Genomic DNA, 234481 nt, shown 5'->3' on the forward strand with positions numbered 1-234481 from the left:
GGCCCTAGTAGACCTACTGTTAGGCTAGCACTAGGACCCCTTACTACTAACTATAGCTAGAAATAAAGAACTAAAATATAAAGTAGTATACTTATTATAATTTAAAATTAACTATAAAAGATTATAATACTATATAAATTAGGTTAGCTATAATAAAAACCTTACTTAGTATAATACTAAAAGCTTCTACTATTTACTAATAGTATTAAAAGAGTTTTATAAGAAACACCTTAATACTAATAGCCTACCTTAGAACTTATGCCTATAGCTTAAGGACGTAGCTATAAACGCTAAGTTACTAGTACAGCCTTATAATAACGCCCTAAAGAACTTAAAAAGATATTAATTAGAAGGTCTATTAGAAGCCTAAGTAGTATTTAAGTAACTATATATATTTACTATAAGTATAGTGCTAGCTTATTATACTAATTAGCCTCTCCCTCCTATAGACTTACTAATACTTTTTAGGCCCTTACCTTATTTTACTAGGTTTTAGTTTAAAAAGAATATTTCCTAAAAAAAGAATTTATATAGGAAATTAAAAAAATTAACTTATAGCTACTAAAACCTTATTTAATCTTATACGCTTTAAGAACTTAAGCTTAAATATATATTATAAATAATATAGCTCCTAAAGGGGGGGGTAATATTATAGCTAGAGGGGTTATATAGAGGATATATAGATAAAAATAAGGTTATAGCGTAGTTTAGTAGCTAGTGTGCCCTACGCCTTAGTAGTAAGTATACTATAGCTATAGTAGTTAGTATACTACACCTAAGTAGTAAGTACGCTATAGCTATAGTAGTTAGCATACTATACCTTAGTAGTAAGTACGCTATAGCTATAGTAGTTAGTGCACTACGCCTTAGTAGCTAAGGCCTTAAGCCTTAGTAGTTAGTATACCTATACTCTAGTAGCTAGTAAACCTTATAGCACTGAAGGACCTACTAAAAGTTTTATAATAATATTCTTATTTTATATATCTATAGCTTATTTCCCCTTATTAATATACTAGTAAGTAATTACTATAGTCTATTAGCCCCCTAGGGTAGATTTCTTTCCTCTTTACTTTTAAATTCTTATAATAGGAAATATAGTTATATATCTAACTAACGTAGTATTACTGCTATAACAGTTCTTTTTATTTTAACTTAGTTATAGAATTTATATATATTAATTATTATAAATTATTTCTATTAGGCTGCCTTAGTGCCTCTAGTTCTCTTAGGTACTATCTTAGTTATCTTTTACTATCCCTATAGGTCTAGTAGTTATTATTATAGTAAGTAGTCTATAAGAGTTATTTATAAGAGGTCTCCTTCTAAGCTACGCTAGCCTTTTTAGTATGCTTAGGTAGGTTCTTATACTATAGTCTTTTTAACTATTTATAGTCTTATATAAAGTGTCCTGCTTTTTTATAATTATAATATTTAATAGTGCTAATATCTTATATTAGTTACTAGTCTTATTTCTTAGTAATACTAACGTCTATAAGTCTTATATATTATCTATAAGTAGTACTTTAATAGTTATTATATACTTACTACTAAGTGTTTTATTATTTATTTTACTAGTATAGCTATTTAAGTCCTTAGGTATACCTTTTACTTATATTAGCGTTAGGTTATTATATTTCTTTTTACTTCTTGTATTATTTAAAGAGGTATATATTATTTTTAATAGTAAGTTTAAGATAAGATAAGAAGTCCTTTAGTAGGCTAATAATCTTAATAAGTTTATCCTTAATATTATCCTTAAGTCCTTAATAAAAAGTAAAAGTTAATAATTTTAAGTAATATTAAGTTAAGTAGCTAGTTATTAGAATTTAGCTATATAGTAAGAGGCTAACTTAGTCTATTATAAGCTAGCTAGGTCTTACTTAGCTTATTATTTCTTATTAAGGTCTTAGAATAGTAACTATAAAGCTTTTATAAAGCTAGTTATACTTTTAAAGATATTTTATATCTTAAAAAAGCAGATAGTAAGGTTACTATTATTCTTAAGGAACTCCTCTAAGTAGGGTTTATACTAAGCTAGTGCCTTTCTATAAAGAAAAGTTTTTATATAGATTACTTATTTAGTTTTACTTCTAAAGTTAGTAGTATAAAAAGTCTAATAGGTATATACTTAGGTTAGAAATCCTTTTAGTTATTTATTAGTACTATTATAAGTACTAAGTAAATTAAGCTTAAGTTTATTATATCCTTTTATAAAGGTAGTAATAATATTAGCTACCCCTTATAGGGTGTAGCTATTTTCCTTAAGTTTAGTAACTTCTCTTTTTTTTTAAGTTTAGTAAAAGTAGTAGTAACTATAAATTAAAGTTTATAAACTTTATTACTTTTACCTTTAAGCTTATTCCTAAGTTTATTTATTAGAGTTTATATTTTAGCTATATTAGAATTATTCTTCTTAATTTAACTTATAATAATACTATAGGTTTATTAAATATAACTTAGTTCTTTATTTAATACTTTAGTATCTTTTATCTTATTATTAAGGTTATATATAGAAGTAGCTAGAGGCTTCCTTTTACTAAAGCTAGATAAGGTAGAAGTAGTTTATAGTATAGATATCTTATTATTTTACTATTAGGTAAGTATTAAGGTTAACTTACTTAATAGGAGTAATTAAAGTGTTATAGCTAGTTTCTAGATAGTAAGGTTTCTACTAAAAGTAAGTAAAAAAAGATACTTATTAATAGTAATTATTATCTTACTAGTCTATTAATTACTTAGTAATTAGTTATATAGTTAATAGTTATAAAGACAACTTATATAGCTCTTATTAATTAAATTACTAAGGTTAAATACTAAAAAGTATTTAAGGAATATATTATAAGTTAATTACTAAAGAGCTATAGAAGTCTATTCTTAAGTGCGTCTAAGTCTATCTTATATATAAGTCCTAATTCCTTTAGTGTACTTAGGAGTAACGCCTATCTATTAGTCCTTTACTATAGAGCGTAATTAACTAGTTAGTCTTTTACCTAAAGCGCTTATTATCTATTAGTCCTTTTTATTATTACGTAACTTATACTATAGTTCTTTTGTCTTAAGGAGTTATCTATCTAACCTAGTTCCTAGGTAACACTAAGTAGTAAAGATAATACGTTAGAGGTTACTTTAAACACCTTATTTACTAATAACTTACTAAACTATTATTATAAGCGTACGCACTAAAGCTATTTAGAGAGCTTATCTTATAGTAAGCTAATAAATAAGATATAGTAATAACGTTAACTCCTAAGGCTAAATTACTAGCCTTATTATCTATTATAAAGAAGGCGCTTTTTACTAGTAAATTAATTACTATACTAAGTATTTAACTATTAATATAACTAAGAACTAAATTATTACTTAATAAGTAAATAGCTACTAAATAGCTACTAACTATTTATATTAGCTATAATAATACCTAAACTATTAGGCTTATTACTAAGAAGCTTATTTAATTATAAATAAGGCTATAGTATGTAGATATTTATAACTACTAGCTATATTAAGAAGTAGTAGTAAATTAAATTACTATTAAATATAAAAAGTCTACTAAATTAATAGCTAATAAATTAATAAAGGCACTTAGTATACTATAATTTACTATATTTATAGCTTAATTAAATATAAGTAACTAATATATACGCCTTAAAGTAAATTAATAGTAAGAATTAGCTAATAATAAAGTAAAGCTTTACTACTAAATAGAGAAAAAAAACGTATAGGATATTAAAACATAATTAATAAATAAATAGGCTATATATAGAGGATATTTAGTATAGGCTCTATAGTAATTAATTACGCTACTAGCACTAAGAGGGTATATTAAATATAGTAGAATTATATATAAATTAGCTAGTAAATATATAGTTACCTTATAGTAAATTATTAGGGAATAAGTAGTAAATTAGCCCTACTTATAGGGGTAACTTTACTAATAATATTACTAGGATTAGCTAGGGATTTCCTAACTAAGAAATAGGGGTTTTTCTTTATTTCTATAGGAATTTACTATAGTTATATAACATATAATAGAATTAATTAAGTAACTATTATAATCCTTACTATTTAATAATAGTTACCTTATAGTAAATTATTAGGGAATAAGTAGTAAATTAGCCTTACTTTTAGGGGTAACTTTACTAATAATATTACTAGGATTAGCTAGGGATTTCCTAACTAAGAAATAAGGGTTTTTTCTTATTTCTATAGGATTTTACTATAGTTAGATAACATATAATAGAATTAATTAATTAACTATTATAATCCCTACTATTAAATAACTACCTATTTCCTAATAATTTACTATAAGGTAACTATATATTTACTAGTTAATATATATATAATTCTACTATATTTAATAATAATAATTATTATTATTACTATTATTACTTTAACTAAGGCCTTAGTTAAGTAAAAAGAAAGGTAATAAATCTGGTTGCTCCTATTGGCTGGATCCAATTAAAGTGGGTCTGGATCCACAGGGGTGGTCTTGGCATTCTAGGATAATGCTTTTGACGGGCTCCTCCGTACTTACCCATCATACGTAGTAGGCAATCTAAATGCTTTGGCATGCCTGATATAAATGAATAGTAACCCCCACTTTGCAGTCTTGACGTGGAAGTCATCGGAATTCGCCTCTCTTATCTTGGATAACATTCAGGGGTCCGTAAAGGCAGAGTCCAGAGCACTTGACGAAACAGCAAAGCCCCCATTTTTAGGTCCAAGTGCTTGTCTCTGACAATAACCGTATTGAGAAGCGATGCGATGGAAATGGGCATTAGGGGGGCACAGTGGAGACATTTCCCCAATCAGAGATTCAACGCCGTATCGCAAAACATCAGGCCCACGTTAAAAAAGAAAAGGGGGACAGGGACCTGAATAGCAGGACGCCGCCCTCTTCCAAGTGACGGAGTCATATATGTAATTCGCGGATTCCGGTCCCAGCAGATGATTCTTTGGCGGCGTCGCCATGCTACCTGGAGCATCCTGCTCTCAAGTCGATAATCAGATCAGTTCCGGTTCCCTGAGGCGCATCAGCAAATCCACGTTGTATTGGCCGGTAACTCTTGCCGTCTCTTTGCATCTGACTTTCCCAAGGAGCCAAAACGACTGATGATTGATTCCGCTCTGCATCCCGAAAGCAGTCGCGACCGTTGCATCTGTAACTGTGTCAGGGATTCGAGACGAACTTGATGCACGCGATTATGCCCTTTTGGGATGTCCAGGGTAGCCTGTAGTTACCCCCTTTTTTTGTTTTTCGTCTCATCTTTCCTCATCGCCTCAATCGGCAGGCAGACAAGCCAATCAAGCTTAGTCTATAGTTGATGCCTGTTAGGTATTCGCCCCGTTCTAAAAACACGAGACTTAGAAAGGTCCATTCAGATGGCTGAACACCCGGCTAGCCTGTATCAACCCTAGCCTCCTTCCCGAAGAAACATCGCAGTATGGGCCCCTTGTCGGGGTTCGGCAAGCCAGATCCTACCTTGAGTGTTTTGCCTCTGGCACGCTGTTGCCCCGTATCACGAATATCACGAAGCACTCGCAAATTTGCTCGATCTAAGCGACCCGTGGGACTCATTTAGGATTAAAAGACCGGATGTCATCCCAATCATTTACCTCTCCCTTTCTACACACAGCCAACATTCTCTGTCCAATATTCACTCTTCACTTTCTTTCTTTCCTTCCATTCACTCTTTCCGCTGGTCGGTTTTTTTGCCACTCTTTCGAATTTCACTTCATCCGTCCAACGTACAAAATGCAGTTCTCCCTCGCCACCGTCCTCCTTGGCTTCGCCGCCGCTGCCTGCGCCAGCGTCACCGACGTTGAGGGTATCCGTAGCGCCCCGCGTGATACCGTCTTGGTTGACCGCCAGGCCGGTAACGGCAACCGGCCCACTCCCAACGGCCAATGCTGTGTTGCCAACACCAACCTGAAGGAGGACGCCTGCACCATTAACGGAGCCCAAGGACGCTGTGTCCCCGGTGGCAACGATTGTAAGTCGACCTACAACGGTAATCTCGAAGGAGCCTTCATTAACTGGATCTCTAGGCGGAGGCGCTCTTAGCTGCATTGCCCAAGCCAACCTGGCTTGCGACAACAACATCCAGGAGCGTGGCAAGAGTCTGTGCCGTGCCAAGGTTGGCAACGGCAAGTTCATTGACGGAGCCAGGACCATCAGCAACCTGAACCAGGCCAAGGTCAACTAAGCAGAGAGGTAGAGGAGGTGTTGTATGTGCTGTATTAGGGACTCAGAAACTTCTATGGAAAAAAAAAATAAGAAAGAGGGCACTAATCATCCGAACACATAGCATAGCTATGCCTCTGGATAATTACTATGTGAAAGCATCTGTCTTAGCCCACCTGACATGCCACGAAAGCAATGTTTGTGATGTAGCATGCAAGACACCATCGCCTTTGATGGCAATATGCTGTTTGCGTTTGCCATACAAGTATTTGTTCCACATTCCTCGGGGCCACTCAACGCAGATTCCCCAATATAACAAGAAATTGCGATTCAGCGGATTAGAAAACAAATACTACAGTCAAGTGCCTGCCCGTCCATAATGGAGTGGAAGTGGTCAATTTCACGCGTCATGATTCATCTAGCTCATGAGGGGATTAGTCTATTAAGTACATCGTTACGGCACTCTTCTCTGGTATCTTGGTTGATGTATGTTCCTCCGCGGCGAAATCAAAGTCACTCTTCCTTCACCTTTGTACACTGATCTTTCCAGTCATTTTTATTCATGCGGCGACAGTCTCCTTAGGTCCGGCCTCTGCGGCAGCCTCGGCAACGGGCTTGTCGCCGTTGACAGCGGCAGGCTTGGCAAGCTCTTCGCGAAGCTTCTGCAGCTCAGCCTCGAGCTTGGCTTGAGTCTCCTTCGCGCGTTCTTCGGCAGCCGCCAAATCCTTCTTAGCCGCGTCGAGCTCCTTGGTGAGGGAGTCACTAGCAGAGCTGGACTCCTTGGCCTTTTGCTCCCAGGTGGCAGTGTCCTTCTTGGCGCTCTCCAGCTCCGCTGACGCGTCCTTCCGAGCGGTCTCACTGGCCTTCTCGAGGTCGGCAAACTTGGCTTGCAGAGCCTCCAGCTCTTTACTCAGGCGCGACGACTCTTCGACAGATTGTGTCTTCGTCTCTTCGTGGGTCTTCTGCAAGGCACTGTGCTTCTCCTCAAGGTCGGATAAGATCTTCTTGGTGGCCGAGTGTTCCGTCTCGGAATCGGCCTGGGCCTTCTGGTGAGACTCCTCCAAAGACTTAGCTTTCGCCTCAGAGTCAGCCAGGCTCTGCTTGACAGAGGCAACCTCAGTTGCAGCGTCCGATTGGGACTTGTCGTGCGTCTCCTGCAGGGCCTTGAATTTGTCCTCCCACTCCGCAAGGTTCTTCTTCGCAGCTTCCAACTCGGCGTTAGAATCGGATTGGGCCTTTTCTTGGGACTCCAGCAACTTCTTGTACTTCTCCTCCGTCTCGGCCAGGCTCCTCTTTGCCGATTCGAGCTCGGCAGCTGAGCTTGTCTGAGACTCTTGAAGCTTGTTGTATTTGGCTTCCCAGTCCGCGACGCTCGCCTTGGCAGTCTCAAGCTCAGCATCGTGAGCCTGCTGCAACTTGGCGTACTTCTCCTCTGACTCGGCCAAGCTCTTCTTGGCCGACTCGAGCTCAGCGTTGGAAGTGGACAGCGACTCTTCCTGGGCCAGCTCAAGCTTCTTACACTTGGCCTCCCAATCGGCAACGCCCTTCTTCGCCTCCTCAAGCTCGGCAGCTTGAGCTGACTGTGACTTGGCGTACTTCTCTTCCGACTCGGCAAGTGTCTTCTTTGCAGACTCGAGCTCGGCGCTGGCGCTGGACTGGGCCTCTTGCTGGGCCTTGAGCGTCTGCTCCAATGTGCTGTACTTTTCTTCCCACTCAGCAACATTCTTCTTGGCGGACTCAAGCTCAGCGTCGTGGGTAGCCTGCAGCTTTGCGTATTTCTCTTCGGTCTCGGCGAGGGTCTTCTTGGCGGAAGCAAGCTCCTGATCAGACTCGGCCTTGGCCTTGTCATTGCTCTGCTGCAGCGCGGCAAGGTTCTCTTGTGTTTCGGCAAGCTCCTTCTGGGTCGTCGAAAGCTTGGATGCGGAGTCGGACTTGAGGGCATCAATGGTCTGCTGCAGGGTCGCAACCTTGTCTTGGGCCTCGGCAAGCTCCTTCTTTGTTGTCGAAACTTGCTCCTCAGAGCCGGCCTCCAGCTCGCTGTGTTTCTTCTTGAGCTCCGCAAACTTGGCTTGTACGTCGGCCAGCTCCTTCTTGGCAGCCTCAAGTTCCGAGTCGGCTTCGGACTTGCGCTGATCGAGTGTCTGTTGAAGAGCACCGAGCTTCTCGTTGGCGTCGGCCAGGTCCTTTTGGGCCGCAGATACGGCGGCGTCAGAACCGTTCCTGAGGCCGTCGTGGGTCTGCTGGAGAGCAGCAAACTTGTCCTGAGCATCGCTCAGCTCCTTCTTTGCGGCGGCAAGCTCCGATTCAGAGTCAGCTCGGAGCTTGTCGAGGGCCTGCTGGAGAGCGTTGTGCTTGTCTCCTGCGGCGGAAAGCTCGGCCTCGGTGGCGGTCTTGAGCTTGGTGTGCTCGCCCTCGATGGTCGCGAGCTTACCCTCGAGAGCGGTCAGCGCCGCGGTCTTCTCGTCGAGCGACTTGGTCGTCGAGTCAGCGTCGGCCTTGATCTTGTCGAGGGTCTCCTGGAGGGTGAAGCGGGCCTGATCAGCGTCGGTCAGGCGGGCCTGCAGCGACTTGATCTCGTCGCGCAGCGAGAGCTCGAGGATCTCACGGTCCTTCTTGGCCTGGGCCAACTCCTCCTTCACGGCAGCGAGATCATCTTCGAGGGCCTTCTTCTCCTGCTGGACCTTGTCGAGCTGCTTCTTTGCGGCGTCAAGCTCCTGAGAGCGCTGGGATTCGGCGGCACCGTTGGCTTGGAGGTGCTGGGCAACCTTGTCGTTGCTGGCGGCAAGCTCGGACTCGAGGGTGGCAATGCGGGCCTTGGTCTCGTCCTTGGACAAAGTCAATTGAGCGTCGAGCTCTTGAACCTTTTTGCGCAAGTCCTCGGCCTCGGATGAGAGAGAGGTGTACTGCTTCTCCTTCTTGGAGAGGTCTTCCTCGAGGACGGTGATGGTCTCCTCTCTGTCGGCCAGCTTCTGCTCAAGCTCCTCCCTGGAACCCTCGATACGGTAACCGTTGCCCGGGGAGAAGACTGAAACAACGTTGCCCATGATTGGAGGGAATTGTCGGTTAAGGCAGACGACGCGGCAGAGTTCAGTCAGTCAGTCAGTCGGTGGAAAGGATTGCCAGAGCAGTGCAAGAAGATGAAGACGGTGGTGAAGAATCAATCGGATTAAGCGGCTATGCAAGCAACACCCATGGAAGTCGGTGAGTCGGATTGTCTGGAAGGGGAAGAGGGGAGACGTCTAGACAGGTGAAGGAACGGTGACGGACAGAAGCCTGAGGAGGAAAATGTCGGTAAAAGGTAAACAAACCAACCAGAAAGGCGGTCAGGCTTTTCTGCAGGCAAGGATGAAGGACTCTTTTTTTTTTTTTCAAATCCTTCTTGTCTCCCCTCATCTCTGCTCTTCGTGGGTCTTGCTGTTGTTCACTTGATGGAAATTAATGGCCGACCTTTCTAGTGGCTGGACCCTTGCTCCTGCCCCGCCAAAGTATTGGCAGCGCGGCCGTTGGGCCCACTCAAGCTATCTGAAAGGGGAATGGTGTCGGTGGCATGCATTATGTATCTTTTTGGCGGGTAACAGTTCGTAGAAATACCTGCACGCATACCTTAGTAGGCGTCTTAGGTGCCTATCTATCGTCCAATGTAATATTTAGCGCACTTTTTAGCCTTTCAGGTAGTGATTATGATTTCTTTGACTATGCACCTGTCAAGCAAGCAATTTTTCTTCCCCCCCTCTTCCATTTTTCTACGAACCTATTGTGTGGTCTGAGAACGTGGGACCCTCTCAGTGACTGCTTCATTTTTGTTTTTCGTCCAAGTTGCCGCTTACTTGCGCTCAATCCGCTTCATTAGCTCAAGTTCTCACTCGTGTGGTAACAGTAAGAGCAATCCAACCTGGAAGGTGATCTCGAGGCACATTACCAGGACGGCAGAGGTGATTGGCAAAGAGGGGCAATCCCAGTCGGTTCTGCCTGAGGTACCCACTTTACCTACAGGTACGTGAAGCCACATGATGGCAATCTCACCTCTCTCTCTCTTTCCCTCTCACATACGGATACAGAGGAATGGATGGCTCAGAACAGGTATTCGTACGGAGTACATCATCCAGGCTGATACATACAGACTTGAGACTTGGGAAAGCAGCGGACAGCCACTGTTATCCAATGCAAGGCCCGAGCGCACATTATACAATCAATTTTCACGGACATCACCTCCCCTTGAGTGGTGTTTTATATCACTCCACTTGTCACGATTCCACTTCAGTCATACGTGACATAGTACTACGGAGACGCACCCACGATGTCCTGAGATAGCGACCCCAACATCCACTTCTTGACCCAATTATAACACGACACTCGTTCTGTACTATCACTGCATCCCACTCCGTCACATCGCCGACAGTCCACTTGCTGCTTTGTACTCACCGAAGCCACTGTCTGTGTGCCTCACCAATCCTGGCCCAGCTATCCAACCGACACATCTCAGTTTCTCAGATAAGCAATTGCAATTGCGGATACCGTCTACGCCTGTGGCTATCCCAAGTCAATATTCCCATGATAACCTACTTCAGCCACATCAAGGTAATCTCTCTCGGTTTCAGGGGCGCCATCTCAAGCTTGATTCCCTCCCCACCGCGCTGGTTTTCTTAGCCACATACAGCGTTTCCAACCCTGGGAGCACGGCAAGTACTCCTTGATGGTCCGGTCATTGCTTTTCAATCATAATACGAGCAGGCCCTACCGGCGAGGGCTCTTTCATTCTCTACCCCCAGAACGCCACTGGGCACGAGTTAAATGTATAACGCAATGTCCATGTTGTCAATCGCCTCGTTGCGTGAGACCCAGTGTTGTTGGTATCAATGGTTGCAAGGTCAATGGGATGCTAAGTATCACGAGGTCATAATAATCGTGAATTGTCGGTAGTGTTGTTGGTTAGGATCGGGGCACCAAGTGTGGCAGCACCCTTGCGTTGATATGCAAGGGTGGAGAATACTGCCGGGCATGATCACGTGATGGTCACGTGGCTCACCTCCCCGGACCGTATTACTCATTTGCCAACCAACAAGTGTATATTATTGACAGTCAAACATTATCGCCTGACTAGAAAATATTGTAGTTCTGATGCAGCACCAGTCCACAATTCTTATAGGGATTCTTCGCAAGCATTTTGTCTCGTTTTCCACAGCACTGTTTGAAAAAGCAGCTGCTGAAGTTATCGAGCCACGAAGATTAAGAAGAGACTACGGAACACGGTAGACAGGCCAATTTAACATGACTTCGCATAATTTGCCTCATCTTTACTGAGCACAACAAGAAGCATCCCTAAAGTTCTCCTGAGTTCTAAGAATAATTTTGGTCTCTTTTATTTTTTATCCCTTACATCTGTGCATCATCGGAGTCTAAGTCCCTTTACACTGCAACTGTTGGTTATCACAAGAAGGGATATCCCAATTCATATATGAATATGAGTAGGATCGTGGTATGTGTAGTTGTTGTACAGCTGTATCTAGACTTCTGGCACCCACTAGTGGCATACCCTTGTTGTTGTAGGGAAAGGGTGGATACTGCCGGGGTGGCGGTGTGTCACGTGAATATCACGTGACCCACCTCCCCGGAGCATACCTCCCATATGCCAACTGCAACTGTTCTGCTTCAGACAGACCTAATCTTAACCAAACCAGAACTTTTCATTGCTCAAGACGATTTTCCGTCTACATGAAGTCCCATACAAGACCACCTAGAAGAATTGAGCGGGTGTCCATTTCCAATGCCATCTTCGAGAACACAAGCGCCGTTAAGGAATGGCTATCTTGAATTACCGAAACGGTGGGTTCGTGCGAAATACGCAATATTAAGTCAATTAACTATCTCACTTCAATCAAGCATGAAATCGGAATACTTTCTGGCTTTTATGTCATCGCATCTCTTTGTATAACCAGGCGCAGGCCCATTGTATCGTGTCATGGACCGCGTAAAGTCAAATTTCTGTTGATACCAGTCATCCACGACTCAACCTCGTTTACCAACAAATCCACACCATAGTGAAAAACATGTTCTGTCCACGTACGCAGTCCTTCTTTGGTAGCTTCAACAAAACTGAGCTTCCGATCTCGGGCGTACCGAAGAAAATGTGCTACTCACTTAGCAGCATATTCGATAATCCGAGGGTTATTTCCAAATATCTGTAGGGTCCCATTATCATGATACATGAACATATTTGGAAAACCCTTGACGGTCATCCCAAAGAAAGTCCGGATGCCTTCGCTCCAGACATCTGAGAGCCTCGTCCTGCCTGCCCGATGGAAATCAACTGCCTTAACCGAGCCTGTGACGGCATCAAACCCAGTTGCGTAAAAAGCGATATCAAACTCAAACTCCTCCTCCCGCTTCTTTATGTCTTTATCCGTAATCCACTCGATAGGACTTTCGGTCAGGTCAACTAGACGAACGTTCGATCGATTCAAAGCTTCGTAGTAACCGCTTTCAAGAGGCACCTGACGGCTACCAAACCCGTGATTTTTGGGAATAAGCTTCTCGGCGATGTCTGGGTCGTTGATACGCAGGCAAATTTTGTCGGCTTGAAAATCGCTGTGAAGTTTGTTTTCTTCTCGATTTGCACAATAAACGTCACCCGAGGAACTCAAAACTTTCGAGAACCCAGGAAGCCTCAGGCATTCCGCCTCTTCCATATCGAAGACACTGCTTTTGTCACCAACGTGAATGAAACCTGCTTAGGAGTCGAGGCATCGTTGAAATGTTTCGGGATATGGCTGCCGAATTTGCGCAATTTCCTCTGGGCTAATCTTTGTGTTTCGTAGTGGTGCTGTCCAATGCGTAATCTGTCAATAGACTGTCAAAGATCCTGCCGTCTTGACAATCTCTTGAATAATCTGGATACCGGTCGCGCCCGTCCAGATAACAGCCACACGCTTCCTTTCAAGTTTCGCACCTTCGCTCGGCCACCGATCTGTGTGCCATGTCTGCCCTTTATAATCCTGGACATCAGGGATGTTGGACAGAGCGGGCTCGTTAAGAATGTTCATAGCCGTGACCAGATAGCGACAAGTGTAAGTCACACCGGCTGAGTCGGTCAACAACCATGACGTAAATCTTCCTGGGAGTGTGCCGAAAGAATGGGACTATCAAATAGTATGTCTTGATTCAAGTCAAACTTCTTCGTGAGATACTAAATGTACCGTAAAGTCTCTGTTTGAGGAGAGAAGTACTCGATCCGGTTCCAGTCGTCCAGTACTTCTTGAGAAACAGAGAAAAGTTACGAGTATCTTCCTGAGTCAGATCGAGCTTCAGGTTAACGATTCCTTGATTTTGACAACCAAAAAACTCTGCATGGGCGTCTGAAATTATCAGATGCAAGTGCCTCAAGTGCTTTGACTCGTAAACCAAGTTCACGAATACGATACAGTAAAAGTATGCCGCTGAGTCCGCCGCCGATAATCCAGAAATCGTTGTCTAGGCATCCATTAGTCGTCTTAAACTTCTCATTGCCAGTGTCATCAGGCTTTTGCCCATTCTGTTGCGGCATGGTCGCAACGTCATATACGAGGTTCTGCGTCTCGCTTTAGATAGGTATCCGAACCTTTAGATTGATGACTCAATATGTAAGGTCAAGGGGAAATCTATACATCTAGAGATAAGCTAAAGCAAACAGAAACGTATAAAGAAAGGCTCTTTTTGGATTGCGAAAAGATTTAGGGTTAGCTGTTGGCGATCGATACTCAATTTCGGCCTCGATATTCTACTCTAAATTCATCGTTGGCGCCTATTCAGCCATGATACTTGCCCAAAGGTTTCTCAATGAGAGGGTGATCTCAGTTATAGTTGCTCTCTGGGGTCTTTGCCAGATTCTTACCACGACATACACAAACTATCGTGGCTTGTACGCCCAGGGGTTTTGTCTCGGACTGTTGGAGAGCGGTATTAGTCCGATGTTGATGCTTATTGTCGGAAGTTGGTATAAGAAGGATGAGCAAGCCTCAAGTATGGGGTGAGCCACCATCGTCCACGCTAGAAGTTCGCAATAGTGGGCTAACGTCTGTTGCAGTATTTGGTATAATTGTACAGGCTACGTCGCCATTTTCTCTCCCTTGATCAATTGCGGCTTTGGCAAACTTGGCAGTATCATGCCGTCGTGGCGGCATATCTTTTACATTATCAGCGCCATTACTATTATTCAGGGACTTCTGCTATTTATTATCCCCCCCCCGAACCCTATTAGACCGAAGGGTTTCAGTGAAAGAGAGCAACATATTTCAGTCGCCCGGCTTCGAAGCAACAACTCTGGTGTCCATAACACTCATTCCAAGATGGAGCGGGTAAGTGAGCTCGGCCTGGACCCCAGATTCTGGCTTGCGTATGCATTTACATTTCTCTGCATCATTGCGAATGGGCCCATATCAACGTTCGTTCCCATAATCATTAATGATTTCGGATTCAGCACCCTCAACTCACTCCTGCTCACCATGCCAGTCGGTGCGTGTAGTGGCACACTAATACTATCTTATCTGGCATACGAGTTTAAGAACTGCCGAACATGGATTGTTTTTGGTGCTCAGTTAGGAACCACCTTGGCATCGCTCATGTCGTGGCTTTTGCCTCGATCTGTTAAAGGGGCTCTGTTGCTTGCCTCGTATATCTTGCCATCGGTTGGATGTGGCTATGCAGTACTCGTGGGCTGTAAACCGCCAACGCGGCAGGCTATAATAAGCGTTCCATCGTCTCTTCTGGGCTCTACGTCGGTTACTCTCTTGGTATTTTACACTTTCACTTTGGTTGCCAGTAGGCTTTTTACTACTAACCATGCAATTAGGCAACTTCGTGGAGCCGTTGGTGTTTTGAAAAGAAGACGCGCCTAATTATGCACCTGGTTTCATCATCGTTGTCATCACGTCCCTTACAGCGGGCGTTCTCGGCCTCGTTTATCGCTTTGTTTGCACCTGGCAAAACAACAAGCGAGACAAGGCCGGGATTGTGGAGGGTTACGATCACGCTTACAAGGATGATCTCACAGATTTGAAGGTAAGTAGCGTCTGCAATTATTCTGACAGAGATTAACAGTTGCAAAGAGTCTCCAACTTCGGTATGTTGTATTCTGAAATGCAGCTGAGATCTGAGAAGCGAACATGCAGGAGTTACATGGAGAGAATTCCTGAGCATTCGGTTCGACTGACTGATAATATATGCAATGGTCAGAGCGATAGATCACGAAAAAGCGAACACTAATATTCTTAACACGATGACACCACCCATGGGGATGCTGTCAAATTCCACTGAATAGAACGTGATGTCTCTTCATCCAATGACTTGGCGTTTGCGTTTGAGCTATTCTCCGCCTCTAGAGCCTGCCTTTTGGTTCTATACGAAATTGCATCTACTGAAGCGATCTCACTCGAATAGATTATCTGATATGCTGCTGTTCAGGAACTTTCATGAGTTAAAACTAAGTCTTTGGATTATTAGGGTCTAGAGATTGCTGATCAATGAAGACCCGGCCTTGGCCATGGCGATGAAGAGACACCTATTATAGATAGAAAAGAAGGGGGGGGGGGGGGGGCGTGCCGGATTGCCGGTGCACCTTGGCGCCGTGAAAAGATCCCGACCCTAATGAGGCACTAGCTATTACGCGTCTTGCCAGCCAAGGTCCCTGATGAAGTCACTGTGGAGATACTGCGTGTTGCTGTGTGTAGTTCCAGACAGCGCCAGAGCCGTTCATTGCCTTGGGACGGGACTTGTTTGCCGGGACACTGAGCACTAATCTTAACGCCGTCTGAGTGCGCCACAATGTCCACCTACTCGCTGACGTATATTGTTGTCATAGCTGCTCTCGGCCATGATCATGACGTGCCGCTTTCTCTCAGTAGTGTAGAGCCTGGAAATCAACACAGTTGGACGATGTCGTATGCCCAGTAAATATGGCATGGGCAACAATATAAGGTTATTTTTTTCTCCTACATCTTACCCAGAAACACTTTTTCCACAAACCCAAGCCCCACATTTATTGCACCTTCCATTCTGCGAATAACGCAGGCAACGAACCCCCGATCTATTATTCGACTAGACACTGAGCAACTTTCGCTGAGGCGCTACCTAGCAAGCAAACCTCATTGCACATTTCGTAAGAATGGTAAGATAAGATAAGCAACAAAGTATTGGACCAACAAAGCACGCTCTAACACTGGAACATTAGGCTGGTCGTGGAAGACGCCTCGCAACCGGTGCCATTGTCGGTATTGCCATAGCTGGTTTCATCTTCATCGCCTTCTGGGTTCTCTGTTGCTACTGCTGCTGCTTCCGAAATAAACGAAAGCAACAGCGTGGCCGTCAAGCACACCCTGTCGGCAGCGGAGGTGGGGGCATGTTCTCCCGGTTTATGCCCGGACGTCAGCGACAAGGCCCGGGGATGATGGAATCTGGCTACGGACATGGACATCACGGTATCGCACGACCAGCCCCTTCGCACGGATACAGATGATAAGCGATTCTATAAGTATATATCGAACGCAAAGGTCGTCTATCAGTTTCGATCTAGAGGCAGAGGAAGGATATCGCGTGTCTATGAGTCACAAGGCTTTGGATAGGTTGGCATTACATCACGAATGAAAGGTATTGAGCGCTGGTAGCAAGCCGTGAGCGTCAGGAACATTGGAATTTTCGAACATATACTCATCGGACAGCGTTTGTATACCTTGGGAAAACGTTTGATCAGTAGTGAGACTAATTTATTTTTATGTTAATACATCTGGTACTATTATAAATGTGCGATCGTTGAATGCTTTTTTTATTTATTAGGATGAAGCCAATCAGATGTGCTCGGTTTCATGTTCCCGCTTCTGCTCAACGGCCTCGACTCTTCGCTCGAGATCGTGAGTCTCCACCGTCTTCATGTCCAACGTCGGGATGAAAAGCGAAGCCTCGGTAAAAAGGTATCTCATCTCTTCGAGAGGACGCCTGGCGGTCTCGGGAAGGAAGGCCCAAAAGAAGATGGCGTTGGTGAAGTTGCATACCTGTGGGGGGAGTAAGTTAGCCGGATCGAATGACGGTCAAACAGATAAGGGCTTACAATGAAGAGAATGTACCAGCGCCAGCCGATCCCGCTCTTGTCATCAAGGGCAACGGAGGTGGTCTGTCCAATGAGGGTGTTGAAGGCGTACGAAGTCATGGTTGCGATTGAGACACCCTTGGAACGAGTCTTCATGTCAAAGATCTCGGCGGGAATAATCCATGAAAGAGGGCCGCAGGTGGCGCTAAAGCTGAAGTTGTAGAGCCATGTCATGGCAATAAACCCCCAAGCGGCGCTTCCACTGGCATGTTCAGAGCCGGGGGGGAACTTTGCCAGTAGAATGGTTGCGATAATGAAGGTAACACAGTTGCCAAGATTACCCAAGATCAAGGGCCATCGGCGGCCAGTCTTGTCGATGAGCATCATGCAAAGGAACTGGGCCACCAGTGCGATGACGGAAGAGATGGCCTGATAGCGGAGAGTTTCGTCACCAGCAATGCCGATTTTCTCGTAGATGGCGACGGAGTAGTACTGAATGGCACTCACACCCGTCATCTGGATCGAACCCTGCAGAGCGCAAGCAAGAAAGAGGCGACGGAAGCAAGACTTGTCGGTGAAGAGCTCCTTGTAGGACTTGGCAGATCCTTCATGCTCCAAAGCGATGGATTCTTGAATCTGGTCAAACTCGGCGCGAACCCAGGCGTCATTGATGTCGCCGTGTGCATGCAGCTTGGCTAGAGTCTGGAGACCCTCGTCTAGGCGGCCGTGATCGATGAGCCAACGAGGAGATTCAGGAAACAAGAGAATGAGCAGAGCCAGGATACCACCGGGAATACATTGGATTCCCAGGCTGACACGCCATTGGTTATTATCGTCCTCGGCAAATCCGACATACGTGCCGTAGGAGATCCATGCAGCACAGAGAGCACCAACACCGAGCATAAACTGTTGCAGAGCGGTGACTCGTCCGCGGATACTTGGGTGGCAAAGCTCGGCTTGGTACATGGGGATGATCATAGTCAGGAAACCGACACTGCAAAGCGGAACATGTCAGTAATACACCTAGACAGTAACCAAGGGTTGGTATCTTCACATACCCAACACCAGCGAGAGCGCGTCCGGCATAGAGAAAGGCCAACGATTGCGCTCCGGCTTGGAGAGCACCGCCGAGAACGAATATGGTAGCGCCGATCAGGATGGTTAGCTTACGGCCAAGTCTGTCACCCGTAGGGCCAGCAAGGCCAGCACCGATAAAACCACCTCCGGTAAAGACGGAGACGACGGCACCACTGAGATGAAGAGTCAGCTGGGGGTACTGGGGGTATTTGACATGTCAGGGGCTACGGCTGAGCCGGCGAAAGGCAAAATGGACAAAGGGCCAGCAACATACATCTCGTTGGGATCGTCGCCAAACTTGGTCTTGAAGGATGCCGAAGCAATGGCGGAAGCAATGACACCCAGGTCATAACCGTAGTTGAAAGAACCAAGCGAGGCGAAGACGCTCACAAGGAACTGGTACCACTTGGGAGGGAGCGCCATGATGGGCGGAGAGTATGAGGCAAGACTGCCGATCGATTATGGGTGGTGAAGACTCGTCTGTGATGGGCAACGGTTTCCAGTGCCCAAGGGATCAAAGGAAGATGTCGGAGAGGGACCAGGTTAAACCGACGCGTCGGGCTGCAATGGATGGCGTTCCGCGTGCTGTATCGCATGCGCTCGAAGGGATCGTCGCGTCTTTATAGAATGTTTGGCCGACCCCACGTTTTCTCCACATCCACTTCGTCCCAAAGGTCACATCGGCCGACGGCCTGCTTGCCAAGGGGCATGCTCTGCTTTCGATACCTCAATGGGCAGCATGGCATGGGTGCGAAACTAGCGTCGCGCATGGTAGACTTGCTAGGAGAAGCAAGCGAGTGAAAGTAGGTAGAGGCCATGAACCCCCCTGGCTTACTATGTCGGCCAGGCTGGCAGCCCATCAAAGAAAGGCATCGGTGGCGGTTACCCCGGCTTCCGACCCCAGGCTCCAGGTTGCACCAGGGTGAGCCATGTTTGTCCGCGGGTTGCTCGCGCATGGATGTTTGTGTTTGGGGTGCATGAGGCACAGCACGCCGACATACTACGTAGACACACGTTAAGTCTCGAGAAAGACGCACAGCCGTCCAAAGGGCGTTGGAGAAGCAAGCGCCTGTTGGATGAGGTCTGGATATTGGGTTCGATGGGCTTCCCCAAGTCCCCATATTTATGTGGACGCAAGGACGCGGGGAAAAGCTGATGGGGTTGCGGGGGACCGACGTCCCTACGTGGTCGCTGGTGCGGATCAGAGAAGGGAAGCTAGCTCGGCTCATCAACACCGACGACACCAACCAGGCGGACCAAAGTTGGAAGACGTCGGCGACTGAGAAAGAGTGTCCAAGATTCATACCTCTTGCTGCGTAGACTTTGCACCTAAGACTCGGTTCCGAATAGTTACCGGGGGACGTTCCCTGCTGTATGGCTCCCTCAGTATCAGTGGGGGGTTTTTTCCCCCCTTCTCCCGTTTACTGAGTGCGTGAGGACCCGACTCGTGCTATAATAGTTATGATCAGAATGGCCCATTTCATCGACATACATATTACATATACGGATAGTATTATAGCATATTTAACTAGACTCCGTCCAGTACCTAGGTAACTAGACTACGAATCCATGTAGATGTGCCTCGATGCTCGATGAGATGATGGGAACTTACGGTTCGTACTTTCCCTCACATGCATTCAGACTCTGGGGGAACAACATGCAAGGCAATATGGATTCTGGTTGGATGGGTGAGCCATATGGACCCGCCTTTGTCATCCAATGTCGTCACATTGGATGATGGTGTACGGACATTGGAAGGCACATTCAAGCTTTGGGTGCTTGGGGTACGTACCCGTACCTACCATTTCTGTATCCGTACATCGTACGAATGAATATGCGCGCCAATCAGAGATGATGTAGGTCCCCGACTGGGCCCCGCACTCGGAGGAAGAACGAGGCATACCTACCTACTACGTTGGTTATAAATGCTTGGAAGTTATTAACCCACCACGCTCTTCGCCGAAAGAGGCAACAGAATCCGTCGTGTCCCTCTGCCAACGCCCGTATGCGCACATTCTGCCTATGTAGGGTGGTACCCGAGAGCTTGCAACTTGCATTGTGCTTCGGCCTGCATCCTCCTACCTACAGGGTGACAGGGGTAAGTAAGATACCCCTATGATGTTACCCCCCATAACCGACATCATGATAGAGTGGGAATATTCACCAAAAGTGAAGTTCTACAGTAGGGGGGTGGACGTTAGTTACCTAACCGGGGTATTCAACTTCGGCCTGGTACCATCGTACGTAGTAGTCTACCTACTCCCCCATCCTTGCATCTCCAGTTATCCCCGCATTGTTGCCCTCTCTCCAAGTCTTCCCTGACCCCATCCCAACCCCATTCCAATTTCAAACCTTCACTCACTAGACCAATATTCGCCCATATTTACATGGTAGTATTGATAATGCATGCCAATCCCGTCCTTCTCGGAACCGACTAGCCCACCCCCGAGACCCCTAGGTAGCATTTGCTCCATCGTCGACTTCCTCCGCACGATAGCCCCCATGATTCGTGCGCCTGTTGCACCATCTCGAAAGTGGCAGAGTCGAGACTCGAGAGCCGCCCATCTTCTCCGCTTTGAACCTGTTTGCCGTTTACCAACCGTTCAACCCCAGTTTGATCTTGCTTGCCCAGGTACCTGCCTACGCCCAAACTATTGACCCCTCACTGCTGTCTACCACCTCGTGCCACTCTGCAGTTCGTTTCCGTTGTTTGACCGCTTGCCCCTCCCCGCCCCTGGTGAGTTCAAATTCCGGCCTAGATCCGGCGTCAGTTGGGCAGTGAACAGGTCGCATCCATTTTCCGCCACTCATCAACTAGCTGCTTGTTTATTCACTGAACTGCCGGCCACAGCTTCAATCGGACCACCACCACCACCACCAAGTTCGTACTGTTCTGAAGTCCGTTCGCAAACTAAGCCAGAATCAGTCAGCTATGGCAACCTTCACCAAGATCGCAGAGGATGTGCGACCCAGCATCACCTTGAACCCCTCCCACATCATCTCCAAGATCGATGACAACGTCTATGGTGGCTTCACCGAGTACGTCTCGCTACGCTGTCGCTTCTTGCTCGCCTGAACCCTCCGATTTCACGCAAGCACTCTGTCATAACTCGCTGATACCTGCGCCATAGGCACATGGGAAGATGTATTTACGGCGGCATTTACGATCCCGGCAACCCGCTCTCCGATGAGAACGGTTTCCGTAAAGATGTTATTGAAGCCTTCAAAGAGCTGAACTGCCCTGTTGTGCGGTATCCCGGTGGAAATTTTGTCGCGACCTACCACTGGATTGACGGCGTTGGTCCTAAAGAAAAGCGCCCCAAGAGGTACGAAAGAAGAAGTCCGTATCCTACAGTCGCAGTCTGTGCCTTCAGGATCTCTACCCCTTGGCAACGTTGAATCCTGCGAGTGCCTGGACCCTGTACTGGCAGCCCGGCTTGGTGTTTACAGCAAGCGGCTAACTCCGTGTTCCTGCGTTAGACACGAGCTGGCTTGGGTCTGCGTTGAAAGCAATGAGTTCGGAACAGACGAGTTCATGAAATGGTGTGAGGTCGTGGGAGCAGAGCCTTACTTGGCCCTCAACTTCGGTACCGGAACGCTTGATGAGGGTAAGTTGTTCCCTGTCACAAACATCACATTTACGCCAACAATTGCCACCTGTGAATCAAGCCCAACTGATTAAATGTTGCTCAAAGCTCTGGCGTGGGTTGAATACTGCAACTCTGACAAGGACACCTATTACGCCAACCTCCGTCGACAGAATGGCCGTGAGAAACCTTACAACGTAAGTCTCCAAGCTTTATACTATTTACGGGTGCATCCCGCTCATTCATATACGCCCAGGTCAGATACTGGGCCCTTGGCAACGAGATGTGGGGTCCCTGGCAGGTCGGCCAAATGACCAAGGAAGACTACGCCAAGCAGGCGTACCAGTGGGCCAAGGCGCTCAAGCTACTTGATCCCTCCATAGAGCTGATCCTCTGCGGTGAGACTGGCTTCAGTAGCTGGGACACCTATGTGATCAAGGAGTGCATCACGTGGAATATGCATGGCCTCGGTGGCAGCACCACGGCGTCCCTGATCGACATGCACAGCATTCACCTTTATACCGCGTCGGAGAACCACCTTGAGAACGCCACAGGTTTGTTATTCCGTCTTCCACGACACTTTTTGTGACCGGATGGGTATGAAACTGACCCCCGGAACAGCACCTAGGGCGGCCGAACGTGCCATTGAGATTACAGGCGGTCTCATAGACCTTGCCCGCATCGAGAATAAGGTACCCCCCACGTGTAAGAGACAAAAGGTCTGCTTCGACGAGTGGAATGTTTGGGACCCTACCAGAGCACCCGGTGAGGAGGGTGGCGAGGAAGCGTAAGTCCAGACTCTGTCGATGAAATCACACCTCCCCCGTCAAACAGCGCTGATCAAGCCACAGCTACACACTATCAGACGCCCTCGCCGTTGGAGTCTGGCTGAACGTGTTTGTTCGCCAGGCCAAGTACGTTGGCATGGCCAACATCGCCCAGTCGGTCAATGTCATCTCCCCTTTGATGACCACGAAGGAGGGCATCACCAAGCAGACCACTTGGTGGCCTTTGCTACTCTTCAGCAAGTATATGCGAGGCTCTACCATCGCCACCCACGTCCGCTCCCCCGAGTATGAGGGTGCCACCGAGCCCAACTGGATCCGAGGGGCTATCGAGACACCTTATCTCGACGTCAGTGCTACTGTTGATGACAACGGCTTTGTCAACTTGGCCGTCGTCAACATCCACGAGACCAAGAGCTTCACCGTCGACCTCGAGGGTGTTAAGGAAGGCGCCGATATTCAGGTTTACACCGTCACCGGAGAGAACGTCGGGGTTGTCAACAAAGGTGACGAGAACCCCGTTGGCATTGCCGAGAGCACGTGGGACGGCAAAGGCGCATACGAGTTCCAGAAGGCCTCGGTCACGCTACTGAGGTGGAAGCACTAAGAGAGGAAGATATGGCTCGGGAGAAGGAGGACAGCGATCTGCGTAAACGAAAACTTGCATATATGATGTAAAATGAATTTATTTGATGCTGAGTTGGGACCTGCGCTGGAGGTGGGCTGGCGGGACCAATATCACCTAGACGTGGCCTGCATATAACCAAATAGACGATTATGACACGATATACATGTGGCGTTTGCCTTTATATGCCCAAACTTGAACGCGATCCAGCTTTGATGCAAAGCACGCTTTGTTTCAAGTCCTCAAATTCTACTTGATGGAGGGACCAAGCCGTATCTCAGACCATCATCACCCACATGGCGTACAACCAACGCGACTGACCCGGCTAGATAAGCGTAGAGAGATGGCCTTCAATCAGTGTGTTCCTTATACACCAAAGATCAGGAGGTGATGTGTTGGTCAATCCTCGGTTGAGCTCGTGTATGCTTCAGTCTCATTCTTCCGTAGAGCGGGGGGCACCCCTAGAGTTTCGCCTATCAAGGGAGTTGCCGTCTAAGTGGGTGTGCTTCCGTGTTCAGTACATACTCGTCCAGGCTGATGAGGCTGGGAGGTGAAAAGATCAAATAAAAGTATTTCAGTGTCTCAGCCAGCCAGAAGCTCTACCAGGAACGTTAGTTACCACATTTCCGTACTGGGTCTCTTCGTTGCAACGTACCTCCATTGAATCCAGCTTCCTTGTCTCTCCTTTAACCGTTACGTCTTCAATGGCCGAGTTCGCATGCTGTGTTTCGGTGGCCTTGACGACCGACTGGAACATGGTCCAGGCTATCTCTTGGTATTCGGGGTTGCCGGTCATCCTGTACATCAGGAAGATACTCTCAATGGCCTCTGGTCGGAGAATGTAACGCGGGTCACGAGCATTTGAAAAGCCCTTCCTCAGATCGGAGGCGCCTTCGCGCTTCCAACGATCCTCGTCCCACTCGCAACCGTCCAGCGTCTCACAAGTGACCATACCGAAGATCTCAGGCATGACACCTGTGGGAAAGGAGCTATAGGCCCAGCCACAGCCGCGCGCCAGCCTCTCGGCTATGCTCATGTGCTCTTTGATTCCGAACAGCTTGCCGCCGAGCCCGAACATGCCGCCCGTAAAGCACGCCAAGTGCTGACTCTCTGGGTTGCGTCTTACGTTACCTTCAACAACTGCAGACCCAGAAAAGAGGATATCCTCGCCATCGGGGAGCATGGGGCGGAAAAGCAGATGCTCCTCGACGACACGCATGGCTTGGCGATACATTCTCTCGTACGCCGGATCGGTCCCCCCAAGCAAGGCGAACATTTTGGGTAAATACTCGTACAGGGAGTCGGCCAGGGCGCCCAGCGTGAACTCGTTGTGTTGTGTGACGGACTGGTCCCTGAAGTTGATGAGAGCTGGCCACATGCCCGGCAGCTGGCTTTCGCGCTGCGTCTTCTCCAGAAACCGCTTGATTCTCTCGATGGCGTCGAAGTACTTGGGGTCCCCGGTAAGTTGCGATAGCCTCGTAAACTCGAGTGACAGGGAGCAGGGCGATGCCGAAGGGTCGGCAGTGCCCGCCACGAGGTTTCCCGCCTTCGCGGCCTCAAAGTCGAGCCAAAAAGGCGGCATCCGATTTGGCGTGTCGAAAGAAGCATAGAGCATATCGCCCAGTTCGATAGCCTTGGAGAGGAGCACGGGCTCCCCGCTGAGGTCGTAGGCGCTCAGAAGGCCACCGAGATGTCGGATAGTCGTCTCGAAGACATTGACTGCCGTTTCTTTGGTGTTGTCCCAGTCCATAGACCCGATGACGGGCAAGGCGGCCTCAAAGTCGTCGCGCAAATCCATCATCCAAAGCGTGTCGAGGGCGTCGACAAGAGTGGCCGCATAGCCGCCAAATGTATTTTTGCCCTTGGCAGTGATGGGCGCCAGCTCGTCAAACCCCCACGCGTACTCCTTGTAGCTGTTCCAGCTCTTGACGAAGACGTCTCGGACCGCCTGCCGTCGCGATTCGGATGTTGCATCGTTCTTGTGAATGCGCTTGGTGCTGAAGTCGAATTGGACTTGTGGGAGGGCTTTCGGACGCTCGGTCGGCAGGCGGTGCATGGAGGACGGAGCTACCGGATACTTGTGCTGGTGGTTGGCCCAATCGAAGCTGCTCTTGACGAGCCGGATGTCTGCATGTTGACGAGGCGGCGGTGAGACGCTGGAGCGGAAATTGTGAAAGACAAGGATGCCCAAAAGGAAGACGGCGATGATTATGACACGTCGTTGTCGTCGATTGGCCATCTTGTCATGTTGGGACCATGATGCGACGGTAGACTATCGAGTTTGGTGTGTTGGTGCTGAGCTTTTGCTATGGGTGGGCCTGGAAGTCGGCCGATGCCATCCGTAGTCGCAGGAGGACACCTTGACAGCTTTTGAATCGTGTCGTGTCTCATGAGCCGCGCAGTGCCGCGCCGATCTGGGCTGGTTGCTTCGAAAAAGTAACCATGTTTGACGCACAGGTCCAATCGTTAACGGCCGCAGTTAACAGTTTCCAGTACATAACGGGCGCAATGGAGCCGGAGAGTTCAGTTCGGCCAGAGGTACGGATACAGCGGAACGGTAATCTAGGGGAGGCGCTAGTGAAATACCGGTATGCATGCACAGGCTGCCCCGGATTCTAGTGTAGACTGATGGTTCGCATCGAGTATGTAGGTATGCAGCCCCTAGACATCGTGGTATGCTTGCACCCATCGAGAGCCCCGATTGGGGCTAAGTGCTTTTCTTTTGCGAAGTCATAATCTCTCACACAAAGACTCTTGAACAAACGGAAATGACGGATTTCTTGCTGGTGAGTGCTTCCAGCTTCCATGGATGGTGTGCATAGACATGGTATGCCGACTCATCCATCTGCTTCTCCCGCAGCATCGGCGTCTGACCATGAATATCGGCATGAAGCTATAGACAATATCAGCGCTAGTGAGGTCTGGCAGTGGGTGCGTTCGACAATATCACATCGTCTTTGCCACGATCCTGGTATTGAGAGCAATACTGTGCTGCTTGGGGTCATGGCATGTCCGTGCGAGCAAGGTAAGCATATCCTGGTTCGATCGCTGTTCGCCGGATAAAGTAAGTGATTTGAGATACGTAAACGGGCATATGCTGTTTGTTGCTTTGCTCCGTATATGATCTAGGCTTCATCTTTGACTGTCGGAGGTGGCACTATCCGAGGAGCCGGCCCCAGATCGACGGAATCGAGCGGGACCGTTGGAGCTTGACTCTCTGCAAGCGGTAGCGGGTAGAATGATGGCCCCCTTTTGGTCGGTTCACCGTCTTCAACCTGATCTGGAAGCACATTATGATTGCAGGGTTTCTTATCCAACGAACTCATACGGATCTGCCGGCTCTGGCCGGCGGGCTGTTAAGACTAATCCTATCCACTGCTAGGTCGAGAAGGGCCTGTCAGAGCACTAGCGTGGTTAGGACATACACGAAAACGCCAAGTAGAAGCGTCCGTCCTAGGGTGCAACGGGTATCCCGAATCATCAAAGGGGATGGGCATCAAACTTTCCCGCCCCTTTTGGCGGCTTGGTCAAAAGCGGATATGCAACGAGATAACGAATCAGAGGGTAAAGTTGGAAGAATTCCTCGACCTCGAGTGACATCAAGAGTCCACGGAGCTTGGAGTGGCGCCCAGCCCACGATTCATGAACAGGTACCACGTGCCCTAGTTCCCGTGGGTGTGGTGAGCCCACAGGCGGCCTCGAAAGATCGGTAAAGAAACCTTTTGGGGCGGAAATGAGAGGATAGGTACATTGGTCTGCAAATTCACCAACTAATCTTCGCTCGCTAGGGGTTATGGCTGCTGGCATGGAACAAATCCCGACTGCTCTTCATCGGGCAAACCAAGGGTCTTCAGAAGCCGACTATATCATTATTGCCTCTTTCTTCTTGAGACATGTACCTTTCGACTCCTTATTGCGGCTGTTCTGCAGCGTTCATATTGTGGAGACTTACAGTTCCATCGCGCTCCTCAGATTTCGCTGTTTGATGGCTGATTTGCTGTAACGTCATCGCGTGCATCTCTTCGTTCATCATCGACTTGCCACTCTTCCGCGCACCAAGCAGCCAGACCGATTTCAGGATCCTACAACACTCTGTTGCTAACTTTGAAGTTTCTCAACAAAGCATTTGTGTCATAAAAAACTGTTCATACTCGTTTCGCTTTCTTTTCAGGATTCAAGGGGAGAGGCTTCTCTGAGCCATGGCGGACATCGAAGCATCACGCCCAACGTCAACGGAAGAGCAATCTCGTGACGAAGAGAAGAGATATGGGACAACGAGAATTGAGACTGATCACGCAACCACCACCAGCTTATTCCGCAAGGCGTTGCGGCTGGTTCAAGTTGAAGAGCAAGGTATCGAGCCAATCCCGCTGGCGGAGCGGACATCTACTCGGTACCTCAACGCCTTCACTGTCTGGTGTTCCATGAATGCCAATATCCTTCCGTGAGTCACCGGCACAAGGAACACCCAATTAGTCTGCCCCTGACCTCTTCAAGGATAACATTTGGAATGATGGGACCGTCACTCTTTGGCTTGAGTCTTCGAGAGTCGTTCATTGTTATTCTCTTTTTCACCTTGCTCTCGACGCTGGCTCCGGCTTTTCTTGCCACCCTGGGCCCAAGACGGGCATGCGATCAATGATTCAAGCGCGATCCTGTCTCTTTTAATCTCGTTCTGTGGATACAAGATCTTGCATTTCTACGAGACCTATGCTTTCATCCCCGCTGTCGTTGCGATAGTGATCGCTACTGGATGCGGAGGCTCGAGACTCCGAGAACAAACCGACATGGCTCCTGCAACAGCTTCATCGATCTTGAATTTCGGTATGATTGTATCATCTTACATGATTCCGTGGGCGTGTATTGCTTCGGATCTTACCACATACTTTGACCCCAGGGTCCGGGGTGCTTCGTCAGTATCTTGACCTTTCAGGACACAAATCCACTGTCCCCGAAACTGACTGTTCCTAGGTACCGTGTGTTCGCTTACAGCTACACCGGTTTGATTCTGCCCACCATCCTTTTGATGACGCTCGGCAGCGCCATCGGTGGTGCCATTGCCAATGTGCCTGAATGGCAAGAGGGCTACGATTCGACACTTGTGGGCGGCGTATTGGCTGCCATGCTTGCGCCAGCTGGTGGTTTTGGAAAATTCGTCGTCGTTTGTCTGGCATTTACCCTTCTCGGCAACATCTCCGGCACAATGTATGCCATCACACTCAACTTCCAGACGTTAGTTCCTTCGCTGGTGCGGGTTCCTCGCTATGTCTTCTCGATCGTGGTCACAGCCGTCATGATCCCGGTTGCTATCAAGGCCGCTGATGATTTCTTCTTGAATTTGGAGAACGTTATAGCATTGATCGGGTACTGGTCTGCGTCCTTCGTCGGCATTGTCGTGGTCGAGCATTTTGTTTTCCGCAGAGGAGATGCCCAACGGTACGATTTAGTTGGAACATTACTTCCAGTTTACCCAGCGGTGTTGCGGCACTTGGTGCGGGTATTCTGAGTTTTGGCCTCGTTGTTCCCTGCATGGCCCAGCCTTGGTGGACCGGACCGATTGCTAATGTCACTGGTGATATTGGGTTCGAGGTGGCATTCATTTTGAGCGCACTGTTTTATATGCCTTTGAGAACACTTGAAAAGCGAGTACTCCGCCGATAGATATCAATGAGCCTTCACTGAAGACAAGTACAGAAACCATTAGCTGTTATAAAAGTTAACCTATAGTACTAATATGACAGAAACGAAGATCCAAGTGTCTTCAATATGACACCGTTTTACATAGATCGGCGGATCCGTCGTTCCCAGTTTTCACTCTCAACCCCGACATATCGTTCGTCGATGTCGTCGCTCCGCAGTGCGAAAGGCATGATGGCAGCATGCGGCCAGGGAGACGGCCAGAACCTGACAGTGGATTGTCTCTTAGGCTGGTAGAGTAGGGTTCTGTTCTTCTTATTGGTAGTTACGAGTCATCGCCGGCTTTTTGTGGTGTCTTGTTGTCTCCTTATTTTAGCATGCATGGGCAACCATGGATCATGTATTAAACTAATGACAGAACCAACGTTCCTTGAATGAAAGTATAAAACACCCACATGCTGTCCCCTACGCAGTGAGCGTTCGTCCTAACTAAAATCGTCTCTATGAACCCGTATGAATTCATGCGCCAACGTTTCTTAGCTTGCCATTGTCGGGATCGTCCATCGCTCTCTGTTACTTTGGCTCCTCGGCTTAGATGAGCGCCGAAAACAAACCAGCAGCCGGCTCGAGTGCAGCACTTAACCTTGTAACACCAAAGCCCAGCAGAACTCCGGGTGGCAATATTGTCTCGGTACTTACCTGTTGATGTTTCTCTGGTGTATCATCCAAGTCCCGGGCATGATACAGTCGATGTATTCGAGCAAAGTACTGGCGCTTCAATCCCATCAGGAGGCTATAGTGGTGTATGTATAAACGTAAACACAAGGCACATTATGCCTTTACAAAAGCAGCGGGGGAATATGTCAGCCTAAAGATTTCTATAGTATAGTCAGCAGTCAGCTTACAAATGACTACAGCCCTAGGTAATTACTAATTGTATCGAACGGACGTAAATTCTATGGTTCTCCTCCTTCTAATTCTGACCACACCATTTTCACTCTGCCTGATGACCTCTTCAACCATGGCTCATCAGCAACCCAAAATTAGGGCTGTGTTCTTCGACTTCATGGGCACATGCCTTAACTGGCATGCCAGCGTTCTGAAGTGTCTGCCCTCGGCAATTCCCAAAGACGAAGCTTCGACATTCGCCCTGGAATGGCGCAGGCAATACTTTATTGAAATCTCCGAGCGATATCATAGAGGCCTCCAACCTGAGGACGTTGACATCACATTTGCGCGCGTCCTCAACAATCTCCTCGAGCAATCTCCGAAGCATGCCACTCATTTCAACCCCAGTGTCAAAGCAAGTTTGATCGAAGCCTGGCATTCCCAGCCCGCCTGGGCTGAAGTCCCAGAAGCCATTCAGAATCTCCGCCAAGATCTCGGCCTTGAAGTCTTTGTACACGCTAACGGTACAACACGACTGCAACTGGACCTTGTCCGGTTTTCGGGACTCAGCTTTAACATGTTGTTCTCCAGTCAACTCTTGGGAGTCTACAAACCCAGTCCGGATGCATATAACAAGGCTCTGGAGTTGGTCCAACTCAAGCCAGAGGAGGTAGTGTTGGTCGCTGCTCATGCGTATGACCTGCGCGGGGCTAAGAAGGTCGGCATGAAAACCGTCTATGTGCATCGGTGGACTGACGACGTGGACGAGGATATGGAGAAGGTCAAGTCAGAATTCAATGCTTTTCTGGAAGACATGACGGATCTTCCCAACGTTATAGCGAGTCTCTGAAACAAAGATCTACTGAGAAAAAACGATTGTTCGCTTAGGTAGTTCTTTGTTTAGACGTTCCTCTCATTATTGTTCGGTCGAAAATCAACATCTCATGCATATTACGATTGCCGCCGCCAGTATTCATTAATTTCATTCTAATCTTGTAACCAGTGTCTGCATCTATTCAGCTTTTATTAGTGGCTATCATCTCGCTGCCCACTAGACCGCTGGGTTGGCTACAACTTCTGCGATAACAGTGTCCAAGTCTTCATCTTTGAGTCCTAGAGTCTTCATCGCGAAGCCGTCCCGCTCGGTCCAATTTGCGTCCAGTTGGCCGACAGCAAAAACAAGGTCCTCAATCGCCTCCGCGTCACCAGCGTCGGCCTTTTTCTTGTGTTCCTTGATGAAACTTTCCGACTCGACCTTGTTTACAGTCCACCTCGATCCCGTCGCTTTCTCGAGACTCTGGAGCAGCTCGTTCTGTGTGATGCAGAAGCTCTGGATAAACAACGTTTTGTTCTTCGTAACTTCGGTGACACCCAGGTCAAGAATGCGCACGACAGCTTCGCCGACTCTCGGAAGCGTCGCAACCGAGGCTTTGATGTTGCCGCCGTCAATGACGTCGATTGTTTTCCTGTCCAGATAGGCATGCAAGAACCCTTCCTTGACTCCCCAGTCGAAAAAGTGGCCACATACGATACCCGTCCAGGCAAATTTGGGGTTGTTGTCAGCCAATTCCTGGGCCTTTTGGCGGACGGCGAGCTTGTAGCGGTACAGCGGGATAAGCTCTCGCGCGCGGGGGTTGTCGGCGTCAATACTGCCGAAGTCGGCGGGCATGAAATGCTTCACCCCCGCAGCCGAAGCGGCCTCGGCGATGCGCAAGTGCTGCTCCAAGTTACGCAGTCGGAAACTGACAATGACGACGTCCTGGCCTTTAAAGGCCTTCTCGAGACCCTCAAAAGAGAGATCATCGTCGACCTCGATGATTTGTACCTGGTCTGTGGAATACGGGAGCTTGCTCCGGGAACTAGCTCTCTTTAGAGCACTGAGCTTGAAGGACTTGGCAGCGACGAGAGCGTCGAGGATTTTGGTGCCTAATGTGCCGTTGGCGCCGACGATAAGAACTGATCTGACTGTCATGGTGGGTGAACTATGAAAAAACGGAATGGTCCGTAATGTCCCGCCTCTGTTCCGGTGAAAGGCGAATTAGGGATGTTGCGCTACGATGTTGTCAAAGAGTATGAACAAGCATTCTCGAGGGAATTGTGTTGAGGGCGCGGGTCTAAGAGATCAAGCTGCCATGGGCTCCCCCGTACACTAATGTAGAAGGTTATCGCGGCACCTAGTATTGTCACCTAGTTTCTGTTAGTACTCATTGAATATCTCCCAAGGCTCACCGCCGCGATCGGGGTTAAGGGAGCCAGCTCCGGACCCGCCCGGCCCCGAACACCGAGTACTGATGGCCACCACTCGTTACCTGCCAGAGGAGATTAGCATCCTTATTATCAGCACGGAGCCTTCTCGACCATGCAACCTCGCGACTTCGTGCTCGCTACTGTACTTTTGAGTGCACGGGTATTGGTCCTCGCTAGACTTTTAGACTGATACAAGATGAATGTTGGTATTAGCGCTGAAAGGCCGCCGCACCAAGCTGTTTTCCTAACCGCTTGCCTGTTCTGTGAGACCCGTTTATCACTCAAGTCTCTGATCCCCAATGGCTCTTAAGTCCGGGCGTAAGCTCCATGGTTATGGCCTTCTATTAACATGCAAGACACTGTAGCCCCACAGTATTCGAGTATAAAGTCTATCGACAGTCTCAGGGTTCTCATTGCCTGGAACTGTACGCTTCTCGGAAACATTTCGATGGTCCAAGCTAATCATCATGTCTTCTAAACGCATCGTGCTCATCACCGGTGCCAACACCGGCATCGGATTCGAGACGATTAGGACCCTCCTGCAATCCAAAGGACCGTATCACATCATCATGGAATCGAGGTCTCTTGACAAGGGCGCAGTTGCTATTTCCGAACTTGAAAAAGAGTTTCCATCTACTACCAGCTCTCTAGAAGTCCTACAGGTCGATATTGTGGACGACGATTCCATAGTAAAGGCTTTTCAGAGCATTAAGGACAAGCACGGGGTCCTCGATGTCTTGGTAAACAGTGCTGGTATGTTGGGCCAAACATTCCAATACCGCTATGACGAGTATGTTTCTCGTCTAACCAATGAATAATAGGCGCTAGTCACGACTTCAACCCGCAGAACTACAACCCAGAGGATATCAAGACCCTCCGGCAAAACTTCAACAAATCATATGATGTCAATACGACAGGCACGCATGTCATCACTCACGTATTCGCCCCTCTTCTTCTCAAATCCTCCGACCCCGCATTTTGTTCGTAACTAGCGGTCTCTCCAACCTCCACGGCATCGAAACTCTTGGCTTGTTGCCATTTCAGCCCCAGGGCGTCCCATCGGCGGGTTGGCCGAAGCCCTTCACGGGACAGGCAGGATACCGCTCAAGTAAAACCGCGCTCAACATGGTCATGCTCAACTGGCACTGGTTGCTTAAGGCCGACGGTGTCAAGGTGTGGTGCATCTCTCCAGGGTTCCTAGCCACTGGCCTGGGTGGAAACCCCGAACAGTTAAAGGAGATGGGCGCGGGCGAACCAAGACAGGGTGGCTTTCTGATCAAACAGGCCGTGGAGGGTGAGCGGGATGCTGATGTTGGAAAGGTTGTGAACAAAGATGGAATTCAATCTTGGTGAGGCTTGAACAGCATAAGCTGATATACGGCTAAGATCAAGATGTCACCGTATTATTTGGCCAATAATGTATCAACTTTGATGATCCAGATCTTTATTCGGGTCGGGTATATATGTGGCGCCGAGAATCTGGTTCTTTGGCCCCCTCATTATACAGCACACGGCATGTATAACCGTACTCGATCACGGACTTCCGCAGCGCCGAGCAAGCAGGATTGATGGAACCATAGGGTATTCCTATCCATCCAGTCGTAAACTTGTGGGTGCGATTGGGCACACGATGATAGGGGCTTGCCAAAAAAGGGGGGGTGAATGAATGAGATTCATAAGCGCTTTTCACGCTTCTTATGTTATGTCATTGCGCTGTCTGCGCGGATAGCCTCAAACACTTGCACTAATTCCTAGCCCCACAGTTGACACGTTAATATTGATTCGTCAACCACTTGTGCGGTTTTTGGAACGGACCCAGCGGGGGAAACGTGTATACAACTAGACCAGTCCATGTTGCTTTAGGGGGAGATGAGGTATTTCAACTTTCTTCCTTTTAATACGATTACGACATTTTTCTGTCGTTCGACGCGCTGCGCCTATATCATTTCATCTAGAAAGCATTCTCAAAAACTATACCATGGACTCATCTGCTGGAGAAGGACCGTCATGGCCACTGTACACTATTGACCCCGCAAATGGTTGCCAGCATAGGTATGTACACACCGTCATCCTTCTCCATGCACGAGACAGCAGCGGCTACGACTGAGCGAGCGAGTTTTATGAGAGCGAAATATCGGATGACCTGGCCGAAGTTCTTTCTCGGCCGTGCAGCCTAGCTGGCCGACGAGCAGAGGTTGGGTTGTGTCCTAGGCTTCTCGAGCTGGGCCAACCCAATACTAGCGACATCCGGAAGCTCCGATAAAGAGCCCCGGTCAACTGCAAAGTCCGATTACGTGGGTGAGATTGAGGCTACCACCGTCTTCCTCGCTCATGCAATAGATAACCAGGTCCAGTTTTGCGAGACACTTTCCGCAACGTGGACAAAGCAAACGTCGAGTGGCACAAGTACGAATATAGCGGCCACTGGATAACCGAGCCTGAAGGCGTCGACGATTTCGTTCGCTTTCTCAGACGCACGATGAAGTAGGCTGCTTTCAAAAACGATGCTGATGCTAGACCCATTACCCGTGCAAGCGAGCTCCGAGAAGACGAGGATAAGCATAGGCGGACTAAGACGAAGAGGGTTTGCGCAGCCTTCCCACAAAAAAGGATGAATCGTGGCATCTCGATCGTGTATGGAAGGTGTTCATTACTACATTAACTGGTAAAGGTGAATAGCCCGTAAAGTAAACGTATCAGGGGAAGAGGGCGTTTCTGTCAGACAGGAAAGGAGAGCTGCGAGGAAGAAGTGCTCAGTAAGTGATGGTTGCAACTTTGCGGACGAACTCATCGTTGCCATCCTTCTGGAGAACGTTTTCAAATATCCACCGGCCGACATCCTCGCGCGAAATGGAGTACCCAATAGCAAGCTGCTCCACGCCCTTGACGGGGTCCTCAACGCCAACCCGGACAGCACCCGACGGTTGCTCCTTGCCGTTGGTGAGGAAACTGGCACGGACGACGGTCCAAGCCTCGTTGCTGGCAAACAACAGCTCCTCCATAGCGCGCTTGTCCTCATGCGGGACGTGCAGCAGTCCCTTGTAGAGTGGCGCAATGATAAAAGGCGTATCCCTGGCAAACTTTGAGATGCCGGTGCTGCTAAGGCCAAGGACGCGCGGGTTCCCAGAGACACCCTTCTCTGCGCGCAGCTTTCTGACGGCATCGAGAAGGACGGCCATGCCCTTTTCGCACACGTGGACGTCTTCAAGGTTCATCCTGCGCATATGGAGGAGACGACGGCGTCAACGAAGCGGGTTGCGTCTAGAGGCGAAACGAGGTGGCGGGCAACGACGTCGGCATCGTGAGCGTTTCCCTGCGCAATCCGCAGGTTGGGATATTGTTCAGGCAGCAGGATGGAGGCCAGCTTAGAGGGGGTGCGGCACAGGGCGATGCACGTGAAGCCAGCGTCAAGGGAGCGGCGCAGGGCTGACAGGCCGCAGCCGCCGGTGGCTCCGAGGAACAAAACAGTCTTGGGATTCGCGGATGACATGACGTAAGGTGATCTGTGCCGGGACGCAACCGATTACGGATGCGAATGGGGAGCTGACGGGGCAATGAGTCTGGAGCTGGTGGGGGGAGAGGCAGATGGGCTGGAACGGTGATCCACAGATAAGCTTTTGAATCGCCGAGTGACAGAGATGGTTGCGTGGTGTGGCCGATGAAATACGATGAGGCACAATGATATCAACATGGCCCAGATGCAGAATACAATGGTTCAAAGAGAGATTTGAGCCGGAGGAAGATGAAAGAGAGAACCTTTCCATTTCTTCTTTGCAGAGCGAGGAATACCAAGCGCTTTTATCCCATCTGAGGGTGGTTCAGAAGACCCTCCGAGAGACGAAAGCCACGATGGGTCGTGAGAGAGCATAGTTGTGCCGAGTCAGCGTTCAACACCAAGGTTGAAGAGAAGAAACGGCCAAAGGGAGTCAGCAAGGCTGGAATGCGGTTGGAATGTTCCTCCGCTTGAATATGGTGGCGTCCAATCAGAGACGGGCAAAACCCAGCCACGTTCACACTTGTAGCTTAGGTACAAGCAGGTACGTACCTGATGTGGATACACCATCACGTGGCAGTGGGTCTCTACGGTAGACCGGCAAACCGGATAGGGTTATTTTAAAGGAAAGTGGCTCCGTGAGCTGCTTGGCATTAAACCGAATACAGAACAAGGTCACCATGCCTGACCAACAGAGTACGTATCTCATCCCCCTTCCCTCGTGACGCATAGGCGCATAAAGTCAGTCCGTCTCCTACCCTGTGTGTGTGCCTGTGCGTCTCCGTCCAACAACCGAAACTCCCTGCGACTCCCAAGGTAAAGCCAAACGAGCTGTGTTCACTCCTGAGTTCAGCTAAGATCTTGATCCTAGGTCATGATGTTTGAACCAGAGGGGAAGCCTCCAATAACGCGTCAGCTATTGCTATTTTGGCTACCTATTCGATCTCGCCTGTCCGTATACGAATCCGTGCATCAGAACAACGCGAAACTGTTACTCGTTTCCACGGTTCCATGTGAATAGAGATTAGAGACGGCATATGTCGAGTTGGCCTGTCACAGCCAGGCACCCTCCTCCGCAGGACTGACTGACTTTTCCAAGGAGACCAGATACCGCCCCCTCGCAGTAGTCCCTCACGCGAATACGGATACATCATCTGCATTGGGCGACCGGCTTTGAACCCATCCACCATTCCTAAACCCCAGGAGCCTCACTGGCCCTCGTGGTACAGGCAGCTCCCTGCATCATGCTCGCATTCCCCTTGGTCGATCCTACCGGGTTCTCTCCAGCACAGACTGTGTCGTTTCGTTCTGGCTTCGTGTGCCGATGCTGGCTCTGTTGCTGGGACCATAACGCAAGCAGGCCTCCTCAAGGATTGGCCAGCTGGCTGCGCCGGAAAAAAGCATCGTTTGAGTTTCGTCCCAATGTTAGCCCCCACAACCTTCGCACCCGTTTCCTTCGCAGCCAGGGCAAGTGTCCGGACGCGCAGAGAACGCGGCTGAAGGTTCTAGCTGCAAACTTGAGGACCACCACGCAAACTTCCGAAATCACAAGCGTGGAGAAGCGGAAAGTCCTCGGGGCGACCTTTCTTTGCATGCTGTATCCATGCCGGTTCGTTGATCTGTGACGCAAGACCCATCAAACGGTTGCCCTGCGTTGCCCGCCAATATTAAGATCGCGGCACGCCCACCGCTGCACTCCTCCGTCTTACAACGTATTTTTTTGACAGGACGTCGTCCATGCCAATATACGTTTCGTGGTTCGCGTGCTTCTTCTTACCCCAGCAAACTATTTAGTCGCTAGCGCTTGTCGTTGACTTAGCTCTCCCCCTCAGCAAGATGCTCGTGGGAAAGTCGGTCCCCGAACTTATCCTCGTGAGGTCCATGGTGGTGTTCTTCCAATATCTGGGCCTCCTCTGTTTTCTCTACTTTTGGCTCATCTTCGCCCTCGCCGGCGTACCCGGCATCGCCCACCCCGTATCCATCGCCATTGAGGTCATCGGCGCTATCGAAATCATCTTCTATTTTGCTTGGTTCGTCCCCTACCGTCGCCGACTGCAAGGTCCCGGGCTCCAACCGACGGAGCTAACGCGAGAGGAGCGTCGCCGCTTCTTCTCCCAAGGCTTGGACCATGCGCCAGATATTGAGCAGTACATCCGCAAGTGGCACGGTAACGCCCATTTGAGTGACATCCGTAGGGAAAATGTCAAAGACTGGTTGATGTGGGCGCTGTTCGATAAGCAGGGCAATCCGGGGGAACACGACGAGGAGCTGGAGGAGTACATCGCGGATGCCGAGGAGCGGGCCGGCGTAGCCATTAAGCAAGGCTACGGCGATTCCACCCCGATGCGCCTCAGCTTCGACCCCGTCGACATCACTCATCGAAGTCTGTTCTTCTACCTTGTAAGTCTCAGCCGCCGTGAGTAGCATCGCGAGGTCCCTCCCCCCGACTGACATGTCTCTGCAGATGACGGGCTCGCTCGACTTCCTCGCGACCCTCGTTCTGTTCATCAGAGGCTTCAAGTTCTACCGCCAACCCCGCAGTACCTTCTTCTCTGTTTTCCCCTGGCGGCCCATGACGCTGTTCTCGCCCAATGAGTCGGCCGACCCCACGCTGAGCTACTTCGTCCGCCCACACACGTCCACCACCCAGCGGCCCATCTTGTTCATGCACGGCGTCGGCGTCGGTATGCTCCCCTACCTCATCTGGCTGTGGAGCATTCCCAAAGACGTCGGCGTCCTCGCCATCGAGATCCTCCCGGTCTCTTCGCGCATCTGCCCGCCCATGCAGACCACCAAGGAGCTCGTCGACGGCATGGATGCCATCATCAAGCAGCAGAACTACAACGACTTTGTCTTCGTCGGCAACTCCTTCGGCACCCTCCTCGTGTCGCCCCTGCTGCAGAGGCCCGAGATCGCTGCCAAGATCGACTCCGTCGTGCTCATCGACCCCGTCTCGCTACTACTCCATCTCCCCGCCGTGACCTACAACTTCACCCGGCGGAAGCCGAGATGGGGCAACGAGTGGGAGATTTGGTTCGTCGCCACGGACCCCATGGTCGCGCACACGCTCGCCCGCCGCTTCCGCTGGCAGGACTTCATCCTCTGGACGTCGCAGCTGCAGGGCAAGCGCACGACGGTGGTCCTAGGCGGCGAGGATTGCGTCACGGACCCGGACGCCGTGGCGAGCTACGTTTACTTTGGCGACCTCAAATACACCCGGTACGACAAGATCGAGTGGGCCACGACGCCCGCTCGATGGACGGGCCGTGGCGAGATGGAGCTGATGTACCTCGACGGCAAGGACCACGGCCAGGCGTTCCTGAGCATCAAGGACATGCCGCAGATTGCCAGAGTGGTGATGGCGTACACGCACCTCAGCGGGGTCATGAACTCGAGGCAAGCCGACGTGGCGAAGGAGGAGGAACTGGGTCAGACTTGATATCTTTGGCCACGATGTATGAATGTGCCATCTTCTGTTGCGCCTTAAGACCATCCTCTACAGAATCTTCGAGCGCTTACATGACCTTCGATTTCCACGACCAGAAGATCTAACTCTCTCGTCGCCCAACAGACAAGGCACCCTCTTCCCTTGGTTTCTAGAGCCATGCGGTTGTGGCGGAGCGCAGCAGTCGATCCTCCAACCCTTCCCTCCCCAACCTGTCGACCTCGACAGTCTCGCAACAATGCCTTTGACGGTGCAGTCTTCCCCGGGGCCCCGGTCCGAGGGCCAGCTCATGTCAGAGAGGAAAGCATAGCAGACACTTGCCTGCTCGTAGCAGCCGAACATGGAGTCGATGGCCTCGGACAGCTCCGCGCTGCTCGTCTTGTCGATACAGCAAGTGCGTATCCAGATGTAGTCGTATCCGTGGCTCTGGGCGAATTTGCAGTTGCCCTAGATTTCGCTGCACCCAGCCATCGATATTATGTCCTGCGGATCGCAGGCATTCTGCAGGGCGACTCCGTCCCTCCCCCCAGGTGTGGGAGAGTATGGCAAACTCTGGCGCGTTGTCTCATTCATAGTGGACAAAGCCTCAGAGAGGCCGCCTCACCTGCTTGGTTACCAAAAGTTTCATCTCGACAGTTTCTCGGGAAGGCTACTTCCACTGGTGGGTATGAGGGACGAAGACGTTGACTATTGGCGGCGGGGTCGCAGCTTGCATTCATATGCCGGGTAACCCACGGTGCCCAAAAGTCGCTAACACATACGTCATGTCGCCTGCAAGACGATATGAAAGCTAGCATTGGTAAATCAACACTGCTTAAGGGGATCATGTATACCAATCATGCTCGCAGTGTTGTCTCCTGCTCCTAGGCATAGGAGAGACAGTTGAATTTAATAAAAGGATACATAGAATGTTAAGAGTCCAGTCAGCGCAGTACTCGACGTCTGTTGTTCAAGTGACGCAGCAGACTCATTGTAAAATCGAAGCTATAGCAACATACAGAGCCGCTGCTTTCTCCATCTATCATGCTGGCCTGGATTCCGGGTTCATCATCGATCGTGTAGTATATCGTACATGGTCGTTGCAAATTGTAAATCGTAACCATCGTAGTTCCATATGGGTTTACGGCTTAGGCGCATCAGTCAGAGGCACGTATCGAACCCCGAACAGCCTCTCCTTGACAACAGAGCCATCTTCCCTCTTGTCAATGGCCCACACATACTGGCCCTGGCCGTTGTCGTCCTCGACGGGGATGAACATCCTATTGCTTCAGTGAGAATCGGCTCATGGACGGAACGGGGAAATGGGCAGCGCACCTCCCGGGCGTACGGAGCTGGTCCACCAGCTCCCGATGGAGCTCCACCGCAGCGGCGCCGACATGGATGGCGTCCCAGCCAGTTCCGGCCTCTTCTTCCCCCTCCTTAGGCGCCTCTACCCACCCCTTCCTCCCGTCGCCGACGCGAAACCTCACCCGGCCAGTCTTCAACAAGGACCTTCCGTCGGCGCTCTTGGCCATGTTCTTCTCGCCGAGGTTCCGCAGTGCCTGGATGTGTTCCAGCCCTACGACGAGCCCCTTTTCCCCCGCGAGCTCGGCGAGAAGGTGGGTCAGGTACCCGGACCCGGACCCGACGTCGAGCACGCGCGGCGCAGGCTTCTTCTCTGAAGGGACAATGTACGGGAGGAGGGATTCGGCGGCGGTGGCGTGCATATGGGGGGCCGAGATGGTGGCCTTGTGGCCTATGGACTGGGGGGAGTCCTGATAGGGTGCGTTGGGGGCGTAGTGTGCGCGGTCGACCTGAGTTCATGACGGTTTCAACAGCGGTTCAGGCGGAGGAGTCGAACGGCTTGCTCGTGGTAGAAAGGGGAGTCACCTTGAGGAATGCGTCCTTAACCCTTTGGTCCTTGATGAGCCCACGATTCCACATGTTGTCGATCAGCTCCTGGTTTGTTGCGCCTGAGCTCCGCCACGCCATAGTGAAGTCAAGGTCGGGTTTCTGGTGCAAGAAGCGGGCGGTAAGGTTGATAGATGTCGAGCTCCAGAGGAGCTGAAGAGCTCTCCCGGTCGATGGGCGTCGAGGAATCGTGGTGGCGGACACGTGTGGAGGCTCTGCGGGTGCTTCGCTTCGCGTTTACTTTTTATGTTCAAAAATCACAAAGAGGGTGGAATAGTCGCATTCCACAGGTCGGGGTAGTTGTAGTTATAATTGAGTTGTGAAGGCAGCGGAGAGGAGGTTAAGAAGTTCAATGGGTTTGCGTGGAATGGTGCATTGTTCCCAATGTTTCCCGAGCTTCCAGCAGTGACAGTATAGTGACAGTGACAGTGAGGGGTGTAAAGTACCTATAGTTACTTACTTGTTTGTGACTGTACTTACCTATCCTAGGTAGGTACCTAGCTATGTACCTAGGCCGTTGGTAGATGGCCCCACGCTCGGTCTCCAGTGCCACCGACCCCAATGGCGCTGTCACACCCCAAACCTTTCTTCCCCTCCTGGAAACCTTGTTGATGGGCGCTGAACTCTCGACCCCGCCATGCCATGCGCACCATCCCGTTGCAAACACTCCATACACCTATATACCTACCTACCTATCCTTGGGCATCTCAGGCTTCAACGAAACTGACCGGGACCTTGGATCAACAAGACTGTTGTGGAAGTCGAGTTGTATCATACCATTCGGGAAAAGTACCGCCAACAGCGACAGCAACAGCTTCATAGCACATGGGTAGATCAATAAGCATAGCAAAGTACACAAGAAAAACTAGAAACGAAAATCGGCATTGATGATGTCAAGGACGACACCTAAACGTGTGCTCCCTGTCCCGTGCGTGGATTACCCTGCGCCCAGTTCCTATCCCTTCAAAAAACACTCCAAGAAAGTCTGCAACACTCAAGGAAACAGTTCAATGCCCATGTCGTAGACGCGTGGATCCAATATCTACACGGCACATGAAAAAATGAAAACGCCCATGCTATACCACCCTCTCCGAAGACTCGCCATCGGCGATGATGGGCACTGGCAGCCCGCGGTCGGGGCTCTGCAAAACCAGTTGCTCATGGCGCCGCGCCTTCAAATAGTCGCTGAGAGACCTGATGAGAATGAACCACCCAACTACCATCAAGATATACGCGATCCACTCCTGTCCCGTAATGTCCGTCACGCCGCCACCGCCCTCGCCCGTCACCGCGTTGGGGTCAAAGTTGTGCGAGTTGGGGTCCGGCGGTGCAGCGTATCCGTCTTGGCCGTTCATCTTGGGCGGCCGGTCGCCTTCCGTCGTGCCCTTCATATAGAAACCATACTGTATTAGAGTGACGCCGAGACCAGCACGCGATCCATTCTTGGCGGCGTGGGTTGAGTGGAGAAGGTAGGTGAGAATAAAGCCGACGACCTGGAACGACATGGAGATCATGCCGTTCCAAAGGAAGCTGAAGAGAGACCCGACCGGCATGCCGTCGATGTAAACTTCATCAGGCCCGCCGAGGCCGGGAGCCAGAATGGTCGTCTCCCAGTAAGGCGGCGCCGCATCGGCAGCGGCTTGCTCATACGTCTAGGGTAGAATGTTAGTATGCCAAAGACAGGACATGTTCGGGTTGAAGAAATGAGTCGGACGTACCGGAGGTTGCTCCTCCTTCGTCTGGCCACCACGTTCCGGCTTGGCCGTCAAGTTGGAAAAGACGCCCTCATTCTGGATGCCGCTACCGTAGATGCGGAACGGAGTCGCAGGGGCATCGGCAGCCGATGCTGTCGTCGAGGGGGGAAATTGGGTGATCTGCCTATCAGTGTGGGGTCTCCCATCGGAGGAGGGGTTGCGCTGCGCGTCGGCCGAGGCGAGGGACGAGTCAGCGCGGACTAATCTTTGTCGGTCGTCGGCGTCGTCATCGCTATCGTCACCGTCGGTATCGAATGCGTCGGCGAGCGTCGTGTCGACTCGGCGGGCATCGCGGTCGCGCGAAGACGCTCTCGAGTGGAAGGAAGGAGGAGGCGAGTTTGGTATGGGCTGCGGGTGTCTTGACGGAGCGGGGTTAAGGCTGTTGAAGTCGTCTTCGTCTTGGGCATTCACCTAAAAACGGGTGAGTAAGTTGTTAATAATCAAGAAAGAGCGAAAGGCGAAAGCCGATTGACATTACTTACCCTCTCATAACGTCCAGCCATTTTGAGGAGTGTTGTATGGTATTTTGTTGTCTTGAAACCGAAGGACTCGGGCAACCCCCTTTCGCCACCAAGGACGAGACAAGTAGCGTTGCGGTGTTGGAGGAGAGAAAGAAGACGAGGGTTGTCGGTAATCGTAGGGGGATCGGAGTTAGCAAAGGGAATCCCGGAGGAGGAATCGCAGGGGAAAATGGAGAAGTCGAGGCAAGACGAAATAATAAGCGAATAAAGGAGCGACGAGGATGTTGTTGCTGAAGAAACAGAGGAAATAAGGGTGATGGTCGCAGCGACTGGAAAAACTACGCCATCAGCTTAGGTCGGCTTGGTTTCGGGTTTGTGGGTTGAAGGTGATGAGAATGAGAGACAAATGCAGAGACAGAGACGGAGAGGAGAGTCAGTGTGTATTCAGCACCTGTCGCACGACCCCGGGCGCTCACTGTTCGCTTCGCCTCACTGCTAATCTGCATGTCCGGTCAGTCAGGGAGACGGAGGGTTACATAATACAAGGCATTTGCCGCTAAAGGGACCCTGTTTGGCCCCCCTGTGACAGTGGAGATGGAGTGTGCGACGAGCGTCACTGTGTCACCAGCTCTGGGGGGTGATCCAAGGAGGGAGCAAGGGGATACGATTACGTACTCAGCGATTACTACACTGCCTACGGAGTGTAGGTAGGCAGTTAGGAGAGAAGGTACTCCGTACTGGAATGAATCGAGGGGGGAACAGGAAAGAAGGCACCCGGGCTTGGGAATGGTTATTGCCTCCGAGCCAACGGCTGCCTCATTCCGGGCTCGCCTGGAAACGGACACGGGATGACTGTTATGCCTCAGGCCAAAGTCATGCGCATGACCTCGATTGCGTCGGAACTGGAGTACGTATCTATCTATCCAAGATCTGTGTGGCCAATTATAGATGTCTCGATGCCCCCATTCAATTTTCATTTCCTCTTATGGCCTAATGCGGCTTAGTCCCGGCGCAGTGCATCCCCTTGGCTCCGACAAATGAATTCTTCCATGTCTGCCATCTGATGCAAAATCCTTGACGTCGTTGATGGGATTCTGAGCTATTGCCCTCTGTCGCATCCACCCCTCCGGCGCCTGCCACCTTCCCCGCGGCGAGACCATGACAGACGGGACTCGATAGACCCATTCACATATCTCCAAATCGCACGCAGCCACCATGGCACGCTCAACGAGCGTATGTTCCTCCCCTTCACTCTCTGCTCTCCCCTCGCCCTTCGCCCACACCTCTCGTCACGTCACTAACACGTCCTTCTCCCTTTTACAGCAAGCGTACAGGCACTTTCGCACCGCCCTTGCCCTGTGGCCCAAGGACAACCTCCGCCCCGAGACCCAGTTCAACGAGATCATCCAGAGAGGCATCGAGAGGAGGTACACAGCGCCCAACGTCGTCGACGAGGCAAACGAGCTCAAGCAGGCGAATGCGCTATTCGCCCTGGCTGATGATCGCTTCAAGAAGAGGGTAAGCGACAAACGCCTCACTCTACCTGTAACCCCCGAAACCATCTGACCAATCTATCTCAGTTCCCCCTCAATGGCCAACTTCTCAAGCCCGCGAGCCAGCCGACCTACTTCCAAGACCTGTTGAGAGAGCTCGAGGAGGCCCCTACCAGAGGATGGCTGAAGAACATGTCCAAGAAATTGTCAGGCATGTTCCGGTTCGAATAGCCGATCGGGAGCACGAAACACTCGCTCACACACACACACACACACACACACACACACATACATATATATGTGTATTAAGCCCAGATTAAACACCGACGCGTCGAACGGTGTGGGCGGACGAACGGACGGCAGAACATGGGCCGCCTGAATGAAATGGGTGGGCGCAGCCGCCTGGCCTGTGTATGATATCATGTACAACATCTGTACCCTGTATAGCGTCTATACCAAAACCTAGAACCTCGACACCAATAGATTTTGAAGCAATCTTTTTTTTTTTTTTTTTTAGATGTATCTTCCCTCGGGATCCATCTTGTCCATGAAGTCCATGCTCTTCTCGTACATGGTAAACACCAGACCGCCGCTCACCACTAGACGCGCCAAACGCGGCAGCGCGCCGCTCCATAGCGTCAGCACGCCCTCCTGCCTGAGGATCATGGCCGCACACCGGAACGAATTGCCGTACTGGGTCCGTGCCGAGATGCTCTGCATGCGCGTCTTGATCGTATCAAGGGGCTGGGTGACATAGACCGTAATCACGCCGGCGATGCCTCCCATGGCGAACGTCCCGACGGCGCCCAGCTTCTCCCCCGGCGCCGTGTACGACTCGGCCATCTGCTTGAGCATGTTGTATGCGCTGAACCGTACCGCGCTGTTCGCCGCCTGTCGGGCCGTTGTCGGTACGAAGCCTTGGAAGAAGCCACGGAGTCCACGCTCGCGTGCGATAATGGGAACGGCACTGAGGAAGCCGCGCATACGGGGTTTTCCGGACTTCTTGTCATCGATCCTGAGACGGTAGGTCAGCAGCGGAGCAGGCCAATTCACGTACATTCAGTTGATTACGCACAACGTCGTCTTGATGCTCTCAAACGGTGTCACGGCAAGGGCTGATTCCGTCACACCAGCGCCGAAGCCGGCGATAACAGTCTTGGGGCCGGAAATATTACCGTCGGCGTCGGAAAGCAGCTTCTTGTACTGGTCAAAGGCCACGAATCCTGTCGATTGAAAGTCAGCCGCCTCCAAGTCGCTTCACAGCCGTCGCTGGGCCACGTACGGATACCGGCCTTGAGCGAGTTTCCAATAATCAACGTCGTGCACCCGGCATACCACTGCGCTCCAAAGGGCGGCCACGGCAGCTTTTGTCCAGCAGTCAAGTTCCGATTCAACTGTGACCGGGTCTTGGCAACTTTCGGGTATTGTTAAGGTCAATCGCGGCGGTTTATCGATCGCGGAGGGTCTTACATTCGGCAGGGTATGTTATGGCTGTCGAGGCGGTTAGCATTGCTCGATGTGCGTCCCCGTCTTTCGTCGCCGCGACTCACCAATCTCAACAGCGCCGGCCGAAGATCCAGCCAGAATGGATCGCAGGACCGTGGGCCCGCCCTTCTTGACGGGCTGCGACTCATCCTTGGTCGCCGCGGTGGCACTGGTCGCGGTCGACATTGTGGGCGGAGGAGGATCTGGGGAGCGTGCCCGAGGTTGTCTGAGTTGCCGGGGAACTTTTTTGGAGGCAATTGGAGAGGAAGCTTGACGTGCAGATGCGTCGCTGCGTCCGACATCGCGGGGTGTGGAGACTTGGAAATTCGTCAGGTACGTACCTCTTTGTCCGGGGGGGGGGGGGGGGGGGGGGCTGTGCTATGTCGTAAATGCCACACAAAGATGAAGGAGTTGTGGGGTCATGGTCAGGCCTTGGCCTCGGCCACGGCGACGGTGACGGCGATGTTAATACCAGTCAGTTGAAAGTAATGAGTGTCGTCCCGCGCACATATCTCCAATATTGCGCTGCTTAGAGCACCAACACAGGCCAGATTTCGCAATAGTCTGGGTCACTGCTGTCAGTGTTAAACGCAAATCCTCCTATATTGATACTATAGGCGTACTTTCTTATATCAGGCCAACTTAGTATGATTAGCTTGTAAATTAAAGCTTTTGAAGGATTCGCGTCGTCCAGGAGGATCAAGGAAATAAACCCCTCCTACAAGTTGTCGCACTAGTGCAAATATTACTTCCTTCAGTGTTGTGGCCTTTAATAAACAATCCAGCTCAACTACTTATATTGAGTCAGGCGGCTGACACCTTAACAATGCCCACCACGATAACCCAGCTAATTAGACGAAACACGTTTCGGGGGGTCTTCCACCTCTAGGTTGTAGAATAGGCGAGAGGTATGGACGTATTGTAGACGTATTGTGGCATGGTGTCGCGGAACATCCAGACAATTTGGCATAAGCCGCCGAGCGCAGCCTGGTGGTCTCTACAAGCAGGGTTGACAGCAACGTAGACATAGTTGCTTGCACTGACAGACGTTTTGTTTACTGATACAGCTAGTTACTGTCAGCCGCTATTATAATTATGCAAGCAACCATGCGGCTTACCGGCTGTTTGTATAGCGGTTAAGTGTTTGATGCTTTAAGGCGGTAGCTCCTAGGCTAATGGGTGTAAGCAATTACGTAGGCGTAGTGCGGGATATATCTGATAATTCTACGTGAGTGACGGAAACCTTGACCTAGGGGCTCGTATTTGTTTTGCACATTGCTTAGGCTTTCCCCTTCTTTCCCTTCGCTTAGGTGTCTGATCTTACGGCATATGCACGTAATATAGCCAGGAGGATAATACGAGGTGAAGAGCGTTCCATCAAGGCAGGTCACGTCAGCCTTGGCCGGCTACTGACCGCAGAATATTGGAAAATAGAACTATCTCGGGGGGCTTTTGTACGAGGTTCTTGGGTTGAATCTGCAGGAAGACTGTCATCTTACAAGGATAATGCAGAGACTAGACATAGCGGATGCACATAATAAGTTTTGAGATTAGTATAAAAAGAACGGAGGTTCTCATAAACAAGTCAAGTCGTTTCAGTACTTAGACTCGGACTATTATCTCAATATCATTCTTAAAACAGAAAGTTTCTTAACAACCTTGATACCTTGGACCCTAACCTACTTCTCAACCTCTGAAGAATTATGCAAACCCTCCTTCAAACGGCCCTTCTTGCAGTCACTGCAATAGCAGCCAGCCTTCCCACGCAAATCGCTGACGGTACCAATGGCTTCCGCCTCTGGGCTAACATGATTTACCCCGATCTTGGCCCAGAGTGGGGCTCTGCTGTTCAGGGTTACGAGCTTAGCTACGCATCCAGTAGCCAGTGCCAAGCGGAGGTCATTCTGGTTCCCGCCAACCAAGGGTCTACTTTTTATGCCAAGAACAATACGATTGGGCTTTACTTTGAAGATGAATCGCCTCTATTTGCCGGCATGGGTTTACACTGGCGTGCGACTGCGACGGTACCAAGCGGTAGACCTGTGAAGTTGAAGTGTTTGGATGGTACTCAGGGTCTGACTCTCACGACAAACGGCGTGTATTATCCTGGAGAAATGGGTCCCGATTTCAATGGCGCATTCATGGCGTGCGGGAGGGAATATATATTCTTGAGCTTCTTTGCATGGGGCCAGAGGCCCCTTTACGGTTGTACTGTAGTCCAGCTTCTTCCCATCTACTAGGAGGTAGATGTACGCTGTCTTCTTTTAGTGGTCCTGACGTAGGTAGGTGCTCATCCAGACATCTTAGTCTATCACTTGATTACTCAACACAACCACGCTACCTAGCAGACACAAACACTTCAGCAAGTTACAACTTTGAAAACACACGTGCTGTTTACTCATTCTTCTATTGAAAGTCCTCAGACGCAAACTTATCCCCGTCCCAGCCGATCATATGAACGGCCTCGATACGCTTCAAAACATCTCTTCACCCGGCACCACAATGGCATTATACCCGGAATCAGAGAATATATAGAGTAGAATAGTTATTTTGCGTCGTAGTTTATACTCATTTGCCGGAAAAACACACAGCACCGAGATCCTCAAGACACCTTGCCCACATAATTGCTGCACCATCAAAGGGAGCCACAGGAGGAAGTCCTACTGAAGTAAGGTCCAGTTGGTACCCGCGTGGAACTGGGAATATTTGAGAAGCTTCTACGTACAACCTGAATAATACTGGGCTGAGTGCGCGAGGTAAGAATGACATAGCCTGCCTTGTCTTCCAGGGTCTGTAAGACTCCGTCAACTATGAATAAGAGTATGGCTGATTTCCGAGCAGGCCAATTGACAGCCTTATCATATGCTGTAATACGAAATTAGTACTTGTATCAACTTGACGAGTCACTCGGCGTATTCCCACAATCCACGATCTATATTCTATGTTGATACTACCACTCCATACGTAGATAGTTGAATCCCTATTATCCACTAGTTCGCCTCACTTTTCTTCCATACGATAACGCTATACACGAGGTTCAACGTGGTGTTGGAAAGCTGGTTGTAGCTTACATTTCGAGTAGTCACGGCAATGCCTATAATAGACCAGACTTGCTGGAGCATGTTCGTAACGAGAAGTTAGATATTTGAACAATAGTCACTGTTAGTATACGGTAGGTATGCTTTGGGGGGGTGGTCACGTGATATTTACGTGACACACCGCCTCCCTTAGCAGTATCTACCTTACTACTAGTATACCACCTAAAAGTCTAGATTCACTTTATAACTAACTAATATAACAAGTAACTACTACATTCTATATTATAATTTGTTATATAATCTATAAGATATCCTTTTTATATAATTTAACTAACACTAATTAGTATATAATTAAATTATAAGATTACTACTATTAAATAGATTAGTAAGGTTTATTTTACTAGGAGTAGAGAGGATTAACTAGCCTATTAGTTGTCACAGGACAATATGGCCGACCTTGGATCCACTTTACGGCCTTGCCGGTGGATCCATCGGTCGGGCCAATACCCTGCCGACCGGTGGGCCCCGTAGGTGCCCCACTTGTCCCCACCTGTCAGCAGTCTATAAGACCAGCCGTTACCAGCCGTAGCTCCTAGCTCCTAGATAGGCAACTAATCCATCACCTATCAGACCGTGTCAAGTAGTAGCACAACTACGTTATAATCTATAGGTATTAACCCTCTGCTGCTGTTAATTACCTAATAAGAGGTAAATACGCTAATTACTAGGAGCTATTTAATTAGTTATCTAGGTAACTAATTAGAAGCCTATATTTTTTTACTAGCTAGTCGCTAATATACGCCTACTAGTAAAGTTTTTTGCCTGCTAGCCCGGCTATCGCCAGACCTCCTAAACCAGCTAGAGCCGCTATCCCTCTAGCTAACACCCTTACGTTTAATAACCTTACTTTCTTTACCCTTCTTTTCCTTTATTATACTCCTTTTTACCCTCTTTTTCACCTGTTAATCTATTAAATCCACTGCTACTAGAGCTGCTATTAATTAAAGAGCTTAAGAGACAGCAAAATCGCCAGCCTAAGCCCTGCTAGAAGTGTAATACCAGATTTCCCTTACAATCTGCGCTTTTTTGCTATATATACGTAAATAACTACAGCTAGTAACACTACTACTAAATTTACTATTAAGACTTTATATTTTAAAACACCCTTTACTACTATCTACTAGACTATAAGCCCTTATTACTATTACTATCCTAGCTATCTTTACTATTAACTTTACTATTACTACTATTAATATTAATAGTCTTATTACTACCCTCTATAAGCAAGCAATCTATATTACTAGTGCTGCTAACCCTCCTTACTACTATAAAATTTAACCTAGCTATTAAGGCTCTTTATAAAAAGGCAGCTATTAAATAGAGAAGTAGCAGCCTATTACTGCCGCTATTATTACTACTACTACTAAGAAACACCTTACTGCTGCTAAGATATATTAGACTATTACTACTAACACTACTGCCACCTAGCTACTCTACACCTAACCTATACCCCTTAGTATATAAGTATATAAATACACTAAGGAGACACTTTAAGGTATATACCTAAGAATACTAGTACTAGTAACAGCTAGGATTTAGAGGAGGTAACCTACTAAGAGGTAAATCTCTTTACTAGTAGATTTAGGATTAAGAGGCAGTAAGTTAACTCTTTAAGTAACATACTTTTAACTATCTACTAGCGCCACCTTATAAAGCTACTTAGTATAGAGGTTAAAATACCCTAGATAACAATAAGGAAGATAATAAGGAAGATAATAAGAAAAATAATAAGGATAATAACAGCAGCTATATAGCAGAGACTAGTCCCTAGGATAATAATAACAGATTAATCTATTTAATAGGGGATTATTACTATAATAATAATAAATATCCCTATAAGCTAGGTTAATTAACCTAGGCTACTTATAGCTAACTAACCTTACTAGCCTACAGCTAGGCTACTTACAGCTAGGCTACTTATAGCCAGCCAGCCTTACTAGCTATTTTAGCCTCGCTAGCGCAGCCCTTATACCTATACCTAAGCCTATACCTAGACACCTACACCTAGCTACACAGCCAGCCTATGTATTAACCTAGCCAGCCAGAGTACTATCTATCTAGCCTACTAAGCCATAACAGTAATAATAAATAGGAGTATAGTAATAATAGTAATACTATTAGAGATAACACTAAGAGATATAGGGACTTTAATAACTATAGAGATAAGTATAGTAATAGATACTCTAATAATAAATACTCTAATAATAAATACTCTAAGAAAGACTATAAGGACTATAATAACTACTAACCCTTAGGTATACCCCTCCTATAATAGCTATAACAGCCTTATAAGAACCTAAGATCTATAGTTAGATTAGTTAATTACACTGCTAGTTAGCTATTTTTCCTTTTCTGCCTTTTTCTAAATAATTGCTATATAATAATTATTTTAATTAAAGGGGGGCACTTATCACAGAACAATATAGCCAACCTTAGATCCACTTTACGGCCTTGCCGGTAGATCTATCGGTCAGGCCAATACCCTGCCGACTGGTGGGCCCTATAGGTGCCCCACTTGTCCCCACCTGTCAGCAGTCTATAAGACCGGCTGTTACCAGCTGTAGCTCCTAGCTCCTAGATAGTCAACCAATCCATCACCTATCAGACCGTGTCATTAGTAAATAATCCTCTATAAATTTAACCTTTATTATTATTACCTCCTTACTCCTTTACTCTATATTAACTAAATTCTTATTAATAATAAATAAAAAAGGGAAAAATAGAGAGCTACTACTAGTAATAATAGGGCTATTAAACTAATAAATAATAAATATCTATTCCTTTTTATATCCTCTACTATTACTATTATTACTATCTTACCTCTTATAACCTCTCCCTCTTCTACCTGCCTTTATTTACTATATTAATCTAATAATATAAGGTAACTATATTAACTTTAATCTTAATAAGTTAGACCCCTATAAAGTTAGATTATATATAATATATATAATTACTATATAGTTAGATACTAACCTCTATAGCTACTGCCTTCTTACTGCCTTTTAGTTAGATTTTATAAATTAGACTATTACTACCTTTAATACTATAGGCACTAAGGTATTATTAATATTTTATAACTACCTTATTAATAATAAAGTCTTTATTAATCTAGTAAAAAGAAGGATTACACCTAAATTAGTAGACCTTCTTAACGCTAATTTCTATATATAGACTAAAGAGGATATTACTTTTACTTACTATAAGCAGCCTATCTTTAACTTATAAATAAAGAACCCTAAATTTATTAATAATATTACTAGTTAGTATATCTTACCTAAAGAAAAGTTAATAATTAAATAAGCCTTATCTACTACTTTTTTAATATTATTATAAATAATAGCTAATACTACTTTATAGAGGTAGCTAACCTTATTTACCTTAACTTATCTATTAATAGTAGATTATTACTAGCTAAAGTAGGAGTAAAATAGCCTAACCTTACTCTTATAATAAGATAAAATCTACTAGGCACTTACTAATCTAAACCTAGTACTTAAAGGTAATATAAGCACTTTATTTATTAATACCTTATTATATAACCTAAGAACCTTTTACCTTTATTACCCTTATTATAACTAGTATAGTAAGTAATTAGGTAGTTAGCCTATTATAATAGATAAAGTAAATCCTTAGTAAGATATACTATTTAATTTATTAAGTTACCTTAAGCTTACTACTAACCTCTTACCTTAGGGCACTATATAGAGATTTTAATTATAAGGCTATAATAAGTTATAACGTTAGCTACTATATAGATCTAAATTTATACTTATCTCTTTCTCCTAACTACACCCCTATTAACTAACTAATCTTATAAAGCTACTAGTAGATAAAACTAAGTATAGTAGTAAGTTATATAATATTCTTAATCTTAAGTTAAGTATCTTTTAAGATAACTACAGTAAGGTTAAGATTAAGTAATACTAACTTAGTCTTACTTTTTTTATTATATTAAAAGGTAAAGTATTTTAGTTCTATATTAATTATATCTATAGTAATAGTATTTATAATTTTAATAAGATAGTTAACTAAATTTATAACTACTTTAAGACATAAGAATAAATATAGACTTACCTATCTTAACATAGCCTTCCTAGCAGCTGTTACAGTTCTAACAGGATAAAGCTAGGCTGTAGTAGTGCTATAAAGTGACGTAGTGTAAAGGCAAAGTGTAATAGTAAAGTAGTAAAGTAAGATAAATAATAATAAGGAGCTAAACAAATAACATAAGATAAGATAGGTAATAGATAGTAGGTGTATTTATAGTTAACCCTCTTTCTATAAAGGGTTACCTACTAAAGGGATATATACCTAAGGTATATATAACGTATTATATATATATTAAATATCTAGTCCTTACTATCTATTTATCTCCTAACTATAGGCACTTACTACCTTATCCTATAATAAGTGCCCCCCCTTAAAAAGACCTTATCTTCTTCTACTAAATACTTTAAGAGCTAATTAAGAAAGTAATATCTACTATTTTCTATCTCCCCTATATTATAGCTTTATACCTTAGGGTTATTTATTTATATTCTAACCTTACTGTTTACTTATTATTATTATTACTTAGGTTAATAGCCCTAGCCTAGTACTTCTTTCTTTATAGGCCTATAGGGCTACTAAGTTCCTCTACTAGGTAGGGCTACTTATTACTTCTGCTGCCTAAGCTTATGTTACTAATAACGCTTTAGGTAGCAGTATATATCTCCTGCTAGAGGTAGAGTGTCTTTATAAGTAAGGTAACTTAATTTTATAACTATTTAAAATCCCTAGCCTTAAACTTATTAAGGGCGTTAAGATTATCTACCTTATAGTTAAGGTTCTTAACCTTATTTTTAATAGTGTTAATTTATTTCTTAACGTTATTAATTTAGGCTGCCTGCTAGTAAATCTTTTTAGCCCTAGCGTATAAGCTTTTTTTAATAGCCTTATTAATATTACCTTATGCTACTATAGCTACCTTAGCCTTATTAATAGCTATTACTAAGGTAGTAATATTCTTTATATTCTTATAAATTAACTTAATATACTTATTAACTTTAGTAGTAAGGTTAGTAACTTAGTCTTCTAGCTAGTTAATTAGGTGTAATTAGCCCTTTATATAGTAAGTATACTAAATTTCTAGTATAGAGATATAGTCTAGGCGCTAGATAAGTAAGAAAGTACTTATAACCTTAGAATTACTTTACTTAGGTTAGTATAAGTATATAAAGCTAATTAGCACTATATAACTAAGGAGTTCCTTAGACTATAGTTTACCTTCCTTATAATTAGTAAGGATAGTATCTATAGGGGCTATAATCTACTATTAGAAGTACTTATCTAAGGTTAAGGAGGTATATAACTATTTAGTATTAGAGCTCTATTAGCTTATATAGAAGCGCTAGACCTAGACCTTAGTCTTCTTATATAGTATTTAGTTACTACTACTATAAAAGGCTTTATTAAGGTGTATAATTACCTCCTCCTTAATAGGGATTATTAACTTTTTAGTAGTAGATATGTTTTTATATAAGGCAGTAAGTGCTTTTACCTTAGCTGCTATAGTAACCTTCTTTACTATTTTATTCTTAGCCTTCTTAATAGCGCTTTATTTAGTTAATAGCATACTATCTTAATTAAGTGTATTAAGGTATTACTTAATATATTTATAAAGCTTATTATACTTCTTTTATTACTTAACTATTTTTTATTACTAAATATATTTATTAGCCTTTTTAGTCTTATTATAAATACTATCTAGGAGTTTAATTTCCTTAGTTAGGACTTTAGACACCTTAGAGTTCTTACTACTTACTTTATTATTATTAAAGTTAAGGTTAAGGTTTATATTACTAGTATTATTATTACTATAGTTAGGGTCCTTTATAGCAGCCTTATTATTTTAGCCTTTTTTACCTATACTACTTATACTAGTGTCTAGTTAGTTATTACCTTAGGCTAAGGGATTAATAAGGGTAAAGCTAGGTCTTATAGCGCTACTACTACACTTCTCTATAAGCTACTAACTACTAGTAGCACTAGCCTAGGTAAGGTAGTTAACATACTTAGATATCTTATTATTATTAACGTCTTTATTAATAAATTTATTAAAGTTAAAGGTGTTTTAGTTAAAGATATCCTTATATAGGTTAAAATTACTTATAAAGCTTTAGGTTTTCTTAATAGTGTAATTATAAGATTACGCGTTATGCTTATAATTAGCTTTAACTACTACTAGTGTTATAAAAAGTAGGGGTAAATTATAATATAAAAAGTAGTAGTAAATTATAAAGAAAAGTAATAAGTTAGATAGGTTAAAAAATAGAAAAATAGTAGTTATAGGTAAGTAAGTTAAAATATTCTCTAGCTATTAACTATAGGTATAAGTAAGGTAGGTGTAGTTACCTATTTTAAATAGTTACTTCTTCTGTTTTTTTTAACTATTAATAATATATAGTTATTTAGGTCTTTTTTTACTACACTATTATATAATATAATAAAAAAAGAGTGTTAGTATATTAAAGGTATTATTTCTTCTTATTAAAAGGAAGATTAAAAAATAAAGGTGTTATTAAAAATAATAGTATAAGGCTAAGTATTACCTTACGTTATTAGGAAGGATTATAATAATTTAGGTATTATTAGTAGGGGGTTCTAGAGGAATTCCTCTAGGGCTAGTTTCTAGCCTTATTTCTTTATATGTTTTAAACTCTAGTTAATAAGGTTACTTTTCTTATATTCCTTTACTAAGTTACTAGCGTTTAGTATAAGATTTTTATAAGGCTTCTATATATTATCTACTAGTAAGTACCCCTTCTACTTAATAAGATACTTAACTAATAGCTAATTCTTCTTTTAGTTAATTCTTTATCTTATAATTTATTTAACTTTATACTTTTTTATACTATTAACCTTTATTAGTTCTAGTAGTTACTGCTCCTTACTAAAAGGATCTTTACCTATAGGTGCTTTTTATAGCTATATAGTTAATACTACTAAGTGTACTCTTTATTATAGTAGTAAGTTAAGTTTATAGGCACTAGGCCTAACTATATAAGTAATCTAGAAAGGGCCTATACGTTAGGGAGACTACTTCCTCTTAGGCTTACTAGGTAGTAAGTAGCCTTTACTAAGTTAGAGGAATACCTTATTACTAATAGTAAAGTCTATAAGGTAATAGTAATAGTTATATTACTTTTTTTATATTAATCCTACTACGTTAATTAAAGCTAGAGCTTTAGATTAGTAAGTCTAGTGTAGTATATCTAAGGACTCTATTAGTAGTCCCTTAGTACTAATATGTTTTAGTACTATTTATAGGTAAAATCTAAGGACTAGTTTGTTTAGTAACTACCTTATTATAACTATAAGTAAGTTATTAAGTAAGTATTATAGTACTAGAAGTATATTAATCTATAGTATATCTAGGTTAGTATATATATAAAAGTAGATAGTAATCTTAACTATTTAGTTAGTCTTTTTACTCTTACTATTAGTCTAGAGGTAGTACACTATAAAGATAAGTAGCTTTACTTTTAGGGCGTTAAATATTTCTACTTAGATAGCTAATATAAATTTAAGATTATAATTACTAATAATAGCTATTAGTAGGCCCTAGTTATATATTATAAGAGTTTATAAAAGTACTTAGGCCTAGTAGTAAGCCTTATACTTAGTGTGTCCTAGGATTAGTAATGTCTTTTTACTAAACTTATAGGTTATAGTATAAAAGTAGTTAAATATAGTAAGGTTAGGTAGTGCCTAGAAACTATTCTATATTAGCACCTTAGGTATATCTATAATAAAGTCTATAGAGATTATATAGTAAGGCACTTTAGGTGTTATAATAAGTTAAAGTAATCTTATAGTCTTCTAGTAATCTATCTAGTTACTCTAGTAGGTTAGGTAGTAAGTAAGATATAACTTTACTAACTTTACTTTACTAAAGATATAAAAGTTATATAACTTAGTAAGTATTTTATTACGCCTAAAGTAAAACTTCTTGTTATAAGCAAAAGTAAAAATCCTTCTTACTATAGGTTTTAAGATATAAAGTCTATATATACTATTAGATATAATATAAAAGATTAGTCCTCTGTTATTAATTACCTAGGGTAAGGTTAGTACTTATAGCTATTATCTTTTTTTATAAGGTAGTTATTATTCTCTTTTAGCCTTATTTAGGGTTATAAATTCTTAGTTATTTTTATATAAGTACTTAATTTAAGCTTTTAACTTCCTAAATTTCTTATTACCTTAGTAGCTTAAGACTATACTCTTTATAAAGTTATTATTAATTTATACTATTATAGTAGTAGCTATCCTAAGGTTTAGGGGCTTATTACCTATATACTATACTATTACTATTATATCCCCTTTTTTATTATTATTAATATTAGTAAGCTTATCTTTCTATAGGAAATATTTTAATAAGTTAGGTTATATAACTAGTAGGTAGGAGAGTGTATTTAGCACTATATTAAGCTTACTAGGGATATAAAAGATATATAAGTAAAACTAGGAGAGGTAGTTTGCTATATTAGTAAGGTAAAAGTTAGCCTTATTAAGGTCTATTATCCTTAGTAATATATAAGTAATAATTCTTTTTACTACTATATAATTAGTAAGGATATTAACCTTATACCTATTAGACTATATAAGCTTCTAGAGTTTTTTTATAGCCTATATAATAGCTATAACTTTAGCCTTAGTAGCGCTAAAACGTTTTTCTACTTAGGTTATAGTTTATAACAGGAATAAGATTAGCTTAATATATTTATTTTTTATATTAATACTAGGTATTTTTTTATTATCCTAGTTATAATTTAGTTAAAAAACTATAAGCCTAAAACTGCTAATATAGGTATTAATTTTAAAGAAAAGTGGTTTCTTAGGATTATAGTAATATCTTATTACTTATTTATAAAGTTTCTTTTATAGTAATTTCTATATATTAAGCTCTTTAAGTATAGGGTTAAACGTCTTTTTTACTATAATCTTTACCTTATACTAACGTATTATACTAGGTCTTAGTACGTTATCTTTTTTTAGTTACTTAGTAAGTTTTATCTTCTTATAGTAAAAAGGCTTAGTAATTATATTAAACTAAAGAATTCCTATATATAACTATCTGCTTATCCTAAGGTATATCTTAAGGTCCTAGAGACTATAAAGGAAAGTAAGTTATTTAAAGGCTTAGATATAGTTATTTATCTTATAGATACTACTACTATTTATAATGTAGCTAAGAAGCTTTACTAAAAGAAAACTAGTAAAAGATTTCTACGCTTTAATATATATATAGTACTTATTAAGGATCTTTAGGACTATCTCTAGGTGCTAGAGGTGTTCTTTATCTAAGTTACTAAAGATTATAATATTATTAATATATACCTTAATAAAGTATTAGTATTTAAAGAAGATTTAATCTATAAACTACTAGGCATATACTAAAGAGTTCTTAAAGCCTATTAACACTATATTAAAGTACTTAAGTCCTTATAGGCTAATTATTACTATATAATCTTAATATAGGAGATATATACTAAGCTAGTAAAAGAACCCTAACGTATTAAAGACTATTACCCTCTTTTTACCTTAGAGGGATTATATAATATCTTCTTAGTCTAGTAGAGGGTATACGTTAGAATAGCCTATTTATTAAGTAGCCTTATATTAACTACTATATACCCCTTATGTTTTGTCCTATCCTCCTTATATTTCTATATAATAAAAAGAGGATAAGTAAGCGCTATAGGGCGTTATTACTAGCTTATCTTACTAATTTTATATTACTTATTATTCTAGCTGTTAATAAGCTTTATATTCTTAAGGCTAAGGGGGAATACTTAGACGTTTTACTTCTAGTTTTACTATTTATTTAGGAGCTTAATTTATATTTTATCTTTATTTAGTATAGGTATTAACCTATAGTTATAGTAAATATTATACTTATCTAAGAGCTTTTTAAGTTTTTTAGTAAGTTTAAGGTTATTAGTATAGATCTTTATACTATAGTAGTTAATAATTATAAGGTGTTTATCTAGCTTTAATATACTATATCTTAGTATTTCTTATAGTAGTATAGGGATATTTAGTAGTTCTTTCTTTTTTAGCTCCTATAGTAAACTCCCCCTCTATATTAAGGAAGTTATTAGTAATATTAATAAAGTTAATAGAGTTACTCTTAGTAATAGTATTTAGTGTCTCTTTATTAATAGCCTGTGCGCTTTTTTCCCCTAGGACTAGTAAGATTTATATAACCTTAGTACCCTTCTTAATAATAATAGGTGTATCTATATTATTATAGACTAGTACTACTTTAGTAAATAATAAATTTAGTATTACGTCTAAGACGTAAATATTTATTAAGAACATATAGTATTTATATAGCTTCTTATTATTATTATGTTTATTAGAGAGGTTAATAAAGTTAACTAAGAGGTAGTATATTAACTTTAGCTAGATAGTTATAGTAAATTACACTATAATTTTTTATATTATAAGGAAATAGCTTTTTACTATTACTAGTATTATTATGTTATAAGTAAAGTAAAGTTTTACTTATTTCTTATTAAAGTTAATAACTACTTTATAGTTATTATAAAATAAGGTACCTAGTAATAGTTAGGCTAGAAGCTTCTTAACTATTTTAGTAGTAATTATAGTATAAACCTTTATTTTAGTGCTTTTTACTACTTTATTAAAGTATATATTAAAGGTAATATTCTCTATAAGGGTAAATAATAATCTTACTGCCTTTACTTTTTATAGTTTTACTATAAAGAATTATAGGTTTCTTATAAATTTCTTTACTTACTTATAGTCTACTAGAATAATAAATATACTTATATCTAGGTATATAGCGTTTTCTTTTAAGTTCTTATTTACTTAGATCTTTACCTATAGGTAGGTGTGTTTATACTAGTCTTTTTTCTTATTAGGCTTTATAATAGCCTTAATTACTTCCCTTATCTAGAAAGTAAAGTTTACTATATTACTATTATATAGTGCTTTTTTAGAGGAGTCTAGCGTTATAAGAGTTATAGCCTTATTTAGTGTTAGTAATTACTTTACGCTTTTATTACTCTTAGCTGCCTTTATAAGGTACTTCTTAATCTTATCCTAGTGTAAAGTAACCTCCTTAAAGGTCTTAAGGATCTCCTTATAGTCTACTAGGGCTATAGTAATCTTAGTAGGTAGTAGTATAATAAAGTTTATAGTGTTAGTTATTATTAGTAAGAACTCCTTAGTAGTCTTAAGGATATACTTTTTATTAATAAGTTTATTAATCTTAATATTTATATTTTTATTATGCTTTTAGATAAATTATACTTTATTTTTACTTTTTATTTTTTATATATACTTTACTTACTACTACTATCTACCTTCTTACTAAGGTCCTTACTAAGGTTACTAGTCTTATGCTTTATGCTTTAAATTAGCCTAGTAGTGTTTATACTTATAGTTACTATAAGGTTAGTATTTTTTATAGTTTCCTTAGGCGTTTCTCTAGAAGTTTTCTTTATACTAGTAGTTATCTTATTATTACTAGTTATTATTATTAGATCCTTATAAAGCTATATCTTTTTTATTAGTCTTTAGGGGGTCTTTATCTTTAGGGTAGTAGTTTTTTAGTTATTTTAATATACTTTTTTATAGCGCTATATTATTATTTATACTGCTTTAGGTGCTTATATTATTAGTATATATAGGGGTGCTTTATAATAGTAAGGTAGCGTCTTAAAGGGCTTAGCGTTTTTCCTTAGTAAGGGTAATATACTTATTTAAAGAGTTATAATCTTTAGGCTTATAAAGGAATTACTATAGCTATAGTATAAGGTTATTATAGAACCTTATTAGCTATTAGCGTTAGGTCTAGTTACCTTACGCCCTAGTATACTTAAAGTAGGATTAAGTAAAAGTATAAATATTATACTATTTATTAATCTTATTAGTAGTAAAGTAATTTTTATAGAACTACTTTTCTACCTTAATAAGGGTTAGTTTAAAATAGTACCTAAATTACCTTAAGATTACTAGCTAACTTTCTTACTTAAAGATATTTTATTTTACTTTAGTAAGTTAGAATTCTTACTAGTTTTATACTTATTTATAGAGGTACTAGTTAATTATCTAATAAAAACGTTATAAGGATAAAAGATCTCTATAAGTTACCTTAACTACTTAGATCTAGAGCTCTATATTATAGTAATATGTTATAAGGTAGTTATAAAAGATAAGGTCTAGTAAGTACCTCTTAGTGTTAGTATTAAGCTAAAAGATTCTTATAGTAAATAGTATCTATAGCTAGGCTAGAGAATAACCTAAAGTAGCTATAGTAGTTACTAGTACTACTACTACTTATATCTAAGTAGTTATAGTATAAAGAAAGGCTACTATAAGCTTTTTTATATTTAATACTAGTAAAAGTAGTATAGCTATAGTTAACTATAGGCTTTTTTACTACTCCTACTAGCTAAAGTTATTTTATAACTAGGCTATACTTATTAGGTCTTAGTGTTTTTATAATTATCTTATTATTAACTCTAACTTTACTAATTAGGTAGCTATAGTTATAGCACTAGCCTTCTTACTAAGGTACTAACTTAGGGGAATTATACTTCTTACCTAACTTTAGGCTAGAGGTAGTAAGTATTATATCTACCCTAAGGGTAAGTATATATCCTATTCTTATTAGCCTTAAGTGTAGTAACCTATACTATTTAAGAATTAGCTTAGTATAGTAAAAAACTATAGTCTAGGTAGGCCTACTAGTAAAATAGTGTTATAGCCTAGTAGGCTTATAATTTCTTATTTCTTACTTTTTAACTTAGACTATATTATTATAGTAGCTTCTACTTACCTTAAGGATAATAGGTCTAGAGGGATACTCCCCTCCTATCTAAGTGTATTACTTATTATAATATCTTTATTTAGGGGTAGTTATTAAGGAGGCTCTTTTTAAGGAGTAAGTAATATCTACTTAGTTAGGTTTTTTTTTAGTATAACTAGGTTTTTAAATAACTAAGAGCTTTATAAGTTACTATAAGATAGTTAGATATCCTCTGCCTTACTATATAGTCTTAATAAGAGTAGTAAGTTAATTTTTATGTTTTTAATAATCTGTTTTACTATATAGAGGGTGTTTTTAATCTAAAAGGGGTTATTAGCCTAGCTAACGTCTAACTAGAAGCCCTATTACTAGTTATTACTAAAGTAGTATAGCGTGTCCCTATTAAATTCTATAGTTATAAGGGATTATATATTATTATAAAGGCTTTAAGGTAGTTACTAAGTAACCTTATAGGTTAGGTTTTCCTAAAGCTATATATAGAATTACCTAAGGTTAAAGATTTATCTAGGTTAGAGCGTTCTTAGTATACTATATCTCTAAGCCCTTTACTCTTGTTAAGGTGTATATATTTTTTTACTATATAGTAGTAAAAAGAAAAAAAAACTTAATAAAAATAATAAAGATAGTAAGAGTAATAAAATAGTATAGATTAAGATAGTTATACTACTACTTAATATAGCTTTCTTAGTAGCTATTATAGTTCTAATAAGATAAAGCTAGGCTATAGTAGTGCTATAAAGTGACGTAGTGTAAAGGTAAAGCGTAATAGTAAAGTAGTAAAGTAAGATAAATAATAATAAAGAGCTAAATAAATAATATAAGATAAGATAGGTAATAAATAGTAGGTGTATTTATAGTTAACCTTCTTTTTATAAAGGGTTACTTACTAAATAGATATATACTTAGGGTATACGTAACGTATTATATATGTGTTAGGTATCTAGTCCCTACTATTTATCTATCTCCTAACTATAGGCACTTACTACCTTGTCTTATAATATATCTAAATAGTAAGAAATAACACTTCCTTAAGTTATATATAATAATCTTATAATAACTAAGATTTAAGCCCTTAAGGAGCTTATCTTAAAGCTAGCCTTTATTTAATAGGCTTTCCCCTTATTATACTAAAATAATAAGGTGTTAAGAAGTTAGTTACTAAATACCTGCTTTAGGGTTCCTAAGTGTAACCTTTACCTATACACTCTAGCTATAATATTAAAAGGAGTATAAATAAGAAATAACAGGTAGATTAGTAGGTTAACTAGATAGATAGGTAAATAGATAAGTAGAAAGATAGGTGTAGTTTTATTATACTTAGAAGGTATAGAGAGCTAGAATCCCTTAAGGGGATTTTCTCTCTATATATAATTAACTAACTTCTATATTTCTAGTAATATATATATTAACCTTTATATTATATTATACTTATTATACTATTATATAGATTTGAAACCTTATATTGTTATAGCTTGTTTTAAGCTAGTTACAGCCTATTACACTACTTGTTACAGCTTGTTACAGCATAATACGGTCTGTTTAATATCTAGTTTTATTTAAGTGGATATTTCTATTTTTAGTACCCTAGAGTAAATCTAGTTACTATTTATATATATCTACTTTTTATACTTCTTAGAGATAAAGTACTAGAGAGTAAATCTCTATAGGTCTATATCTAGAAGTAAAGGTTATATTAGATATCTTATATATATATATATATAGTAGTGTTACTTTAAGGTTATAAATAAGGTTAAATTTAAGGTTAAATTTAAGGTTATAATTATATAAGCTTTTATATCTAAGTGTATATAGCTAATTATAGTTATTTATTAGTACTACTATAAGGCGCCCTTACTATAGCTGACACAGTCTGATAGGTGATGGATTAGTTAACTATCTAGGAGCTAGGAGCTACGGCTGGCAGCGGCTGTCTTATAGCCTGCTGACAGGTGGGGACAAGTGGGGCACCTGCTGGGCCCACCGGTCGGCAGGATATACGGTCCGACCAATAGATCCACTAGCAAGGCCGTAAAGTGGGTCCAAGGTTAGCTGCAGTTATCCTATAATAAGTGCCCCCCTTTAATTAAAATAATTATTATATAGCGATTATTTAGAAAAAAAGAAAAAGAAAGAGGAAATTAGCTAACTAGTAGTGTAATTAACTAATCTAACTATAGGTCTTAGGCTTCTATAAGGCTGTTACAGCCGTTATAGAAAGGGTATACTTAAGGTTAGTAGTTATTATAGTTATTATAGTCACTATAGTCGCTATAGTCACCTTCTTCTCTATATCCCTTGTTATACTTATCTCTATAGTCGTTAAAGTCCCTATATCCCTTAGTATTATCTCCTATACTATCTCTATTATCGATATAGTCCTAGTTACTATTATAACTAGGTAGGTAGGTAGGTTAGCTAGGTTAATAGTACGTAGGCTAGCTAGGCGGCTAGTATAGTAAGGCTAAAATAGCTAGTAAGGCTAGCTAGCTATAAGTGGCCTAGGTTAATTAATCTAGCTTATAGGGATATTCCTTATTATTATAGTAATAATCCCTTATTAAACAGATTAATCTGCTATTATTATCCTAAGGGCCTATCTCTACTATATAGCTACTGTTATTATCCTTATTATCTTCCTTATTATCTTCCTTATTATCTTCCTTATTATTATCTAGGGTATCTTAACCTTTATACTAGGCAGCTTTACGAGGTGGCGCTAGCAGATAGTTAAAAGCACGTCACTTCTAGAGTTAGCTTACTACCTCTTGCTCCTAAGTCTACTAGTAGAGGGGTTAAGATTTGCCTCCTAGCAGGTAACCTCTACTAAATCCTTATTACTAATATTCTTAAGTATATGCCTTAAAGTGCCTCCTTAGTGCTTTTATATACTTATATACTAAGGGGCGTAGGTTAAGTATAACGTAGCTAGGTAGTAGCAGTAGTGTTAGTAGTAATAGTCTAGTGTATTTTAGCAGCAGCGGCAGTAGTAATAGTCTAGTGTATTTTAGCAGCAGCAGCAGTAGTAATAGTCTAGTGTATTTTAGTAGCAGCAGCAGTAGCAATAGTAATAGGCTGTTACTTCTCTATTTAATAGCTACTATTCTTTTATAAAAAGCCTTAATAGCTAGGTTAAGTTTTATAGCAGCAAGGAGAGTTAGCAGCACTAGTAATATAGAGCGCTTACTTATAGGTAAAGAGGCTGTTAATAGTAGTAACAGTAAAGTTAATAGTAAAGATAGCTAGGATAGTAATAGTAATAGGGGCTTATAGTCTAGCAGATAGTAGAAAAGGGCGTTTTATAACGTAAAGTCTTAATAGTAAAGTTAGTAGTAATAGGTATAGTTATTTACGTATATATAGTAAAAAAGTGTAGATTATAAAGGAAATCTAGTATTATACTTCTAGTAAGGCTCTAGTTAGTAACGTTATTAATTAAGCTCTTTAATTAATAGTAGCTCTAGTAGTAGTAGATTTAATAGATTAATAGGTAAAAAAGAAGGAGGAAAAGAAGAATAGTAAAAGTAAGGCTGTTAGCTAGAGGAATAGCAGCTCTGGCTAGGTTAGGAGGTCTAGCGATAGCTAGGCTAGTAGGCAAAAAACTCTACTAGTAGGCGCATATTAGCAACTAGCTAGTAAAGAAATATAGGCTTCTAATTAGTTACCTAGATAACTAATTAAATAGCTCCTAGCAATTAGCGTATTTGCCTCTTATTAGGTAATTAATAGCAGCAGAGGGTTAATACCTATAGATTATAACGTAGTTGTGCTACCACTTAACACAGTCTAATAGGTGATAGATTAGTTAACTATCTAGGAGCTAGGAGCTACAGCTAGCAGCGGCTGTCTTATAGCCTGCTGACAGGTGGGGACAAGTGGGGCACCTGCTAGGCCCACCGGTCGGCAGGATATACGGTCCGACTGATGGATCCACTGGCAAGGCCGTAAAGTAGGTCTAAGGTTGGCTGTAGTTATCCTATAACAATAGCTAGTACCTTACTAAATCCTTACCCTTATTACTTAATAATTAATATTAAGTAGACTATACTTACTAAGGCTAAGGCTATTATTAATAGTTTAGTAATAACTATAGTAGTAGTAATTTTTATAATAGTAATAATAATAATAGTAGCTATAATACTAAAAAGTGCTATATTTACTATAAGCCTAGCTACTAGTTAATAAAGTATACTACTAATAAAAGATATAAAGCGTACTAGTAATTTAAAAGTAACTATTATGTTAAAGATACCTTACTAACTATATATAACACCTTTCTTACTAGCTATAAAGGCACCTATTTATAAGAAGAAGAAGATAAAAATAGTAATAATAATAAGGATCTTTAGTAGTATCTCTAAGGGGCCTACTTTATTATTAGTAATAATAAAAAATAAGATAATAATATATTTTACACCTTAACTATATTCTTTAGAAGCGCTAAGGTAGATAGTAAGGCACTTACTACTAGCCTTACTAGCTAGGCTATCTATTACTAATTAATAAAAATTAACCTTAATAGCGCCTCTACTAAGCTACCTAGTACCTTTATATTAGATTATTACTTATTAGCTACCTTTTAAGGTATTTTACTAGATATAGGCGTAGTAAGTTACTTAACTACAGGCTATTTATAAGCTATTACACTATAATAAATCTAACTATTTATAACTATTAACACTATAGCTATAGGTAAAGTAAAGATTAGATTTAGTAATAGTAATACTATTACTTTATAAGGCACTATTATAGTAAAAACTCTCTTTAGGTATATTACTTTTTATATAATACCTACTAATATACCTTTCTTACTTTACTTAGCTAATATAGATTAGCTATTAATTTAATTTAATAACCTTATAAATACTTTTTAATAAGGTAAACTTATAGTACTAGTTATATAAAAATAAGGCTACCTATAGATATTACTTAGCCTACCTAAGTAAAGCCTTATAAGTTATTACCTAACTAACGTTAAGCTATACTACCTTTATTAATAGTTTAGCTATCTATTAATTTACTAGCTATATAAGATCCTTTATAAGGCTAGCTATAAGGTTAGAATAAAGGTAATTAAACACTTAATAAAGTACTACTATTACTACTAAATCTATAGTAAGGTACCTTCTTATTTTTAATTTACTTTATATAATAACTACTCCTTTAATTATAAAATTATTATTAACGTAATATACCTTAATAGTAACCTTATACTTTATATAGTTAATACTACTACTACCTTTAATCTAGCCTGCTTTCTTTATAATATTTTAGTAAAAACTATATAGGAGGTACTTTATTACTACTAGATTAACGTCTACTAAGGGCCTCTAGATTAGATTATTACTAATATAAGATAGAAATTTATCTTAACTAAATTTTTATATAAAGCCTATATAATAGGCGTTAAGGTTAAGATTATACTTATTAAAGCCTATTATAGGGTTAGAAAGGTTAAGAGATATTATACTATACTTTAATAGATATATAAGATAATTTATAAAAAGTGCCTATCTATTAACTATAAATCTATACTTTAGAGCGTAGTAAAAGTAATTAATAATACTACTAGCCTAAATAGCTATATGCCTACCTTACTAGTATTTAGTGCCTACCTCTATATAATGTAAGGTATATTAGCTAAGAGCCTAGATTAGGGAAGAAGATAGAGGTTAAATTAATAGATTAATTAATTAATTAATAGGTAGGGGTATCTGTAGATATAGAATTTAACTTGGCCACTTTAGCTAGCTGGCTAGGCTAAAGGGTAATATATATGTGTGTGTTGCTAGCCGGGCCGACGTATTGCCGATCGGCTGGCGATTAACCAATCTATAGGCATTCTGCCCCTTGGCCTAGGGATCTTGTTATAATTACCCCCCTTCCTAGAAGGTCTAGTCCCTAGGCCGTACGCCTAGATAGATAGGATTTAAACCTAAAAGTAGGATTTAAACCTAAAAGTGGGATTTAAACCTAAAAGTAGGATTTAAATCTAAAAGTTAGGTGTTAATAACCCTTATCTGCTTGTTAGTAGGATTTAATTAGATAGGATTTAAACCTAATAGGTAGGTATTAATAACCCTTATTACTAGTTAATTAGTAGCTATTTAGTAAGCTTATAAGGCTTTTATCTGCTTATTAGTAGGATTTAGTAATATTTTTTATTAGACGTATTAACGTTATAATAACTAGCTCTTATTTAGGCCCTTACTTAGCTACTATTACTAACTGTTCCTTACTTTAGCAGATAGTCTTAGTATGCCCCTTCTTATAGTAATATATATATATAGCCTTACTATAGCACTTCTTAGCACTATAGCCTACTTTACTACACTTAGTATAATTAGTAAAGGCTTTTAGCCTTACCTACTTAGTATCTACTAGCCTTACTTATTCTTTAGGTTAGGGTCTTTTTACTAACAGCTTACTAAGCAGCAGGAGATTAGACCTAAAGGTCTATATAGAGGTCCAGCTTAGGGCCTAATTAGGTGCCTAGTTAGCGTAGAGCTCCTATAGTCTCTTAGTAGTAAGGGTAACGTCCCTTAGCCTCTAGGTAGAGTGCTTCTGTTATACTAGTGCCCTCTATAACCCTAGTTATAGGTAGTAGAAAAACAAGAAGGCTAGAGGCTAATTCTCCTCCTAGTTAGAGCCTAAGGCCTAATAGATTACTAACTATTTAGTAAAAAATTATAGTAGTAATTAATCTGCCTGCTATTAGGCTTTATATAGCTAGCTATAAAGATAACGCTCTTAGAGCTCTAGATTAATATATAATTAGTAAATAAACGCTTTAAAAGCAGCCTAGAGGCGCTTACTACCTATAGTAGCTTAATAATTTCTCTATTACGTCTAGAGCGTTAGGGTTACCTTTATAAGAGCTTATTTAATATAGTAGCCTTTAGATACTGTTAGCTAAAGCTAATTACCTGCCTTAATAGCTACTAGCTAATCTACTACTTATTTAGGCGTACTGTTTTCTTATAAGGTACTATAAGTATATACTAAAGAGCGCTTATATTACTTCTTAGCTATTACTAGGCAATTAGTAAGTAGTTATAAAAAGGCTATATTCTAATCCTAGATAGTCTGTATTAGCTTTATAATAGATAAAGTAGATAAGGGTAGCTCTAGTTTTATTTAGTAAGTAGTTACTAAAGAGCGCGTTAATTATAATAGTTAAGATTATAATAATTTATTATCTATTTCTAGCCTAATCCCTCTTAGAGGTAGAAGTTAAATAATTATAAGGTATATTAGCTAAGAGCCTAGATTAGAGAAGAAGATAGAGGTTAAATTAATAAATTAATTAATTAATTAATAGGTAGGGGTATCTATAGATATAGAATTTAACTTAGCTACTTTAGCTGGCTGGCTAGGCTAAAGGGTAATATATATATATGTGTTACTAGCTGGGCCGACGTATTACTAATTAGCTAGTAATTAACTAATCTATAGGCATTCTACCCCTTAGCCTAGGGATCTTGTTATATATAACTACTAACTTTACTTTTTTACTTAAGATAATTTAATATATAACGGCTATCTATAAGGTAACTAAAGATCTTTATAAATATAACGTAATATAGTAAATTAATAAAGCTCTTACTACTTATAACAGCCTAAATACCTCTATAATAAAGGATCTGCCCTTAGGTAGTAATGTCTACGTTTAGTGTAAAAAAGGAGGTTAGTCTAGCTTATATAAGTTACTTACTACTTAAAGTAAAGACTTTACTATTAATATTAATAGTCCTTACGTTTTTTAATCTATATTAGTTAAGCTATACTATATAGTAGATAATAGAGAAGGAGGCTTAGCTAAGTAATATCCCCTATTTATCCTAAATAGTAATAATAGTTATAGTAATAAGCCTACTAAAGATACTATTATTATTATAACTAGTCTAGGGTAGTAACTACGTGCTAATAATACTACTATTATATAACCTTAGTAAGCTAGGAAAATCCCTATAAGATATACCTTACTATAAGGAACTAACGTGCCTTATACTACCTTCCTCTTAGTAAAAAAAGAGGCTTATTAAACCCTTATAATCTAACTATATAAAAAAGGTATTATTACTACCCTAGGTAAGCTATTTAAGTAATTAGTAACTACTAAGATTAACAGCCTTATTACATAAGGCGTCTTTAAATTTACTATAATTAACTAACTTTAACCTTATAAGTAAATTTTTAAATTATAAATTATAAATAAAGTAAAAGGCACTAATAAGAAGCCCTATAAGAAATTATAACTAGTTATTTAAGGCTATACTAATAGTAGTAAAGAGGCTATTCTTACCTAGTTACTTACTATTTAGTAGGCTAGCTAGCAGCTTATTTTTATACTAGCCTTTTCTCTTCTTACTAATAGTAAAGTTATATAGCTATATAATATTATATAGGCCTACGTTTAATCTACTTCCTACCTTAACTATACTATTTATACTAAACTCCTAGCCTAAATCTATTATAAGTACCTTAATAATACTATTATAAAGGTTATTAAGCCTCTATATAGGATTACTAAGGTAGGTATATACTAGTAAGCTACTTATAACTATTATTATAAGGAGAATCTCTAGATAGTTTTTACTATATATAACCCCTACCTTCTCTTATTATTTAGTAAAAACCTATACTTTATACTTATTAGTATATAAATAGATAATACCATTAGCTTAATAGACCTTTTATTTTCTAACTAAGAGAATAAGAAATTAACTAAGGTAAAATTTATTATAAAGGATAAGTTATTCCTTATTATTAATTAACTACTTACCTTTAATAGTAAGATTATTATAGTTATATTTACTATAGACACTTCTATTATACTTTACTAGAAAAAGTAAGAAGTAAAGCTATAATTAATTAACATAAAGTTACTTATAGCCTACTAAGATTTTATCTAGTAATAGGTATAAGGAGTATATATTACCTTTATTTACTAGCCTAAAGTATACTATAATCTTTTTATTATAGCCTAATATAAGGAGCTAGATAATAAAGTAATTAAAGACCTTAACTATTAACTATAATAGTAAATAAGCTTACTTAACTATAGTTTATAATTTATTCCCTTAGATCTTATATTAGCTAAGCTATTTATATTTATAAATAGATTATTTACTAATAATTATAATATAACTTTATAGTTAGGATTTATTATCTTTTTTATAAATAAAGAAGTTAATAATAACTAAGCTAAGTTTTCCTTTTATAGTAACGTTCTTTATTTCTTATTTATAAAGTCTAAATAAGTTACCTAAAGCGTCCTTATATCTAAAGTATATAAAATAGTTATAGGCGTTAATATAGCTTACGCCCTATTTATAACTATTATAATAATTATAAAGAAGCTTAATATCTTATTAATCCTAACTATTATATATATAGACTTATATTTACTTTATAAATACCTAGTTAAGCTAGGAACTATAAGGGAGAAGCGTCTTATAATTAATATTATATTACTAAGATAGTCTTATAAGTAATATAAGCTTTATAAAGTCTAATAGATTACTAGATCTAATAATCTAGCTAATAGATTTATAAAGGTATCCCTAAATTAAGCACTTAAGGGCCTAGTTATAAATAATAAAGCTAAGATATATATAGAGGGTTAGGTTATATAGGTATAATAAATTATAATAAGTATATAATAAAAAATAAATTATAAGTTATATAACTAACTAGACTATAATAGTAGTAGTTAAATCTAACTAATATAAGAATACGCTTTTAATAGCTATAGCTAAAAAGAAATACCCCTAAATAAGTTAGTATAAGCCTATACTATTTATAAAGAAAAATAAAGGATATAAAAATATATAGTATATAACTATAAGAAGTGTAATACTTTTAAAGTTTTAATTTTTATTACGTTTTTAGGGCTTTTAAGGGTAATCTAGATAGCTAGGGCACTAGTAACTTCTACTATAAAAGAAAAGTTACTAGTATTAGTATATAGTAAGTATACTTTAGGGGAAGTAGTTATATAATATTTATATAACATACTACCTCCTTTAGTAGTATCTACCTTACTACTAGTATACTACTTAAAAGTCTAGATTTACTTTATAACTAACTAATATAACAAGTAACTACTATATTCTGTATTATAATTTGTTATGTGATCTACAGGATATCCCTTTTACGTGATTTAACTAACAGTCACATAGCTAAGACAGGGCTCTTAGGGCCCGACTCTATGATATCATGTTGTAAGAAACATTATTATCTCAATAGCCTGCCAAAAAGTTCGGAGTATGTGCTGCAAATCAATCGGTGCTAGCCGTGATCTAACATTTGGTAGCTTGGGGACCTGTAATGAAAATATTCCACACCGTATTGCCATTGCCACTGGAGCTGAAGAAGCCGGTGCAGGTGGCGTCCTGGCTAACACCAACATTCTCCCCGTATCTGGCTTCGGCGCCCAATGCCGTGACCGTGATGCCTGAGTAGAACTGATCAGAAATGCTACCGCTACAGCCGTTGTTACATTAGTTGCCGGTCGATAGGTTGAGGAAGACGGCGATCGGCCCAAGAGTTACTCTGCAAAACGTCATCTGAGGGCTCTCTGACACGTAACAGCCGGGGAAAAGTCGTGGCGGCGGTCGAGGGGTGGCAGAAAACAAGGTAAACAACTGCATGGATGCGATCATTTGACGTGAGGGACTGAAACTGGACCGAAAGGAAGGATCGGAAAAGAACAATTCGTCAGAGGAGCGAATGTATTGTATGAAACGAGAGTTGGTTTGCGGGAATCATTGGTCGAGGTTGAATACCTCTTTACGTGTATTTGGCGAATGAAAGCGGCAAAGACCCTTTGGTATAGCGTTGAGGCCGCAAAAGAAGGCCGTTGCAACCCAGCAATGTTCAAGTGGAGAGGGGTGGTCTGGTTCACTGGCCTACACTATTTGGAGTGTCTTCTGTGTAACATGATTCACAAAATAATAGCTCGTGGCGTGGTCGTTGAGACCAGGATCGTGGCGAGCTATTGCGCAACCGGGCGTGTATGGATAGTATTGGGCTGGTTCGGAGCAAGAAATTATAGGGCTAAACCTTCAAAAGGAGCATTGCTGGATTCGATAGAAGCAGTTTTTCCAATGGTCCGTCATCATGAAAAAGGGGATTAACAGCGTTGTAATCTATTTGCTAAACCCTGAATGGAAGCGATTAATGTTGCGTTTTGGACGCACTCGGTGCTGGAGCATATCCAAGGAGAGTCCCATTCCGTCGTGTTCAATGTGTAAGCCAATAATGGTTATGCCTAGTTCGGCGACCGAGGACATGCCGGACTTTCGGGGCCGTCTTTGGTGCCGTATGGCCTGTCGCTTGCAAGGGCTCCAGTCTGCGCAGCCGAGTTCGTGCCCCAGGATGGGCCGGCCTCTCCTGGCACAGCTGGCTGGGCCTAGCATTGTGTCGTCTCCTTGGGTCTGTCTCTCCCTGGTCAGAATCCGAGGATCGTTGGATCTTGGCGGCCGATGAGCGATACGACATAGACTATTTGCATGCCTGCTGTTGGAGTACTCGATTGAGAAGACGGACCTCTACATAGCACAAGACACTACTTTGTCAGAGGCTCTATTCACAGCACTGTTGACTGTTGGGCAAACAATCATGCGTGGTACTTGGCGTGTACGAGTTCGGGGTCCTTGGAATACCTGTCTCCAGGGCCTCGCGGCTCCCGTGGGCGTCTCTGGACAATCAGTCGTACGTATTCGTACATACGCATAGTGGACAAGCGGAAGTCGGGTTGGCGCCACGCTGTAGCGGACCTGGCCCCCCGAAAGTTGACGTAGACAAGGGCTTCCCGGAAGAGCCCCGGTACGTGGTCTCTGACTGTCGTGGCGTCACGTCTTTTACGCCTGCCATTCTTTTTGTTTCCAGCCATGATGTGTTACACTTCCCTGCCGTCGTCTGACGCCCACTTCCGACTCGGCGATTTAACCCTACTATGCACATGTACGTAGCATAGCGCTCATGAAACTCGTCTACGGGGTTTAGAATGCCAAGTACCAGGGAATTTCCACCGACTACTCTGGGACTCGAAACTGCATTGACCGAGCAAACGCTAACGACCAGTGGACGGCTTTCGAGGTGCCATTGATTTTGATACGGATATGCTTAGTAGTATTGTCAGTCTACCGGGCCCAAGGTTGGTCATCCTGGTATCCTCCACAACTGGAGCCCAATCGTTCTCGGAATTTTGGCCCTACCCGCGCGGAAGTGTACCATGCAACGTAACCCATTTCATGCGGCTGCAGTGTCATGAAGTCCGGGTAGAGGCCTCAATTCGGTTGAGTTCCGAGTGATCTCTGGCGTTCAAGAGATCTTGAAAAGTGAAAACAAGACCTTTTGTCTTTATCCTGCGCTTGAACGAGACAATTTGGTGGCCAGTCAAGCAGAGCTCCCAGCTTCTGATCTAATCGCCGAGGCTAATCGGCAGGGCTGCCTGCAGCAGCTGGCGCCAAGGAACTCACTCACGCAGTACCGGTAGACTTTGGGGGGAAACAACGGATCCCATGAAGATCTTCCATGCGTATTGCAGCCCTGTATCCGTACAGTTGTTGCTACAGGACAGCACCCTTCTGCGGTATTTGAGATGTTCAAGAAAGTGACAACAATACCCTTTGGAATAGGATTTCTCTTATTGTTGAATTGCGCTCAACTATTCCGTGCGCCGAGCCCAGCAGCACAAGCCATCAGATGCCCCTCTTCAACTGACTGGGGGGGCATCTGATTTAGCTAGCTCATTGAATTTCAGGCGCGGTGGTATCGTCACATCCCATGGCGACGAGAAAAGATTTAGTTGTAGGGACCCGGCGAACTCACTCCAATGTCGTCCTGCAAACACCTGAGACGTGGTTCTCGATACTTCCTTCGTTCGCAGCACCGCTTGGCAGCAAGTCTCACGCAAAGCTGTACTGGCATCAAGCACAGCCTCAGCCAGCTTACGACTCGTTTTTGCCATTGGGCCACTCTCGGCCCGCATCAGCCGGGAGAGTCCCGCGTATGTACGGACAATTCTGATCCAAGCAGTGCCGACGACCAGGCAACATCCCAGCAGCCGCTACATAGCATACTACCGGTAGGTACCATACGCTGATGCTACGTACCGTAGATCCGGGGACTTATTCGCACGCATGTATGTGTGTAGGTATGTATGTTTCTCCCCCTGAGTCTTGCATGCAGTACGGTGGTGTTGGTCTTTTTTCTTCTTCATTTTCTTGATTTGCTTGTTCCTTGAACCTCGAAACCTAATCCAAAGTCTTTTGATTAGTGGCCCACGCTCTTTACCGTGGGCCTCCTCAAGAATGCAACTCATCATCAGCAAAACGAACCATCCAACCAGCCACCCACTTTATTCAGCTTCCAACTCGAGCCTTTCTCACTTTTCCATTGATACGTGGGTACAAACGGCTGGCGATCAACAATAGGATACCCACCAGACACATGGCCTATTCGTCACTCTTGCGCTCATAGCTCCAGTCCGCCCTATATCGGGTTTTGATCCAAACCACCCGTCGTCCTGCAGCTGCATGTCGATCACTCACTCTACTTTCTCCCTGAGATCCCTTTCGACCACGCCTCTCTCATCTACTGTGTCCTTCCGCCAAGAGATATCCCGACTACAGTGGGTATTGCCATCTTGCAAGCAAACAAAAAAGTAGAGTCACTCACCACCGACATCACGGGCCGAACAGATCAAAGTCAAAAACAAACACTACACCACATCCAAAAGGGGGACATCCCCCCTTCATGAGACATAGTATTTTCCCCTCACTAAGCTTTAGCGTTCCGGAAACCTTGCCCCCTCTTCGCTAACCTCTCCATAAGAAGGGAGAGAGAGAGAGCAAGAGAAAAAAAAAAAAAACTCCTGTTCTCCGACCCACACCAGCTCCGGCTGTGACATATTGGCAGCGCCAGCTCCCTGGTCGCCCGCGTTCCCCCCTCCCCCTGATCCGCTCGGCACTTCAGAGTCTGGGAGCACCTTGCCTACACCTTATTTACTTACTCCCGTGAGGTATCCTGCGGGTATCTGGTGCACCCTTATAGTGGGAGTGGGCTGTGAACCTCCCGCCCCATTCACATCACCGCTTTGCTCAGCCACCGTTTTCACTTCTTACCACACACCCGTAACATACGCATTTCTTTCGCTTACGCTCCATCGGCCAGGCGTACACAAATAACAACCTCACGCCTTCGCCTTGGTGCGCTCTTGCAAAGTCATCTTGTTCTTGCAAAAAATGTCCACCAACATCGAGGCTAGGTCTCTGGCCTCACTCAACTACCTCGCCGCAAACCCGCCGCAATATCCTCATAAGCCGGCCGACCAGCGTCAAGACCCTCTCACACTCTACATCTCCCGCGTACCAGGCACACGAGGTAAGCCCTCCTCTGTCCTCCATCTCTCAATCTCACTCCACTTGCCCCTCATGGCTGACTCCCTCCCCGCAGACGTGATCCTGACAACGTCGAAACCGCACCCGAAAAACGTCACCAGCGAAGACGTTGCAAACTCTTTCTACTACATCCATCTGGAACTACCCAACGACGGCGGCCGCCCGTACAATCCAATCCAGGCGCATCAAGCCGCCGCCCAAGCCCATCACTTGCGCAACCCCGACACGCCCAGGTCGAGTCAGGATAGTACCCGCAGCGCGAACCAGATCCGTCGGAAACCCTTGCCCACTGGCGCCAAGGTCCCCTCACCGCCTGCCGACCCGGCACGCTCTCAGTTGCCGCCGAACCTCCCTCCGGCCCCTGCCTCGTCTCACCCGGCCGCCGCAGGAAATGGCGGCTACGGCTACGGCTCCGGCTACGTGCCCGGTGCCGACCCGCGCCAACCCCGCTCGACCGAGGACCGCCCGGACCTCCCCCCGCGACCTACCTCCAACTCTCCACCAATGCCCGTCCGTAAACCAGTAGGCGCGCGAGGAACCCCGGCCCCAGCCCCGGATTCCGCCACCCCCTCCTCCGTCCAGCCCCATGACCCTCACCGCGCCTCGCCATCCCACGAGACCTCCCACGTCCCCGACGAGCCGACATCCCCCGCGCGTTCGAGGCGCTGGTCTCGCACCCCGGCAGGGTCCTCTATCTTCCGCCAGCAGTCTCGCTCCCCCTCGCCGAACCGCTTCCACAACACTACGGCGGTCCCATATACCCTCTCGCTGATCCGCCGCGATCCGGGCTCGGGAAACCAGTGGAACATTGGCCGCGTCTCCTCGCACCAGCTCGAGGACGCGGGCGACGACGGCTACGAGTACTTGTCCTTCGACTCGGCCGGTCTGTCCGCCCACGAACGCCGGCGGGCGAACGCGCCCCAGCCGCCCATCAACATCCGCCTCGAGTCTTCCGGGTATGCAAAGTTCCGGCACATGCCGCTACGGCAGAGCGTCGACATGGCCCGAAACTCGTCGTCGTCCCTCCCCTTTGCCAACTCTGAAGACGCCCTCCACCAGCTGCAGCAACAGCAGCAGCAGCAGCAGCAGCAACAGCGGCAATCCTCCGAGGGGGGCTTCTCGCGCCAGGTCGTCATGGCCTACGCCAAATCGTGGTCCTCCAACATCCGCGAAAAGCTCAGCTCGCGGTCTCGCTCCGGCAGCGTCGACGACGGAGGCGGCCTCACGGTACCCGGCTCACCCCCGGAACGTTCCAAGCGCCACATCCGCCAGCTGAGTGCGAACTCGACGGGCTCGGTGTCTTCCAACGGCAGCGACTCGGGCCCCATCATAACGCAGCCGGGCCACGGCCTGCGACCCAGGGGCTACGTCTTCATCTCGCCCTGGGACGGCCGCTGCGAGTTCCGCACGGGCAACGCCGGGCGCAGCGTCAAGTGCAGGCACCTCCTCCCCATGGCGGGCGGGCTGAGCAACCCGCTCGCCCCGACCGGTTCGTCGACCTACTCCGCCGTCGTCAGCGAGCTGCGGTTCAACCTGCCCAGCACGGAGCTGTTCCGTCAGGAGGGCAAGAGGGAGCAGCTCAGCGGACACTTCAGCCGGTTGCTAAAGGTCGGCAACCGCGACGGCGAGTACAGCGACGACGACGACCCGCCGAGCCCGTTCGACCTCAAGCTCGGCAAGGAGCGGGCCGGTGGCGGGAACCGGGGAAAGAGGGCCAAGCTGGGCAAGCTTATCATCTACCCCGAGGGTCTCAAGATGTTGGACTTGGTAGTGGCTGCCAATATGGGCGTTTGGTGGGGAGCTTGGGAGAAGTCGTTCTAGCGACACGATGAGGGTGCTCGGCCGGGTGGAGGTTCAGTCCAAAAGTAAAGCGAGTTGCAGAGAATTCCCAAAACGATGGCGTTGTCTGTGGGTGCGTTGGACATGATTTTCAAGCATGGCGTTGGTCGGTCGGCTTGTTGGATATGCCGCTTGATGGCTGGTCAGATCCGCGGGGACACGCGGGAAGAGCCGAGGAAGTCTTGTTACAAATTAGCCTAATTATAATGACCCAAGAACCTGAATGTGCGAGCATCGGTTCCAACTGGGCTGAAAAGGTGACATGACCGCAGCAAGCCCAACGAGGCCCAAATCCATCGCCAGCCAACACTTCTACGGCCTCGACCGTGATTCATGTGCCAGTCAAGGTAGGAACGACGGGCAACAGACAAAGAAAAAAAATGTTGCTTTTCGCGAGCTATTTACACAAGTCTAATCGATCCCGACCTGCTTGTACACATACACAACATGCCAGAACCATTGCTGCTGCTAGTGCCGGCTGCTGTCGCAGTTGCGGCAGCGGCGACGGCGGCGACGGCGGCCTCATTTGCTCTGCGACCATCTCTGCCATGCCCATTTCGATGTATCCGTCTTCCAAGCATTAAATTGCAAAACATAATACTTCGTCCCTCGATAGTTTCCTCTCTCCCGGATGACCAGCCCCTCACATCCAGATGACATCCAGGCCCCGCGCCTTACCTGTAGGGGGCATCGGCGCGGATGACGGCAGCCAGCTCAGGCTCCCACTTGTCGCCGTTGGACAGCAGCTTCTCCTTGTTGTACAGCAGCTCCTCGCGGGTCTCGGTGGCGTACTCGGCGTTAGGGGACTCGACAATGGCGTCGACAGGGCACGACTCCTGGCAAAAGCCGCAGTAGATGCACTTGGTCATGTCGATGTCGTAGCGGGTGGTGCGGCGGGATCCGTCGGCACGCTCCTCGGCCTCGATGGTGATGGCCTGGGCCGGGCAAATGGCTTCGCAGAGCTTGCAGGCGATGCAGCGCTCCTCGCCGGATGGGTAGCGACGGAGGGCGTGCTCACCGCGGAAACGGGGGGAAATGGGACCCTGTACCAATTCCTGTTAGCCGTCTTCCTTTTGCGTCCTTGTTCGATATGCACGCTATCGCGGTGCCGTCCGTCGTTTCGTCATGTTGATGGGTCCCTCTGGTGCGGCGTATCGACGACTGCAAAAGTTTGGCCTTGTTCCGGCTCTTCCTCGTCCTCCCTGTACGGACATCCCATGGCATTTCAAAATGACCGGTTCCCTCCCATTTACCCCATAATCCCGCCCCAAGACACCAAGAAAACGTTTTCCTCACCTTCTCAAAGGGGTAGTAGATGGTGTAGGGCGGGCGGAAGAACTGCTCCATCAGGACGTACATGCCCCTCGCCATCTCGGAGAGCAGGAAGTAGCGGCCCAGCTTGTTCAGAGTCGACTCCTGGTCCTCGTCCCAGGTCTTGTGTCTCTTCACACGGAAGTTGGGGGGCGGGGGACCGGCGGGTGTGGCGTAAGTGCGCATGGCATTGGCAGCCATCAGCCTGCCGAGGTGCTGCTGCATCGAATTTCTCGCGACGGGCCTTGTTGACGCCAGAGCCAACATCGTGACGGGGAGCTGCGCCGCGGAAGGCATTGTGTCCAGATCGGATAGGATGCGACGGTGCCAATTGACCGGGCAAGTTGAGGATCGAGGGTGCTCTTCCGGGGTTCGGATCGGATTGTGCGGGCGGCGAGGCGGGCGAAAGTGAGGGAGTCGACGGTGTGTCCCGGGTGCACGTTGAGAGAGCTTGACGTTATGGACAACCGGGGGATCGAAGAGGCGAGCTTTGGTGCGGGATTACAAAGGGCGGCAATTGATTGGTTGCGGGCCGGTCACGTGGTGGCACCGGGACTTGAGAGAGTCGGGAGCAAAATGCCTTGGACTCGATGATGTTGACGGCGACGAGCACGCAGTGTGGGCCAATTGATGATCAAAAAAAGACAATGAGTCTAGAATTTGAGTTTCCAATCGTTTGAGTGATGCTTCATTCCACTTTTGGTCTTTCTTCTAACCAGGCATCGAGGCAGAAGTATTGTTCACGTCACATGACCGTGCACGTGCAGCTATTCGGAGCTAAGCCAGGGACACCTCGGGGGGGTGACGAGAAATTTATCATCACAATCGACCACGGCACACCTCCTCCACACCACCCGCCAGCTTCCATCTATCTCAGTTCGGCCGCCAACCCAAACCAACGAAATCCCCCATCTCGTCCATCCCGAACCCAATCCACCGTCCGAGCTTTCGAAAAGCCTCTCGTTCCCGTATATACACAGAGCCAGCCGAAATGTTTCGCACCGCAGTCCTCCGTTCCGCGGCCGCCGCTACGCGCGCCATCCGTCCCGCCGTTCAGCAGTCCGCCCCCCTCGCCCGGAGGTCCCTCGTCGCGCCCCGTTCTGCCTTCCGCGCCGCCCCCAAGGCCATTTCCGTCCGCATGTACTCTGCCGCCGCCGGCCTGAACCAGCAAGAGGTTGAGGGCCGTATCATGGCTCTGCTTCAGGGTTTCGACAAGGTCAACGACCCGGCCAACGTACGTCACTGCCATGTTCCCGTTCTCACCAACGACGTCGTCAATTGGGCCACGAATAAAAAAACAAAAACAAAAGCACTTGCTTGGACAATAGACAGCTGACGCCGAGGCGCAACATCTAGATTAAGCCCAACGCGCACTTCGCCAACGACCTTGGCCTGGACAGCTTGGACACCGTCGAGGTCGTCATGGCCATTGAGGAGGAGTTCAGCATCGAGATCCCCGACAAGGATGCCGACACCATCCACTCAAGTACGCGCTTCCTCTCTGCCCCTCCCTTTCTGTTTCAAATCTAGGCTTCCATATTGACATATGCCTCACAGTCGACAAGGCGGTCGAGTACATCGTTAACCAACCCGATGCCCACTAAATGACACCAAATCACACCTCCCTCCGCCAAACCCGTCTCCCCCCCCCGGCGGTCTGTACAATAACCTTCCCCCGCCCCTGCATCGAATACGCCACTCGCAGCCTTTGATAGCCACGGGGAAGGGGGCTTCGCGTGCGAGGATGCCGCGTCTGTGTGCTCTTGAGGGATCCCTTTCATGGGATATGCGGGGGGTAATGAGAGAAGATTAGAGGCGAGATGGGTTTATCGTTGAGAGTGGGCGGTTTAGTATGGTAGCCCACGGCGCGGCCCCCGCGCATGAACGGCAATGCGACACGATCTGGAGTTGGACATCTCCGGTATCCGTTCAATTTGCCATTGTATTAGTGTATAGACTTTTGTCGCCCACGACCGGGGATCCCTTTACGTGAAATGGGTTGGTTCCCTTATCGGCGTTGTCCTGCGCTGCATAACAGCCGAAAACTCGACGCTCTGCTTCATCTCCTTGAGCTGTGCAATCGAGCCTCACAAACGCCGAGTTGCCAGAGCTCCTTGGTCACCTCGACAAAATCGGCTTCTGTATGAAGTGCGATAACTAGACGGTGGTATATCTGCTTTTCCCATCCCAAACGTCTCTAACGCGGTGCCGAGTCACAACCCGTCAATTCGTGACGATTGTGCCAACCAAACGTCGAAATGGTAAAATGTATCTCCCGGCTGGCTCATTTGTCGCCTTCTATCCCCCAACCCCTTGTCCAAGTTTGTCAAAAGATGATCCATCCCAACCCTAGGTGATCCTGAAGTCATAGCCTAGGTAGATGGGCACCTAGGTGCCATGCTTCCACCCACTAGAGAGGCGGGACAAGATAGAAACAATGAAGAGCAAAAAGTATCAATCCTCCGGATTTTGATAGCGATTGAAAGCAGTAGTAGTGTCCTTGTTACAGAGTGTAAGAAATCCTCTGCCGAGCAAGCTAATAGACAGTATTAAACCTCCGCCAATATTCGTTTGAAAGCCAATAAGACAGCGTACGTCGACGGTACTCCAACAAAAACTCCCTACCCAATTGTATAAACAGCCACCCCCTTGTAGACCTGATCCCTTGTTATATCCGTTTGATTTTGAAAGACCGATTCTTGGTTTTTTTTTTTCTTCTTTTGTTCTCCCGCTGGCTTTTGGTTTGGCCCATGCATGCTATGAAAATCGTGACCGAAATGTGTCGTATAGTATCGTCAGGATGTGAAAGTGGTGAGAGTAAATAGAATGCCACCGAAATCATGGCATTGCACCGTCGCTATGCTTTTCAGTTGCCGGGGTTTTGCCAAACGTAGCCGCCTAAAAACCAGACCATCAGCGCCCGCCCACAGTCTCGACGCTGACCGATGGTTCCCGTTGGTCCTTGGCCAGACCAGACGCAGACGCGGCGCCCTTGTTGGAGAGGGCGTTGGCGTAGCTCCATCCGCCACCAATGCCAAAGCCGGCAGACCCGTTCTTGCGCAGGCGGGCTGGGGACTGGTCTTCCTCATCTTCCATGTTGAACACAAAGGCGGGGTCCTCCTCGTCGATAGGGGTGGTATATCGCCCCGTGACGGAGGAGCTGATGGACCCGCTCGAGACGTGCCGCTCCATGATGCGATCGCGCTCCTTTCCGATGGGACCAGCGCCACCGATGCTCGAGGCGCGACCGGCAGCGGCCAAGGGGTGTAAGTGCGGGCTGGCGCTCCCGTCATCACCCAGGCGGGTTCGCTGGAGTTGCTGGGTGAGGGTGGACATGGGCTCGCTGCCAGCACGAGAGCCGATAGGCCGGGCCATGGCACCGCCGTGGCCCATTTCGTTGGAGAGCAGCGAGTTTCGGAGAGGGCTGCCGACGTGTCCAAAGGCCGAGGGCCCATGCTTGTGTGTGCCGAGCTCGTCCTCTTTTTGGCGCTGGAACAAAGGACCCCATCTGCTCGGGCTTGCGCCGCCAATAGGGCTGCCGAACTTGGTCGCATTCTCACTGCCCGGCTCACCATCGACGGTACGCAGGGAGCCGCGGCGAGCTTTCTCGGTTGGCGTAAGGAGATCCTGCAAGTTGTGCGGCACGCAGTCCTCCTCCAAGAAGCCAAAGTCGGCCTCCCAGTCGTGATCCACGGCGGTCGTCTTGGGCATGCTCGAGCTCATCATCTTGGGCTTCGCGTATCGGCTCGAGTGCATGGTGCGCTTGCCGAAGTACTCCTCGGGCTGGCTGGGAGGGCTGCTGGAAGCGGTCACGTTGGCAGCTGCAAGGTATTCACTGCCACCAAAGGCAGACGTGTGGAGCATCTTCAAAGTCTCGGAAGTGCGCGAGTCTTTGGCGTTGCTCAAGGAGGGGGTGGGAGATTCGATGCCGAACTTGGAGGGCACGGATGAGGGCCACGGAGCGGCGGGGAAGCGGGCGGCGTTGGACATGCCCTGGGAATCGAAAGATGCAGGAAGTGGCGCATCGAGGACGGAAAGGCCATTGGCGTTGATGGGAGACAGGCCGAGGCCGAATCGGGACGCGTCCTCATCGCGAGGCGAGCCGTAGTTGGAGCCGGGATGAGAGTAGGTGGTATCGATGGTGGGCAGGCCGTTCTCGAGATTTGGCGGGCCGCCCAAATGGTTCTGTCTCTCGTCGCCGTACGGGTATGCGGAGGTATAGGGAGGGACGCCTTCACGGTAGAGGCCGGAAGTCAGGGCACTCGTCGGGTGGTAGTTGGCTGCGGAGGTCGGGTTGATGCGACCGCCCAGGGCTATCGGAGAGGTACCAATGGTGACACCATTCTTGCCGTAGTTGATGCGTCGACCGTCGGGGAGGACATGGATGTTGGCACATTTCGGGCCGAATTTGCAGTTGCCCTGCAACGGAGAGGACCATGTTAGCGCTCGGGATCGAAGTCATCGTTTGATGCAATCGGTGTGTAGCCAAGGCAGGGGCACGGGCAAAGAGGCGCGGATGGTCTGTGTACCCGAGGGGCAGAGCACGCAAGACGAGGGAGGGGTTAAATAGGACAGGGGGGTGGGGAGGGGCGAAGAAGGCTTCGCGATGTTCGCAGATTGGAGGATGGGAGCAACGCACCTTTGCAAAGTACTTGCAAATGTTCTCGGCAGCGGCACCGAGATCGTGACTGAAAGGACAAGCATTGCCGGCTTGACAGGCGCCTTGTCGGAAGAATTTACAGGGAACGTGTGATGTGTCTGTTATGGGGAGATGGAGGTCAGCGATGAACTGGAAGCGCGACAGAGCAGAACTGAACAGAACAGAGCAGAGCAGAGTAGAGGGGGGATTCGGGCAGAGGGAAGCAGAGCCGAGCCGAGCAGGAGGTTGCTCAAGAGCGGGTGCGGTGCGACGTATTGCAGACGATCCGAGACGACCATCGGCGACAATGCCGAACAAGTCCGGCAGCTGCAGCTTCGCCGTCGGTGACAGAGCAGAGCGGCGTCGACATCAACAGGACCGCGACGGGAGAGGAGACGACGACGACAAGACGAGGTAAGAAAGACAAGGACGAGGAACGGAGCAGAAGCAGAAAACGTAGAAGCAGAAGTAAGGTGACGTACTTGGTGGACTCCGCGGGCCGTCGAACCTTGCGGCGGAGGCAGAGGCGGAGGCAGTGGATGCGGTGGAGGGCATTGGACTCATAATGGGACTGGGGTGACCATTCTGTTGCTGAATATTGAGGCTGCCACTGCGCATATGGCGATATTCTGAGCCGTTTGTTGAAGGCATTTTGGGCCGGAGGAGGGGAGGGGAGAAGACGGAGGGGACGGGAAGGAAGAGGGAAAAAAGAGAAGCGAAGTGGAAGAGGCAGGAGGCGGGAGACGGAGGCAGTGAGAGGAGGGTGATGTGTGGGGGGGGGGGGGAGTGACGGTGGGCGGTGGTAGTGGTGGGCGGTAGGTAGCGGGCGATGGGCGCTGTGGAGGGGAGGGGTTCGGTGCTTTTGAGGGCGCCTATGTACCCTACCTAGTTAATTGCGTGGGAAGGTACCTAGGTATGTTGGTTGACACAGGTAGGTAGGTAGGCTACCACAGGTACTCGAGGTACCAAGGTATGTATGTACCTATAGGTGGGTAGGTATAGGTCGTCGATATGCCGCGGAGTACGGCGTGGGGAAGGGGGGGGGGGGCCTGAACTGAACCCAACACACCGAACCAGCACTTTGTGCAGTGCGTCACTCGACAGGCGCTATCGTAAAGCCAGCACGGCAGTTGGTCTTCTCTCCTTGTAATCGTAGGTAGGTACCCCAAGTGCTGGACGGGTTCGGTTGGTAAGCTGGTGGTGTGGGTGAGACAGCAGGGCGATAGAGTCAGTGGTTATGGAGGCGCGAGTGTCCAAGTAGTGAGACAGGCCGTCGAAAGCCAGCGAGAGTACGGATAGAGTCGATATTATGCAGTATTGCGCAGTAGTCTGGACCAGTCCGCGCCGTCGGTACCTGGTGTGGACGGCAAGCAAGCCGATGCGGCGGCGTTAGGGGATAACGGGCGACGTGTGTACTGTATTTGAAAGCGGGCGAGAGTGGGATGGATATGAGAGAGAGGGAGAGAGAGAGAGAGCTGCGACAAGGATGACTGTCTATCGTGCGGGCGGCAAAGGCGGTGGTGGTGTTGCGTTGCGCCTCGGTCAGACGCGGGTCTAGGAAGCAAGCGTGCGGGCCAGGTTGAACCAATGTTTGAAATGTGCTTCCTTGCTTGCTTGCTTTTGTTGTGCTCGAGAAAGTGTCTTTGCACTTAGTCGGGTCGAGCCAAGGTCGGCGAGTGACGGCCGTCTCGAGTCAGGTTAAGAAAAGACAACGACCACTTCGAACGAGAGAGGGCCCTTGCTGGATGGAAGCTTGTAGCCCCAGTGAGTGAAATGAGATGGGGCGGCGACGATGCCGGGCCGGACTTGCGATGGAAAAGAGGCGAGGAGACCACGCGATGCGAGAGGGCACGAGAGGCGCGGGGAGGGGGCAACGCCGTCTCTCGGTAGCGCAGTGTAAGAAAAGGGGGGAGGGGGGTGGACGTCTTTCAAGTGTTGATGAATGGCGCCGCGATGGCTTCGCTCCCAAACCTGATGTGACGTGGTGCTTACGTTCGTGCTGATGTTCGTGCCGGTGCTGATGCTGATGCTGCACGGATAAATGTGCCGCTGGATGAGACGGACTGGACTAGGCGGCGGGCGGAGATCAACTACCTAGTCGTAAGTGTATAAGTAGGTAGGTAGGTAGGTAGGTAGGTGTTAAGTTAGGTGTGAAAGATAAGGTGATGGATCCCTCTAGCAAGTGAGTTGAGGTTGCGGCTTGCCTCGATATATATCTGGGCGGATGCCGCGTGTACAGTGGAATTACTAAGAAGAGAAGAGGAGGGGGGTAAGAGTAACGAAAGACGAGAGAGAGAGTGTGTGTGTGAGAGAGAGAGAGAGAGAGGAGGTAAAAAAAGGAAAAAGGCGACGACGAGAGAGTGCAAGTTGATTCAGGTCAAGGTCGCAACTGAGGTCGGTGATGGCGGAAGCTGATACCCAGATACCGCCAGATGACCCAGCCGACGAATCAGGACCTCCGCCGGCGTCGTGCCTGGACCTGGGAGGCTGGAGATTAGATCAACTGGACAGTCAAGTATCCGCACTCTGCCGCCAACACCAAGACAGACGGACACACACAGCCGGACGACGTGGGGAGTGAAGGGAGTGCCGGGATGTGACTGTCCAGCAGACCAAGGATCCAACTTGTCCTGGGAGGGGCGGTTGATCTCAGTCAATGCCGATAATGTACATACCTCGAAAGGGTATCTGCTAGACTCGATATCGCGCGAGCGGGCGTTGATGCGGGGGAGGGGGGTAATGAGACGACTGAGACTACCTTGTCGTCGTCCCAGGTCGCCGCTGCGGTGAATGTCCGGTCCAATCTTGCCCGTATTTTGACACGGGTATATCCAGGAAATGACGAAAAGAGTGGGTGAGAAAATCAGTGAGTGAGTGGGTAAGTGAGTGAGTGAGTGAGTGAGTGAGTGGGTGGATGATATGAAAGCAGATGATCCGCAATGGTTGGTGTTGCGCGAGCTTGCTTTGTTTCCAGACGGGACGTCCAGTTCGTATGTAGCAAGGCGCAGGCGGCAACTAGCGGATCACTTCGGGACTGCTGGGCTAACTAGCTAGGCAGCTTCGAGAAAGGCGTTTTCTCCCATTGCAGATTAAGCCAGGGGCATGTTGCGAGTTTTGGTCAGAAGGGGAGCTTCATGAACCATCACCTACGGGTACATCCATCATCGTATACCGAGTATTACACTCCATCCATCCGCAGCAAATAAGTGCAAGTAGAGACGGGCCCAGGCACAGACGGGACAAGCACATAACGCCTTCACCATCACGAAACCCACGCCACACCAGCATGGGCGTTACTCACAACATCTACACCCCCTCGGAGAACCTCCCTTGTCTATTTTTGTTTCATGCCTCACTTCACCCCAGTACGCCAACGATACCTCATGTTATCCATCGTCATTGATGTATGTATTTTCCCAGTCACCCGCCCCAAGCCGAACATACACACTCATTGATATCCAACTTCACAGCATATTGCCGCCTGCCCCTGTATCTGAATCATGAATCCGCCCTTCTTCACTCATATGTGCCGTCATCCACCCTGCCACCCTTCCTTCCCCACCCTTCCTCATGTAAATCCATGCCCGCCGTCACGCTCATCACTCATGCCCTCGACAAGCGATATCCGGATGCTCTGGTAGGTAGTCGAGCCTCAACCCACCGTGACCGAGACACTTTTCTTGTACGAGCAAACGTCTGTTGCCTCTTCGACGCGCAGCAAAGACACAGACGCCAGCTTCATATGTCTCTCGTCCCCTGCGGTCCCCTCACCACCACCACCACCACCACCACCACCTCCACTACCCTCCCAAAGAACCACCTCTAGGTTACAAGCAGGTGGTGTGCCTCCATCACGCGGCGGCCCCATGATGCATCCAGCCGACTTGCTCTTCCTACCCCTCAGTCCTTGATCTTGTCCGGGCAGAAAGCCAGTAGTTACCGATGACGGTCGGGAGGGTCCGGCAAAAGGGGGGGTGGGGGGTCAGGGGATGGGAGAGATGGGCAAAATGCGGTCAGCCGCGTCAAAGCAGTGTGGTTATAATACCACTCTGTACCTCCTCGAGCCTATCCCATCACGCCCACGCCCTTTTACACTGCAGGGTCTCGGGAGTAGGCGAGCTAGAGGAGAACCGTCAAACTGTGGCGAATGGAAAGTTGTGTGAGCCGTGGCATCGTAGACATCTCCCGCCCGTTCGCACTTACACGAATTTGACGACGAGAATGGGCGAGTGCTTGCCTGTCTGCCTGTCAGGATCTAATGTGTCCTTGGCTTCCGTCGGATTATGGACCGGACTTTCCGAGGTCTCATTCGCCCGCACTCCCCTCACTCCATCTGCCGTCACAGCCCTGCAAGACTGTTGGCTATTGGGAGGCGGCTCCCAAAGCAGAGCGCCCATCGTGTCTGCGAACTTGAGCCACGCCTCTGCGTCACACAGCGCCGGCCAGGTCATTGGAATTGTTTTCAGGCGTCTAACGCCCTGTGCAACGCGAGGCCATTGCTTTTGAGAGCAGAGTCGGGCTCTGATGTTGTGCTTGCCCGGGATTTGACTTGCAACCCCGGATGGTCCAAGAACTTTGGGACGTTTTGGACACTAAAATGGCGGACACGAAGGACGTCAGGGCCCATCAGTAACATTGCGTACGTTGTCTCCATACGCCAACAACGGTTCTTGCCCATCGCCCTTGAGCTGCACGATATGTCTCTGGCCGGCTTCCCTTTTGCGACCCTCTTGAGCTTGCATCGCGGGCAGTAATTTCCATCGGAGGCCAGATCGCCCGGTGGTGTCTCGCCTATCTTCAGGCTACCCTGTCATGCCTCAAGTATCACGGGTTCTCATGCAATATCACCGAGTACTACCCGTCAATAGGCACCAAGGTCTTGTCCGAAAACTCCCCGTGCATCTAGTTACATTGGACCGTCGTTGGACGATCCTAGTGCGCAGCGTTGCCCACAGCACCCATGGCGGGACGGGCTACGGCGCTCGGCCGCGCGAGTCTTCGCCGCTCCAACGTTGCAGCTGTGCGACATGAGATGCAACGCGACAGAAGGATCCTACCCCACGCAGACACACCCGCATGCCCGGATGTACAGATGTCGTACGCATGCAGCGGGGGGGGGTTGAGAGGAGTCGAACCTTGGAGAGACAAACAGGTATAGACATTTACCACCGAGACGGAAAGAGATGCCAGACAGCAAGGAAGAGTTGAAGCTGAAGGAGAGCGTCCAACGCAAGAGCACCAAACAACCGGTGAACATGGCCATCCATGTTTGTGCCCTGGCCTACGAGCGCACCGTTCGGGGCGAAATGCCTTGCCATTCCATCCTGGCATCTTCTTCCCTCTTCTTCCATTTCCATGGCCCCCACGCCGCCTCCACCTACTTATGACAGGTCGACACGTCTCGCAAGCCGATTCCAAGCACCTCTCTCCATCTCAGCACTCTCCATGGGTAACCGTTGCCCAGCCTGAATCTTCGGCCGATGGCGCGCCCCCAGCACGGGGTGCATGTATGTCTCTGCCTCAACCCGTGAGAGCGGGCTATAAACTAGCTAGTTGATGATTGCGCATACTAGGACTCTGGAACATCGTCCATCCCGCGCCTGTAGAGTATCGCTGCCTATCGGCACGCAGCCGTCCTCCAGCGCCTCGTCGGTTTTTTGTGATCCCGTCCTCACACATACACATACATGCTCGGTTGCTGACACATTTGACATCTCCAACTGGTGGTTGTTGGTCGTCTTCGTCATAGCCCCCTCCCCACTTGGCTGGCAGTGCATCGTCTCTCATGCTCACATCTGTTGCTCTGCTCCTTTTCCTTGGGGTCGTCCTCTTTGCCACCGCAACCCGTTGCTGCGCTGGTCAAACATGCATTTGCGTCTCCTTTGAGACCCTGTTGCAGCCTCGGCCAGCAGCTATCCGTCTCATCATCAGCCCTTTTTGAGCCAGGTCATACAACAGTAGCTATCCGACGACATTTGCACTTTTCTTTTTCTTTGGTTTTCCCGGTGGAGAGTCCTGGGGCGGGCCATGTTTTCCCGGATGGCACTGGTTGGTTGGTGTCCAAGTGTGGTAGACTGCCCATGAAACAGGCCAGTGGCCTTGTCCTCTCCTCTATCTATCTCAGTCTACCTCGCTTCCCCAATCATATATGTTGTGCGCTCTATCACAGGCTTTGCCTCGTGGATACACAGTCACATCACACAAAGATGCCCGGGAAAAGGTCCGATGCTGCAGGGAGGCTGTCGCGCCAACGCTGTGCCTGTCAAACCATCACCTCAACCAGTCACCACCGCTTTTAGGGATGCCGATGCCTTAGTATGGATACATAGTATTAGTTGATGCGCTTCTAACTACCTACCCTCCGGCGGCCCGCTGCCTGGCTTCATCCATGCTGCCCATCCCTGCGTCGACCGGGTTGGCCTGCTTGTTTGTTTCCCATCTTTACCCCAACTGCCATCTCTCTCCATGCCCGAATTCCAAGAACAACCCCATCCCAGCAAAGTTGGTGTCGTGTCTTCTGACGGAAATCTCGTCTGAACCACACCGTGCCATCCCAACACTGAGGGGTTTGGCCGCGTAGGCCTGGCGCATCCCGCGTCACCAGCGAAAATACATGGTTATCCGACTGCCAAGTTGACAAAGACCTGGAGATATGATCGTAGCCCCGGTCTGTTAACGATTCCTTGTATCACGACCCGTATTCCAGATCAGTCGTGATACCTCGCATCATGAATCATGGACCATCACTCACGGATTTTGCAAGTTTCTCTATTCACGCACCCCATTCTTCTTCAGCCACCTACCTATCATCTTCTTTCCTCACCGCTTCGGGATCGCTTCGGGCCTGCTCACGCACCATGCTGTTTGCCGTATCGAGTGAACCACGTTCTTGCTCGACACCACACCAGCCCTGCGTGTCACTGCTCTATTGACATTCCTCAGTCAAGCCACACACTCATCCCGGTCTGGGCCAGCAGGTCATGTTTCGGTATCAGTCCAAGCCCCATTCCAGACCTTGCATATTCTTACACATCTCTTGCTTGCTACTACAGTACCTACACAGTCGACACTCTTGCCTGCCCAGCCGAGCAGCTTGAACAGCATGGTATGGATGCAAGCAAGGATTATCCTCCCCTATACCGATCCCCTCTCAGCCTCTCATCTGTCTGATTACAACTTCTCCCCATACATGTTCACTCACAACCCCTCCATCACCCACCCCTCCCCCTCCTCCAGCAAACAAGATGATTTCTCCAGTCGGCCGCCTGTGCCGTTCACTCCATCCATCTAGATGATACCATAGCTCTTGGCCATACCCATTCACTCACAACAACCCTGCGGACCCCCCAATCACCCGGACCAAGTTATTGTCGTCCCGCCCAGACCGTGATGAGAGGCCGTGAGGCTTCGTATCGGCTTGCTTGTCTTTCTTCCCACAACGTTTGCTCCTCCTCCTAGTGGACAGCTCTTTCGATATGCCGGGTAGCATGGGGCGTGGGTATGCAATCAGTAACACTCGCAGCAGTTCGCAGCCGCCTCCCGAGGATACATCCCACTGTCACAATCACGGCATGGTCTCTCAACTCTCGTCACTTGACTTGCAACGGGATTCGTTTCCTCGCCGGTGGGAGACACGGCCAAGTGGACTTGACAGGCAGAGAAAGCAGACTGGACCGAAGCGCCCGCATACAATCACTCCCCATTCAGTCACGGCGGTCGCACGAGAGAACTGTCGGACAAATTATGGATGGACTCTGCGCACCCTTCCCGATCCTCCACACCACCTACTATTACATGCTCATCTTCTAGCACCCCACATTTGATCATCTCGCGATTGAGGCCGAGTATCACCCAGCATTTCTCGTATCACCATCTGGCCCAGAGTCAAACGAGTCCCGCATGACCTACTCCTCAGCTAAGCCAACTTGCTTGCGCGCGCACACACTGCATGTCTCCGGCCGTGCCTCTAGGCCGATTCCCCATGTTCTTGCCATTCGCCGAGCCGCCACAATCCAGCCACCAAGTTACTTGGTCGCAGCCTTATGGCGGCGCGCCATGTCAGACCTAGCAGCTCCGCCCTTTTGAGTTGGGTTGGGAAGGGGAGTTCATCCAGAGAAGAAGCCGCGCGGTCCCGTTCTTAGAAACATCATCTGCCAAAGGCAACCACCGCCTTGGGGCACTTGTCATCCCCCAACTGGTACCATTCCGAAGTCCGGCTCCTTGTATCGAGCGAATGAGACGAGCCCGCCGCTGTCTTATGCTTAAGAGAAGTCCCGAGCCGTCTTTTTACAGAAGTCACTAGGTATGGAACATAAGCCCTTGAAATGAATAAGGTGCTCTCCAAACAGGGAATAGAGCCAAGGCACCGTCTCATTGGTGAGCGCCATCTGCACACCCTCTTCTGTGAGATCGTCTTGCTCTAGATATCTTTGGTGCATCATGCTGAACCCCATGATCCCCACACACCCACCCATCTTTCCCGGCACGTTCCAGCCTGCCTCGGGCGTGAATTCCATCCTTATTTTCTCATGTGGCGCTCTCCGACAGCCTCGGATCTTGCTCTCTACCATTGAGTACGTAGCCTAAGCGCACTTTGTGTGGAAACCTTTGCCCCAGGTTTTAGAGACATATCCACTTTGTTCGTGGCGTTAGATTGGCATTCCCAGTAAGCTATACCTACCAGTCAGGGCCATGAAGCTGCTCGGATTTCAAGGACCTTGAGACCTCTGTCGATTCCCGGAAGCCTGGGAGGGTTTGAGTGGTCTGCTGATAAGATGCAAGAACCCGCTGCATCATGACTAGTTATCTAGCCATTCGCGCAGACCTCCGGCTCACCCGGTCATCACTTTTCCATGAAAAGAGGCCACCCAGAACATCCGCTTGTACCCCTTTGAAAGGACCTAGGTTTCGTCATACACTCGTCATCTAAAGTCTCCCAAGCACTTGATCGCGCGTTCTGCGACGTGATTTGCTTCTCTCACGTTGGATTCCAGTACGTTATAGTGTGACTAGGCGCACCTACTGATCACATATAAAACCTATCGTCTAGCCGTTAGCCACCTCAAAGCCTGTTCTATGTGCGAGGATCGTACTGATTACTGCCCAATCCCAGAGCTAGCTGGGTAAGCAGCGGTTCAAGCCACAATCCCGAGGCCCTGGGGGGGTTAGTCAAGCTGAATGGCGGCTTGACGGTCACCAATACAACGCCCGTTCGTTGAGCTGTCCGGAAGGGTTTTGACTTACCATGTGACCAGAAACCTGCGGCCAAGCGGTGTGGATGGGTGTCTCAGAGCTCTAGTCTCCAGAGCGGAGACTCTTGACGCGTCTGGTAGTGGCTGGGAGCTGCTGCAGCTTCGTATCGCAGGCGAACCTAGTTTGTCGGACACCGCCTCAGCAAAGTTGTATCTGCACCTTGCCTTGACCGATTTGGAAGACTACCCCAAAGGCAGGCCACGGAAGTCGTCATAACGATCACACCTGGTCTTTTTCGGGTAGATATTGACTAGTCTGTCGGAACCAATATGCAGCAAGCGGCAGAAAGACTGGCGAGCCTGCAGAGTATGTAGGAGACTGGCGATACAATCTCGTGATTCGCCACGATAGTTGTTTGTGTTATGATCAGCTGGACGCGCAAGAATCGCCGGTGAGGTTGCACAGTCTCAGTGGGGTGTCGTTGGATGTGGACTTTGCCCACCTCGGAGACGTCTTAGCCCTGCAGCTTCTTGAACGTACAAGGCTGGTGAGAGGTTTTCGTATTGTTTTACTGGGGAAGTACTGCAGTGATGAGAATTATCGTGGTGGCGGCGGTGTTGCTCTCGACGGCAAATCACAGGATGGAGGAGGGCGGCAGGATATCTCCTGAGTCCACCCCTCTCTCAGAAACTTCCCGGAAGCAGCTTTAAGCCGCAGGTTAAAACAATGTACCGAAAAAAGAGAAAGGAGAGTGCATTTTTCCGCGTTGAGGCCTCTTCTTACACTGTGAGCGGGAGGGTCAGACCGTGTCCAGCATGGCGAAGATCTTCTCAAAGTTGCCAGTCCTTGTCAACTTGCGATGGACCGGTGAGGGGAAAGACATTAATCGAACATTATTCCAGATGGCAACAGCTGGAAGAATACTTCTAACTGGACAAAAGGAGGCACGTAACCCGGGGAAAACTGTTTATGTCGACTCTTGGACAAGATTTATGCTAAAGCTGGGTCGAGAGATGAAATCAGTCACGAAGGATGATGGGCATGTTTCTCGGATAAGCTCAATCACACAATCAGAATCAGTACGGGGAAGGTTTTGCGATAAAACATAAACCTAGACATTATGTTAAAACCATCTTTCGACTGCTTGTTATGACAAGTCCGCAGCAATCAGAACCAAAGACGCAGTCCATCAGTGCAGGCTGATGATCTTCTTTTCTGTAGCATAAGCATATTTGTGGCGCCATCGATAATTACACATGTAGTATCAAGGCTCTATGCACCAGGAAAGGAATAGACCGAATTGCTTGTTTCTTCTTCATCTCCCGGTGCAATGGGCTAACAAGCTTGATGTGAATATTTTACCCTCATCCCTTCCCCATGTTTCATAATGAGCCAAGGTATGGGCGCCATGGCTACAACGATTCCAGCCATGATAGTACTTCCCCAGCCCAGCCCCAAAGCAGAATACATAGGAGGTCCTATGATTGGTAAGAAAGCACCAAAAATGCCACTCAACATTATCAAGGCAGCAAGGGCGGGGATGGCATGAACTGGGAAGGCTTCTATGAGGTAGGACGTGCCTGATGCCTGGCTTATTGGTTAGTTGGCAATACTCCTTTATTGTCCCCATATATACGACGGCCAGATCGACTTACAAACAGTAGCATAACGCCCACTCCAAAAAGGGCAGTGCCAGTCATCGGCACCAGCCAGAAGATGGTCTTCTCTACTGTCCAGCCATACAAGAGGATCCCGGTCGGGATCAGGAGGACACAATAGCTCATGAGAGTTAGACGAAGTTCGGGTGTCCTGGTACCTCTCTTAAGAAGCAAGGATGCGGCCATTCGGTCACTCCAAAGCATATCAAGCACAGCGCCTACTGTAAGCCCGATGCCAACGCCTAAGAATGCAAGGCCAGAAGAGCCAGTCGAGAAGTTGTATCTGCTGGTGAAGACGATGGGAAAGGTTGCAAAGAGGAGGTACTAAGTGATATTGGTCAGATACTGGGGTGGTAAACGACGAAAAGATGCTGCTCACAAGAATGCCGTATACTACAGCAAAGTACAAAGAAAACGCAAAGACGATTGGGTGGAGTAACTCCCCCACCCCACATCCGAGACACCCCCACTTCCGAGACATCCAAAAATCCCGCATTTCTCCTCCTTCATTAACATTACCACCTTTTTTAAACTATTATAACATTTTATATATATAACTAAATAACGCTATTTTTTTAAGATACCTTCTTTAACTTATTATAAAGTAATATACTAAAGATAAGCTTTATTAGGCCCTTCTAGATATATAAAATAGGTATAGCATCTAGGCTGCTGCTTCTAAATAGGGCATACTATACTAGTTACTTTATTATTAATACTATAGGCAGTAAAGTAAAGATACTGCCTTTACCTATATGTAACACTTATCTTAGGCCTAAGAGGATAATCTGGCTGCCTATATATCCCTCTAAGCTTCCCTTAGCAGGCAGATTACTTATTAATAAGTAAAGGGCCTAGCAGAGCGTATAATGGGCGATAGGTATCCTCCTATAGGGAGGAAATAGATAGCCTGATTTATGTGGCGAAATCTATCTATTAGAACCCTCTGATCTAGAGTAATTGATGCCTGGCGATAGGCAGCCTATTCCCCTAAGGTTATCTAGGATTTCTTCTATTGCCTTAGTAGTATCCCTACTATCTAGGGTATCTATCTATCTAACAGATAGAATATAGATAAGACTAGTATTATAAAGGGTAAGGGAGTTAATAGGCTAGTGTTAGGCTTTATAATATTATAATATATCTAGAAAAAGCAGCTAGGATCTTAGGTATAAGTATTTATTATTAAGTATGTGTCTGCTGCTAGGAGCTTTTTACCCCCCTTACTTATATATAAAGGTAAGTTACTTTAGGCCTAGTGGTTTATATCTAACCTATCTAACTTATCTAGATATAAGGCTTAGTAATTTATAGTAATAAATAATAGCTAGATAACTAATAATACTGCCTTTAAATAGCTAGAGGAGGTCTTTATTTTACGTACTAGGCCTACTTAGCTAGAGGAGGCTAGACTACTAGTTCTTAATAGGCATTATAGCTATATAACTATTAACTTTATATAAAAATACTAGTAGTATTATATCTATTTATTATTTCTACTGCTATACACCTCTACTATCCTCTAGCCTCTAGATCTAGATATAAGGCTTAGTAATTATAGTAATAAATAATAGCTAGATAACTAATAATACTGCCTTTAAATAGCTAGAGGAGGTCTTTATTTTACGTACTAGGCCTACTTAGCTAGAGGAGGCTAGACTACTAGTTCTTAATAGGCATTATAGCTATATAACTATTAACTTTATATAAAAATACTAGTAGTATTATATCTATTTATTATTTCTACTGCTATACACCTCTACTATCCTCTAGCCTCTAGATATAGCTGTCTTTAGCCTATTAAAGTAGGCCTATTACTAGAGGGTTAGATGTCTAGATAACTAGGTAATAGATTTAACTATTACTAGCAAAAGGGTATTTCTAGAGTGTTATTTTAAGGCTTATAAGGTATCTATTATAGATATTAATATTAAGAGTGGCTAGAGGGCTACTAGGTTATAGCTAGTATCTAGAAGGCACCCTCTATCTAACCTACTAGTTACTAAGGCCTAGCAGGCTAGCCAGGCTAGCTAGGCTAGCTAGTAGTCTAGTAGCTAACAGTAGGATAAAGCTAAATCTATTATCTTATAGTTAACCCCCTATTAATCTACTAATCTATAGTATTAATTACACTAGTTAACCTAGCTAGGTAAGGATAGGTTATATACCTATACTATTTGTTACCTATCTAGAAAGGTGCAAAAGGGATATAATAAGTAGGTATCTAGAGCAGCCCTTCTAGAAAGGTAAGTTAACTTATTACAGGCCTAGTTAGATAATATATAGTCACGCAAGAGGAAAAAGGTCTGCCTATTGCCTAACAGCACCTTTGCTACTATAGAGGATATTATCTGGGCGCAGAGTCCGCATGCCGGCAATATAGATAGTCCGGATGAATCTAGGGCATCCGAATTGCCTAGCGAGGCCGAAAGTTGTATATGGGTGGGCAGCAGAGATGGTGAAATAAGTGGTGATAGTGGTGGTGATGATGGTGATGATAATGTCTCGGAAGTGGGGGTGTCTCGCAAGTAGGGTGGGGGAGTTATAAGAAGTCGAAAGGGTTTCTTGAGAGCTTCCGAGAGAGCCTCGCCTGGTGAGACACCACTACTACTCAAAGCCGAGAAAAACCCAGGATCTCTGGTAGTCTTCCTGACTTTCTTTTCTTGCTTCTCTAACAGCGTTCTCGATGAGGTCTCTCCAAGAAAGAGAACCAACGCAATGCTGTTAATGGCAGCCTGTGTGCATCTGTGAATAATTTCACCTCCTAATGTCATCCGGACTTGAGTTATTACTCACCAGGATGCAGAGCGACCAGAAGATCCAGCGCCAGCCAAAGTATTGCGCCACAAAGCCTCCTATGGCAGGCCCAATCGCAGTACCCAGCATCAGGGCGAAAGAATAGGCCGATACAGCCCGGCTTCGCCAGGGACGCTGGGTTGTGTCGGAGATAGTGCCACATCCAATAGCGAAAGGAATAGCACCGGTGAATCCACTCATGAACCGAAACATGAGGAGGACGCCGAGGTTAGGCGATAAGGCACAAGCCGCGTTACATGCAAGAAACAAAATGTTCGAAATGCTATACAATGGGTATCTTCCGTGTAGCTCCGACAAGGGCGATGCTAGCCTGATTGTCTTCAGTACATGTACAAATGTTTAGAAATGAATTGCTTTCATCAGGCGCTTACGCTGTACCGAATACAGAACCCAAGTTGAAGATTGACACAACGAGGGACATCAAGATACCGTCAGGTGCTTTGAACTCTTCAAGAGTATCCGCCACGGCTGGAAAAGGCATCGAAGGTGCCATTGCTCTGTAGGTATAGCTGTAAGCATTTGTAGGATGGAAAGAGTTCGTTACCATAGAACTCGGCTACTCACGCTTCCAGCGTCAAAATACTCACAAGCACAACCTGAAGCCATCTCGATTTTGTTGTCCAGTCCAAAGGATTCTCAGGATCGTGCGGCACGTGCCAATTGACTACATGCCGTGGTTTTTTGCCTTGCACACCGGAGCTTTTGGCTGAAGACCAAGGGGGAGAGCTTGGTGAATGCACTGATGCGTCGTCATCGGGGATACTGCTGAACGCTGTACCCATGTAGAGGCTCAACTCATCGACCGGCCCCCATGGTTGCCCGTCGGCGCTGAGCCGAAACCATGAGAAGCCAGAAGTACGTGAGTGCCTCGAGGAATCGCAGCTTACTCTGAACCTCCTCCCCGCAAGAGCCGCGGGCTCCGGATATCGTGGCTCCTCGATGCCTCGGTGCGCGGACGGGCAGTGTGGTTGGAGCGAAGCCATCGGGCAATGATTGCAGGCGCCAGCCGCATGGACCGTTCTGCATATCAGCTCGACGATTGCTTGCTAGAGACGAAGAATACGAAAGGAGAATCACTCGTCAACAAGCGGCCAAGTGCATGGTGCATTGTCTGGATAATATGGAGCGGGAAACTGGTGCAGGTGGATTGACTTGGGCCATCTGAGCCTTCAAAGTGTCGGACATTAACACACATTGGTTTCAACGCTGCCTACTTACAGCACACATTATTTTACTTTACTGATATAACCTGTTGCTATTCCTGAGATCGTCGTCGTGGCTTACAACACCCCACCGGGATTATCAGTGTATTGCCTCGGATAAATTTGGTAACCGTCATCGCGTTGGTTGTCGGTAGTATTGTAGAGCACGGTGAGACCGACGTGATGGAACTAGGCGATAGGCAGGCGCCTTAATGGAACAGATATGTCACGCGTATATTGCATGGCCTGTGTCACCTGATCTTTATCTTCCATGAGTGGCTTAACTACATGACTCGTTATGTTCGCTTGTATCAAGTTGGGCATATATTAAGCCGCGGCTATACACCAAGCTGTTTCATGTTGGAAAACGAACGTACGTCACCCTCCTCGTTGCCCTACACCTGCAGCTATAAACCTCAGCATTTTGCAGGCTCAAGCGGGGGTCCTCTTTGTTCACTGTTCCGATAAGCATCATTCATCTAAAAATAGTTTACCGGCACTAGAACAGCCCTAGATAGTATTCCAATCAACCACCGAGAAAGTCGACATCTAGCCAATGATTGCAAAGCTTGAACGGGTCAGCATGTCACGTTAATCAGCACTGAAAGACCCGAACAAGCCGAGGGCTTCTCCATCGACAAGCTCATTGATGAGTGGAAAGGCAAGGCAAACGAAACAAAAGAAGCAGCGATTCTTGTTGATCCAGAAGAGCCGCAATTTCGGTAGAGCCCTAAAAGAAATCCGGGGTACCTGTCGTTTGTGCTCAATGTGAAATATTGTAAGAGACTCTTCGTCTTTTATCATAATAAACAGAGCGACTGTTTGAGCGTGTAAATTTAATAAGTCAACTGACCTTTTGCACATCCAGCACGTCAATCATCGCTTCAACCTAACGCATGACTGCGGACTCGTGTAAGTTCTGTTCTTGTTATCAAGATCAAGTACAAGACCTCATGCCATAGCCATAAACGCGCGATAACTTTATAAACATTTATTGTGATCCAAGAGTCTTCTAAGCAGTCTGTGTGGTTCATGCCTGCTTATCTTTCTGGATTCAACACATGCCTACCGCAGCGCAATCCGGGAGGCAAGAAAGCTGTGGAACGAAAGGGAATTGGTTTCACACTGCCGCAGCATTAACCGAAGAATGGTTCATAGGCACCAGAACTCCACGACCTCGGCCCCGCTGAACTGAACATAGTAGTTGCTCGGCTCTTCTTCCCAGACCCTTTCGTGGTCAATAATAAAGTATTTGGGGGGGGGGGGGTGGAGGGGGGGGGGACCCAGCGCTAGGCGATGAGCAAAGTTGCGAGGTCAAGTAAGTCCATATCGAGAAGGGCGGACTAGAGTACGCGTAAAGTGAAGAGAAGTCTAAGGGCGCACACGAGCACATGTTGCCATTTTATGTCGTTGTGTTCTTTCAAACTTGTCAATAATGATAGGAGTGTTATATGCTATGGTGTGATAAAGACAGTTTAGGCAGGCGAGTATATGTCGTATGTGCCGTAAGGACTACAATCATCTAGACGAGGTTGTCGAGAAATCCTAGTTACGATAGGGTCGTATAATCATGAACTACTTATGCAGATGGGCTGGCTGCACGAACCGCTTAAACGCCTAAGCCTAGCCAGAGGCGGCACTCGTCATGACATGTAAGAAATCATTTATGAGTGGTAGGTCGTCCAGAACTTCAGCACCAGAGGATGGCAGGCCCGCGGCATGACCTCAATGATGCGTTTCAGGAAAGCAGCCTTGAGGGAGCATGTTACTGGGAGGTATTTGAGGGGCTGGGAACTTGGAGTGGTGTGAGGCGAATGTGCAGTTTCTCCGTTCACAAGCTCGTTCTTGGCACTTTCAATCACATAATGTGATCATTTCACAAAAGAAAAGAATAAGGCCATGGCAGGATCCTGATTAGATCTTGGCAACCCGAAGCGACTGCTCTGACGGCTTCAAGTACTAGCAATTGTTCACCCATTAAATCCACCAATGGTTTATGCATCCCAGCAGAGGTCTAATATTATCGACCGGCCTCTCATATTTAAATATGAGTTGTACACTTTCTAATGCAATTTCCGATATTATTATGGAGCATACACCTTTGTCTATTGTCTATTTAGATGAAAGTTCCCCTTAATGAGGTGCCTCATCTTAGACCAGACATCATCTCAAACTACACATCGACTTGAAAACCAAATTCAGTGTATAAATGAGCTATTATATACGTCCTAAAGGCTAGCATAGTGGCCTTTCTGGCGGCTTTACCTACCACACTCGCATGTCTCGGATATGAGGGCGGTGTTCCCGTTGCCACATCCACCAAGACAAATAACAAGTACATCGAGGTAAAGGCCGGTCAAGTCTACGACGGAGGTTGGGCTAGGTTTGATCGTGGGTCTGGTGCTTGTACCGGTGGCGAAGGAGGTGAGATAATCCTTAGGGCCTTCATGATTCAATGGCAAGAGGGCCTCTAGCTGATGACTCAACTTCTCAGGCCAGGCTGATGCTGTCTTTCTGCTTCGTCGAGGCGCCACTCTGAGAAATGCCATCATTGGTAAGAATCAGAAGGAGGGTGTTCATTGTGACGGTCCTTGTGCACTTGAGTTTGTCTGGTTCGAAGATGTCTGTGAAGATGCCATCTCGGTTGTGAGTAATCTTTCGAATAATACCTTTATCGGCGCAGATGGTTGACCTTCAACGCAGAAGAACGACAGGGCTGGTGACCATGCTTGGATTGTTGGAGGCGATGCTTACAAAGCTGGTGACAAGATCGTCCAGCACAACGGTTGTGGCACCGTGAACGTAAGTGGACTTTTGGTCTTTGATGACGAATGACACGTTGATTTTCTCTATTAATAGATCATCAACTTCTACGCCAGGGAGTATGGCAAGGTATATCGTTCTTGCGGTAACGTTAGTAACTTTGTATTCTGCCATCGGGGTTGCGAATAATATAACTGACCCCATCTTAACAGTGCAGCAGCCAGTGTAAGCGCAACGTCTACGTAGAGGGAGTTACGGCATACAGTGGCGGTGAGATTGTTAGTATTAATTCCAACTATGGTGATACTGCCACTCTCAGGAACGTATGCACCGATGCCAGGGTCAGGTGCCAGATGTACAACGGATGCGCGGGTGGCTGTGAGCCCAGCAAGTCCGGAGTCTGTTCCGGATAAACATCATTGGTGATTACCCATAGTCCTTCATATCATGCCCAACCACAAGCTTGTAATTAGAAGCATTGACTATGGTTTCTTGGACAAGCTTTGTCGTGTTGTTAATCCTCAGTCACTACGTACATACTTTATGTTGAATGCGAAACAGTTTCGCTTTCCCCTAGTCAAAGTAGTCTATCCTGACCAGTATCAATTTCTTTTGGGAAGCCTTCTTGCAAGGCTCCCTTGATTTGCGGCACGGAATACGTTCGCATGTCAAGCACGAGAAATCGATCACACTAGCACATACATGGTCTTCTCTTTCTACGAAGTAGAATATCGATGATTCTTCCAATATTTTCTGCAGAAAAGTGAAGAGTGGCAGTTGTTGCAACGGATTAGACGATAGAAAGCTTGACGTAGCTGTATAGAGTGAACCGCATATTTTTGCTCATTTGATAGACGTGGCCCACGTAACAAACTCGCACCCGCCATTTTTCCTTCTGCGGCTTGTTATTACGTAGGAGGAGATTTTGAGCTGTGCATCCGTGTATGCCAGTTTTCTATCATCTTATTGGGCATTGCATCGTTTTCAGGGAATATCTTTTCATAGTTGTTTGTTTCTCTTAGTCTTTACATCACAAATAGAGAGGGGGAACCCGACACCAAATTCAGAAGCATTGACAGCCGAGGGCATGGCGGCTTAAATCACCAACTAAGCGCAGCCGAAAAATGCCTAGCAACTTGAAAAGCAACGTTTTAAACCCTTGTTAAACTGATCATCCTTTGTTTTTTCCCGCTACTTCATTTGTGTATAGCTAATAACGTCTATATCACTTCTGCACAAGTTGGTGTTATCCTCCCGAGCCTCTCAACTTGTGCCAAGCTCAAAAATACAGACTCAGGAGGAAACCACGTCTCTATGTGGTCAACGCACCCCAGAGTATGAACAGGTATGGCTTGTGGAAAGAATTGGTCATATGCTTTTGAATGACTAGCAATCCGGACGACGAGGAAAAGAAAAATGCTGCGGCTAAAAAAGGGCTCGGCCCGAGCGTCCTTAGAATCGATCTGCTTGTGCATGATTTCCTAAACGGTTAAGGTCTACGGATATTGCAATTTGATTCGAGCGCATGATTCACTTCGGTACATCATTTCTGCGGAGCAACCATTAGCTTATTGCAGGAACCGACCGTCCAATGACCAGGCCTAGTTCCGGCTTTGATTTCTTGATGCCCAGCAAGTTATTGCCGGCCAATACGACCTCTTGTTGCTACTCGCTTTAAACCCCTGACCGCACGTGGACAGACAATATTAGCCATATCCGGAAGGTTACCCACGATGTCTACCGCCGCAGTCCAGGGTATTATTCAAACTGCCACCATCCCAGGTTCATTGCCGAGCTCTCAGTGCTTTGCGCGACGCCGTGCACTTGCTGGCGACTTCGGGCATGTGAACTCAGTTGGGAGGGACTTTCAGAAGCGTTGATGATCAATACCAGGGGCAAAGGTATTCACCTCACTCAGAGATGAAGGTCCAGCAATCGACGTGGCTGTCTCCCCATCCACAAGCGGGTGCTAAGCACTCGAGATGCTTGAGTCGGGTGCGTCGTCTGTTAGCCTATCCACCGGCTGCGATTTCCCCGCAATCAATCCATCGACAGCCTGGATGCTCCTCATCACCGGCTTTCTTGGAAGCGTGTGGGGTAATAGAAGTGCGGAGAGGCAAGGGTATTCCGGGTAGCTTGCAAGGCTTCCCCAAGGTCTGACTAGGCCTCGGTGCAACGGTTACCACGAACCAATTCCCTTGCTGAAGCGTTTACTGACGCGCTTAGTCCGTAATGGTAGCTGGGAATGATCCATTACTGGCATAAAGCCTGTGTCGGGGCAAGGAGAAATGATCGGCGATGGAACTAGAAGAGGGTGCGATATCCATTTGGATACAACCCAAGACGGGCAGTCAAGTCGTCAGATCGCTTGTTTTGGTTGTCCCATTGACATGTGGCAGATCCTCTAGTAGCTGTGTTTGTCGGGGTAAAGAAATGCTCACCCATATAAAGCATGGTAATTATCCTAACATTTCTGCCTACGGGTGGTATGCTAGTAGTTAATTACTGCCTCGCCTAGTCATGCAATCTCTCAACTTTTGGCTTTCCTCAGCACTTGCCCTCGCGGCGGTTGCGCGGGGCCAAGGAGACACCAGCAACGCCCAGAGAGTTGAAGCCGCTCTCGCCGCTCTCACTGTCATCAACCTTGACGACGTCCGTGGCAACCTCTACCTGCCTACCGTTGCAGATGGGCTTATCATCAACTGGGAGAGCAACTCTTCTTCTGTCATCTCCAGTGATGGCGTTGTTAAGAGGCAGCCAGTTGACACTCCAGTAGCCCTTACAGCATCCATCGAATACGAAGGCGTCTCTCAAGCACGCGAGTTCGTCGCGTCAGTGCGCAGAGCTGTATCACTCGACCCTTTCGAAGGCTATGCGTTCTCCTACTTCACCGGAGACTCGATCGCTGGCGAAAAGATATACTTTGCCGCCAGTGAAGGCAACAACGCACTGGAGTGGACAGAGTTGAACGGTGGCCAGCCAGTTCTGACCTCTTCATTCGGCACGAAGGGGCTGCGAGACCCTTTCCTCATTCGGTCACCGGAAGGGGACACTTTCTATGTTATCGCCACCGATCTGTCCATCGGTTCTGGTACTTCTTGGGGCGATTCCGTACGCTTCGGCAGCCGCTATCTTGAAGTCTGGGAGTCTCATGACCTGAAGACCTGGTCTGAGCAGCGCCACGTCTTAGTTTCTCCACCAGAGGCCGGAAACACATGGGCCCCTGAAGCATACTACGACGACGAACTTGGTGCTTATTTGGTGTTCTGGGCTTCTTCGCTTTATGATGCCAGCGACGTGAACCGTACTGGCAGCACCTACCACCGCATGCTTTACGCAACGACCCGTGACTTCGTCACCTTCAGCGAGACCACGGTGTGGCAAGATGCCGGCATGTCGAGGATCGATTCGACCGTGATCAAGTCCGGGGGCACATACTATCGCTTCACCAAGGACGAAGGTGCTCGCGGCACAGGCTGCAGTGACATAATTCAGGAGAGTTCAGCTTCTCTTCGAGCCACACTTGATTCATGGACAATCGTCGACTCATGTATAGGCAAGAAAGCCGGAACTAGTGCCGTCGAGGGCCCAACATCGTTCAAGTCAAACGAGAACGATGTTCACGGCGACAAGTTTTACCTCTTCGTCGACGAATACGGGGGGCGCGGTTACATTCCACTCGAAACTGCTGATATTAGCAACCCTCAGTGGACCATCTCTGCTTCATACAATTTACCGTCTAGCCCACGGCACGGAACTGTCATTGCTGTCACTGCCGCCGAGCTTGCTTCTCTGAGAGAGACCGCACCGACCCGTAGAGCTGTCAATGATGATGGCGAGATTCTTCGTTATGACTTTTCAAAAACAGAGGGCACACAAGTTCAGGATGCTTCAGGCAACGGGAACGACGCTGTGATCAACGGTGGCGCCAGTGTAATTGACGGCGCACTCAACTTCGACGGCATCGACGACTTCGTTCAGCTTCCTGACAACATTATCTCCGGTGTTGAGGACATTGCAATCGAGGCTCGGGTCTTTCTTGATGCCTCCCAGCAGACTCCCTACTTTATTTACGGTATCGGCAATACTGTGTCCGGCAGCGGCAATGGCTACCTTTTTACTACCGGAAGCCCCTACAGAGCAAGCATTGCTACCGGCGACTACACGACCGAGCAGACTGCAGCTTCCAGCTCTTCCCTGCCCCAGGGTACCTGGATGCACTTGGTTTATACAATCTCGGGACGTACATCCGTCATTTACTTGGATGGCTACGAGATGGCTCGCAACGAGGATGTGAACATCGACCCCAAGGATATCGGCAACGGCGTGACAACAGCCAACTACATTGGCAAGTCTGACTACTCCAGCGACAACCTATTCAAGGGACAGATACGCGAGTTTGCCATTTTCAATAGATCCATGACGGCGGCCGAGGTTCTTTCTCGGTCTGGAAACATCGGAGCCATCACAGGAGTGACTCTTGCCGATGCGTCTGCTCTCCGTGTTCCAGCTATCATCAACACCACTAACAGCAAAGTCTTATTCCCGGTCAAGCCTGGCACCGATGTGACTGCCCTTGCACCGACCTTCGTCACCGCTGATGGCGTAACTGCTTCCCCGGCTTCCGGCACGATCGTCGACCTTAGTGCTGAGGTCAAGTACGTCTTGAAGAAGGGCGACGAGGATGTTGCAGAGTGGACCATCAGCGCTGTTGAGATGGGTAGCCCTGTTCTACCCGGTCTCTACGCCGACCCCAACGCGGCGGTATTCAACGGAGTCTATTACATCTACGCGACCACCGATGGCGTTCCAGGATGGGGCGGAAACACTTTCTATTCATGGAAGTCTACTGATCTCGTCAATTGGACCCGTAGTGAGAAGCCTTTTCTGACTCTCGACGGAGCCAACGGCAACGTTCCCTGGGCCGTCGGTAACGCGTGGGCGCCCACCATTACCGAACGTAATGGCAAATACTACTTCTACTTCAGTGGACAGAACGCGGCTCTGAACACGAAGACCATTGGGGTCGCGGTGGCTGACACTCCAGAAGGCCCTTTCACGGCTGAGCCCGAGGCCATGATATTGAACAACGAAGCCATTACTTCGTCTCAAGCTATCGACCCTGTGGCTTTCCATGACCCTGTGTCAGGAAAGTACTACATTTACTGGGGCAACGGTCGCCCTCTTCTGGCAGAATTGAACGACGACCTGGTCTCCGTTAAATGGAATACCGTCCAGGCCATGAGCGGTCTGGTCGACTTCCGTGAGGGTCTCTTTATAGTTTACCGCGACGGCCTCTACCACCTCACTTATTCCATTGATGATACCGGTTCAGAGAACTATCGTGTTGGTTATGCCACGTCCAATTCTGCCACTGGACCTTGGACGTACCACGGTGTAATCCTGCAGAAGGATCCATCACAGGGAATACTGGGAACAGGGCATAACTCTATGTTCAATGTTCCTGGCACCGATAGTTGGTACATTGTCTATCATCGCTTTGCCATTCCTGGTGGTGGCGGTTACAGACGTGAGACTACTATCGACCATGTCACTTTCGACCCTGATACGGGCCTGATCAACCCAGTCGTTCCGACTCTTACCAGCGTTGGGCCGGAAACTGTACCTCAGAAGTTTCGCCGCATGTCTCGCGTGATGCGTCTTTAGCCATGTAGTTAACGGGGAGGTGGCCAGATAGTTGAGCATGATCTCGGTTTTATTCTTTTGTAAAAAGTGTTCAGTTAGTCAATAATATTAAAACGCATCAACTACTAAGTTTGAATTTAGAATAACAGCATACTGAGCATCGCTTTCAATTTCAAGTGACTCCGAAGTGTATTATAAATTGCGACGTATGCTCTCGTGGTTCATCATAATCAACACCCGGTCAAGCACCTACAACAGCGATTGAACTGAACAACATACAAACTGCTGATGGAAATCTCCGCAAACCATCACCACTTTGAACGTCGAGCGTCTCCAATCAGATCAAAGGCTTCTCAAGCTGACGAGCTACAGATGGGTGTTTGCGTGGCTTCAATATATACGGTATCCCCACAGCCACCAGGACATTGTCCGCCGCATGGGAAAGCTTGAGTGAAGGTAGGAACTAGTGTCGGACAATGACATAGCCGAGAGATCGTAGAGTACCTCACGCACAGGGGGTTGATGCATGTCGAACACACTGTCTTCTTTGTGAAGACAGTAGGACAAGCCTGTGGCACCACAGGAGTCGGTATAATGGGTATTATGGTTATGTTAATCGAGGAAGTCGGTGTGAGGATCACGGGTACGTCGCAAGTCGGAGTCGCTGTCTCGTAAATATACGATGTGCCCATACAGCCGGTAGGTCGCGGTCCGTCACAGGGGTAGTTGACTGTCGTTGTCGGCACCACGGACGGGCACCCGCAGCGGTTATGAATGGTAGATAAAGCAAGGCAAGCTGGCTGGAAGAATGTGGAACAAATGCCTCCGGTTGTAGTGACTGTTTGGCATGGCGGGCCGCCGTCTTGAGCAGCGGCATAACTAAAAAACCTTTTAGCGTCAAGTCTTGAATCAGAGAGTTGTTTTCTTTCTTACATCGCCATCGCATATATAACGATGTTATACGAAAGTTTCATGGCGAGATATGCCACTGTGAGATGGGCTTATGAAATTGAACACCAACTTTTGATGGCCCGTTAAAGTGTTTTGGTGCAGATATGTTTGCCGTCCCGAGAAACACTCACAACTTATATAAGTATGCGATCTCCCTTTGGAAACTTGGCATATTCAATACCAAAGTTGCCATGAGTAATAATGCGCCATGCCGTATTTCGTGTTTCTCAGCGGTACACAGAAGGGCCAATATCAATCTGCGTTTGTTCTGCTGTAAGCGGACGTACACAAGTGGTCAAGTGAGACAGGTTCACGAAGGGACGATCCCGCTGATCACACGCGTCATTCCCCATTCCTGGTCAGAGCCATCCTGAACTTAGTCTATCACATGATCACTTCATTCGCCATTGGGCACATTTCCAGTCAAGAGAAATGCGCTATGCTTGAAGGAGATATTTAGGGATGGCTCGTAGCCCGTTGAATTCAAGCCACTTGGAATGCAATTGTCGTATACTAGGCATATAGCGTACCATGCTTCCATGCACTAAAGTACGAACTGGGAAAAAGAAGAAGAATGTGAACCATGCTCAGACATTCGGTATGGAGTGCGGCCCGAATGTCTCTGAAAGGGTTTTTTGTTCTAGCTACCAGAGTGCGGTGGACCTTGAGCGAGCTGTTCTTGGGCAGCAAAACACGCGCAGCTATAGAAATCTGGAGGACCTGCAAAGGCAGGGACTCCAAGAATCTCTGAAGATGGAGTAAAAACGACATGGTTGCTGTTGATCTGTTTATTTGAAGATCTCTGCGTGGAAAGTTGGAACTGGTCGCAAACGAAACGTCCAAGAACGCCAACAAGCCGTTAGGCTGAATGATCTGCCCGTTTGCGGCCCCTCACACAGCGTGCTTTCTGTTATGCCTCGCGTGGTGTATTTCGGATGTCTTTAAAGATCAGTACTACTTACGTCCCTCCATTGAGTGAGTCGGCAACGGCTTTTGCGTTCCAGTGACTTGACGGGAATGACGATATGGCGCAGCTTCGAAGTGTGTGTGCCACTTCGTCGTTCAGGTGTGGCCGAATCGCACGCCGCCGTAAGGTTGTGCGATCCGGGGAGTTAGCTGGGCATAACTCAAGAACTCGCCAATACTTGTTACTAGTGCCGACCGTTAGGCGGCCTCTCATAACAAAACCTTCCAAATTTTATCCCATCATATCATCTCTCATAATTACATCACCATCTCTCTCATCCTCATCTTTACAACCGTTAACACACCTCACTGTCCCATTCCCTCCCACATGTCCACCCCAGCCACCTCCTCTCTTTCTCTGCTCTGCTAGCTGGGCTGTGTCTCAAGGGCCAGCATGTCTAGCTACTTTTGCAGGCGGCCTATATGCAGGATCCATGTATCTATGCCGTCTAGGCCAGGGTTGCGGGTTTCCCGGTGAGACGAGGGTGTTCCTCTCTTCCACAATAATAACAACAGTGCATGAATATATTGTTTGTTGCTATTCGTCCCGACGCCATACTATACAGCTCCCATTTTGCCTGGTAAGAGAGCAACATCATGGTTTCAAAGTTAATCGGTAATTGCCAATGGCTTGAACATGCTGTTATCAAGAATATGCCCGTACAGCATAGTATTCATTAATATTAAGTCCATTTTACTCGTTATGCCCATTAGCATTTAAACTTGAAGGTGTTACTGCTGAGGGCTATCTGGGATGTATTTGCACCCGAAATGCACGTATTCAAGTCCACACATTCGCATCATGTCCCACGAACCAGCGCAGAAACTACCAGCCGTCCTCGTCCTCGGACATCTGGAGAGCCCGCGTCAGGTCCGTCCGCCATTGACGCAGCGGCTTCTCCCCGAGCTTCAGCTCGGCGTAGGAGGACCTCAGCGGCTCTGGGAGCTCGTCGACGTCCAGCAGCCCGTCCTCATCAACGTACATCTCTACGTAGCCGATCATGGACATAGCGAAGGCGCCGATGTGCCTCCCCGCGTCGCGCAGGTAGATGCGCAGGAAGGCCTCGAGGAGTACGTGAGCCTTGGGGACGACCACCGGCTGCTCGCCCGACTTGAAAACGCCTGGAGGCGCGGCCGGGGCGCCATTGTGGGAGGGAGGACTGGTCTGGGCGAGGAGGAACGGCGGCGGGAGCTTGGACGCATCTGGGCGGACGAGGGAGTCGTTGAGAGTCGGCAAGAACCACAGCGTCTCTGACTGTCGGTACAGGCCGACGGTGAGCTCCGAGTTGGTGATGTGAAGGTGGAATGCTGGCGGTGGCGTGGGTCGGTCTGGGGAGCTGGCGAGGCATGTTTTCGGGCTGGGACATGGGCTGAGCCTGGGTAGGACTTTCAGAGCCTTTTCGCTAGCTGTTAGAAGATGGTCCGGAACGACATAGTCGACCGCCTTCTGCCAAGTAAGCTTAAAGGATCCGGTGTGTTCACGGTATATGGGCGCTTACCGCGACAATCGAAGGTATGCCATGGACTCTAAGCAGGCAGTGGCCCCAGAGAACGCAGGGGATCTGACAAGAATTGAGCGCGGATGCAATAGATGCCACGAACTGTTCCGAATGGTCTGACATGGTTTTTCTTATTCCCTATGCTTCTATCTATACTGTGAGCTTTTTGCCGTGATTTTGAGAGGGTATTTGCTACTTACTGTTGGTAGATGTAAGTTGATAGAAACAACTGATCAGGCAGTTGAGTTGAAAGGGGCGTAGGGAAATATTGTTAGTGAGCTAGCTGACTAGGCGGGCAGGCTCTAAATTTATCCAGACCACTGAGGCTTTGTGCTTTGTTCTGCTGTTGGAGAGGCCAGCGCTAGGAATAAGAAAGACCTGCGACTCCAGCTCCTGGGAATAATACTAAGACCGGGGGCCTTTCAATCCTGGGATTCAGGTCGCCGCTCCTGTTCCCGGAAATTAGAAGGCAGGGGAAGATTTGGGAAACGCAAAAGCTACCTAGGCTGTGAGTGTTAAAGGTTAGTGTTGCGATGTTGACCATCGCCTAACTATTGGCGTTATGAATTAACGCTGATGGCTCGAATAGCTACGGCTAATTCACCGGCAATCCCACGATAGTTTCCCTTCTCTTTACGCATAATTCTGAACCACCAGTTACCCCTATTATTCGTCAATTGCCACCGATACGTACGGTTAACCGTATCACCATCCTGGTGAAACCAACAGTTAGGTTGCTCTTGGAGCTTTGGTCTTCAAGCCTGCCTGCCAAAATCACGAGCTATTGTTTGCGTGTTATGACTGAGACGCGTTTTCCTGTCGGAATAGCATCGTTCTGCGACTGAACTACATTAGTTGACGGAGTCGGTCTTTAACTTTCGACTTTCGACTTTCGACAGCGTGAACGACTCGTATGAGCGGACGGGAATTGGATGTTCGCGATAGGTACCGAGATGAATCAACGTCTTTTACTCTAAAATGAGTTGACCTGACTTCGAGACACTAGCCACTCGAGGAAGTTGTGCTGCCTTCCGCTCGTGGCCATGGTCAGAATATTCTGTGGCGTTCGTTGGTCCAAAGCAAGGCTGGCCTCTAGGAACGGCCCCCAATTCCCGGGCCCCACGTCTGGTAATTGGTTATGGTATAGGCTGTACGGATACTCGGTTACACATATAGTGCCCTGTGCCGGATTACCCATGAGGTCCGAGAATGTGACTGAGGGGTTACGACTGTTACCGCATGACGTTACCGGCCTATGTTTCTTCTTGGGTCCTTGGTGCGGGACTAGGCCAAATCACAAACTTGCTGCGACAACAATCAGGCAGTTCCAATCCCTACGGTCACGCAAACTGGGGAGGGGTTTTCAACGTGGCATGCCCGTGGTCGAGCTAGATTGTCACTGGGGATGCGACGAGACACCGGTGAATGGACCACAAGCCGATGTTAGGGGGGACTGGGCCACTTCATCTGATCCCTTGGGCACCTAGGTAATCTACATACAGCTCCGGGCTGAGTACACCGTTGGCGCGGACAACCTGAGGTCTGTAATCAGTCTCTCGATCTGAATCTCTTCGTTTCATCTCTACACATGGCAGTTTAGAGTTTCCTTTTGCTTTTGCTTTTCAACCGAAGTGATCAATTCGCCGAACCATAACTCGACCGCCTCCATCTCCATCTCGAAGCACAGCCCCATGCCAGATAGGGGAAACCAGCCTGTTATGTTCAGGCTCTGGAGTAGTTTACAAGCGCACATTGCCGTTGATGTGTTTTCTTCCCTCAGGGTGTGCCCTGCAATCCAGAAGATTGATGCATTCGGGCATATGCTCATCACGGGATGAGTTGGGCTTTCCTGTTTCAAGCCGCCCGCGCAGTTTGACAAATTGACCCCATCATCCAACCCCAGGAAATGGTTGTGCCCGCGGACTCGGCCTCGAATCGAATGCCGATGTTTAGATGCAGCAGTGCGGAAGTCTCAATTCGGCCGTAGCCCCGCAAAGGCTGCCGCTTTGATGTCACCCAGCGAAACAGCATTGTACTCAACTCCAGCCCATCACGAGCCACGCCAACAACTCACTAGGTACGGTAACGAAGCCTGAATACGCCAACGTCTGATGGCTTCCCACCTGTGGAATGTTCCTAGAAATCCCCCACCGTTCCAACGACCCCTGAGCTGCCTCAGCCTGGCAGTTGATTCGCCATAGTTTTGAATGTACAGCATTACCCCTGCATCGTCCGTGGAGGCGGGCCTTTCTGTCTGACGATTCGCCCCATTGCGCCCAGATCCGCGCCAAGGATGCGTGGTTGAGACTCCAACCCCCTTCTCCACACAGGTGATACTGGTGCCCAGATGTACATGGGCATTGGTCCGTACTCAAAACTTCGGATGTGCTTGAGATTCGTGGACATAAGATGGCATACGAATCACTATTTAGTTCGGATCAGAGAACCTGCCCGTTTAGACATTTCAATGCTTCTACCTGCATTTGTCTCGTTCTCTTTGGTTGTAGGTCCTACCGTTCTATACACCTGGTAAACCAGCTGTCCGGTGTCAAACATCCACACTCCCTTTTGCAAGCTCCTGGTTAGATTTACGCACGCAATTGACAGTCATTTCAACCTGCAAATCCTGAATATCTTGTTCACTTGACACACCCTTCGCACCACAGAAAGAAAATGAAGGTTTCAACCGTCGCTCTCGCCTTGTCAGGTGGTGCATCAGCGTTGGTAAGTTTCGATGCTGCTGGGTTCCTCGTTTGCGGGCAACTCCTCTAATGCTTCAACCATTAGCCTGCTTTTAGCAACCTTGTAGCTCGTCAACCAACAGACCTGACCAACCGGAAAGTCGAGTTCAAGGGCGCCGAAGCCCCTTCACTGATCGATGACATGACCTTCTCCCGCGCCAAAACTGTAGCCGTACGAGATGAAGTGGTGGCGAACACAGGAAAGAGAAGCTTGGTGGCAGAGCCGAGGGAGGCCGCAGCCCCTGCATCAGATACCGGGCTTCGGACGGAGGCAATAGGTGACAATAAAGAAAACCCGACGACCGGGTTGACGGACTCGGATGCGGCTGAGATTGTTACTTCAATCGATTTCAGTGACAAGCAGGCGCCCGGGTCGCTAAATGCCAAGGGCCAGAGGAACCCGTTGCCGGGGTTGACTGCCGAGATGACGGATGCTATCATAAACCAGGGGCAGGCGGCTCTGAAGGAAGCCGGTGCGTGATGTGGCAGGGCTTAAGCGAAAACAATTCAATACTTGAGAAATCAAAGATCATGACTACGGGCACCTGTAGGCATTTTGCTTTTAACCGCCGTTGTTGACAAGAAAGTAGCTTTCGATGAAACTTGCAGTATTTCTGTTTTTTCTCAGTCTGGTCATCGAGAAGGTACTCGATGCTTCAGTGCGATATTCCGGGTCTGCAAGTATTGCCCCATCCTCATCCGAGAGTAGTGAGCTTGCTCTTCTATTTCGTGCCTTTGACTCATATAGACGAACATAAAATACCTTGTTGATGTCAAGAATGCCGAGTCAGTCTCGCCGAGTTTGCATCACGCCTTGGTCATCGGACATGCCGGCTGTTCGCCCCATTGTTTTCACGGCCCGATCGACGACCGCCTCGGATGCTTGCGGGCAATACAAGTGACATTCTCAGTTATGTCTGGCTCAATTGTAGTTATACCTAAGGCCAGAGAGGCTCCAGCAATGGAGCTGCTGGGACAGCTAGGCATACATGGATCGAATCTCGCGAGCTCTCAACTACATAAATGGCCCTTGTCTTGTCCATATATTCATGCCGAGCTTGACTCCTCTTTCTACCGGAAGACCAGCATGCAACACTCTTTCATCACCTTCTCCGCCGTCGAGCAGATTTGTCCAGAAAATCGCATTGCCCTCCACAGGCCGGAACGTGACTCCCGCCTCCCACGGTTCGTCACATGCCACAACCTTGCACCATTGCTTTCCAGCAGGCGCCCGAAGGCGTGGAAAGTTTGTCCCGCCTCCAACGATATCATCGCTAGCCTTGATGTAAGTGAAAAAGCTGCTTACACGATTTCCCCCTTCGGCCACCGATCTGTGCTGGCCAAGGTCGCCCGGGAACCAGTCCATGTGGGAGTGGTACTGCTGACCCAGCCCGTATTTGACCAACTGTATCGGCTCGAGATATGTTTGCGGCATATCTAGGCCCTGGAATTGCCGGGCACGTTCTTGGATGCACTGTGTTACCGCATCTGGCGTGACAGTTGTCGAATGCGACGTACGATGGGATGAAACTATATCGCCTTCGTGAGAGCTAACATTGGAACGAGCAAATGTGCCGTTTCTATGACGGAGTCAGCGCCTATCCCGTTGCGCTCGTGCTTACCATGTTATAGGAAAATGCTGCGGATTGCATCAATACTTACGTGATTTTCTGGAGATGACGGCTCTCAAACGGTGTCACAAAGTCATTGATATAGATAACCAGAGGAGAATGGGAAAACAAGTGAATCTTGTAATTAGAATGTTCACACACATAATCATCAAGATCATCATCGCTGCTGGAACCGTATGCAGCGGCTCCAAAGGCGAAAACTGCTGCAAATAGGCTCAACCGCATGACTTGATGGATTTTGAGGTCACCTTTGCTTCATCGCTTCATAAAAAGAAACCCCCGCTTTGTCAAAACGCGGAAGCGTTGAAATATTTGTCCCTGCGCAGTATGTTCTGCCCTCAAAAACACCAAAGACCCGTGACGGCCTGCGGCAATTTCATCCCTTTCATTTACCCGGACGTCCAATATCCGCTTTCTTGGCGCCCGTTCCAATTGGGGCACGGCCACAAACATTCAACGCCATCAATGATACCCCTCACCATCTAACTGATACAGCCCTGTTGAAGCCACCAATTAGGAGAAGGACGTATTCAAAAAGAATATTGAAGCGGCACATGTCACTTGGGACAGTGTAACAATCTAGTCACTAACTATCATTAATAGTGGAATTCAAAAAATATGGATGCGGTGTGAGATCTGAGCCCAGGTAGAGGAGTACTCCGCTGTAATTGGTAGAGGATATAGCAAGTCTAGCAGTCCAAAAGAAAGTGAAAGCTAGTTCATACCCTTCGAAGGTCCAATGAACACATGTATTAACAGCTAATGGTTGCATTACTACGGCTTTCACTAGGGTGCATAAGAAAAGAAACGCTCAGAGACGGTTGAGAAGTTATCCCAATCTAGCACGGAGCCGCCCTCCGCAGTAATATCTCTTCAAAGCCACGGAGGAAGCCCCTGACTCCTCCAAGCATCCACATGCATATTTGTGGGATGGTCGATGCAGCCTTCGTGTAACATCGCGTATTTCTGACACTAATACACAATCGTGCAGGCATACGCTGTTTGGCCACTTATCGATTGGCAATTGGGTCGCTGTCAACCCCTCTAATCACGGGTTGTACAATACTCTCCAAATATGCGTATTAAGAAGGGAAACCATCAGCTTGGTGCTGACCATCCCGTACTTCGATCACTTCCAGCGGTTCATGGCCTGGTTGCCACTTATCGCAGCCGTCAAAGTATCTTTTGCCAGACACGTTCAGAATTAGAAGCAAGGCGCTATTATCACCATGAGTCTCTGGATTCAAATTGTTCTTCTCGGATTGTTTTCTGTCCCTATGTGGGGTTGGAGCCATGTTAGTGGGACAGAGCTACAAGAGCTTCTGAGCAATCAAGACTACACACTCGTTGCTTGTAAGTGACTCGGCTGGGACGTCCTCTTGAAGATCATGTGTACAATTTCTAACGGTTGATTGCGCAGTTATTGGAGTAAGTTTCCCTTCATTAGTCTTAGACCTTGACATTGTTAAGAACATGACTAAATGGATGGAGGTCACCAGTCAAAGTAAGTGATTATCGCATGCGTTTGTTGCAAACAAGCCATTGACGAATAGCCAGTGATCAAAGCCAGCTACTCGACGCAGAATGGCCTACAGTAGCTGACGCAGATGGTTCCCATATAAGCATTGACTGTAACACTGAGGCGGACTTCTGCGAAAAACAAGACGTGCGGTCTTTCCCTGCAATCAGATTGTATCGCTCAGGGGGTGAAGTGTATGAACATTACAGAGGGCCTCGACTCGCCAGCAAGTAAGTCGTCGATATCGCAACGAGTCTCCGCAAGAAGAAACTGATGTTGGTGCAGAATAAAAGCGTTCGTGAAGCGCTCTCTACGACCAGCAGTCTCCGGTCTTGGGGCAGAAAATGTTACCGATTTCAGCTCGACCGACGACTACGTCTTCATCCTCCACCTGACGGACGCAGACGCGGGCAAGGGCCTCTATAAGCGCTTCCACGATTTGGCAACGATGTTTAGAGACCGTTACTCTTTTGGTGTTGTCCCGGCAAAGGAACAAGGCGGAGCTTCTACTCTCGAATGCTACAATAGTCCGGATGAGGTACAAAGGTCGACTCAGAACCTTGTTGACGACTTCAACTCGTTAAAGGGCTTCTTTGAGATATGCACCAGCCGCATGATTCCAGAGATGACGCGTGAAAACAAAAAGTACTTTACGGAGGTGCGTAGCTACAGCTGGTCCCGTCATCGACGGATCGTTGATCCGAGGAACTGCATGATTTGTAAATGCTGACACAACCGGGTCGGAATGCAGGGCACAGGAAACGTTTTGTACTACTTCGGTTCTCACTCCGACGACCGCGAGAGATTTTCGTCAAGTCTGCGAGAAACGGTTAGGAAACACATCAAGGACCTTGAGTTTGTTACCGTCGACCCCGTGGCCTTCCCGGAAGTTCCGGCGAATATAGGTCTGAAGTGGAATTTTCCCGCAATAGCCTTACAGGACAAAAGCAGAGGCCTAGTGTTTCCCTCGGAGAAAAACGACTACATCACTCCCAGCATGGTTGAGAACTCTCTTCGATCCTTCAAGGATGGCAATACCAGCCCCTCGCTCTGGGACCCTGTTGAGATAGGCACAAAAGACGAGGACTTGGGTGTGGAAACAAGTAACGAGGAGGTGGCAACTCATGATGAGCTCTGAGGCGACTCTGCTTGGATTTGAAAGAGAGGACAACTTCACAATTGTGTTCCGTGAGGCATTGGTTTAAAGGGTAAATGCGAGTGGGGAGACTGGCGGATGTGTAGGTCCTTGACATTACGCCCTTTTTAGCCCGATCAAAGCTGGGCAGGCACACCGCGCATCCAACGCGGCATTAATGTATTGAATTTCTTGGCCCGCGATCTTAAGTGAATAAATGTAGGACCATGTGGTACTGCTAAGGGTGGCGACATTGAACGAGCTGAGTCGATCTAGTAGAGAAATGTAGAAGTAGGCAATCATTAATCAATCAGGATCGTACGTACATGCTGAGATACGTAGCCAAGGAGATCCCGTATCTCGTCTGATGCTCGACACGATAGGTATTACGTACATACAAGTGCCGGTGTTTTAAAGTCTTTCCCCTTAATCAAGCTCCTTCGCTAAGTTGTTTGCCTCATAAAAGGAATGCCCACGAACGGACAAGCCGAACGGCCGCGATTGATGCGGGCGACTCACCAGCATGAATGCCAAGAGCCTATTACAGCAGGCGGGTATGAAAGGATATTCCACCTTTACGATATTGCCGGACCTGAACGATGGGCCAGATGAGAGTTGAGAAGAAGGGGAGAGGTCCATGACGTACAAACAACCCGCCATTGGTTGCCCCTTAATATATACTATGCCCACTATCCGTACCCATTCGCTAAATCATGAACGTGGGTGATGACAATGGAGGATGGAGATGGTTCCTATGTGAGATGGAGAAATAGGAATAGTGCAAGAGCTGACATACCTACAGCTCCTTGACGACGTCGGTTCATTTCTTTCCGAAAATTGGAGCTGACAAAACCCGAAGGCTCCGTTCCGTTCCTCTCGGCCGACTGGTAGCGATCTCCTTGCGAAGGTCCCTTACTCGACGGCTAATTTACAACAAAGCAAATCATTTATTATTCCGGATTAGCCAGGATAGCCTTAACCCCCCACGCTAGCCCGGTGATCACATTACACACACACCCCCGGCCACACACAGACATAGTGTAGGTAGTCTCTCTAAGCATAATGTTCTAGCCCCCGCCCCTTTACTTATTCCAACGCACTATTGCTATGTATAATCCATGTAAACGGTTGTTTGTCGGTTCCCGGGAGCTCCATGCCGGCCGCTCGTGTAGGAAATATATTGATGCGACCTAGAAAAGCTCATAGGGAATGGCTTGGCTTGCCTCGCCGGCGTCATGGTCGCACCAAGAGTCATGTTAACTGCGTGTTCAACCAGTGGGCTTGACTTGCCCAGGAGCGGTACCGTCGCTGCAGCCCCTGACGCACAATGTGGAGTGCACACATGAGGTTGCAAGGATCGTGCCAGAAAGCTTCATTTACACCCTACACGACATATCGTTCATTGGCGGAACAATGGATCTCTTCGGCTGCTCATTTACTCACCCGGTCATCATTGCCATTCTCCGTGAGACGCCCACCATCCAGAAAAAAAGGACCACAAGAAATTATCATCCGAAAGCGTCACACAGCTCGTACCACGCCTCTCTCCTTGCCAAAATACCGCCCCAACGTGGGTCGACCTGATTTCGGCCCAGTCGAGGCCATTGTTCTAGGTGAGGCAGCCCCATGACAGCGCCACATCATCTGGCCTAGGTAGAGAAACGACAGGATCCGAACAAGATGGGAAGAAGCATTTGGTACTCTGTAAACTTGAGTTATAAAGTACGGGATCGTCCGCCCTACATTCTAGAATTCTTGTCTATCACTCTCGATCCATCTGGCAAATCTTGTTCCATTCCAGCTACATACCTTATACAATCATTTCACCTGCTCTTCAAACCAAAATGCGTTCGTTCACTTCTCTCTTCACTGCCACCTTGGCGGCCGTCGGCGCTCTTGCCGCCCCTGCTGCTGAGCCGCCCATGACCACCGACCTCATCAAGCGCGCGTCTACTCCCTCCAGGTAAACATTACCCCGTGTGCCGACAAAACAAGCCGGCGGGAAGGAATAAAAGGACCTGCGTGGCTAACCCGATGTATGTAGCACCGGAACCAACAACGGCTACTACTACAGCTGGTGGACCGATGGCGCCTCTCCCGTCACATACACAAACGGTGCTGGCGGCTCTTATAGCGTCCAGTGGCAGTCCGGCGGTAACTTCGTCGGCGGAAAGGGCTGGAAGACTGGTGGTGCCCGGACTATCAAGTACTCCGGCAACTTTTCTCCCGTCAACAACGGAAACGCCTACCTGACTGTCTACGGCTGGACCAGAAACCCTGTAAGTCGACGCTCTGCACAACGAGTCCGCATTCGTCCATCGTCCTAATGTCGTTTGTCCCAGCTTATTGAGTACTACATTGTCGAGAACCACGGCGGTTACAACCCCGGCAGCGCTGGTACCCTCAAGGGCCAGGTCACCGCCGATGGCTCCGTCTACAAGCTCTACCAGGCCACCCGTGTCAATGCTCCCTCCATCGACGGCACCAAGACCTTCCAGCAGTACTGGGCCGTCCGCGAGAACAAGCGCAGCTCCGGCAGTGTTAACACCCAGACGTTCTTCGATGCTTGGAAGAAGGCCGGCATGAACCTCGGCACCCACGACTACATGATCATGGCCACTGAGGGCTACAAGTCCGCCGGCTCCGCCAGCATCACCGTCTCCTAAGCGAGCGGTTCTATCTTGATGTCAGACGAACGCACGGTTTGATGGCTGGTCAACCCGAATTATTACCACTCAAAGCTGGCAGGGATGATCGCTGGGTGATCGTAAAACCGGTTTGGGCTTCGGGCTGGAAGGATTGACCCTGCAATTTTCAACACAAAACTTTTTCACCCCCCTCGCTTGATCCGCCTTGAGATCAAGCTGATATACATAGATAGCATTCATACTTCTGTACATACATAACATGTTCGATGTCATCACCATTCAGGTGCTGGCAACGTCCTCCACACGCTGTTTCAACCTCTACAAAGTGTTGTACGCAGCCCGCATATGAAGACATGACCTCCACAGTAATTCAAACTCGCAGAATAGTGATCGACCTGGCTAAACCCTCTAGCAAAATTGATAGATCTGACTTGCTCGAAATAAGCTTCGCCCTCATAACTGCTTGCAGGTTATACAGCTTGGCGTGCAGCTTGGCGCGCGATCAAGTTCGATGCCAAGCAATCTATCAATGCGACTACTGCTGGCTCATCAGAGGCTATTGCCCCGGGCCGTTAGTCCTAGTATTTACCTACCTTGGGCAGGCGACCATGCTTCCGATCACGTTTGACCACGAACGGCTACGGCGCTAACCCCATGTTTTTGCCACTCGCTTGCACCTCAAAAGATTATTACCTTTGAAGCAAGCCCACCACTTGACGGTATCGGTAGCTAAGGAAGTCAAGTTATCATCGAGTTGTCCTCGGCTGTCTTCATGCGAGTCGTGGTAACCGAGAAAAGTAGTCAAGTCGGACGCTCATAAGCCTATGCAGGTACACGACAGCACAAAAATGAAGGAAATACATCATGGATATCGTGCCAGATACTCGACACAAGAGAGCACAGGGATTTACGGTAACCGTAAGCGCGAAATTACCCCTCTTCGAGAAACCTGCCAGTTGCCTACTTCTGAAGTGCGTCCGGCCTCTGTAGACTGGGACAATGCTGAGCGGATGGAGGGCCAACGTTCCAGGGTGAGAGACTCAGCGTTCTGTATTCCGAGAAGTTCGCCGTTCAAAGCCGATTGGAAAAGCCACATGCACACTTGAAAGGTAGACATTATGCCAGATATTAGCAGCAAGCGCTCCGCCGGATGGAGAAGCTATCTCAAACTCAACAGTCGGAACACTATCTCAAGTTTTGGTGGGGCGCTCCGGCGACTTGTTACCGAAAGGCAAGTAAATTACTAGTCAGAATCCCTGCCAGTGCCAGGGTGCATCAGATGAATTCGATGACAAGGGCGCAATTGAGACGTACGGCGCTGCAAAGAGACGATAGCACTTCAAGACCTAGAGCTCCGTTTGTTGGCGCCAAAACACAAGCCACCAAAAATGATTACAGGGTTACTTGTGAATACAGGTGTTGATGTGAAACTGGTTGGTGTTGGTTCTCGTTCAAGGAACAGCGCAGTCTTGGAGGAAATGACAACGCTGGAATCTCCAAGCAAGAACGGTAGCGAGGGCTCTTTCACGTTTGTGATACGGAGTAGAGTTCTGAGTATTAAAGATAGCAAAGATAAAGTCAGTAAAGAATATTAATCAAAATCAAAGACATAATCATATTTTTAACGCCGTAAACTCTGACTAGAAGGGATGGTCCCAATGTCACAACTTTCACTTCTTTGATCCGTGTTGTAAGGGGTATTTTGTTATTTATATTGGATATAGCTTTTACCCAGTACTATGGTCTATGAACCACCGAATTCCGCTCAAGCCAAACTTCGAGTATCTTAGAGTGTGTTGTCAAGTATGGGTTCTAGAGCACGGTTACACATCAGTTTGTTACTCATTTCACATACACAGAGGGTAACTACTGACATTATGCCGAGATGTCAGCATAAGCTACAGTATGTGTGATCCACATTCATAAACTAGCCCCGACCACTGACAGTGGCTCTCAAATAATCCCAAGACCTGTAACAGACTTTGATTGCACCCACTTCTGCCGCAATGCCGATTTCCATTCAGACAGTATTTGGATCTGTCCATCAACTAGGATCTCTCCCGGTTGTAGATCTTTCAACAAAGGTGGTACGATAAGCCAGTCATGGCTGGGTTTACAGGCGGATGTATGCCCCGGCGTGAAGTTCTGGCTCCTGACGGCTGAGAGGCAGGGCAGACAAAACTTCAAGTCGATGCAATACCAGCACACAACGAACTTGTCGGATGGGTCGAACCTCCCCAGACAGTGGTTGCATGAAAGGGGATCACCTTCTGAGAAGACTTTGGTCAGGCTGATTTGCTTGCCGCGTCTCCTGGGAGACAATCCTCCGATGCGCGGCGAGCTGGACCTTCTCTCGGTGGTTAAGTGACCAGAGAGATTGGCGTGTAGAGGTGGCATCCGTGTTGATTGCCACAGAGCTTGAGCATTCACCCTGTCGCCGGCGGCGATGAGCGTACGCTGGAGGTGGCGGATGCTGATCTCGTCGTTCTGCGGCTCATCGTCTTCAAGGAGCTTGAGGCAGTCGGATACAATGCCACTTAGAAGCTGACGTGATTCGGCTTCCCTGTTCCGTAAACGGTAGAGAAGGATCAGGAAGACCGCAGCCTCATTAGAGTCGAAGCCAGCCATGTGCAATGGCACGTTGCTGTTCTGATACTTGCGTTGCTGCTCCATGAGCTGTTCAAGCTTCCTGACCCAAGGCTCTACAGTTTCGGATCGCAGCACCTGGTCCACCTCGAGCGCTTTGAGGGCGTACGCTCTGGCGAGCTGTTTGAAGGAGGCAATGTATTCAACTCGCACGGCCAAGCTGCCTCTTGCCTTGTACTCGACGAAGCAGATGCTTTCCTGAATGGAAATTGCGTTGTCATATTCTTGCGCCGCCATGTAGACATTTCCCAAAGCGTTTCGCAGGTAGAACTCTTTCCAGGAGTCTTGGGCGTCGTGTGCGGATTCAATGCCGTTCACGTAACGGTCTGCGAGGACACCTGTCTTGCCCGTTCGAGCGGCTGCTTGGGGGAACCACTCCTTGATGGATTGGTCTGGGATTTGAGTCAACAGAAACAGCACGAATCGGGAGTTACCCATTTCGGTGTATCGACCGTCCAGCTCCTCAAACAGACTCATCATCTCCGTCACTCGGTTGTTCTCAGTCAGAACCCTCATATAAGCCACTTCTGGCTCAAAGTCGGGGGCTTCGTAGGCGTTTCGCATCGCTTTACGACAGTACGTCAAAGAGCTCTCGACCCTCTTCATGCGATTGTAACACTCAGCAATTTGAGCTTGGTTCTTGTAGAGTCGCCATTTCGCGCCCTTGAGCTTCCGGTCCGTCTTGTAGTGGCCCTTTGCCATACGATCCTGCTCGACAACCTCGCACATCAGATGAAGCTTAAGGGCCTTCTCGTAGTTGCCATTCAGAAAGTGACACAAGCCCATCCGACCGCAGCTCTCTACAATATTAGAGTCCTCGGCGAGGGCCTTTTCGAAGTACTCCAGCGCCTTCATATGTTTTCCCAAGTTCAGCAGAGTACTGCCAACTCTCCGATACCAGTGTCCGGTTTTGGGATGATTCGCCCACTCAGCTGCCTGTTGTATTCTGGTCTCCAGGGGCACTTCCTGCCAGTGATATTCAGAATCGGACCACTTTGCGCCGTCCTCCATGAGAGGCAGAGATTGCACAACACCAAAACAAAACAGTGTCGGCATATACATTCCAAACCCTTCTACAAGCCATGCCTTGGAGAAGGTTCTTCCCATAGGCTCAAGCAGGCTGGCTGGGCTTGATGATGCTGCCGTGACCCAGACCTTTTGCTCCGAAGACAAAGCGCTCGTAACATCCGGGTCTTGAAGCCACCGAGAGACGACTTGGATGTTATGATCGGTCCATATATCCAAACTCTCCTCAAACAGGTTTGTCCACGTCAAGAGGATCGTGGGGTCGGTCAGCATGGTGTAGAGGCGACTGCCGATGTCGGCCTTCTCGGCTGCGGAAACAGAAGTGGTGTCAACATCCTCCAGATGCTCCTGCCAATACCAAGCGGCGTAACGCTGTAATGACAGGCCCTCCTCGCCAAGAGTGAAGTATTTCGGGTCGGTAAAGATTCGCAAACAGGTTTTGAGGACGTGTAACCTTGCGTCGGCAAGCTTGAACCCGATAGAAGGATGTTCCGCATCTGCCCTCAGGTTTGTCGACACATCTTCTCGGAAGAACTCCTTGACCGAGGCGTGGAAGAAGTTAACATAGGTCGTGCGCTTATTCGAGAAGTATTCGATATCTCTCTCCATGTCCAAGAAGTCGGGACTGGTCCTTTTTTTCGGGTCCAGTTCGAGGGATATTAGCCGGCGGTGAAGTTCGTGTCGGTCAGCAAGATCGGCCGTCGACAGTCCGTCTTCACGCTCGAGGGTGAAGAAGCAGGAGAACTGCCCCCTTAGAGACTCCTCGAGCCGAAAAGGGGCATCTCCCATCTTGAGCGTCAAGATAGACTCGATTTGCTCAAGTGTGAGACCCATTTCCGCTACCGAGACCCAACGCAGAATCTCGTTCAAATCTTCGGCCTCTTCTTGAGTGATGGATGAACTGAAACCCAGCACGGCCTTCTTCAGCATGCCATCAATCTCTGTGGGGTGGGATTTCAAGCTCTCGATGATTCTCCTTGGATGCCGTATCCTGTTGAGTTCGGCGAGCATGAACTTGGCCAAGATGAAGAGACCGTCCACTTGTTTCGTCATAATCTCGATGACGCTTCTCTTAAAGTCTTCCGTGGAGCCTCTCAAGACTCGTGCGGAGTTTACACCCTCGATAATGTAAGACACAATATCTGAGCCGTTGCGATCGGGTGTTACATGCAAAGTACGAAATTGCTGGCCGCCTGTCGAATCATTACCGAGGGAATCCATGATATCGTCCGAGAGGGTCGACCGCCCAATCAGGGCAAGTTGTACTCGTGTTCCGTGCTCGGGCTGTTGATTGAGGTCGTCCAGCAACGACAGAAACTCCCTCAGTTCCCGTGGGTCGACCTCGTCTAAGCCATCCATCAACACGTAGATGTGCCTCTTCCATTTATCGGGCACGCAGGGCTCAACAAGCAACTTTCTAAACGCGCTGGGAATAGTCTTGATGTCGTCACTTGTGGAGACCTCGCGTACGAGTTGCTTGCCATAGAAGACATCTTGCTCGCTGATCTGATAGGCGATATCTCTAAGCGCTTGCGTCATGGAGCGGGATTGCGGGTTGTTTTGGCGGAAGAAAAAGTACCCCATCATGCTGTTGGTTTCCTGCTTGTTGAGCAAGTCTTGACCCCACGAAACGAGACGAGAGGTCAGATAGGACTTTCCTGTTCCAGGATTTCCAGATATCCAGAGGAACCGGATGCTACCAGCTAGCCAGTCTTTCAGGGAGGGGTCCTCAAGAATCCAGTCGCAGGTCCCTCGTGTCCTTGTCCTGTTGAGTGCAAGATAGGTGTCTTGTGGGTAGACAGAGGGCTGTAAAACACCCTTGAGTTTATCTCGGTTAGTCGAGAGGGCTTGTTCCCTTGTTTGGGGTACTCGAGTTTCTGTGCGCAAGGTCTGAACGTTGACATCTACTCTTGACATCATCTCGAGTAGTCTTTCTTGATTTGAGAGGGAGCGCTTCACGCCAGCGCTGGTCTCGGCAATGACGAGCCGCTCTTCGCCCTCGGTCAGAGAAGCCAGCTTCTTCATGGCGTCAGGCACTTTGCTCTCGGCCCCGAATAGACGCTTAAAGTATGACTTGAGACGCCCCCTCCGGACCTCGTGTGTTGCCAGGACAAAGATCTCGAATATGGTGACTAGAATCTTGACAATCTTGTCATGGAGTTCGTTGGACATTTTTTGGGAGACATAAAATTTTAGCCGAACTGTGAAGTCTTGCATCTGGTCGAAGAGTTCGATGATGGAGTCGTAGCAGGCCGAGACATCCCTGGCGGCGTTGATCAAATACACGACGGCGGCGAAGATGGTCTGGCCAGGGGGGAAGATATCTTCCGACGCCCCTGCCAAGGCCTCGCCGACGACCTCGAGCGGCTTGCAGGCGGTAGAGAGGACCTGGAAAAGGGTCTGGCGTTTCTCTCGGAAACTAAGAAACTGTTCATTCTGAGAGTTGATGACATTCAAGAGGTCCTCGGTCGACCTCATGGGCGGGTTCATGTAGTCTTTGAGGTCAAGGCCAGTAGAGCTAGCATACTGCTTCTGGGCGTCGGCGAGAATGGCAGCAAACTGGCGCTGTATGCTATCTGAGCGCAACAGTTGCGCCTTCTCGTTGTCCATGATGGGAGGATCGCGGAGCAGAAGCTGGGTTGGGAATAAGGTAGTTTGTCAGCACGATGCTCTGGTCTATGCAACGGCCGAGTCCTATGCCTAGATCGGATTGGGCAAAAGGAAGACCCCAAATAGACAAGCCGAGAGTAACGTAGGTAGCGTAATCCCCAGATTCCGGGGCCCGGAAGTAGGCCTAAGCAACGGGAGGAGTGCGGGAGTTACCGAAAGGTCACATTTGTTTGGCGAGACTTGGGCCAGATATCAGATACCTAGGGCCAAACGAAGGAGCGCTTAGGCAGCAGCGAGACCAATCAGTCCGAGGCGGCGAGAAGGCCAAGCCCAGTCAGGCGAAGGAAGGCGGTGAATGGATGCAGGTCAAATGCCGCTCGCCGCGTGACAGCCCTGCCTGGGCCAGCATGTCAGCTTATTGGAAGCAGCGTAGGATTCCATATGGGCCCAACCATGTCTGTGGAGGGTGATTGTCACATCGAATCACGATGAGAGGTCACCATCGAATCCAAAAAGGGCCGCTAATGAGTAGGACGCGAGACATTGTGCCTTGTTTCTCTACGAGGCGGGCCGCAAGGCTGACGAAGTATCCAAAATGACGCTGTGGCGTTGCATTTACATACATAGTTTCCTTTGTTGGAGGTGAATTGAGTATAAATTGATGATCCCATGATAGTATGTTGAAATGTACAGATAGACATTACTATGTTGAAATGTACAGATAGACATACATAGCTACCTGTAGGTAGGCAAAATTCACGCATGGCGGGGTGATCGGACTTGGTCATGTACGTACCGCTTCGATGAGGATTAAAATAGAAACCCTGCTTAGTCATCACGCGGCTCGATGCTGATGTAATCACGGAGCAAAGGGACTTCCAGCTCCGAGATTCGAGATCCACCTCCTTCAGCCAATCAGCTACTGTCTGGAGCCGGAGTCCGCCCCGAAGCCTGAGTGCCATCAGTGATCCAATCATGTTGAATGACTACACCGTTTGACGGTGTTCCCCGTCCGTTGATACACACACGTACTTTGGAATGGAGAAGCGGGAGGAGCTTTTAGAAGGGGGATTGAATTGACCCCCAACTTTTCATCAAAGTTCGCCTGCTGTCACTCAACATAATGTGATTGACCATCGAGATCAAATCCCAGGCCCGCAGGATTCGCCCTCTGCTTTGGCCAGTAATTATGTACCTAGACGAGCCAAGGCTTACCAAGGGCAGTGAGTCAGATCATTACAACTGTTGTTCCCTACAACGATGACGCCAGTCATCCCGAGCCACTTGGCTATCATGTCTGTTCGTCTTCTCCTTATTTTTGTTTTTGGCCCTGGCTCGGCCTCCGCCCTTTTGGTATCATCCCGGCCACGAGGAAAGTTGGGCATTGAAGCAAATGACGTAAATTACTTAGACTTACCGCTCACATTTTCTTGCCTTCAGGACTCAGGGTCCAGGGTAGTCCCTCGTCCCAAGCATGTTGAATTTCCACTATAGCCCTCGAGGTCTTGTATCCGCCTTTTGCTTTGGCCCACCAAGCTCAACGGGCACCAATCAACAATGCTTAGCAAAGCCTCGAGGCCTGTTGAAACGTAGGACTGTCCTTGGAGAGAAAACATGTACCTTGCAATCATCTCGAAATCCCCTCCTCATCTAAGACGAGGGAATCCAGATAGGACTATCCGTACTGTTCAAAGCTCGCCCCTGCTTGCCGCAGGCAAATACGTGGGGGCATGGCCAATTCCGTATGTTGGCCGTTCTACCTCGCCACTCTAAGAAACACACAAGCTATGGCCGATCATCCACAAAGCCGAGCGGCAAGCCCGATGTCCGGAGTGCTCTATTTATGTTATGGACTCACGGTCTCCCTGGTCCCTCAGGGGTGGTGAGGCTAATAACGCGTCGTAAATCTCGCCGTCTGTCACATGTCGGCTGGGACTCTCGTGGTTATACGTAGGGCGAAGACTTACCCTGCACTATTGCACTATCAAAAAGATGATAACATGGCCCAAGCGTGACTATTCATCTTTCCTGTAACGAATCCCAAATATCAAGGACCATGTTTACTTTTTCTCGATGAAAAACCTCGTGTTTCCATATGCAAGTCAACCAACCAGCTGCCGCTGCTAGGGCGGGATCCTGGGAGGTTGGGAAACCTATGTGAAAGCCGTGCCACAAACTCTGGCATATCCGAAGGAAAAGACGTTTACAGCTGCAAACCGTGTTCTTACGTCCAACGTATATCGAAGTAAGGCAAAGGCGCACATGACTGTATGTCATCTAAACCCATTGTGGGAACTTGGCGGCCGCGGCTAAGGAACACAGTGTGGGACATTTTCGAGTACCATGTCAGGCCGCCATCAGCAAGAGAAACTGGTGCTCAGGTACTTTTGTCCGCTTGGGTCCCCCCCCTCCCCCTTGCTGCCACCAACACGACACAATGCCTTCACCCTCCACTTATTTCACAGACCTGGTGTATAGAGTGAGCCTGTATTCGTACAGACAGAGAGAGTGTGAGCCTCGGCGGTTGAAGCCTTTTCCATTGTTGCGCTTCCGTCTCTGACGCCTTCACACACAACTACAGATAAGTACGGAGTACCATCGGTGGATCACAGACTAGTATGAAGTCGTTTTCTCCCACCCTTGTCAACTTCCCTTATTACTCCCTCAATCGATCCGCCGGCAAGTTTACAACACCTTCCCGGCCTCGAGACGCTCCCATCTCGAACCTCAGCAGCCCATGCAACCAGAACGCAAGTACAGAAACATCCTTCCAGGTCCTCCGAATACTTCCACGATATATCTCACCGACGACAATGGGGAAGCCGCCTTCGGGGGCTCTGGCGGTCAAGAGGGCTCCAAGCGAAAGCGCCGGGCGACTACTAAAGCATGCAACAGCTGCCGCGAGAAGAAGATAGGGGTATGTTCTCGTGCCTCAACTCTAGCTCCTGGATCCCAAGTCTTTAGCCGTGGTGCGTTTGCCGGTTGTGGGTCGAGATTTGAACATTTGCCTACGGCAACTCTATTTGCCAGTCCTCTGTGGACATACTTGAGAGAGCGTTCACGGATGGTAGCTGGAGGGTATACAGGCCACTAAAAAAGATGTTCGCTGCTTTACAGGAGGCAACATCCTCTTTGTTTCTTTCCTCCCTTCCTCTTTTATGGTGCTGACTCGATCTTAGTGCAATGGTCTGCAGCCCTGCAGCCATTGCAAACGCCGCGGCCTTGTCTGCGAATATGCTACCATCTCCAAAACGGTCCTGAATTCCATTCCTCCAGGCATGAAATTGCTTGACGAGGCCACGGCAAGGAATCAAAAATATTCGGCTGAGCTGCTCGACCTCCTTCGTTCTGTGCCCGATGACGAGGCCCGGGACGTCCTTCGGCAATTACGGGCAGGACGAGATGTTGGAAACATCGTCAATACCCTCCGGGGACAACTGCATTCCGCCAATGACGGTCCATTTCACGGGCTGCTTCACGCGGTTTCTCCTCCCAACCAGACTTCCCTCGAGTTCGAGCTGATGGTGCGTCACGCCGTTGCCTACTCACCCTGGGCTCCTACTGAACTCCCACACATGGATTTCGACTTGGCCATGAGGATCGCTCCAAGCGCTGCCTTTGATTCACCCTCTGCGGGGTAAGTTGATTTTTTGTTGCAAAGAAGCTTTTTCAACCAACGGTTGTCGCCAAGCCATCTAGTGGTGGCTCCTGATCATGGTCCAACGTTGTTGCGTGTGATGCAAGCTTGTTCCGGGAGACTGAATTTAACCATGACCGTCTAGACGTTCGCCAATGTCAACCGACACCCCGTCTCCTCTCCCTCCCACGGATTCGGAGTCGCCTTCAGGCGCAGGCAAGACTCGTATCATGCCGGCGGCGGATTCCAGAGACAGTAGCGTCAGTCTCAACTTCAATGCTCAAAGCAAGCCGGGCAGCAGGGAGGCTTCCATACCGGATTTTCCGCCTCTTTGCGACGAGAGGCTGCTCAATGCGGACGTCCTGGCATGGACGGGGGTAAATATCCCCATTTTAGCAGCCAGGAGAACCCTTTCTCTATACCTCGAAACCGACCATGCGATCACGGCGCTATTCGACGTCGATCTTTTCCTCGCCGACCTGGTTTCTGGAGGAACCCGCTTCTGCTCCAGGCTACTTGTTAGCTCCTTACTCAGCTGGGCTTGTGTGAGATGGAAATTCTCTGCTCGAGAGATACAGATAACTAACGTATCGTAACGTGTTACAGCAGGCTTACACGGCATATGAGTTGGAGGCGACGAGTTGGAGTTTTGCTTTCTACGACGAGGCGACACTACTTTTGGAGCACGAGACAGCGATGGGACTGGCGACTCCCAATACGGTGGCTGCTTTGCTCTACTTGAGCATGTCGTCAACCTGCCACGCGAGAAGCGCCACCGATGCTACCGGATATTTGGACCGCGCCATCGACCTTGCCAAAAGCATAGGATTATTCGGCATTGCAGACGAGGCTATGTCTGTGAGGTGGCCAAACGGAGCCTCTGACGTCCTCTGGGAGAAATCTCTCGGGCAAACAGCCTGGGGAGGTTTCGTTTACATCACGTACGTTCTTCGATTCGTCCAAAGTTTTGCAGAAAATTCGCTCTGCGGTGCCCGGGGATACCAAAAGATGACATCGTCTCCCCCTCCTTGGCTCTGCTCCTTGACAGCTGACGTGATGACTACGAAGAACACGATGCGCGCAAAACCAGACATGCAAGATAGCCTACCCGCCGAGGATGCCGATTCCGGGGGACGCAGACGATTGCGAAGACGCAAAGTCTCCCAGCGGACCGCACTTCCCAGCCTACATGGGGACTGCATTCCCACACGTATGTAAACTGGCCCTGATTGCGCACGAGATGATATGGATGAACTACGGCAACACTTTGCGAGTCGGGGGCTACAGCATGGTTGAGCACATGGAGGTGCTGTACAGACGATATCTGGAATGGGCCGACAACCTGCCGCTGGAAATGGTGAGAAGCGGGGACAGCTCCCATCACGTTCTGCTTCTGCAGTAAGTATTGACCTTGTTGCAAGACTGTCCATGCGCCGTTGGGAGGAAGCCCAGCTGTCGACGACAAGAACACAGGCTAATGCAGGGTCGAAAACAGCATCTACTTGCACGCATTTGTGCTCGATCTATTCCGCCCTTTGGTTCAATATGGCGACGCGATGCGGATCCGGCTCGAGTCCTTTACTTCCCAGCAGGCGTCCCCCGAGGCCATCTGCCTCGCTTCCACCGCTCAGTTGGGGCAGATCGCCATCACTTACCTCCAGAAGTGCAGTTCTGCGTCCCACAGCTTCCTCTGGAGCACTGCGCTCCTTTACTTTGCAAACGCCGCCCTTCGAGAACTGGCGCATGTCACCGAGAACTCGGAGAAGCTGGCCGACTTGCGCGCCTGTATCCTGGGCTACCAGAGGCTACACAGGCCGTTCCGGCTGTCGCAGGGAATCGTCCGAAGCCTGCTGTCGATGGCGCTACGGGAAGGTCTGTTGGAATCTTCGGAGGCGAGGGCCATCATCAAAGACTCGAACGAGAATGCGAAGCACCACCGGGGCTCGGACGAAGTGCAGGCGCCATTCGTCGTCGACCTCGATCTCGCGACGATGAACCCGACGGCAGCACACGTCGACAGTCTTGCGGCCGAGTTTGAGGAGCTCGCAATCCTCAACGAATTCACGGTGGTAACGTCGGGGAGGGAGGCACCAGAGATCTCGAGCGAGGCTTTCAATTCCGACGGCGATGTTCAAGCCGCTGGGCAAGCAGAGGCGAGGGACTCGGTGTGAACGCCCCAGAGTCGAACACGTCTTTTTGATTCAGCAAGGGAGGGGGGAGGTCCAAGGGCGCGCTGTCAGCAGAGGGTTGCAAGATCAACGCCGACTTGACGACATCGGTTTCCATAAGTCACTTTGTCAAGGTCGGCCCGGAAAGTACACGGTGGCCTGTGATGGAGCTCGGGGCTCCTTGGGATGCTTTTCAATCAGTGGGGGAGGAGAGGGAGGCGTGGGTATCTTCGGGTTTTCAGAGATGGTGACGGGCAGGAAAAGCTATATGGACATTTTCAACAAAATGGAAACTAGACCGAAACGTTGCAGCAAGACTATCTCGTGTGCTCGTGGTTAGCGACCATTCGCGTCTTTTGCTCCGAGGACAACACATCTCGCTAGTTGCAGATGGACACGCCAGCATGCTTTTCTTTCGTCTGGTTACCCTCCAAGTGATTCGTAGGGCAACTCGTTGGGCTCGGGCGATGGGCGAGGTGGTGTATGAACCGCAGCAACGCTCAGGAGGGGTTGACCAATGTTCGGTTCAGCGACAAGGCACTAAGGGAGACGGCACCAGATCGCGGCCGCCGGCACTTCCAGGGATACGAGCGTCTTCCAAAGCTCCTCTTGGTATTATCTCGTTTTCGTTCGTTCCTCGGCCGTGATGTTGATTCGGGTTCTCGGGGCTGTATATCGGATGTATCGGAAGGCCAGTCGGTTCCGTAATAGTATTGCTCATGTCACGCGCGACGGAAGACGGTTATGTTTGGGAATTCAGATATAGAAGGGCAGTGGGACACGGGGTGTGCGCGCTGGCATGTCCAAATAGTTTCTCAACCCCAGTTCAGTTTCTCTGTACGGAGTAGTGTATCCGTACTCGCAGTTGCCAGGGCCCGCAACTTACGTGGGCCGTGTCTGGGTAATAGGCCATAACAACACAATAACAAACAAAAGGCGAAAAACCACCGCGGCGGAAGAAAAGAGCTAGAACAAGTGCATTCATCCAAGGAAGCAGCAGAAGAGAGAGGAACGAGGACAGGGTTGAAACAGCTTGGGACGGGAGAGAGAGAGGGGGGGGTTGTCAGTACCGGTTCAAAGATAAACGTATAATTATCTATGCAATACTAGCACTACCTCGTTTTTAAATGCCGTCTTCGACACGGGGCACCGCGGGAACCATGAAAATGACCCAGCAAAGCCGATGGATACGGACGGTCAAAAGCGAATGCGACCACGAAGATGGCCTACCAAGGATAGCTTGGAAGTGATGCTTGCCCACGCTGCCGGGGCTAAGCAGCAGGTTTTTTCTCCCCAGTACAAACGGGTTTATCTCGCCAATAGAGGGGAAGTCACTTGTAGCGTTTCGGTGGTTTTGCCCGGCTCCGAGACAACAAACCGCCATGTACATACCTAGTAGAAAGGGATTTGTGTTGTCTGTGATTGGAGAAGAATGAGAACTACTGCTGCTACTACTAGGTACTATCACTACTGAGACGGATGACGAGGAGAAAGGGGGCAACCCTCGCCTGAGGAGTTACTGCCATTGGCGGATTGCTCTCCGTTCGTCCCGTATTGGCTGGGAGGGCCTCCGTTCTATTCCCGACATGTGATTGGTGGTTATGGTCTCTATGATTCTATAGCTTTCTTATCTCGCCCGCCTTCGTCAGTCATCAGGGGGGGGGTGCCCGCCGGAGGGTGCTCCGAACTTCGGACGACGCCGATTTGGGGTTTGATCCTAGCGAGCCGAGTCACTCAAGAATCTGACTACCAGGTGCGGTTCGACTGCAATGTAGCCAGTGTTAGATGCAAGTGGTATCCTCACTGTCTACTCAACCTGTTTCACTTCTGCACGCGTAAGGCTTCGTCCACGTGTAACCTTCCTACTATCGAATCTGGCACGCAATCGCTTCGTCACTTATGGTCTAAGCCTCTTCCGATTCACTTGGTTCCACGCCATTTTTCAGGGTCTCGCCGATATGAGGGCAGATGGATGCATCCACCGGGTCAAGGATAATAAGATTCTCATGGCTTCGTACGCTCCGAGAACCCCTGTACACCACCTGTAGTTAGTTTTCTATCGATATCAATCCCTCCCGTCTTGACTTCAGAGACGTGTCATCGCCCCCCCTCTCGCCGACCCCATCCAAGCTTCCAAAGACCGGGACAGGTGCTGTGGGATAATAATGGCGCCACCTGACAACAGAGTCGGCGTGGCAAGTAACCCTTTCCAAGGGCCCAGAAACTTTTTAACGATTCACAGTTGAATCCCTGATTTGCGGCTTTGCGCTCGGCGGGAAGAGCAAGCTAAACGTCTCGCCCATTGCCGCTTACGGCCCAATGATACCTACCCAACAGAGGGGGGAGGGGGGGGTTGGACAAGGGGCCGTGGATTGTCGCCTGAGTTTCTATGCATAATTCATACCCTGCCTATCCGTACTCTTATACAGATGCCGTTGCTCGTTGGATTGTTGGCGTCTCCACATTGTTTGGTCATCTGGATGGATCTTGCTGGGACCGCAGAGCCAGACGCCGGCGCCAACGAATCGCCTGCAGACCATCTCGATGATTGCCCCGCGATCCCGATGTCTGACGGGATATGCAGATTGGGAAAACAATAAAATAATAAAAAATAAAAAATAGCAAAAAAGGTCCACAGTGTCTTACCGGCCTTCTCCAAATCACGACGGACCCATCCGCTTCGACCGAAAGAAGCCACTCAACGCTCCCATCAGTTGAGGCAGCCCCTTTTCGTGGCTATCACCGTTTAGACCCCCGCGAATCCAACCTGGGAGCTTCTCTCGGATCCTGTCTGTGCCATATCTGCGATCTACGAGCACGATGGCCGCATAGTCTCCCTGATGCCGGATGGCTCGGCCGATACTCTGGTTTACCGCCCTCATGCACGCGTTCTCGTAAAAGTCCCTGGCCGCCTGCTTCGCGACCGCCTCCGCCTCTTCTCTCGCCATCTGCGCGGTCCCTAACGACGGGTCCGTCAGTCGCTGGACGGTCGTGCTCTCGATGTATTCCGTCTTGGCCTTCCACTCGGGAGAGTTAATGTTGGGGTACGGTAGGCCCACGATGATGACACAGCGACCCAGCCGGTCCGAGAAGTTGATGCCCTCGCTCATCTTACCGCCGACGACGCTTAGAAGCAGAGCACCACGAGGTTTAGCTGCCGCTCCCGAGTGCGGCTCGCTGCCGTCACCCAATATGGCCCGGCTGTACGCTTCCAACACCTCGTCACTGGAGCCGCCGCGAGTCTCGCTGAAAACCGCCTTTCTCTGCTGCAAACGGTCCCAGATCGAACTGGCGCCGTTCTGACCCTGGCTGTTCCGCGGCCCAGCCCCTTTCCATGCAGTAACCACCTCCTCCAAGTATCCGTAGCTAGGGAAGAACACGACCACGCCGTCGGGAACAACATTGCACATGTTCAGGATGGCCATTCCCAGGTTGCTCATTGTTGACGCTTCGCCCCTTCGTTGGAAGCTGAACTCAAAGGTTGAATTAATGTCCCGATTAGGACCCGGTTCCGGCCCTGCCAATGTCCACACGCACAGGTTTGACGGTGGGATAACGTGACCACAGCTGAGTGTTGTCAGCTTGGATTCCGGCAGGTACGGGAAAAGATGCGACTTGTAGTCGTTAAAGGGAGACATGGTGCCGCCTGCGAGGATAACGGCCCTGGCACTCGTAGCGATGGACGAGAAGGCGTGAGTTGGGGATAGCAGAAGGTACGAGAGCTGTATATCCGGCGGGTCGGTCGCCAGCTTTTCGTAGAATATCCGACCCTCGGAACTGAGATTGGTGAGAGAGATGAGAAATGAGGAAAGAGTGTGGAGAACAGGCGCGGATGATCTCGACGGCGGCTTGCCATGGCCGGCGCCAACCGCTTCCTCTTCGACATGCGCGACGTAGCTCTCAATCTTATAGGCCAGCTTCGACTCTTGGATATACTGAACCAACCTGAAGAGGTTGATCTGGTCCACGCCCTTGCAGCGGAGGAGAACTTTGGAGTCTACGATGCCTTGAGTACTCTGCGGGACGGTCAGCGGCACAAATGCAGAGAAGAGGATGAGGAGGGGCAGCAGCAGCATACCTTGAGCTTCGATTGCCCATCCATCCACTCACTGAGGCCCTCAATGACCCTGCCCACCTGTCCGACCATGACGCGGTTCTCTCCCTTGAGCTTTTTGCCGAATCTCCTCACGTAGACGCCGAGCATCTGCCGCGCCTGTCTCAGCTCGCTCAGCTTTATCTCGGACGCATACACGTTGGCCACCGCGTCCATGATGTTGTGAGCCTCGTCGACAATGACGACGTTGCCCTCCAGCTTGATGCCGAGGGCGTCTCGCGCGTTCTTCTGCAGAAGCAAGGGGTAGGGCAGAGTGATGATCTCGGCGCCCGCAACGGCGGCTCGGGAGGCATAGTACGGGCAGATCGACAGCTTCTTGCCGAGATGATAGAGATCCTCGATATCGGGCAGCGTGGCGTGGGCAGTGTCCCTGAACTGATGCGTCTGGGCCACGTTGTCTTCCTTCAGCGTGTAAGGGCACTTGTCCTTGGATTTGGGTTTCTGGAGCTCCGAGCACCGGTCGTTGATGGCAGAGAGAGTGCCCAGACGTGCCACGGACGGGTTGATGCAGAGCTTTTGGCGTGACGACAGGGGGAGGTGTTTGACCGGCTCTTTGGCGGCATCCTCGCCTTTACTTCGGCCTTGCACGACGGATGGCGGTATGGACGATGGGAATGTGGGCCGTCGCAGTTCATGGATAAATTGTGTGAGTTGAGAGTGCGTTCTCGACGTATAGTATATCTGGTGGGAGTCATGTTACAAACGTGCCCGGCAGGAACAGGGGCTTTGCGCACCTTGATTCCATCGGCGATCTTGTCCTCCTCTTGCTCCGCTTTGAGGTTGCCCAGACCGAACCTCGTCAGAATATCTTTGGTCTCCTTGCTGAGGCCGCTCATGGCGTCTCCATCGCTTGGGCCAGATGCATCTGCTTCATCAAGCAGCCACTCATCATCGTCCTGGTCGGCACCGCGCAGCTTCGGCCCAGAGGGCCCATCGTCGAAACGACGTCGCTTGGCGCTGCGAGCCTCGACGGCCTTCTCCTTCTGACGGATCTGCTCCAGTTTCTTCTCTCGCTCCTCCCAAGTCCGGGCCAGCTCCTCTCTCTTGCGCCGGAGCATCTGCTCCACGATCCAACCCGGCTCATCTTTGAAGTCGTCCATGTTGACTTTGAGAGACGCCTCATGTTCCTCGACACGCTGGTTCCGAAGCCACGTCAACGAGGCGCATATCAGGGAGAGGGATTTGCCCTGGATAATAGTCAGTATGAGACGCGGCTGCAATGCTGTTATGCCGTTGGCTCGTACCGTGCCTGTCGGACTCTCGAGGATGCCGACTTGTCCATTGCCACGTTGCAGCACGCGATAAGCGGCCTTCATGAAGTCAGTCTGCACATCATAGGGCGTGTAAGGGTGGTTGAAGTCAATACTGTCCGGCACAGACAGCTCCGTGTCGCCAACAGCATGATCAGCCATGTTGAGGGATGCAAGCCAAGCTTGGAAGCAAGGATCAAGCAGCCGAGGCAGAGAAAGGCTCGATGCTCAGCCGAACGGACATCGATCGTGAGTTTGTTTGATATCAACATGGGCTTAAGCCGGTAGGTGGGGGCGGTATCGCCAGGGGTGACGGCGCTCAGCGGCATCTCGGTCTGACAGACGCACGGTCCAAACAGTCGGTGAGCTCGGTGACATGGAGGGCCGGATGTGATTAGATAAGCAAACACATCGGCATGTAGGGCAAGAGCACGGGCCAGGTAGGGCTTGCCCTCCACCCGCTTAGCGGTTTTCCCGAAGCTACGCCGGGGCGCAAAACGACCCTCACAAATTCTATTTGTCCCGCGAACTTTTGCAAAGAGAAGTTTCCTCAGCGATACTAACCCCAAGTCGACCACCCCAACAGCCGTCGCCATGCCTACCCGATTCTCGCGCACCCGCAAGCAGTACGTCTCATCATCTTCCCGTCCCGCTCCGATGCAATAATTCAGGTCCACGTCCTCGCGGCGGCGGCAACGTCGCCGCACGCGCGCGCGAGCTCGCCCAGTCGATACGATTCGAAGCTGGGGGCGACTTGGTCGTCGTCGTTGTCGTTGTCCGTTCGCCGATGGGGACATGGAACCTTGAGAAAGAGGAGGCAAACAAGGAATGTTGTGATGCAGGCGCGGCGGCAGAGGGAGTCGAGCATGTTGAAAACAAGGGCGTCAACATTGCTCCTCCAGTAAAAAGGAGGGACACCATCCCAAACATCGTCGTGGATGCTCGAGAGAGCACACCACGCAACGGTGGGATGGACACCGCCAACTCTGCCGTCTGCGATCCTGGGAGAAATGTCTTCGTTTCCAAATGTACCCGGAAGCTGACTTTCTCTTCTCTCTCCAGCCGCGGACACGTCTCCGCCGGTCACGGACGTGTTGGCAAGCACCGCAAGCACCCCGGTGGTCGTGGTCTGGCCGGTGGTCAGCACCACCACCGCACCAACCTCGACAAGTACCACCCTGGTATGTCCCACGTTCCCCTCGGCACGAGAAACATGAACCCCGATGGCTGACCAGTTTCACAGGTTACTTCGGTAAGGTTGGTATGCGCTACTTCCACAAGCAGCAGAAGTATGTACTCCCCGACCAGAGGGTCCTCCGTCGGGCTCCCGCCACGTACTAACCATCGGCAGCCACTTCTGGAAGCCTGTCATCAACCTCGACAAGCTCTGGACTCTCGTCCCCGCTGAGAAGCGCGATGAGTACCTCGCCGGCAAGGGCGACAAGGTCCCCGTCATCGACCTCCTCCCCTTCGGCTACTCCAAGCTCCTCGGCAAGGGCCGTCTCCCCGAGGTCCCCATCGTCGTCAAGGCCCGCTGGGTTTCCAAGCTGGTCAGTACCTAGATCATGTTTCTCCATACCGCTTCGCCGCTAACCCCCGTCCCCAGGCTGAGAAGAAGATCACCGAGGCCGGTGGTGTCGTTGAGCTCGTTGCGTAAACTCGGTCAACACCATGACGGAGGGTTCCGCGCATCAGCAACACGACGTGGGTGAAGCAACTTCTGGGAATGATTTGGGCCATGCGGCCGCGGGATGAGCGGTCGGCGTACCGCCACAGCTTGACGCCAATCTTGCACGTAGGCGAGAAAAAGGACATGGGGAAAAAGAAGACCCCTCCCGGAATAGGGGAGGGTGGACCGGCTTTTCACATAGCATGAAGACCAGAATTTCCCAGGGGGAACTTGAACCGAATACAAAAAAAGGCTCTTCAAATTCGATCAATCATGGCGTCTTAGCATCATCACATCACTGCTGTGGTGGGGTTGGATCTCGCGTGTTTTAGTGGCGTCTCTGGAACATGAAAAGGAAAAAAAGGGCAGGGCGGACGGGAACGGGTTGAATGAATGGTATTACTTTCTACATTGACTTGTTCTCGTTTCGACGCTTGTCCATGTGTCTATATATGCTGTGGTGTGTATATGGTAGACCTCTGTTCCCCGGGGTCTCGGGCTCTCGATATATACCCAACGCCATACCGGGGCGTTGCCTGTTTGGCGCATCCTGTTCCCGCTGTTTCCGCGTCAAAAGAAAACAATCTCTGAACCTCCCATGTGTGCCCTTGTGCCTCGTCTAATCGTACACGTGCATGCCTGCACGGCTCACTGTAGTCTGGATATGTAGGACGCACGCATCATGTTGAATTCCAAAACGTTATCATTGCGCCTCTAGCAGGTCCATCTCATCATCATCTTCCGCGGGATCCTCCTCGAAAGGCGGCTCGACCGACTGTATGGGTAGGGGCTCCTTGAGGAATTCGTGCTCCAGCGCGTCCTTGGCACTGATGCGTCGGGCGGGATCGAGCTCCATGCAGTTCTCCAAAAAGTCGACGGCCAGCTTCTCCTCGTCGGTCAGGGGAATGCCGGGCTGGCCGTCCTTGCCGCCGTCGGTGCGGCAGGTGGACCAGAGAATGATTTTGCCGAGGGAGAAGCCGGCGTTGCCCACGGTGGGAATATTAGTCTCAAACATGCAGCCGTGCAGCAGGCCGGCCTGCCTCATGCGCTTGACGCCAAAGATGGTGGCTATCTCAATCATGGCCTCGACGTCGTCGGCGCTGTTGAAGAAGGGGAAGCGCTTGCTCATGATGGTCAGGAGAATGACGCCGGCAGACCAGATGTCGATCTTTGTCGTCTGCTCGGTGCACTTGAAGAGCACCTCGGGGGCGCGGAAGCCGCGAGTGCCGGCACGGTTCGCCCTCCTCGAGGGGCGGGTGTCGGTCTTAGGATAGCCCTGCTGGGGCCCGTTCTGGGATGCCGCGCTGGTGGCGATCCTCTGCTTGCGGATCTCTCTGCTCTCGCGGCACAGGCAGGGTTTGCTGTCGGAGCCCTCGCGCTCGGCGAGGCCGAAGTCGACGAGGACGCCGCGGCGTGACTGGGGGTCGTAGAGGAAGTTGGTGGGCTTGATGTCGCGGTGCAGAATCTTGTGCTCGTGGACTGCCTTGAGGGCGGTGAACAGGCTGCGGAGGTAGATGGCCATGTCCGAGACCTTCATCTGGCGGAAGTAGTCGCGGAAGTCCTCGTGGCGGAAGTAGGGAAGGATGGCAATGACCTGGTCGGTGGAGCGGAAGGCGGTGATGAGGGGACAGACGGCAGCGCAGTTCCTCAAGTCGTGCAGCAGCTCGAGCTCGTTCAGGATGCGTGTGGGAGACGAGGTGACGTAGATCTTTTTGATGGCAACGTAACGGGCGCGTCGGCGGGGTTCGCGAGATGTCGACGTGTGGCTTCCATGGCGCTTCAGAGGAGGCGGCGTCCATTTTGGGGCGGGATTGTCCTTTTCTTCAAGATCCCAGTCGTTGTCGTAGCGATCGTACTGTAGGTCTTCGGCCTTGTAGACGGTGGAAAAGGTTCCTTGTGAGCGTAGGTCGGTCAGCATGAGTGAAAGGAGGGGAGGGGGAGGGGAGGGGGTAGGAAGATGGATATACCTTCGCCGATGCGCTTGATTAGACGGTACTTTTGACGGAAGCCGGGAAAGGTGTCTTGCAGACGGTCCATGTCACGCTGGACGCCCGAGTCGACAACGTCGTCGTCGTCGGAAGTGTCATCCGAGGGGTCATTCTCGACGTCGTCATCGGGTTCTTCTTGCTCGTCGACCTCTTCGGTGTGCTGCTCGGAGTCTGCCATCATCTCGGTGTCTTCGGTGCGGGCGTGGGGGGGATCCTGGTGTATTTCAAAAGCCTCGCGGCTTCGTTTGCGTGTGGCCGTGGCCATTGCCATGGAGCGAGAGGGAGGTCGAGACTCGGCGGTCAATGGGCGGTGGGCCAATGGCAGGTCTGCGGGAGCGGTTGATGCGTCTGCTGGGGCATGGGAGGGAGAGGGGGGAGGGCGATTATTCGAGACAGTGTCTGAGATGCGGGGTGGCGGTTGTTGTTGTTGTAATGGTAGAGTGGGAGGGTTTGGTTGTGATTGTGATTGTGATTGTGGTTGTGGCTGTGTCTGTGATTGTTGGTGGTGTTGGTTGCGTGTTGTTGCTGTTGTCGGTGGCGTCGGCGCCGAAGTTGGCGTTGGCGTCGCCCAATCGTGTCGGTGCCAGGCCTGGACGTCGAGGCCCTGTCCGAAACGAGTCAATTGATCGATTGCTTCCAAGTTGGGTTGACCAAAGCCAGCCGAGGAATCTCGCTTGGAGGAACACTGCGTCATCCGAGGCGGCGGGTATGCGGGGAGTCGGAAGAGGATTAATGTACTGTAGGTACGGAGTAGTGTGTAGTGTGTAGAGTATATATCCGTAGTGGTGTTTCAATTGTTCGTGTAAGCCCAACGCGTAAACGAATGAGACTTGTTCATCGGCGTGTTGTATGCCCGGGGAGGGAGTGACAGCAGATAGTACGGATGAGAGTCGAGTTTGTGACCAGTCAAACAGTCAGTCAGTCAATTGATCGACCAGTTGTTGTCTTGATTGGTGTATTCTTCGAGGGGAGGAGGAGGAGGAGGAGGAGGAGGAGAGGTTGCTTTTTCCTTATTCTTTATTTGCTTTTCTGCCGTTGTTTTTCATCCCAATCAAGACAATTTTTATTTGATTTTTTCCAGGTGTCACAATTTCTGACCGGGCTCGTAGCTGTTTGATATGTTAGGTAAAGGCTAAGCTACCTCCATAATACCTCAAGGTGCCATCGGGCTTCAGACCCGGTGGAGGGGCAGCGCCGTTTTGCCGTGTGATGGTCCCTGAAGAGAGGCTAGCCGAGCTCCATGCGATGTACACCCTTACATGCATTAGTACTGAAGGTACTTAGGTGCCCCAGATACAACCACGTGAGTACACACACACACACACCAAAGGTAAACAAGCCATCCAAGCCCGGATGCTGACCAATCAGGTCTTGTAGAAACGACCCCGCACCTCCGTTAATTGACCCGGTCGCGTCCAAAAAGGCCAAAAGAAAACAATAAACAAAACTCCCACCATTCGTTGCTAGGCGCTTTACCCAATCTTCATGTCCGTATGTGGTATGCCACACTCGTCGCCATCGCACACATACACCCACCCATATACACACACAGCCAACAAGTCCGGTCGCTGTTTGCGCTTTCTCTCCCACCCTTTGTGGTTTTCGTTTTTATTTCTCTGTCTTTCTTCCTTCTCCTTCTGTTCCTCCTCCCCGGCGCGGCGCATCCATCGCCTTACTAACCACCACCACCACCACACAGACATAGAGAGTCGGAAACAGAAGCTGAAGCACGGCGGCTATATCCTACCGCAGCAACTCGGATTACTCGGACGCGCACCAGGTTCCTCCTCTTCTGCATCCTGACCTACCTGACCGTCTTTGGTCCTACTTCTTGTCCATTCTTATTCTTCCCCCCCATCCCCCCCTCTCCATATCCCCCCGCCCTCTATCGATTCTCCGTCGCTTCCCGACGCTGGGTGCGCACACCTCAGCCAGACCGCAGCCATGGACTCGGTCGCCTTCGACATCAACGATGCTCTCAAGCATTACATGAGCGATCCCGCCAGCATCCCCACTCCCGAGGCCGATGGCTCCCTCTTCGACTACGAAAACGACCCCGAGGGTCTGACCGTCGCCGTCGTCAACCCCGTCCTCAACCCCATCATCGACGCCGTCGCCGAAAACCCCGAGGCCATCACCCGCAGTGCCCATCTCGACTCGCTGCAATTCCTCCTAAAGTGCGCACCCGTCTCCCCTTATTCTTCAGACCCCTCCCCTTCCTTTTCTTTTCCCCCCTCCAGGCCACCCTTGGACCCCGACCCTGATCCTTACCCTGACCGTGATCGTGACCGCAAACATGCCCCCTCGCGAGAACATGATTCTGAACTTTTCCACCCTTCCAGGTACACGGCCTTTCTGCCGACCCATGCCCTCAGCAAGATCTTCGACCTTGTAATGTCCGGCCTCGCCGCCGAGGGCGATGCTATAAACCACGACCTCGAGTCCCCCGACGAACAGGAGACCCTCGCCCACCACAAACAGCTCCTCGAGATATACGGCTTCCTCCTGCAATGGACCATCGCCGCCGTCGAGACCAAGGCCGCTGAGAAGTCATCAACCGCCCCCGTAGCCAGGGGCCGCGGGAAGCCCAAGAAGAACGCCCCCAGACAGGACGGCGTCTGGGACTCGGCAACCCAGCTGCAGTCCGCCCTCGACATCATGAGCAAGGTCCTCAAGCTGAAGCTTGCCAAGATCTTCCTCACAACCTCGGAAAGAGACACCTTCATCGGCCTGCTGACCCGCCCCGTCTACATGGTTCTCGAGAGCGAGCAGCGCGTCAAGAGCACATCCATCCGCATGCACGCCTTCAAGGTCCTCTGCATCGCCGTCAAACACCACGGCCACGCCTATGGTAATCTCCTGCCGTACCCCGCCCCGCCTTGCCCTGCCCATGAAACTGACTCCCCCTCCTATAGCTGCCCAGATTTCCATTGTCCAGAACTTGACCTACTTTGAGCATCTTTCCGAGCCCATGGCCGAGTTCCTCTACATCCTGGCAGAGACCTACGACTACCCCCAGCTGGCCGACGAGATCCTGCGCGAGCTCAGTAACAAGGAGTTCAACTCAAACGACACAAAGGGCCCCAAGTCCGTCTCCCAGTTCATCGTCAAGCTCTCCGAGTTGGCCCCCAGACTCGTCATCAAGCAGATGACCATGCTCGCCAAGCAGCTCGACAGCGAGGTAAACAAAACAAACATGTACCCTTCCCCTTCAGGCCGAACCTTTCTGACACTCCCCCATAGTCATATACGCTGCGCTGCTCTCTCATCGAAGTCTGCGGAAACATGATTGCCCACCTGGTTAAACAGGACGAGCGCGGCGAGAACCACAAGTCCCAGCTCAACGCCTTCTTCGACGTGCTGGAAGAGCGCTTCCTCGATATCAACCCCTACTGCCGCTGCAGGGCCATTCAGGTTTACGTCAAGCTGTGCGACCTCGAGCAAAAGTTCCCCAAGCGGCGCCAACGCGCTGCCGAAATGGCATGCAGGAGTCTCGAGGACAAGAGCAGCCACGTCAGGAGGAACGCCATCAAGCTCCTCGGCGCTTTGATCAAGACGCATCCTTTTACCGTCATGCACGGCGCCCAGCTCAATCGCAAGGACTGGCAAGCCCGTCTTGACAAGGTCGACGAGGAGCTCAACGCATTGCAACCCCCCGAGGGGGCACCCGGCCTGGGCGAAGGAGCCGCCAACACCACGGTCGACAATGAGTTGCTCGACGAAGCGACGCAGATTGAGCAGTCGCCCCAGAAGCCCATGACCGACGAGCAGAAGTTCGAGGCCGTCCGCAAGGCACGGGAGGAGGCCGCGACGTCCGAGGCCATTGAGAAACTCACCCTCACCAGGCGGTACTACTCCGAGGCCTTGAAGTTCATCGACGTCCTTCACGAGGCCACCGGCACAGTCTGCCAGCTGCTCGGCTCCCGCAACAAGAGCGAGGTCATCGAGGCCATGGACTACTTCGAGGTCGGCGACGCATACAACATTGAGCAGAACAAGGTTGGCATCCGCCGTATGCTGCGCTTGATCTGGACCAAGGGCAACAGCGACGAGGGCAAGGGCGTCCAGAGCCACCTGATAGATGTCTACAAGCGCCTCTTCTTCGAGGCGCCCGATTCCTTCAGCTCCAACGACGCGGCCAACTTCATCGCCCGGAACATGATCAGTCTGACCTTTGGGGCCACCCCCGCCGAGCTGACGTCGCTGGAGCAGTTGCTCAGCACCATGATGAAGCAGGGCTTGATTCCCGACATCGTCATCGCCAAGCTCTGGCAAGTGTACGGCGTGCAAAAGCGCGAGATTTCCAGGACGCAACGTCGTGGCGCCATCATCGTCCTGGGCATGCTCGCAACCGCGAGCCCCGAGATCGTTGTTGGAGAGATGGAAACCATGCTGCGCACCGGCTTGGGGGCCCACGGCCGTGCCGATCTCCAGCTGGCCAAGTACACTTGCATCGCTCTCCGCCGCATCAACCCCACCGGCCGTCAGGCAAAAGAGTCTGCTCTCAAGTTCTCCAGGCTGCCAAACGATCACGCCGTTCTGTCCAAGCTGGCGTCCATCACCGAGGTCCCGTCCGAGAGCAAGGAGTGGTACGGTGTCGCTGAGCAGGCCATCAATGCCATCTACGCCATTTCCAAGCACCCCGACATACTCTGCTCCGAGATCATCCGCCACAAGACCAAGCAGGTCTTTTCCGCTCCTCAGTCACGAGCAAGCTCCCAGCCGAGCTCCCAGCCGAGCTCCAGGCCGGTGTCGCGAGACGAAAGCCAGTCCGCCGAGGCGGACGAGGACGGAAATGAGACGGTGGTGCCCCCTGCCTCGCAGCCGAAGAAGCGCGATGCGGCCATCGGTCTGTCCCAGCTTCTGTTCATCGTCGGCCACGTTGCCATCAAGCAAATTGTGCACCTCGAACTCTGCGAACTCGACTTCAAGCGCCGTAAGCAGGACCAGGAGAAGGAAAAGACGGCAGACAAGTCGACGGCCCAGGCAGGCAAGAAGGACGAGCCCGATGATCTGGACCTCATCGGCGGCACGACCGAGGACGACTTCACCGAGGCCATGGCGCACATCCGTGAGCGGGAGCTCCTGTTCGGCCCCGACTCCCTGCTGGCCCAGTTCGGGCCCCTCGTGTCGGAGATCTGCGCCAACAACACGACGTACGCCGACAAGGGGCTGCAGGCCGCTGCCACCCTCTGCCTCGCCAAGCTCATGTGTGTCAGTTCCGAGTACTGTGAGGCCAACCTGCCGCTGCTCATCACCATCATGGAACGCTCGACCAACGCCACGGTCCGCTCCAACGCCGTCATCGCGCTTGGTGACATGGCGGTGTGCTTCAACCACCTCATTGACGAAAACACGGACTTCTTGTACCGCCGCCTGGCCGACAAGGACCAGTCTGTGAAGCGTACTTGCCTGATGACCCTGACCTTCCTCATCCTCGCCGGTCAGGTCAAGGTCAAGGGTCAGCTAGGTGAGATGGCCAAGTGCCTCGAAGACGAGGACCGCCGCATCGCCGATCTGGCAAGAATGTTCTTCACCGAACTCAGCACCAAGGACAACGCCGTCTACAACCACTTTGTCGACATGTTCAGCTTGTTGTCCGCCGAGAAGAACCTGGAGGAGGAGAGTTTCCGCAGGATCATCCGTTTCCTCCTGGGCTTCGTCGAGAAGGACAAGCACGCCAAGCAACTGGCCGACAAGCTCGCGGCCAGGCTCGCCCGCTGCGAGACGGAACGCCAGTGGAACGACGTCGCGTTCGCGCTGGGGCTGCTGCAGCACAAGAACGAGGAGATCGCCAAGACTGTCTCGGAGGGCTTCAGAGTCATTCAGTCCCGGGCGTAAGGTTGGGGGACGGACGTTATATGGAGGCGATTTTAGCTGGGCCTTGTGGCCGTGTAGAAAATAGGGGAAGGGTTGTGGGTCGGCGTTGGCGGTTCTTGTTGTGTTGTCTGGGGTGGTTGGCTATTTGACTTGCGTCACTTTGGGTATACCACTGTATGGATGATGAGCCTTAATGACGTTGACGAATTGATTTTTCCATCACCTTGCTTCCTATATGCGACGGACTGCGTGCAATTCAAGTATACTGCATATCCGATTTGTCTCGGTCCAAGTCTGATATACTTGCAAAACGTTATGCTGAAGAGCCCTTTAGAGTCTCGGCACTTTATAGTTCCTACGTCAACACGAAAGCGTCGCTCTCATCAATATCGAACTAGGTCTCGTTCCCCACGGCTCACTATATACACAGACCGCGAGCTATAAACGGGAAAGAGGGTTGTTGTATCCCCAGTCCGTCCAGCATATATCTCCAATGCCATGGCGGGCCGACAAGGATGAGGCTCCCTCTCCAACTGTGTCAAGATGGGTCTGGACATTAAACCAGGAATACACCGGAATCTGTTCGACATGGAGACAAGAGTGTGCTCAGCAGCCATACGGCGTCGTGCCGAACCTCCTCAAAGTCCTTTTCTGCAACCGAGGCATCTTTGTGTCGCGCAAAAGCCGTGTTCACCGCACCACGGAACCGGACTCGACCGGGCCACGTCTACCCTGAGCGAGAGCTCGAGAGAGACGCCGTCCCGATTAGGCCCGTCCTCGTCAAGGCCCGGGTTCCGCTGTGCCCCTCCTGTGGCTTACGCGCATCCGATCTGGATGTTAGACTTCACTGCAACTTTAACCCCTCTCGAGGGTTAAAGATGTCAACTGCTTAAGTGATAGGGGCCCTTGCATATTCACAGCAACCCCCCCGGAGGACAAGCAAGTATAGCTTCGACTGATGAAGACCCATGAGCCACGCGGCGGCACGGCACGGAGGGGCGGCCGCCTCAAAGGGTACCGTCCGCCGGGCCCCGGCTACAATCTCCTGCGGCGGTCCAAACCCAGTGTGTGTGTATGTGTGTTTCCAGGGAGACGAGAAAAGAGAAGTCGCTTTGCCAAGGTCTTGTCATCTACGAGGCCAGAGCTTCGAATCGCATTGGCGACAGTCACGCCAACACCGGCAACAGAGTATCGTCTGGCCTGGGGGAGAGGGGACTCTACTCTCTACCATGTCACAACGTCACACAACAAGCCCGTGGCACAGACGGCATGGTTGATTCAAACAGGACTTTCCATGACATTTCTCTCTCCGTTCCCGGAAGAGAAAAAAGAAAACAAAAATAGCATGTACACACGCCGGCGTCTCGCCGGCTCTTTCTCCCCTCAAATCGTCTCAGGGTATTGCCCCAGCAGCGTTTCCCCCCCTCTCCCCGACTCATCTTACGACGGGGCAATATCTAGTTCTTGGTTGACGGCGTGACGGCGAAAGTGGGCCGGACGAATCTGTGGTGATGTTGTCAGTCGTGGCCTCTTCTCCCTTTGGACATGGAAATGCTCTACAGGGTGATATCCAAAGATACAGGAAGGGGGGATGGGCTGAAGACGGAAAACGGGAAAAGTCGACGTACCTGTCAGAGTGGTAGACCTTGCTGTTATTGCCCAGCAGCTCCTTCTCTCTCGCCTGGTCGGCGTACCACCTGCGGACCTGGTCGCGGTCCTCCTCGGCCTGCAGGAGGGGGATGAGGTGGATGCGCGCCCACATCTTCTCTCTCGCGAGCTCGCTGCGATCGGTCAGCACTTTTATGTTGCCCCGGCTCGGGTGTTGTTCCCTCTCTTGTGTTTGGGAAGAAAAACGTACTTGGCTTCGCGGATACCCTTGATCAGGTGGTACCATCCGTATCCCATCACCAGTCCCATGCCCAGCAACATCGTGCCGGGGCGGAATCCACGGGCGGGCAGGTTGCGCTGTGTCCCACAGGATGATTAGCATTATGTCCTTCCACAGAGTGTAAAAGAAAGAGAGAGAAAGTCCTCGTCGCATCCGTCTGTGGTCTCTCGCCCAGTGCCTCTCCCGCCGACCCCGAAGCCATCTTCTGTGCCAGTCCACGCAGCGCCCTCCAGCAGCACGGCTCATCGCATGACACGGTTCCCGTATATCCTTTCTCTTCCGAGTTCGCTTTTTCGTCCCCGAAGCTTCCTCCTCCCTCCGATCCGCCTCATGCCCTGAGACCTTTCGCCCAATGTTCTCCCGCCCCCCCCCCCCACCCGCCAGTAAGGCGGAAATCACCTCGACTCACCTTATACTGCACAGCCTGGTATCCCCCCACGGGCGGCATATCCTGAGGCATCTTGGCTCGATTTGTTCCTACCGACCCAACCCGGTCGGCTTGCGCTCGGGATTTGTGAAGGTGATTATGTTGTTTTCTCGGTCTCTTTCTCTCCGTCGGGACGTCCGGCGCGGGGAGGGTCCAATTGAGTAGAGGAGAACGAGTTCTGCTTTTCGAATTATCGGGCGTAAAGGGTCGACCTCGTCGTCGTCCTCGTCGTCGTCGTCGTCGAGCTCTCGCGGTTCGAAGCTTTGGGAGGGACTGGGGAAGGTGTTGCCTGAGGTGTGATTGTTTTCCCGTCGACGGTGATTCGCTCAATTGGGCTGCTCGCTTATGTAAGGACTCACGCACGCGCACACACACACCTTCGGGTCCACTTTTGACCGAATACACCGAGAAAGGTACGTATACGCCGGGACACATCGAGACATAACGAGACACACCGGGACACGCCTGGAACCGTACTCACAACTCAAGTCACCACGTTTAGGATCGCACACAGACTTGGATCGTCCGAGTGAACTCATATTTCTAGGCTTTACAGCATGTCCAACCCGACATTATCGTCTAATTCGCCAATCTCCCCCCTCCCAAGAAATAATGATAACAGCCATACTAGCATATGAACCCTACAAAATATTCGCACATCTCAACTCCATGCCATGCTTCGCCAACGGAAAGGCTGGGTATAAACCGAACAAACCAGAGCCAACCAACTTTTCCACCACTGCCAAGACCCCTTCGAGAAACCCCCCTTCCCCCTCCCCCGCGTCCGCCCAGTTGCGTTTACATGCATGCAGCTGTGGACCGACGGCGGCGTTCGGGCTCGGGCCCCGGGAAGTTTTGCTACTAGTCCTCCCCGGCAGCCGCTAGTTCGGCCTCGAGATCGGCCTCGAGATCGTCCTCGTCAAAGTCGTTGTCGCCCCCGTCCACTGCCGCGCTGTCGGGCACGAGCGAGACGTCCTCCTCGTCGCCCGTGACTTGAGGGGTGGGCAGGCTGCTCGACTCGTTGTCTTCGGCGTTGGGCGTCCTGACGGAGCTCAGCTTGGAGGCGCCGCGGCTCTTGGCCACGCGCTGTTTCTTGGAGAGCGCGCTTCCTCCTTCGTCGGACGCCGTGTCGTCGTCCATTGCTTTTCTTTTAGTGCCGCCGCCGCCGCCGCCGGTGACCCCGTTGGCCGATTCCTGGGACGACGGCGGCTCGTCGCCGACCTCGGTGTCGCCGCTGCGGCTCTCCGTGTCTGCGTCCGAACTGTCATCGTCGTCGCTGCCGAGAAACTCCTTCATCTCGTCGTCGACGCCCTCCCAGTCAAATGTTTTGAGGTCGTCTATCGGGCTGGTCTGGCCGTCCTCGAAATCGGGCATCAGGTTGTCTTCGTCCCCGTCCTGGCCGCCGTCGTCTTCGTCCGAGGCGTCGTCGTCGTCTTCTTCGAGGATGCGGTGCTCCCCCGTTTCGTCGATGATGGTCAGATGCGGCCTGGAGAGGTCATCGTCGTCGTCCACGTCAGACACCGTATCGGCATCCGTCGTCTCGGAAGCCGCATGGCGGCGTCGGTCTGCCGGGTGGACCGCGACGAGGTACGGTGTCTCGTCGACGTGTTGCCATTGACTTAGGCAGTCCGTCAGCCAGTTCTGGCTGACAATCTTGATGCTCGGAATCTTTGCGGCCTGCCTGACCTTTTGCGTCCGCGGCCGTGACGTGGACATGACGAGGTGGGTGACCTTCTTTGACACCTTTGTGGATAGTTGAGCGCCGAAGCTCATGGCCTGGATGCCAATCTCGGACTGCAGCACGTCCACGCCCAGCGGGACCAGGCCGGACAGCACGATTGTGGTGCCTTGGAGGGTCGAGGCCTTCATGGTGTCGAGGACGAAACCGACATCCGGAACCGCGGCGAGGTCAATGTTGGTGTCGTCGCCGCCGCCGCCTGTCTTTTTGTTACGCGGAGCGGGTTGGGCCGGCATAGAAGCGCGCTTCTCGTCGTACTCCTCGTAGAACTTGCGGTGAAGCTCGGCAAGGTGTTGTTGCAGGTAGACGAGCTCCGCATCGTCGTCGCGGAGAACCTGAGACCGATGTTGCACCGTCATGATGTGCGGGCCGTCTTCCGTGTCTAATGTGGCCTTCTCCTTCTGCTCGTCTTGCTTGTCCAGCTCCTCCTGCATGTGGAGGAGGGGCCTCTCCATGATCTGTTGCTCCAGCAGCTTCTCCTGCTCCCCGGTCTGCGCCGCCTGCAGCACCTTGTCGTCCCCGCTGCTCATTTTGACGAGCTCGTCCAGCGCTGACACCTTGCCGTTCGGCTGCTGCTGCTGCTGCTGTTGCTGTTGCTGTTGTTGCCGCGTATCGTCGGGCCTGGCATCGACAGGCTTGGGCGCTTCCGGCGGCGCGGGCGTCGCTCCGGGCTCGGTTGTCGGCGCGGGTAGGATGTCCTGTCTCTTGGGGAGGAAGCTGGAGTTGATGTCGCCGATGCCTTTGAAGAAGTCGTAGGGCACGACCTTGATGAGGTTGGGTCGGTTGTTCGGCCAGACGTCGGCTCTGTCGTCGATGATGACAACCATGTTCGTGTTGACGGGGAACAGCCGCTGGAGGCTCTTGGAAATCATGCTGCCGTTCTCGTCACGGCTGATGACGCGGTTACCGAACAGTTTCTGGTGAGGGTCGACGATCTTGGCAATGTTGAGGGCGTAGGCGCGGGTGCCCATGGTGTAGACGTGGAGCTCGTACAGCTCGGCGACCTTTTCGAGGAACTCGGCGAGGCCGGGCCGCATCTTGATGTAGTACCAGCATCCCGAGGTGACCATTCCCCTGGGGCCTTCGTCGTTGAGCTGAAACTTCTTGACGTCCTTGACGGCCTGGTAGTTTGGATTGGACGGGTCCTCCATCCACTCGCCGACGGTGGGCTCGATGCAGGCGTGGATGATGGTCTGGTCGAGGTCGACGACGAGGCTCAGCTTGCGCTGGCGCAGGAGGCGTTTCTGGGTCTCGTGCTCGGCGCGGGCGGCCAGGTCGCCGCTGACCATGAGGCCGGTCTGATCGTGGGTCATGTTGATGGTGGCGCGCTGGGTGTCGCGCTGGTCGCTGGCCCAGTTGACTTCGGTCATGTCCTTGCCGCAGATGGCACACAGGCCCTGGAACTGGATCTCGTGGGAGCAGGCCTCTTCGACGAGCATGCAAGGGGCGTCGCGCGTGAGGGTCATGCCCTCCTTGAGACGCCATTCCTTGAGGGTGCCCTCGGCGGGACTATCCCAGCCGGCGATGGTGGTGACCTCCTCCTGCCAAGTTTCGCCGGCGATGGGGTCGCCATACTCGCGCATGGACTTGTACGAGTATTCCAGGATGCTTTCCTGCTTCTTGATGGTATCGCCAGGACTCTTGAGTAGCTTCGTAACAGTAATCGGGTAGCGCAGCCTGGCGCCGAGTGGGAGTAGCTTGCCCATGGTGATGGCAGGTTACTGGAGGGATTGCCTAGAAGTCTGTCGCGACAAAAGATGAAGATGGGTCAGCGCCGTGGGCTTCGAGACGCGCGGGCACGCGTGCGAGACAGAGATGGATGAGATGCAAAGGGGAAGGGTTGGATTGAGGCGGCGACGGCGACGGCAACGGCGGCAACAGCAGCAGCAGGAGCAGAAGCGACAAGAGACGCGACGAGAGGTCTGGTGACATATCGAAGGTCGGAGGAGAGAGGGGGGAGGGGGATGCGACGAACCTAGTAATGAGAGTCCCCCAGCAACGATCAGAGAAGGTACCGGTACGGTGGCCAGTCCCATTGCCCCGAAGCTAGCTAAAATAGGTAAGGTAGAGATAGGTATCTATCTATCTGGCAGGTGGTTCGCGAGCGCAATTGACTTTTGGGGATACAATGCAAGTGGATGGAAGAAGTCGGGTTCCTGAAATGCAATTAAAAACAATAGAGTGAGCTTGTGTCTGTCCGTGTCTGGTGGTGGTGGTTGAGAGGGAAGAGGGAGGGCTTGACCCGATGCGATGCGTGAAGGCGACGTCCCAGCTGCGGCTCTCGGGCGTATTGAAGGGGGGGGGGGGGGGGGGGGGGGGGGGCGAAAGAAGAGGAGGAAGAGGAGGAGGAGCAGGCTTTGGAGCTTGGGGACTTCTGGTGGAACTTCTGGTGGAGAGTGTGTGAGAGAGAGAGTGAGAGAGAGAGTGAGAGAGAGTGAGAGTGAGTGAGAGAGAGTGTGTGAGAGTGTCAGGTCTGGGCCGAACCGTGACGCACACGGGAGGTAAGGCAAGGAAAGGCAAGGTAAAGGTGACGGGCCCGGTGAGGACGAGTCAACCGGGGGAATCCAGCCAGAACGGAGTGGGGTTGGATCTGGCGGGTGCACAGACCAGGTAAGCTCCGGGTGGGTCTCGGGATACGGAGAGTGGTTATTCCGGAGAACCGGGGGAAGGTGCTGTGTGCTTGGCTATGTATCCGTACTGAGTACCACCATAAATAGTGGGACCGAGACGGGTAGACAGTGTACACGGTACTAGATAGGAAGGGAGGTGAGGTGGTGTGTGTATATCCGTACCTTAGACGTAAAAAGGGGAGAGATGGCAGGGGTGCTTGAGCCAAGTTAGGTTGCGCCTCTCCCGGCAGTGGCCGTAAAGCGGACGAGGTCGAGATCGAGGTCAAGGTCAAGATCCTGTTGTGCGTGTGTGTGTGTGTGTATTTGTACACAGTTTGTCTGTACACAGCTTTGGCTTTACACAGATGTGGTCGAGTTACAAGCCCGGCTTGTATGTATAGCGTGATGTGTGTTCGGTGTATGTGGTGTGTAGGTGTGTAGGTGTGTAGGTGTGCAGGTGTTGTATCGTGTAGTCGACTTTTCTCGGTGAGTGATAAAAAGAAAAGGTACAAATACAGACACCTGAGGCGATGCGACGCGATGGGGGTGTGTGGTGTGGTGTGTGTGTGTGTCCGTCGGTCAACCACTGCTGTCACCTCAGCCAGCGCCTTCCCCTTCTGAAAGAGTGGGATAAGAGGCCCTATTTGTACCTGCTCAACCGCCTTTCCCGTTTCTGGCAAGTGGCGCCAGCCGGAGGTCAGCTGGCTTGTCCTCTTCTCGCCCCTTGTCATTCCCAATACGGACGGAGTATCCGTACACTCACTCACTCACTCACTCACTACTACCTCACTCACTCACTACCTCACTCACCTCACCCACTCAGTCAGTCAGTCACTCCCCCCCCCCCCCCCCCCAACTCCGTTCCTCCGCTATACCTCTTTTGCCTTGCTTACTTGCACACCTTTCCTACCCATCCGTCCATCATGCGTCCCTAGAAACAAGCGCTCCCAAGGGGAGCATGTGTGTGTGTGTGTATGTATTTGTATGCGGCCTGGCCCGGAAGTAAAAGAATAAAATCAAGACATGTCAGCCAACATTTTCCCCATCCAACAACCAAAGTGGCGTGAACGCGGCCTCTCACATGAGCAATCGCCCTCTCTCTACCGAGTAAACCTCTCCTGATTCTGTTTCTTTCGACAACAGGTCCGCCGCTTTCCAACCTCCCTCCAATTGACGCACGCTGCCACACTCGCCCCATCTCCCTTTTCCCCATGGGCAGCTGCAACAGTCTGGGGTCCCGAGGGCGGTGGGGAGGGGGGACATTCAAGACATCCAACTGGGCCAACATGCAACAGCCGTGTTTGCCCGCGGACGATCCGCAGACACAGGGGGGCCGCCTTTGCTTCCATCAGTCTTGGTCACCACGCCACGCCGCACCATATACGGACAATGGCAGCATTCAATCTTTACGTCTTTTTTCAAGAAGAAATCTTTTAAAATTCAAATAAAACATGGAAGAAGAAAAGAAAAAGAAAGGAAAAAAGTCTCATCATTGCCTTGCCATGGCCGAGTTGGTGTCCAATGTCATACAGTCATGTGGCCGTCGTCCCATATTCTACAAGCCTCCCGAGCCTCTCCCATCACCCGCCAAAATAAAAATAAATAAAAATCGTCGTGATCGAGCATTAATGGTCCTCTTCTATGCATGGGTAACGCCCGCCTTCCTTCCGTGTCCCTAGTGCCTTCTGATCACGCCACAAACAAATCCCATCGTAGACTTCCCTTCCCCGGGCTCATCATCCAAGCCAACTCCCCCTCCCCGCTGACTCCGATCCAGATAAAGACGGCGTGTAAGAACAAAGCCCTCGCCCGGTTCCTGTAAGCCGTGAAATAACGCCCTCTGTCCACTCACCGAAATGACCCATTCATTTAGTTCACTAATGTCTCCGAGTCTCCAAAGTCATCCCAGTCGGAATCCAGGTCATCCACTTCGGATGCTGCCTCCGGATCTGGGTCGCGTCCCCTGCCGTCCTCCGATACCTCCCGGAGCAGCTGCTGGTCGGCCTCCTAGACTGCCTGCTGCTGCTGCGAGGCCGAGGGCGACACGCGCATCACTCTGTTGCCGAGGGGCTTGGACTCTGGTAACCCGGGGACCCCTCCTATCTCTGACAGTTTCTTGGTCGTCATGTCCGGGTCTGGCTCGTCGCTTCCTATAAAGGTCCAGCTCTCCTCGGCCTCCTCGTCGTCGTACTCTTCGGCCTGGGCATGCTTGCCCGCCTTTCTCTTGATCAAGCTTGTCGCGTACTCCATGTCGCGGTAGATGCACTGAATGGCGTTCTCCACTCCGCGTTCCTATCGTGTGTGTCAGCGCGCGCACGCCACCTACAAATGTCTTCACCGGGGAGGGGAGGAGGCATTGGACCTACACTGCGGATCTGCTCGCCGAGCACGCGGGCCTTGACTATCATGCGGTCGTTGTGCGTAGCCTCCCAGAGGGCGCGGGCAAAAGAAACCGCCCCCCACTTCTTCAGGCAGATGCCGACACCAATGTCTTCCGCGCGAGCACCAAAGAAGAACTGGTCGCCGAAGAACGGTCGGATGATGGTGGGTATACCCGCCCTGAGGCTGGCGCCCGTTGTGCCGGATCCGCCGTGGTGCGCCGCCGCATCAATCTGCGAGAACAGCCAGTCGTGCGGCGCGCTCTTGATGACGAAGATCTCGGGCGGCATGACCGGCTCGTCCTTCTTCGTGCCCCCCGCGTCTTCCGGCTTGGCTACGCGGTCCGACCAGCCCTTGGACAGGATGCAACGGACGTCTGCCTTGAGAACGGCGTCGATGACCTCTTGGGTCATCTTGGCCGTGTCGTTGACTATGATGGAGCCGAAACCGACGTACACGAGCTTCTTCTCGTCCGCCCTCGCCTTGGCGATGAAGTCGGTCAGCTCCTTGGGCGGCTGGAAATCCGATCCCTCGTCCAGGAACCAGTACCCGGTGACACGGATCCAGTCCGAAAAGTCCAGCGGCGGTGCGACGACGTACTCGGAGAAGTTGTAGAGGAACGGCACCTTGTTTGGCTGCATCTTCTCGAGGCTGGTGTTGGGCAGCTTGAGCGTGTTGTTGCGCCAGCGGTTGATCTGGTGCGCGGTGGCCTTCCAGAAAATGTTGTCAAACATGACGTAGGTCATGTAGTTGTACGCGCCGCCCATCTTGTATTCGGGCATAACAAACGCATGAGGGTAGGCTCTGGTTCGGGTCCAGGGCATGGTGAAGGCCCTGAAGTAGGGGATCGAGAGCTTCTCGGCAATGTGGATGCCGGCCATGGCACTGGGGCTCTCGATGAGGAGATCCGAGCCCTGGCAAGCCTCCCAGGCCGACACCAGCAGCTCGTCCAGCCAGCCGCGGAACATGGAATTCGCCTCCCTCAAGAAGGCCCAGGTGAAGGTGCCGTTTTCGATGCAGAGCCTCATGAGCTCGCCAGGATCGCCGTCGACCTTGGCAAACTCGATGCCGTGGCCCTCGATCCAGTCCTTGAACTCGGCGTGGGTGGCGATGCGGGGCTTGTGGCCCTCTGCGATTAAGCCCTTGCACAGGGCAATGTAGGGCTGGACGTCACCTCTGGAGCCGATCGTCAGGCACGTGATCTTCATCGAATGGGACGGCTTGAAGTTGAGGAACGAAGCCTTGGGGTCGTCGAACAGGATCGTCGGGGCGTCGCTGGCACCCGCGCACTCCTTTGGCAGGCGCAGCTCGTGGTCGTGGAACTCCTCGACCTGGCGGGCCTCCTTTAGCGCGTCGCGCTCGGCCATGGCATTCACCTCTTCCTCCTTTTCTTCCATGTCCAAGTCTCCCGTCTCCTTCAGATAGCGGGTTGTCTCCAAGCTCTGCAACAACGTGACGGCGCAGTCGTCTCTGAGTTCGGCCTGGCCGAACTCGAAAAAGACCTCCTCGTGACCTCGGATGACAATCACGAGACCCGAGTAGCCGAACCGGAAACCCTTTTCCTTGTCCACGTTCTCAATGTCTTTCAGGGGAAGGATGAGCTTCGTTCTCGTCCCTGGCAGCAGGCTCCGAAAGCAGAACGACTTGTCGCTGATGTAGATCTTGCCGTACAGCGGCAGAACACGCAGGATGTAGCCGAAGTAGGTCGCTTGGAGCTTCTCCGTCTCGGGCAGCGCGAAGTGCGCGCGGAAACGATCCATGGACGTCTGGATCTTGCCCTCGGCATCCTCGTAGAGATCCTCGTCGTCCGTCTTGATTTCCGGCGGAGCGTCATAGTGCTTCCGACCGCCTCGCCACATGCCGGACACCTTTTCGACATAGCCCATGGACTCCGTGGCAAGCATCGAGCCCAACTTACTGCTGGTGCTATTGAGGTACTCGGCAAAGGCGCCCACGCGCTGCAATGGGAAGGCACCCATCTTCGTGATGCTCTGCAGGGTCGGCGTCGCCGGCGGCTTGTCCCCGTCGTTGATGGAGCCGGTGGTCGCTGCACGCTGCCCGCTGTAGGCAGCTAGGGCGGGAGGGCTCCTGGGCTCCCGTTGTTGGTTCTTCTCCAGCTCCGTGCGAGAGACCGAGGCCGACCGGTGCATCGTAGGGTTTTGGAAGACGTCGCTGCCTCGCAGGATCTGGCTCGCTGAAGGATCTTCACTCGACGAGGCCACCATCCCGGAATAGCTCGGGTCCTCCATGGAAGACTGGACGTACGAGTCGGTGGAACCTTGATTGTGCGGCGTATGGCGGGATTCGTCCAGTCGGTTTCTGCTCATCGAGCGCCTGTTGCCGCTGAAGCTGCGCCGGGGCGAGGAATCACGGATGATGGTCGACAGGTCCAGACTCCTCCGACGGAAACCCCTAAAGGCGTCAAAGCTGGCGTGCGCGGCATCCATACTGGCGCGCGGGCTGAGAGCCGAGGGGCTGTGGGCGGACAAGGGCGAAAGGGTCGCCTTAACGGCATCAGGAAGCTTGTTGGTTCTGAGCCTGAGCGGCGCCGAGGGACGTCTGCTTACGCTTGTGGAACTGCGCGCCGAGGCGGCCACCGGCTGCTGCTGCTGCTGCTGCCTCTCGTCCTGCTGCTCCTGCGTGGCCTTGAGTATCGCCGCATCTCTGGCGCTGGACGAGGCATCCTCGATGAGGATCTTGAGGACGTTGATGGCGTCCTTGCCGAAGCTGAAGAAGGAAAAGAAGTACTCATCAATGGCGTACGTCTCGTCGTTGTCGATGACGCGGATCTTGCACGTGTCGGCGAACTCGAGCATCTGGGTGTCCTCGATGTCGATGACGTTCTCAATGGGCAGCGAGATCTTGACGCTGTCGCCCTCGTTGTGGGAACGGAATATTACCCTCTGCAGGCTCTTGACCCATTCCTTGGCGCTGGGGGCGCTGTCGGCCTTGAAGTGGTATGTCCTGTGATGGGTGACGACGGTGAAGCCAAGGCCATCCTTCTTGTCGTTGACGCTGGCCGAGATGCCGTAGCGGAGGTCGATCTGACCGCTCGGGAAGTAGACGTTGGAAGGGTCCTTGTAGTATGCCAGAACGTCGCCCTTGAGGCGGAACCAGTATCGGTTGTATTTGGGATTGCGCTTGCCGCTCTTGGACAGATAGCCCGACTTGACGACCTCGTGCTGCGCCGGTTAGTGAGTGCCTTGCCAAGCAAGACAAGGGGAGGGTCGGTGACGTACCGCCTTCTTGGGAAGGTAGGCGTAGAAGCAGATGTGCTTCGCCGTGATGTACATGTAGCCCTGGAGGAGGACGCTCTGGAGCAGCCAGCAAGGGTATTCTGTCGAATATTAGCTACATCGTGCACGTGCGCGCGCACCGCATGGCAGCATTAAGAGGGAGGGGGCGTACCCTCTATAACAGCCTCTGGGTGGTCAAATTCGAAAATGTCCTGCAGGCGACGTGCCAGGGCGGTCGAGTTGGACTCGGTGGAATCGCTGTAAGTGAGCTGGTCGGCGGAGAGGCGATCGATGTCAAAGCTGGGTCTAGCGGACATCTCGGCTTTGGCTTCCAGCATCCGACTCATGACCGGGGCATGGCGGTAGTCTCGACCGTCCTCGTCGTCGTCGTCTTCTTCTTCTTCTTCCCCCTCTTCCTCTCTTATATGGTTGGTGGGCTGGGTCGGGCGGACTTCGGAGGGGTGGGTGGCTTCATCGGAGGAGGGAGACTGTAGATTGGATTTCTCCTTTTTGGACTTGTGTCGCGGCAGGCGCGGGAGGGCAGGCAGGGAGCGGAGGAGCTTGGAGCCGGAGATCTTGCGGCGGTGCTTTTCGCTCTTGGAGGAAGAATCCTTTTTCAGGACGGTGGTCTTGGAGAGGTCGGGCTGGTGGGTGTCGGGACGGCGCTGCTTGCGGTGGAGAAGATGGGCGAGACCACGGCTCTTGTCGTCGAGGGCGTCGCGTTGGCGGTCGTGGTCGGGTTCGTCACCGCTGTCGTCATCGCTGGACTCGAAGCGATCGTGGAAGTCGACACGGGAGCCGGCGGCGGCGATGAGGCCGAAGATGGACTGGTTCATGTTCATGAACATGGGCGGGCCCTGTGTCGGGACCAGATCCTCCTCTCTGCTATCGTCGCCCTCCTTTAACCTTTCGGGCAGTTCGATGGCTGGGGTGTTTGTCTCGAAGCGCTTCTTGACAAGTTTCTTGCCGACGCGCTTCTTGACCTCGTCGTCTGCGCCGAAGCTGACGCTCGCGGCACCCGCGGGGCCTGGCGTCGCCATGGCTATCGAGGTTGCGCTGGGTCGGCGACGGCGGTGGTGGTTGAGCGGGCAGTACGACCAGGGCTAAGGCGGCGGGTGAAGGGCGAGGTTCGTTCAGGTTCGACAAGCTCTGCGGTCGTTGGAATTCTAGGTTTTCTTTTTGGGGGGGGGGGGGGGGGGGGGGGGAGAGGACCGAGCGACGCAAAAGGTGGAGGAGAGAGGAGGGGTGTGAAGAGGATGGATGGGTCGGACGGAGGGGCGGAGCGGGAGTCGAGTTTGGCTAGAGCGGGCTCATTCGTGCGGCGGCGGCGATAAGGTTTCGAGGTCGACCGGAGAGCTGCGGGATGGGGACAAGGAAGCAAGCAAAACGGCGGATACGGGGGGGAGGTGGACACTGTCGTGGGTTTTGTTTGAGGATGAAGATGCAGACGGACTGGATCTGCTTGTTGCGGCCAGAAGCAGGTGACTACCGTGTACCTTTGTACAGGTATGTAGGTATGGGTCGGTGCCTTTGAGAAAAAGCAAGAATCGGTTGGTACAAACGAGTTGGAAAGGGGGTTATGTAAGACGAGGCGAGACGAAAGCGAGGCGAGGCGAGCAGCAAAAGGTAAGGTAAGGAAGGTCGAAGAGGTTTACCTCGAATAGGAAAAAAGGTAGACAGACAACGCTCAGGGACTAGGCGATTAAGGTCGGGTACCTAGGTAAGGAAGGTATCCGTAGGTTGGTTGCAGTAAGCTAGGTAGGTAGGTAGGTGGGTGGTAATGGTAATTCATAGGTTAGGTAGGCAAGGTTGTAATCAATGAAGCAGAGGAAAGCTTGATATTGAGTGAGACCAGAAGGTCGGAAAAGACGGAGGTTCTCGGGAAATCGGGAACATTGATTCGTCCTCTGTCCAGGCTGCTGCCGTAAGGCAGAGATGGGAAAAAGCAACTTCTGGCGAGGCAGGGAATGAGTAAGTGAGTGAGCGGGTGAAGTGAGAGTGAGAGGAGAGAAATACGGAGTGAGTATGTGAGAGAAGGGAGGGAAACCTAGGGGAGAGGGATTCGGACGAGACGGGATAAGCCAAACAGCAGGCAGACAGGCAGACAGGCAGGCAGGGTCAGAAGCATGTCAGATGCATGACAAGTGCATGCAGTCTTGTCCTGTCCACTCATTGTCGTGCGTGCTCACTTTGGACTGTTTGCGCCAGAGATTGATTACCGGGACGGACGGACGGACGGACTACACTACGGCAAGTGTCCGGGAGCATCAGATACACATACACACACACACCTTGTCTCTCTCTCTCTCTATCTCTCTCTCAGCTTCACTATCATCCTCACAGACATACATACACACACACACACACCTCTGAGCATCCGTCAGTCCTTATTAGTCCAGTGGATGACATGTCTTGAGCGTCCTCTATCCGTACTTGTAGATCAAAATGAGTTGACGGGAGGAGAGACAGACGTGCATACAAGTACGGTGTGGACAGACGACAGACACAAAAAGTCCAGGGGTCCGGTCCGCGCATGGTCCCTTCCTTTCTTTCTTTCCCGGCTCTCATTGGGCGCGCGGCAGACAAGGTGCGAATGAGGCCTGGCAGCAGCAAGGAGAGGTGGTCCCTGGAAGTCGGCAGAAAAGAGAAATCCGAGTGTTGATAGTATTGAGCTAGCTGTCACGCATTGCATAGTGGTACTGAGTAAGTCCTGGCGAGGAAGCAAAAGATGAAGGAGAAGAAAAAGGAAGGGTCAGAATGACTTGGGTACCTAGATATCTTAGGTAAGCTCGAGGTAGATAACTACCTAAGGTACCTAGACATTAGATATAGAGGAAGGAGACACTATTGGTCTGACCCTTTCTCCCAGCGACAGCACGCATCGGGTGACAGGCGGCAGGCGGCAGGTAGCAGTGACTGTGGGGGTCCGTCCTTACCTTACTGTATACCTAATGCTCCGTAGTACTTACAATGTATCTGTACGTACCTAGTGTGATAGCGTGGTAGCGTACCTGTATCCGTACGTGGTGTACCAATGTGGACCTTATCTTTGGTCTGTGTCTCTTATTGGCTATTGACAGCACCATCTTATCGATAAGCCCCACCTCATGACGCCAGAATGCGCCATCCGGGTCCCATCACAAGATCTCGACAACAAGGCATCGACTGCCATGTGAGCCGCGACCACCGCATATCTTCTTCATCACCAGACAGCGTGACAGCCTCGGGGCCATTATGATATCCGTCCTTTGAGAACCAACCACTCTACTTTTGGGATGAATAACTTAGTGTACTGCCTTTTGATTTCAGACTCCTCGAACAAAGATAGCGAAGAAGAAGAAGAAGAAAGGCCAAGGAACCAAAATCAGTAATGACATCAGCCCAGTCGGCGCCGCAAACGACGGACGACCTTTTCCTTTTCACCCTGAGATCAGATCCATCCCATCCCAGGTCAGTCCTCCCCTCCTCCCCGTCTACACTAGTGTACTTCCCAGAGTCTCCTCTTTCGTTGAGATAGTCGCATCCAAGCTCCGTATGTTTCGTTGAAGAGGCCAAGGGGGGGAAATAAATAAATAAACAAGACCAGGATTTAACATTAAATAGAATAAAATTCCCACAGCAACATCTCCAAACATCTCCAAATTGACAAAGATAGAGAATACCACGATCGTGGCGTCCATGTACAGATAGATACATATCAACTCATCTCGCGTCCCCCGTGTACTCCAGCCTGCTTGTTTGTTCCTCACTCGGCGTGAGTGATGGATGCCCCCCCCCCCTACCGCTCGTTCGGGGATCCGTACCAGAACGTTGTTTGAACCCATACGTGCAAGCATCCATGGTTGCTTCGGGGCTGTACGCCACCCGTTGCGCTCGACCCCGCCGCGACCCCGACATCCGGACCCGAAGTGCCGGTTAACATGGCCGAGAGCTACTGGCTACTGCCGAGCGGCGGGGTTCGAAACCACCACGACGTGAGGGGTGAAGGAGAGAAGGAGGGGGAGACATCGACCCTCGGCCGCCTCTCGGCCTCGGCGACGTGTATAAATACAATGCGTCTTCACATCGTCTCGTCTCATCTCATCGTGCCCATTGGCGCCTGCACCCAACTCAACAGTACAGTGCCCTTTGTGCCCGTCGACCGTCGTGCTCGCCCGAACAGACGCCGTCCGAGCATCTCCTCCTCCTCTTCCTCTTTCCCTCCGAGCCTCGCCAGTGTAGCTTGAACCCCCCCTCCCCCCTCGCGAGGACTAGCCCAACATGAGGTAAAACCCATCTCGTCCTGCTCCCTCCGACCGATCGACCACCCAACCGTCGCTCGCCGCCGCTAACGTCGCCGTCCTAGTGGCCAAGAAACACCCTTCGGCGAGGACAACCTCCCCCCGAACCTCACCCGCGCCGCCCTCCCGCTCCCCGTCCCGTCCCTTGCCCTCGACTTCCGCATGGTCGTCGACCTCGACCCGCTGGTCTCCGTCGGCGTCGGCCCCTTTGGCCAGCGGAACTGGATCTCCTTCTCCGGCGGCGTCTTCACGGCCCGGTGGGGCACCGGCACCGTCGTTCCCGGCGGGCAGGACAGTCAGCTCGTCGTCGCCGAGAGCCTGAGTACCGCCGTCGAGACGACCTACCTGCTCAAGACGGACGAAAATGACGACGACACCCCCGCCTACATCGCCATGCGGACCACCGGGTGGCGGACGGGGCCGAGGGACGTCATGGAGAGGCTGTTCGACCCGGCGCGGGCCGACGGCGTCGCGCCGGACGAGTACAGCTTCCGCCTGAACGTGAGGATGGAGACGGGCGACGAGAGGTACCGGGACCTCGTCAACACCGCCATGTGGGTCGGCAGCGGCGCCAGGCTGGGGGCCACGGTTGTTTACGACGCCTACCGGGTCGTCTAAGTCGGCCCATGTCGGGTTTCTAGCTGACGAAGTGATGAGGGCAATGAGAGGACATCTGCTTTTACCCCTACCCCTTTCTCAGACCATCGAGCCCTTTCTTTAATCGTAATGATCAAATGTGTGTATAAAAGGAAGAAGGAAAAGTCTTGTTGACGAATTCTCTGTCATGTTGTGAATTATGACCAGCATTTGATATCGAGCAGAAACAAAAATGTGTTGAATCGCAACAACTTAAGTACCCTCCACATTGAATTGAATGTATTCAGCCAACAAGCATAGAGCATCTGGCGATTCCTAGAATACGTTTTGGCTGACCTGCATATCTTAAAAACAAAAACCGGGCATATATATGAGCCGACTGGCTATCTGGACTTGAATGATGCTCCCGTTACCTCCACCCACGAACATGGTTGACCGATCACACATACAGGAAGAGAACACTTTTGGGCCCCTCTCTTCCCTTCTGACAGTTTGCGACCCGTCGACTCCGCGCAGAGGCCCAAGGATGATGGCAGATGATAGAAACACAGCACAGGCACTCCAATGACACTCAAAGCTCGTGTCCAAGTATGGCTTCAATGATTTCTCCCCGAATCGACATCTATAGCAATGCAATATCCAGCCAGAGGAGATCCAGTAGATCGCCGCAAGATCCCCACATCCCTAGAACGTGCTTCTTGGACGTACCCCGTCTTCAACAGCAATCGAGCCGACCATGTCCATGCCGTGTCTCAAGATAGCCATAGACCAAAGGTGCGTGCCGCCTATACAACCTCATCCACCATGCTTTTTTGAGTCCGTGGTGGCTACCACGGCAAAAGTTGGCCCAACCGATCCCCAAACGCCACGCAAAAAGCACAAGCCAAAGTCAATCGAGTCCCATCCGTCCGTTGACGACTGGAAACCACTCCCCCTTCCCCTTTCACAAGTATACACAAACCACTCCCTCTCTTGCAGACATTTGTGTGTGTGTGTGTCCAAAGAACGGGGTTTGCCACCCCCTCGCCCCATATCCAAGCAAGTTTACACAGGGCCGTTCCTGACCATACGCCGACGGGCGACGATGACGAGGGCTCACATCCACAAGCAGAGCTTCCCGCTGGCGGTGCCGCCGGCGACCCAGTCCATCGTGGGATGGAACTGGGCGACGGCAGGGACGGCCGAGATGCCGTCGCCGCCCAGCTGGGCTAGCTGCTCTCCGTTGGCGGCGTAGACGTCGACGAAGCGGTTCATGTTGCCGATGACGAACTTTTGGATGCCGTCCCTGGGCCTCCTATGCCACTGCGGCTTGAGGATCGTGACCCAGCGGCCGGTCTGGTTGTTGTGCTCGATAACCTCCTTGGGCTCCATGCCGTCGCTGCTGTCCCAGGCAGCGCGGTCCGCCCAGTCGTAAATTTTGATCGTGTCGTCGTAGGACGACGTCGCGATGTGGCCGCCGGGGCTCCAGGAGGCGTGGGAGACGGAGAGCCTCGAGTCGTGCTCGTAGAGCATCGCGGGGAAACGCATGTCGCCCTTGCCCTTGATGTTGCGCAGGTCCCAGATCTTGACGGTCCGGTCGAGCGAGGCCGTCGCCAGCAGGTGCGGCTCCCGGGGATTGAGAGAGAAGCCGCCTATCTTATTATCCGACAGCTGCCATGTCTCAAATCCCTTGGGGTCTCGCGTGTCTACTTTGCCCACGGCGCCGCCCAGGGTCGAGAAGTAGATGAGATCCTTGTCCGTGAGGGGGACGTCGATGGCCGACAGGGGGACATCCTCCTCCTTGTCCGCGGGCTCCCAGACAGGGACGCACATATCTTTGGCCAGGTCGAGGACACGAATGGTTGAGTCGTACGACGAGGTCAAGACTTTTTGGTGGTCGTAAGGCGAGACGATGATGGTTGTGATTGTCCGTGAATGGATCTTATAGGCGCCAATCTCGGGTTCCTTCCACTCGACCTCTTGGCCGTCGTCATCGTCGTTGCTCTCGGGAGGGCCGTCCTGAGAGGCGTCGAAGACGCCGAGGGCTCCTTCCTTGTCGCCGGCGAAGATGAGCGCCTTTTCCTCGGTAGGGTGGAAGGTCGAAGCGTATATCCGTTGAGGGCAGATCTTGATGTCTGCAAGTACGTTAGCAAAAGAGTCCCGCGGGCGGACACGAGGACATGGGCCTACCGTTGGGGATCCATTTGTCGTAGAGCTCCAACTTTCCCATCTTCCTCCTCAGTTCCTTGAGGTCCTTGTCGGACGTGTTCTCGATATCCTCGTCGGTAAAGGTCGGCACACCGGGCTGGGCGCCGCGGGGCACCAGAGAACGCAGGCCATCGATGCCCTTGTTGAACTTTTTGCCCTCGACGGCGATGTCGCCCAGACTAAGGGTGCCGCCGACACGCTTCCTCTTGGCCTTTTCCTTGGCAGCTTGGTCCTCGATTTCGACCTCGTACTTGCGCTTGAGCGTCTCGTTGTCGGCGTCGAGCCCGGCGACGCGGGCACTGCGACGGACAGGGCCGGTTGGGGCAGCTGCTGCCTCCCTCTTGACAGGAGCGGAGCGGGGTTTAGGAGCAGGTTTCGGCTTCGCAGGCATAATCTTGTTTGACGTATGTGCCAGGTCTTTCAAGATGCTCTGGTTCCTGGCGATGTTTTCCCGGCGCATCCGCTCAAAGGCGCTGATGGCCTCCTCGGGCTCCTCCTTCTTCTTGATCGGCATGGTTGCGATTGGCGGCAAGAGATTGGCAATACTTTCAATCCGAGGTTACGCGGAAAGCACGAGACGAGAACTCGCAACTCTGATTGCCGTGGGCGATGTCGCTGAATGCGCCAGCCAGCTTTGGTGTGGGCGAGCGATGGGTGGGTGACTCGGTTAAGGGTGAGATGCTGCGGCGTCGTTCTTTGCGTGAGTTGAATAGGATATAGATAGGATATACGGAGCGAATGACAAGATCTGACACGGTTGCGAGTAGTTAAAAGGCACGCGGTTTCGGCACCCCGAAGACTGAAGGATGAGTTCTCTCGCAAGCAAAGCGTGTAACCGGAATCGAGGCCTGCACTTGATCGCGACAGACACTGCGCGACTTGCTTTAATTGACCAAAGAGCGCGTCGCAACGCGTCTTGTCCTTGCCGGGGTTAAAGATGGATTACGTCAGATTGGTTACGTCAGCGAATAACCGGTTAAGGGACGACTCTGCCTCAGATAGGTACCTACCTAGGCACGTACCATAGTAGATAGGTATCCGTACTAGGTATGTACTAGCTAGGTCCCCACTAGGTCCCCTACCGACAGGCAGGTATCCGTACCTATACGGATGGCCAATCCAGTATTCTGCGGTACGTACCGACAAGGAATAGAAATTTTGTTCCCTGGGCGCGGTAGAAGCATCGCCAGCATCTGGTCATCGCAGAACAAAAGGCTTCAATTCAACCGACGACGCATTGCCCCAGCTCGCCATGTCTGCCACCACGCTGACACCCTTCCTCTACCAAACGAGGACGATTCTCAGGGCCTCCGCGGCTCTCCGATCTCTCTCGACATCCGCAGCCCGTCCCCATGCCTACCCCAGAACCCGCGGCGAGCAGAGCATCCCCTTCGAATGGGACAGCCCGGCCAACGAACAGCCCGACATCCCAAGCGGCCTCAACAACCCTGAAAAGTCCACCATCACCCCGACCGAGAAGTTCATCTTCCAAAACATCTTTGCCGACATTGCGAAGCGCAGCGGCCGCCAAGACCCCCACGCCGCCGCCACCCACCAGGAGGGCGAGTCTGGACCCCGCGACGCCATCCTGAGCAAGTTCCCCCGCTCCCTCCGACGGGCGGCTCAGGCGGCCTTGGAATTGCGCGAGGCCCCGTTCGACGACTCGTCCTCCTTTCGCACCTCCTTCGTGACGGAAGAGCAGCATCATGATTCAGATGCGGACCTCGAGGCCGAGAAGGAACAAGCCGCGAGGCTAGAGGCCGCCCACAACGAGATCCGGACCCACGAGATCGTTAGGCTGCAGGCCCTTCTAGACCAATGTAACACCGATGTCGAGGTGTGGGACGTTCTGGAACGCGACGTTTTCTCCATGGTTGCGAAGCTTGGTATTTCCGAGGATAGTCAGCAGGTGCAGCCACCGCCGCAAACGGCAAAGAAGGGCAAAGGCAGACCGAAGCGGGTCGAAAAGGAGGCAGCGGCCACGACGTCTGGGCCGTCCCTCGCCATGGAGTCCCACGGCCCCCTCTATTCGATGCACCTCCTCCAGGGCCTGAAGACCCTTGACCAGTCCTTCGCGCGGTCGTCCGCACTAGCCCTCGACGTCCTGCCGCGCGTCAAGGAGCTCGGCCTGGCCTCCTACGTTCTCGGCGTCTCGACGCCCTTCTACAACGAGCTGGCCTCCATCTTTTGGTACCGCCACGGCGACACGCAGGCCGTGCTCGACGTGCTCGACGAGATGCAGTTTGCGGGGCTGTCCTACGACAAGCAGACGCTGCGCCTGGTCGACACCATCGAGATGGCCCTGGCTTCCTTCCGCCGCGGCCAGCTGGGCATCTTCTCCAAGGCCATCGGTGCCATGCCGGGCTACAATCTGGACGTCAAGTCCCGCGTCGAGCGATACGGGCGGCGCGTCCGTCGCAATGTCAAGGAGCAGAACGACAACCAGGCGAGGTACTAGGATTTCTGGTGCTGCGCCGGGGGGGTGTATGTATGTAGGAATAGGGGCTGGCTGTCCGAGAAAGACATTGTAACATTTTTGTATTATTAAACACTGCTCATACCAAGCATGATTCTCACGGATCGGTAATACGGTCATCGGCGCATGGCCCCTCTGGCTGGCGCGAGTTTGCCGAAACACCGACGAGCCGGCGCCTGGTTATACTACTACTACTACTACTACTACTACTACTACTACTACTACTACTACTACTACTACTACTACTACTACTACTACTACTACTACTACTACTACTACTACTACTACTACTACTACTACTACTACTACTACTACTACTACTACTACTACTACTACTACTACTACTACTACTACTACTACTACTACTACTACTACTACCACTACTACTACTCAAGCATCTCCATGTCTGGCGAGCGACACAGCCGTAAGCTGGCGCGCGCGAACACAAATCATTCTGGGTGAACCCCAAGCCACCGAGCTTGAATGCTTTATCCCTGGCCTGGAGTGTCGGTTGTTTTCTTTCTGTTTTTCTTTCTTTCCCAAACGCTCTAGAGTTGAAAAGTCTAAAAGTCAAAAAGCCAAATCCGTCGCGGGGGGAGGGGGGCGTTCTATTATTACAAATTGTAATAGTCCCCAGGCTAGGCTGGATGTTTCTGTAGACAACGAATCCTAGACCGACCGCCCTTGGACCCAAAGGTTTATATCATTCGTTGTCCATCTGCTTGATTCGAGAGCCGTACCATAGTAGTCTAATAAACAGCCTCCTCACGTTGGCTTCGGAGCTGTTTAAACAACTGCCATGCATAAGGCAGACCCTGCTGAAAGCTTGGATCGCGAGGCAAGGAAAGAAATAGACCATGGCGGTTGTTGGCAAGGCGCAGCATCTTTGACTGGTCAAGGCACACGCACAAGCCGTGGAAAGCGAATAGACTCTCGGAAAGTTTGTGGCGGAAGAGTAGCGGAGCTGCGCTGCACCTTGATAACAGCCACCAGTTGGGTCGTTTGTTGGCCGGAGAGAAAGAAAGAAAGTTTGAATACGGCAAGACGTTAGACACCAAGCAGAGAGAGCCACCTCAGTCAGCCTCGTGAAGCCCCGAGAAGCCGCACGCATAGGGCTACCTAACCTACTGTTGCTGTTCATGCCGTTCCCTCCCACTCATCAACCCGGACTCTACAGCGTCAGCTCTCCTCGTCTTGATCACCCTATGAATTGTCTATACTATGTAAAATACACACCCACTTTTCGTGTAAATGCCCCCTCGATGCGTGAGTAGCGTGAGGACACGGCGAGATACGTGTTTACATTCGTCGTGTCATGTTCGACCGAGTTGAGTTGAAGTCTGTTTCGTCTCATCGTCGACAACGCGAAGCGAAGTGGGAAAGAGCTGACTGAATCCTTTCAACATCCCATGTTCCAAGTAAGGAAATCCTATTTATTGAATTGAGTTGAGCCGATGACGATAAACCCGAGTTTCAAACAAAGTGGAGAGAGAACAACATTCAGTGACCAGTCAGTCAGTGAGTAGTAATTGTTAATTTTACAGCGACTCATCTATCGATGATGTATTTCAACGCAAAAAAGAAACATTAAACTCATACATACATGCATGACACGGCAAAAGTGATTGATTGACGATTATCGTGAGATTTAGCAGGTAAGTAAGTCTTACCATCAAAAGGTGAAGATGCGGCCAGTGTGGATTGAACACACGACCTTCAGATAGATTGAATGAAGTTTCCAGGGTCTAAAGAAACCCACTTCAGTCTGACGCTCTCCCAACTGAGCTATGCCCGCCGATCATCTTCGGATGATGGATGAGGCGGAAATGGGGGCTGATATCGTGGAGTCAGAAGAGGGAACCAAACCCTGTGTCTGGGGCTGTGATACGGCTGTGGGGCAGCTATGTCCGCCGCCATCTTCGAGATTCATCATCCAGTCTAGCAACTATCAAGTCTCGAACCCGCGGCATCACACAGATGACCATCGTGACGGTCGACCGGCATAGAGTGAAGAGACCTCACATCTATAGACGTGATTAGAGTCATGAGGGCGGTTTCGACAGGCCCCGGTAAGAGCGTGTGTATCACCTCGTAAGATTTCAGTCCGCGAATCACTCTTGAGTCTGAGACGACAGGGCGCCCCCTCCAAAGTTCAGCACCAAATGAGGTAAATTTCATTTTTCTCTATGCGCATTTCATCTTCCCGATATGCCCCGTAGGAAATGATACCCCTCCCATTGTCTTTGTCGCTGGCTGAGACGTGGCCATGATGCCTCATGTTGAAAGGAAACAAAGAAAATAAAATGTAGAGAATTCTGCTTTTCCATGTCGTATAGTCATGACTCGTGTGAACACCCAAATATCACACTTACACACACACACACACACACACACGCATAAGCCATCGCGTGTATGCGTTGCCTCCCATTCGATGCAAGCCCGCTCGATGGCGGGCAGATAACGCCGGCATCTCCTCCCCCCCCCCCCCCCCCTCCCTCCATTTACCACCCACGGGTGGCAAGCTTCTCATCGGGCTTCAGGCTGTCGCAGTTAATGCCGACCATGGCCTCACCGAGACCCTCGCTGCATTCGGCGAGCACCTTGGCGTCCTTGTAGTGTGTCGTCGCCCTCACGATGGCCTTGGCGCGCTTCGCCGGGTCGCCCGACTTGAAGATGCCGCTGCCGACAAAGACGCCGTCGCAGCCGAGCTGCATCATGAGCGCGGCGTCGGCGGGGGTGGCGACGCCGCCGGCGGCGAAGTTGACGACGGGGAGACGGCCCAGCTCGGCGGTCTGCTGGAGGAGGGCGGGGTCGACGCCGATCTCGCGGGCCATGGCGCGGATGCCGATGACGCCCTCGGTCTCGAGGATGGCCTTGGCGCGCGCAATGTCCTTGGTGACGGTCTTGACGTGGGTGACGGCCTCGACGACGTCGCCGGTGCCGGCCTCGCCCTTGGTGCGGATCATGGCGGCGCCCTCGGCGATCCTGCGCAGGGCCTCGCCGAGGTTCCGGCAGCCGCAGACGAAGGGGGCCTTGAAGTCGGCCTTCTCGACGTGGTAGACCTTGTCGGCGGGCGTGAGCACCTCGCTCTCGTCAATGTAGTCGACGCCGAGCGCCTCGAGGATCTGGCACTCGACAAAGTGGCCGATGCGGGCCTTGGCCATGACGGGGATGGTGACGGCGTTCTGGATCTCCTTGATGACGGCCGGGTCCGACATGCGGGCGACGCCGCCGTCCTTGCGAATGTCGGCGGGGACGCGCTCGAGGGCCATGACGGCGCAGGCGCCGGCCTCCTCGGCGATGCGGGCCTGCGCCGCGTCCGTCACGTCCATGATGACGCCGCCCTTGAGCATCTGCGCGAGCCCGGCCTTGACGGCGAACGAGTTCTTGGCGGCATCGCCGTTGGTGCCGCCGTTGGCCTTGGCTGTTGCGTCGTTGAAGGTCATCTTCTGGCTGTGACACACTAACTAAGTAAGACCCGTACAGAAGAAGAGAGAGTCGCAATGGCCGGGAATAAGACGGCTTGGTGAACTGCTTTAAAGGGTTGTCTTCTTTTCTTCTTCTTTTCTTTTGCTGATCAATCAGAGAGAAAGGCAGGCCTCGAAAAGGGCGAAAAGAGGATTTGGGATGGCTCCGCTTCGTGATGGGGGTCTTGGACTGACTGACGTCTCTTATATTCGGAACCCGGGGAAGAGGGATGTAGGAGAGGAACGCGAAGAGGGGGGTGGCAACTAATAAGTATGTAATATTTCCACGGCGACAACTCGATTATGATTCCCGCAGCAACAGATTGGACGAGAAAATTTTTATACTTTTTTTGCTATACCGAGTCATCCCGTCGCTGCCCGCGGGAGACCCCTTGGATTACCTACGATTGTTGCTTGGAGACAGGTCGACAACCCACCCTCGGCATATACCTAGCATAGGCCGAGTCGGCGGCGACACCTGGAGGGGGGTAGATCGTAAGGGAACCCCCTCCTCAGGGGCCATGCCGCCCGCCTCGTGACAGACACGGGACAGAGGGTTGGCTGGTGAAAGGTGACGGGGAGCGGACTGACCGACCTCGGAAAGGCAAGATACGGTTACTCCGAACCTTAACGGAATGGCAGTGTCATCGAAGCTTATGTCTCCAGTCGGTCCCAGGCCCAGCCGTAGCTAGCGGCCCCCGCACCGGTGTTTGTTTGTAGGTAGTTCTACATGGCCGAGTATCTGATGAGACGACTGACTATATACGACGGTGCCTGTGTGGTACTACAGCAGTGTACGGATATACTCGAAGGGCGGGCGGCGGGCGGTTGCCATCGGATGTTAAGCCGAGATCCTCCAACCCCATCGCGCCGCCTACCGCCCTGGCTCTTCCGCGCCGGAGGGTGTCTAGGTAATAATACATCTCACATACTATAGGGTCGGATCTTTGACCTGCAACGTGTTAGTGTTTAGTGTAGACTGGTTCTTCAGCCGTCCCTTCTATGGCCTTCTCCTCGGCCGCCTTTCCGAGTCTCTCGTTGACACACCGACTAACAAACAAGAGCGGCCAGATTGAAGAGCAAGGGTATACCACGAACCTCCATCGCCAAGGCTTGTCACATCCCACGCCCTGTTCAAGCAGTTCGGAACCTTGTTAATGTGCCACACGGCGTGAATGACTCAACCGTAACAGGTGTAATTTTCAACGACTCTTTTCCCTCGAAACCCCCAAAGAACTCTCTCCGCACATTCATCTTCAACAGCATCACTCTCCAACACCATGTCCACCGTCACCGTCGGCGTATTGGCGCTCCAAGGCGGCTTCCACGAGCATGTCCAACTCACGAGGAAGGCCGCCGCTTGGCTTGCGACGGCCCAGTCGCCGACGACGCCAAGCCCGAATGCCGACATCGCAGCCATCGAGGTCCGCACCGATGCAGAGCTCCGTCGTTGTGACGCCCTCATCATTCCGGGTGGGGAGAGCACCACCATCTCGTTTGTCGCGACGCAGTCTGGGCTGATGGAACCCCTGAGGGAATTCGTCAAGTGAGTATTTGGGCCCGTCGAATCTTTTCTATTCATATCCATGATGTCATTTGAGACAAAAGACAAAGGAAAAATGCCAAGAGGAGGTGTGTGGGGGAGCATATTCCAGTCGAATGTTTCCCACCAGTTGTTAACAGCAACCAAGTTTGTTTCCAAGATCAACGTATGAGACAAGATCTAATCCGTTTTCTGCCGCTCCAGAGTCAAACGCAAGCCAGTATGGGGTACATGCGCGGGCGCCATCCTGCTCGCCGATGAAGCCAACGCCACCAAGAAGGGCGGCCAAGAGCTCATCGGGGGCCTCGGCGTGCGCGTTCACCGCAACCACTTTGGCAGGCAGATGGAGAGCTTCGTAGCCGATCTCGAACTGCCGTTCCTGTCTCAAGGTGACGGAGGCGCGGCGACGGCTCCCGCGCCCTACCCCGGCGTCTTCATCCGCGCCCCGATCGTCGAGGAGATCCTCACGACCGAGGCCGCGGCGCCCTCGGTCCAAGTGCTGGCCGTTCTCCCCGGGCGCAAGACGATGGCCGCCGAGGGCGTCAGCCAGAGCAAGGCCGACGACGCGGTCGGCGACATCGTTGCCGTGAAGCAGGACAACATCTTTGCTACGAGTTTTCACCCTGAGCTGACCAACGACATGCGCATTCACGTGTGGTGGTTGAAACAGGTGCTTCGGTCGGTGGCATCGACATCGACATCATCTGCATGAGTTGCGGACATGACGATTCCCATACAATGATATCACGACTCATAGAACCAAGCAGGCCAAGCCACAACCGCAAAGCCATCGATGACAATGTAAGGCGTATGCTTTCCTGCATCGACGCTGGGTGAGGGGTGTGTGTGTGTGTGTGGCATGCTGCGCCATTTGCCCACTGGCGGCAACAGTTGGAAAGTTACATCAGCGGTGGCGGCAATAAGAGGGTTTACGAATCTTGCATCGCGCAGGTACGCCACCGAGAGATTATTCGCAGATATTGGTGCCAGTCGCAACGGGCTGGCATGCATACGTTCCGCATGTTCCTCTTTGTCCTCGGAACGAAGAGGGGGGGGGGGCCTCCGTCACGTTGTCTCGCATTCAAACTAGGAAGAGAGAGGGACTAAGACGTAGTCCATGGAAACGACCAGAGAGGTACGCGGAAGCTTCTAGGGAATCCATTCCGAGTGTCAACAATACCACTAGACGGACAGATGCTCTCGACGAGCGGATAGAGAAGAATTAGACATTAGATATGACGGACTCGTCAAGCGATCGCCTGGATTAGTGCAGCCGTCGACACAAAGAAGGCGTGGCGACGGCATTGACATGGTGAAAGAGTGCTTCTTCATATCGTATTTTCGGATCATCATAAGGCAAGACATTATCTTTCGTTTCAACGGATCCAGATCTCAGATCTTCACACACGTCATGTGCGCAGGCAAGGCGAAGCTATGATGGCAAGCGTGAGACTCCGGCCAGTGATGAAAGTACCTTGGACGGTGTCTCACACCAAGTGCTTGCTGACTTGTATTTGTCATCCGGCCCGAAAGACGGGTTAATGCGGGGAGTATCCGAAGAGACCGAGGGGGTTATCTCCCCTCCCCAGAAGCACACAACGTGGTTGTTCTCAGGCTTCTGTAGACACCGGTGCCGTCGTTGAGTGGTTTGGGATGGGCAGCTCTCAGGGTCTTGATTATCAATAAACTACATCCAGCATATAGTTACGCCTGCACAGCTCTATGCTTAGGAGAGAATAAAGCTGGAGGAGGAGGGCAATAAGCGTAGTGAGGAGGACAGAGAGCATAAAGACACCACTACCAGCCGATGAAGAACCTCACGATGGGCGGGGTGACGAAGCGATGGAACCGTAATGTTAAAAGACTATGTCTAGATACAAAGATATTCATTCTTCCAAACCCCTTCCCCCGTGTATGATACTATCCCGGATGCTCTTAAATGCTGGAACTTGACAGGTGTTAATGCATTAAATATGGAAAAGGAAAAAGTTGAGATGAGCCTGAAAGGCCTGTTGGGAAAACAGGTGGACACAACCTGGGCCCAAGGATAACCGATAACACCCCAAACTACCACGCTCGCGGGGTTTTTTTCGTCTGTAATATCTTGAAGCCTCCCCCGAATTCCGGACCTTCAATGACGGTCATGAAGAAGCAAGCAACAAAAGAACAAAGGCGCTCATGCCAAACACCAATATCCTGTCCGAGGAGACAAGCCGTCCCGCTCCGCTGTTGAGGCCGACCGGCTTGAAGTCCCCATTGGCGTCCACGGTCACGGTCGCGGTGGCGGTCTTCTCCTGCGTCACGATAACCGTGGCGGTCGCGGTGATGGCCTCGGCAAAGTTCCCTACGTCAAAGGTCTGGACGCGGCCGTTGTAGCTAATCGAAGATAACGAGGGCGCGGTTGTGGGCAAGGCGGGCGCGGTCGTGTAAGTTCGGACGACAGCACGCGTGGTGGTCAGGCTGGGCTCGGTGATGGTTTGGAGAACTGTCTCAGTAACGACTACGTCGGTCGGTTCAGGAGTCGGGACAGTCAGGATCGCGCTGAAGGGAGTCGGGCAGTCGGTACAGGTGGCCTGCGTCGTTGTGAAGCCCGCAGGCAAGACATTGCCGAGTGGCCGGCATGAAGCGATGTTGCCGGTGCATGTTTGTGTGACGGTATATGTCTGTGCCTGCAAGCCCCCTGGACAGTTGGGGCAGAATGTGGCATACACAGTCTGATAAACGATGGTAACGGCTTCCTCGTTGTTGCTGGTCCCCGTCGGAGCGAGTTGGCCGGGCAAGATGTAGATCGAGATCGGTTCTACAGTGGTGACGGAGAGAGTGGATAGTGTGATGGTGGAGGAACAACTGTCTTGTCTCCGCTGGACCTTTGCGCCAGACACAACGGCGGCGAATGCAAACATGTAAGGAAGCATATTTGGGCGAGGTAGGGGGAGGGAGGGGGAGGGGGGTGGTTTGCTCAGATGCAGCCAGAGCAGAAAGGGGTTGAGATGGAGATGGAATGCGGACAAACCCTATATCAGGACATTCTCGAGGAGGCCCGGCGCGGTATCGTATATGGATGCCTCTATGGAGCCGGTCGCCAAGACGTAAATGTCATATGACGTCCATCTCCGGTCATAACATCACAAAGGACGCCAACTCTATCGTCCACAAACGGGCGAGGGCGAAAATCTCTACGTAGCGGCCGGAAGCCACAAAGGCCGTCGAGGCCTGGCTCCAACGGCGATGAGGAGTGGGCCGAGGGAGGCCAAAGCCGAAAGCAAACTGGTCAAGATTTTGCGAATCTGCAACCGTGATGACGCCTGACTGAAGCCTCAAAGGCATAGCCTCCCTCCAGAGCCCCGTTCCGGGTGCGGATAGAGACATGGCGGCCCGGTAGGTCGCCTCAAGCGCCCCGGGGAGGGGGCGCTTGTATGTCATCTTAGTCAACCGGATCCGACCAGCTTTGATCGGAAGCCAAAGCTCCATGAGAACGGTTCCATTGATCTAAAAGGACTGGGTCTAGAGTCCATGGCGTGCCATGTCTTGGCCTGAATGACCAACCAGAGGCTCCCGGTGACTCTGCGCACTAGCAACTGTACACTGGTAGTCAAAAGATGATCTGTCATTCCCGTCGTTAGGCAGTGAGTGTGTTTGTGAAGCTAAACATGATAGCAACAGACTTGGCAGAACCGGCGCGAGACACACTCGGCATCCCGCATCTCCCGTTCGACCAAACCTACCGCTTGTGTTCGTTTCCAGCCGTGGCGTCGAAGCCTCCAAATGGGCCCTAACAACCGTGAGAGGGCGGAAGAAATGATCCGTCGCCAGTAACAGATCAACTACACCAGATGCTTCGACGTTTCTGTTGAAGATTGGCTTCAGCCCCCCTTGAAGGGCACTGCGTCGGCCCAATCATGGAACTGCAAAGTTTCCCCCGGTAACGCATTCGTAAGAGAAGATGCAAATCATCCAAGACATGCCAACAACTAGCGAGTGTGATTAACCCCGGAGAGCATAGGAACCATAGCATCCCTCTCCTCCGGCTTGGAAATCATGAAGGGTCTAGGGCGAGGGACGGCTGTTGTCACCTCAACCACGGGTGCGCGCGCCATCTTCTGCCAGGGTTTCCTTGGTGTTGGCAGCGGCAACATCTGCACATGCCTCTGTCTCCATAGACCACCACGCTCGACGGGCGACAACAATGGCATTGTCAGCGTTTGGGGGAGGGGGGATTTCTACATTTCATTGTACTTGGCAATCCCGGAGCATTCCGTCGCTGTTCCCGGAACGACAGAAGAGCTCTTGGTTGACGGAATTGTCTTAGATCTCTCCTCCGGGATGCGCACATAGTTCATCGGAACGAGGAGCTATGGCTAGAACCGGCCATCAAACGGGGAAACCATGGAAACAGCAAGTCATCGTTTCCCCTGCTTGCGAAATGGGGAGCTCTGTTGTGCCCGGATGGTATGGACGATGACTTCCTCGGGCCGTCATACACTTTCGCCACGGAATGCCCTCCCTCTCTGCTTCCCCCCTTCTCTCTCGCCTCCCATAGCTCTAATATCTTCCTCCTTTTGCACCTCGTAAGTACCGGAAACCTGGGAACAATCTCAACTCAAAACATCTGTCGGACAAGGCGTTGTCACTCAACCTGGCGTGGGCCCACCGGATCTTCCTCTTCCTCTTCATATTCCTCCTCCAATAGGTGTATAGGAGCGACATTCCACACCAATACAAGTCATTCCGCTCACCAGGCACGAAACAGTCTCACGGCAACGAGAGCAGTACAGTACCTTTTCCACTTCTAAATCGAAAAGGAGAAGGCGACAAGTATCGTGGCCGTACCGAGCCTTGGCAAATATCTGTCCCAAGGCGCCCACATACTTGAAGACAAGACTCCGTTGGCTTTATTGTCTCCTCTCTATTGCTTGTCCACCGTCGGAGCAGTGGTGCTTCCCGAACATCCCAAGAGATGAAATAGCATGAGAGATAGCGACCATTAGCTTTTCACAGACAACCGTCACATCTTCCCATCGACAAGGAAGAGAGCAAAGAAAACATCATCTCTTGATTACGCAACCAAGACCTGTACACCCGGGAGCGAGCCCATTGCTGCCGTCAGGCTTTTCAGACCTGGTGTCTAGGACAACGGCCTTGAGCTTATCGTGCTGGCATCACGCAACCGCCTTTCATCATGAGGTTCGTACGAGCGATGAGCCTGCTGGCCGCCGCCGGCCAGTCCTGGCTCGCAGCCGCGCTGCCTCAGTTCCCAGACAACCCCGTCTGCCCTGCCGGCATCACGTCCGTTGAAGTGCAGCCGGTGCAGTTGATCGTCAAGCAGCCCATCTACATCAGCGCCTACCTGCCTGTCAACACCACATTGGTGCTTGGCGATGGCATCACCCTCACAATCACCAATGCACCCGTGACCTTGGTCACCGAAATCGACAAGCTGGGAACCACGAATTCCCAGGCTACTAGGTAAGCCGTCCATCCATAAGCCGTCCATCCACCACCGCGAGTTGTTCGAACCCATTACCGGGAGGAAAGCTCGCATGCTAACCGGGAACCAGAATCCTGCAACAAGTCAACTCCTCTCCCAACGCCTACGTGACCATCACCAGGGGTGGCCATTCTGGCTCTGTGGCGAGCACAATCACAGTATACCCCACGGCCCCGGACGGCATCGGGACGTACTTGGTCTACACCCCTTTCGGTGCTACAGCGCCCACGGCTGGTGGTAATGTAGGATCGCCGGCGGCCACCTTCACTGGCGGAATCCCAGGCGCCAGTCCATCCTCGATCCGTTTGACTGCCCCTCCAACAGGCTCCAGTGCCGGCTCATTCCCGCAACTATTCACCGGACCGGCGACGACAGTCAGGGTCGGTGGTGCTCAAGGAGTGCCCAGGAACTTTACCGTCGTGGACTCGGCCAGGTCTCAAGCCACAGTCTATGAACAGGGTTTCGACAGTTTCACCATCACGGTAACTGGGCCCGAGAACATCATCACCGTCTTGGGCAACGTCGGTGTGAATCCCGACATCATCACTTTGCCCAACGTGCGACAGACCGCCAGCGGCGCGCAGGGATTGCAGATCATCCAGGCTTCCGGAGCCCCCCAGGTCTTCCCCGCCAGGCTGGAGACTATCACCATCGGCAACGCGAACGGCCAGGCGGGAACCTTTACCATTCTCCCTACTTCTGGGGGTGTCGGCACGGTGGTCATCCAGACACCCGGCCCGGCTGGTCCTGCAGCATTCGCCGGTCCGTTCAGCACCATCACAGCCGGCGGCAACAACAGGGACACTCCAGTCACGCTGACTATTCCTCCCACCGGCACCGAGCAGTTTGGCCGTGTCTTCGTCCAGCTCGCCGCCACCCCATTCACCGGCCCGTTCACGACCATCACCACGGGCGGAAACACGGGAACCATCCCGGTCACTCTTACGGTTGTGCCCGCCGGCAACCCGACGCTGGGAACCGTCATTGTCCAAACCGCGTCTCAGGTGGCCCAGCCACGCGTTCTCAACACAGTGACCGCGCTCCCTGTCCCTGGCGATGGCGCGACGGCGACTTTGCCGCCGTTCGACGCCGCCGCAGAGACCGGTTTCGTTCTCGTTGCCCCGGGCCTCGGCGGAGATGACCCGGCGACGAGCCAGCCTGCCGCCCTGTCGGCCAACCGTGTTCTTATCCAAGGCGAGTTCGACGGGGCGGATCCTCTGACTGTGACACTGCCGTCTCAGGGAGACAACTCGGCTGCCACCGTTGTCGAGCAGCGGCCCGCCGGCTTCAACTCGGTTGCCGGCGGGGCTCCCGCCGCAACTCCGGCGGCCTCTCCGGCCCCGAACACAGTTCCCAATCCTGCTGGCAACCCGGCCGGCACGAACCCAGCCGTCAACCCGGCTGCCACGAACCCAGTCGTTAACCCGGCCACCAATGCTGCAGGTGCACCGGGTGCAGCGGGTACTAACCCGGCGCCCCAACGGGCCCTTCCACCACTCACCAGTGGATTCTCCGGATCTGTGCCTACCACCATCACCTTGCCACCGTCCGGAACCCAGTCACTCGGCCAGGTCTTGGTATTGACCCCCACGAACCAACCCGTTGTTCCTGGCCCTGCTGGCGCCGGTGGTGCCGCACCGGCTGCCGCTCAGCCCGCCAACACCATCACAGCTGGTTTCCCGGGATCGCAAGCCACGACAGTGACTATCCAGCCCACGAACGGCGCTGGAGGCGCCCCTGCGGTCTTGGTGTTGACGCCGAGCTCCGCAGGTTCGGCTGCGACGGGTCCTCCCCAGGGTGCTCTGCCTGTTTCTTTCACTACCCTCACTGGGTCGTTTGCAGGCGCAACGCCCGCCACTCTGACTATCCCTCCTGCGGGGACGAACACGGTGGGCACCGTCGTGGTGCTCTCTAACCCTCTGGCGACCCAGCCGGCCAGTGTGCCTCCTGTAGTTCCGGGACAGCAGACCCAGGTCCCAGGACAGCAACGCCCAATTCCGGGACAGCAGAGCCAGGTCCCAGGACAGCAGAGTCCAGTTCCAGGACGGCAAAGCCCAGTTCCAGGACAGCAACGCCCAATTCCAGGACAGCAGAGCCAGGTCCCAGGACAGCAGAGCCCAGTTCCGGGACAGCAGAGCCCAGTTCCGGGACAGCAACGCCCAGTTCCAGGTCAGCAGAGCCAGGTCCCAGGACAGCAGAGCCCAGTTCCGGGACAGCAGAGCCTAGTTCCGGGACAGCAACGCCCAGTTCCAGGTCAGCAGAGCCAGGTCCCAGGACAGCAGAGCCCAGTTCCAGGACAGCAGAGTCCAGTTCCGGGACAGCAACGCCCAATTCCAGGTCAGCAGAGCCAGGTCCCAGGACAGCAGAGCCCAGTTCCGGGACAGCAGAGCCCAGTTCCGGGACAGCAACGCCCAGTTCCGGGTCAGCAGAGCCAGGTCCCAGGACAGCAGAGCCCAGTTCTGGGACAGCAGAGTCCAGTTCCGGGACAGCAACGCCCAATTCCAGGTCAGCAGAGCCAGGTCCCAGGACAGCAGAGCCCAGTTCCGGGACAGCAGACTCAGGGTTCTGGCCCGGCAGTTCCGCAACAGAGCGGCGGCGCCGGCGGCGTGCAGCAGAACCCGGCACCCGGGGCGGCCGGTACTTTCACAACGATACAGTCTGGCTTTGGCGGCCCGGCACCGACTACCTTTACCGTTCCGCCAGCCGATTCTAACAGTCCTGGCACCGTCGTGATCCTCACCCCTACTAACCCGGCAGTTGCCCCTCAACTCACTCTCCCCCCCGGAGTGCCATTCACGACGGTGACCGCTCCCTTCTCAGGAGCCTCCGCACTAACCAATGTCTTGCTGCCAACAGGTACTAACACTGTAGGAACGGTACTCGTACAGGTCCCCTCTTCCCTCTTCACGCCTTCGCCGTCAGGAGGCGATGCTGACCGCGGGGCAAACCCTGACATCGTCAGCAACGCACTCGGCGGCCTTCCCCTCGTCAGCATCCCACCCGGAGGCCTTCCCATCATCAGCATCCCACCCATAAGCATCGGCATCCCGGGCCTTACCATCTTCCCCAGCGGCAACCCGCCTCTAGGCCTGTCCGCTATCACCGTGACTCAAGGAGGGCCGGTGGCGACCACCCAGACTTTCCTCCCCACCGGCACCAACTCTGTGGGCATTGTGGTCATCCAGACGCCAACCACCGGTCTGCCTGGCGCTTCGAACGCCGCTCAGTTCACAACAGTTGTGCAGGGTTACTCCGGCTCCGTGCCGACGACGACGACCCTGCCGCCAACAGGATCCAACTCCCTCGGCATCGTGCTGATTCAGACACCGACGGCCCAGGTCAACATCATCCAGACCACTACTATCGGCTTCACCGGAACGGCTCCCACCACTATCACCGTGCTGCCCTCCGGAGGTGGCTCCGGCATTGTGGTTGTCCAAACTCCCTTCCCGACCCCCACGGAATCGCCCTCGACTCCAGCGAGCGTCTTTACAACCATCCAACAGGGTTTCACCGGCGCCGTGCCGACCACTATCACGCTCCAGCCCATCGGAACCGACACGGTTGGTACCGTTATCGTCCAGACGCCTCTCTTCTCCGGAGGCGCAGTCCAGCCAACCTCTGCCGGTGGCGCTGGCACGACCGCAGTGCCCAACATCTTCGTCACAATCTCCACCGGAGGCCCCGTGGCAGCGACTTCTACGATCCTGCCCACTGGCACCAACTCCGCCGGAATCGTGCTGATCCAGACCCCGACGACGGGACCGGCGGCCACCGCTGCCCCTAGCGTCCCGAGCGACTTCGTTCTTACAACAGTTGTTGGCACCGGTTCCGTGCCAACCACGGTGACGATTCCTCCGTCGGGTACCAACCCGGGCACCGTCATTGTCCAACAGCCTGTCGTTACCCAGCCTCAGGTTCAAGTGCCAAGTGGTTTCGTTCTTACAACAGTTGCTGGCACTGGTTCAGTGCCAACCACTGTGACAATTCCCCCGTCAGGTAGCAATCCGGGCACCGTCATTGTCCAACAGCCTGCCGTTACCCAGCCTCAGGTTCAAGTGCCAAGTGGTTTCGTTCTTACAACAGTTGCTAGCACTGGTTCAGTGCCAACCACTGTGACAATTCCCCCGTCGGGTACCAACCCGGGCAGTGTCATTGTCCAACAGCCTGCCGTTACCCAGCCCCAGGTCCAAGTGCCAAGCGGTTTCGTTCTCACGACTATTGTTGGAACTGGCTCTATTCCTGCTACAGTCACGATCCCGCCATCTGGATCCAATCCAGGCAGTGTCATTGTGCAACAGCCTGCCACAGGCCTGCCACAAGTCCAAGTTCCTAGTGGGTTTGTCCTGACTACAGTTGCTGGAACTGGCTCTGTCCCTACTACCGTCACGATCCCGCCATCGGGCACCAACCCAGGCAGTGTCATTGTTCAACAACCTGCAACAACACAGCCGCAAGTCCAAGTGCCAAGTGACTTTATTCTCACCACGGTTGCTGGGACCGGATCAGTGCCCACAACCATCACGATCCCGCCGTCTGGATCCAACCCAGGCAGCGTTATCGTTCAGCAGCCTGCGACAACACAGCCGCAAGTCCAAGTGCCAAGTGACTTCGTTCTTACGACGGTTGCTGGAACTGGCTCAGTGCCCATTACTGTCACAATCCCGCCATCGGGCACCAACCCGGGCAGCGTCATCGTTCAGCAGCCTGCGACAACCCAACCGCAAGTCCAAGTTCCTAGTGGATTTGTCCTTACCACAGTTATTGGAACTGGATCAGTACCTACTACTGTTACAATCCCGCCATCTGGATCCATTCCAGGTACTGTAGTCGTTCAAGAGCCCGCCACAACCCAGGCGCAGGGACAGGCACAAGTTCCTAGTGGGTTTGTTCTCACAACAGTTGTTGGCACTGGTTCCGTTCCTGTCACAGTTACGATCCCGCCATCTGGATCTAACCCAGGAAGTGTGGTAGTTCAAGAGCCTGCCACAACCCAGGCTCAAGGACAAGTCCAAGTTCCCAGTGGTTTTGTTCTTACAACAGTTGTTGGAACTGGCTCTCTGCCTACTACCGTCACAATTCCTCCATCTGGGTCTAACCCGGGAAGTGTGGTTGTTCAACAACCTGCCACGACCCAGGGTCAAGGGCAGGTCCAAGTTCCTAGTGGGTTTATACTTACAACTGTTGCTGGAACCGGCTCTGTGCCCACCACTGTCACGATCCTCCCGTCGGGCACCAACCCAGGCAGTGTGGTTGTTCAACAACCTGCCACAACCCAGCCCCAGGTTCCCAGTAGCTTCGTTTTTACAACGGTTACTGGGACCGGCTCTGTGCCTGCTACCGTCACGATCCCCCCGTCTGGATCTAACCCGGGCACTGTGATTGTTCAAGAGCCCGCCGCAACCCAGACTCAAGGACAAGTTCAAGTTCCTAGTAGCTTCGTTTTCACAACGGTTACCGGGACCGGCTCCGTGCCTGCTACCGTCACGATCCCCCCGTCTGGATCCAACCCGGGCACTGTGATTGTTCAAGAGCCCGCCATTACCCAATCCTCGCCTCTCTTGTCCATCGGCTTCAACATCGTCACCACCGGATACTCAGGCTCGGTGCCCACGACGACTACTATCTTCCCTACTGGTACTGAGAGTATTGGCACCGTCCTGATCCAGACCCCGACCAGTTCTGCCGCTGCTGGTGTTGTTCCTGCTCTTACCCGCACAGAGGGCTATGATGGAAGCATTACGCGTACGACTACGTTGGCACCGACCGGGTTGCAGACGGTCGGTGACGTTCTCGTCCAGACGCCGACAGTGGGAGCTGGCGCATCCAGCGCTCTGGCTAACCAGGTCATCTTGACGAGTGGCTTCGCCGGTTCTGCCATATCCACACTCACCCTTACGCCCTCGGCGGTTGGTGACCCGACAACCCTGGTTGTTCTTACGCCTATTCCGTCCAACGTGATCCCGGCCACGTCGTCCTCTGTCCAGTTCGTCACCTTGACGTCGGGATACCCCGGCTCTATCACAAACACCGTGACCATCCCGCCGAGCAGCGGAAACCCCACGGGCACGATCCTTATTCAGACGCCTTTCTCCCTTGGTCAGAGCACAACCAACACCGTCTCGGCGACGTCGTTCGTCACTACCACTATTCCTGGATCGGTGCTTACCACTTTCACTCTCCCACCCGCAAGCACCGATCCCAACGGTGTGGCGACAGTCATTGTCCAAGATCCCTCCGCCGCCGTTGCTCCGGCTTCGGTCGTCACCCGCACTACGGGTTTCTTCGGTTCTGTATTGGCGACGACGACTTTGGCACCCGCATTCAGCGGAGATCCTACGACGGTCCTTATCCAGACGCCGTTCCCTACGTCTGGCGTGGCCTTTGTCACCACCACCGTGGGCTACACGGGCTCTGTGCCAACCACCGTCACCATCTTCCCTTCGGGAACGAGCAGCGTCGGCGCCGTCATTGTCCAGACGCCTCAGTCAGACCTCCTCGCGCCCACCAGCGCTCCGACAGCCCCTACTCTTTCTTTCATCACCGTCTCTACCGGTTACGGGGGTGTCGGAACGCAGACCACTACTGTCCTGCCAACAGGCACCAACAGCGTTGGTCTCGTTCTCATCCAGACTCCTACCGAGTCTGGCCGTGTGGTGGCGTCTGTCACCGGCTACATCACAGTCACATCGCCGTACTCTGGCGTCGTTACTCGCACGACTACGTTGCCTCAGAGCGGCACTGAGGCTCTTGGTGTTGTCCTTGTCGAGGTTCCTACCCAGGCAGGCATCTCATCAGCCCAGGGTTCTTCCGCACCAGCCCCGTCCGTCACCCAGTTTATCACAGTATCTTCCGGCTACGGTGGTGTCGGAACTCAGACGACGACGTTGTTCCCCACAGGCACAGCATCAGTCGGCATTGTCATCATTCAGACACCCACGGCATCTGCTTCGACGACCCCTGCTCCCAGCGGCGCCAGCTTCGTCACGACTACTTTACTCTGGGACTCCACGGGAGCAACAACATCGACTGAGTTCCCCACGGGAACTCAGTCCGTGGGAACCGTGTTTGTGGTCCAGCCCAGATTCGCACGATTCCTCTCCAGCACCACCGGCTACTCAGCGACTGGCTTTTCCACGACAACCTCACCCATTATCAGCGGCACGGAGACCATCGGCATGGTCATTTACTACACACCTTTCGACGCGGTGTCGTCAAGTTCGACTTCCTCCAACATCTTGCCTAGCTCAGAAGCCACGACAACGCCATCTCCGGCCTCATCCGCAGCGTTCGCCACGCTTATCAGCACTTACTCCGGCTCTACTCCGACGACCACGACCATTGCTCCCACCGGAACCGACACCCAGGGCACCGTTATCATCTTGGTACCAAGCTCGACTGGTGGGTCTACTACGGCACCGGCTGATGCATCTACCGCTGTCTCGACCGCTGGGCCTGCCGTGACCTCAACGGCAAATGTCGGCTTTGCGACGCTCATCAGCACCTACGGAGGCTCGGTGACTTCGATCTCGACGCTCCTCTCTCCGGGGGCCACTCAGGGTACTCTTATCGTCCTGGTTCCGAGCAGTTCCGTCGGCGCCGGAGTATCGTCCGCTGCAAGCCCAACAGGCGTCACAAGCCCAACAAGCGTTACGGACCCCGGCAGCGCTCCGTCTGCGGGTTTGGCGATTATTACCTCTACTTACGGGGGCTCTGTCATCTCGACGTCGACCATTCTTCCTTCGGGATCGGGTACCCAAGGCACCCTTGTTGTCCTGGTTCCGAGCAGTTCTGCCAGCGCCGGCGCTTCCCCTGTTACAAGCTCAGGCAGCGTTCCGTCTGCGGTTTTGGCAATCATTACCTCCACTTATGGGGGCTCTGTCATTTCGACCTCGACCATTTTGCCCTCAGGGTCAGATACTCAGGGCACCCTTGTGGTCCTGGTTCCGAGCAGTTCCGCTGGCGCGTCGACCGTCACAAGCCCGACCATCGCCCCGTCCGCGGCTTTTGCGACTCTTACCTCCAGCTACGGGGGCTCTGTTACTTCGTTCCAGACCCTACTGCCCTCTGGCAACGATGTAACCGGCACCGTTGTTGTTCTCGTTCCGAGCAACGCGTTGGCGTCTCCTGCCATTACCCCAAGCGCTACTATCGTCACGATCACGTCGACATACGGCGGATCCGTCATCTCGACGGCCATCACGTCGCCGGCTAGCCCCGGGGACCCCGCAACTGCCGTGGTCTATGTTCCTAGCAGTATCATTTCTTCGGCCCCTGTCGCGAATAACCTACTCACGACTCTGGTATCCACGTACTCTGGCCTGGTCCCATTGACGAGCACACTGGCCCCGGTCAACGCGAACGACGTAACAACCGTCGTTGTTCTACTCCCAAGCTCGACTGACGCAGCCACCGGGGTGACGCCCTCTGGAACCACTTCGGCGTTGGCCGCTGGCCTCTACACGAGCACGTACGGTGGCTCGGTCACGTTGACGTCCGTTGTCCCCAGTGGCCCCTCGGGCGAGCCTGGTATCACCGTCATCTATGTTCCTAGCAGCACGGTTGCTCCGACTGCAACGATTACTGACTTGCCTGCTGGTGGGCTGTTCACGAGCTTCTACGACGGCTCAGTCACCTTCACTTCCACTTTGCCTTCCGGATTGGCCGGCGGATCGGGAGCCACGATTGTCTACATCCCTACCATCACTGCGGCGCCCTCTCCCACCGCCACCGATGTGGGCGGTTTATTCACAAGCTTCTACGGCGGCTCTGTCACTTCCACCTCTGTCTTATCAACGGGGCTCCTGGGTCAGCCTGGAGCTACGATCATCTATATCCCGAGCCCTTCTGCCACTTCGGCTTTACAGAATGTCTTGACCAGCACATACGGAGGATCAATCACGTTTACTTCTGTTATTCCCACTGGTTCTCTTGGAGAACCTGAACAGACGGTCGTTTTCGTCCCAAGCCCAACTGGCGCTGTGGTGTCACCCTCAGCAGTACTTCCCAACATCTTGACCAGCACATACGGAGGCTCTGTCACGTTGACTTCTGTTATTCCTAGTGGCTCCCTAGGACAGCCCGAACAGACGGTTGTTTTTGTCCCAAGCCAAACTGGCGCTGTGGTGTCACCCTCAGCAGCGTTGCCCAACATCTTGACCAGCACATACGGAGGATCAATCACGCTTACTTCTGTTATTCCCACTGGTTCTTTAGGCGATTCTGGACAGACAGTAGTGTTTGTTCCAAGCCCCACGGGTGTGATTGCATCCCCGTCAGCAGCGCTGCCCAACGTTCTGACCAGCACATACGGAGGATCTGTTACCTTTACTTCTGTCATCCCTACTGGTTCTCTAGGTGAACCTGAGCAGACTGTGGTGTTTGTTCCAAGTCTCACAGACGCAGTGGCATCGCCGTCAGAGGTGCTTCCCAACATTCTCACTAGCACTTACGATGGATCCGTTACACTTACTTCGATTATTGCTACTGGTTCTCTCGGCGAACCTGGACAGACTGTGGTGTTTGTTCCAAGTCCCACAGGCGCAGTGGTATCGCCATCAGGGGCGCTTCCCAACATTCTCACCAGCACATACGGAGGATCTGTTACCTTTACTTCTGTCATCCCTACTGGTTCTCTAGGCGAACCTGAGCAGACTGTGGTGTTTGTTCCAAGTCCCACAGGCGCAGTGATATCGCCATCAGGGGCGCTTCCCAACATTCTCACTAGCACATACGACGGATCTGTCACGTTTACTTCTATTATTCCTACCGGTTCCTTGGGTGAGCCTGAGCGGACTGTAGTGTATGTTCCAACGGCCTCCCGAATCTTGTCGTTCGCCACCATCACCGGCACTTACAGTGGTTTGGTTCCTACGGCGACCACCATCTTGCCTACTGGCACTGACGACCTTGGCACCGTGATCATTCTCCAGCCCGCCTCTGCTGCCAGTGCTCTTCCTGGTCTCTTCATCACCGCTACTAGCGGATATTCTGGCTTGACGACGGCGACATCGACCATCTTGCCCACCGGCACGGAGTCGATTGGCGCCGTCATCATCCTGGTTCCCACGAATACGGCCTCCGTCAGCTTCGTGACCGTTACCAGCGCGTACTCAGGCGTGATACCATCCGCGACCACCGTCTTCCCAACTGGAAGCGATACCGTCGGCATCGTCGTCCTCCTCGAGCCCATCTCGTCCGCGGACATTTCCTTCACCACCATCACCAGCCCGTACACCGGCTTATCGGCCTTGACTTCCACCATCTTGCCGTCAGTCTCTGGGCAGCCGGGCACAGTGGTCGTGTTGCAGCCCATCCAGTCCACCGCGGCATCCGACGCCAGCCTATTCACTACCGTCACCAGCGGATATGCTGGCCCGGTCGTTGCCACGTCCACGATCCTGCCTACGGGCGCCGGCGCCATTGGCACTGTTGTTATTCTGGAGCCAACAGGTTCTGCGGCGTCCAGCGTCACGGTATCGTACACGACCATCATCAGCACTTACGCCGGGTCTCTGCTGGCGACGTCGACTCAGGCACCCTCCGGCGCCGATACTGTCGGAACGGTCGTCCTGCTCGTCCCGGCTTCGAGCGTCTCTATCCCAGGGGTCTCGTCGTATACCACTATCACCAGCACCTACACCGGCGCGGTGCTTTCCATCTCAACAGCCGCGCCCTCGGGTGCTGACACTGTTGGTACCGTCATCATTTTCGAGCCTTCTTCTACGGCATCCTCACAGCTGCTGCCCACCGACCTCACTCCAAGTTCGAGCGCCGGTTCGGGTGCTGGTTCAAGTGCTGGCATCCTGCCCGCCATCTTCACCACTGTCACAAGCGGATATGCTGGCTCTGTTACTCAGACAACGACGCTTCTTCCTGATCCTAGCGATATCGCCAGCATCGGCACCGTGGTTGTTCAGGTTCCTCAGTCAGTACTGTCACCCGCGCTAAGTTCGAGTGCTGGAGTCCTGCCAGGCATCTTTACGACTGTCACAAGCGGATATGCTGGCTCTATCACTCAGACAACGACACTTCTCCCTGATCCTAGCGATATAGCCAGCATTGGCACCGTGGTTGTGCAGGTTCCTCAGTCACTTACTGATCTCACTCAAAGTTCGAGCGCCGGTTCGGGTGCCGGTTCAAGTGCTGGTATCCTGCCCGCCATCTTCACAACTATCACAAGCGGATATACTGGCTCTATTACTCAGACAACAACAATTCTCCCTGACCCTAGCGATATCTCAAGCATCGGCACTGTTGTTGTCCAGGTTCCCCAGTCAGCGATTGATAGCAACACACCGTCACTCACCGACCTCACGCCAAGTTCGAGCGGTGGTTTAAGTGGTAGCATCCTGCCCGCCACCTTCACTACTGTCACAAGTGGATATGCTGGCTCTGTTACTCAGACAACAACACTTCTCCCTGACCCTAGCGATATTGTAAGCATTGGCACTGTTGTTGTCCAGGTTCCCCAGTCAGCGATTGATAGCAACACACCGTCACTCACCGACCTCACGCCAAGTTCGAGCGCTGGTTCAAGTGCTGGCATCCTGCCCGCCACCTTCACTACTGTCACAAGTGGATATGCTGGCTCTGTTACTCAGATAACAACACTTCTCCCTGATCCTAGCGATATCTCAAGTATTGGCACTGTTGTTGTTCAGGTTCCTGAGTCGGCACTGTCACTCACCAACCTCACGCCAAGTTTGAGCGCTGGTTTGAGTGCTGGCGTCCTGCCTGGCATCTTTACCACTGTCACAAGTGCATACACTGGCTCTGTTATTCAGACAACAACGCTTCTACCTGATCCTAGTGATATCGCAAGTATCGGCACCGTGGTTGTCCAGGTTCCCGAGTCGGCACTGTCACAAACCGACGCCACGGGATTGTCGAGTCGATCCTACACCACTATCTTCAGCACTGGAACCGGAGCTGAAGCTGCCACGAGGACGATTGAACCGTTCAGCGGCGACCCCATTGGCCTTGGCACTGTCATTGTCAATCTTCCCAACGTCCTGGCAACGTCGAGCCCGGCGAATAGCGTCAGCATCGTCTACACTACCATCGTCAGCTTCTTCTCTGGCTCTATCCCCGAGACGACCACGCTTGACCCCGCGATCGGAGACAGCACTGGTACGGTTATTATTCAAGTTCCTCTCACCGCCTCTTCCAGCATCCCTTACACCACCATCACCAGTGGGTTCACCGGGCTGGTCCCCCAAACCACGACCATTGCCCCTGGCGCTCCTGGAGACTTGGGAACTGTACTTGTTCAGGTCCCCTCAAGCTTAATCGACGTACAAGCCGCCTCTTACGTGACGGTCACGAGCAGTGGCTTCACCGGCCTTGTTCCCTTGACGACCACGATCCCGCCGGTCAACAGCGGAGAGCCTGGCACCGTCGTCGTGCAAGTGCCCGATCCAACCCTGGCCAGCGGCATCCTGTACACGACTGTCACGAGTGGCTATGATGGCTCCACCACCCTTACCTCGAGCCTCCCGCTGGGGACTGTCGGCGGATCTCCGGTGCAGACGGTTCTTGTGCAAGTCCCTACCGCCTCTGTTGCGAACGGCATCTTGTTTACCACCGTCACCAGCGGCTACGCCGGGTCCGTCACTCAGACCACGAGCCTGCCCCTGGGCACTGTCGACGGTTCTCCGGTTCAAACGGTTCTCGTCCAAGTTCCGAGTGCCACGAGCGCTCTGGACGGTCAGTATACGACTCTGACCAGCGGCTACCCTGGGTCAGTCGTCACAACACAGACAGGCATCCTCACGGGCGCCGATGGCTTGGTCACCGTCCTCGTCTTGTCGCCAACCGCCATCTCCTCGCCGATTGCCACCAGTAGCCCTGGGTTCTTCGTTACCATCACCTCTGGGTATGGCGGGTCCATCATTGCCACTTCTACGGGCTCGGTTACCGGGGTTGACGGCCTCGTAACTGTAGTCGTTCAGACCCCCACCGCGACAGTTCTGCCCGGTCTTTCTTATACCACCGTGACCAGCGGATACGACGGATCGGTCGTCCAGACTCTGATCGGGTCATCCACCGGTATCGACGGTCTGGCTACTGTTGTTGTCCAGACACCCACTGCAAGCATTTCTTCACCCTCATCAGCTTCGCCTTCAACCATACCTGGTCTCTCATATACTACTGTGACAAGCGGATATGATGGGTCAGTCGTGCAGACTCTGATCGGGTCATCTACAGGCACCGACGGGCTGGCTACTGTTATTGTCCAGACACCTACTGCAAGCATTTCTTCACCCTCATCAGCTTCGCCTTCAACCATACCTGGTCTCTCATATACTACTGTGACAAGCGGATATGATGGGTCAGTAGTGCAGACTCTTATCGGATCATCTACAGGTATCGACGGGCTGGCTACGGTGGTTATTCAGACTCCTACTGCTGCCACCCTTTCGCCATCACCAGCTTCGCCGTCATCAATCCCTGGTCTTGCGTATACCACAGTAACGAGTGGCTATGACGGATCAGTGGTTCAGACTCTCACCGGATCGTCTACTGGAATTGATGGGTTGGCTACTGTTGTCATTCAAACACCGACCGCGACAGGATTGCCTGGCCTCGCGTATACAACAGTCACAAGTGGTTACAGTGGATCAGTGGTCCAGACTATCATCGGATCATCTACCGGAATTGATGGACTGGCTACCGTTGTTATCCAGACGCCCACCGAAAGCATCACTTCGCCCTCATCCATTCCCGGCCTTTCGTACACCACAGTTACGAGTGGTTACGACGGATCGGTCGTCCAGACTCTCGTTGGATCCTCGACTGGTATTGATGGACTAGCCACTGTTGTTATCCAGACCCCAACTTCAACAGTCCTGCCTGGCCTCTTATACACCACCGTCACAAGCGGCTACGATGGGTCAGTTGTGCAGACTCTTACTGAATCTATAACCGGCATCGACGGACTAGCTACTGTTGTCATCCAGACTCCCACCGCAAGCATCACTTCGCCCTCGTCTGTTTCTGGCATTTCGTACACCACAGTTACGAGTGGTTACGACGGAGCGGTCGTCCAGACTCTCGTTGGATCCTCGACTGGTATTGATGGACTAGCCACTGTTGTTATCCAGACCCCAACTTCAACAGTCCTGCCTGGCCTCTTATACACCACCGTCACAAGCGGCTACGATGGGTCAGTTGTGCAGACTCTTACTGAATCTATAACCGGCATCGACGGGCTAGCTACTGTTCTCATCCAGACTCCCACCGCAAGCATCACTTCGCCCTCGTCTGTTTCTGGCATTTCGTACACCACCGTTACAAGCGGGTACGATGGATCACTCGTTCAGACGCTTACTGGATCCTTAACCGGGATTGACGGGCTGGCAACGGTCATTGTGCAGACACCTACTGCAGGAATTACTTCGCCCTCGTCTACCTCTGGTGTCTCTTATACAACAGTCACAAGTGGCTACGATGGTTCCGTTCTCCAGACGATTATCGGCACTGTCACTGGCCTTGATGGCCTGGCTACGGTTGTTATCCAGACTCCCACCGCAAGCATATCTTCACCATCATCTGTCCCTGATGTCTCGTATACAACAGTTACAAGTGGTTATGACGGGTCTTTGCTTCAAACACTTATCGGTACTGCCACTGGTCCCGGCGGTTTGGCCACGGTTGTTGTTCAGGTACCCACTGCAACTCCCACCGAAAGCACCCCTTCGGCTTCATCTGTCTCTGGTATCTCGTATACGACAATTACAAGTGGCTATGATGGTTCCGTTCTCCAGACACTTGTCGGCACTGCCACTGGTCTGGACGGCTTGGCCACGGTTGTAATCCAGACCCCCACCTCGGGCATTTCCTCGCCTTCAGCTGTCTCTAGTCTCTCTTACACAACCGTCACAAGTGGCTACGGTGGCTCTTTACTCCAGACACTTATCGGCACCGCCACGGGCGCCGATGGTCTTGCAACTGTCGTCGTACAGACACCGAGCACAGTCCCAGGTGTATCGTACACCACTGTCACCTCCGGGTATGACGGCTCTTTGCTTCAAACGCTCATTGGAACTGCAACTGGACTTGACGGTCTGGCTACAGTTGTTGTACAAACACCCACTGCGGCCACTTCTCTGCCATCGTCAACCGTTCCTGGTCTATCGTACACCACTGTTACCTCTGGGTATGACGGCTCTTTGCTTCAAACGCTCATTGGAACTGCAACTGGACTTGACGGTCTGGCTACAGTTGTTGTACAAACACCCACTGCGGCCACTTCTCTGCCATCGTCAACCGTTCCTGGTCTATCGTACACCACTGTCACCTCCGGGTATGACGGCTCTTTGCTTCAAACGCTCATTGGCACCGCAACTGGTCTTGATGGCCTTGCCACGGTGCTCATTCAAACACCCACGGCAGCCATCACCTCGCCGACGACGACTGTCTCTGGCCTACCATATACCACAGTTACCAGTGGATATGGCGGATCGCTTCTCCAGACTCTTATCGGCACGGCCACTGGAGCAGACGGCCTCGCAACTGTGTTGGTCCAAGTACCAACTTCCTCGGTCGTTTCTGTCCCCTCCGTCACGGCGCCGCTGTCCTACACCACGGTCACCAGCGGGTATGACGGATCGTTGCTCCAGACCTTGCTCGGCACCGTCACCGGAGCAGACGGGCTTGCCACAGCCGTTGTTCAAGTTCCGACCGGCTCAACTACCGTTGTGCCTTCGGCATCCACGACGCTCCCAAATCTTTCATACACAACTGTTACGAGTGGTTACAGCGGAAGCCTCCTCCAGACACTTATTGGAACCGCGACCGGTCCAGACGGGCTGGCCACGGTTGTCATCCAAACTCCCACGTCGGCGGCCACTTCTGCAACTTCGGTCACGCAGTCTATCATCTCGTACATCACAGTCACGACCACCTACGATGGTTCAGTCACCCTGTCGCAGACCGTTGCGCCAGCTGCCTCTGGTCTCCCTGGTACCATTTTTGTTCAGATCCCGACCAATGTTGCTTCAAGCACGCCCTCGCTCAGCATCTCGGATGGTACCACCTATACGACTATCACCACGTTCGTCACGGCATCCACGACTCAGATCTCGACGCTTGCTCCATCCGGCAATGCCAATCTTGTGACTGTGCTCGTTGCCGTTCCCCGAGTCCTCAGGTTTGCCACGGTTGGTGTCCCGGGTCTTTCAGTCACGGCCACCACGACCCTGCCTGTTGAGCCCGATGGCGTTCAGACTGTCCTAATCCAAGTTCCTACGTCCGTCATATCGTCTTCACCTGGAGCCAGCGGTATCACCACCGTCTTCAGCACATACCCCGGCTCGGTCACTCTGACATCAACCGGCAGCCCAATCCAGCCAGGAGATCTGACTACAGTTCTTGTCCAGGTGCCTGCCGCCTTGGCCCAGATCACCACCACGCGTTTCGGTGCACCCTCCGCGGGCACTACTACAATCCCTGCTTTGAGCAGCGGCCTGCCGGCGACGGTTGTCATCGATGTTCCCGGCGTCTTCTCGACGGTCACCAGTGGATACTCCGGTCTTCTTCCGACGACCACGACCGTGTTGCCTACGGATCCCAACGGCATTGGCCTGGTCATAATCCAGACTCCTACCGTTGGCTCTCTGTCCGGCACTCCGTCTACCGTCTTTACGACCGTCCCGGCCACGGGATCTATCCCGACCACAGCGACGGTTACTGGCGCAGACGGAGTTGTTTCCGTCATTGTGCAGACTCCCGTCTCTAGCATTCTGAGGTCCACTGTCTTCACCACAGTTCCTGGCACCGGCCTTCTGCCCCAGACCACGACCGTCACCGGCGCCGATGGTGTTGTATCTGTTATCTTACAGACTCCCGCCACTTCCGGACAGGCACTATCGACCATCTTCACTACAGCCCCTGGTACTGGCCTCCTACCCCAGACTACGACTGTTACTGGAGCCGATGGCATTGTCTCTGTCATCCTACAGACTCCTACTACATCTGGACAGGTACTTTCAACTGTCTTTACTACGGTTCCTGGCACCGGTCTCCTTCCCCAGGCTACAACAGTCACCGGAGCGGATGGTGTGGTGTCTGTTATTCTCGAGACCCCGACTTCCAGCACCAGCGCTTCTGGAGGTGTAACCTCAAGCACCGCTGGAGCACCGACTACGGTTTTCACAACAGTTCCTGGGTCCGCCGCTCTACCGGCAACTACAACAGTCACCGGCCTGGATGGCGTCGTTTCCGTCATCTACCTCGAGCCGACATCTTCTGGCCAGAGTTCCGTCGCGCTCACCACCGTCTTCACAACAGTGCCCGGTACCGGAGCCCTCCCGGTGACTTCCATCATCACCGGAGCCAACGGAGTGGTGTCAGTCATCGTATCAGAGCCCACCTCCAGCCTACTGGCAGGCTCCTTCACCACCATCACCACTGGTGGGCCGGTCGCCGCAACGAGCACGATTCTCCCTGCGATCATCGGCGGAGTTGGCACTGTCATTGTGCAGACGCCGACGATCTCGGCAAGCCCCGGCGGATTCGTCACCGTCACATCTGGTGGCCCGGTCGCGTCGACCTTTACCCTCTCAGCGGCCGACTCTGCCGGCGTCCAGACGGTTGTCATCCAGACTCCTACCGTTAGCCCCACCGCTTCATCAGCATCGGTCTCGAGTCGCGGCATCACCACGGTCACATCTACTTACGGTGGAAGCATTCGCTTCACAACGTCCATCGATGTCAACATTAGTGCAGACGTGTCTGTCATCGTCTTCGTGCCTTCCACCGAGGCCGGTGCCACGACAACGGCTTCCAGCGGCAGCTCGTACACCACCGTGACCACTGGTGTTCCTGGCACTTTCACTGGAACGCAGACGACGACGCTTCCTCCTGGGCCTGACGGATACGCGACGGTACTTGAGCAGACTGCCGACCCCGATGCCACTTCCAGTCCCGATGCCACCTCCAGTCCCGATGCCACCTCCAGCCCCAGCGCTGTCTCGTACACAACCATCGCAACTGGAATCATTGGAAGCTTTGTTGGTCTTCAGACCACAACCTTGCCGGCAGGACCCAACGGTTTGGCTACCGTCCTTGTCCAAAGTGCCGTTCCTTCTCAGAGCGTCTCGTTCACCACCATCTTGTCCGGAGTGCCTGGAACCTTTATTGGAACTCAAGCAACAACTTTGCCCGCGGGTACCAATGGCATCGTGACTGTCCTCCTCCAGACTGCTCTGCCAACCGCAAGCCCGGTCTCGTACACGACGATTGCCTCTGGAGTTCCTGGTACTTTTGCCGGGCTTCAGACAACTACCCTGCCAGCTGGCCCTGATGGCATCGCGACAGTCCTTGTACAGAGTGCTCTGCCAACCGCAAGCCCAACTTCCTATACGACAATCTTCTCAGGAGTGCCTGGGACGTTCGTCGGGTCTCAGACGACTACATTGCCTGCCGGCCTTGATGGTATTGCTACGGTTGTTGTTCAAAGTGCTCTTCCTACATCGGGAGTTTCCTACACTACAGTATTCTCTGGTGTGCCTGGCACTTTCATCGGACCTCAGACCACTACTTTGCCCGCCGGCCCCAACGGTCTTATCACGGTCCTTGTCCAGAGCGCTCTGCCAACCGCAAGCCCAACTTCCTATACAACAATCTTCTCAGGAGTGCCTGGAACATTTGCCGGCCCTCAGACTACCACCCTACCAGCTGGCCTTGATGGCATCGCTACGGTTGTTGTTCAAAGTGCACTACCTACATCCGGCGTCTCTTATACAACAGTTTTCTCCGGGGTCCCAGGGACTTTCATTGGGCCTCAAACCACGACTTTGCCTGCTGGCCCTGACGGCCTTGTCACTGTTGTTGTTCAGAGCGCCCTTCCAACATCTGGTGTCTCTTACACGACATTGTTCTCTGGGGTACCTGGCACCTTCATCGGATCTCAAACCACGACTCTGCCTGCTGGCCCTGACGGATTGGCTACTGTGCTTGTTCAAAGCGCGATTCCGACGTCTGGCGTTTCTTTCACAACTGTGTTTTCTCCGGTCTCCGGCACCTTCGTTGGTCCTCAAACCAGAACCTTGCCTGCTGGTCCGGACGGACTTGTCACTGTGCTTGTTCAAAGCGCAATCCCAACGTCCGGCGTCTCGTACACGACTCTCCTTACAGGTGTTCCTGGAAACTTCCCTGGGCTGCTTACCAGTACCCTCCCAGCTGGACCAGACGGAATCGCGACGGTGCTTATTCAGAGTGCCCTCCCTACTACAAGCCCAGCCGCATTCACCACTATCGTCACTGGTATCCCTGGCACCTTCATCGGAGCTCAGACGACTACTCTACCAGTTGGAAGCAATGGTGTCGCTACCATTTTGATCCAGACCGCTTTGCCAACCGCGAGTCCAACTTCATACACCACCATCTTCAGCGGTATTCCTGGCTTGCTCGGACCACAGACGAGCACTCTTCCAGCCGGAAGCAATGGCGTTGCCACTGTTGTCATCCAGACCGCTTTGCCAACCGCAAGCCCGACTTCGTACACCACAATCTTCAGCGGTATTCCGGGCTTGCTTGGGCCACAGACAACCACTTTACCAGTTGGCCCTGACGGGGTTGCAACTGTTCTTATCCAGACCTCCTTGCCAACTGCAAGTGCAACATCGTATACCACCTTATTCAGTGGTGTTCCCGGTCTGCTCGGGCCGCAAACGAGCACTTTACCGGCCGGGCCGGATGGAGTCGCGACTGTCCTTATCCAGTCTGCTCTGCCAACAGCCAGTCCAACTTCGTATACTACTTTATTTAGTGGCATCCCAGGTCTAGTTGCGTCGCGGACGAGCACCTTGCCAGTTGGCCTAGACGGCCTTGGAACTGTCCTCATCGAGACTCCTCTGCCAAGCACCAGCCCGACGTTGTTCACGACTCTCTTCACCGGAATCCCTGGCACCTTCATTGGGTCCTTAACAAGTACGCTTCCCGCTGGTCCTAACGGAATCGCCACTGTGATCGTTCAGACTGCTTTGCCAACAGCAAGCCCGACGTCATATACCACCTTGTTCAGTGGCATTCCGGGTACCTTTATCGGATCACAGATTACAACCTTGCCTGCTGGACCAGACGGAATCGCAACGGTCCTTGTGCAAACTGCTCTACCAACCGCTCTCCCGTCATCTTACACAACAGTGATAAGCGGAGTTCCTGGCACATTCCTTGGTAGCCAGACAACAACTCTCCCAGCTGGCCTTGATGGTATCGCTACTGTTGTTATCCAAACCGCATTGTCTACAGCATCCCCCGCATCATACACCACGCTCTTGACTGGCATCGCAGGGACATTCTTAGGCTTACAGACATCCACCTTGCCAGTCGGTCCCAACGGCATCGCCACTGTTCTCATCCAGAGTGCCCTACCTACAGTAAGCCCAACGTCTTATACCACTTTGTTCACTGGCATCCTAGGGAACTTCTTGGGCTTGCAGACATCCACCTTGCCGGTCGGTCCCAACGGCATCGCAACTGTTCTCATCCAGAGTGCCCTACCTACAGCAAGCCTAACGTCTTATACCACTTTGTTCACTGGCATCCCAGGGAACTTCTTGGGCTTGCAGACATCCACCTTGCCGGTCGGTCTCAACGGCATCGCAACTGTTCTTGTCCAAAGTGCCCTACCCACGGCCAGCCCGACATCATATACCACCTTGGTCACTGGTATTCCGGGCACATTCCTCGGCTTGCAAACATCAACGCTGCCTGCTGGGATCAATGGCATCGCAACTGTTCTCATCCAGAGTGCCCTACCTACAGCAAGCCCGACGTCTTATACCACTTTGTTCACTGGCATCCCAGGGAACTTCTTGGGCTTGCAGACATCCACCTTGCCGGTCGGTTCCAACGGCATCGCAACTGTTCTTGTCCAAAGTGCCCTACCCACGGCCAGCCCTACCTCGTATACCACTTTAGTCACTGGTATCCCAGGCACATTCATCGGCTCGCTAACTTCAACGCTGCCTGCCGGTCTCAATGGGGTTGCGACTGTTCTTATTCAAACAGCGCTTCCAACCTCAAGTCCTGTGGCGTATACAACCCTGCTTACCGGGATCCCAGGATCGTTCTTGGGCTCACAAACAACTACGCTACCAGCTGGTGCGGATGGCTTGGCAACCGTTCTTATTCAGACTGCCCTCCCAACAGCAAGTCCCACCTCATATATCACGATTCTTACTGGGGTGCCCGGAACTTTCGCTGGCACTCAAGCTACAACACTCCCCGTGGGAACCGATGGCATCGCCACGGTCATCTTCCAGACGGCTGTTCCAACGCCAACTTCAAGCAGCTCTGGTGTCGCATATACTACCATTTTGACTGGAGTTATCGGCTCCTTCGTTGGCACTCAGACGACCACTCTGCCCATCGTCGGCGGCACTGTTGGCACTGTTCTCTTGGAGACTGCTCTGGCCTCGCCCAGCCCCGTTGTCTCTTACACGACGATTTTGACCGGTATCCCGGGATCGTTCATTGGCACACAGGCAACCACACTCCCGATAAGCGTCGGCAGCATCGGCACGGTTCTTCTACAGACCGCTATTCCTACAGCAACTCCCAGCGTCAGCGTCAGCATCACCTACATCACCATTGTCACTGGTGTCTTTGGTACTTTTGCCGGAACTCAGACGAGCACTTTGCCCATATCTTCCATCCCAGGGTTCGGGCTCGGCAATACGGCCACAGTCCTTCTGCAGACTGCAATTCCCCCAACGAGCGCCATTTCATATACCACCGTTGTTTCTGGTATCGTTGGAAGCTTTACCGGAACGCGGGCCACGACCCTTCCGGGCGTTGGCCCCGATGGCTTGGCTACCGTGCTTCTCGAGACGGCCATTCCCGCGGCAGCTTCATACACAACTCTGGTCACCGGCATTCCGGGCTCTTTCATCGGCACTCAGACCACGACCCTGCCGGGCACTGGAGCTGACGGCCTCGGGACGGTTCTCTTACAGACAGCGCTTCCCACAGCCACAGCAGCCTCATACACAACCATCGTTAGCGGCATTTTGGGCAGTTTTACTGGTACTCAAACCACAACCTTGCCAGGAACTGGCATTAATGGTCTTGGTACGGTCGTCTTGCAGACGGCTATTCCCACGACTACTGCGGCTTCCTACACAACCATTGTTACTGGTATCATTGGGAACTTTGTTGGAACGCAGACAACTACTCTACCTGGAACCGGTATCAACGGCCTCGAGACCGTTCTTTTGCAGACGGCACTTCCAGCAGCTACGTCCTATACAACAATCTTCAGTGGTATCGTTGGAAACTTCCCTGGCACTCAAACAACCACCCTACCCGGTACTGGGATCAACGGCATTGGAACCGTTCTTTTGCAGACGGCACTTCCAGCGGCTACATCGTACACTACCGTTTTCAGTGGCATCGTCGGCAGCTTCATTGGAACCCAAACGACAACCCTGCCCGGCACCGGAGCCGATGGTCTTGGTACCGTCGTTTTGCAGACCCCCATACCTACCACGAGCCTTTCGTTCACGACTCAAATCACTGGTATCGCTGGTAACTTCGTCGGTACTCAAACCACCACGCTGCCTGTCGTTGGCTCTGGAAATGTGGCAACTGTCCTCCTCCAGACTGCCCTTCCTATTGCTTCATACACGACACTTTTGACAGGAGTCCCCGGATCTTTCATCGGCACCCAGACATCCACATTGCCTGTTGTTGGAAGCGGTGGAGTGGTCACTGTCCTTCTCCAGACTGCCCTTCCTGTTGTTTCCTACACGACTCTTTTGACCGGAGTCCCTGGATCCTTCGTTGGCACACGGACGTCCACTTTGCCCGTCATTGGAAGCGGTGGAGTGGCCACCGTTTTGCTTGAAACTGCCGTTCCTGATGTTTCGTACACAACGTTATTGACGGGCATTCCTGGAAACTTCGTTGGAACTTTGGCGACCACACTGCCGGTCATCGGCACTGGCAACGTTGCCACGGTTCTGCTCCAGACGGCTCTGCCTTCCGCCACCAGCTCATCGTCGGTCCCGTCAGTCACTGTTATCAACACTTCGTACGTGACTATCGTCACCGGAGTCTTTGGCAGTTTTGCTGGGACCCAAACGACTACTCTGCCGGCTGCCATCACCAACCCAGGGCTGGTCACCGTGCTTCTGCAGACGGCAATCTCAAGCTCCGGGTCGACGTTGTACACAACGCTTCTTACTGGCATCAACGGAACCAACTTCCCCGGAACGAGGACAACCACTCTTCCGGTCATCGGAACTATCGGTACAGTTCTTTTGGAGACTGCCATCCCTGATGCTCCAGTCACTTCCTACACGACCATTCTCACTGGTCTCACTGGCGTGAGCTTCCCTGGGACGAGGGCGACAACTCTTCCGGTCATTGGAACTATCGGTACAGTCCTTTTGGAGACTGCCATCCCTGATGCTCCAGTCACTTCCTACACGACCATTCTCACTGGTCTCACTGGCGTGAGCTTCCCTGGGACGAGGGCGACAACTCTTCCGGTCATTGGAACTATCGGTACAGTCCTTTTGGAGACTGCCATCCCTGATGCTCCAGTCACTTCCTACACAACCATTCTCACTGGTCTCAGTGGCGTAAGCTTCCCTGGTACAAGGGCAACAACTCTCCCAGTGATTGGCACTATCGGAACTGTTCTTCTCGAGACCGCCATCCCCGATGCCCCAGTCACCTCTTATGTCACAATCCCGACTGGTATTCTCGGTGCCAGCTTCCTTGGAACCCAGCTTTCAACGCTGCCGGTTTCGGGCACTATTGGAACTGTTTTGCAGCAGACCGCCATTCCCAACCCAGTTACGTCGTATGTCACAATTCCAACTGGTATTTTGGGGGCATCGTTCCTCGGAACCCAGTTCTCGACTTTGCCAGTTGTCGGTACTGTTGGTACTGTATTGCAACAGACTGCTATTCCCAATCCAGTTACGTCGTACGTTACAATCCCGACTGGTATCTTAGGAGCGTCGTTCCTCGGAACCCAGTTCTCAACTCTGCCAGTCGTCGGCACCATCGGCACCGTGCTACAGCAGACCGCCATTCCCAACCCAGTAACGTCGTATGTCACGATCCCAACTGGTATACTCGGGGCATCGTTCCTCGGCACCCAGTTTTCGACTTTGCCAGTTGTCGGTACTGTTGGTACTGTATTGCAACAGACTGCTATTCCAAACCCAGTTACATCGTATGTCACGATTCCGACTGGCATCCTCGGGGCATCATTCATCGGCACCCAGTTCTCAACTCTACCAGTCGTCGGCACCATCGGCACCGTTCTGCAGCAGACCGCCATCCCCAACCCCGTCACCTCCTACACAACCATCTTCAGCGGAGTCCAGGGAGCAAGCTTCCTTGGAAGTCAAATCTCTACTCTCCCTGTCGTTGGCACAATCGGAACCGTGTTGGTCCAGACGGCAATCCCCAACCCAGTTACCTCATATACAACAATTCTTACGGGGGTCAGCGGCGTCTTTGCCGGGACACGGGCGACCACACTACCTGTGTCCGGCACCATCGGAACCGTGCTTCTGGAGACGGCTTTGCCAGAAGTACCAGCCACTTCGTACACCACAGTTCTCACCGGTGTGCAAGGGACATTCCTCGGCCTGCAGACCACGACTCTGCCGGTCGCGGGCACGCTCGGAACCGTCCTGGTTCAGTCGGCTTTGCCTCTTGTTACCTCGTACACCACTGTGTTCAGCGGTGTCACCGGCCTCGCTGGCCCGCTTACATCCACACTCCCGGTGACCGGCACTGTCGGAACCGTTGTTATCGAGACGGCCCTTCCAGTCATCACTTCATACACCACTATCTTCAGTGGTATTCCTGGTCTGGCTGGGCCCGTCACGAGCACGATACCGGCCGTGGGAGGGGGAAACCTCGCAACCGTTCTTGTCCAGACTGCTCTGCCCCTCGTCACCTCATACACCACAGTATTCAGTGGTGTCACTGGCCTGGCTGCCCCTCTCACTTCTACGCTTCCAGTCAGCGGTACAGTTGGGACCGTGGTTGTTCAGACTGCCCTTCCCGTTGTTACATCTTACACCACAATCTTCAGTGGCGTTACAGGCCTTACTGGGCCTGTCACAAGCACAATCCCGGCTGTCAGTGGAAATCTTGCGACTGTTGTCATTCAGACTGCTCTCCCGGTTGTCACTTCGTACACTACTGTCTTCAGTGGTGTTACTGGTCTTTCTGGACCTGTTACAAGCACGATACCGGTCGTGGGAGGAGGAAATGTCGCAACAGTCCTTGTCCAGACTGCCCTTCCCATCGGTACATCATACACTACCGTCTTCCAAGGCGTTACTGGTCTTACTGGACCAGTCACAAGCACGATACCGGCTGTCAGTGGGAATCTTGCGACTGTTGTCATTCAGACTGCCCTTCCCATCGTTACATCATACACCACCGTCTTCCAAGGCATCGCTGGTCTTACTGGACCAGTCACCAGTACAATCCCGGCAGTCGGAGGTGGAAACCTCGCAACTGTCCTTGTCCAAACCGCCCTGCCCGTCATCACCTCATACACCACTGTCTTCAGTGGCGTTACTGGTTTACTGAACCCATTGACAAGCACAATTCCCGGAAGCGGAAGCATTGCCACTGTTGTCATCCAGACTGCTCTCCCTGTTGCGACATCGTATACAACAATCTTCCAAGGCGTGACTGGTCTTACCGGACCAGTCACCAGTACGATCCCCGCTGTCGGAGGAGGAAATCTTGCGACTGTTGTTGTCCAGACTGCTCTTCCGGTCATAACATCTTACACGACTGTCTTCAATGGTGTTACTGGCCTACTGAATCCCATAACCAGTACTATACCTGGGGTTGGCAGCATTGCCACAGTTGTGATCCAGACGGCCTTGCCTGTTGCCACGTCTTACACAACTGTCTTCAGCGGTGTTACTGGTCTACTCAACCCAGTGACGAGCACCATATCTGGGGCTGGCAGCGTTGCCACAGTCGTCATCCAGACAGCCCTTCCAGTCGTAACCTCCTACACAACGGTTTTCAGTGGTGTTGCCGGCTTACTAAACCCTGTCACAAGCACTATTCCTGGAGCCGGCAGTATCGCAACTGTGGTTATCCAGACGGCTTTGCCTGTTGTAACCTCATATACCACAGTCTTCAGCGGCGTTGCTGGACTTGCGGCACCTGTCACAAGCACTATTCCTGGAGCCGGCAGTATCGCAACTGTGGTCATCCAAACTGCTCTGCCCGTTGTTACGTCATATATCACAGTCTTCAGCGGCGTTGCTGGACTTGCGGCACCTGTCACAAGTACTATCCCTGGTGTAGGCAGCGTTGCAACTGTGGTAATCCAGACGGCCTTGCCTGTTGTCACCTCGTATATAACAGTGTTCAGCGGCGTGACAGGTCTCGCTGCGCCAGTCACAAGCACCGTCCCTGGCGCCGGCAGCATCGTGACTGTGGTTGTCCAGACGGCTTTGCCTGTTCTAAACCCCGTCTACACGACCATCCCCACTGGAGTCACGGGCGCCTTTGCCGGAGTTTCGTTCGTCACCCTCTCTGGTTCCGGAGTCACCAGGACAGTCCTCGCTCAAACAGCTCTGCCATCAAGTACGTCGTACACCACCGTTACGACTGGCGTCGTTGGCACATTTACCGGAACTCGGGTCACCACCGCCGGAAACACGGTCTTCCAGGAGACGGCCTTCCCGCGCAGCACACAGACGTATCAGCCCTCGGGATGTATCCCGACGCCGTCCGCCGCTGCCTCTACGGGCGGTGTCTGTCTTTCGAACCCTACTTTGCCATCTGCGTGCTCGACACTTACTGGGACCCTCTTCGGCTACAGCCAAGCCGCTTTGGACGCCTGCAGAATCGCTCTGGGAACGACCGCCAATTTCCCTGGCGTCGATACCTGTCTCCCACTCAGCCTACTTGGTAACCTCTTGGGATTCAACCATGCCCAGTGTCTTACAGCCGCCTTGAACAAGGTGTGTATCCCGAGACTTCCCACCGCTTGCGCCGGCCTCGCCACGGCTGTCGGGCAGGATGTTATCACAGCCAATGTCAAGCTTTGTTCCCAGGCCCTCGGTGCCTTCAACCAGACCGTAGGCATTGTGTCCAAGACGGCGTCAGGTGCCTTGGGCTGTACAAGCACCGTCTTCACCAGTGGCCTCGCCGCTCTCAACTGCTTCGAAAGCAGGCTCGCCCTGCCAGTCAACTCGACGGCCGCCGGGCTTACGAACGCAGTCCTTTGTCCTACGCCAGGCAAGGCTTGTGGTCAAGCTCCCGCGGCTTGCGGCTCGCTCCTCGACATCACGCTGGACACGACCCAGATTGGGGCCGCGCTCAATACTTGCCAGCTCGAACTCAACAATCTACTCTCATCTTTAGGACAAACAGTAACCAACACCGTGGGTGTATTAGGTTGTACACTTGGTGATGTTGTCGGTCTTGTGGGCAACCTCCTTGGACAAAAGACACAATCGTACGCCCAGTGTATACAACAGCAGGCTGCGGCAAGCTGCATCACCACACTGCCCGACACTTGTCTCAAACTGGGAGTCAATGCAAGCAACGGCATAAATGTTGGCCTCGTCAGCTCGGCAGACCTGCTGAGTTGTGTCACCAGTCTCGGCCCGCTCCTGGCCAACGGCGCCGCCCTCCAGTGTCTGAGCCTGTCACTGACGGGAGACGCCATCGTAAACTGTTTGAACTTGCGCCTGTTCGGCATCGCCGAGGTCAACGTCACAGTTTAATCCATCTTCTGACTCAAAACCCCTCTTTTATTTTCTTTTGATCTGTGTTTTTTTCTTTTCTTCTTCTTTTACCCGGATGTCACGTTGTTGAGCGAAAATGAAATTGTTGGATACGGTTATAATCTCACCTCTATCCATTCCTTGGTCGGAGACCCGCTGGCTTATTATGCGCGAGGCGCACCGTGGGCTGTTTCTATTGCAAACACAAGACTGGTAATCATGTAATACATAATAATATCAATATACCTTCCTTTGTTCAATTCATTCCATTTCATTCCAGGTTGAGAGCTCAATGGTTAACTGATGACGCCTGCACATTGGTCCTTGAATCGTGTGCTCTCTCTCCCCTGACGATGACCAACCAGAAACGCCACCTTTTTTTTTCTTTTTTTTTTTCCCGGCGGCCCGATCTCATCTCTTACCAGGGGGTTGAACACGGGGCCGTAAAGCCCTGATGTAAATCCGGGTGCTGACCCCCAGTATGAGTTTCCCCTTGCTGCCAACACACCACCACCCGACGGCTCAGGGAGGGTGACACAAATGCAGGGTTTAATGAGGGCCGTTTTCGCTTTTCACTGCTACCTATACGTACAATGGACTGAGTCTACGCTTACATACGGCTCGATGGCCCAAGGAACCCTGGTTTGCTTGCGGGGGTTTCTGACAGAAGGATTTCCTTCGCCATATAAACTAATGCAGCAAGCAACCGGTTGTTTGTTTCTTTTGAGATACGATGGCGCTGCCCATTTTGTTTTGAGACACTAGGCCGGCCGGCTGCTGGCTGAGCTCAGCAAACGATGCATCATTCATATCCCGTGGTTAATATGTGTTCTTAGGAAATGCCCACTCCCCCCCCCCCCCTCCCTTGCACTGCTTACCTTTCGCTCCTTTGCTTGCTTTCGTTCCAATCGGATGAACTACTGTTTCCGACAAGGGCGAAATCCCCATCTTGTTGCGTCCGCTCACTTTCGGTATCCTGACTTCATCTGATCGCTCATCCGGGGGGAGGGTTCCGTAGACGGCCGCGATCAACGATCGCTCGCTCGCATCCGAGCATCTCCCCGCCCCGATCCCCCTTCCTCGGTCGCTACGAACACATCCTATTTTACCATGCTCCCGTTCTCGAACCAGCGTCGTCACTCCCAGGATGATGCCGGCGAGCCCGACCCCGAAGCGGACCAGCTCATCCCCACGCGGAAACGCCGGCACCGCGTCCGCGTTCAAGGCCGACTCGCCGTCGTCCGTAGCGTGTCCATAGCGAACCTGCGGCCCGCAGCGTCTGTGGCCCCGGCGCTCCCATCCCCGGTCGTGGCAGCAGCGAGCGCGACGACGACCCCGGCGACGACGCCCCGGTTCGAGTCAGGCGTCGCCGGCAGCACGGACGCGTCGCCCCTGCGGAGGAGGAAAAGCCTCGACGACGCGAGCAGCGACTGCACCGACGAGGAGGACGACGCGAAGGAAACGGCGGTGCGGGACCGCCAGTTCAGGGGGTACGGAATCGGGGGCGCCGGGAATATCAGTGAGTTCTTTTTCTTGCCCCGTTTTCCCCTGGGCTCCGGCGGCAGCAGCAGCATCGAACCAGAGACTGACCGACGGTGTGCTTGTCGCAGGACGTCCAACCGAAGTCTACGGTTCGACCAAACCCAGGTCGTCACTATCGAGGTTTTCCCCCTTTAGCCCGTCCGGCTCGGCGGACGAGACGGAAAAGAAACAATGGAGCTTCAAGGAATTATTCGCCCGGACAGGCGGGCGCAAAGGAAAAGGGGTCTATTGATCCCCGGTCCGCCCAGCACTCTTACTCGATTGCGACGGCTACAGGCGGCATCACCGCGATTCTTGAACGCGCCGCTGACGTTATGGAATGGCGTTTTTGTTATGGTGGGGAAGATATCAACATTATTGGAGCATCAAGCGTCAAGCACCAAACTAGTCCGACTCGGTTCTTGGGGTGATAGTGTGACGACCGCCAGGGGAACGAACCATGATTAGTATCTATGCCCAGTTGATCCTCGTTTCGACTGTGTCGGACATGGTGCTGACGGGCTAGCCGCCGCAAGTAAGCTCAAAACATCTTCGTCGCTGCTTTCTTTTGCGAATGCGAGCTTTGTCAGGTCAGAGGGGTTATCGTTTCTGAATCCGCTACGCCAATGAGATTTGATAATACCGCCCGGAAGGCTTGGGAGACGATCCATTCGAATCCTTCCACGGGAACATGTGTGAAGGTGCACGGTGGATGGGTCGCGTTACGTGGCTCACCGTCCTGTTTTCGGTGTGTCCATATTGTTGGCACCATAGACCTTCATCCCATCACCCTGGTCTAAGGGGATCATGGCGGCGTGATAAGCCCGGGACACACGGCATGGACTAAAATCTGCCGTTAGACTTCTCCGATACAGCTAGAAGAATTAACGCAGGCTCGGTCTATTCCCACTGGAGGCGGCTTATGTCGACACCATTGTATGTTGAGTCAGGCTGTGAGGTTGCCAGTAGGCATCACACATGTTCACACAGATAGAAACAAGCCCGATAGCGCTGTCCTTGGTTTGGGGTGACTGTTGTGCTGGTCCGTCCGCGCCATCTCAGTGATTCATGCACTTGGCGTTCACGACAACTTCGCAATATCAATATCTCGAAACTAAGCTATGATGATATCAAACGACACCGTCGCCCGCATTGAGGCGGCGGCCAACGACGGCGTCAGTGACGGCAGCAAGAAACGACCCTACCTTGTGTTCTGCTTAACGCCCGCCTTAGGCCACACGTACCCTATACTACAGCTTACTACAGAGATAATCTAGCAAGGGTTTAAGGCGACCTACCTTACTAGCAAACAGTTCTAGCTGCAGGTTAAGTAGATAGGTGCTAAGTTTGTTACGCTGCCACCCTTTGTAACTCCTAGTTTTCTTAAGGAACGCAACAAGGTCCCCCCAGGCAAGGCTCAGATAGTCTAGGACATACGTAACATCTTTATTGTAATAGCGTCCTTAAACTTCCCTGTAGTGATGCGGGCCCTAGAGAAGGTCCGCGCGGAACGCCCTAACCAGCAGGTTATTATTATCTATAAAACCTGCTTTATAGGTCTCCTCCCCATGATATGCAGGGGGCCGTTACCAAAGGGTTATACTACCAGACCGCCCGTCATTAATGCCAACGTGTTCACCGTCGCCGCCGCGGGCATCGACACCGGCCCATTCGGGCCCGGCCTCCTCCCCCGACTCGACCGAGTCCGGTCGTGCGAGGAACGCGCTTCTCATCAGCCTGTTCTTTAGACCCGGAGGGCCGTTCGACCAGATGAGACAAGAGTACAACGCCATCATCAAATCGCTCGGGGCAACGCAAGATGCCCCAACTTCCCATACCCGGCGTGGTGGAGCGACATCACGGCCGGCACCAAGAAGATCGTCGGAGTCACGCAGGGCACCGTTGCCATGGAGTACACGGACCTCATCATCCCCACGTTGCAGGGCCTTGCCCATCGCGACGACATCCTCGTTGTCGCCATCCTGGGTGCCAAGGGCGCCACCTTGCCCCAAGAATTCGCAGTTCCCGTCAATGCGAGGGTCATAGACTACATTCCCTATGACGCGCTACGCAAGCACGCTGATGTATGGGTCATGAATGCCGGGTTTGGCGGCTTCACGCACGGCATCACCAACGGCGTGCCCATAGCCCGAGGTCGCCATGCGAGGGCAGTGGGCGGGCGTTGCCTACAACCTCAGGACGGGCAGCCCGACGCCACAGCAGGTCGCCGACGGTGTTGAAGAGATTCTCGTCAACGACAGGTACAAGAAGCGCGTGATGGAGGTCAAGAAGGAGAGCGATGAGCTGAAGATTATGGATATCGTAAAGGAGCATATCTGGGAATACGCGGAATCTTCCTAGATTGAATAGACGAGTCGGTTCGTTCCGCGACGCTGCTGGTACGACATCGCTACATAATGAAGAGGCTTCCTGGGCGGAGTCGCCCGTGGGGAAAGCTGCAGTTTTTGCTGAAGCGCGCTCAATCAATATGGTCTTGCTGTCCACTCCCATCGACGACGCTTTCGCTTCCGTGAATCAACCTCACCATATACGCAGGTCCCTTCCATCAAAGAAGTGACCGTCGTGTTTGGAGAATTATACAGGGGCCCGCGTTGGAAAAAAACGAAAAAAAAAAAAGTCTTGTCGAGCCCCGTTCCACATTCATTAGTCCTCGACGAGCTGTTGCGGAATTTTGCCCCTGTCCTTCCGTTACATCCCTCCATATCCAGAGCGCCGTCCCCTCCCTGACGCCGAGCCCTCTCGGAGAAACTGATGCCATTGACGGCTGTCAAATGTCCCCGGTGAAACCGTGGGCCGTGAACCGTTGCTGATAGTCACGCAAGTGAGCCCAGTTGCGCATTTCCTCTTCCTCGTCCTGAGGCGTCATGTGCTCCCCGGCCATGCTGCTGCCACTTGGGCCTGTGCCTTCCAGTTTGAGGAGGACATCGATGAGCTTTACCAATGCCTCCTCCGACTTCGTGGCGACCGGACCCTTACGCTCAGGGGTATCGTTTAGCAGTGTCGACGCGACCTGGCGGATCTTGTTGATCAAGGAGCCACCGTTGGGTTCGAGATTACGCTGCGAGATGGAGCCGAGCACGTGCAGCAGGTTCTGGACGATCAACTCCCTCTCGGCCGTCATCAGCTCAAAGACGCGTGCCTCCTCGGCGTCCTCGGCGGCCTTCTCGTCGGGGCCTTTGGGCGGCTGGTCGTCCTTGTTCGGATTCGCCAAGTGCACGTCTCGCAGGTTGAAGTACAGCTCGACGTAAAAGGAGCGAGTCGCCAGTTGCGAAACGTAAATGTTGGCCTTTTGGATCTCGTACTGGAGCTGCCGGCGGCGCTGCGGGTGGTTCTTGATGACGTTCCGAACGTCGTTGGATGGCTGATTATTGGGGTAGGCGGGGGGCACGTATGGAAGATGGGCATCGTCCAAAGCGCCAAAGCCGCTCGACTGCTCATAGGACGCGCTCAGCTGGAGCTCGGGCGGCAAACGGTCGATAACGTCCTTGGCGGCGATGAGGGCATCCCGCAACAAGGCCATCTGATCGAGCCAAGGCAGCGTGCTCATACCATAAACGAGCTCTACGCTGACAATGGCGTTCATGGTGGTGTAGATATCGATGGCGAACCGGTAGCCGGTCAACAGGGTGACGGAGCTCTCGGGCGGGTACACGATCTCGTTGGCCATGATATAGAGATCGTCGACATCCTCGGGCAAGGCGGGATAGGGAAGTCCCGGGGTCGACGGGGCGATGACCATGTCGGCATGGGAGGAGCCCAGCTGTGAGAAGGACCTGCGGGACGTCAGTATCGTCAATCATGCACTTCAGATGCACCTGGACCGGCTCACCTCACGCCCAGCAAGAGACACCAGAAGATGCGCTTGCCGATCTGGTCTTTGATGTGGTGAAAGGGTAAAGGGTCGGGGGAGCAATCGTCGTTGCCAAAAGTAGGAAGCTCGTTGGGGTGCTTGGGACGGCGGAAGCCCAGCTCGCGGATGAGCGACAGGCACTCGGCGTGGAAGTAGCGATACCTGCTCGTTTGGAAGGTGTAGCCGGCTGCGAGACCTAGGAAGTAACTGGTGGCGGCGTCATCCAGCGTCTTGGGTTGCTTCAAGGGCCAGCGGGCGCCCCTCGTGTCGAGGGCAATGTCACGACATCTCTCAATCATGACGATGGCTCTCGGAAACAGGTGGGTGCTGTGCTGGGTTTTGAGATGTTGGCGGGCACTGCGGGGGAAGGAAGCGACAAGGGTGGCAACCATGGAGGCCAGCAAGCCGAGGAACTCGGGGTTTGTGCGGTCCTCCCTATTGGCAAACGAGTGCCGGAAGGTGGGTTCGTGGGGGAAGGGGGCGAGAGGATGGATATAGGTGAAGAAGTCGTCGATGAGGAGCTCGAGGATGGGCAAGGGGGCGATGGACTCGGCGTCCAGGCGGGCGGGACCCTCTGCTATGGAAACGAGAGCCTGGGCAGCGTTGTGAGGAGAGGGCGACGGGGTGACGGCGGCGGCGGCGTACGAGGTGAAGGCGGCGGCGGCAGTGGTAGGAGACATGTCGGGCTCGATCCTCTGCCTTCGAGCGGCCCTGGCAGCCTCGGCATGCTTGTTCGGGGGACCTCGTCTCTTCAATTGGCGGTTGAAGGTGCATTCGACGTTGAGCTCGGCGCATGGGCGGCAGGGAGGGCCGGCCTCGTCGCATTTGACCTTTCGCTGGGAGCACATGTCGCAAGCCCGTCTGAGACGGGTCAGCTTGGGATTGACGGTCGGGTCACGCGGCATGTGAGGCATGGGCGCAAAGGCCTGAGGGAAAGCGGGCATGGCGCCGTGCGACACGGCAGCGAGGGAGTCGTCGGCATCGAGAGGAGAGGTCGAGGTCGGTGCAGCTGTCGGGGTATGCGGACCATGCTGCTGGTGCTGGGGCAGTTGCTGATGAGGCGGCTGAGAGGGTGTATGGGGGTGAGGAGGGGGAGGGAGATGCTGCTGTTGCTGTTGGTGTACCTGCTCGTGGTCGGCGATGGAGGGGGGCATCGGGAGGTGATGCTGCTGCTGTTGTTCGTCAACGGGTTGTTGCTCGGTTTGCTGCTGTTGTTGTTGCTGCTGCTGCTGCTGCTGCTGCTCATCGGCGACGACGGCAGCGGCAGCGGCAGCGGTGGTCAGATGATTCTGGACATTCTGGATGGCGGCGGCGGCTGCTGCATCAGATGCGGCCTGGAGGACCTGGAGGCTATTGCTGGCGTAGGCGTGAGCGGTGGCGTGCTGGGATGCAGTGGGCGAAAGCGAGACGGAGACGGGGTGATCGGGCTGGTGGTCGTCGTGATCGTGTTGATCGTGCTGCGGCGATTGCTGGTCTTGGTCGGCCAGAGACGATGACATCTCGAGAAAAAAAAAAAAAAAAAGACCCAGGGCCGACGATGGCGCCCTCGGGGGTCCTTGACTTTCACGAATGGGATGAGCGGTGCTGGGTCGAATGGCTGATTGTCGGAGAAGCTCCGGCTGCGGCAGAACGCGGCTCGCTTCTGTGTGTGTGTATCTATCCTGTCCGTCGGTCTGAGCGGAGGTTTGTCGAGCCGGCGTCCCGTCCCGCGTGTCTCTCTGCTTGTTTGCTTTGTTAGTAGTTTGGAACTGGAGCAAGGCGGGCGGTGAGAGAGATGTCTGCCATGTTCACACTGTAAAGGGAAGCATACGGTCACGTGCGATTTGCACTTGTCCTGATAGCATACAGTGCTTCGAAATCACGTGAGAACACTGTGTGGCAGAAATTGGCTGGGAACAAGATTAGTCAGCATTATCAGGATATAGCCCCACCCTTTTCCGTCCGTCCGTACCCAGGAGTTGATGATGGGAAGGCACGGAGCACAAGTCAGTCAGTCACAGTCACCTGCCTTCTTCCTATTTTCATCAACTTGCCTAGAAATGGAAGGGAAGGCGCAAGCATAATTACTACGTAGAGATGCTGTAATTAGGTAATCATAAACAAACTACCTACATAGGTACGAGTCTACTATCATCACCTGACTTGCCAGTATAGTTGTATAATAATTACCTACACTGCTTGCCTCTCTCTCTCCATTCCCTCCCTCTCTCTCCATTCCCTCCCCCTCTCTCTGATGATCAATAGTTAATTGAATCTGGCATCAGGGCTAGGCAACCAAGCACAATTTCACCACTTGCAAGCCGAAACGTCTTCTTTGCTCTGCGCCTGCTGTTGACTTTGGCCCTTCGTTTCGTCTTGTTCTCGATTTACTCATAGGCATCGGACTCAACAGCCAGGGTGGGGGGAGGTATACCTCCTGACCTCCGTCGCCAGGGCAGGGAATACCTTTTCTCTAGACCTCGATCAGCATGTCTTGAGGCTAATGAAACTATCCGGAACTTTAACTGCCAGCTACTTATTTACGTTATACGTTACTACCTATCAGAGGTAGAGATAGTATTAAGTAAAGGAGTTAGTAATAGGCATAGTTAGGGTTTAATTATAATAATTATTCCTATATACCTCCTCTAACCCCTATCTTCTATAAAGTTTTCCTTTTTTATTATTCCTTTAGTAACTAGTTTATTTAGTCCTAGTCCTACTCTAGTGCCCCCCTAGGGCCCCGCTCTAGGCACCTAATATAATCCCCCCCCTCTAGGGTCCTACCCTTAGGACCTTAAGCAGGCTATCTACTAGTAGCCCCCTTATTAGCTGCTTAGACTATTTAATAGCTAAGCCTTATACCTAACTCCTAATCTCTTAAGGCCTTAAGCTAGCTACTTACTAGTAGTCCCCTTATTAGCTACTTAGACTATTTAATAGCTAAGCTTTATACCTTATACTTATCTTTTAGTATCTTAAGAGGTATTTAGAAACGCCTATTAGGCCTAGTAGGCTGCTAAATAAGTAGTTATCTTTTTAGCTAACTATTTACTTTTAGCCTTACTTTTATACTATTATATTCTAGCTAGGCCTTAACTACTACTCCCTTAGTGTAGTCTAGTCTTTTAGCCTAAAGTATAAGTCTTATATTATTTTACTTAGTAAGAGACTACTTACTTTATAATAAGAATACCTTATTTATTTATAATACCTTTTAATACTTTTTATTAACTAGGCTTTATAGTACTTCTTTAAGTACTATATACTTTTTATTATTTTTATTATTATAATATTTAGCTTTTTTATTAACTATTTATTAAGCCTTAAGTTATATTACTTTTATAATAAAAAAAAAATTTTATTTTACTTTTTATAGTTAGTACTAGTAACCTTTTAGTCTTAGCTAGCTTTTCTTACTAAGGCCTATTTAGTCTTAACTTTATAAGCTTAAGTTATTATTATAACTAGCTTTTTTTTAATACTAACTTAAAATAAGTAATTTAAATTAACTTAGGTTTTTATTAATTTCTTTATTACTTATTTTTTTTATAATACTTTTATATTATTATTTTTATTTTTTTTACTATTACTATTACTACTACTACTTAGTAGTAATAGTAATAGTAATAATACTAGTAATAGTATTAGTACTACTAGCTTTTTTACTACTACTATTATATTTACTACTACTCTTACTAATACTACTACTACTACTAATACTACTACCCTTACTACAAGCCTTACTACTACCTCCTTACTACCCCTTTAGTCTATTAGCTTTTTAAATAAAAAAAATAAAAATAACTATACTATAGTTTATTTTATTTTATATTACTACTACCTTTAGGCTATATTTATTTAGTATATAAATATAGCTAACACTAAGGCTAAGTTTTTTTACTACCTTAAGACTACTAGTAAGTATCTAACACCTTAGTGCCCCCTAAAGGCCTCTTTTTACTTATATCTTAGTCCTAATTATACTATTAGCTACTAGTAATAAGTACTTTTAGTATACTAAGATATATAGTAAGAAGTATATCTAAGTAAGTATTTTTATATTATTATCTTTTTTTTACTAGTAAGAAGTACTTTAGTAACCTTTTATTAACCTTTTATAAGCTACTTATACTATAACCTTTACTACTTTTACTTTTAAGAACGTCTTTAAGGCCTTTTACTATAATAGTACTATATATACTAACTACTACTACTATAAAGTATATCTCTCTTAGTACCTTATAACTACTTCCTAACTAACCTTTTATATAAAAAGAGGTTACTACTACTTAAACTATAGTTAAAAAAGCCTTTTAAAAAAAAATAAATACTACTAAGGCTTTTAACACTAAGTATAAGGCTAAGGCTAAAAAGGAGAAGTAGCTTCTTTATAGCTATAAGGTTATAGCCCTTAAGGCCTTTACTACTACTACTACCTCCCTAGCTAAGTTAGCTAAGGTAGCTACTATAGCGCTTTAGCACTAGAATACGCTCCTTAAGGAGTAAACTAAGGCTATTAAGGCCTAAGGCGCTTTTTTTTTAAGTAGGCTACTACTTACTTCTAGGTTATATATTATTTTTCCCTTAGTAACCTCTTACTACTCCTTAGTTACTAACTTTTATTCTAGCACTTTACTAACCTTAACTTTTAGTCTAAAAGTAATATAGCCTTTAGTGCGCCTAGTAAAGGTAAGGATAAGGAGAAGAAGTAGGCGCTATTACCCCCCTAGTGCCTCCCCCTTAGGCCCTCTTCTAGTTTTATTTTTTTTTTCTAGCTACTATAGCTTTAGATACTTAGCTTTTAGGCTATATACTTTCTAGCCTTAGTGCTAAAGAATAATTAAAAAAATCTAGCCCTTTAAGCTAAGTACTTACTTTTACTTAGTGTCTTTTTTATACCCCCCTAGTAACCCCCTACTTATAGTCTTACTATAAATCCTTAAATATATTTCTTTATAGCTTTTATAAATTTTCTTTTTTACTATATTCTTTTTATTTAATAAAATACTACCTATTTTACTATAGTCCTTTATATACTACTATTTAGTCTACTTTATATATATCCTCTTTTTTTTTAATTTAAATAGGCTAATAATATAGCCTTCTTATTTAAACTTCTCTAGCTAGGATAATAAGAATATATTATAAATATAGTACTTTATTTTTATATCTAGCTTATAGGCTTTTTTACTAGTAACTACTTATATTACTATAAAAGGTTTAAGATACTTATCTACTAGCTTTTTTAATAGTTATCTCTACTTAATAAATTTAGCTAATAATAAGACCTTTTTTTTTACCTTAAACTTAACGTCTGTCCTTCTTTAGTTATACTACTTCTTATAGGTCTAGCTTATAGACTTTAGTATACTAATAATAGTAGCCCTCTAGCTCCTTAGCTCCTTAACCTTTTTATAGGCTATAAGGACCTCTACTAGTTTTTATCTTATTAGTCTTATATTATAGGGGTTTTATAGAGTGTAACTTATAAAGGCTTTTACTAGTAATACCTTAGTTACTTTATATTATTATTATAATATTAACTATTACCTAGATATTAGTAATATAGATTAACGCTAATTAGTTAGAATAACTATAGCTAATTTACTATAGATCTACTAGATCTATAAAGATATTACGTAGTAAATTTGCTATATAATCCTATAATAGTTTTTCTTCTTTATATATAATTTAGAACTAGTATTTACCCCTATTATTTATTACTTACCTATTAATATATATAGTTAACTATATTACTATCCTAGTAAAACTAATACTAATTAGTAGTTAACTTTATAGTAACTACTACTATAAGCTACTATAAATTAGTAAAGTAATATAAGAAGAAGTAATTCTTTACTATTAACTATCTATAGAGGCCTAGAGTAGGCTTTACTAAAAAATCCCTCTATAAATACCCTTATAATAAGATTACGCTATACGCCTATTTTAGGTTAATTTATATTACCTAGTAGTTATATCCCCTTAATATAGTAAGAGTAGTGTAAATTTATATTACTTATATAAGTAAATAAGCCTTATCGCTTTATAAAAAGCACTCTTAACTATAAAAAAAACACCTTACTTTATGTACTAACTTATTGTTAATTAGTAATTATTTACCTTTTACTTTCCTTTTATTATAAGCCTATAAAGCTTACTAACTTTTTTTTTATATATTTTTTCCTATTTCTCTTTAAATTATTTTACGTTACTAACGTAATAGCCTTTATTACCTATAAGCTTAACGTAAGCCTTTCCTTTTTTAAGTTTCTATTTAACTATAAGTCTTTATAGTTACCTATACTACTAGTAGTAAATCCTCTAACAGACGTATACGCCCTTTAGTAACAGCTAAGGGAAACGCCTATAACTAAAAGGTAGTTAGGCTAACAGAGGGTAATTATAAGTAAGTAACTAAGATAAGTAACTATAACAAGCTAGTAAGTAGCGCCTATAAGGCAGTTAAAACCTAAGAAGAAAAGGGAAATCACCCTAAATATAAGCTACTACCTAACGCTACTAAGTAAGTAGAGAAAATCTAAAGCGCCTATAAAGTGCCTAAAGGCCTTAAAAAGTACATTATTACTACCTAATAGTAAAAAGACTATATTATAAAGTTACTATAAGACCTTATAGTTAATAAGTAAAGAAACGCACTTACTACTATTACTACAGCTAATATCACTAAGTATAAGCACTATAATTATATATATAAGATCCTCTAAGATAAAACATAAGATAACTTTAAAGAGTAGTTAATTAATAATTTTAAGTAATTACCCTATAAGGTCACTATAAGGCTACGTAACTACCTTACTAGCTATAAAGTATAAGTTAACTAATTAAAGCACTTTATAGTTATATTATATATTTATAAGGCTATAGAGGATAAGTTACCTACTATATAGAACAAGGAGATAATTATAACCACTATATAATAAGTTAAAGGATTTAAGAAGTAAGTAATAAATTATAATTTCTATAAGACTATTACTAGTATAGCAGTATTAACTACTAAGGTAATTATTATAGCACAAAAAGCTAAACAAGCCACTACCTATAGATTACTAGTAATTACCTAGGCAACCTTATATAATAATCTATTATTTACACCTCCTCTAGCCCTATTACTATTAAAACCCTAAATAATAGTAGAAATCTATAAAGCCTAAGTCTAACTATGTTTTTTGCTATTAGTAACGCCTGCTATAACAGCTATAACAGCAAGCAGGTAAAACAGCCTCACACTAAGGTAATTAACAGACTTAATAAAGTTCTATATAAATAATCTAGGTTTAATATATAGCAGTAGCCTATATAAAACTATTAACTTAAAGTTACTATTTTTTTATAACCTTTATATCTATATAGGTATACTATAAAACTACTATAGTATAGTAGTAATAGTAATACTTAAAGGGGAGCTATATAAGTATTATACTACCTTATTACTTAGTTATTTTAATAATTTTAATATAATAATAGTAAAGCTTAAATAACACTTTAAAGGGGATAAGGTACACCTTTTATGCCTTGCTAAGCTTTACTATACCTCTTTTAATTTAATTACTAAAGAAAACGCTAGTAAAAGTAAGCTTAAAGTACTTAAGGCACTTATTACGTAAATTACCTAGTTAGTATAAGTAACTACTTATAACAGCACCTTATATAATAAAGAATACTATAAGTAACTACTTACTTATTACTATAGCATACCTAAATACTCTATTACTATCCTTAATCTACCTACTACCTTTAGTAGCCTTTATATATAATTATATAGTAGTATAGTAAATTTACTTCTTTACTATAAGCTATAGTTATAATACTTTACTAATAATAATTATAGTAATAACTAATACTAAGTTAACTATAAGTATAACAGCTAGCGTAACTATAAGGTAGACCTCTAGAGATAGTAAGGCTAGTTATAAGGCACTTTATAGTTAGCTAGTAGTAAAGCACTATATAATAGTAATCTATCTAAGAAGTGCTTTATTTATAGTAAATTAGGCTATTAGTTAACTAAGCACACTAAAGAGGAATAATAAGCCTCCTTTATATAGTATAAAAGCACTTACTTTATATAGGCTTTATAGGCTACTTTTAGTTACTTTCTTATTAACTATAAAGGTAATAAGCTAATTTATCTTAAAAAAGTAAGTAAAAATAGTAAGACTTACTTATTAGATAGTAAAAACTATAGATCTACTATGTTTTTTACTATAACTACGTACTTTAGTAAGTAGTTAATTAATAGCCTATTAACCTATAAGAAGTTATATAACTAAGTAACGTTTTATACTATTACTTATAAAAATCTATATAAAGAAGAATTACCTAATATAACTATAAAAAGTAGTAATATCTTTATATTTAATAACTACTACTTATATTTACTTTTTAAGGTATTATACCTAATACAGGCACAGCTAAGATATCTATAGCTAGCTAGTAGTAGTACTTTACCCTTAAAAAACACCTTAGTAAGGAGATCCTACTAGATACTACCTACACTAGTAAAGTAATAATTTACTTTAGTAGTAAAGATTACTATAAATCCCTTAAGGTAATCTATATACCTACACTAATTAGTAAGCTTGTTTTCTATATAATAATAAGTAATATACTATTTCTCTTTTACCTATAGGATATAGATTACTATAGTATAAAATTTAATAATCTTACTAACTAGCTTATTAAGGACAAAATTATTATACCTATTACCTAAAAATAAGGCTATATATAGATACTTTTAAAGCCGCCTAAGAGCGCTATTATAAAGCAACACTTAACTAATAGTAAATTACACTAGATTTACTATAGATTTAGCTACCTATTAGTAAATTAACTTTATAAGTTACTTAAATAAGCAGGTAAATTTACCTCCCTTACTACACTTAAAGAAATTAATAAGTACTACTATTACTACTAACTTAACGTAAAGGCGCTTAGCTACTTTAAATTTACACTATATAATAACTATAAATTTAACTATAAAATTATTATTAATATAATATATATAAATAGTAATAAGCCTATACTTTATATAGTTAACTTAGCTACTATATTTAATATAGTAAGATTCTTATATTTAGTTACTATAGAGTATATATAAAAAGCACTATAAATATACTAAATTAATATATATCTTAGGCTACCTAATTAGATTACTACTAACGCTAGCCTAAATTTTTATATAGCTAAATTTAAACACGCTGCCTACATATTATCTATTAAGGTTAATAAAGTGCCTATTAAGGCCTATTAATCTATTAGTAAGGTTAAGTAATACTATACTACCCTTTACTATATATATAAGATTATCTATATAGATAGTAATTATAAGCCTAAAGTTACCCTCTAATTAGCTATTAAGGCTATTAATAATACTACTAGCCCTAATAGTTAGCTCCTTATTATTATTTGTCTTACTTTACTACTCTACTGTTACGCTTTGCCTACCTGCCCCTTCTACTACATAGCACACTAAAGTAGTAAAAAAGGCTATAAACGTAGTATAGTAGGAAGGCTGTATTAATACTAGTAATATATAACAGCCTAGATATAATAAATACTATAGTACTACCCCTTTAATTACTTATCTATATATAGTATAAAAAAGATAGCTAGTAAGGCCTATTTTACCTACTTACTAATAATAGCACTACCTATACTATTAAATTACCTTACAGCCTATATAATTTTTATATTACTATAGTAAAGCTATACTATATAGCGTAAGAAGAAAGCTAATTAGTACTGCTGCTTATAACAGCTAAAGAAGGTAATAATCCTATATAAGTATAAGAAAAAAAGCCTATAATAACTAGTAAATCTATAAAAGAAGTACGTAATACTATTATTATTAATAACAGGTAACTACTATAATAAGGCTATAGACGCCTATAAAAAAACCTAATTACTATATTTTTTTATAAGATATACCCTACTATTAACGTTTCTAATATATACCTTATTATAAAGGAGGAAGCTAACTACATACTTACTATTAAACTATATAAAAAAGGTATTATTACTACACTAGGTAAGCCCTTTAAAGAATCTAATAAGGCAGAAGTAAAAGCCCTTATTAACTATAGTGTATTTTATATTATTACCTATAATAAGAAAACATATAGTAATATATAGATCTTTAAGTTATATATAGTAAGGTTAAAGAGAAAAATAAGTAACTATATAAGAAATTATAGTTAGTTATCTAAGGTTATACTAATAATAACAAGAAGATAATCCTTATGTAGTTACCTACTATCTAACAGATAGCCTAGTAACTTATCTTTACTCTTACTTCTTTACTTTTATAATATAGATTTTACTTCTAGTTATATAATATTACCTAGGCGTATACCTAATCTATAACACCACTTAACTATGTTATTCTTATAAGACTTCCTATATAAATTTACTATTTTTACCCTAGTAACTTTATTATAAAGGTAATAAAGCCGCTTTATAGTATTACTAAGGCAGGCACCTACTAGTAGGCTATATATAACTACTACTATAGAGAGAATTTCTAGATAGATTTATTAACCTTTAACTTCTACTTACTTATTTTATTAGCTAATAATAAGGATTTTAGCCTTATTAGTATATAAATAGATAATATAATTAGCCTTATAGATAATAAATTCTCTGCCTATAAGAAGAAGGAGCTTAAGAAGGTAACTTTTACTATAAAGCCTAAGTAACTATTAACTGTTAATAATTTTATTACCTTTAATAGTAGCATACTTTCCTTTAGCTATAATAGTAAAATAAATTTTTAGTAAAAGGATTAAGGTAAGAAGCTCTAGCCTATTAACGTAAATTTACTTACTGCTAAGTAAGATTTTGTCTAGTAAAGGGCCTATAGGGCGTATATTACGTTAATATACTAACCTAAGGCTTACTTTAACTATTTAGTTGCTATATAACACTAAGAGCCTATAGAGGAGGAGATTAAGGCTCTTAACTACTAGATTAAGTAGTAAATAAGTTACCTTAACTACAGCCTGCTTTTTTAGCTAATTAACCTTATAACTATAAAGCTCTTTATCTTTATTAACAGCTTATTTATAAATAACTATAATTTTACCTTATAACTTAGCTTTATTATTATACTTACTAATAAAAGTAATATTATGTAACCTACTGCTAATAATAAGAAATTTATACTTACTAGTAATATTATCTACTTTAGCTTAATAAAGTGTAAAAGAGTTATATATAGCGTGCTAGCCTCTAAAGTCTATAGTATAGTTACTAGCGCTAACGTTACTTATATAATTAGTACTATACTTATAATAATTACTAACTGCCTTAAGTTACTATAAATCCTAATAATTCTTTACACTAACTTATACTTCCTCTATAAGTGCCTTATAAAGCTTAGCACTACTAAGGAGAAGTAACTTATAATTAATATTATAGCGCTTTACTAGTTATATAAGTAACATAAGATCTATAAGATCTAATAGATATAAGGGGAGGATAACCTAGTAGATAGATTTATAAAGGTATTACCTAATAAAGCGCTAGAGCAGTTAATTAACAGTAGTTAATTAGAGATATAGATAAATAGATAGGTTTTATATACGTAATAGGTTACATATATAAAAAGTATTAAATACTTTTTAGCCTTTTGTTTTTATTACGTTTTTAGGCTCTTTATAAATAACTAGAAAATAGGGGTAATTTATAGCACTTTAGAAGGTTACTAGTGTTATAATATTAACTATTACCTAGATATTAGTAATATAGATTAACGCTAATTAGTTAGAATAACTATAGCTAATTTACTATAGATCTACTAGATCTATAGGGATATTATATAGTAAATTTACTACATAATCCTATAATAGTTTTCCTTCTTTACGTATAATTTAGAACTAGTATTTACCCCTATTATTTATCACTTACCTATTAATACGTATAGTTAACTATATTACTATCCTAGTAAAACTAATAATTATACCTTATTATAAATAAATTCTACTATTAGAAGCTATTTAACCTAATTATTCTACTTTATATTATAAAAGGCTTATAAGAAGTATTTTATATTCTAATTTTACTACTTTATTTATCTATTTATTTAGAGGTAGTAAGTAGTACTAAGTTTTTACTTAATAGCTAGCTAGTAGCACACTACTACTTAGAAATAGCTAGTAAATAAGGATCCTCTATCTAATATTATTACTATAAAGATACTAAATCTTAAGAACACCTTATTTACTAAAAGAGTTACTAGCTAGTCTACTATAATAGTCTTTTAGGTAGATAAGTAAATAGTATACTTTATAAGCTTATTTACTACTACTAAAATACTATTATACGCCTTATTATTAAAGCCTTTTAACTTTAGTAGCTTTATAATAAAGTCTATAGTTATATATTCTTATAGCTAGCTAGGCACTAGTAAGGGCATTAGCTTCTTATATAGTAAGTAGTACTTTAGTTTAGTTTACTAGTATATTATATATATCCTTATATACTCCTTAACGTCCTTCTTTATTAACTTCTAGAAATATATTTATTTAATATATTTAAGTATATAGTTTACTTCTAGATAACCCCTAGCTAGCTTATTATAAAATACTACTAGTAACTTTATTCTTACTATATACTTATTAAGGATAAATAGTCTCTTATTATACTATAGTGCTTTATTTTCTCTTCTTATTTATTAACTACTTAGTTATTACTACTTTTCTAATTAGGCCTACTTATTTACTAGTTATACTATAATAATCTTATTTTTTAGGTTAGTAGTAAGCTATCCTTAGTTTAGTAACTTAGGACCTAGTAACTTACTATATCTAAACGTTATAACCTATTTCCTAAATCTACTAAGAAAATCTACTAAAAACGCGCTATACGCTTCTCTCTCCTCCTCCTTAGTAGGCTAGTAGTCTAGCTATTATAAAAGCCTATTTACTATATTATTCTTCTTAAGCTAATATGTAATCTTAAAGTTAAATAATAATAAATCTTATAGTAGCTAGGCCTAGTAGCTATTAAGTTAGGGCTTAGTAGCTAGGTAGTAGTACCCTAAATAGTTTATTAGAAATACTATTTAATATTATATATATAGTAAGTAGTGTCTTTAGTAAATTACTACCTTATAGATTATAAGTAGCTTTACCTTTAGTGCCTTATAATAAAGTTCTACTTTTTATAGCTTTTATAATATAAAGGCTACTAGGTGTTATACTCCTTTATAAAGCTAGTATATTACTATACTAATTATAAAGTTAGATATATCTATTTTAACTTATATAAGTAACTTAAGGTTAAAATACTAAAGGATTAAGGCCTAAGTAAATAAGGCGTAAAGCTTATAAAAAGCCTCCTTTACCTCCTATATTATTACTTACTCCCTTACTACCTTAGATATTAGCCTATCTATTAAAGATATATATATCTTAAAGTAGTTTTTAATAAATTACTAGTAGAATCCTATAAACCTTAAGAAAACCTAGATCTCCTTAACGCTAGTAAGGAGTAGCTACTTTACTATTACTTATACTTACTTATACTTTATAGTAATCTCTTTATTAGATACTATAAAACCTAGGAACCTAATAGACTAAGTGTAGAAAACACACTTCTTAAGGTTTATATATAGCCCTATAGTGTCTAACTAGCTTAGTACTTACTTAACTACTTTTATATAACTTTTTTTATTTTTTATAAAGATTAAGATATTATTTAAGTAAATAATATATATAACGTCTACTAGCTTAGTAAAGGTATTATTAATATATACCTAGAACGTTACTAGTATATTAACTAGCCTAAATAGTATAATATAATATTTAAAGTATTTATAGTAAGTATAGAAGGCTATTTTCTATTTATTACCTACTTTAATCCTTACTTAGTAATATATATCCTTTAGGTCTAGCTTTATATACTACTTTACTTTTACTAAATAGTTAAGGATCTTACTAATAAGAGGTAGTAGTATATAATTCTTAATAGTTACTTTATTAAGCCCCTTATAGTCTATATAAAGATATAGCTTACCTCTCTTCTTAGGAATAAAGAGGATTAGTACCCCTACTAGGCTTATAAAGTATCTAATCTAGCCCTTCTTAAGTAACTTATTAATATATATCCTTAATTCCTTTAGTTCTTTCTTAGCTAATAAGTAAATAAGGCTAAATAGCGCTTTTACTTTTAGCTTTAAATTAATTATATATAAGTAGCCCTTATTACTTACTAGCTAGGCTACTAGGCCTATATTAAATATATATACTTATTCTTTATAGGCCTCTAGTAGGGTAGCTTTTATTTCTTTATCCTATTTAGCCTTTACCTCTTCTCTTTAGTTATAATAAGGTATTTTTAGTGCTTTTTTATCCTCTCTATATTATAAGTAGTAAATTATTAGTTAATAGGCTAAAATAGCCTTTAACTTCTTATATACCTTCTTAATTTCCTACTTACTTTAGATAAGTTAGAGGTAGTCTTTTTTTAGTAAGTATATCTAACTAATTATTATCTACTTTATATTTAGTTATACTACTTATCCCTAAAGGATCCCTAGGATAGCGTTATACCTAGCTATATTACTAACTTAAAAGGTATAGCTTTACGTCCTTAAGACCTTTATATTATTTATAACTTTTATTACTACTTTTTTTATTTTATAGTCTAGGGCCTTACTTCTTTATATACCTTAAAGCGTTAGGCCTCTCTAGCTTACTTTTACTAGTACTTTTATATATAATATCTTTTAGTATAATATATTCTTATTTATATTAAGATTAATTAGTACCTTTTTTTTTTATATACTACTTATTTTAGTATAGAAATCTACCTTAAAGTAGTAGTATAGTCTTTTATCTTAAGAAAGCTTAATACTATTAACCCTTATTAGTACTAAAGTATACTATTTTCCTAAGTATTATAGTTATTTATACTTATAATATTTCTTTTTACTATACCTAGCTAACTAGTACTTAAGTTTCTTATAGTTATAATAAGTAAGTAGTCCTTAGGTCCCCTCTAGCTAAGGTGTTATACCTTTTTTTTTTCTTAACCCCTAGCTTTAATATAGGTATACTTACTAGTATTATAGCTATTAGTATTAAGTATATATTAGTAGCTTTAGTTAAGGAGGTATTTATAGTTATTAGCTATACTACTACTTCTTAGTAGCCTTTTCTCTCCTAACCTTACCTTAGCTATCCTCTTAATACCTCTCTTATATAGGTCTTAGTAAGTGTTTTTACCTTTTGTACTATATTATCTAACTTCTAGTAAGTAGCTAGTAGCCCCTTAGTAAGTATATAAGTCCTTAAGTCTAAAAGTATTTAGTTTAAAATATAAACTACTTACTACCTCTTTATTTAAGGGTTAAAGTACTTCTCCTTAACTATTTTATACTTATTAATAAATTATTAGTATAACTAGCTTAAGGCTTATTATATAGTATCTAGCTTTATAGTAGTACTAAAAGCCTATATATTATTATTAGTAATATTTACTTTTAGCTAATCTTTTATAACTTCTTAAGGCACTTTACTAATCTTACTTTTATAATAAAAACTTATATACTTTCTTTATTTATATACTAAGTTACTTTTTAGTATAGCACTAGTATATTTTACTTTATTATTATTAGTTATAAATTTATCTTTTACTATATTAAAATATATTTCTAACTAAAATAAGAATTCTTATAGTTTATTCTAGCTTTTCCTCTTATACCTTAAGGTAAGTAATCTTTTTAAGAGTATATTAGTATAAAGTTACTTAGTCTTTAGTTAAAGATTAGTAGTTATTTTTATCTCTTTTTATATATCTTTTATAAATATACTACTTTAAAAGGCCTTAATTTAATTAATTATTTTTTTTTTTTTTTTACTTTTTTTACTTTTTTCTCTAAAAAGGCCTTTAGCTTTTTTTCTAATAGCTTACTTAAGTTAATAGCGCGCTACTTATCTACTAGTATAAACTTAGTTATATAGGTATTAGTTATCTTATTATAGTGCTCCTTTATTACTAGGCTATAGTTTAGGATCTAGTAGGCACTATTACTACTTTAGTAGTTAATATACTTAAGGATAAGAAGATATAGGAATATATTAAAGGTAAAAATAGTATTAAGTAAAAAAGTTAGTAATAAGTATAGTTAGGGTTTAATTATAATAATTATTCCTATATACCTCCTCTAACCCCTATCTTTTATAAAGTTTTCCCTTTTTGTTATTCCTTTAGTGACTAGTTTATCTGGTCCTGGTCCCACTCTGGTGCCCCCCTGGGGCCCCGCTCCGGGCACCCGACACTACCGGTATCTTTTCCTGGAAAAGGTTACTGCTTCGACCCTGTTTAGCTAGCTCCTGGTCCAGACGTTCTTAGCAAAGCTACATAGGTTCTGGACTAGAGTCATGTTGAAGTCTGATCCCCCGACATGGCGATGGATGGCTGCACACTGTTTCTTGCCGACAAGCTGCATGTAGCCAAGATATGACGTCAATGAGGCGCGACAAGTCTGTTGAAAGACTATTAGATTATGCAACACACTTAGCCCTCAGTTGCCAAGCCTCGCCAGTCGAATCTCCCTGACCTCGATTATAGATGCCTTCTCCCCTATTGTGCCATCCTCTGAGCTTCATTGGAATGCCCGTCTTCTTTGGAACGCGCCCAGAAACATCCAGGGAGGACGCGGAATCTGACATTCCGGGAGACTGGCATTCAAAACGGCCATCGGACTGTTGCGGCAAATGCGACATGGCAGCTTCGCTATTTGTCGTCGCTCGCCCGGGCCAGCACTGGCAAGACGACGTCGGCTTTTCATCCTTTACGTCTTGTTGTTCCACGGGTGGCTCACCTGGACAGCTCCAATATCAGACAGCCAATCGTCCTTTATTGACGTTGGATCAAGGTCGTATACCCTCCGATTACCCCACCTCTGCCTGCCAATGTGATTGCTCGGCACATTGATCCAACCTGATCCTCCCGGCTGGTCGAGTTCCTGGGCGTGAGCTACGTCAACTACCGGCTTTCCGTGACAATTTACCCCGGACTAGGGTGTCATCCGGGACCAAGTTCGGCAAATGGAGCTACCCACGGCGCAACGTCGTCTTGGCCTTGATGCCCATGCTTATGTGTTGGCCACTTTGACGTGCTCTGATAACGAACTGCATCTCCAGCCATTTTCAACTAAAGCATGCTGTAGCCTTTACCGAACAGAAAATTAACGGCCAACGGGAGATGTTTTCTTTCCATGATGAGTGCGACTAAGTAGGATTGTCATCTCCATTGATAGGCTTACATGGTTCCTGTAGCTCACCGATGAGACAGAATGTCATCGCTAGGCCGGGGGAACATTCCAGTCACAGCGGGGTAAAGATAATACCCGAGCCCGGTCCCTTTGTGTGCGTTGCATACTGCGGCGGCGCATATAGAGCCGTATATTATACTATCGTCTGAATTTTGATCGCATTCTAGCCTCCTCGTAGACACGAGTCTAGTACTCCTCACCTATCGGGATAAATGAATGCTATATTGGTTCCGACGAACGGCTGCCTGCGGCCTATCTTTGCTACGGAATGACCACACAAAACTCTGGCGCTGTCTGGTGATGGCCGAGGGTCCCAAATCAGCAACGAATCCGGTTGATTAATTATTTGGAACGATGTATAATATTTCCTTGCCTACGGATGCAGTGCTCCGCGGACCAGAGATTGGTGATCCCACCGTTCGTGGCAGTATCGAGACTGGGGGAACGCTCCGCTGTGAGGAAGAATGGGACGGATACATGTGAGGAACATTCATGAACGGAACATAGACCTCCTTGTTTTGATCTATTCAAGAAGATCGAATGTAGGAGTATATAAAGACGATAAAGGGCAAGAGGTAAAAGCTCTCGATTTTCATACTCGAGTCCATCACTCGAACATTATTTGATATCTGAACATACATCGCACCATGATCTCCATCTCACTCCTCCTTGCGACCGTCGCGGCCGTCTCGGCGCAGCAGGTCGGCACGCAGCAGGTCGAAACCCACCCCAAGTTGACTTGGCAGAGGTGCACCTTGTCCAGCTGCACCTCCGTCAACGGCGAGGTCGTCATCGACGCCAACTGGCGCTGGCTCCACGAGACCTCGGGCACCGCCAATTGCTACGACGGCAACAAGTGGACAGGCAAGTGCACCACCGCCACCGACTGCGCGTCCAAATGCGCCTTCGAAGGCGCCGATTACTCCGGCACCTACGGTGCTACCACCTCGGGCAACGCCCTCAGCCTCAAGTTCGTCACCCAGCACGCCTACGGCAAGAATATAGGATCCCGTCTCTACCTCATGAACAGCGTCTCCAAGTATGAAATGTTCACGTTGACAGGCAACGAGCTGGCATTCGACGTCGACCTGTCCCAGCTTGACTGCGGTCTCAATGGTGCCTTGTACTTTGTCCAGGTCGGTTCACCTGTCACCCCCATTCGCAATGGCTGTTTTGCGAAGCAACGAGACAGCATAGTCCAACCTCACCGGGCGATGTAGCAACAAGCGACCATAATCGGATACTGACTGGGCACAGATGGACGAGGACGGCGGTATGGCCAAGTACCCCACCAACAAGGCGGGTGCCAAATACGGTACCGGATACTGCGATGCTCAGTGTGCCCGCGACCTCAAGTTCGTCGGCGGAAAGGCCAACGTTGAGGGCTGGGTATCGTCATCCAATGATGCCAATTCGGGTGTCGGCCCGTACGGTGCTTGCTGCGCCGAGATGGACGTTTGGGGTACGGCTCGTGTTGTTGGCTCCTTCATGAAACGACCACCGCTGACCATCGTTTAGAATCCAATGCCCATGCTTTCGCCGTGACCCCTCACCCGTGCCAGAACAACGCGTACCACGTCTGTGAGAAGTCGGGCTGCGGTGGAACCTACTCGGACGACCGCTTCGCCGGCGACTGCGACGCCAACGGCTGCGACTTCAACCCCTACCGTATGGGCGTCACCAACTTCTACGGCAAGGGCAAGACAGTCGACACCTCCAAGAAGTTCACGTGAGTATAAAAAGCCAGGTATCGAACACAGGGGGGGGGGCGTGAGCCGTGAAGTTAAAAATTAGAATAGACACGCATACTGAACCGATGTTCACTAACCTCGAAACGTGTGTTAGCGTCGTCACCCAGTTCTCCAGCAACAAAGTGCAGCAATACTTCGTCCAGAACGGCGCCAAGATTAACATGCCCAACTCGACCGTCAGCGGCGTCTCGGGGAACGCCGTGACTCCTGACTTCTGCGCCAACCAGTTCAAGGTCTTTGGCGACCGCGACCGCTTCTCCGAGGTTGGTGGCTGGTCAAAGTTGAACTCGGCCTTTGACGGAAAATGGGTGCTCGTTATGTCCCTCTGGGACGACCACTACGCCAACATGCTCTGGCTCGACTCTACCTACCCTCCCGAGAAGGCCGGCCAGCTTGGAGCCGCTCGCGGCGACTGCCCCACCACTTCCGGCGTCCCGGCCGATGTTGAGTCTCGTCTAGCTAGCGTAAGTTGTAGCCTCTGAATATTCAGATGCCCGATAGAATGGTTTGTCGGCTGAGCAGAGCTAATGCACGTCATTCCAGGCTACGGTCACGTACTCCAACATCCGATTTGGGCCCATTGGTTCCACGGTCAAATAAGCGCGCAAAGAGCATGTCACTGCTGTAGCTGTGTCGATGAGTTCCCTGATCTTCAAATTTCGCCAGGGATTCCATATAGCGGGTGTGCGTCCGCTATCGAGCACTACGTAGTGCTGGTAAAGTACAGGCCCGGGGCCGGTGTAACAGGCAGCAGGAGACATACGAAGGATATGAAAGTGTTCTATTCTCTTCAGGTACCGTTAGTTCTTAGCAAGGTGTTGATAGCAAATCCTACCTATGTTCTTTTACCGGTCGTGGCAATACTTATTTTACTTTGTCTGCCTTTCCTCGCTTCGTTCTGGACTAAACTAATGCTTTCCCAAACGGTCGTTCCATTTACAGAGAGCGTGAGAGGCAGACGATGATGGATATCGAGCACACTCTGTGCGTGTCACGCTTTGTACGAAGAGCTCAAGGTAAGTATAGCGGCTTAGCACGAGATCAGTTTTCTGGTTATTGTAGCACCTTTTCTAACTCAGGATAATAGAAGGTTTCTAGAAAAAAACATAAAACCATGCATGGGTTTATCCAACCACCCTATTGACTAAGTTCGCAGCTAGCAATCAAAGTTTGACCTTGGCTATAGACTGTAGGTCAAGAGCACCTTCTGAGACAGTATGGTGCTTTAAACCTGACGTTGGCTGGCCTAACTGTAGAAACCAATTTATAAGGACAAAACGGTATACTGGAATAAAAGAAACTAATGATGACGCATAAGGGAGGAAAACCCCCCTTTGACGCTATGCAATAAGTGCTGAGCTGATGGATCTCCGGGTTGTCATTGTCACCGTATGCAAAACTCTAGTGGGCAAGGTTAGAAAGTTCCACCAAGTCTACCATGAAATTAACACACGTTCACAACACTATGTAGCCGAAAAAGGGGCATCCAATGAGACGCTGTTGCGCTGAAAGTTCCGGCAACTTTGCAGACCGCCAATCAACTTGAACCCACACACCGGAAGCGCTCCGTCGTCCTGGCCAATCAGGTCCAAGACATGGTCTCAAACAACCTCGCCCGAAAAAGCTGTTCGACCTAATGGCGCATGCATGACGCACAGGGGCCGAATGTTATACAAGCATGTGTCCCTGGCTGTTGGGAGGGTCCTTGAATGGGTTACTTGCATAATAAGAGGTGTGTGCTGTGTGGGCGCGTGTGCGTGGTAGATGGCCAGGAGAGTACATCCGGCCAAGGACAGACAGAGCAGCTGTGATAGGCCAAGAGAACAACCATCCCTCAGTTAGAAATAGCGATACTTGCCCATGGCAGAGCTCAAGTCATTTACCTTGAAATAAGAGGAGGTCTACCGTAGCCACTCGTCAGATCCAACATCTGCTAACTTTGGAGCTAACGGGAAAAGGTATTGCAGCTACTATATAAGGTATAGTGTAGTCTGTTGAACTAGTCCTATAATAGAAGACGGTCAATCTCTAGCAGAAGACGTCTAGCAACCATAACAAGCCTGCTTGCTAGCCACTCGGGGGACAAAAAAGACCGCCGGTTTCCCCCTACACAACAGCCACCCTCACCACCAGTACTACAGCTCCTGCAATAGGCAATGCAGCTTTTTACATGCTAAAAATATACATTTGTGAGGACACCTAAGACAAGAAAGTCTATAAAGTGTATGAAAGTATACATCTTACCTATTTTCTGGTATCTAAAAGCAATAGGGCCATAAGATAAGGTTCTTCAAACCAGCGACTTGCGGGTTGCGCGGCTTCAGACCCTTATAGCATTTGTCAAGTTTGAGAAGCGCCCTGCCTTGCATCCTGAATATACTTTCATCCGTCTCTCGGTGTTAGGTAGGTCGGGTTGACTTCGCGAGAGTCAAACAACAAAGGGTTGGATCCGCGGCG

The 234481-nt window shown here is 49.4% G+C and overlaps 57 protein-coding genes and 1 non-coding gene across 58 annotated transcripts; 29 read left to right on the top strand and 29 right to left on the bottom strand.

Moving 5' to 3' along the window:
* Nucleotides 1–5755: 5755 nt before the first annotated feature.
* GLRG_01704 (uncharacterized protein) lies at nucleotides 5756–6206 on the top strand (the record flags this gene model as incomplete). Its single annotated transcript, XM_008093038.1, has 2 exons — nucleotides 5756–5993; nucleotides 6049–6206. 2 exons carry the CDS (start codon nucleotides 5756–5758, stop codon nucleotides 6204–6206), a joined length of 396 nt encoding a protein of 131 aa, XP_008091229.1.
* Nucleotides 6207–6744: 538 nt separating this feature from the next.
* Nucleotides 6745–9228, bottom strand: GLRG_01705 (adventurous gliding protein Z; the record flags this gene model as incomplete). The annotated part of the gene is made up of 1 exon (XM_008093039.1): nucleotides 6745–9228. One exon carries the CDS (start codon nucleotides 9226–9228, stop codon nucleotides 6745–6747), a length of 2484 nt encoding a protein of 827 aa, XP_008091230.1.
* A 2931-nt stretch (nucleotides 9229–12159) lies between these two features.
* On the bottom strand, nucleotides 12160–13284 carry GLRG_01706 (phenylacetone monooxygenase). Its single transcript, XM_008093040.1, has one exon. The coding sequence runs from the start codon at nucleotides 12868–12870 to the stop codon at nucleotides 12319–12321; it is 552 nt and encodes a 183-aa protein (XP_008091231.1). The 5' UTR covers nucleotides 12871–13284; the 3' UTR covers nucleotides 12160–12318.
* A 687-nt stretch (nucleotides 13285–13971) lies between these two features.
* GLRG_01707 (uncharacterized protein) lies at nucleotides 13972–15595 on the top strand (the record flags this gene model as incomplete). The annotated part of the gene is made up of 5 exons (XM_008093041.1): nucleotides 13972–14186; nucleotides 14244–14671; nucleotides 15099–15217; nucleotides 15257–15278; nucleotides 15477–15595. The coding sequence occupies 5 exons, from the start codon at nucleotides 13972–13974 to the stop codon at nucleotides 15593–15595; spliced, it is 903 nt and encodes a 300-aa protein (XP_008091232.1).
* Nucleotides 15596–16319: 724 nt separating this feature from the next.
* Nucleotides 16320–16670, top strand: GLRG_01708 (uncharacterized protein; the record flags this gene model as incomplete). The annotated part of the gene is made up of 2 exons (XM_008093042.1): nucleotides 16320–16322; nucleotides 16386–16670. The coding sequence occupies 2 exons, from the start codon at nucleotides 16320–16322 to the stop codon at nucleotides 16668–16670; spliced, it is 288 nt and encodes a 95-aa protein (XP_008091233.1).
* Nucleotides 16671–16998: 328 nt separating this feature from the next.
* GLRG_01709 (uncharacterized protein) lies at nucleotides 16999–18737 on the bottom strand (the record flags this gene model as incomplete). The annotated part of the gene is made up of 4 exons (XM_008093043.1): nucleotides 16999–17202; nucleotides 17259–18231; nucleotides 18296–18487; nucleotides 18589–18737. The coding sequence occupies 4 exons, from the start codon at nucleotides 18735–18737 to the stop codon at nucleotides 16999–17001; spliced, it is 1518 nt and encodes a 505-aa protein (XP_008091234.1).
* Nucleotides 18738–21246: 2509 nt separating this feature from the next.
* On the top strand, nucleotides 21247–23293 carry GLRG_01710 (alpha-L-arabinofuranosidase; the record flags this gene model as incomplete). Its single annotated transcript, XM_008093044.1, has 7 exons — nucleotides 21247–21353; nucleotides 21446–21640; nucleotides 21795–21922; nucleotides 22010–22098; nucleotides 22158–22455; nucleotides 22523–22688; nucleotides 22753–23293. The coding sequence occupies 7 exons, from the start codon at nucleotides 21247–21249 to the stop codon at nucleotides 23291–23293; spliced, it is 1524 nt and encodes a 507-aa protein (XP_008091235.1).
* Nucleotides 23294–23787: 494 nt separating this feature from the next.
* Nucleotides 23788–25550, bottom strand: GLRG_01711 (glycosyl hydrolase family 47; the record flags this gene model as incomplete). Its single annotated transcript, XM_008093045.1, has 2 exons — nucleotides 23788–23910; nucleotides 23967–25550. 2 exons carry the CDS (start codon nucleotides 25548–25550, stop codon nucleotides 23788–23790), a joined length of 1707 nt encoding a protein of 568 aa, XP_008091236.1.
* Nucleotides 25551–27510: 1960 nt separating this feature from the next.
* On the top strand, nucleotides 27511–29000 carry GLRG_01712 (purine-cytosine permease FCY21; the record flags this gene model as incomplete). The annotated part of the gene is made up of 3 exons (XM_008093046.1): nucleotides 27511–27755; nucleotides 27960–28223; nucleotides 28283–29000. The coding sequence occupies 3 exons, from the start codon at nucleotides 27511–27513 to the stop codon at nucleotides 28815–28817; spliced, it is 1044 nt and encodes a 347-aa protein (XP_008091237.1). The 3' UTR covers nucleotides 28818–29000.
* A 954-nt stretch (nucleotides 29001–29954) lies between these two features.
* On the top strand, nucleotides 29955–30686 carry GLRG_01713 (haloacid dehalogenase; the record flags this gene model as incomplete). Its single annotated transcript, XM_008093047.1, has 1 exon — nucleotides 29955–30686. The coding sequence occupies one exon, from the start codon at nucleotides 29955–29957 to the stop codon at nucleotides 30684–30686; it is 732 nt and encodes a 243-aa protein (XP_008091238.1).
* A 201-nt stretch (nucleotides 30687–30887) lies between these two features.
* Nucleotides 30888–31808, bottom strand: GLRG_01714 (NmrA-like family protein; the record flags this gene model as incomplete). The annotated part of the gene is made up of 1 exon (XM_008093048.1): nucleotides 30888–31808. The coding sequence occupies one exon, from the start codon at nucleotides 31806–31808 to the stop codon at nucleotides 30888–30890; it is 921 nt and encodes a 306-aa protein (XP_008091239.1).
* Nucleotides 31809–32550: 742 nt separating this feature from the next.
* Nucleotides 32551–33436, top strand: GLRG_01715 (short chain dehydrogenase; the record flags this gene model as incomplete). Its single annotated transcript, XM_008093049.1, has 3 exons — nucleotides 32551–32836; nucleotides 32905–33020; nucleotides 33128–33436. The coding sequence occupies 3 exons, from the start codon at nucleotides 32551–32553 to the stop codon at nucleotides 33434–33436; spliced, it is 711 nt and encodes a 236-aa protein (XP_008091240.1).
* Nucleotides 33437–34836: 1400 nt separating this feature from the next.
* GLRG_01716 (uncharacterized protein) lies at nucleotides 34837–35573 on the bottom strand (the record flags this gene model as incomplete). Its single annotated transcript, XM_008093050.1, has 2 exons — nucleotides 34837–35265; nucleotides 35331–35573. 2 exons carry the CDS (start codon nucleotides 35571–35573, stop codon nucleotides 34837–34839), a joined length of 672 nt encoding a protein of 223 aa, XP_008091241.1.
* A 1839-nt stretch (nucleotides 35574–37412) lies between these two features.
* Nucleotides 37413–39015, top strand: GLRG_01717 (uncharacterized protein; the record flags this gene model as incomplete). Its single annotated transcript, XM_008093051.1, has 2 exons — nucleotides 37413–37976; nucleotides 38041–39015. The coding sequence occupies 2 exons, from the start codon at nucleotides 37413–37415 to the stop codon at nucleotides 39013–39015; spliced, it is 1539 nt and encodes a 512-aa protein (XP_008091242.1).
* Nucleotides 39016–40141: 1126 nt separating this feature from the next.
* On the bottom strand, nucleotides 40142–40992 carry GLRG_01718 (uncharacterized protein; the record flags this gene model as incomplete). The annotated part of the gene is made up of 3 exons (XM_008093052.1): nucleotides 40142–40280; nucleotides 40336–40814; nucleotides 40891–40992. The coding sequence occupies 3 exons, from the start codon at nucleotides 40990–40992 to the stop codon at nucleotides 40142–40144; spliced, it is 720 nt and encodes a 239-aa protein (XP_008091243.1).
* Nucleotides 40993–41987: 995 nt separating this feature from the next.
* Nucleotides 41988–43168, bottom strand: GLRG_01719 (uncharacterized protein; the record flags this gene model as incomplete). The annotated part of the gene is made up of 3 exons (XM_008093053.1): nucleotides 41988–42563; nucleotides 42630–43076; nucleotides 43148–43168. The coding sequence occupies 3 exons, from the start codon at nucleotides 43166–43168 to the stop codon at nucleotides 41988–41990; spliced, it is 1044 nt and encodes a 347-aa protein (XP_008091244.1).
* A 1173-nt stretch (nucleotides 43169–44341) lies between these two features.
* On the top strand, nucleotides 44342–44850 carry GLRG_01720 (uncharacterized protein; the record flags this gene model as incomplete). Its single annotated transcript, XM_008093054.1, has 3 exons — nucleotides 44342–44359; nucleotides 44450–44644; nucleotides 44707–44850. The coding sequence occupies 3 exons, from the start codon at nucleotides 44342–44344 to the stop codon at nucleotides 44848–44850; spliced, it is 357 nt and encodes a 118-aa protein (XP_008091245.1).
* Nucleotides 44851–45132: 282 nt separating this feature from the next.
* GLRG_01721 (uncharacterized protein) lies at nucleotides 45133–46290 on the bottom strand (the record flags this gene model as incomplete). Its single annotated transcript, XM_008093055.1, has 5 exons — nucleotides 45133–45634; nucleotides 45695–45842; nucleotides 45902–46033; nucleotides 46090–46110; nucleotides 46170–46290. The coding sequence occupies 5 exons, from the start codon at nucleotides 46288–46290 to the stop codon at nucleotides 45133–45135; spliced, it is 924 nt and encodes a 307-aa protein (XP_008091246.1).
* A 1517-nt stretch (nucleotides 46291–47807) lies between these two features.
* Nucleotides 47808–48344, top strand: GLRG_01722 (uncharacterized protein; the record flags this gene model as incomplete). The annotated part of the gene is made up of 1 exon (XM_008093056.1): nucleotides 47808–48344. One exon carries the CDS (start codon nucleotides 47808–47810, stop codon nucleotides 48342–48344), a length of 537 nt encoding a protein of 178 aa, XP_008091247.1.
* A 25322-nt stretch (nucleotides 48345–73666) lies between these two features.
* GLRG_01723 (uncharacterized protein) lies at nucleotides 73667–73942 on the bottom strand (the record flags this gene model as incomplete). The annotated part of the gene is made up of 1 exon (XM_008093057.1): nucleotides 73667–73942. The coding sequence occupies one exon, from the start codon at nucleotides 73940–73942 to the stop codon at nucleotides 73667–73669; it is 276 nt and encodes a 91-aa protein (XP_008091248.1).
* Nucleotides 73943–76298: 2356 nt separating this feature from the next.
* On the top strand, nucleotides 76299–78275 carry GLRG_01724 (uncharacterized protein; the record flags this gene model as incomplete). Its single annotated transcript, XM_008093058.1, has 2 exons — nucleotides 76299–76437; nucleotides 76510–78275. The coding sequence occupies 2 exons, from the start codon at nucleotides 76299–76301 to the stop codon at nucleotides 78273–78275; spliced, it is 1905 nt and encodes a 634-aa protein (XP_008091249.1).
* Nucleotides 78276–78967: 692 nt separating this feature from the next.
* Nucleotides 78968–79901, bottom strand: GLRG_01725 (NADH-quinone oxidoreductase; the record flags this gene model as incomplete). Its single annotated transcript, XM_008093059.1, has 2 exons — nucleotides 78968–79336; nucleotides 79590–79901. 2 exons carry the CDS (start codon nucleotides 79899–79901, stop codon nucleotides 78968–78970), a joined length of 681 nt encoding a protein of 226 aa, XP_008091250.1.
* Nucleotides 79902–80595: 694 nt separating this feature from the next.
* On the top strand, nucleotides 80596–81208 carry GLRG_01726 (acyl carrier protein; the record flags this gene model as incomplete). Its single annotated transcript, XM_008093060.1, has 3 exons — nucleotides 80596–80838; nucleotides 80961–81090; nucleotides 81162–81208. 3 exons carry the CDS (start codon nucleotides 80596–80598, stop codon nucleotides 81206–81208), a joined length of 420 nt encoding a protein of 139 aa, XP_008091251.1.
* A 1309-nt stretch (nucleotides 81209–82517) lies between these two features.
* Nucleotides 82518–84894, bottom strand: GLRG_01727 (uncharacterized protein; the record flags this gene model as incomplete). The annotated part of the gene is made up of 3 exons (XM_008093061.1): nucleotides 82518–84023; nucleotides 84244–84362; nucleotides 84726–84894. The coding sequence occupies 3 exons, from the start codon at nucleotides 84892–84894 to the stop codon at nucleotides 82518–82520; spliced, it is 1794 nt and encodes a 597-aa protein (XP_008091252.1).
* A 3468-nt stretch (nucleotides 84895–88362) lies between these two features.
* On the bottom strand, nucleotides 88363–88694 carry GLRG_01728 (uncharacterized protein; the record flags this gene model as incomplete). Its single annotated transcript, XM_008093062.1, has 2 exons — nucleotides 88363–88381; nucleotides 88447–88694. The coding sequence occupies 2 exons, from the start codon at nucleotides 88692–88694 to the stop codon at nucleotides 88363–88365; spliced, it is 267 nt and encodes an 88-aa protein (XP_008091253.1).
* Nucleotides 88695–94770: 6076 nt separating this feature from the next.
* On the bottom strand, nucleotides 94771–95297 carry GLRG_01729 (uncharacterized protein; the record flags this gene model as incomplete). The annotated part of the gene is made up of 2 exons (XM_008093063.1): nucleotides 94771–95022; nucleotides 95091–95297. The coding sequence occupies 2 exons, from the start codon at nucleotides 95295–95297 to the stop codon at nucleotides 94771–94773; spliced, it is 459 nt and encodes a 152-aa protein (XP_008091254.1).
* Nucleotides 95298–98160: 2863 nt separating this feature from the next.
* GLRG_01730 (uncharacterized protein) lies at nucleotides 98161–98413 on the top strand (the record flags this gene model as incomplete). Its single annotated transcript, XM_008093064.1, has 2 exons — nucleotides 98161–98233; nucleotides 98298–98413. 2 exons carry the CDS (start codon nucleotides 98161–98163, stop codon nucleotides 98411–98413), a joined length of 189 nt encoding a protein of 62 aa, XP_008091255.1.
* A 292-nt stretch (nucleotides 98414–98705) lies between these two features.
* On the bottom strand, nucleotides 98706–98936 carry GLRG_01731 (uncharacterized protein; the record flags this gene model as incomplete). Its single annotated transcript, XM_008093065.1, has 1 exon — nucleotides 98706–98936. The coding sequence occupies one exon, from the start codon at nucleotides 98934–98936 to the stop codon at nucleotides 98706–98708; it is 231 nt and encodes a 76-aa protein (XP_008091256.1).
* A 2404-nt stretch (nucleotides 98937–101340) lies between these two features.
* GLRG_01732 (pectate lyase) lies at nucleotides 101341–102288 on the top strand (the record flags this gene model as incomplete). Its single annotated transcript, XM_008093066.1, has 5 exons — nucleotides 101341–101536; nucleotides 101607–101758; nucleotides 101816–101914; nucleotides 101972–102025; nucleotides 102100–102288. Coding segments are annotated over 5 exons (690 nt in total), but the record flags the coding sequence as incomplete, so codon positions are not given.
* A 2107-nt stretch (nucleotides 102289–104395) lies between these two features.
* Nucleotides 104396–107542, top strand: GLRG_01733 (glycosyl hydrolase family 43; the record flags this gene model as incomplete). Its single annotated transcript, XM_008093067.1, has 1 exon — nucleotides 104396–107542. The coding sequence occupies one exon, from the start codon at nucleotides 104396–104398 to the stop codon at nucleotides 107540–107542; it is 3147 nt and encodes a 1048-aa protein (XP_008091258.1).
* Nucleotides 107543–110264: 2722 nt separating this feature from the next.
* Nucleotides 110265–111060, bottom strand: GLRG_01734 (uncharacterized protein; the record flags this gene model as incomplete). The annotated part of the gene is made up of 2 exons (XM_008093068.1): nucleotides 110265–110882; nucleotides 110938–111060. 2 exons carry the CDS (start codon nucleotides 111058–111060, stop codon nucleotides 110265–110267), a joined length of 741 nt encoding a protein of 246 aa, XP_008091259.1.
* A 2550-nt stretch (nucleotides 111061–113610) lies between these two features.
* On the top strand, nucleotides 113611–114159 carry GLRG_01735 (uncharacterized protein; the record flags this gene model as incomplete). The annotated part of the gene is made up of 2 exons (XM_008093069.1): nucleotides 113611–113661; nucleotides 113725–114159. The coding sequence occupies 2 exons, from the start codon at nucleotides 113611–113613 to the stop codon at nucleotides 114157–114159; spliced, it is 486 nt and encodes a 161-aa protein (XP_008091260.1).
* A 534-nt stretch (nucleotides 114160–114693) lies between these two features.
* Nucleotides 114694–115534, bottom strand: GLRG_01736 (oxidoreductase; the record flags this gene model as incomplete). The annotated part of the gene is made up of 2 exons (XM_008093070.1): nucleotides 114694–115258; nucleotides 115341–115534. The coding sequence occupies 2 exons, from the start codon at nucleotides 115532–115534 to the stop codon at nucleotides 114694–114696; spliced, it is 759 nt and encodes a 252-aa protein (XP_008091261.1).
* A 1052-nt stretch (nucleotides 115535–116586) lies between these two features.
* On the top strand, nucleotides 116587–117966 carry GLRG_01737 (uncharacterized protein; the record flags this gene model as incomplete). The annotated part of the gene is made up of 5 exons (XM_008093071.1): nucleotides 116587–116662; nucleotides 116730–116813; nucleotides 116999–117058; nucleotides 117122–117486; nucleotides 117580–117966. The coding sequence occupies 5 exons, from the start codon at nucleotides 116587–116589 to the stop codon at nucleotides 117964–117966; spliced, it is 972 nt and encodes a 323-aa protein (XP_008091262.1).
* Nucleotides 117967–119807: 1841 nt separating this feature from the next.
* On the top strand, nucleotides 119808–120629 carry GLRG_01738 (glycosyl hydrolase family 11; the record flags this gene model as incomplete). Its single annotated transcript, XM_008093072.1, has 3 exons — nucleotides 119808–119926; nucleotides 120008–120242; nucleotides 120306–120629. 3 exons carry the CDS (start codon nucleotides 119808–119810, stop codon nucleotides 120627–120629), a joined length of 678 nt encoding a protein of 225 aa, XP_008091263.1.
* A 1935-nt stretch (nucleotides 120630–122564) lies between these two features.
* GLRG_01739 (NACHT and TPR domain-containing protein) lies at nucleotides 122565–126893 on the bottom strand (the record flags this gene model as incomplete). The annotated part of the gene is made up of 1 exon (XM_008093073.1): nucleotides 122565–126893. One exon carries the CDS (start codon nucleotides 126891–126893, stop codon nucleotides 122565–122567), a length of 4329 nt encoding a protein of 1442 aa, XP_008091264.1.
* Nucleotides 126894–129630: 2737 nt separating this feature from the next.
* On the top strand, nucleotides 129631–132701 carry GLRG_01740 (uncharacterized protein; the record flags this gene model as incomplete). Its single annotated transcript, XM_008093074.1, has 6 exons — nucleotides 129631–129810; nucleotides 130073–130530; nucleotides 130676–131075; nucleotides 131137–131471; nucleotides 131599–131928; nucleotides 132026–132701. The coding sequence occupies 6 exons, from the start codon at nucleotides 129631–129633 to the stop codon at nucleotides 132699–132701; spliced, it is 2379 nt and encodes a 792-aa protein (XP_008091265.1).
* A 2657-nt stretch (nucleotides 132702–135358) lies between these two features.
* GLRG_01741 (DNA repair helicase) lies at nucleotides 135359–138224 on the bottom strand (the record flags this gene model as incomplete). The annotated part of the gene is made up of 4 exons (XM_008093075.1): nucleotides 135359–136714; nucleotides 136777–137493; nucleotides 137547–137999; nucleotides 138057–138224. The coding sequence occupies 4 exons, from the start codon at nucleotides 138222–138224 to the stop codon at nucleotides 135359–135361; spliced, it is 2694 nt and encodes an 897-aa protein (XP_008091266.1).
* Nucleotides 138225–138656: 432 nt separating this feature from the next.
* Nucleotides 138657–139719, top strand: GLRG_01742 (ribosomal protein L15; the record flags this gene model as incomplete). Its single annotated transcript, XM_008093076.1, has 5 exons — nucleotides 138657–138688; nucleotides 139125–139243; nucleotides 139306–139351; nucleotides 139414–139612; nucleotides 139669–139719. 5 exons carry the CDS (start codon nucleotides 138657–138659, stop codon nucleotides 139717–139719), a joined length of 447 nt encoding a protein of 148 aa, XP_008091267.1.
* Nucleotides 139720–140434: 715 nt separating this feature from the next.
* On the bottom strand, nucleotides 140435–141990 carry GLRG_01743 (uncharacterized protein; the record flags this gene model as incomplete). Its single annotated transcript, XM_008093077.1, has 2 exons — nucleotides 140435–141624; nucleotides 141699–141990. 2 exons carry the CDS (start codon nucleotides 141988–141990, stop codon nucleotides 140435–140437), a joined length of 1482 nt encoding a protein of 493 aa, XP_008091268.1.
* Nucleotides 141991–143663: 1673 nt separating this feature from the next.
* GLRG_01744 (uncharacterized protein) lies at nucleotides 143664–147560 on the top strand (the record flags this gene model as incomplete). Its single annotated transcript, XM_008093078.1, has 3 exons — nucleotides 143664–144570; nucleotides 144635–144900; nucleotides 144963–147560. The coding sequence occupies 3 exons, from the start codon at nucleotides 143664–143666 to the stop codon at nucleotides 147558–147560; spliced, it is 3771 nt and encodes a 1256-aa protein (XP_008091269.1).
* Nucleotides 147561–148996: 1436 nt separating this feature from the next.
* GLRG_01745 (GRIM-19 protein) lies at nucleotides 148997–149887 on the bottom strand (the record flags this gene model as incomplete). The annotated part of the gene is made up of 4 exons (XM_008093079.1): nucleotides 148997–149042; nucleotides 149168–149320; nucleotides 149398–149504; nucleotides 149837–149887. The coding sequence occupies 4 exons, from the start codon at nucleotides 149885–149887 to the stop codon at nucleotides 148997–148999; spliced, it is 357 nt and encodes a 118-aa protein (XP_008091270.1).
* Nucleotides 149888–150715: 828 nt separating this feature from the next.
* Nucleotides 150716–153298, bottom strand: GLRG_01746 (FCP1-like phosphatase; the record flags this gene model as incomplete). The annotated part of the gene is made up of 1 exon (XM_008093080.1): nucleotides 150716–153298. The coding sequence occupies one exon, from the start codon at nucleotides 153296–153298 to the stop codon at nucleotides 150716–150718; it is 2583 nt and encodes an 860-aa protein (XP_008091271.1).
* Nucleotides 153299–156208: 2910 nt separating this feature from the next.
* On the bottom strand, nucleotides 156209–160856 carry GLRG_01747 (glycosyltransferase family 28 domain-containing protein; the record flags this gene model as incomplete). Its single annotated transcript, XM_008093081.1, has 4 exons — nucleotides 156209–156493; nucleotides 156568–159762; nucleotides 159820–159917; nucleotides 159989–160856. The coding sequence occupies 4 exons, from the start codon at nucleotides 160854–160856 to the stop codon at nucleotides 156209–156211; spliced, it is 4446 nt and encodes a 1481-aa protein (XP_008091272.1).
* Nucleotides 160857–164076: 3220 nt separating this feature from the next.
* Nucleotides 164077–164714, top strand: GLRG_01748 (uncharacterized protein; the record flags this gene model as incomplete). Its single annotated transcript, XM_008093082.1, has 2 exons — nucleotides 164077–164081; nucleotides 164162–164714. The coding sequence occupies 2 exons, from the start codon at nucleotides 164077–164079 to the stop codon at nucleotides 164712–164714; spliced, it is 558 nt and encodes a 185-aa protein (XP_008091273.1).
* A 1074-nt stretch (nucleotides 164715–165788) lies between these two features.
* On the bottom strand, nucleotides 165789–167394 carry GLRG_01749 (WD domain-containing protein; the record flags this gene model as incomplete). The annotated part of the gene is made up of 2 exons (XM_008093083.1): nucleotides 165789–166807; nucleotides 166863–167394. The coding sequence occupies 2 exons, from the start codon at nucleotides 167392–167394 to the stop codon at nucleotides 165789–165791; spliced, it is 1551 nt and encodes a 516-aa protein (XP_008091274.1).
* A 738-nt stretch (nucleotides 167395–168132) lies between these two features.
* Nucleotides 168133–169338, top strand: GLRG_01750 (uncharacterized protein; the record flags this gene model as incomplete). The annotated part of the gene is made up of 1 exon (XM_008093084.1): nucleotides 168133–169338. One exon carries the CDS (start codon nucleotides 168133–168135, stop codon nucleotides 169336–169338), a length of 1206 nt encoding a protein of 401 aa, XP_008091275.1.
* Nucleotides 169339–169482: 144 nt separating this feature from the next.
* On the top strand, nucleotides 169483–169818 carry GLRG_01751 (uncharacterized protein; the record flags this gene model as incomplete). The annotated part of the gene is made up of 1 exon (XM_008093085.1): nucleotides 169483–169818. The coding sequence occupies one exon, from the start codon at nucleotides 169483–169485 to the stop codon at nucleotides 169816–169818; it is 336 nt and encodes a 111-aa protein (XP_008091276.1).
* A 1224-nt stretch (nucleotides 169819–171042) lies between these two features.
* GLRG_13055 lies at nucleotides 171043–171151 on the bottom strand. The gene has a single exon. It is a non-coding gene; the product is annotated as a tRNA-Phe (tRNA).
* A 706-nt stretch (nucleotides 171152–171857) lies between these two features.
* On the bottom strand, nucleotides 171858–172802 carry GLRG_01752 (pyridoxine biosynthesis protein; the record flags this gene model as incomplete). The annotated part of the gene is made up of 1 exon (XM_008093086.1): nucleotides 171858–172802. One exon carries the CDS (start codon nucleotides 172800–172802, stop codon nucleotides 171858–171860), a length of 945 nt encoding a protein of 314 aa, XP_008091277.1.
* Nucleotides 172803–174103: 1301 nt separating this feature from the next.
* GLRG_01753 (SNO glutamine amidotransferase) lies at nucleotides 174104–175078 on the top strand (the record flags this gene model as incomplete). Its single annotated transcript, XM_008093087.1, has 2 exons — nucleotides 174104–174369; nucleotides 174571–175078. 2 exons carry the CDS (start codon nucleotides 174104–174106, stop codon nucleotides 175076–175078), a joined length of 774 nt encoding a protein of 257 aa, XP_008091278.1.
* A 1429-nt stretch (nucleotides 175079–176507) lies between these two features.
* On the bottom strand, nucleotides 176508–177281 carry GLRG_01754 (uncharacterized protein; the record flags this gene model as incomplete). The annotated part of the gene is made up of 1 exon (XM_008093088.1): nucleotides 176508–177281. The coding sequence occupies one exon, from the start codon at nucleotides 177279–177281 to the stop codon at nucleotides 176508–176510; it is 774 nt and encodes a 257-aa protein (XP_008091279.1).
* Nucleotides 177282–177483: 202 nt separating this feature from the next.
* On the bottom strand, nucleotides 177484–177837 carry GLRG_01755 (uncharacterized protein; the record flags this gene model as incomplete). Its single annotated transcript, XM_008093089.1, has 1 exon — nucleotides 177484–177837. One exon carries the CDS (start codon nucleotides 177835–177837, stop codon nucleotides 177484–177486), a length of 354 nt encoding a protein of 117 aa, XP_008091280.1.
* A 1708-nt stretch (nucleotides 177838–179545) lies between these two features.
* Nucleotides 179546–186887, top strand: GLRG_01756 (60S ribosomal protein L19; the record flags this gene model as incomplete). The annotated part of the gene is made up of 12 exons (XM_008093090.1): nucleotides 179546–179832; nucleotides 179925–180616; nucleotides 180665–181743; nucleotides 181808–182023; nucleotides 182081–182359; nucleotides 182416–182491; nucleotides 182711–183784; nucleotides 183854–184632; nucleotides 184829–185017; nucleotides 185134–185763; nucleotides 185842–186677; nucleotides 186755–186887. The coding sequence occupies 12 exons, from the start codon at nucleotides 179546–179548 to the stop codon at nucleotides 186885–186887; spliced, it is 6270 nt and encodes a 2089-aa protein (XP_008091281.1).
* A 145-nt stretch (nucleotides 186888–187032) lies between these two features.
* On the top strand, nucleotides 187033–207597 carry GLRG_01757 (UbiD family decarboxylase; the record flags this gene model as incomplete). Its single annotated transcript, XM_008093091.1, has 2 exons — nucleotides 187033–193028; nucleotides 193473–207597. 2 exons carry the CDS (start codon nucleotides 187033–187035, stop codon nucleotides 207595–207597), a joined length of 20121 nt encoding a protein of 6706 aa, XP_008091282.1.
* A 2672-nt stretch (nucleotides 207598–210269) lies between these two features.
* GLRG_01758 (UDP-glucuronosyl/UDP-glucosyltransferase) lies at nucleotides 210270–211482 on the top strand. The gene has a single exon (XM_008093092.1). It carries the CDS (start codon nucleotides 210742–210744, stop codon nucleotides 211162–211164), a length of 423 nt encoding a protein of 140 aa, XP_008091283.1. The 5' UTR covers nucleotides 210270–210741; the 3' UTR covers nucleotides 211165–211482.
* A 424-nt stretch (nucleotides 211483–211906) lies between these two features.
* On the bottom strand, nucleotides 211907–214488 carry GLRG_01759 (uncharacterized protein; the record flags this gene model as incomplete). Its single annotated transcript, XM_008093093.1, has 2 exons — nucleotides 211907–212912; nucleotides 212969–214488. The coding sequence occupies 2 exons, from the start codon at nucleotides 214486–214488 to the stop codon at nucleotides 211907–211909; spliced, it is 2526 nt and encodes an 841-aa protein (XP_008091284.1).
* A 16432-nt stretch (nucleotides 214489–230920) lies between these two features.
* GLRG_01760 (glycosyl hydrolase family 7) lies at nucleotides 230921–232624 on the top strand (the record flags this gene model as incomplete). The annotated part of the gene is made up of 5 exons (XM_008093094.1): nucleotides 230921–231409; nucleotides 231531–231735; nucleotides 231792–232002; nucleotides 232119–232488; nucleotides 232568–232624. The coding sequence occupies 5 exons, from the start codon at nucleotides 230921–230923 to the stop codon at nucleotides 232622–232624; spliced, it is 1332 nt and encodes a 443-aa protein (XP_008091285.1).
* Nucleotides 232625–234481: the final 1857 nt, after the last annotated feature.

The sequence above is a fragment of the Colletotrichum graminicola genome (assembly GCF_000149035.1).
Source record: "Colletotrichum graminicola M1.001 genomic scaffold supercont1.7, whole genome shotgun sequence".
Classification (NCBI taxonomy): Eukaryota; Fungi; Ascomycota; class Sordariomycetes; order Glomerellales; family Glomerellaceae; genus Colletotrichum; species Colletotrichum graminicola.

Coding starts and splice junctions, on each gene's coding strand:
- GLRG_01706 (XM_008093040.1), bottom strand. CDS start 12,870: ATGGAAGAGGCGGAATGCCTGAGGCTTCCTGGGTTCTCGAAAGTTTTG.
- GLRG_01758 (XM_008093092.1), top strand. CDS start 210,742: ATGCCAACGTGTTCACCGTCGCCGCCGCGGGCATCGACACCGGCCCAT.